Below are 288,358 nucleotides of genomic sequence, written 5' to 3'. Positions count from 1 at the left end.
CGTCCTTCACCTTTTGTGGCAAGGTTGGCCGAGGGAGTTGTGGCAAATCAGAAGAGGGAGGTGGCAAACTCAACAAGGACATTTCAAGGAGGGTTTTCACTACCTACAAAACTAAAAATAAGAGTGCTTGTCAGACCCGAGAAAACATTAAAAATGTCCTCCATCAAAACCTGCTTTCTATCAAGCCCTACCATCATAGAAAAGAACAGTAATAGCCAGAGCCCTATGGTTCTGGCTGATGGCTCTGTCTGGCCAAGTCACAGGTTTTCTGGCTCAGATAGAGTTCTCAGTTAAAAAAAATGATCATATAAAAATGATCAAAGAAAGTTCTCTTATCCGTTCAAAGGAAAAACAAGTGTTCACCTAGAATTTAAACAGCAAAGTTCTTGAATCTGCTCCGTTAACACTCCTCAGGAGCTGTAGTAACTCCTAACATCTACTTGAGCGTATAATTCCTTTTAATCGAGGGATTCCTCTTACCCCCCTTTTCTAACCCCCTGCACAATTCTCTTTATATTTGTAATCAACTAGTCTGAGCCTTCCTGGTTCAGTCCCACTTGTTACTTGTATGGGGTTCTCCAAACCCTGTTGCTGCTTTATGCTTGATACTATTTCTAGGTATTGTCTATATTCCCTACTTGGGTTTCTAGGATTCCCGTAACTCACAATGTGACTTAATTCTCTTGGTTCCACTCTTCTCTCCCTTCCCTGGGCAACCCAACTACCTGTTTCAGCACTGGGTCTTCTCCCTGGGGATGGCGTCTTCACTAAGCTACTTCCACGTGTTTGCTTCGCTCGTCTCGTTGATGTTGCTGCTTCGGCTTCTTCAAAGCTACCAGCACCCTACATGCTCCCACTCAGAATAGATGATCCGTTTTTCCACTTTGACTTGCTGTCAGCGTTTCTTTTACGGGTTTCCAGCCCACCTTAGACCTCTGCATGGTCACAGCACCAGTTGAGACAGCTTCTCCATTTCTCCAGTGGTTCTGCTTCTCTCCTTGATGGTCCTCTGGCGTCCTTTGCTCTCTGCTTCGTTGCTGCTCACTAGCACAAGCTTCCCGGAGGCAGTGATGTCAGAGGGTCCTCTCTGTGCAGGAGTCTCTCCTCGCTTCAAAGTTCCTCTTCCATTTATGTTAATGACCTTGGTTCCAGCATTCCCCTTTGGATTTTGAATGCGATCTAGCACTACCCAAAGCCATCGAGAAGGAAACAATGCCTCAGTTTGTTGCAGGCTTCCCAATTCCCATGTGGGCTCATATGGCCTTCATTATAGGGAGTTCCTTGTTGGAATGGGAGTCCTTGTACCCTAGTGGGTAGTCGCTCCCAGTGAGGTCCCACTTGCCTTAACACGTAGGAAGGGTCTTGTTTAGCTGGCTCACCTCCCTTGCCTCATAGGGGTGGGTCCCTCTTGGAAAGAAGGGTCAAATTGCTCAGAATCATCACGGAAAGCTATACCCTGAAGACGGGAATGTCTTATCAAGGTTCTATAAAAATATATGTACTTTTATTAAACACACATATGCAAATATAACTAATTATAACAACACTACACAAAACCCAACCGTGTGGAAAGAACACAGAATATGCAAGTGATAGAAAGATGCACTGTAGGTAATGAAACAGGGGTGAAAGGCTATCAATAACCATAATGTTCATAAAAGGATATGTTCTTGTGCGAAAAAGGGTGCAAAAGCGGCTTAGCAAATATCGAGGGCCCCAACTAATGGACCAAAGTGGATGGGACCTTCTCACTGTAGCTTAATCAATTTTTGCCAGTACCAATTCTTCTGCAGTGGTGGGCTACTGGTTTGAGCCGAAGCAATGACACACTCAGCTGGTGCGGTGCATCTGAAAACTGATCCAAGGACGCAGCAACAGGTGCCTGAAGGGTTTGAAGAAGTGCCAAAGGCAGCACCACAAGTGCTGTTGGTTTCATTGCCTTTAAACACAGTCAATATGCTGAAGACCAATTTCTTGGATTCTTCAGTTGGTATCAGTCCCAAGTCAGGCTCTCATGGACAAGACAGGTCTTTTTTCTTGCTATCCCAAACACAGTGAAGGCAGGAAAACATCTGTAGGGGTCCTTCCTCTATAGTGAAGTCCTGTGTACTGATGTAGCTGGCCGAGAGGCAGGTCTTGCTCTAGCAGCAGTTCAACCCCAATGTGTCCTGGGAATGTTTAGGGAGCAGAGCTTGACTCTGACTTGGATCACTTACTTTCACCTCAACATTTGAAGACTTCGGAAAGGACTGCTGTCACAACAGGGTCGAAACATATTCTTCTTCAAGTCTTGAAATCAAGGGATGAATCATAAAAGGCGTACAATCCCTGTCCTTGAAGCAAGTTGTCTTTTGCCTTCTTGCCAACTATGCAGAGCTCCCTCTGCCAACACTAACTTCTTCAATTCCCTTGATATATCATCATCAGCCCTTTTGGTATGTAGCACCCTGGTGTGAGGCTAGTCCTTTTTTGATGGGAGTGACTTTTGATTCCCATTTCCCAGGACATCTCCTTCTGGGAGGCAGGAGGGAGGTGTTACTACAACAACTGGAGAGAGGTGTTACTAGACCTGACAAAGGATCAAAACAGAGGAATAGTAAGTCAGTCTCCTTCAATATAGGCTGGCAGGGCCAGGCTGTCTGACCTGAATGCACACAAACCTTTCACAGCTGGCCCGGGCTCACAGTGCTGACACATGTATGATACCAATCTGATGTGTTTTATTTTTATAGTTGTGTGAATTACTATACACCATACCCTAAACTCAGGTATGGCTTTATGGTTAAAGATTAAACAACCACCAGAATAATACATCCACATAACTATGTGGTTTTGGAACTGAGGTGCAGATTTTGAATGCTGCCTCTGTGCTGCAGTGGCTTGGCTGTAACAGTAGCAGTAAAATGGGTATTAAATCGGTACTTTTGCTGTGCGTCCTTCAAAAAGCAGAAAAGTGACATCGAACCCTCCCATCTCCTTTAAAACTCCAAAGTTATTTAAGACATTGTCCAGGAGCATCTCTAGGGAATACACAACTACAATGGCCCTCTCCTACTGCATTATATGCAAATATTGCCTGCCAGTCGCCCCTTGTCATAGCCAACAACTCCCTGTACCGGGTCTGCCTCCTGCATCTCACCATCCACTGTTCCCTCCTGCAGCATTGGTAAACCCTTTGCATCTGACTCCTCCGTCTCCTTCCCCTTGGCAGTAACAAATATTCAATCAGCCCTGTCTCATCTCCTCTTCCCGACCCCTCCACCATAGTCAATGCCTGACCTGACTCTGTGTTTCTGGCACCTGAAGGACACAGAGCCACAAGAAGCATACCATTCTCCTCTTGTGAGGGGTGTTGCTAGGTCTGGAAAAGATCCGGGGCTACGCTAAAGTCAGGACTGATGGGATTCGAGGCTAGCTAGCCTTTAGGTTGTAGCCCCTGATCTTCTATACAGGGCAACAAGCACAAGACCTGGGGCTTTAGCACCCCCACCAACAGACCCCCACCTAGCAACAACCCTCCTGGCAATCAAAATCCCTGTCCCAAGAGAAGTCAACCTCTTCTTCCTCCTGCAAATCCTTGGCCTGTTTCTCTGCTTAGGAGGGCCTAACACACACCAACAACAGAGATTAGTGCCCCGACAATGGCAAACAAATGGATTCACACAGAGATTCCAGACAAAGGAACGTGACTGGAGCAAGAAGGTTGCAGAATCAATCAGGAATACAAAAGTGAGACAGCATTTTGTACTGATTTTTGGAGGTGTTAAAGACAAGGTGAGCAAAACTGTTGAACCAAGTCACACAGTGACTAGTGAGACAAACACACAGGCAAATGAAAAACGAAAATATCGTGTTTCACTGATGGCACCGCTACAATAAATCAATTAATCAATTAGGAATTAAAAAGACGAAATTGCTTTTTTTTTTGCATGTTTAATTGTTTTGGAGAAGACATAACGAACAAGGGACAGTGAAAAGGACGGGATATTTTGGGATTACAAGAACGTAAGGTTAAAAAGGGAAGCCGGTCAAGATGGCATAACAAACTCAAAAACAGACAGAAGGTGGCGATGTACTCCATAACATACTCATATATAATGCACTGTGAAGAAAGATCCCCAAACTCCTCCAAAATCTGCCGAAGTTCCTCTGAAACACAAGTTGTGGGTTTGCATTGTAACGTTGTACCACAAAAGCCTAAAAGAGCCCACAAAGACGAAGTGAAAGAATTAAGGTTCTTATATAGGAATCCTGTAGCTGCCACGCCACCTCGAATCTCAATGAAAAATACAGCGATCCTGATTGGCTCACCAAACTGAATCTCTTGCTGCTGCAGGGCACATTATTGGCTGCGGTTGCGTCCCGGAGGATCCTGACGGATATTTTATCTATTTATCTGGATTTATAAAACACCAATGGCCCAAGGGTATTGTGGCGCTGTTACAAGGAAGCTTGCTTGAGATACAGTTCATTAATACATTAGAAGGTACATTTCAAATTCAGTGTACAGTCATATCTATCCTGAGATAGATTTCAATGGTGGTTTAGTATACAGTATAGCAAGGACATTGAGTTAGTGCAGAGTCTAAAGGTTACAATTACATTTGTATGTGCGATACAGAATTCTCTAGATGCCAGAGTGGTAGAGGCCATGTCTAGAGGTGTGGTGAGAACATCTTTAGGGCATTATTGGAAGAGTTGCGTTCTGAGAGCCTTCCGGAAGGCAGAGATTGATGGCTCTTTTCTGAGAGCGGGTGGTAGAGCGTTCCAGCTCTTGGGTGCTAGCACTGCAAAACTAACACACCAGCTTTTTGTCTTTTGAATGTTGGGACCGAGAGTTGGTTGCAGTGTTGGGTGCATTTGGGTCTGGTAGAGCTGTCTCTGTGGTTGGCTTCTGAGAGGTATGGCAGGGCTGTTAGTGATAGGCATGTGTGCGTGATGGAGAGTGATTTGAAGAGGATGCACTCCCTTACAGGGAGCCAGTGAGCGTTTTGTCTTGCTTGGGATATGTGTTCTCTGTTGTGGATGCCGAGGGTGGCCCTCAGTGCGTTGTTTTGTGTAGTTTGAAGTTTTTTTAGGTTTTTGGTGGAGGTACCCAGAAATAGGACGTTGCATAATCAAGCTTTGCTCCTACTGTTGCTCTTGCAATGGTAAGGCAGTTTTGGACTTCGAAAGGATGAAAGGCTGTGTTGGGCTTGCCAGGATGCAAATAACATCTTGTTGTTTCTATTCAAAGTGTGTGTAACATAAACTATATTGGTACAAATATATAAACCGCCTACTTTATAACAAGATGTATGGGTAGATGCTAGTTAGCTAAGCAATGACAAATGTATATGTGTGTGTATGTCTGTGAGGATGTGTGTGTGTGCTGATGTGTGTGTGTGTGTGAGAGAGAGAGTGTATGTGTGTGCGTGTGTGTATTTATATGTGTCGGCTGTGTGTCTGTGTGTCTGTGTTTGTGTGTGTTTGTGTGTTTGCTTATGTGTGTGTAGATGTGTGTGTGGATGTGTTTGTGTGTGTGTGTGTGTGGGTGTGTGTAGTCTTTTCATTCACGGGTACATGGTAAAGCGATGGGTCAGCCAAATAACGTGACCGGATGCCTATTGCTAAATAATAATCATAATAACAATAATAATAATAATAATAATAATCTCTTAAATGCGATTGTTGTACAATATGGGTCTTTCATATATCTGCCTTTACATTGCTCAGCACTGTGTAGTAAGTAATACACCATAGCAATCATAATTATTAGTTACATTGTGTTGCTCATTAACATTTAATACCCATTCATGTTCTCATGTGCTGAACATCCATTTGAAGCTTCTCTGAGAGATGTGACATACAAGCTTAGAAAATTAAATTAGGGGCAGTGTTTACATTTTACCATACTTGTGTGTGTTTGTGTATTGTACCAATGTTCATACTTATACTCACATCCTAACTCAGAACATCTTAATATATATTTAAAATCAGTGCAATTTTTTTAACTCCCTGCTGAATAATGTGAGAACCCTGCAGCTGAAATAACCGCACACGGGGTGGGGTTTGGGGCAGAAATGCCACCAATTATGTACCTGGAAAGCCCCACTGAATGGACCAGAGTAAAGCATGGGCCATTAAGGAGGAATGCGAATCGAACGGCTGGCATTCCAGTGTGACAAAATGACTCCTGCTCTGCAGAAGTACAAGGACTAGTAGCGGCTGCATCACGTACTCAGCCCTCACACCTGAACAAAACACGAGTGGACCATGTCATAAATGTCAAATAGGCACAGGTAAGAGATACACCTCCTTCACCTTTTGTGGCAAGGTGGGCCGAGGGAGTTGTGGCAAAACAGAAGAGGGAGGCGGCAAACTCAAGAAAACATTTCAAGGAGGGTTTTCACTACCTACAAAACTAAAAATAAGAGTGCCCGTCAGTCCTCTAGAAAACACAAAAATGTCCTCCATCAAAACCTGCTTTCTTTCGAGCCCTACCATCATAGACAACAACCCTAATAGCCAGAGCCCTATGGTTCTGACTGATGGCTCTGTCTGGCCAATTCACAGGGTTTCTGGCTCAGATAGACTTCTTAGTTAAAAAAATTATCATATAAAAATGATCAAAGAAAGTTCTCTTATCCGTTCAAAGGAAAAACAAGTGTTCCCCCAGAATATAAAAAACAAGGTTCTTTAATCCGCTCCGTTAACACTCCTCAGGAGCTGTAGTAACTCCTGACATCTATTTGAGCGTATAGTTCCTTTTAATCGAGGGATTCTTCTTATCCCCCTTTTCTAAACACCTGCACAATTCTCTTTATATTTGTAATCAACTAGTCTGTGCCTTCTTGCTTCAGTCCCACTTGTTACGTGTATGGGGTTCTCCAAACCCTGTTGCTGCTTTATGCTTGATACTATTTCTAGGTGTTGTCTATATTCACTCCTTGGGTTTCTAGGATTCCCGGTAACTCCCAATGTGACTTAGTTCTCTTGGTTCCACTCTTCTCTCCCTTCCCTGGGCAACCCAGCTACCTGTTTCAGCATTGGGTCTTCTCCCTGGGGATGGCATCTTCACTGAGCTACTTCCACGTGTTTGCTTCGGTCGTCTCGTTGATGTTGCTGTTTCGGCTTCGTCAAAGCTACCATCCCCAGCAGCCTTCATGCTCCCACACAGAATAGAGGATCCGTTTTTCCACTTTGACTTGCTGTCGGCGTTTCTTTTGTGGGTTTCCAGCCCACTTTAGCCTCTGCGTGGTCACAGCACCAGTTGAGACGGCTTCTCCATCTCTCCAGTGGTTCTGCTTCTCTCCTTGACGGTCCTCCGGCGTCCTTTGTTCTCTGCTTCGTTGCTGCTCACTAGCACCAGCTTCCCGGAGGCAGTGATGTCAGAGAGTTTTCTCTGTGCAGGAGTCTATCCTGGCTTCAAAGTTCCTCTTCCATTTATGTTAATGACATTGTTTCCAGCATTCCCCTTTGGATTTTGAATGCGATCTAGCACTACCTAAAGCCAACGAGAAGGAAACAATGCCTCAGTTTGTTGCAGACTTCCCAATTCCCATGTGGGCTCATATGGTCTTCATTATAGGGAGTTCCTTGTCGGAATGGGAGTTTTTGTCCCCTAGAGGGTAGTCGCTCCTAGTGAGGTCACACTTGCCAAAACACGTAGGAATGGTCTTGCTTAGCTGGCTCACCGCCCTAGCTGCATAGGAGGTGGGCCCCCCTTGGAAAGAAGGGACAAATTGCCCAGAATCATCATAGAAGGCTATACCCTGAAGACGGGAATGTCTTATCAAGGTTCTATAAAAATATATGTACTTTTATTAAACACACATATGCAAATATAACTAATTATTACAACACTACACAAAACCCACCCGTGTGGAAAGAACACAGAATATGCAAGTGATAGAAAGATGCACTGTAGGTAATGAAACAGGGGTGAATGCAATCAATAACCATAATGTTCATAAAAGGATATGTTCTTGTGTGAAAAAGGGTGCAAAAGCGGCTTAGCCAGTATCTAGGGCCCCAACTAATGGACCAAAGTGGATGGGGCCTTCTCACTGTAGCTTAATCAATTTTTGCCAGTACCAATTCTTCTGCAGTGGTGGGCTACTGGTTTGACCCGAAGCAATGACACACTCAGCTGGTGCGGTGCATCTGAAAACTGATCCAAGGACGCAGCAACAGGTGCCTGAAGGGTTTGAAGAAGTGCCAAAGGCAGCACCACAAGTGCTGTTGGTTTCCATGCCTTTGAACACAGTCAATATGCTGAAGACCAATTTCTTGGCTTCTTCAGTTGGTATCAGTCCCAAGTCAGGCTCTCATGGACAAGACAGGTCTTTTTTCTTGCTATCCCAAACACAGGGAAGGCAGGAAAACATCTGTAGGGGCCCTTCCTCTATAGTGAAGTCCTGTGTACTGATGTAGCTGGCCGAGAGGCAGGTCTTGCTCTAGCAGCAGTTCAATCCCAATGTGTCCTGGGAATGTTTAGGGAGCAGAGCTTGACTCTGACTTGGATCACTTACTTTCACCTCAACATTTGAAGACTTCGGAAAGGACTGCTGTCACAACAGGGTCGAAACATATTCTTCTTCACGTCTTGAAATCATGTGATGAATCAAAGAAGGCGTACAATCAGTGTCCTTGAAGCAAGTTGTCTTTTGCCTTCTTGCCAACTATGCGGAGCTCCCTCTGCCAACACTAACTTCGCCAATTCCCTTGATATATCATCATCAGCCCTTTTGGTATGTAGCACCCTGGTGTGAGGCTAGTCCTTTTTTGATGGGAGTGACTTTTGATTCCCATTTCCCAGGACATCTCCTTCTGGGAGGCAGGAGGGAGGTGTTACTACAACAACTGGAGAGAGGTGTTACTAGACCTGACAAAGGATCAAAACAGAGGAATAGTAAGTCAGTCTCCTTCGATATAGGCTGGCAGGGCCAGGCTGTCTGACCTGAATGCACACAAACCTTTCACAGATGGCCCGGGCTCACAGTGCTGACACATGTATGATACCAATCTGATGTGGTTTTTTTATAGTTGTGTGAATTACTATACACCATACCCTAAACTCAGGTATGGCTTTATGGTTAAAGATTAAACAACCACCAGAATAGTACATTGTCATAACTATGTGGTTTTGGAACTGAGGTGCAGATTTTGAATGCCGCCTCTGTGCTGCAGTGGCTTGGCTGTAACAGTAGCAGTAAAATGGGTATTAAATCGGTACTTTTGATGTGCGTCCTTCAAAACGCGGAAAAGTGACATCGAACCCTCCCATCTCCTTTACAACTCCAAAGTTATTTAAGACATTGTCCAGGAGCATCTCTAGGGGATACACAACTACAATGGCCCTCTCCTACTGCATTAAATGCAAATATTGCCTGCCAGTCGCCCCTTGTCATAGCCAACAACTCCCTGTACCGGGTCTGCCTCCTGCATCTCACCATCCACTGTTCCCTCCTGCAGCATTGGTAAACCATTTGCATCTGACTCCTCCGTCTCCTTCCCCTTTGCAGTCACAAATATTCAATCAGCCCTGTCTCATCTCCTCTTCCCGACCCCTCCACCATAGGCAACGCCTGACCTGACTCTGTGTTTCTGGCACCTGAAGGACACAGAGCCACAAGAAGCATACCATTCTCCTCTTGTGAGGGGTGTTGCTAGATCTGGAAAAGATCCGGGGCTACGCTAAAGTCAAGACTGAAGGGATTCGAGGCTAGCTAGCCTTTAGGTTGTAGCCCCTGATCTTCTATACAGGGCAACAAGCACAAGACATGGGGCTATAGCACCCCCACCCCCAGACCCTCACCTAGCAACAACCCTCCTGGCAATCAAAATCCCTGTCCCAAGAGAAGTCAACCTCTTCTTCCTCCTGCAAATCCTTGGCCTGCTTCTCTGCTTAGGAGGGCCTAACACACACCAACAACAGAGATTAGTGCCCCGACGATGGCAAACAAATGGATTCACACAGAGATTCCAGACAAAGGAACGTGACTGGAGCAGGAAGGTTACACAATCAATCAGGAATACAAAAGTGAGACAGCATTTTTTACTGATTTTTGGAGGTGTTAAAGACAAGGTGAGCAAAACTGTTGAAGCAAGTCACACAGTGACTAGTGAGACAAACACACAGGCAAATGAAAAACGAAAATATCGTGTTTCACTGATGGCACTGCTACAATAAATCAATTAATCAATTAGGAATTAAAAAGACAAAATTGCTTTTTTTTGCATGTTTAATTGTTTTGGAGAAGACATAACGAACAAGGGACAGTGAAAAGGACAGGATATTTTGGGATTACAAGAACGTAAGGTTAAAAAGGGAAGCCGGTCAAGATGGCATAACAAACTCAAAAACAGACAGAAGGTGGCGATGGACTCCATAACATACTCATATATAATGCACTGTGAAGAGAGATCACAAAACTCCTCCAAAATCTGCCGTAATTCCTCTGAAACACAAGTTGTGGGTTTGCATTGTAACGTTGTACCACAAAAGCCTAAAAGAGCCCACAAAGACGAAGTGAAAGAATTAAGGTTCTTATATAGGAATCCTGTAGCTGCCACGCCACCTCGAATCTCAATGAAAAATACAGCGATCCTGATTGGCTCACCAAACTGAATCTCTTGCTGCTGCAGGGCACATTATTGGCTGCGGTTGCGTCCCGGAGGATCCTGACTGATATTTTATCTATTTATCTGGATTTATAAAGCACCAATGGCCCAAGGGTATTGTGGCGCTGTTACAAGGAAGCTTGCTTGAGATACAGTTCATTAATACATTAGAAGGTACATTTCAAATTCAGTGTACAGTCATATCTATCCTGAGATAGATTTCAATGGTGGTTTAGTATACAGTATAGCAAGGACATTGAGTTAGTGCAGAGTCTAAAGGTTACAATTACATTTGTATGTGCGTTACAGAATTCTCTAGATGCCAGAGTGGTAGAGGGCATGTCTAGAGGTGGGGTGAGAACATCTTTAGGGCATTATTGGAAGAGTTGCGTTCTGAGAGCCTTCCGGAAGGCAGAGATTGATGGCTCTTTTCTGAGAGCGGGTGGTAGAGCGTTCCAGCTCTTGGGTGCTAGCACTGCGAAACTAACACACCAGCTTTTTGTCTTTTGAATGTTGGGACCGAGAGTTGGTTGCAGTGTTGGGTGCATTTGGGTCTGGTAGAGCTGTCTCTGTGGTTGGCTTCTGAGAGGTATGGCAAGGCTGTTAGTGATAGGCATGTGTGCATGATGGAGAGTGATTTGAAGAGGATGCACTCCCTTACAGGGAGCCAGTGAGCGTTTTGTCTTGCTTGGGATATGTGTTCTCTGTTGTGGATGCCGAGGGTGGCCCTCAGTGCGTTGTTTTGTGTAGTTTGAAGTTTTTTTAGGTTTTTGGTGGAGGTACCCAGAAATAGGACGTTGCATAATCAAGCTTTGCCCCTACTGTTGCTCTTGCAATGGTAAGGCAGTTTTGGACTTCGAAAGGATGAAAGGCTGTGTTGGGCTTGCCAGGATGCAAATAACATCTTGTTGTTTGTGTGTGTTTGTGTGTTTGCTTATGTGTGTGTAGATGTGTGTGTGGATGTGTTTGTGTGTGTGTGTGTGTGGGTGTGTGTAGTCTTTTCATTCACGGGTACATGGTAAAGCGATGGGTCAGCCAAATAACGTGACCGGATGCCTATTGCTAAATAATAATCATAATAACAATAATAATAATAATAATAATAATAATCTCTTAAATGCGATTGTTGTACAATATGGGTCTTTCATATATCTGCCTTTACATTGCTCAGCACTGTGTATTAAGTAATACACCATAGCAATCATAATTATTAGTTACATTGTGTTGCTCATTAACATTTAATACCCATTCATGTTCTCATGTGCTGAACATCCATTTGAAGCTTCTCTGAGAGATGTGACATACAAGCTTAGAAAATTAAATGAGGGGCAGTGTTTACATTTTACCATACTTGTGTGTGTTTGTGTATTGTACCAAAGTTCATACTTATACTCACATCCTAACTCAGAACATCTTAATATATATTTAAAATCAGTGCAATTTTTTTAACTCCCTGCTGAATAATGTGAGAACCCTGCAGCTGAAATAACCGCACACGGGGTGGGGTTTGGGGCAGAAATGCCACCAATTATGTACCTGGAAAGCCCCACTGAATGGACCAGAGTAAAGCATGGGCCATTAAGGAGGAATGCGAATCAAAAGGCTGGCATTCCAGTGTGACAAAATGACTCCTGCTCTGCAGAAGTACAAGGACGAGTAGCGGCTGCATCACGTACTCATCCCTCACACTTGAACAAAACACGAGTGGTCCATGTCATAAATGTGAAATAGGCACAGGTAAGAGATACACCTCCTTCACCTTTTGTGGGAAGGTGGGCCGAGGGAGTTGTGGCAAAACAGAAGAGGGAGGCGGCAAACTCAAGAAGGACATTTCAAGGAGGGTTTTCACTACCTACAAAACTAAAAATAAGAGTGCCCGTCAGTCCTCTAGAAAACACAAAAATGTCCTCCATCAAAACCTGCTTTCTTTCGAGCCCTACCATCATAGACAACAACCCTAATAGCCAGAGCCCTATGGTTCTGACTGATGGCTCTGTCTGGCCAATTCACAGGGTTTCTGGCTCAGATAGACTTCTCAGTTAAAAAAATTATCATATAAAAATGATCAAAGAAAGTTCTCTTATCCGTTCAAAGGAAAAACAAGTGTTCCCCCAGAATATAAAAAACAAGGTTCTTTAATCCGCTCCGTTAACACTCCTCAGGAGCTGTAGTAACTCCTGACATCTATTTGAGCGTATAGTTCCTTTTAATCGAGGGATTCTTCTTATCCCCCTTTTCTAAACACCTGCACAATTCTCTTTATATTTGTAATCAACTAGTCTGTGCCTTCTTGCTTCAGTCCCACTTGTTACGTGTATGGGGTTCTCCAAACCCTGTTGCTGCTTTATGCTTGATACTATTTCTAGGTGTTGTCTATATTCACTCCTTGGGTTTCTAGGATTCCCGGTAACTCCCAATGTGACTTAGTTCTCTTGGTTCCACTCTTCTCTCCCTTCCCTGGGCAACCCAGCTACCTGTTTCAGCATTGGGTCTTCTCCCTGGGGATGGCATCTTCACTGAGCTACTTCCACGTGTTTGCTTCGGTCGTCTCGTTGATGTTGCTGTTTCGGCTTCGACAAAGCTACCATCCCCAGCAGCCTTCATGCTCCCACACAGAATAGAGGATCCGTTTTTCCACTTTGACTTGCTGTCGGCGTTTCTTTTGTGGGTTTCCAGCCCACTTTAGCCTCTGCGTGGTCACAGCACCAGTTGAGACGGCTTCTCCATCTCTCCAGTGGTTCTGCTTCTCTCCTTGACGGTCCTCCGGCGTCCTTTGTTCTCTGCTTCGTTGCTGCTCACTAGCACCAGCTTCCCGGAGGCAGTGATGTCAGAGAGTTTTCTCTGTGCAGGAGTCTATCCTCGCTTCAAAGTTCCTCTTCCATTTATGTTAATGACATTGTTTCCAGCATTCCCCTTTGGATTTTGAATGCGATCTAGCACTACCTAAAGCCAACGAGAAGGAAACAATGCCTCAGTTTGTTGCAGGCTTCCCAATTCCCATGTGGGCTCATATGGTCTTCATTATAGGGAGTTCCTTGTCGGAATGGGAGTTTTTGTCCCCTAGAGGGTAGTCGCTCCTAGTGAGGTCCCACTTGCCAAAACACGTAGGAAGGGTCTTGCTTAGCTGGCTCACCGCCCTAGCTGCATAGGAGGTGGGCCCCCCTTGGAAAGAAGGGACAAATTGCCCAGAATCATCACAGAAGGCTATACCCTGAAGACGGGAATGTCTTATCAAGGTTCTATAAAAATATATGTACTTTTATTAAACACACATATGCAAATATAACTAATTATTACAACACTACACAAAACCCACCCGTGTGGAAAGAACACAGAATATGCAAGTGATAGAAAGATGCACTGTAGGTAATGAAACAGGGGTGAATGCAATCAATAACCATAATGTTCATAAAAGGATATGTTCTTGTGCGAAAAAGGGTGCAAAAGCGGCTTAGCCAGTATCTAGGGCCCCAACTAATGGACCAAAGTGGATGGGGCCTTCTCACTGTAGCTTAATCAATTTTTGCCAGTACCAATTCTTCTACAGTGGTGGGCTACTGGTTTGACCCGAAGCAATGACACACTCAGCTGGTGCGGTGCATCTGAAAACTGATCCAAGGACGCAGCAACAGGTGCCTGAAGGGTTTGAAGAAGTGCCAAAGGCAGCACCACAAGTGCTGTTGGTTTCCATGCCTTTGAACACAGTCAATATGCTGAAGACCAATTTCTTGGCTTCTTCAGTTGGTATCAGTCCCAAGTCAGGCTCTCATGGACAAGACAGGTCTTTTTTCTTGCTATCCTAAACACAGGGAAGGCAGGAATACATCTGTAGGGGTCCTTCCTCTATAGTGAAGTCCTGTGTACTGATGTAGCTGGCCGAGAGGCAGGTCTTGCTCTAGCAGCAGTTCAATCCCAATGTGTCCTGGGAATGTTTAGGGAGCAGAGCTTGACTCTGACTTGGATCACTTACTTTCACCTCAACATTTGAAGACTTCGGAAAGGACTGCTGTCACAACAGGGTCGAAACATATTCTTCTTCAAGTCTTGAAATCATGTGATGAATCAAAGAAGGCATACAATCAGTGTCCTTGAAGCAAGTTGTCTTTTGCCTTCTTGCCAACTATGCAGAGCTCCCTCTGCCAACACTAACTTCGCCAATTCCCTTGATATATCATCATCAGCCCTTTTGGTATGTAGCACCCTGGTGTGAGGCTAGTCCTTTTTTGATGGGAGTGACTTTTGATTCCCATTTCCCAGGACATCTCCTTCTGGGAGGCAGGAGGGAGGTGTTACTACAACAACTGGAGAGAGGTGTTACTAGACCTGACAAGGGATCAAAACAGAGGAATAGTAAGTCAGTCTCCTTCAATATAGGCTGGCAGGGCCAGGCTGTCTGACCTGAATGCACACAAACCTTTCACAGATGGCCCGGGCTCACAGTGCTGACACATGTATGATACCAATCTGATGTGGTTTTTTATAGTTGTGTGAATTACTATACACCATACCCTAAACTCAGGTATGGCTTTATGGTTAAAGATTAAACAACCACCAGAATAGTACATCGTCATAACTATGTGGTTTTGGAACTGAGGTGCAGATTTTGAATGCCGCCTCTGTGCTGCAGTGGCTTGGCTGTAACAGTAGCAGTAAAATGGATATTAAATCGGTACTTTTGATGTGCGTCCTTCAAAACACGGAAAAGTGACATCGAACCCTCCCATCTCCTTTACAACTCCAAAGTTATTTAAGACATTGTCCAGGAGCATCTCTAGGGGATACACAACTACAATGGCCCTCTCCTACTGCATTAAATGCAAATATTGCCTGCCAGTCGCCCCTTGTCATAGCCAACAACTCCCTGTACCGGGTCTGCCTCCTGCATCTCACCATCCACTGTCCCCTCCTGCAGCATTGGTAAACCCTTTGCATCTGACTCCTCCGTCTCCTTCCCCTTTGCAGTCACAAATATTCAATCAGCCCTGTCTCATCTCCTCTTCCCGACCCCTCCACCATAGGCAACGCCTGACCTGACTCTGTGTTTCTGGCACCTAAAGGACACAGAGCCACAAGAAGCATACCATTCTCCTCTTGTGAGGGGTGTTGCTAGGTCTGGAAAAGATCCGGGGCTACGCTAAAGTCAGGACTGAAGGGATTCGAGGCTAGCTAGCCTTTAGGTTGTAGCCCCTGATCTTCTATACAGGGCAACAAGCACAAGACCTGGGGCTATAGCACCCCCACCCCAGACCCTCACCTAGCAACAACCCTCCTGGCAATCAAAATCCCTGTCCCAAGAGAAGTCAACCTCTTCTTCCTCCTGCAAATCCTTGGCCTGTTTCTCTGCTTAGGAGGGCCTAACACACACCAACAACAGAGATTAGTGCCCCGACGATGGCAAACAAATCTATTCACACAGAGATTCCAGACAAAGGAACCTGACTGGAGCAGGAAGGTTACACAATCAATCAGGAATACAAAAGTGAGACAGCATTTTTTACTGATTTTTGGAGGTGTTAAAGACAAGGTGAGCAAAACTGTTGAAGCAAGTCACACAGTGACTAGTGAGACAAACACACAGGCAAATGAAAAACGAAAATATCGTGTTTCACTGATGGCACTGCTACAATAAATCAATTAATCAATTAGGAATTAAAAAGACAAAATTGCTTTTTTTTGCATGTTTAATTGTTTTGGAGAAGACATAACGAACAAGGGACAGTGAAAAGGACAGGATATTTTGGGATTACAAGAACGTAAGGTTAAAAAGGGAAGCCGGTCAAGATGGCATAACAAACTCAAAAACAGACAGAAGGTGGCGATGGACTCCATAACATACTCATATATAATGCACTGTGAAGAGAGATCACAAAACTCCTCCAAAATCTGCCGTAATTCCTCTGAAACACAAGTTGTGGGTTTGCATTGTAACGTTGTACCACAAAAGCCTAAAAGAGCCCACAAAGACGAAGTGAAAGAATTAAGGTTCTTATATAGGAATCCTGTAGCTGCTACGCCACCTCGAATCTCAATGAAAAATACAGCGATCCTGATTGGCTCACCAAACTGAATCTCTTGCTGCTGCAGGGCACATTATTGGCTGCGGTTGCGTCCCGGAGGATCCTGACTGATATTTTATCTATTTATCTGGATTTATAAAGCACCAATGGCCCAAGGGTATTGTGGCGCTGTTACAAGGAAGCTTGCTTGAGATACAGTTCATTAATACATTAGAAGGTACATTTCAAATTCAGTGTACAGTCATATCTATCCTGAGATAGATTTCAATGGTGGTTTAGTATACAGTATAGCAAGGAAATTGAGTTAGTGCAGAGTCTAAAGGTTACAATTACATTTGTATGTGATTTACAGAATTCTCTAGATGCCAGAGTGGTAGAGGGCATGTCTAGAGGTGGGGTGAGAACATATTTAGGGCATTATTGGAAGAGTTGCGTTCTGAGAGCCTTCCGGAAGGCAGAGATTGATGGCTCTTTTCTGAGAGCGGGTGGTAGAGCGTTCCAGCTCTTGGGTGCTAGCACTGCGAAACTAACACACCAGCTTTTTGTCTTTTGAATGTTGGGACCGAGAGTTGGTTGCAGTGTTGGGTGCATTTGGGTCTGGTAGAGCTGTCTCTGTGGTTGGCTTCTGAGAGGTATGGCAGGGCTGTTAGTGATAGGCATGTGTGCATGATGGAGAGTGATTTGAAGAGGATGCACTCCCTTACAGGGAGCCAGTGAGCGTTTTGTCTTGCTTGGGATATGTGTTCTCTGTTGTGGATGCCGAGGGTGGCCCTCAGTGCGTTGTTTTGTGTAGTTTGAAGTTTTTTTAGGTTTTTGGTGGAGGTACCCAGAAATAGGACGTTGCATAATCAAGCTTTGCCCCTACTGTTGCTCTTGCAATGGTAAGGCAGTTTTGGACTTCGAAAGGATGAAAGGCTGTGTTGGGCTTGCCAGGATGCAAATAACATCTTGTTGTTTCTATTCAAAGTGTGTGTAACATAAACTATATTGGTACAAATATATAAACCGCCTACTTTATAACTAGATGTATGGGTAGATGCTAGTTAGCTAAGCAATGACAAATGTATATGTGTGTGTATTTCTGTGAGGATGTGTGTGTGTGCTGATGTGTGTGTGTGTGAGAGAGAGAGTGTATGTGTGTGCGTGTGTGTATTTATATGTGTGTGGCTGTGTGTCTGTGTGTCTGTGTTTGTGTGTGTTTGTGTGTTTGCTTATGTGTGTGTAGATGTGTGTGTGGATGTGTTTGTGTGTGTGTGTGTGTGGGTGTGTGTAGTCTTTTCATTCACGGGTACATGGTAAAGCGATGGGTCAGCCAAATAACGTGACCGGATGCCTATTGCTAAATAATAATCATAATAACAATAATAATAATAATAATAATAATAATCTCTTAAATGCGATTGTTGTACAATATGGGTCTTTCATATATCTGCCTTTACATTGCTCAGCACTGTGTATTAAGTAATACACCATAGCAATCATAATTATTAGTTACATTGTGTTGCTCATTAACATTTAATACCCATTCATGTTCTCATGTGCTGAACATCCATTTGAAGCTTCTCTGAGGGATGTGACATACAAGCTTAGAAAATTAAATTAGGGGCAGTGTTTACATTTTACCATACTTGTGTGTGTTTGTGTATTGTACCAATGTTCATACTTATACTCACATCCTAACTCAGAACATCTTAATATATATTTAAAATCAGTGCAATTTTTTTAACTCCCTGCTGAATAATGTGAGAACCCTGCAGCTGAAATAACCGCACACGGGGTGGGGTTTGGGGCAGAAATGCCACCAATTATGTACCTGGAAAGCCCCACTGAATGGACCAGAGTAAAGCATGGGCCATTAAGGAGGAATGCGAATCAAAAGGCTGGCATTCCAGTGTGACAAAATGACTCCTGCTCTGCAGAAGTACAAGGACGAGTAGCGGCTGCATCACGTACTCATCCCTCACACTTGAACAAAACACGAGTGGTCCATGTCATAAATGTGAAATAGGCACAGGTAAGAGATACACCTCCTTCACCTTTTGTGGCAAGGTGGGCCGATGGAGTTGTGGCAAAACAGAAGAGGGAGGCGGCAAACTCAAGAAGGACATTTCAAGGAGGGTTTTCACTACCTACAAAACTAAAAATAAGAGTGCCCGTCAGTCCTCTAGAAAACACAAAAATGTCCTCCATCAAAACCTGCTTTCTTTCGAGCCCTACCATCATAGACAACAACCCTAATAGCCAGAGCCCTATGGTTCTGACTGATGGCTCTGTCTGGCCAATTCACAGGGTTTCTGGCTCAGATAGACTTCTCAGTTAAAAAAATTATCATATAAAAATGATCAAAGAAAGTTCTCTTATCCGTTCAAAGGAAAAACAAGTGTTCCCCCAGAATATAAAAAACAAGGTTCTTTAATCCGCTCCGTTAACACTCCTCAGGAGCTGTAGTAACTCCTGACATCTATTTGAGCGTATAGTTCCTTTTAATCGAGGGATTCTTCTTATCCCCCTTTTCTAAACACCTGCACAATTCTCTTTATATTTGTAATCAACTAGTCTGTGCCTTCTTGCTTCAGTCCCACTTGTTACGTGTATGGGGTTCTCCAAACCCTGTTGCTGCTTTATGCTTGATACTATTTCTAGGTGTTGTCTATATTCACTCCTTGGGTTTCTAGGATTCCCGGTAACTCCCAATGTGACTTAGTTCTCTTGCTTCCACTCTTCTCTCCCTTCCCTGGGCAACCCAGCTACCTGTTTCAGCATTGGGTGTTCTCCCTGGGGATGGCATCTTCACTGAGCTACTTCCACGTGTTTGCTTCGGTCGTCTCGTTGATGTTGCTGTTTCGGCTTCGTCAAAGCTACCATCCCCAGCAGCCTTCATGCTCCCACACAGAATAGAGGATCCGTTTTTCCACTTTGACTTGCTGTCGGCGTTTCTTTTGTGGGTTTCCAGCCCACTTTAGCCTCTGCGTGGTCACAGCACCAGTTGAGACGGCTTCTCCATCTCTCCAGTGGTTCTGCTTCTCTCCTTGACGGTCCTCCGGCGTCCTTTGTTCTCTGCTTCGTTGCTGCTCACTAGCACCAGCTTCCCGGAGGCAGTGATGTCAGAGAGTTTTCACTGTGCAGGAGTCTATCCTCGCTTCAAAGTTCCTCTTCCATTTATGTTAATGACATTGTTTCCAGCATTCCCCTTTGGATTTTGAATGCGATCTAGCACTACCTAAAGCCAACGAGAAGGAAACAATGCCTCAGTTTGTTGCAGGCTTCCCAATTACCATGTGGGCTCATACGGTCTTCATTATAGGGAGTTCCTTGTCGGAATGGGAGTTTTTGTCCCCTAGAGGGTAGTCGCTCCTAGTGAGGTCCCACTTGCCAAAACACGTAGGAAGGGTCTTGCTTAGCTGGCTCACCGCCCTAGCTGCATAGGAGGTGGGTCCCCCTTGGAAAGAAGGGACAAATTGCCCAGAATCATCACAGAAGGCTATACCCTGAAGACGGGAATGTCTTATTAAGGTTCTATAAAATATATGTACTTTTATTAAACACACATATGCAAATATAACTAAATATTACAACACTACACAAAACCCACCCGAAAGAACACAGAATATGCAAGTGATAGAAAGATGCACTGTAGGTAATGAAACAGGGGTGAATGCAATTAATAACCATAATGTTCATAAAAGGATATGTTCTTGTGCGAAAAAGGGTGCAAAAGCGGCTTATCCAGTATCTAGGGCCCCAACTAATGGACCAAAGTGAATGGGGCCTTCTCACTGTAGCTTAATCAATTTTTGCCAGTACCAATTCTTCTGCAGTGGTGGGCTACTGGTTTGACCCGAAGCAATGACACACTCAGCTGGTGCAGTGCATCTGAAAACTGATCCAAGGACGCAGCAACAGGTGCCTGAAGGGTTTGAAGAAGAGCCAAAGGCAGCACCACAAGTGCTGTTGGTTTCCATGCCTTTGAACACAGTCAATATGCTGAAGACCAATTTCTTGGCTTCTTCAGTTGGTATCAGTCCCAAGTCAGGCTCTCATGGACAAGACAGGTCTTTTTTCTTGCTATCCCAAACACAGGGAAAGCAGGAAAACATCTGTTGGGGTCCTTCCTCTATAGTGAAGTCCTGTGTACTGATGTAGCTGGCCGAGAGGCAGGTCTTGCTCTAGCAGCAGTTCAATCCCAATGTGTCCTGGGAATGTTTAGGGAGCAGAGCTTGACTCTGACTTGGATCACTTACTTTCACCTCAACATTTGAAGACTTCGGAAAGGACTGCTGTCACAACAGGGTCGAAACATATTCTTCTTCACGTCTTGAAATCATGTGATGAATCAAAGAAGGCGTACAATCAGTGTCCTTGAAGCAAGTTGTCTTTTGCCTTCTTGCCAACTATGCGGAGCTCCCTCTGCCAACACTAACTTCGCCAATTCCCTTGATATATCATCATCAGCCCTTTTGGTATGTAGCACCCTGGTGTGAGGCTAGTCCTTTTTTGATGGGAGTGACTTTTGATTCCCATTTCCCAGGACATCTCCTTCTGGGAGGCAGGAGGGAGGTGTTACTACAACAACTGGAGAGAGGTGTTACTAGACCTGACAAAGGATCAAAACAGAGGAATAGTAAGTCAGTCTCCTTCGATATAGGCTGGCAGGGCCAGGCTGTCTGACCTGAATGCACACAAACCTTTCACAGATGGCCCGGGCTCACAGTGCTGACACATGTATGATACCAATCTGATGTGGTTTTTTATAGTTGTGTGAATTACTATACACCATACCCTAAACTCAGGTATGGCTTTATGGTTAAAGATTAAACAACCACCAGAATAGTACATTGTCATAACTATGTGGTTTTGGAACTGAGGTGCAGATTTTGAATGCCGCCTCTGTGCTGCAGTGGCTTGGCTGTAACAGTAGCAGTAAAATCGGTATTAAATCGGTACTTTTGATGTGCGTCCTTCAAAACGCGGAAAAGTGACATCGAACCCTCCCATCTCCTTTACAACTCCAAAGTTATTTAAAACATTGTCCAGGAGCATCTCTAGGGGATACACAACTACCATGGCCCTCTCCTACTGCATTAAATGCAAATATTGCCTGCCAGTCGCCCCTTGTCATAGCCAACAACTCCCTGTACCGGGTCTGCCTCCTGCATCTCACCATCCACTGTTCCCTCCTGCAGCATTGGTAAACCCTTTGCATCTGACTCCTCCGTCTCCTTCCCCTTTGCAGTCACAAATATTCAATCAGCCCTGTCTCATCTCCTCTTCCCGACCCCTCCACCATAGGCAACGCCTGACCTGACTCTGTGTTTCTGGCACCTGAAGGACACAGAGCCACAAGAAGCATACCATTCTCCTCTTGTGAGGGGTGTTGCTAGGTCTGGAAAAGATCCGGGGCTACGCTAAAGTCAAGACTGAAGGGATTCGAGGCTAGCTAGCCTTTAGGTTGTAGCCCCTGATCTTCTATACAGGGCAACAAGCACAAGACCTGGGGCTATAGCACCCCCACCCCAGACCCTCACCTAGCAACAACCCTCCTGGCAATCAAAATCCCTGTCCCAAGAGAAGTCAACCTCTTCTTCCTCCTGCAAATCCTTGGCCTGTTTCTCTGCTTAGGAGGGCCTAACACACACCAACAACAGAGATTAGTGCCCCGACGATGGCAAACAAATGGATTCACACAGAGATTCCAGACAAAGGAACGTGACTGGAGCAGGAAGGTTACACAATCAATCAGGAATACAAAAGTGAGACAGCATTTTTTACTGATTTTTGGAGGTGTTAAAGACAAGGTGAGCAAAACTGTTGAAGTAAGTCACACAGTGACTAGTGAGACAAACACACAGGCAAATGAAAAACGAAAATATCGTGTTTCACTGATGGCACTGCTACAATAAATCAATTAATCAATTAGGAATTAAAAAGACGAAATTGCTTTTTTTTTGCATGTTTAATTGTTTTGGAGAAGACATAACGAACAAGGGACAGTGAAAAGGACGGGATATTTTGGGATTACAAGAACGTAAGGTTAAAAAGGGAAGCCGGTCAAGATGGCATAACAAACTCAAAAACAGACAGAAGGTGGCGATGTACTCCATAACATACTCATATATAATGCACTGTGAAGAGAGATCACAAAACTCCTCCAAAATCTGCCGAAATTCCTCTGAAACACAAGTTGTGGGTTTGCATTGTAATGTTATACCACAAAAGCCTAAAAGAGCCCACAAAGACGAAGTGAAAGAATTAAGGTTCTTATATAGGAATCCTGTAGATACCACGCCACCTCGAATCTCAATGAAAAATACAGCGATCCTGATTGGCTCACCAAACTGAATCTCTTGCTGCTGCAGGGCACATTATTGGCTGCGGTTGCATCCCGGAGGATCCTGACGGATATTTTATCTATTTATCTGGATTTATAAAGCACCAATGGCCCAAGGGTATTGTGGCGCTGTTACAAGGAAGCTTGCTTGAGATACAGTTCATTAATACATTAGAAGGTACATTTCAAATTCAGTGTACAGTCATATCTATCCTGAGATAGATTTCAATGGTGGTTTAGTATACAGTATAGCAAGGACATTGAGTTAGTGCAGAGTCTAAAGGTTACAATTACATTTGTATGTGCGTTACAGCATTCTCTAGATGCCAGAGTGGTAGAGGCCATGTCTAGAGGTGTGGTGAGAACATCTTTAGGGCATTATTGGAAGAGTTGCGTTCTGAGAGCCTTCCGGAAGGCAGAGATTGATGGCTCTTTTCTGAGAGCGGGTGGTAGAGCGTTCCAGCTCTTGGGTGCTAGCACTGCAAAACTAACACACCAGCTTTTTGTCTTTTGAATGTTGGGACCGAGAGTTGGTTGCAGTGTTGGGTGCATTTGGGTCTGGTAGAGCTGTCTCTGTGGTTGGCTTCTGAGAGGTATGGCAGGGCTGTTAGTGATAGGCATGTGTGCGTGATGGAGAGTGATTTGAAGAGGATGCACTCCCTTACAGGGAGCCAGTGAGCGTTTTGTCTTGCTTGGGATATGTGTTCTCTGTTGTGGATGCCGAGGGCGGCCCTCAGTGCGTTGTTTTGTGTAGTTTGAAGTTTTTTTAGGTTTTTGGTGGAGGTACCCAGAAATAGGACGTTGCATAATCAAGCTTTGCTCCTACTGTTGCTCTTGCAATGGTAAGGCAGTTTTGGACTTCGAAAGGATGAAAGGCTGTGTTGGGCTTGCCAGGATGCAAATAACATCTTGTTGTTTCTATTCAAAGTGTGTGTAACATAAACTATATTGGTACAAATATATAAACCGCCTACTTTATAACAAGATGTATGGGTAGATGCTAGTTAGCTAAGCAATGACAAATGTATATGTGTGTGTATGTCTGTGAGGATGTGTGTGTGTGCTGATGTGTGTGTGTGTGTGTGTGTGTGTGAGAGAGTGTATGTGTGTGCGTGTGTGTATTTATATGTGTGTGGCTGTGTGTCTGTGTTTGTGTGTGTTTGTGTGTTTGCTTATGTGTGTGTAGATGTGTGTGTGGATGTGTTTGTGTGTGTGTGTGTGTGGGTGTGTGTAGTCTTTTCATTCACGGGTACATGGTAAAGCGATGGGTCAGCCAAATAACGTGACCGGATGCCTATTGCTAAATAATAATCATAATAACAATAATAATAATAATAATAATCTCTTAAATGTGATTGTTGTACAATATGGGTCTTTCATATATCTGCCTTTACATTGCTCAGCACTGTGTAGTAAGTAATACACCATAGCAATCATAATTATTAGTTACATTGTGTTGCTCATTAACATTTTAATACCCATTCATGTTCTCATGTGCTGAACATCCATTTGAAGCTTCTCTGAGGGATGTGACATACAAGCTTAGAAAATTAAATTAGGGGCAGTGTTTACATTTTACCATACTTGTGTGTGTTTTTGTATTGTACCAATGTTCATACTTATACTCACATCCTAACTCAGAACATCTTAATATATATTTAAAATCAGTGCATTTTTTTTAACTCCCTGCTGAATAATGTGAGAACCCTGCAGCTGAAATAACCACACACGGGGTGGGGTTTGGGGCAGAAATGCCACCAATTATGTACCTGGAAAGCCCCACTGAATGGACCAGAGTAAAGCATGGGCCATTAAGGAGGAATGCGAATCGAACGGCTGGCATTCCAGTGTGACAAAATGACTCCTGCTCTGCAGAAGTACAAGGACGCGTAGCGGCTGCATCACGTACTCATCCCTCACACTTGAACAAAACACGAGTGGTCCATGTCATAAATGTGAAATAGGCACAGGTAAGAGATACACCTCCTTCACCTTTTGTGGCAAGGTGGGCCGAGGGAGTTGTGGCAAAACAGAAGAGGGAGGCAGCAAACTCAAGAAGGACATTTCAAGGAGGGTTTTCACTACCTACAAAACTAAAAATAAGAGTGCCCGTCAGTCCTCTAGAAAACACAAAAATGTCCTCCATCAAAACCTGCTTTCTTTCGAGCCCTACCATCATAGAAAACAACCCTAATAGCCAGAGCCCTATGGTTCTGACTGATGGCTCTGTCTGGCCAATTCACAGGGTTTCTGGCTCAGATAGACTTCTCAGTTAAAAAAATTATCATATAAAAATGATCAAAGAAAGTTCTCTTATCCGTTCAAAGGAAAAACAAGTGTTCACCCAGAATATAAAAAACAAGGTTCTTTAATCCGCTCCGTTAACACTCCTCAGGAGCTGTAGTAACTCCTGACATCTATTTGAGCGTATAGTTCCTTTTAATCGAGGGATTCTTCTTATCCCCCTTTTCTAAACACCTGCACAATTCTCTTTATATTTGTAATCAACTAGTCTGTGCCTTCTTGCTTCAGTCCCACTTGTTACGTGTATGGGGTTCTCCAAACCCTGTTGCTGCTTTATGCTTGATACTATTTCTAGGTGTTGTCTATATTCACTCCTTGGGTTTCTAGGATTCCCGGTAACTCCCAATGTGACTTAGTTCTCTTGGTTCCACTCTTCTCTCCCTTCCCTGGGCAACCCAGCTACCTGTTTCAGCATTGGGTCTTCTCCCTGGGGATGGCATCTTCACTGAGCTACTTCCACGTGTTTGCTTCGGTCGTCTCGTTGATGTTGCTGTTTCGGCTTCGTCAAAGCTACCATCCCCAGCAGCCTTCATGCTCCCACACAGAATAGAGGATCCGTTTTTCCACTTTGACTTGCTGTCAGCGTTTCTTTTGTGGGTTTCCAGCCCACTTTAGCCTCTGCGTGGTCACAGCACCAGTTGAGACGGCTTCTCCATCTCTCCAGTGGTTCTGCTTCTCTCCTTGACGGTCCTCCGGCGTCCTTTGTTCTCTGCTTCGTTGCTGCTCACTAGCACCAGCTTCCCGGAGGCAGTGATGTCAGAGAGTTTTCTCTGTGCAGGAGTCTATCCTCGCTTCAAAGTTCCTCTTCCATTTATGTTAATGACATTGTTTCCAGCATTCCCCTTTGGATTTTGAATGCGATCTAGCACTACCTAAAGCCAACGAGAATGAAACAATGCCTCAGTTTGTTGCAGGCTTCCCAATTCCCATGTGGGCTCATACGGTCTTCATTATAGGGAGTTCCTTGTCGGAATGGGAGTTTTTGTCCCATAGAGGGTAGTCGCTCCTAGTGAGGTCCCACTTGCCAAAACACGTAGGAAGGGTCTTGCTTAGCTGGCTCACCGCCCTAGCTGCATAGGAGGTGGGTCCCCCTTGGAAAGAAGGGACAAATTGCCCAGAATCATCACAGAAGGCTATACCCTGAAGACGGGAATGTCTTATCAAGGTTCTATAAAAATATATGTACTTTTATTAAACACACATATGCAAATATAACTAATTATTACAACACTACACAAAACCCACCCGTGTGGTAAGAACACAGAATATGCAAGTGATAGAAAGATGCACTGTAGGTAATGAAACAGGGGTGAATGCAATCAATAACCATAATGTTCATAAAAGGATATGTTCTTGTGCGAAAAAGGGTGCAAAAGCGGCTTAGCCAGTATCTAGGGCCCCAACTAATGGACCAAAGTGGATGGGGCCTTCTCACTGTAGCTTAATCAATTTCTGCCAGTACCAATTCTTCTGCAGTGGTGGGCTACTGGTTTGACCCGAAGCAATGACACACTCAGCTGGTGCGGTGCATCTGAAAACTGATCCAAGGACGCAGCAACAGGTGCCTGAAGGGTTTGAAGAAGTGCCAAAGGCAGCGCCACAAGTGCTGTTGGTTTCCATGCCTTTGAACACAGTCAATATGCTGAAGACTAATTTCTTGGCTTCTTCAGTTGGTATCAGTCCCAAGTCAGGCTCTCATGGACAAGACAGGTCTTTTTTCTTGCTATCCCAAACACAGGGAAGGCAGGAAAACATCTGTAGGGGTCCTTCCTCTATTGTGAAGTCCTGTGTACTGATGTAGCTGGCCGAGAGGCAGGACTTGCTCTAGCAGCAGTTCAATCCCAATGTGTCCTGGGAATGTTTAGGGAGCAGAGCTTGACTCTGACTTGGATCACTGACTTTCACCTCAACATTTGAAGACTTCGGAAAGGACTGCTGTCACAACAGGGTCGAAACAAATTCTTCTTCAAGTCTTGAAATCAAGGGATGAATCATAAAAGGCGTACAATCCCTGTCCTTGAAGCAAGTTGTCTTTTGCCTTCTTGCCAACTATGCGGAGCTCCCTCTGCCAACACTAACTTCGCAAATTCCCTTGATATATCATCATCAGCCCTTTTGGTATGTAGCACCCTGGTGTGAGGCTAGTCCTTTTTTGATGGGAGTGACTTTTGATTCCCATTTCCCAGGACATCTCCTTCTGGGAGGCAGGAGGGAGGTGTTACTACAACAACTGGAGAGAGGTGTTACTAGACCTGACAAAGGATCAAAACAGAGGAATAGTAAGTCAGTCTCCTTCAATATAGGCTGGCAGGGCCAGGCTGTCTGACCTGAATGCACACAAACCTTTCACAGATGGCCCGGGCTCACAGTGCTGACACATGTATGATACCAATCTGATGTGGTTTTTTATAGTTGTGTGAATTACTATACACCATACCCTAAACTCAGGTATGGCTTTATGGTTAAAGATTAAACAACCACCAGAATAGTACATCGTCATAACTATGTGGTTTTGGAACTGAGGTGCAGATTTTGAATGCCGCCTCTGTGCTGCAGTGGCTTGGCTGTAACAGTAGCAGTAAAATGGGTATTAAATCGGTACTTTTGATGTGCGTCCTTCAAAACGCGGAAAAGTGACATCGAACCCTCCCATCTCCTTTACAACTCCAAAGCTATTTAAGACATTGTCCAGGAGCATCTCTAGGGGATACACAACTACAATGGCCCTCTCCTACTGCATTAAATGCAAATATTGCCTGCCAGTCGCCCCTTGTCATAGCCAACAACTCCCTGTACCGGGTCTGCCTCCTGCATCTCACCATCCACTGTTCCCTCCTGCAGCATTGGTAAACCCTTTGCATCTGACTCCTCCGTCTCCTTCCCCTTTGCAGTCACAAATATTCAATCAGCCCTGTCTCATCTCCTCTTCCCGACCCCTCCACCATAGGCAACGCCTGACCTGACTCTGTGTTTCTGGCACCTGAAGGACACAGAGCCACAAGAAGCATACCATTCTCCTCTTGTGAGGGGTGTTGCTAGGTCTGGAAAAGATCCGGGGCTACGCTAAAGTCAGGACTGAAGGGATTCGAGGCTAGCTAGCCTTTAGGTTGTAGCCCCTGATCTTCTATACAGGGCAACAAGCACAAGACCTGGGGCTATAGCACCCCCACCCCCAGACCCTCACCTAGCAACAACCCTCCTGGCAATCAAAATCCCTGTCCCAAGAGAAGTCAACCTCTTCTTCCTCCTGCAAATCCTTGGCCTGTTTCTCTGCTTAGGAGGGCCTAACACACACCAACAACAGAGATTAGTGCCCCGACGATGGCAAACAAATGGATTCACACAGAGATTCCAGACAAAGGAACGTGACTGGAGCAGGAAGGTTACACAATCAATCAGGAATACAAAAGTGAGACAGCATTTTTTACTGATTTTTGGAGGTGTTAAAGACAATGTTAACAAAACAGTTGAACCAAGTCACACAGTGACTAGTGAGACAAACACACAGGCAAATGAAAAACGAAAATATCGTGTTTCACTGATGGCACTGCTACAATAAATCAATTAATCAATTAGGAATTAAAAAGACAAAATTGCTTTTTTTTGCATGTTTAATTGTTTTGGAGAAGACATAACGAACAAGGGACAGTGAAAAGGACGGGATATTTTGGGATTACAAGAACGTAAGGTTAAAAAGGGAAGCCGGTCAAGATGGCATAACAAACTCAAAAACAGACAGAAGGTGGCGATGGACTCCATAACATACTCATATATAATGCACTGTGAAGAGAGATCACAAAACTCCTCCAAAATCTGCCGAAATTCCTCTGAAACACAAGTTGTGGGTTTGCATTGTAACGTTGTACCACAAAAGCCTAAAAGAGCCCACAAGGACGAAGTGAAAGAATTAAGGTTCTTATATAGGAATCCTGTAGCTGCCACGTAACCTCGAATCTCAATGAAAAATACAGCGATCCTGATTGGCTCACCAAACTGAATCTCTTGCTGCTGCAGGGCACATTATTGGCTGCGGTTGCGTCCCGGAGGATCCTGACGGATATTTTATCTATTTATCTGGATTTATAAAACACCAATGGCCCAAGGGTATTGTGGCGCTGTTACAAGGAAGCTTGCTTGAGATACAGTTCATTAATACATTAGAAGGTACATTTCAAATTCAGTGTACAGTCATATCTATCCTGAGATAGATTTCAATGGTGGTTTAGTATACAGTATAGCAAGGACATTGAGTTAGTGCAGAGTCTAAAGGTTACAATTACATTTGTATGTGCGATACAGCATTCTCTAGATGCCAGAGTGGTAGAGGGCATGTCTAGAGGTGGGGTGAGAACATCTTTAGGGCATTATTGGAAGAGTTGCGTTCTGAGAGCCTTCCGGAAGGCAGAGATTGATGGCTCTTTTCTGAGAGCGGGTGGTAGAGCGTTCCAGCTCTTGGGTGCTAGCACTGCGAAACTAACACACCAGCTTTTTGTCTTTTGAATGTTGGGACCGAGAGTTGGTTGCAGTGTTGGGTGCATTTGGGTCTGGTAGAGCTGTCTCTGTGGTTGGCTTCTGAGAGGTATGGCAGGGCTGTTAGTAATAGGCATGTGTGCGTGATGGAGAGTGATTTGAAGAGGATGCACTCCCTTACAGGGAGCCAGTGAGCGTTTTGTCTTGCTTGGGATATGTTTTTTCTGTTGTGGATGCCGAGGGTGGCCCTCAGTGCGTTGTTTTGTGTAGTTTGAAGTTTTTTTAGGTTTTTGTTGGAGGTACCCAGAAATAGGACGTTGCAAAATCAAGCTTTGCTCCTACTGTTGCTCTTGCAATGGTAAGGCAGTTTTGGACTTCGAAAGGATGAAAGGCTGTGTTGGGCTTGCCAGGATGCAAATAACATCTTGTTGTTTCTATTCAAAGTGTGTGTAACATAAACTATATTGGTACAAATATATAAACCGCCTACTTTATAACTAGATGTATGGGTAGATGCTAGTTAGCTAAGCAATGACAAATGTATATGTGTGTGTATGTCTGTGAGGATGTGTGTGTGTGCTGATGTGTGTTTGTGTGTGAGAGAGAGAGTGTATGTGTGTGCGTGTGTGTATTGACATGTGTGTGGCTGTGTGTCTGTGTGTCTGTGTGTCTGTGTTTGTGTGTGTTTGTGTGTTTGCTTATGTGTGTGTAGATGTGTGTGTGGATGTGTTTGTGTGTGTGTGTGTGTGGGTGTGTGTAGTCTTTTCATTCACGGGTACATGGTAAAGCGATGGGTCAGCCAAATAACGTGACCGGATGCCTATTGCTAAATAATAATCATAATAACAATAATAATAATAATAATAATAATCTCTTAAATGCGATTGTTGTACAATATGGGTCTTTCATATATCTGCCTTTACATTGCTCAGCACTGTGTAGTAAGTAATACACCATAGCAATCATAATTATTAGTTACATTGTGTTGCTCATTAACATTTTAATACCCATTCATGTTCTCATGTGCTGAACATCCATTTGAAGCTTCTCTGAGAGATGTGACATACAAGCTTAGAAAATTAAATTAGGGGCAGTGTTTACATTTTACCATACTTGTGTGTGTTTGTGTATTGTACCAATGTTCATACTTATACTCACATCCTAACTCAGAACATCTTAATATATATTTAAAATCAGTGCATTTTTTTTAACTCGATGCTGAATAATGTGAGAACCCTGCAGCTGAAATAACCGCACACGGGGTGGGGTTTGGGGCAGAAATGCCACCAGTTATGTACCTGGAAAGCCCCACTGAATGGACCAGAGTAAAGCATGTGCCATTAAGGAGGAATGCGAATCGAACGGCTGGCATTCCAGTGTGACAAAATGACTCCTGCTCTGCAGAAGTACAAGGACGAGTAGCGGCTGCATCACGTACTCAGCCCTCACACTAGAACAAAACACGAGTGGTCCATGTCATAAATGTGAAATAGGCACAGGTAAGAGATACACCTCCTTCACCTTTTGTGGCAAGGTGGGCCGAGGGAGTTGTGGCAAAACAGAAGAGGGAGGCGGCAAACTCATGAAGGACATTTCAAGGAGGGTTTTCACTACCTAGAAAACTAAAAATAAGAGTGCCCGTCAGTCCTCTAGAAAACACAAAAATGTCCTCCATCAAAACCTGCTTTCTTTCGAGCCCTACCATCATAGAAAACAACCCTAATAGCCAGAGCCCTATGGTTCTGACTGATGGCTCTGTCTGGCCAATTCACAGGGTTTCTGGCTCAGATAGAATTCTCAGTTAAAAAAATTATCAATTAAAAATGATCAAAGAAAGTTCTCTTATCCGTTCAAAGGAAAAACAAGTGTTCACCGAGAATATAAAAAACAAGGTTCTTTAATCCGCTCCGTTAACACTCCTCAGGAGCTGTAGTAACTCCTGACATCTATTTGAGCGTATAGTTCCTTTTAATCGAGGGATTCTTCTTATCCCCCTTTTCTAAACACCTGCACAATTCTCTTTATATTTGTAATCAACTAGTCTGTGCCTTCTTGCTTCAGTCCCACTTGTTACGTGTATGGGGTTCTCCAAACCCTGTTGCTGCTTTATGCTTGATACTATTTCTAGGTGTTGTCTATATTCACTCCTTGGGTTTCTAGGATTCCCGGTAACTCCCAATGTGACTTAGTTCTCTTGGTTCCACTCTTCTCTCCCTTCCCTGGGCAACCCAGCTACCTGTTTCAGCATTGGGTCTTCTCCCTGGGGATGGCATCTTCACTGAGCTACTTCCACGTTTTTGCTTCGGTCGTCTCGTTGATGTTGCTGTTTCGGCTTCGTCAAAGCTACCATCCCCAGCAGCCTTCATGCTCCCACACAGAATAGAGGATCCATTTTTCCACTTTGACTTGCTGTCGGCGTTTCTTTTGTGGGTTTCCAGCCCACTTTAGCCTCTGCGTGGTCACAGCACCAGTTGAGACGGCTTCTCCATCTCTCCAGTGGTTCTGCTTCTCTCCTTGACGGTCCTCCGGCGTCCTTTGTTCTCTGCTTCGTTGCTGCTCACTAGCATCAGCTTCCCGGAGGCAGTGATGTCAGAGAGTTTTCTCTGTGCAGGAGTCTATCCTCGCTTCAAAGTTCCTCTTCCATTTATGTTAATGACATTGTTTCCAGCATTCCCCTTTGGATTTTGAATGCAATCTAGCACTACCTAAAGCCAACGAGAAGGAAACAATGACTCAGTTTGTTGCAGGCTTCCCAATTCCCATGTGGGCTCATACGGTCTTCATTATAGGGAGTTCCTTGTCGGAATGGGAGTTTTTGTCCCCTAGAGGGTAGTCGCTCCTAGTGAGGTTCCACTTGCCAAAACACGTAGGAAGGGTCTTGCTTAGCTGGCTCACCGCCCTAGCTGCATAGGGGGTGGTTCCCCCTTGGAAAGAAGGGACAAATTGCCCAGAATCATCACAGAAGGCTATACCCTGAAGACGGGAATGTCTAGGGGTGGGTCCCCCTTGGAAAGAAGGGACAAATTGCCCAGAATCATCACAGAAGGCTATACCCTGAAGACGGGAATGTCTTATCAAGGTTCTATAAAAATATGTGTACTTTTATTAAACACACATATGCAAATATAACTAATTATTACAACACTACACAAAACCCACCCGTTTGGAAAGAACACAGAATATGCAAGTGATAGAAAGATGCACTGTAGATAATGAAACAGGGGTGAATGCAATCAATAACCATAATGTTCATAAAAGGATATGTTCTTGTGCGAAAAAGGGTGCAAAAGCGGCTTAGCCAGTATCTAGGGCCCCAACTAATGGACCAAAGTGGATGGGGCCTTCTCACTGTAGCTTAATCAATTTTTGCCAGTACCAATTCTTCTGCAGTCGTGGTCTACTGGTTTGAGCTGAAGCAATGACACACTCAGCTGGTGCGGTGCATCTGAAAACTGATCCAAGGACGCAGCAACAGGTGCCTGAAGGGTTTGAAGAAGTGCTGTTGATTTCCATGCCTTTGAACACAGTCAATATGCTGAAGACCAATTTCTTGGCTTCTTCAGTTGGTATCAGTCCCAAGTCAGGCTCTCATGGGCAAGACAGGTCTTCTTTCTTGCTATCCCAAACACAGGGAAGCCAGGAAAACATCTGTAGGGGTCCTTCCTCTATAGTGAAGTCCTGTGTACTGATGTAGCTGGCCGAGAGGCAGGTCTTGCTCTAGCAGCAGTTCAATCCCAATGTGTCCTGGGAATGTTTAGGGAGCAGAGCTTGACTCTGACTTGGATCACTTGCCTTCACCTACACATTTGAAGACTTCGGAAAGGACTGCTGTCACAACAGGGTCGAAACATATTCTTCTTCAAGTCTTGAAATCATGTGATGAATCATAAAAGGCGTACAATCCCTGTCCTTGAAGCAAGTTGTCTTTTGCCTTCTTGCCAACAATGCGGAGCTCCCTCTGCCAACACTAACTTTGCCCCTTCCCTTATCCATATCATCATCAGCTCTTTTGGTATGTAGCACCCTGGTGTGAGGCTAGTCCTTTTTGGATGGGAGTTCCATTTGATTCCCATTTCCCAGGACAGCTCCTTCTGGGAGGCAGGAGGGAGGTGTTACTACAACAGCTGGAGAGAGGTGTTATTAGACCTGGCAAAGGATCAACACAGAGAAATAGTAAGTCAGTCTCCTTCAATATAGGCTGTCAGGGCCAGGCTGTCTGACCTGAATGCACAGGAACCTTTCACAGCTGGCCTGGGCTCACAGTGCTGACACATGTATGATACCAATCTGAAGTGTTTTTTTTTTTATAGTTGTGTGAATTACTATACACCATAGCCTAAACTCAGGTATGGTTTTATGGTTAAAGATTAAACAACCACCAGAATAGTACATCCTCATAACTATGTGGTTTGGAACTGAGGTGCAGATTTTGAATGCTGCCTCTGTGAAGCAGTGGCTTGGCTGTCACAGTAGCAGTAAAATGGGTTTTAAATCAGTAATTTTGATGTGCGTCCTTCAAAAAGCGGAAAAGTGACATCAAACCCTCCCATCTCCTTTACAACTCCAAAGTTGTTTAAGACATTGTCCAGGAGCATCTCTAGGGGATACACAACTACAATGGCCCTCTCCTACTGCATCAAATGCAAATATTGCCTGCCAGTCGCCCCTTGTCATAGCCAACAACTCCCTGTACGGGGTCTGCCTCCTGCATCTCTCCATCCACTGTTCCCTCCTGTAGCATTGGTAAACCCTTTGCCTCTGACTCCTCCATCTTCACCCCTTGGCAATCACAAATGCTCAATCAGCCCTGACTCCTTTCCTCTTCCCGACCCCTCCACCATAGGCAAAGCTTGACCTGACTCTGTGTTTCTGGTACCTGAAGGACACAGAGCCACAAGAAGCATACCATTCTCCAATTGTGAGGGGTGTTGCTAGGTCTGTAAAAGATCTGGGGCTTTGCTAAAGTCAGGACTGAAGGGACTCGAGGATAGCTAGCCTTTAGGTTGTAGCCCCTGAGCTTCTATGCAGGGCAACAACCACAAGACCTGGGGCTATAGCACCCCCACCCCCAGACCCTCACCTAGCAAGAACCCTCCTGGCAATTTAAATCCCAGTCCCAAGAGAAGTCAACCTCTTCTTCCTCCTGCAAATCCTTGGCCTGTTTCATCTGCTTAGGGGGGCCTAACACACACCAACAACAGAGATTAGTGCCCCGATGATGGCAAACAAATGGATTCACGCAGAGTTTCTAGACAAAGGAACATGACTGGAGCAGGAAGGTTGCACAATTAATCAGGAATACAAAAGTGAGACAGCTTTTTTTACTGATTTTTGGAGGGGTTAAAGACAATGTTAGCAAAACAGTTGAACCAAGTCACACAGTGACTAGTGAGAGAAACACACAGGCAAATGAAAAAGGAAAATATCGTGTATCACAGATGGCATCGCTACAATAAATCAATTAATCAATTAGGAATTAAAAAGACAAAATTGCTTTTTTTTGCGTGTTTAATTGTTTTGGAGTAGACATAACGAACAAGGGACAGTGAAAAGAACGGGATATTTTGGGATTACAAGAAAGTAAGGGTGAAAAGGGAAGCCGGTCAAGATGGCATAACAAACTCAAAAACAGACAGAAGGTGGCGATGGACTCCATAACATACTCATATATAATGCACTGTGAAGAGAGATCACAAAACTCCTCCAAAATCTGCCGTAATTCCTCTGAAACACAAGTTGTGGGTTTGCATTGTAACATTGTACCATAAAAGCCGAACAGAGCCCACAAAGTGGAAGTGAAAGAATTAAAGTTCTTATATAGGAATCCTGTAGCTGCCACGCCACCTCGAATCTCAATGAAAAATACAGTGATCCTGATTGGCTCACCAAACTGAATCTCTTGCTGCTGCAGGGCACATTATTGGCTGTGGTTGCGTCCCGCAGGATCCTGACGGATATTTTATTCATTTATTTGGATTTATAAAGCGCCAACGGCCCAAGGGTATCGTGGCGCTGTTACAAGGAAACTTGTTTGAGATACAGTTCATTAATACATTAGAAGGTACATTTCAATGTCAGTGTACAGTCATATCTATCCTGAGATGGATTTCAATGGTGGTTTAGTATACAGTATAGCAAGGACAATGACTTAGTGCAGAGTCTAAAGGTTACAATTACATTGGTATGTGCGTTACAGTATTCTCCAGATGTCAGAGTGGTAGAGGGCATGTCTAGAGGTGGGCTGAGAACAACTTTAGGGCCTTATTGGAAGAGTTGCATTCTGAGAGCCTTCCGGAAGGCGGAGATTGAGGGCTCTTTTCTGAGAGCGGGTGGTAGAGCGTTCCAGCTCTTGGGTGCTAGCACTGCAAAACTAACACACCAGCTTTTTGTTTTTTGAATGTTGGGACCGAGATTTGGTTGCAGTGTTGGGTGCGTTTCGGTCTGAAAGAGCTGTCTCTGTGGATGGTTTCTGAGAGGTATGGCAGGGCTGTTAGTGATAGGCATGTGTGCGTGATGGAGAGTGATTTGAAGAGGATGCACTCCCTTACAGGGAGCCAGTGAGCGTTTTGTCTTGCTTGGGATATGTGTTCTCTGTTTGGGATGCCGAGGGTGGCCTTCAGTGCATTGTTTTGTGTAGTTTGAAGTTTTTTTAGGTTTTTGGTGGAGGTATCCAGAAATAGGGCGTTGCATAATCTAGCTTTGCTCCTACTGTTGCTATTGCAATGGTAAGGCAGTTTATGTGGTAGAGGTAGGGCTTAACAGCATTTATGACTTTGTTAGCTAGTGCCGCGGAAGATGCGATTGCGTTAACCTGGTGGGTCATGGAGAGCGAGGCATCTAGGTAGACTCCTAGGGTTTTTGCCGCAGCTACAGTGGTGATGGTTACATTGTCTATATTGAAGGAGGCGTATTTGCTATCAAGTTTGCTGAGGACTTGTTTGGGACCTACTAGGAGTATTTCTGCCTTGTCTCCATTGAAACAGAGCCATTTACTGCCATTCAGGCCTGGATCATGGCATAGATCTAGTTGAGGGTAGCTGCATCCTGTTCATATGAACCAGTCAGAGGGAGAAGGACCTGAGTGTCATCAGCATAGTTGGTGTAAGCTATGTTGTGATCATCAAGGTCATTGAAGAGGGGGAGGGTGAAAATGTTGTAGAGCATTGAAGAGGGGGAGGGTGAAAATGTTGTAGAGGGTGGGAGATGTGCAGGAACCCTGAGGAACTCCTCAGTGGATGGGAGTGGGGGATGCACAAACCTGATCGGAGAAGTCTCTCATGAGTCTATCTTCGAGGAAGGATGTGACCCAGGTAGTGGCTTGTTGTGAGAATAGTGCTGCTTTTTTGAGGTATTTGCATAGTATCTTGTGGTCCGCAAGGTCAAAAGCAGCGGATAGGTCAAGGAACAGGAGTAGGGCAGGTTTTCCCAGGTCCATGGTTTGCTGAAGCTGAATCTTTAGGTCTAATAGGGCTGTCTCGGTTCCATGGCGTGGCCAGAAAACAGATTGTCTTTTGCCAAGGGTGTTGTTGTTTTCCAGGTGTTGTTGTATCTGTAAGTATTCTACATTATATAATATTTTTAGCAGGAAAGGTACGGTTGTTAAAGGTCTGTGGTTGTTGGGTTGATCAGGGTCAAGTGAGGGTTTTTTCAGGAGCAGGCGTACCCAGGATTCCTTGAGGGAGGGTGGTACGACCCCTGAGGATAGTGAGGCATTGATGAAAGCCGTTAGGAATGGGGCTAGGGGTTCAGTGCATTCTTTGATCAGGGACGCTGGGCAGGTATCTCCCTTGCACGAGGAGGGTTTGATACTTCTCATGAGTGCTATGACTTCTGATTCGGTCACATCTCGGAAGGAGAATGAATGGAAATCTTTAGTGTGATTGTTATTTTGATTTTTGGCTTTGGATATCGGAATAGCGAGGTGTGTATTCAGTTCGGGTAAGGAAAGGGTAGCCCGGGGCTCGACCAGTTTTTCCAAAATGTATCTCTTCCCCACTAAATTCGTCCTTTTTATAATTCTCTGTTAATTCTGTGCACATGGTATATGGGAGTTGTTTTGTCTATCATATGTCCTTTTTAACCACACTGAAAGTGTGCTCATAAATTCATCAAATGGATGTCTTCGTGTCGTTCCACACATTCATTTCTTCGACACTTAGTTATTCATTTTGTGGTTGTTCGTACTGCTCATTGCTGTCCAAGCCTATGATAATGATGTGTTATTTATATAGCGGTTACACCCGAGCCTGTTGCATAGAACATATATACATACAATATCACCCAACCAAAGCTGGTACTCATTCATGGACTTCGAAAGGGTGAAAGGCTGGGTTGTGCTTGCCAGGATGCAAATAACATCTTGTTGTTTCTATTCAAAGTGTGTGTAACATAAACTATATTGGTACACATACATAAACCGTCTACATTATAACTAGATGTATGGGTAGATGCTTGTTAGCTAAGCAATGACAAATGTATATGTGTGTGTATGTTTGTGAGGATGTGTGTGTGTGTGTGTTGATGTGTGTGTGTGTGAGAGAGTGTATGTTTGTGAGTGTGTGTATTGATATGAGTGTGTTGTTGTGTGTGTTTGTGTGTGTGTGTGTTTGTGTGTGTTTGTTTATGTGGATGTGTGTGTAGTCTTTTCATCCACGGGTACATGGTAAAGCAATGGGCCAGGCAAATAACGTGACCGGATGCCTATTGCTAAATAATAATAATAATAATAATAATAATAATAATACTAATAATAACAATAATAACAATAACAATAATAATAATAATAATAATAATAATAATAATAATCTCTTACATGCGATTGTTGTACAATATGGGTGTTTCATATAGCTGCCTTTACATTGCTCAGCATTGTGTATTAATTAATACACCATAGCAATCATAATTATTAGTTACATTGTGTTGCCAATTAACATTTTAATAGCCATTCATGTTCTCATGTGCTGAAGATGCATTTGAAGCTTCTCTGAGGGATGTGACATACAAGATCAGAAAATTAAATTAGGGGCAGTGTTTACATTTGACCATACTTGTGTGTGTGTGTGTGTGTGTGTATTGTACCAATGTTCATACTTATACTCACATCCTAACTCAGAACATCTTAATATATATTTAAAATCAGTGCATTTGTTTAAATCCCTGCTGAATAATGTGAGACCCCTGCAGTTGAAATAACCACACACGGGGTGGGGTTTGGGCCAGAGTAAAGCATGGGCCATTAAGGAGGAATGCGAATCGAACGGCTGGCATGCCAGTGTGACAAAATGACTCCTGCTCTGCAGAAGTGCAAGGATGAGTAGCGGCTGAATCACGTACTCAGCCCTCACACTTGAACAAAACACGAGTGGTCCATATCATAAATGTGAAATAGGCACAGGTAAGAGATAGACCTCCTTCACCTTTTGTGGCAAGGTGGGCCGAGGGAGCTTTGGCAAATCAGAAGAGGGAGGCAGCAAACTCAACAAGGACATTTCAAGGAGGGTTTTCACTACCTACAAAACTAAAAATAAGAGTGCTTGTCAGTCCCGAGAAAACACAAAAATGTCCTCCATTAAAACCTCCTTTCTTTCGAGCCCTACCATCATAGAAAACAACCATAATAGCCAGAGCCCTATGGCTCTGGCTGATGGCTCTGTCTGGCCAAGTCACAGGGTTTCTGGCTCAGAGAGAGTTCTCAGTTAAAAAAAAAACTATCATATAACAATGATCAAAGAAAGTTCTCTTATCCTTTCAAAGGAAATACAAATGTTCACCCAGAATCTAAAAAACAAGGTTCTTTAATCCGCTCCGTTAACACTCCTCAGGAGCTGTAGTAACTCCTGACATCTATTTGAGCATATAGTTCCTTTTAATTGAGGGATTCTTCTTATCCCCCTTTTCTAACCACCTGCACAATTCTCTTTATATTTGTAATCAACTAGTCTGAGACTTCTTGCTTCAGTCCCACTTATTACGTGTATGGGGTTCTCCAAACCCTGTTGCTGCTTTATGCTTGATACTATTTCTAGGTGCTGTCTATATTCACTACTTGGGTTTCTAGGATTCCCGTAACTCACAATGTGACTTAGTTCTCTTGGTTCTACTCTTCTCTCCCTTCCCTGGGCAACCACTTGTTTCACCATTGGGTCTTCTCCATGGGGATGGCGTCTTCACTGAGCTACTTCCACGTGTTTGCTTTGCTCGTCTCGTTTATGTTGCTGCTTCCGCTTCTTCAAAGCTACCAGCAGCCTTCATGCTCCCACAAAGAATAGAGGATCTGTTTTTCCACTTTGACTTGCTGTCAGCGTTTCTTTTGTGGGTTTCCACCCCACGTTAGCCTCTGCGTGGTCACAGCACCAGTTGAGATGGCTTCTCCATCTCTCCAGTGGTTCTGCTTCTCTCCTTGACGGTCCTCAAGCATTCTTTGCTCTCTGCTTCGTTGCTGCTCACTAGCACCAGCTTCCCGGAGGCAGTGATGTCAGAGGGTCCTCTCTGTGCAGGAGTCTCTCCTCGCTTCAAAGTTCCTCTTCCACTTATTTTAATGACCTTGTTTCCAGCATTCCCCTTTGGATTTTGACTGCGATCTAGCATTACCTACAGCCAACGAGAAGGAAACAATGCCTCAGTTTGTTGCAAGCTTCCCGATTCCCATGTAGGCTCATAGGGTCTTCATTATAGGGAGTTCCTTGTCGGAATGGGAGTCCTTGTCCCCTAGAGGGTAGTCGCTCCCAGTGAGGTCCCACTTGCCAAAACACATAGGAAGGTTCTTGCTTAGCTGGCTCACCTTCTAGCCTCATAGTGGGTTGGTCCCCCTTGGAAAGTAGGGACAAATTGCCCAGAATCATCACAGAAGGCTATACCCTGAAGACAGTAATGACTTATTAAGGTTCTATAAAAAATATATGTACTTTTATTAAACACACATATGCAAATATAACTAATTATAACAACACTACACAAAACCCACCCATGTGCAAAGAACACAGAATATGCAAGTGGTAGAAAGATGCACTGTAGGTAATGAAACAGGGGTGAAAGGCAATCAATAACCATAATGTTCTTAAAAGGATATGTTCTTGTGTGAAAAAGGGTGCAAAAGCGGCTTAGCCAGTATCTAGGACCCCAACTAATGGACCAAGGTGGATGGGACCTTCTCACTGTAGCTTAATCAATTTTTGCCAGTACCAATTCTTCTGCAGCGGTGAGCTTCTGGTTTGAGCCGAAGCAATGACACACTCAGCTGGTGCGGTGCATCTGAAAACTGATCCAAGGTCGCAGCAACAGGTGCCTGAAGGGTTTGAAGAAGTGCCAAAGGCAGCACCACAAGTGCTGTTGATTTCCATGCATTTGAACACAGTCAATATGCTGAAGACCAATTTCTTGGCTTCTTCAGTTGGTATCAGTCCCAAGTCAGACTCTCATGGCCAAGACAGGTCTTCTTTCTTGCTATCCCAAACACAGGGAAGGGTGGAAAACATCTGTAGGGGTACTTCCTGTATAGTGAAGTCCTGTGTACTGATGTAGCTGGCCGAGAGGCAGGTCTTGCTCTAGCAGCAGTTCAATCCCAATGTGTCCTGGGAATGTTTAGGGAGCAGAGCTCGACTCTGACTTGGATCACTTGCCTTCACCTACACATTTGAAGACTTCGGAAAGGACTGCTGTCACAAAAGGGTCAAAACATATTCTTCTTCAAGTCTTGAAATCAAGGGATGAATCATAAAAGGCGTACAATCCCTGTCCTTGAAGCAAGTTGTCTTTTGCCTACTTTTGCGGAGCTCCTTGTGCCTACACTAACTTCGCCCCTTCCCTTGTCCATATCATCAACAGCCCTTTTGGTATGTAGCACCCTGTTGTGAGGCTAGTCCTTTTTGGATGGGAGTGCCTTTTAATTCCCATTTCCCAGGACAGCTCCTAGTGGGAGGCAGGATGGAGGTGTTAATACAACAGCTGGAGAGAGGTGTTACTAGACCTGACAAAGGATCAAAACAGAGGAATAATAAGTCAGTCTCCTTCAATATAGTCTGGCAGGGCCAGGCTGTCTGACCTGAATGCACAAGAACCTTTCACAGCTAGCCTGGGCTCACAGTGCTGACACATGTATGATACCAATCGGATGTGTTTTGTTTTTATAGTTGTGTGAATTACTATACACCATACCCTAAACTCAGGTATGGCTTTGTGGTTAAAGATTAAACAACCACCAAAATAGTACATCCTCATAACTATGTGGTTTTGGAACTGAGGTGCAGATTTTGAATGCCACCTCAGTGCTGCAGTGGCTTGGCTGTCACAGTAGCAGTAAAATGGGTACCTGTGAATTCTGGGCCTGCTCCGTGCTTCTGGAGAGCAGTCTCTGCAAACCGGGACACTGATTCAGCATTATGAAAGTTGAATCTGATTATTGGTCACCCTTTCTTACATCAAATTACTCGCATCTGTTTTTCATTAATCAAAATCATAAAAGTCGGAGCTTCCGCAAGCTTGCTACGAAGGTAGGCATGTCCCAGAAAGCAAAAGAAAATTGTTTTTTTTTTGGGAATGTACGGTTGCATCTTGGGCGTATCAAGTTCTGGACGGGATTACCACAAAAACTGATTTAAGGTCCAAATAACCAGACAGACTCAAAGAATATGTCAAAGCACTACTTTATTAACTGTTCAAAAAAGTAAGGAAATCTGACAAGCATAATAAATTGCAGCTCAATCACTCTGAAATGCATTTCAGTTACACAAAGGCGTTATACCTCAATATACGTCAGCTATGGTGTCATCATACATGGAAAATAGTAAAAACCTATCCGGCGGAGGGCTAGGTTAAGGGAACATATATGCCTATACCCTATTTAGGTTTTAGTAACATCATTGGCTGCCCCTTATCAAGTAGGCACGCCTGGAACAACCTCTAACTATGTATAATACAGATGATAGTAGAATAATAGCAGCGGATTGGATTCTGCAACAATGTATAGGACATTATCACATAGGCCATCCTGATTGGTTGGCACCCTCCTCCAACCCTGGACATTCGGCTCATTAGCAGCACGTAAGCAAAACTAAACCCAGGTGCGGGGAACAACATCAAACAACTGCCCATTTGGCCAATTAGCCCACCATCTCTCATCACTTAGGCCCTAAACCAAAGCCTCTACTTTGTAGTTGACCTGGCTGACTGTTCTGTTCTCCAGGTCTCTACAGGGCTCAGTGAAGGGGGGCCATAAAAGAGAGCATAATTCAAGCCATTAATTATTCATTTCTACCATTTCTACCGCATGAGCGAGACTAGCTGGCACCTGCAAAGTGATTAAATGCTTTGTTGCATACTTCCAAGGACTTGTGAGGGAGGAGACCGGGCACTGCTGTCTGGATTGCCTGTGTTGTGTTTCAACATGTATCTTGTGGCCTTGCTCTATGCATGAGCAACAATGAAAATAATGGAATAGAATAAGCTTACAACAAAGCAGTTTAAACAGAAAGCAAGAAGTGAAAATTAGACAAAATGGTGATTTCTATTCCATCAAAATGGACGCACTTTGGTGATGCTTATGAATCTGTATTACTAATACCGAATATATAAGGCGGTTGGTCATCGGCCAACAGAATACATTGCTTATGTTATGGGAGGGTATTTTCTGGACTCACAAACCCTCCTTTTGGCCATATGCCAAACGCCTCATCCATACATTGCATCCTCTTCTGACCAAGTATCTGATTCCGAACTTTGTATACTACTAATTTCATCATCATTGTCATCAATATTGATTGACATTAATTCTTTCACTGTATTCATTTCATGATTGATTTGAGTATCCAATTTAGTCGTTTTTTTTTGTTACTATATGTACGCACTCCTCACTTATTTCAGTGCAGATAATTGGTAAGCAGTGTATTCAACAACAACAGGTCATAAATATTCCGAGCACTGCTACTAGGTGTGCAACCAATTTCCATCCCCATCAGCGTAATATTTCCCGAACCAAGGGCTTATGTTCAATTCCCGACTCCCTTCTGGGGGGTGGAGGTCAGAGCTCAAAACGTGCAACTTTCTTATCGCTTCAAAAATCGTAGGGGAGGAGTCACTTACAAATACGCAACACAATGATCCCACGATTTTGTAAACTCCCCCACGATCAACCAAAATTACATCAAGAGCCATCCTATTTTGGAGTGTCATCAATCTAATCCCTTTTTCCTCCAACGTCATATTGTATAATATATCCGTTGTCCCATTTATTGTTTTCTGTAATATTCTGGACAGTTGTCTTATGTTATAGGAGTTTATTGCTTGGCCCCAAAATGGTATAAATGATTTTGCTATGTCTTTCGCGATCAATCCTCCTTCCTCATCTCACCGTGGCCTTGATCTGGACAGTTTAGCTATATCTGATGTTCTTGAAAGAAAGACTCCGGGGAACAGAAGCCCCAAGTAACAAGTAGCTCCCCAGTTTCTAGGTAACCAGGGATAAGCTTTTTCTCCCCATATGAAATAAACAGGGTCACCTACATACACTGGTTCTTCCTCTCTGTCAAGGAACACTATATTCATACATCTAGTGAATGTCCACACTGAATAGGAGCCCTTCTTCTTTAAGAAAAAGGGAACAGAGTGTGGACTGTAGTGTACTGTATAGGAGGGGGGCACTGTATCTTTATTTCCTTCTAGGTTCATATGAAATGTGATTACAGATGATTTATATGGCACAAATAATCTATCTTGTGGCATAACTACTGGTGTTATCAATCGTGTTTTATGAAATATAGAGCAACCTACAGGTTTCATAATTATCTCCTCAAATTCATTCATATTTTTTCTATCTAATTGACCCGTTTCACTTTTGTTCCATTTCCCATAATACAATGCACTTAAGGACGCGTAGCATGCAGAACTCAATGGCAGTGGCTGCACATACAAACCTATTCTGTTACCACCATGCTGTGGTAAGTGAGCACACACCCAACAATTGTTTTTTTCTCAGGATTGAGTGTGTCATATTCATTATTAGCAGTAATGTGTTATTTTCATATGTCTCTCTTCCATTGGGGACAGAGTATAAGTAATTACATGGACCGGGCTTTCAGTAGCAGAATTATTTCTAATTGGCAAGAACAATTCTAATGGGTGTATTTCTTCTAAATGCCATAATACCAATACTGTCATTACCGGTGCTAATATATTCATGACGCACATGACTATTGTTAGGATCAGCAAAAAAATTTTCGGCAATTTATTTTCTGTAACCTTACAGTATCTATAGTTAACTCATTGTCCGCATTGGTGCAGTAGGGGCAAAAGCTGGTGCAGGCATCTTTCTCTCATGGTCCTTCTTCTCCAACAATGTTTGTCATTAATATCTCTTACCGTTGCGCTTGTTCGAATGTTAATAAGTTCAGGAACGTCAACAAAGTGTTTTTCCAGTTCTCAGCAGCCTGAATTGCTATACGTTGGGCAAGATTATCGTGCTTCTGCACATCGCTCAAAGAACTCCAGAGCAGTTATCAATTGCCTTTGTACCATATGAGCCACTCTTGTCTGTGAGGGGTGATCTGCACATGGATTTATTTTTTTCACAGTTAGCACCGGGGAGCCACGTTCTTGAGCTGTCATATTTGCACAAACATCACACCGCTCTCCCCTAGGCTTCCGGTTCCCACTTCGTCCATGATGGGAAACAGAGGCAACAAAGATCCATTAAAATGAAGATTTGATCGCTTCTTCTTTCGAGGCCATACATTATACCGCCTTACACCTGGTACTGTGTGATCAATGAATAGTGCAGGTGCACTTCCAGACTCAGGCGCAGAGTCAACCTGCGGCGCAACGAAAGGTGATGTGCGCCAAAGTGATGATACAGGCTTCGTATCAGCCAGCAGTGATGCAAGTTCTGCTGGACAACGTTGGGGCACTCTTTGCCCTCTCTCCGTTATAGCAATCGTTCCAGGCTTTGTTTCAGGATCAGGCAGATTTTGTGACAAAGAGCTGGCAACAATTTCTTTAGTTACTGGGGCCGCTTAGTCTCTTTGGTCATCTGGATCGGTCAATTCTTTCAATGGCGATGGGACCTTCTTCGTATGCGTTGCATGTATCCATGCCTTCCTACCGTCCACACGGATTGCAGTCTGTGTTGCCAAAAGGATTTGGTAGGGTCCACGCCACTTGGGTGCGAGCGATGACTTTCTCTCAAGGTTCTTCACTAGAACCCATTCTCCTGGTTGCAGCGAATGCCCCGGACCAGTATATCTGATGGGAAGAGCCTCCTGCACCCGCTGATGAATCAAACACAATTTCTGTATAAACAGGTTACAATATGTACTGAGCACAGGATACTCGACTTTTCCCAATCACCTCCGCTGTGGCGCACACCAAACATTCGCCGGCCTCCCCATCACGATCTCGTACGGGGAGAGCCCAGTCCTTGCCTGCACAGATGTGCGCATGCACAATAATGCTAGGGGCAATGTGTCTGTCCAACGCAACTTATTCCCCGCACACATTTTGCTAATTTTGGCTTTCAATATGCCGTTTTGGTGCTCAGTAAGACCGGCACTCATGGGATGTCTGGCACAATGGAATAGTTTGTCAATCTGGAGACCTGCGCAAATCTGTAGTACCACTGCGCCCACAAAATGCAGGCCATTATCTGACCATATGACCCGGGGCAAGCCAAACCGTGAAAAGTACTCCTTCAACATCACTTTTGCAGTGCTCATGGCAGTGCAGTCCTTCAATGGATATGCTTCCACCCACTTACTGAACGCACACACAACCACTAGACCGTATTTCAAGTTTTGACACCTTTCCATTTCTATGACATTAAAATGGATTACCTCAATTGGCATAGAAGGTGGGCCAAAATTACCTGTTGGAGTCGCTGTCCCCTTCCCCACATTGTGTTGCAGACACGTAATGCAATTCTGTACCAGTCTTTCTGCATTTTTCTTCATGTGTGTGTTTTGCCATACTGTGGCTAAGTGCTGGACTATCTTTTTTGCACAAATTTGTGTGGGACTGTGGGCCATTGTGACCATCGTGGTTACATAGGAGTTGGACAGCATCCAATTTGTACTGTTCTTGTCCACCCAGCAACCTTCTAGATCTAATTCTGCGGAGCCCACAGCCCATTCTTGTATTTCATCAGCAGTGGCTTCTGCCTGCATCTCTTTAACAGTGGCAATCCCATTCTCTATCATGCAAGGCACTTCTTCTGACTGTACTGTTAACATTTTCGTATTGAAATCAGTGGCAGTTTGCTTCACAATCCTGCCTGCAAATGAGCTTCTCTCTCCCACTTTACATGTTACTTTTTTATGCGCCTCATATTTCACTATTGCTAGGCGCTTTGGACACGCAAGTGCAGACAGCAATCATACAATCAAGGGGCCATGTTGAATTCAAGAGTCGGCCAAAGTTATGTACCACCCCAAACGCATATTGGCTGTCAGTATATATGTTTACACTGAGGATTTATCAGAAATTTCACATGCTCTAGTTAATGCTATTATCTGTGCGGCTTGTGCAGAGTTGTAGGGGATTATTTTACTTTCTACAATACTTTTTTGTGTCGTAAATGCATACGCAGCAGTTGATGTGCCATCAGGTAATTTGAAGCAGGAGCCATCACAAAACAATTCTCCATCTGGCTCTTTTTGTGGGGTGTCTGTTAAATCAATTCTTCCTTTCATTTCTTCCTCAGTAACCATTAAACAATCATGGGGAGGTGATTCACTCTCACCTAATTCTCCATTGGGCAGTGGCATTAATTCTGCAGGATTCAAAGCGCTACACCTCATAATTTGGATGTGTGGTGCAAATAGGACAATTTCATATCTAGTCAATCTAGGGGACGTGAGGTGTTGTGTCTGCGTTCTATTTAATAGAACGTCTATGGCATGTGGCACCATTAAAATTAAGGTGTGCCCCAACACCATTTCTTCAGTTTGTTTCACTGACGCAGCAGCCACTGCAACAGCTCACAAACAACGTGGTAGAGCGCATTCCACAGGGTCCAGCGCAGAAGAACAATAACCGCATGGTCTATTTCATCCACCTTGTTCCTGCGTTAAAACAACCAATGCGCAGCCTTCATTCTCATGCACAAACAATCTGAAAATGTTTTCATAGTTTAGTGTGCTCAAAACTGGGGCAGAGCGCATTGCAGTTTTGAGCAGATCAAATGCTTTCTGGCATTCTTCATTCCATTGCAAAGGCATCACAGCATCCTTTTTTGTCAGTGCCACCATTGGTTTCACAATCATTGCAAAGTATACTATCCACTGCCGGCTATAGGAAGCCATGCCTATTATGGCTCTGACTCCTTTCTGTGTTTTTGGAATAGGCATACCAGAGATACTCTCTATTCTTTCTGGTGTCAGTCTTCTCCCCTCTCTCGAAAGTAGATAGCCCAAATAAGCCACCTTCTTTCGACAATATTGGAATTTCTTCAAACTCACTTTATGCCCACACGCTGCTAAGTGTGACAATAAAAAGACAGTACTTTCTTTACAAATCTCCTCTGTATCTGCAGCAATTAATAAATCATCCTATATATATTTAATAATACGCAACCTGCTGGTAGTTCTACCATATCCAGCTGTTCTTTCAATGCCCTGCTATAAATACTTGGGCTCTCCGTATAGCCTTGTGGAATGCGCGTGAATGTAAATGACCGTCCTCCTAACGTGAAAGCAAACAAGTATCTGCTATCCTTGTGTACTGGAATGCTGAAAAATGCATTCTTAAGGTCTATCACGCTAAAATATTCTTCCGAGGCGGGTATCATTGTCAAAATCGTGGTGACGTCTGGGACCAATGGGAATTGAGGGTCAACCACTTTGTTCAATGTGTGTAAATCAATTATGAAATGGTATGGTATCTCATTACCTCCTTTCTTATACACTGGGAGAATGGGACTATTACATGTGCTGCCTGTAATCTCTTCAATCACCTTCAGTTTTACCAAATCTGAAACAATACTTTTCAATGCTTTCTCTCCTTCCATTGAAATCTTGTATTGAGGAATACGTGGCAACATTACTCCCTCCTTCAAAACAATTTTTACTGGCTCTATTTTCAAGCATCACACATCATTGTCATTCATTGCCCATATGCAAGATCTGGTACTTCACTCAACTCCCCCGGCAAAGGTTTGGACACAAATTCAGACACTGGTATATTCTGTGGCGAAATTGTCAAGAACACTCCATTAGGAGTCCAATGGGTAACTGCACTCAGTTTTTTTGAACAAATTCAATCCTAAAAGATTCTCCCACAATTTTCTGTTATGAGAAATGGACAATATTCAGTAAATGGACCTAATGTTACTGGTACTGATTGGGACACTAGATTGATTACTGGCGTACCTGAGAACCCTACTGAAATATTACTATGCCCTGACAGTGGTATTTCCGGAACCAAGAAGTGGTCTATTGAGCAATATGCGCACCTGTGTCTACGAGAAAGCTTTGCTCTCTATTCCCGACTTTCATTTCTACCTAGGGTCCTTTTTGATTCACAGGAATAGACACTGGGTCCGCCCCCTGTTTGGGCTGTCCTATTGAGGAAACAACACATCATCTGATGTGTAGTTGCCACTATAATATGTATTGGGTTGTGTGTCAAAAATATTTCCGACCCTGCCTTTATTTTGCTCACTTTGATTTTGGTTATAAGGAATCTGACTTTGATCTTGGCTCTGATTCTGAGTGCCATTTCCTTGATTATTCTGGTGTTGCTGCATATTATTATTTCTATTCTGTCCATTTGTTCCCGGGTGTCCCCTTTGCCGCCTTCTCTGACATACCCATTCCTATTTTGCAAGTGTGGACATTGCACTCGCCAATGACCCTCTTCTCTACAATACGCACAATGATTTAATCCCAGAGGCCCTCCATGCATGTTGGAATTACTTCTCCCTTGCGCATTCCCTCTCCCTCTATTGTGTCCAGTTACCTGCTGAAGTATCACCCTTGTTTTCAAATTTACCTTATCCTTTGCCTCTTTCTCTTTCTCTGTGCTCACTCTATTCTCATAATACTGGGCCATGTGTAATACTTGACTCAATGATTTTGCTTGCCATGCATTTTCTGATGTCATTATTAAGTTTTGAATTGGAGGTATTAACCCTCTCACATAGTTATCAACAAATAGTCTTTTACCTGCCTCCGTGCTTACATCCTGTCCACTAAAATCTGTAAACACTTCCTCAAATCTATTAAAATAATCTGTGGATAACTCATCTTTGCCTTGAACACATGCAGTTAATTTGTCCCATACAATTCTTTTTTCTGGAACTATTTCCTTCAATTTTTGTATTATTCGTCCTGGTAGCGCTGCCATATTTAGTGATGGTTTCTCGCCTGCTTTTCTATTCTTATCCTCTATTGCTACATTTTCCCATGTGGCACCGTACGCATCCTCATCATTTACTTTCCTTATTTGCTTCCATATGTCTGCTGGCACAATTACTGGGAATATTAGGTCTATATCATTCATAGTAAAAATGGACGATCTCAAATAGAACTCCATTTCCTTATAGAATCCCGCCGGATTCTTCCTCAAATCAGGAATCGTTTGTTTTATATTATTTACCTTTTGTCTGGAGAAAGTAACATGTACGTACTGTGCTGCATAATGCGTTTCCGTTACCTGTGGTGGTTGATTACCTGATGTAGGAATTTCTACTTTCGGCACAAAAGTAGGTGGGACTTCCCTCATAGGAAATACCGCACTTACTTTTCCTCCTCCCTCCCTCATATGCAATACTATTCCGAAATCAAGTGATAAGGCTGTTTCTCCCGTTACGCGTTCTATTGCTCTTTTATATATTGACATTAATTTGGGGGGGCTAGCTTGTTAATTGTCTATATCTCTGCCCTGCAAATATTCAACCATCGCCAGCAATGCTTTTCTCTTCATTGGCAATGTGTATTGATCAAATATTTCGTGCACTTCCATTGTGGGAATACTAGGATCTCTAATCCATTTTAGCGCCTCCTGTGTACATATTTTTAATTTTTCACTCGCCTGTTTTAACGGCATAAGAAATCGCCGCTGCACATATGTTACAGCCTCTTTCCTATCCCTTCTTAGATCTCTGCTCCTATACCCCGGCATGGCAAACATTTCAGCATATGCATCATCAAGTTCATTTTTAAATTCAAAAAGTTTGTCCACGTGTTCTTTTATCTCTTCATCTCTCTCTCTACATCGTGCCAAAGCATTCAAATCCCGCAACTTCTGCGGTGGTACCATTCCAATTAACTGCTTCAATCTCTCCATTAAATATTCTCCCATGCATACCAACAATACCTGTCTTTCACTATTCTTCCTGAAATCATACATCGAGTCCAGCGTTGATATTTCATCATTCCCGTCTATATACATCTCTGCCTGTTCTTTCAACACCTGTTTTCTCTCCTTGCTGACCGCAACACGGGTTACTCGAGTGCACTCACTTTGTGCTGTCCCCTCTCTTTTCGTATCTTCTCTTATTACAGTGAATTCAAGTTCAATGGGCGGAGGGGGAAGGGGAATTTCTTGGGAGGGAGGTGCGGATGGAACAACTGGAACGGGAACGGGGAGTGGCTGCGGCGGCGCTGAAGTTGTGGACCTCGGCGCTGCTGGCTGTATGATCTGTGGCTGTACTGGGATCTGAGCAGATTGGAGGGGCTGGGCAACTGAAGGGGGCTGAGTAATAGGCACTGGTGCAATCCTCTTAGTCTCTCTTTTTGGGCGCACTTGCCTTGTCTCAGTTAATATTTTATTTATTAGCTCGTCTGATGAATGCAATTCTTGTTGAGGATATATTTTGTCTACTCCCAACTGACCACATCTCTCTGACTTTCTAAAATTATCATCCCGCTCCTTTTCGTCCTGCTCTTTCACTCTTTCTGTTTTTGACATGTGCCTGCGCGCATTTTTCTCCCTGCTTTTCCAATGAAGCATAGCTTCCTTCCTCCAGTCTCTAATGACGTCAAATGCCGCAGGGCATGTTTTTTTTTCACAACAATACTTTTTCCAAATAATCTATCCTCGCAATCTCATAACTCCTGTGTTTTGGCCATTGTAAATCTTCTTCGTGTTTGGTTTGCCTATGCCAAATTTCATAAAACATTATCGCCCCTACACCATACTTTACATACATTTCATATGCCGGCGACCCCACGGGTGGCGCGACCTGGCCAGTTTCCAAAGATTGTCTACTGCAGTGGAAAAAACCCACCAGGCATGTTTTAACCTTACCCTTGGTAATTTTAACCTTACCCTGGGCGCTTGATTTTGCAAAACCAACTCTCAACCAATATCAGGGTTAATTAGAATCGGGGCACAACTCACCTGATCAACCAAATCGTCTTTCACGACGCAATTCGTCAGTATACTGGCGCGACCAAAAATCGTTGTGTCTGCGTATCTTGGCTCATTCTGCCTTGTTTCGGGACCCTCGCCTCCTTGTTCTCTGGCCAGACACGTCGATCAGGGATCAGCTGTGTACAGATCTGCAAAGGAGTCTCTCATCACTTTCACAGGGGTGCCCCGAACACCTCTTGATCCCGGCTCGACCGTCTCGTCCTCACTTCGTTTTCTCCTATCGCCTTCTTTATATTACAACGTACACGATGGAACAAGTGGGGAGGGTCCCTATACGGGCACCATTTTGATGGGGCCCCTGGGGGACCCTCACGTATGGAAACAAGGCACAATCACCACACACAAACTGATACGCCAGACACGACATTCAATTCCCAAAAGCTAGGGTTTATTGCAAAGCAAATAGTCTCAGTTGGCCACCTGGGTCTCACGTCCCGCAACGTGTATCTCCAGACCCCGAGGGATGCAAGAGAGTGAGCATTTTACAACAGTTACATATATACAAAACAAACATCTCACTATCAGTAATGACATGTCAATACTGCCCATAATGAATTTCCTTTGAAATGGATTCAATGATTGACAATTGTGACAAATATGACACCTTCAGACATTCATTTAGCAACAGTCTGCAATCTGCGGACTTGCAGACATGATTCTTTTTTTTAGGGACCACATTGCTCCTGTTCTTACAAGCTAGCTGCGTGCATGGGAGAGACACATTCCAGGCCTTGCTATCTTCTAGTTTCTATTTGTGTGCTAGGGATCAACTCGCTCTCCAGGGCTCTGCAGGGCTCAGTGAAGGGGGGCCATAAAAGAGAGCATAATTCAAGCCATTAATTATTCGTTTCTACCATTTCTACCGCATCAGCGAGACTAGTTGGCACCTGCGTAGTGATTAAATGCCTTGTTGCTTACTTCCAAGGACTTGTGAGGGAGGAGTCTGGGCATTGCTGTCTGGATTGCCTGCGTTGTGTTTCAACATGTATCTTGTGGCCTTGCTCTATGCGTGAGCAACAATGAAAATAACGGAATAGAATAAGCTTACAGCAAAGCAGTTTAAACAGAAAGCAAGAAGCGAAAATTAGATAAAATGGCGAATTCTATTCCATCAAAATGGCCGCACTTTGGTCATGCTTATGAATTTGTATTACTAATACCGAATATATGAGGCGGTTGGTCTTCGGCCAACAGAATACATTGCTTATGTTATGCGAGGGTATTTTCTGGACTCACACTACTTGAATCAATTATACTAGGTGCTACTACTCTTCTTGGCCTCTGTTGACTTGGTTGCTCCGTTTTTCATATGCTCTCTTTATTTTTAATTGTCCAATACTTGGCACTGCAAATGTTTACACCTTTGCTTCATCTAAGAGAAATATGTATTTGATCCTTTGCCAAACAATTATTATGTGTTCTTACACAAATTTGTATTCCAGTGCCCGTCAACTCTGCAGCCTTGGTCTCTCTCTTTGGGGTTTTTAGCTCATTATTGTACGAAACCAACGTCCGTCTTCTCTTATTTTATTTATTTATCGTGCAATAGCCAAAGTTTGACTTTTAACACATTAAGAAGAAAATACATACGAGAAATAAAATTAAGCCAATTTACATAATCCGTTTACAATTTTTCAAATAATATCTAAAACACACCCACTAAACTAGGAAGAGAGAAGGAAAAAGTAAAAGGAAGGGCAACAGATCTCATAGCAAGCTGCCTTTTACAAGAAGAGAAAAAAGAAAAAAAAAAGAACCGTATCGGGGGGTCCAAAGGCCTCCACGGACCATTCCTTTACTTCTCTCCCTTGTGCATCTCAATCAGTCATCAATTTGAGTTCCCTTAAGGATCTGACGACCCGTACAGAGAGACAGACTCATTATCTGAGGATAATCTACCCCAAAAATCAACGGTGTTTAACCAAGATTCATCATGAACAAACCTGCTAAATCTTCTAACCCTCAGACTTCATGTGCCCGGGCACTTAGATAATATGTGTTTACTCACCTGGACTTTGTTATTATCACACTTATCATAATTCAGTGTGGTTTTTCCTTCCTTATCTCTAATTGCTAGTATCTCTAGAGAAGGGAGTAGATTTAAACGGAATCCCAGAAAAGATATTCTAAAGCATAAATCAGGTGACTTTTTTAGATAGGCAGGCACTACAGACAGTCGCTTTTCCATCAGTGTAAAGGCCGTTGATCTCTTAGCCTTTCTTGTGCTGTCTATAGTGTCTACCCAGTCATACTGCTTCATTTTTTCTTTCACCTTTAGTGGATTCTGAACGAGGAGGTCAACACCAAACTCAGATCTGGCCATTATTTCAGAGCATCTTTGCTTAAATTTGACCGAGAACCCATTTTTTCCAAAATGCAATTCAAGAGCCACTTCCTCAAAGAGGGAGTCCTTTGGTGAATCTAAGATTCATCTATAAAGTGCCATCCACTTCCATTCTATGGAAGGCCTAGTTCGTATCGAAGGGAAGCTATTGGCACACAGTCCAGTAAACCCAGGGTTCATTTCCAGAAACTTTGCTTCTATTGTGTCCCATTCTATATCCATGGCTATTGAGTTGTAATCCAAGTCAAATAGAACTATCGAAATGACCTTACCTATGTAAAATTTCAGGAGTGGGAATATAGAAAATGTACCGAATTTGGATTTTATTTATTTCATTTGAGCTCCCAACTTCACAATTGTTAGATTAATTGATAGCAACAAACTGATCTTTGTTGGAAAAGATCTGAGTGTGGCTCCCAAGTAGGTTAATTCCGAAACAGTCTCTATCGATAGCTGGTCCAAGTTCCAGGCATAGTTCTTAACTGCCTTTCTCGGGTGTTTAAAAAAAAATTAATATCTTGGACTTGGTAGGATTAATGGTTAGGTTATTATTTCGCCCATAGTTTTCTAATACTGTCAAGAGACGCTGTAGCACAATTTGAGAATAAGCCAGGACTACAACGTCATCTGCATAAGCTAACCAATTAACTTTTGTGTTTCCAATGGAAGGTGAAATTAAACCTATTCCCTGCAGCCACCTGGCTAGATCAGCCATGAAAAGAATGAACAGAAGGGGAGCAAGTAGACAGCCCTGACAAACACCTCTCTCGATCCTGATCAGTTTGACGGCAGGCCAGATCTTCAAAGCCTCACATGAATAAGATTATTATAATGTAACTCTTTCAGGATCAATAGTAAACTAGGAGGAATCCCCCAGGCATCAAATGTTTTCCATAGGAGATTCCTATCAATTCTATCAAATTCCTGCGAGAAGTCGATCCACGCTCCAAAAGGGGGGGGGGGGCAACCCCCTTGGAATGAAACCGCACCAAGACAACTCAAAACTAGCCCATTGAGAGATGTAGATAAACCCTTCCTAAAGCCAGATTGCTGCCTAGGTATAATTCCCTTGACTTTCGCCCACCCAATTCCCCTAGAATGAGGCCTGTAAAGATTTTGCTGTCAGCACCTAGGAGGGAAATCGGGCGGTAATTTGATGCCAATAATCTATCCCCCTTCTTATAGATGGGTATAACTTTGGAGTGTTTCCATGAGTCTGGAGATCTCTTCAGAGAGGTGATGTTATCGAATAATTGTTTTAGTACCCTAGCCCAAATAGGTGAGTCCATTTTGAGAATTGAATTACTAAGACCATTAGGACTCACCGCTCTCGATGCTGAGGATTTCCTTATTAGCACTTCAAGATCTGAGTCGATAGATTCGAGGGACCACTTAATCACTGTATTCCTCTCACAGACTATTGATTTTGAGGAGTCATAAACCATAGTAAAGTGCTCAATCCAGACCTGTTCTTGTATAACAGAGTCCTGTTTCTGGTCCTGAGTTACTTCATTCATCCCCACCGTAGTCCAGAAGTTTCTAGAGTTTCTAAGAGAGAGTGCATAAAGCATTTTCTCTTCATCTTGCTGGAGAACAAGGTGGCTATGAGCTCTAAGCCAGTTCCTGTAGTTGTTATTAAGGTGTTTCACACCTTCTTTATACAATTCAGCATCTAGGCAGGATCTCTTTAACTTCGCTCTTTGTTGTCTAAGTTCTTTCTTTTGTGCTATTATTTGAACATTAAATGTATTTTTATGGATCCTATGTGGTTACTGAAGGTAGGATTCTAAAGGGCCAGATTAGACAAAAAGAGAGAGAAGCCCCCAGGATTACAGCATTTCGACATTTGTTGGTCAGAAAGTTGGGTCACCAGTTCCCTCAATTCATAATTGAGGAGCTACCCCCTTTATCAAATTTCCTTACAGCATTAACCACACCATTAGTAGACAACTCATTATCATAGACCAATGTGCCTGGATCTCTATCATAACACAAGGTTGCCTTTAGCATTACATGATCGTCACTATTTCTGTCCTGCAATTGCAAACCAGAGCACCTTTCGAAAATACTTCTTGAGGCAAAGAGATAGTCAATCAATGAGAACGATGTTCCCCTGCGCCAAGATGGAGCATTTGGAATGTCCCCCCTGATGTTACCAATAAACATTTGGATACCCCACTCCCACTTGAACTCTACCCATATTCTTCCATTACTAGTCTTCTGTCGAGTATTACCCGACTTTGGGTCAGGTGTGGGGATCCATTGTGAATTTAGGTCTCCACCAATAATAAGATCATCTGCCGGAAATTGTACTTAACACTCCACTAAACCACCTGAAAGGTCATGCAGGAAGTCAGACAGAGAAAGAACACTAGGATTCCAATACACATTTACAATTATCCAGCTTGAGCCCACATTGACACCTATTTTTGTCACTCTCACCATAAGGATACCTTGTCTTGCATTCAATAGTATTTTTGCTGTCTTAAACACCTCATTACTACAAGCAACTAGCAGACCCCCCATTGGTCTACCCCCCTCGGATCCCAACGCCAGCTGCTGAAAGATAGAGAAACCTTCAATCCCCACCAAACATGTTAACCAAGTCTCTATTATTAGGTCTGATGTACTAAAGATTAGCATTCTCCTTGGTTCTTGGGAGAAGGAAGTATAACCTATAGTATTCCATGACAGTACATTTAATTGCTTCTTCCCTACAGCTTCTGCTGGATCATGCCCATTTTAAGGAATACTTGTGAGATTATCTCCGGAACCATTTCATACATGTTCAATGGATTTAAAGGGTTTCCCTCCTTGTTTTTGGTCCCTGCTGACTGTTCTTGCCTCTCAGGGTACACTTGATGAGCAGTTATTGGTACAGGGCATATCTGGGAAATCCTCAATCCTCTTTGGTCCAAAGCCGCTGCCCCACCCAAAATTAAGTCCAAACCAAGTCTTGATTTCAGGATTACTTCAGCAGTGTTCGTATCAGACCCAAAAGGGAAACTCACTATGTCAGTATCTGCTGTTGTAAAGTACTTTAAAGCGGGAATTGCCTTCATTTCAAGCAGGATTGTAGAACGATTCAGGGGCATTTTATTTTGGGTTACCAGCAATTTTCTTGAGAGACATACTCTACAATCCATAGTTTGTTTATGTTGATTACATTTTCTCAGGGTCCCCATTGCCATATTACTATTATCGGTCATGCTTCCTGCAGTATTACTCGCTCCATTTCCATTTCCAGAATGCACACAAACCAGTAGCTCTTGTGACTTTCTTTCATTACTTATGGCAGGAGAACCTTCGCTCCCTATACTGATCACCACACCTGTTTTTACTTGGGCCATTTTATTATTAGCACTCAGGGCCTCCCAGAGACCTCCAGAGACTTCACTTTTGGATTTTTTCAGAAATATCAGCGCGATTTTTACCATGGAGTTAACAGATTTGCTTTTTCGTTTAGCTAATAGAAATATAGGAGCCATTTTCTTTGGTGGATCAATTACCTCCGTTTGGCTTCCCACAGTTAGCTTTCCCACTGTTTCTCCTTTTTCTGCTGGCTCCTGATTTGTTTGACCTTTTGATTTTGATGCTATCTTCCACTTTTTACCTTGGCCACTTTTAAGTTCCTTTTCTTTCTGCAATTTTTCATCCTTTTTCAAACCTTCTTTTAGCTTTTGTAGAAATTGGTTGGCCTCTGATGCCATATGCTTCTTTTTTTCGTTTTCCTTGATTGTTTGGCAAACTGGGGACTTCATGTATTGCTCTTGCCCTTCTTTTTCTTTTCTTTTCGATTTTCCATTCAATTTCTTTCTCTGGGGGACTGCCAAATCAGAGACTGCGGATGATATATTTATTGGCATCTTCTGTTCCAGATCTTCATGTGGGAATTCGCTATCCGCCATGAGGGCCAATCTTACGAACTCCTCCATTACTGAAGCTGACAGTGGAGTGTCATGTACAAATTACTCTGGGGTCGTTTTTTGAGGGGTACCTTTATCTCGTTCCTCAGTCATTCAATTGGAGAGCTTGAATGTCTCCAATAAAGTAACCAACACCTTCATTAGCTCCCCACACAGTACTGCCAGGTGATTCATTTTTAATGATTGGTCTTTAACTTCTTTTGTATATCTCTCATGGCTTCCCCCATCGACTCATTGATGGCAGATTTTAAAGCCACCATAGTTATTTCATTTATCTCCAGATCTTTTGTGACCTCCAATAGCATACCTGTGTTCTGTTGGACCTCCATTTTTAGGTTTTCAAAAAGGATGTTAGGACAAAGTTTAGAGCCGTTATTGTTGGCGCTGCCAATTCCTGAGATGTATTTACTGGTTCCGTAATGGAGCTCGGCTGTGAATTGGCTGACAAGTTTATGGACTTTTGTGGACAGGGTTCTTTTCCTTGTTCCAGCTCTTTTCCTTCACCTGTGCTCATTTGCTCCTGGGGTGCATTGCCTGGTAGAGCCATTTCCAATTCCAGCAGATCTTCATCTCTCGGGTCGCTGAGGTTAAAGGTAGATTGAATTTGAGGGTTCTCTGACTGCACTGTACCCACCCCTTGATTTAATAGATCTTCAGTAGTACAATTCATCGGTAATTCCGTCGATGCCGCTAAGTGATTAGAAATCACATTTTTCATAGTGGTCGTCCTTACGGTGTAATCAAGATTTCCTTTAAAAAGGGACCGAATAGGATGATTTAGTGGGGTTGACTCACCTCCTTTGTGCCTAGAAGCCTCTGGCCTTTTCTGGATACCTGACCCAGTTGGAGACGGGTTGTCAGATGGATAGGCACTCTGTGGAGGAAGAAAAATACCACCACCCGACTTATAGGGCTTAAAGAAACTTGACCTTGCCCCCTCCTCCCCTCTCGGGGCATTGTGTCTTCCTGCCAGCTTCAGTAATATTATTCTGATTGTTCCAGCTGTTTTCAGCTCCGTGGACAGAGCTGCGTAGATCATAAATTTTAAAGGAAGATGTATGTTACCGCTTCACTTAGGTCAAAGGCCACTGGCCCACAGTCCCCAAGTATAAAAGTCAATGGAGGTGACCTTGGCGTTGAAAGAAGGACTTAATTAACACCTGCGAGTTAGCTTGAAACACCAATCTCGTGTCAAAGGCACAAGGCCTGCAGTCCCCGAGTCACACCAGGAAACTTAAGTTCTATTACTTCATGCACAGTTAAAATGAAGAATCACTGGGGCGTTATGAGCCAAAGTTGCCCGTCACCTGTGCGCAGTGTTAATGTTATTGGTCCAAATAAAAAAACTATTACCCTGTTTCACAAGAGCAATCAGAGAGTTATATAACTCGCCCCTGCTCAGTTAAACAGTTTGATAATAGATTCATTAGAGAGTATCTTGTTACTCCTTACCGACACAATAAACTTTGTAGTTCGATTCCGGCGTCCCCTCTGCCAAGTATCAAATCGCTCTCCGCGTGGGTGCTGACCTTCCGGGAGATACCGCGAAAGTCCGCCCTGCGCCCTGTGCTCTGACCCCTTTTGGGTTTGGTAGGTTAACAATTTTGTTTAGTTCGAGCACTAAACCGGGCGCTGATGGATACTGAGTAACAAGTTCCAGATATTCAACAGTTAATCACAAAAATATATAAGTCCAGATACCAACTGACTCTGCAGTACCTTGTTTCTCTTAATTTCTCTTTCTGGTTTTCACTGGTCTTCATTGACTGTCGGGAGAACAGTAATCAGCTTGATTCACAAAGAGTTGATCAGTGAATCAGTGCCCGTTCACACCACGGCCCGACGTCCCCTGACGTACACGGACTACACAGTTTACTCCTTCACTCTCCTTCACTCCGCTTCGCTCTGTGGAGTTTCAATGTTTTTAAAGGCTCCTCCCAATTCAGTTCCAGTGTGAACAGACTCCAGCACAGAACACAGACTACTCCTTCACTCCGCTTCGCTCTGCGGAGTTCCAATGTTTTTAAAGGCTCCTCCCAATTAAATTCCAGTGTGAACAGACCCCAGCACAGAACACAGACTGCTACTTCACTCTCCTCCACTCCGCTTTGCTCCGCAGAGTTTCAATGTTTTTAAAGGCTCCTTCCAATTCAGTTCCAGTGTGAACAGACTCCAGCACAGAACACAGACTACTCCTTCATTCTCCTTCACTCCGCTTCACTCCGCAGAGTTTCAATGTTTTTAAAGGCTCCTCCCAATTCAGTTCCAGTGTGAGCAGACTCCAGCACAGTCCATCTTCTCAACATGGCTGCTTTTCTTGTGTTATATTTTCAACTACAGCAAGCTTCTATATATCTCATCTACCTTGCATTTCTGCCTATATACATCTATTGCATCTCTTCTCACTTATCTTCTCAGCGTATATGACTTCTTCACATTTACATGTATGTTCACTTTGTTACTTCAGTCACATTTTCATTCTTTAAGTATTTTTTTATATCGTTTCAGTGCATCATCATCTCTTCTCTTCATGACTCACTTTACACCTGTCAGACTTTACTTATCGTTCTTCTATGTCCGGTGGTGTCTGCAGACTTCCCTCCACCACTTCAGTTCGAGGGTAGATTTGGTACGGGTGTCTGAGCGCATAACGTCTTTCCTATCTTCGATGCTTTATTGGGACGATACCAGGTGTCATGCACAGTGCTTTCTTGCTGTTCTTTCAATATGATGGAGGTGAGGGGGTGGGCTCCATGAGTGACGTGTAAATCTGCTTCTCTACAGGAAGAAAGCAAAAGAAAACCTTTCTCTAAACCACAATTCTTCCGGCTGTGCAGAGCAGACATGGCAGCCTATCACTGCAGTGGGATGCTGCAAACAATCAGGCAAAGTGCAGAGGCGTGGCTCGGCCGTTTTACGCAGAGAATCCAGCAAGTGGGGTGCAGGAGAGAGCCTGCAGACCCCAGGATGCCTCGGAAACTGAAGTGAAATGTACGTGGGAGTGGAAGCGTACTGGCAGGAAGCAGAAGGCAACAAAGACTTTGGCTGCACACAACTGCAGGCATGCAGAAATTCAGAGCACCTGTCCGATAATAGTGCCCAGAATTCCTCTATCCTGATTGGCTGAGACTCAGAGAACCTTCCAATAAAGGTGCTACTATTAGATGATGTAATTGCTTAAAAGCCTTCTTGACAATAATCTGTCATGAAGCAGTATATAATTATACATATTATAAAAACATGTTTTTATGTAGTGCTTCATGTCGGATTCCTCCAGGTTCTAAGCGTTCTGATAACGGATTTTTATAACAAAATTAAAGGAGCCATAGCTTCCGCCAGCCCAAAGGCTTAACTGCTCAAAAACTAACTCTGATGTTTGTGTGTGTTGAACATGCTGAACTGCTTTTGAATGTCAATGATAACAAGCGACCTCTGACACCCATCAACAACTAATCACCAAAGAGCAGTAACTTTCATATTTTGGTGCATCTCTTTGTGGCATAATTACTTTTGGATATTTCATGAGGGTTGTGCAGTCTTTTTCGATATCCACCAAACTCACCTTTCAATGTTCTTTCTTGTCTGTTTCACCATGGGACAGTGTCCGTTTCTCAAATTGTCGTGTAGTAGCTTTCATACAGATTCTTGGCTAGGTACACAAACATATTTTCACACTTGAATGTGCCAAGCACTCAAAGAAGTGGGAAAATATACACCCTGGGGTAGATTCACAAAGGTCTATGTCCAATTGTGCAGTACGGAGCCTGGCTTTATTGACCTCTCTGTGAATGTGAACAATAGGCCTTGACTTTAGAGCAAGATGCGCGAACATTCTCTGTGCATGGTGCCGGGGACTTCTTCAAAACATTACAAAGGTTTTTGTTTTGATAGATATGGTGGTGCTTTAGCGCAATCTTGTGACCCAAGCAATGCCACAGAGTGGGGAAATGGAGTTGAATATACGAATATGTAGTTAGCAGTGCTTTAAGTGGGCCAGGGCACGCCGGGGCCTAGCACCCAGAAGTCTCCAAAAAGTGGGGCTGAGCCGGGGCCCTAATGGGGCCCCCTGTCCAACCAGTGCCATGGTGGGACACATTATCCCACACATTATCCCCCCACGGCTGCAGCCGCGAAGGGAGTTGCACCCTCCATTTTCAAGTCAGACAAGCTGACAAAAGTGCAAGCCAGCCACAGCGTCGATCAAACAGGATGTTTCAGCGGTGCTTTGGCTGGCTGGCACTTCTGTCAGTCACTGTAACTTTCTCTTGTGGCCCTTCGCGCGAGCTGTCAAAGAGTAGAGTTACTTGGCCTCATTACGAGGTTGGAGGTAGCCTTGCCGGTTTTACCGGCACGGCTACCCCCAAACTCGCATCCGGCTCCGCCACCCACAAAAGGGGAATCACCGGGCCATTCCGACCTCGGCGGACACAGTCATTTCCCTTGCGCGGGTGCCGGAACCGGTAAATCCCCATTCCCATTTGAGCCCCCATAGGGCTCAATGGGAATGGGGAGGATGGTAGCAGGGGTACCGTTTATAACGGTACCGTTGCTACCATCAGGTTCTGCTTGCGGGTGCCGGTATGGCCACCTGGACCACCCAGGTGGCTGCAAGGGCAACCGTGAGCAAAACCCTGAGTATGGCGGTACGGTAGCAACAGTGCCAGTAGCGATACAGGTGCCGTTGTTGCCTTACCACCATACTCGTAATGAGGCCCACTGTCCTTTTGTTTCCCCAGGTCTTAAACCATCGGCGAAACGGGGGACTTTGTGACATATTTCTATGTTTATAAAAGATGGCTTGAAAAGTACACAATGCACACCATCATTTATAAAGCTTTGCCAACGGTCAAAGACGCCTCGGCTTTGTCCGTCATCAAAGCTTTATAAAAGATGTATTGAAGAAATGGTAAGGTCATCATATTCTCAGACGTGACCTGCACATTTCTGTGAGACTAAAAACAATGAAAATGAGGCAGCGTCCAGCCACCTGATTAGTGACAGACTTGTAGCACCCACTTGAGTGCTGGAAGCGCATTTCACAGTTCCACAGTGAGATGTGAGGAATTAAATAGAATTTCTATTCCTGTTTGAGGGATAGAAATGTAAGTTGGTGCAACAGTGGCTCATACTGCTGCTGATATACTTAAGTAATATAAATGACAGGGTCGGGAATGGCCCTGTTAGCTGATGTGCAACCCCATGCGCTTGTTCAGTCAGGCGCAGGGGGATGCCTTTATTGACAGTGCATCCAAAAGTGGATTCCATTTTTGTATACAGGATGAAACTTGCAAGGCTCTGAAGTGCACCCTTATTTACGGAAACGTGCAAAGGGGGCACAGAGGACATTGGAATGTGTTCATCTATGATGCACGCATTGCGTTGCCCATTGTGCATAGGACACACCTATTTTTTGGCATAATTGATGGGAGGCGCACGTGCATCTCATCACATGCTGCATAAACATATTTTCAGAACATGTCCCTTTGTGAATTATGCCGAGGCTGGGCTTAATACACAGCTAGGAGAACATGAAACATATGTGTGTTTGGAATTAGGGCTGGCCACACTCACACACCAGGTCATCTTTTATATGTACATTCTACCCGTTGCTGAAATATTTGCACTATGCTCTGGGCTGTGAGGGGCAAGGTCATGTAATTGTCTGTGATGTCGCTAACTTCAGGGGTTACACATTGGGCCTCATTAGGAGTGTTGCGTTAAGGCAACGGCGGCGCCAGTAGTGCTACCGGCGCCGTTGTTACCTCACTGCAACATTCCAAGTTAGCTCGCGGGTGTCGATTTGGACACCTGGTCAGACCAGTCGTGCAGAGCGGCACCTACGAGCAACCAGGATGGTAGCAGCGGTACCGCTGCTCCCATCCTCCCGATTCCCATTGAGCCCGGTGGGGGTTCAAATGGGAATGGGGACGTACTGGGTCCGGGTCCCACGAATGGGAATTACCGGGCCTGCAAAGGTCGTAATGGGCCGGCAAGTCCCCTTTTGCGGGACCAGGACCCGGACCCGAGTTTGGAGGCAGCCATGCCCTTATTGTCTGCTTTCTTGTATTGCCAGGGCTTACTTTGTAGTTTTTTTTTTTTTTAAGTCATGGAAGCAAGGCGGGCATTCTGTTGCTTGGGGCAAACGCATAGCCAGGGCTATTAAAGTCGAGCACCCCCACCTGGGGATGTTATATCTGCACAGAGCAGTGGGCGCATCAGTAAACAGCTCTGTCATGGGGAGGTTGTTTGCACAGAGCAGAGCACGCTAAACCTTTATATGGACAGCGCATGGTCTGGTGCATCTATCATGCAATACCTCTATCCCTGGAAAGTTAGAGCAGAGCAGAGCCAAGTGTACACGTCAACACCTTCCTGTTTGGTTTTTAATATGTAGTGTGTCGGTGATTAAAACCCTCCCCGTCTGCAAGAGCAGTGCCTGGTGTTCTGCTCAGCCTGGTCCCCATTGTACTGCTCTAGGCGCACAGGAAGGTGTATCAGTGAATACCGTCCTTCCTGGGTTGTCATCACTGCACACTGCAGGTTCTGGTTGCATATGTCCTCCCTAGAGCTATAAGCAGTGCAGAGCAGAGGTTGCTGTATAACAAACACCTATGGAATGGAGACTGGTAAGTTTGTACGTTGGGAAAACATTTTTTTTCAAAATAATAAAAACGATAGAAGATAATTTGGTATGCGTTCTTTCTCTAGTTGCTTGTGTAAAAATAGTGAGCAGCGTTACAAGTAAATGGTGTGGGCTCATTAGTGCGTTTAAAGAGTAAGGGAGGGGTAACCAGTCTTCCATAGATATAAAGGTATTTGTGTCTTCCACATTTGAGACTTCTCCCCGGTTAACGAAATAGTGGTGCAAGTACCCAACAGAATGACTACACTACAGCTATAACATACCGACATATGCAGCACTGTCAATATGTGAAAGTCGGCCATCTTTGTTGCTTTGTTTGTGAATTCATGTTGTTTTCGCGTTTGGATGAGATTTGCTCTCTGCGCCCTGGGAGGTAGATGGACTTTTCTGACAAATCCTGAGGCTATAACTATAGAAAAACAGCATTGCTTCAAGTAAGTCGGGTGCGGTCATGCGGGCAGTGCTCACTTTGACAGCATTTCTCTTCAAGCGCTGCCTCGCAGGCATTTCTATAATTATTTCACCAGTTTCGCATTTCTGAAAGCAGGTGTGGCTGGGGTCATTGCATTCTGTGAGCTAAATTACTGCTACTCCCTGTCATTGACGAGTTTGACAAGTGGTAGTCTATGCAGACTTTTTTTGTGAAATTATAGGTTTGAAAATAATTGTTCAAAATGTTCTCGGCTTTGCTGGGCTTGGTGGCGATGAAGTCACCAACACGAGGGGTGAGTCCGACCAAACCTTAACCGCCCCATCAAAGTTCAGCATTTCAGCAGTGGCACTGAATCGCCTCTCATTTATGTTTCAAAGTGTCCCCAGTGTTTTGCCAGGGCGCTGTATTCACAAGGGTGCTCAGTGCCAAGAATGGCACTGCAATCAAGCCTCTTGTTGGGTGCCAGCAGCAAGGGAAGCATCCACATCCCAATAGCGTCCCTAAAAACATGATATGAAATGATACGTTATTTATAACACGCTTAATAACAGACGTTTTCAACCGCAGCACCAGGTATCAAACCTGTGTTGCTCCACGTCGTCTTGATTCCAAGATAGTTCACGTTGCCCCTGAACTATCCTCCCGAAAGATCACATCACATCTGACCCGGTTGCAATGGAGTTGGGGGGGGGGGGGGAGGGCAACCTGACATTATACCTGGCATGAAGTAAATCATGGCACTGCCCTGGCACACATCCACCCCCATCCATTTCTATCAGTTTTACCATCAGTAGTGCCCCTTACAAATCGCGTTTGGCATTGCCTCTCCGTTGAGGAAATGCAACTTTTTCATTCCACAGATTAAATTAACTATTTACGGTACTCTTTGCCAGAAATGGGTTTTCATTGCTCTCTGTCAGCCACGTCTTCTAATGTTGCCTGTCAGTGACGTCTCTCTGTTGCTTCTGTCAGAGTCCACCCTTCTCAGTTAGCAAGAACAGGATGTCTATATACGCAAAATCAGCAATTATATGTCTATTGTCAAAATCCAGGGTCTCTCTGCTCACCCATTGTCAGCAAAGTATACCTATAGTCAGCAATCACTGTCTCACTATATAAACATTGGGGGTCATTGCGACCCTGGCGCTAAGGGGTTAACGGCGCCGTAAAAGGCTGCGGCGCCGTTAACCCCTTAGCGCCTAATTATGAGGTCCCTTTGCGGGACCCGACCTTAACGGCTGGTCTAGACCAGCCGTTAAAGTAGGGACCCGCAAATGGACTCTCGAGGTAAGTACGCTACCGCAATTTGCGGTACCGTACTTACCGCCTTCCTCATTCCCATTATGCCCTTTGGGGCAAAAATGGGAATGGGGAAGGGCCATGGTGAAATGGGGAAGTACCGCCCCGCCAACCTTGTAATGGGGTGGTACTTCCCCATTTCACCATGGCGGACTCGTTACAATACCGGCACCAACCATGGTGCTAATAGCGCCATGGTTTAGCGCTGGTGTTGTATTGAGGGCCATTGTCAGTAAGAAATGCCTCACTATATACCTATTGTCAGCAGGCACTGTCTCACTACATACCCACTATCAACAAGCAATGTATTGCTATATACTCTTTGTCAATAAGCAAGGCCCCTCTATAAACCCATTAGCAGCAATCAATGTCTCTCTATAAACCCATTGTCAGCAAGTAATGTCCTGCTATATACCCATCGTCAGTAAGCAATGTGTCTCTATTTACCCATTCTCAGCAAAGTCTCCCTATATACACATCGAGCCTCACCACAAGCCCGGTGGTAAGCCCGTGCCGGTAATTACTGGCACAGTTGCCGCCGGATTCGTTTGTTACCCGACAATGGGCAATTACTGGGGCATTCTGGCCCCGCCAGACCCGGCAATTACCCATTGCGGGGTGCTGGTAATTGTCAGTCCCCATGTCTCTCTGTACACCCATTGTCTTCGATCAATGTCTCTCTGTACACCCATTGTCAGCAATGGTTTGCTTTATACCTATTGTCAGCAAGCAATGTCTCTTGGAGAAAAATGAAAATAGGTGGGACAAGGCATCTTCGGATTCTGTTAAGCATTTTCTCAGCTACCCTGGCCCTTTGCCCTCCCCCTGTGATTTGTGACGGACGTCTGGAGTGAGTCAGCTCTCAAGTTGATGGACAATGCTTCTCCCAAGGAAAATGCATGCAAAAAACGGACACCTGGATCATGCATCTAATCTCTACTATTTATTTATTTGCTCTACATATATATTATGACATTTTAGTTATTAAAAAATAAAAAAAGGACATCATATCGGCCTACGTGGCTGGTCAGTGCCCCCTTTTGACGCCAGAGCACCAGCTAGGCAGTGGTTTTTCCTTATGCAGGCAGACACTCGTCCAGGATAGTTAGACTAGGTCACTCCCTAGCGGACGAGCCACGAAGGTGATGGGCAAATGGCGCTGACCCATTGCTCTGCCCAGGTTCTCCTGATTTAGTTTAGTATATTGCACAAAGGTAGAAAGGATTCATAGAGCTTCAGGCTGAAGTCCCAAGGAAGAGAAAGGAGCAGGGACTTCTTGCAGTGCTGTCATCACCGAGAGCCAAGAGAAAGGGGAACAGCAGCGTCAGGGGAGCCTGGAAAGAGAAGGGAGAAAGTCAGTCTGGTACATACCCAGCCCGATGGCAGACCTAGGACACACAGAACATCAGATACACGTGGCACAGGGACACAGCCGTGTGTGATGTGCAAGAGAGCCACGCCTGGCACAGGATCTCAGCATCTGGGATATGGAATGGAAGACACGCATGGAACAGGCACTCGGGCATGGGGGGCCAGCACGGGAGCGACACATATGGCGCAAACACATACCAGCGTATAAGGAACACAAGCCGCAAATAGAACATAAACATTTTAATACTCGTCCTCCAGCATTGGTATCTTCAAGTCACCTGCTCTTTTTTAAATATCGAATCATCCTTATTTTAGTAAATTTCCCCTGACTACTCTAACTAGTAAACTTCGCTTGTGTAGCCCAGCGACATTCCTTGAACAGCCCAGTTACGCACTGAGCTGTCTTATAGACCCTGCCCCCATATTATAGTCTTTCAAGGATGACAAACAGGATACATATATACATCGGCCTTGACAAGCAGACATCTGGCTCATGTGTGAATTCCACAATTACATCACTGGTGAACAGCTGTTATCATGAATTAACTTGACCTTCTCCAGAGCTGTTTGGGATTATGTTAAATTGGCTTGTGTAGCACTGGCTGCAACCTCAATGCCCTAATGAAGTCAGAGCCAATGGAACAGGCATATAACCTCAGAGAAATATTGTCAGAAACATGTTAATAAGAGGAAGGTTAGTCAGAGCCCTCCCGAAAGGAACTGGAGACAGTGGGACGGCATTCTGCAAAATCTTCTCACAAGGATAGCTGGTGATATACCGAAAGGATGAGATCACTGGAGGGCAAACATTTCCTAGTACATTTTACATGATATGATATGATATTTTATTTGTATCGCGCTCATACACAAGTGTTTCAGCGTGCGAACCGTCTCATAGTTACTCCAAATGCAACACTGTGGCCCTCATTCCAAGTTTGGAGGTAATCATGGTGCTATTTGCGCCATGACTACCTCCAATACCGGTAGCGAGTCCGCCCTGGTTCAATGGGGACTTACCGGTCTATTCCGACCTTTGCGGGACCGTTAAGTCCCCATTGAAAAAGCCATTCCCCATTCCCATTTCAGCCCCCAGAGGGCTCAACGGGAAGGCGCTAATAACGGTACCACAAGTTGCAGTACCGTTATTAGCTCTGAAGTCCCTTAACGGGCCCTGTCCATAATGCCTGGTAAAACCAGGCGTTAAGAAAGGGACCCGCTAAGGGACCTCTGAATAGGGCGCAAAGGGATTACCAGCACCGATGTCCTTAATGGTGCCCGGTATCCCTTTGCGCCCAACTTGGAATGAGGGCCTGTGTATGCACATGCACACCGGCACAGCATCTAAAAGGTGGGCCTAGCCTTTCCTGGGAGCCAATAGAAGCTTCTCAACAATTGTGCCAGTGAGATCACCCACACAATGTCAGATTTTTAAAATCTGCAGCATGGTTAGTTACTCATTATTGGGCCCCGAGATGCATTGAACTACAACTCCCCTGATCCTTCACAACTGACTATGTTGTCTTGGGCTGATGGGAGTTGCTAATGTTCATGTAAATGGGATTTATACCGTGCACGGCTGACATTTGCATGGTCTCCAGATGCTTTGGCAGATCTGAAAAATAAGAGTAGAATGTGGGTGGGTTTGTTAGTGAGAGCAGAGGGAAAGCAAGCATGTGCTTTGCGTTTGTGTTGGTAGTTTCAGTTTGGAAAAAGTGGCCACAATATGTAGGTTTTTCTTTGACCGTGGTGAGGGTGCAGCGACTGTGTTGCGATTGGGAAAAGTGGACATCCTCGTTTTTTGGGGTTTGGAGTCCGTGTGGGTGTTGTGTTCACAGTGCACGGTTTACAAAGTTCCTTAGTGTGTGATGTGTTTGTAGGTGTATGGAGAGTTTTAGTAGGTTTAATGGGAAGGGGGGATACTTGTGGCCTAGGATTGAAATAGCAACACATCGGTTGTTCATTGAGCTGTGCAGTTTTCTCTTTCACTGCTGTGACAGGTCGCTTCGATTGCGCAACCATGAAGGCCTGAGACACGAAACTGGTGCTTCGTGCTGTACCTCTCTGCATTAGAACTGAATGTTTTTCTTTCACTAAGGGCTAAGCTTTGGGTGGGGTAAGGTGGCAGGTCAAAGGTCCAGGTTTTTAGTGCTTTCTTGAAGGTCAGGAAGAGAGATCCAGAGTTTTGCTGATAGGTTCTAAAAGGTTGATCCTCCAAATTTCATTTTCAAATATTGTTTGGGTTGAAGACAAATGGCATTGCTAGACCTCAGGGTCCTTCTTTGTCTGTAAATGGAGATGATTTCCTTTCAGGAATTCTGCTGTTTCGCCATGAATGGCTCTGTGAACAATGCAAAGTGTTATCAAATAAAAATTATTTTCTTGACTGGTAACCAGCGTAGTGATCTTAGTGTTGAAGTCATATGTTCTGTCCTCCTGAGTCTTAGATGTTGTAGTCTAAAACACCTGGCGGGACGCATAATGAGTACTGGAGGGTATTCTGTAACGGTGGAAGCCCTACAGAGATGTCACAGTGGAGAGAATGGGGGACTGCATGAATGACAGAAGGGACCTGGACTGTAGAGACATGAAAAGAACACGAAAGCAATGGGGAGAGTGAGCACAAATAAAGGGGAAAGATAACCCAAAAAAAAGGAAGAAAACACCAAAAGGGAGAGACAGAAGGAGAGTGTGAGAGACTGCAAGAAGGAGTGAAAGTGGAGAGCAGGCAAGAGAAAAACAAATAAAGAGGAAAGACACACCAAGAAATTGAAGAAAACGCTGCAGGGGAGGGACAGAAGTAGAGTGCCTTGCTGCCACTGGCATCGTCCTGGAGAATTGATAGTTAGGTAAAGATTCCCCCTCTTCAGCCTTTACTGCAGCCCCCACAAATGGCAAAATGTGGACCAAAAATTGTAATTAAAAACATCAAGATTTTGTAAAAGATCTTACTGCAAATTCCTGCCTAGATCAACACTGCATCATACACCTCGATTTTTGGGTTAGCTATGGAATGCACCTCCTACTTCTTTGTTGCTACATGCAGCCCCTACAGGCATCCCTTCAAACTCCTGTGATAGAACCACTCTCATTATTGATCTCTTGGAAGTAGCTGGACCTTCATCCATTGATGGTTCCTACCAATGTTTAATAATAAGCTGTGAGCCTCATGGAACTATGACCAATGGCTTATAGTCAGGTTCAGAGTTCATGTGCAGACACTCAGTGTGATGTCAATGATGTGAAAGATGAGTGATCTCTCTTTCAATACCCATATGAAATGATGCCACTGATGCTGAAATGTAGTGGGTACATTGGTGAAAAATATTCGGTGGAAATACACACCAAACGTTTACCGGTGAAACAATCAGGTGGACAGCTTTGTTCTTTTTTGCCTGTCAGACAAACAAATAAGGCGAACACCATGATCCACAGCGTCGAAGGTCACAGAGAGGTCAGGTAAAATCAGCAGTGATAAGAATCCAGAGCAAGTGATGTACAGCATATTGTCAGAAAAGGGCTAGTTCACTTCCTTACTAGTGGTAAAACTCCACAGGAGAGGAGGGAGAAGAAGCCTTCTAGGTGAGCTTTAAGATGCTCATCGATGACCTCTTCCATTTTCTCCCAATAACCTTATGAAATGTCAATATTAGGCTGACAATTACCCAAGTAAATTGGTCTCAAAGTTGACTTATTCAACAGAGGAATGGCAATGTAGCATGTCAGCGTTATATGTGCCAATCTCTTGAAGGAAAGAGATGTTCATAAATCTGCGTGTCTCGGGAGCATAGCTCAGGGGCAACACGCTCGCCTTGGAAGCAAGACGACACAGAGCAACCTAGGTTCGGTTCGATCCCTGAGTATGCGCTTAGAAACCTCTGGGTATTAAGCGTGTTATAAATAACCAATTACAAAGAGGTCAACACTCAGCCGCAATAAGTACTAGGCATTGGTACTCCTATTTTATTGGCAGGCACAAAATCTTCTAACGTGGGAAACTGACTCGACCAATGGATCCAAGGGGGAAAATCCCACTAAGGGCCCAGTGGAAAGATTCAGTTGTGCCCCGAGTTGCATGAGGATTGGGGAACCATGCAAATATTGTCTCAAGTATATCTTTAAACAATTGGCAGACCTGTTATGAGACGTTGAGTGATCCAACAATCGCAGTCTGCTAATGGCATTAAACACACATTTCGGAGAATTAGAGGCCTCTGTGATTTTGGAAGTGAAAACATGCCTTGCAACCTTGCCATCAAAAGAGAGCTTGGTGGGACTGATGGCAGCTGTCGTTATTGAAATCCTTTCTTGGGTATCAAAGACCTTGCGCCCGGCCATAACACATATTCTGTGGGATTACGTAAAGGTTGACAAAGAGTTGGAGACCCATACCGTGTTACACAAACAAGTCTTGCATCATTAGTAAAGGTCCCTCGAAAGGACTTTACAAAGGCCTGGTCAAGAAGATCCTCTAAAGATGTATATGGAAGACGTATAAGGTCAGGTGAAAGTAGGATTTTCTGTTTCAAAAGTTAATGTTTGCACTTACTCTCATATTATAAATGGGGAGGGCAAGCACAAGTACTTCATCAACACAGTAGCCTTGTGTGTTGGCAGGAAGCGTAAAGGTAAGGCCAATGCCAGTTTATAAAAAAAAACGAATGGTTCTAAGATTTATGATCAGAAGAAATATTGAGTCAAAAACTTAAGTCACTGAACAACAATATATGGCCTGACATTAAAACATAGATAGTACACAAGGAATGCCACTTAGGAAGATGCCAGCTGACCGTGGAGTCTGATAACAATTCTCTAACTTATAGCATTAGAACAGATAACACATTTAATTACTCAAAATGCAGAACCTAGAACTTCAAAAATATTAATACAAGTAATCTGCAGAGATCATTTAAAAATTATGACATGGCCGGTGCTCCCAGCCCTGCCTTTTAGTCTGACAATTGTGAGGTAGCCAGGAGGAAGTGTGGAGACAGATATGTAGGCTGTTTGGGGAATCCTCTAGAAATGTGGATGCTTGTCATCAGATTAGGTACCTGGGAGACGGGTAGCTAGTCTTTCATATCAACCAAACAGATTCTTCAGGGATTTTTGGTTGACTCTGTACACTCTTGACTTTAAATTAAGAGCCAGTGTATCTTCTAAAGGTGTCCTCTGACATCCATGCGGGTGCTTAGCAATGTTTGTCCACGGGACTTGTATGGGAGGATAGTTCCAAGAGACCACCCTCCCGTGCAGCCCCCCTTGTGGAGTCTCTGGCTCGTCGGGGGCCCCCCTGCCACCAGGGCCCAGGTGGCGGATGAACCACTGGCTGACACATTGACCAAACATACTGTATTAATGTAGGCCCTGGAAACCATTTTTTACACCAGAACGACTTGAGCCCTTGTGTGCTGCAGCATGGACCCCACCTTTAGAGAGTCCTTGCTTGTCCCTGTGGCCTTAGCTCCCTGGCAGATCCGCTGAAAGCCTGTTCCCACGAACAGACAGACATGAGCTAGTGCTAGACACAAACACTGTAACATTCACCTTCCGCAGTGTATCACTGTCCACAGTATGACCCGGCCAGCAGGGCCGGGGTGGAAAAGAACTGTAAAATGGTCCCCCGACAAAAGTAGAGACCCTAAATACCAATATGCAAACTACCTGTGATAAAACTCTTTTCTCCATGACCTTTTGATAAAATATGTAAACCCCATGAAGATGGCAGAATGTGTGTTCATGTGGCATCCTGGTTGAAATACCCATATCCCCTTAGCTATGCGCAAATGGTAGAAGTGTCCCATGTTTTATGTTATATGTTTCTCCGAGAAGAATGTACTCCAAGGCCCTATGCCATAACTGAACTAATGCTGCTAGAGTGCAACGGAAAACAAGTGCAACAGCATTGGGAGCTCATGCAAATTGTGTAAGGAAACGCATAGAATGTATTCGAATGTCCAAGCTCACCATGTGTCACTGCCATCAGTCTTATTGGCCAGTTGTTCCTGCACGCTCCACCAACCTTAATACTACCTCTCTTATCGTGTATGCATAGAATGTAACAAAATGTCGTGGTTGTTAAATACTTAACATATAGTTATCAATAGCAACATTGGTATAGGTAACGCATTTGAAATGGCCATGTAAAGGCAATAACAATGTAGAAATGTAAGCTTTTAAAAAACTCAAAGAGTATTGTAAAATTTATGAATGTTTATGCCTTTTCTATATAATCTGCAACACACGAGGAGAATACCATTGTGGGCATATCCAAGGCCATTTCCCCTCCCTCCCCATTGAAGCCTGCCAGACGAAAGGCAAAGGCCCGGGCTGCTCTGCCTCACCTCCCCCAATTCGGCTGGAGCCGCTTCAAGCATTCACTTTCCCCCGCAGCTCACATGGCCACGGCCAGCCACCTGAATTATTTACAACCCAGCAGTAAACCCCGGCCATAAACGCAGGCCAGAGGTGCCCTGTCTTAGGCTCCACGCCCACAAGATCATCCCAGGTTAATGGCCCCTGCAAATTTAGGACACCCAATATTATAGCAACACTGTAGGAACACATTCATAATGACTTCTAACGAGACATGAAAACTTGGACAGCTCACCCCTTGCCCTGAGACCCAACCTCGTGACCTATGATACCCGGCCAGCAGGATGATGGTAACCATGTATTGATGTATCTCCAAAGGACCCCTCTCTAGGTGCATTCCTCCTGTGTTGCATTAACCTGTAGAATAACCTATTGTAGGATTTACGGGAAAGATAATATTGCAGTATTGAATGAATGGGGTGTGCGTCGCCCTTAGGGCAGAAAGCCAGGGAAGACGTTCATCAATGACACTGGCCAAGCCTGGCACCGCAGCACCGCCCGGATGAGCCCAGCAGACCTGCCCGCCCCACGTTGGCACCCAGTGACGTCCACCAACCACGGCGTAACACATCACAGCTGCACCTATAGTTAGTCGCCACAACCCAATCGCCACGAACATGTGCCCCCCTATAGTGTGTAGGCTCTTATGACGCGTTTTGTAAATATATACGCCTGTCTTTGCTAGTGTCAAACAGAGCCCTCTCGGAGCTTGCAGAGTCCTTTGCATGCCCTATTTTTGACTTATATAAACTCCCATTAAGATCACCCGCACTTTGTCTTAGCCTTATTCCCATCTTGGGAGAGTCCATTACTGCCTCTCATTGTGGGGAGGGTCGTGCTATCTGGGGACGCTCGCCTTCAGTGGTGACCCCGACAGCGTGATTATTTTTCTTAATATATCCCTACCGTCCCCTTTGGCACGAAAATCTCCGGTCGAAAAGGGATACGCACAGTGCGCCGGCTCCGGTAAGTTGCCCGCCAACGGCGACCGGTACGCTTAGAAGTGCGCACTCAACAGAGAGAGGGTACCGGATCCCGGTTGAAAAATCCCCTTTGAGTACCGCTCGCCGGAGCTGGGACTGTCCGTTGAGCGTGCGGCAGCGCTGCCTGGACGGGCCCAGTCGGAGACTCTCGGTTCAAGACGGGCACGTGAGTATTAAGTGTGAGCGACCATAAAGGGAGCAGGGGAGGATAACAGTATAAAGAACGAGGTCATTTAAAAAGGGACACTTTGGGACTACTAAAAACTACTCTAGACTTTCTTTACTTTTTCTTTGCATATGGCCATTAGGATCAAGAGGTGAAAAGAGATAAAGAGATGGGAACCTAGCTCTGCAAGGTGGTAGAAGGCGGTGCCGCATAGTGCTATCTTGACTAGTACTGGGAATAATATGAAGAAGTGAAGATTAAAATAAAGGTGTCTGGTAAAAAAGGGAGACGCAGTGAATACATTAGTAACTGCTATTTTTCTTCTTTCGCTCTGGGTTTATAGGGAAAACAGGGTCAATACTGAAAAAGAAAAAAAAAAAGTTTTTTAGGAAAAGGGATACTTCAGATCAAACCAAAAAGAAGGAGACAACTAGGGAGGGAGGAAAAAAGATTGCGAGTTGAACTGTGAATAGAGTGTTGCTTATCGATGTATATGCATCATGTGTGTTAGGACATATTTTGTTAAGATGAATATGGAAAAATGGTAAAATGTGCATAATTATGGTGTGGTCATGGTAAGTGTGACCAGAAGATATTTTAAGGGGACAAGCCCAATGCAGTAAACTGACTATTTTTTGAATAAGTGTGCTGAAGATATTGGTAGTGTACAAAAAGGTGGGTTGCTCTTGTATGTGCCCCCTAAACTATACATAGTATAAGCTGTGCACACCCACTCCCATATTGCCCAGGTGGTGGAAACACACAGGTCTTTACACGTTTATATATATATATATACATATATATATATACATATATCTAGTGATATATAGGGCAGCTACACACCATGGGGGCGGAAGCACCCCTGGCCCATATTTGTAAGAATCTACCTGGGTATGCTGAACGTATTAAGAAATATCACGATCAGTGGATTACAGAGCTAAAGGGGGAAGGGTTACCCCAAATATGGCCAGAAGGAGGATCGTTTGACAAGAGTGTCCTGGATATGGTAGCAACATGCATTTGTATAAAATACAAGGGGAAGCAGTTACATAATAGGAGAGAAATATTAGATCTATGGAGCATGTTTGAAGAAGTGCCCCCTCCCAAAAAAAGAGAGCTAGGAACTGATTTGCCATCTACCACTGATAATCCATTGCTGATACCTGAAGACGACAAGGTGTTGCAAGAAGGGGGACCACCAGTAGAGGTAACTAGATTGTACCCAATATTAAATAAACCAGCGCCCGCAGAGGGATACAGTGACCCCACATATGTGCCCCCAATAACAGTCACTACGACTCAAGGGCCGACTGCACCCCCACCGTACGAGAGCCATAGGCAGCGCGACCAGGTAAGTACACCCGCAGTAAATATAGAAAAACTAACAGAAGACTTAGAGTCTAGGCTCTCCTTAGCAAAAGATGAGCTCTCGAGGATAAAAAGCATATGTGAACAGAGTGGGGCTAACGCTACTCGGTCAGAGCTGACAACAAGAACACAGGGTCATGATAAAACAATTGAGGAAGGGTGGAAGAAGGGGGAGATACTGTTCAGAATACAAGAAGAACCAACTTGAATAATTGAACCAGAGGAAAGGGAGGAGCATACTGACGATGAAATAATGGCCACAGGAGGTAGAGAGGAACTATGGTGCGATATAGAAGAGGACTCAGAGGAAGGTGCAAGATTAAGTATGGCGATGGGAGGAGGAAATGAGGGGATGGATGGTGCATGTTTGGGAAGAACAATGGAAGAAGAATGGACAGGACGACTAAGGAATAGGTTGGGGAAAATGGCTCCACTAGGAAAGAAAGGAATGAAGGTGAGTAAAGGCAAGGCAACAAAGGGAAAGTTACAACTCCCACTAATACACAGGGGAGGAGGGAGGCCGAATTACATACCCTGGGCTCAGATGGACAAGGCCAATTTGTTAAAGCTATTACCACCGCTATCTGGAGGGGCAAGCAAGTGGATATATGCATTTGAGAAGCACACAGCCGGGGTACCACTAGCGATAGGTGATGTGAAAAGTCTGCTAGTATCGGCAGTTGGGGATCAAGCTGATAGAGTATGGGTAAAGGCTGGCTTCCCAGGGGTAACGTTAGACTGCGATCGCCATGATGGTTGCTCTTTTAACACAGTACGTGCAAGGGTGTGGGACGCATTAAGAGAAACATTTCCAGACACCCCAGATTTGCAGTCAGTCATGCAATGTACGATGAATGATGGAGAAGATGCTATGGATTACATTTTACGGGTCCAGGAGATATGGAGAGCGGAAACGGGCACGCCCTGTTGTCAGTCAACCTCATTATTTTACTTCATAATAAAGAGAGGGCTCCCTAAAGAGGTACAAAAAGCACTTGACAAAATTGCAGGTATTGAAGCGAAAGGGTGGCCCGAAATACAGAGCATAATAGTTCACCACTGTAAAAGGATAAAGGAGAGGGAAAAGGAAATAGCGAAAAAAAGATTGGCAGACGAGGCAAAGTTAGTACAAACAAAACTGGTGAAGGTCGCTGCAGCAGTAGCCGCGCTCCCACACAGCAGGGAGGGAGAAGAGGAGGAGGAGGGGCTGGTAGCAATACAGGGGAGGATGGCAACAAATTGGGCAGGAGCAGGGCAACCACAGTGGAACGAGCAGGAGCAGAATGGAGCTCCGCAGTGGCAAGATTGGGCCCCTCAAGGGGGACGAGGTGGGTACAGGGGTTGCAGAGGGGGTGGACAAGGGTACAGGGGAAACGGAGGGAATGGATGGCAAGGTCCCAGAGGTGCGCAGGGAAGTTGTTTGAACTGCGGGAGGTGGGGACACTTTTCTCGAGAGTGCATGAACAGACCAAACAACGGATTTCAAGAGATGGAACAATATGGTAACCCCCACCTGGGAAGCCCATACTGTCTTCCAATGGGACGACAACAAAGGGAACAAGAACAGGGGTATGCAGAGCAAAGACAAGCACAACATTATAGAACACAGAATCACCCACAAAACAACAACAATATGCAATACACCCCAGGCAACCCTTTCGCAACGAGTGCCAATGGAGCACCAGCCCCAGCCCCCTGTAGTGGTGTGTCAGTAGTTTCAGGAAATGTCTTCAGCCAGGGGGGGCAATGAGACAACCAGCATAGGACATCCCACAGAGAACACTTGCGTGTCCTGTTCTATCTACCACCTACAGTGCAGTGGAGGAACCATTGGTAGGGGCGCAGATAGGAGACAAGCAGTTCATATTTATGGTGGATTCGGGAGCCGAGAAATCATGTATCCGTGTAGGCCGGTTTCCACTATCTAACCGGAAGTTAGAGACGCAGGGGTTCTCTGGGGCTGTAATTGAAGTTCCTTACACAGAATATTTGGATGTGACAGTGTGGGGTAAAACGGTAAAGACACCCTTACTTTATTATGAACAATCACCAATAAACCTGCTTGGAAGGGACCTTCTCAGCAAGCTTAATATGACAATATCGTTCACAGAAAGAGGGATAGTGTGCTCAACCCCAGGAATATGCCCATTGCGTGTAATGCTAGTAGTACATGCCCGAGCAACAGCACCAGAAATACGCGGCATGCCAGTGGACGAAACAATGTTTATTGAAGGATTAAAAACACTGGCCCAAGTAGTACCCGAGCTAAAAAAGTCAGAGTGGAGGGTACCAGCAGAATTCATCTTCCGCCCAATAGTACGCCCAGACATAGCACCAGGTTCAGTGGTATCCTTAGACCTGCATGCTGTGCAAGTATCAGCTAAAAGGATTGTGGTCATTGGGATGGACATAGATGGGTGTGAATGGCGCACTGTACTGTGCATCAATGCTGATAACGTCCTACGTGACTTGTCTGATGAGGATCTCTTTTCTGATTCAGAGAGTGATGGCGAAATAATAATGGAAATAGCAATACCATGTGACATTTTAATTCAAACAAGACAAGTGCCCGTCCAGTTGATGGCAGTGGTGGGAGCACCGCCGCCATTTTTTGATGATGACATGAGACTGGTGCCAAACAATTTGTGGACAACAGGCCCCCATGATGTAGGCTTGTTGCATGGAGTAACACCAGTAGTAATAAAACTCAAACCAGGGGCAATTGTGCCCCGAGTGAAGCAATACCCATTGTCCCGCGACGCTGAGGAAGGGATAAAAGAGACAGTAAGTGTATTGCTAGCACAGGGAATAATAGTGCCCTCAAACTCCCCATGTAACACTTGTATCTATCCGATCAAATAAACAAAGGGAGGGGCTTGGAGAATGATCCAAGATGTACGCCCCCTAAATGACGTCATACAAAAAGAATTTCCTTTGGTCCCGAACCCTGTATCCATACTGTGCAGTAACCCGAAGACGGCATCACATTTCACAGTGGTTGATTTGAAAAATGCATTTTTCTCCATCCCCTTGGCAGAAGAAAGCAGATACTTGACAGCATTCACACTAGGGGGGAAGTGATACGAGCATTGCAGGCTACCACAGGGGTACTGTGAGAGTCCCAGCATATTCAACCACATACTACACAAAGACCTGGGTAATTTAACAGTTGAAAGCACGATCATTCAGTACGTAGACGATTTGGTCATCTGCGCACAGAATGAGGAGATGTGCAGAAGAGACTCGGTTACCCTGTTAACACTGCTGGCCCATAAAGGGTACAAAGTGGACAAAGGGAAACTACAATACTGTCAATCCGAAGTGCTGTACCTGGGGCAGCTGATATCAAAGGATGGGAAAAGGATAATACCTGACAGAGTGGAAGCAATCAGGTCAGTGAGAGAACCAACCACAGTGAAGGAGATGCACAAAGTCCTAGGAATGTGTAACTATTGCAGAGCATGGATACTAGATTATGCAGCCTACACCAGACCTTTGCTGCAAGTGCTCAAAGAGGCCCAGCAAGAGAACAGGAAAATTGAGTGGTCAAAAGAAATGAGTGACTCGTTTGTATCACTAAAAGAGATAATTTCGAGTGCTCCAGTACTCGCCAAACCTGATTATCAGCGCAAATTTTACCTGTTCTCACATTGCAAGGGGACTCTTATGACAGCTGTGCTGACACAAAAGACTTCCCTAGGACACAAACCATTGGCCTACTATAGCGGCACATTAGATGCAGTAATGCAAGGCCACTTCGCGTGTGAGCAGTCTCTCGCTGCCGCCGCATTCGCCATTAAGAAAAGTGCCACAATAGTAATGGGGTGCCCTTTCACGTTGTCCGTGGAACACTCATTGTTTGCAATACTAAAAAGATCAAAAAGTACACTGATTACACAGCGAGCAACTGCTTATGAGATAGTATTGTCCAGCGCCAACATTCACGTAGTGAGGTGCAGGACAGTAAACCCAGCAACGTTCATCACAGAACCGTGCTCACTAGAGGACATGCAAGAACACAATTGTGCAACGTACACAGGAGAAACAGGGGAGGGCACGGTGGTGTGTGAAAATGCCCTGAACAAGGGAGAGGTTTACTTTGTAGATGGGTCAGCGTCAATTGACATGGACACAGGAGAGAAACATGTGGGACTAGCATTAGTGAGACTAGAAGAAGGTGACTATGAAGTGTTAGTACAATACCGCCTTCCATCCCATTTCTCAGCCCAAGAAGCAGAACTTATCGCCCTAATAGAAGCATTACATGCAGCTAAGGGATATGCAGTGATGATAAACACAGATTCAGCTTCCATGACGACCACCGTACACGGAGGTCTAGCCCGGTGGGGGCGGAGAGGGTTTCGAAGGGCGGATGGGACCCCACTACAGCATGCCGAACTGTTGAAGGAATTGATTGAAGCCCTAAAAGGCCCAACAATGGTAGCAATAGTGAAATGCCAAGCACATACGTCCAACACAGACGTTGTGTCTTTGGGGAACGCGGCAGCAGATGCTGCTGCCAAGGAGGCTTCGTATTTTGAAAGACATGGAGCAGGTGAGTACCTATTGCAGCACCAGACGAACGAAGAACTTCCAGAAGGATACAATGCCATGCCCATATCGCAAATACTAGAGCTGCAGGAAGGTGCAAGTAGTGAAGAAAAAGTGTTGTGGGAAAGGAGGGTTTGCAGCCAATCGGCAACAGATTTATTGTGGCGCCAAAATAACTCAGGAAAAGTAGTGATGCCCATCAAACTGTTAGAAATAGCATTCCAGCAATTACACTTTCCAGCGCACAATGCTAAACAACACATTGCGACAGAGATACAGGAAGATTGGTTCGTGCCATGTCTCCAGGAGCACATTTACAGGTTGACAATGGAGTGCACGACTTGCCAAATATATAACTCCGAGATGACCCTACGGACACTCAGGGGGACAATTCCAAAACCAACAGGGCCCTTGAGAGAACTGCATATTGATTATGCAGACATGGGAGAGAGGTGTAATGGGGCACGCTACATGATAGTGGTTGTATGTCCATTCTCCAGGTGGGTGGAAGCGGGTCCATGTGCGCGCCCTGATGCTAAGAGCGCTGCAAAGTTCCTAGTGAGGGAAGTGTTCCCACAATGGGGAATTTGTGACGTAATTCGCTCAGACAAAGGCACTCATTTTGTGAACAAACTCTTCAAGGAAGTGACTGCATTATTGGGAATAAAGCATAAACCCTGCTCGATTTATCATCCCCAAAGTAACAGCGTTGTTGAGAAAATGAACGGCCTGTTAAAAGGAAGATTGTCTATATTGTGTTTCTCATTAAAGAAAAACTGGATCTACTGCCTACCCCTTGCACTGTTTGAGCTGAGGAATCAGCCGAGCAAGGATCATCAACTGTCCCCGCACAAAATTGTGACGGGAAGACGGATGCACACAGCACATTCCCCACTGCGCCAACACTCAGATGCACACAGAAGCGCCACAATATTAGGAGATGAATTCACAGATTACCTGAAGAAGCTAACTAGGGCAGCCTGTGCAATTTCGAGGCAGCTCTCACCACCATTTACTTTGTGGAACCCGACATACAAGTACAATTAATGCCAGGAGAGGTCATTTATGTCCGGAGCTTTGTGCGCCAGTGGAATGCCCCAAGGTTCCATGGGCCATACGAAGTAGTGTTTTGTACACCCACAGCTGTAAAGTTGAAGGGACCCAGGTACTGGATACATTTGACAGATGTGCGGAAGGCATATAATAGTGTGCGGGAAGAAGTGGATGGGGAGGCACAGACAACAGCAAACAAAAATAATGGAAATGATGAGTAAAAATGAACAGATGAATGGAGGAGTGTAACTGGTGAATTGAGAAGTTAACAAAATAATTTCATTACAGGTTAATGATTGAGACAAGAGAGAAAAATTAATGATCGAAAAAAAAAAGACTTTATTATTTAGAAAATAACAGTGTCAAATATATGTATTTTCTGTTCCCTTCTCTGTGCACCCCTCTCCCCCCCCAACAATATCCCTTTCTATGACTTCCTGGTACACACAGTACCAACAAAAATGTTTACATGCATGTACTTAATGCACGTTTATATTTTAAACAGGAACTACCATGGCAACAAAAGGGCAGCCTGCAACGAATAGATTGATTAGATGTAGAGATGATTTAGCTGAAAGGTGTAGATATTCGTAGGAGTGTGGATTGTCTGTATGCATTACATTATTTTTTACAATACTGTTTGGCTTGGCTACCTATTGGTTTATAGCGTTCATCTCTTTCGAGACGAACGACGGGTGAGGGAATAACGGGAATAATGTAACAAATCAAACTACAACTGCGGATACTAAAGAAGGTGATTTTTTGGTGTGGGACGGATCTAAACTTGTATGGGGATATAACACGAAACCGCCCAATGCAGCTACTTCACCAAATGAAAGAATGCAGGTTAAAATGCAGGATAATGTCTCCGATTACAATGTCCACAGTTTAAATGATTGCAACCCTTCTGTTATATCATGGCTGTACAACACCCCCACCACCGTGCCCACACATGTAACCACCCCCACAACAGAGAACACACTACCTGTTAGAATAAAGAAAGAGAATGAAGAAATGGCAATGAAATATGCAGCATTATATGATGAATGGGAAAAGAGTGGTGGAGGGAAGATAGGGGGGTCTAGACTGCTCCTCGCCCGTGAAGCCGGGAGATATCTTAGAAATAATAGGAGAAAAAGGGAGGTGGGAAGTAGAAAATAAAATCAGTATTACGGGTTGGGACTGGACAAGAGGGAAGACCCACAAAACCCCCACCAGACAAATAAATGGTATGCAGACATGAGTGCAACTGCAAAACAAGCAACACATGAGAGTTGCTATGTCTGCTCCCTTATTCCCCATGCTTCAGGTACACCCAAAGTATTGCTACCAAAAGAGCTGCCTATTGTAAATGCCCAATGTCTGCTTCATCTCACGTTGTGCAGAATTAAGAACACCTTCCAGGCACACGAGGTAACTTTTAAAATGCTGCAGAATGAGAAGACCTGTTACCCGAAACCGGAAGGAGTAATATGGTTGGAAGAACCATTTTTTATAATAAAAGGGACATTATTCTCGTAAAATAAGTGGAAAGATGAAGAGATAACGTGCAAAGCTGAGGCGCTGCGAGGTGTGTCACCAGAGAAACTGCAGTGGATAGAAAAAACATGTACACCAGTATGGAAGGAGCAAATCTCAAAATTGACCTGGGTGACTGCCATTGAAAAGCCATTCAAACTACAGAAAGAAATAAACTATGAACTGCGTTTCCAGGGAGAGGGGAAAATTATCATGGGGGTAAACAAAAACTGCAACAAGACCCTCACAATCCCGGATATGAGAAAAGGGACAGCGGCACTCATGGACACTTACTGGGTATGTGGCAGCCAGGCATACCTGCACCTCCCACAATCATGGGGCGGCATCTGCTCACTGGCCACACTACATTCTGCACTAATGGTGATACCAGAGAGCCACATTGGTGGGAGCAAGAAAATGCGAGAGACTCCTCGGGAGAATGATGCCCAACCAACTGCAGAGCCACAACTATATGTCCTGTCTTCCGGCAATAAGGGGGAGATGCCATCTCGGAACAGACGCTCGTCGCACTACATTTCAAAAGCATCCTGAGAACTACTGGCACAGATCCCAGACAAATATCGATTGTTCAGCTCTGCAGAAACTTTCTTCGCCTCACTCATCCCCAGTATCCAGGCACGGGCAAATGCAAAATGGCTCCAAATCACACGCTGGGAGCTGATCCAGTTGGCAAATGACACTGAAGAAGGGTTTAACGTAATAAAAGTGGAGCTGAGAGCACTGCGGCTAATGACCATGCAAAATAGGTATGTCTTAGACCTATTAACAGCGATGGACGGAGGTGTTTGCCGAAAAATTGGAAGTGCCTGCCGCACTTTCGTACCTTCTGAAGATGCAAATAATGGTACCTTATCCCACGTGATCGAAGCAGTACATAACCTAGGATAGAGGATGAAAACGGAAGGTGGGGCCGAAGCAAGCACATGGTTCGACAACCTCTTCTCCTGTGTCCCGTCATGGTTGGGAATGACTGTCAAATTGCTGATGCCCACTGTGGTTGGTGTTGTTCCGTTTTATTTTTTGTATGTGCCAGGTGGATCTTCGATGTTGTGCAAACGCAGTACCAAATGGTACAATGATGATGGTGACAATGGGCAACACTCGTTGTGCAATACAAAATATGCAGGAGGTGGAGGTGCAAACAGGAGAGGAAAACATACCACAATTCCAGATGGTGCCCATATACCACAGTGGGGATGTAGTAGACAGGCTATGGCACACTACAATTATAGAGCCCCATGGATTTGAGTGGTATAAGGAGGTGTGGGTGGATTTGGAAGGGGGCGGGGATTGCATATATATGACCTGTACACCAGACGAGTATGCTAGAAGGGGGAAAGCCTGCGAGGGGTATGTAGGGCATGGATGCCCATAAAAGGCACCCCTGCGTGGGACGAGGCAGTAGCTGAAGAAAAGGAATGCCAGAAGTTGGGGCAGTTACAGTATTCGTTACTTAAGTAACAAAAGGGGGGAAATGTATGGGAGGATAGGTCCAAGAGACCCCCCTCCCCTGCAACTCCACCTTGTGGAGTCTCTGGCTCATCGGGGGCCCCCCTGCTACCAGGGCCCAGGTGGCGGGTGGACCACTGGCTGACACATTGACCAAACATGCTATATTAATGTAGGCCCTGGAAACCATTTTTTACACCAGAACGACATGAGCCCTTGTGCGCTGCAGCACAGCCCCCACCTTTAGAGAGTCCTTGCTTGTCCCTGTGGCCTTAGCTCCCTGGCAGATCCGCTGAGAGCCCTTTCCCATGAACAGACGGACATGAGCTAGTGCTAGAAGCAAACACTTTAACATTCACCTTCCGCAGTGTATCACTGTCCACAGTATAACCAGGCCAGCAGGGCCGGGGTGGAAAAGAACTGTAAAATGGTCCCCCGACAAAAGTAGAGACCCTAAATACCAATATGCAAACTACCTGTGATAAAACTCTTTTCTCCATGACCTTTTGATAAAATATGTAAACCCCATGAAGATGGCAGAATGTGTGTTCATGTGGCATCCTGGTTGAAATACCCATATCCCCTTAGCTATGCGCAAATGGTAGAAGTGTCCCAGGTTTTATGGTATATGTTTCTCCGAGAAGAATGTACTCCAAGGCCCTATGCCATAACTGAATTAATGCTGCTAGAGTGCAACGGAAAACAAGTGCAACAGCATTGGGAGCTCATGTAAATTGTGTAAGGAAACGCATAGAATGTATTCGAATGTCCAAGCTCACCATGTGTCACTGCCATCAGTCTTATTGGCCAGTTGTTCCTGCGCGCTCCACCAACCTTAATACTACCTCGCTTATCGTGTATGCATAGAGTGTAACAAAATGTCGTGGTTGTTAAATACTTAACATATAGTTATCAATAGGAACATTGGTATAGGTAACGCATTTGAAATGGCCATGTAAAGGCACTAACAATGTAGAAATGTAAGCTTTTAAAAAACTCAATGAGTATTGTACATTACATGAATGTTTATGCCTTTTCTATATAATCTGCAACACACGAGGAGAATACCATTGTGGGCATATCCAAGGCCATTTCCCCTCCCTCCCCATTGAAGCCTGCCAGACGAAAGGCAGAGGCCCGGGCTGCTCTGCCTCACCTCCCCCAATTCGGCTGGAGCCGCTTCAAGCATTCACGTTTCCCCGCAGCTCACATGGCCACGGCCAGCCACCTGAATTATTTACACCCCAGCAGTAAACCCCGGCCATAAACGCAGGCCAGAGGTGCCCTGTTTTAGGCTCTACGACCCACCAGCTCACCCCAGGTTAATAGCCCCTGTAAAATTAGGACGCCCAATATTATAGCAACACTGTAGGAACACATTTGTAATGACTTCTAACGAGACATGAAAACTTGGATAGCTCACCCCTTGCCCTGAGGCCTAACCCCGTGACCTATGATACCCGGCCAACAGGATGATGGTAACCATGTATTGATGTATCACCAAAGGACCCCACTTTAGGTGCATTCCTCCTGTGTTGCATTAACCTGTAGAATAACCTATTGTAGGATTTACAGGGAAAGATAATATTGCAGTATTGAATGAATGGGGTGTGCGTCGCCCTTAGGGCAGAAAGCCAGGGAAGACGTTCATCAATGACACTGGCCATGCCTGGCTAACCGCAGCATCGGCCAGATGAGCCCAGCTGACCTGCCCGCCCCACCATGGCACCCAGTGATGTCCACCAACCACGGCGTAACACATCACAGCTGCACCTATAGTTAGTCGCCACCACCCAATCCCCACGAACATGTGCCCCCTATAGTGTGTAGGCTCTTATGACGCGTTTTGTAAATATATAAACCTGTCTTTACTAGTGTCAGGCAGAGCGCTCTCTAGCTTGCAGAGTCCTTTGCTTGCCCTATTTTTGACTTATATAAACTCCGATTAAGCTCACTCCCCCTTTTTCTTAGCCTTATTCCCATCTTGGGAGAGTCCTTTACTGTCTCTCATTGTGGGGAGGGTCGTGCTATCTGGGGACGCTCGCCTTCAGACTGTTGCTTAAAATAGCTGCTATCACTGTTTTAACCCATGGCGAATGGGCCGCTGATTCCTAGACAACTGACTATTTAATGTCTGACAGCAGAATCTGATGAGTAACACTGCCCATCTCTCGATGCCCCAGAGCCACTCTTGGCTGCTGATTCAATAGGCACAAGCAACTGTTTTGACTGTCTAAATATTTTAACATGGATGTTTAACACCTAAATGTTGTATTGACTGCTCAGTTCAAGAGGGGGAAAGCTGGAAGAAGGCTGACAACGGGGCTAATGACATGATATCAAATTCAAAACGACTTTTAGGTTGAAACCATCAGCAAATCACTACATACGAAGTCCCTCCTGAATACCTGAAAGAATCCTTGAGTGCATGAGCCTGTGACCTAGGTAAGTCATCTAGAAGGTGGGAACACCGCTTTGATCATGCATTCTCCATGTTAGCGCCCTGTGTTGCCCAGCTCATGAGAATCTGGTCTCGTGCAATGTTGTAATGTTCTAGAGGGGCTGCTTAGAGGTAGGCCACAGAGTGTCTTGAAGCTGCACTCCTCCAGTTAGACACTGCACATTTCTCATCAGATAATCCATGGTCCTTTGACACCAAAACCCAACTGACCCTTCAGATAAGCACACAGAGGCTTACCAAGAGGCAAGGCTCATGTTTTGTCAGACATTGTACTCACTACCAAGTCACCTAAGCCTCTGAAACGGGCTATGGATTCAAAAGGATTGTTTCGCAAATGTGTTGCAAGGACACTCCTGTTACAGGGGGAAGTGTAACAGCAGACGTGGGTCTTCAGTAGTGTGTGGAAAGGATGCTAAAAAGAGATGCTGCAGGACCATGTTCTTGCATGCCATCATTTGGCTCTCCTAATGGTGTAATGAGATTTGCCCCATTTCTTACTTTCCCTTTCTTTTCTACATGATCAGTCACCCTTTCCTCCCCCTTTTTACATCTCCTTCGTCTTGTGCCTTTCCATTCTTCCTGTTCTGTTTTGCTTGCATTGCCCTACCCTCTCCTCTCCTCTTCAACCTGCCTCTTTTGTTTTCTTTGATCTCTATCCCTTGTTGTGACCCTGAGGCCCTCTTTTTTTAGTTGGACTTTTATTGTTGTGGCGTTTTTAGCCGTTCCGATCCCTCCTCTTGGTATTATTTAGTTATGCATGACTTTCCAGATGTCCTTTCTGTTCATCATATTGGCAATCTGTCATTTCTTGTATCATTTAGTCATGCCTGACTTTCCAGATGTCCTTTCTGTTCATCATATCGGCAATATGTCATTTCTTGTATCATTTAGTCATGCCTGACTTTCCAGATGTCCTTTCTGTTCATCATATCAGCAATCTGTCATTTCTTGTATCATTTAGTCATGCCTGACTTTCCAGATATCCTTTCTATTCAGCTTATTGGTAATCTGTCATTTCTTATAGGTAAGACTACTGTATAGCTCTGCCCAAGGTGTGTCTTGGAACCACAGCCACATATGGCAAAAATGACAAGCCGCATGAGCCCTGAACTGAAATCATTAGCCACCTGAAACCAGAGCAAGCTTCAGAGCAGAAGCTGAGCAGCTTGTGATGCAGAAGCGGACCACGCTCTGCTCATAACCAGCGCTTCATTTGTAAGAAAATAAGTGCCAGGGCCCAAATATTTTCTAGCACGTTTGTGACACTGTGGGTGGCCAGTTCCCTCATCATTGCTGCCACCACCCACAGCTGCTCCCCAGTGTTGACACATTTGGGGTTAGACTACAGCTTACACCTGCTCATTGTGGTTGATGGGTGCTCTGGCTATCATTACTTAAAAATCAATCTGAGTCTGAGACAATCAGTGCTAGGGCTCAGATGGCCCTGGCAAACACCCCTACAAATTAACCACTGCTCATAACCGGAGTCAAGCATGTCATTGAACTTGGGGCAAGCGATGAGGAATTTATGGCTATCACACGGCATGGAATCTAAGCCTCAGGTAAGATTTTCAGCGGTTCACACATGGGGAGTGCAGGTGGGCGTTGGCAGATGGACTTGATTGGATGCAGTGCTTTCAGATGGTATGCAGTGATTATATCGAATCCAAAACAACTAATGAAAAAATAACAAATGAAAACATAACTTATTCCAAAATAACTCATTTTGAAAAAAAAATTTAAAAAGGGGTTGTGCGAGGGAATAGTGGTTTTGGCTGTGAGTGAAAATTAGTATTATTTAAAAAAAAACAACAGAAAATGAATTAGTTATTTTGGAATTAGTTATTTTGTATTAGTTGTCATTCATTAGTTATTATTTAATTACTTATAATTACATGTAACCCTTTCAGCTGGTTGGTCTGGAGAGTCTGGAGTTTTCCATAAGAACTCTGCCGAATGAGCTGGGAGTGCTCAGTTGTTGATGCACTGTTTGTTTGCCAAGGTATGCTTTGGTTTACATCGGTTTTTCATGAGATATGGGTGGGGAGGCCTGGAACAAATTGGACTGGATGAGGGTGGAGGTACCATTTGTTGGTTGGTTTACGGAGTCAGCTGCTATTGATGTTGGTCAGCACTTCCTGGGGACATGGGTTTATAGTCATTCCATTGACAGCCAAAGCATCTAATGCCATACCATCTAAAAAAAGCATCTAAAAAAGCATCTAATGCATTTTATTTTTATTTTTTTTATGGGGGGGGGTCACCCCAACCCTCCTTTTTTAACCTTTAAAGCCCATTTTTATTAAACTGAACCCTTTACCATCTAAAACAATGTATTAAATACTTTTTTGTGATGCTTTTTTTTAGATGGTATGGCTGTCAATGCGTTGGTTGTCGATGCAATGACCGGATACCGGGACATGGTATTAGCGATGAATGTTCTGCTCGGTTTGTGGATTTGTCAAGTCTGCACATATTCACAAGGGGCTAGTTGGATAGCCGATGGCTGAAAGGTCAGTATGGTGAAGGTTGGGCTGCTGTTAGGTTCAGTGGGTGTCGAAAGGATGGCCTGTAGCTGAAGGCCACGTACTGCTCAGTTAGTATGTTTGGATCACTCAACATCGTTGATTAGTATATGATGAGCACATGATGTTTCTTTGGAAGGCTTGGTGAGAAGAGAGTTGTACATGAGATGTTGGAATTATGGTTGTTGAGTTGCTGTATCTATGTTTGGGCTGGGAGGCAGGAAGGGTAGACTGAGGGAGGGCAGTATTAATAGTAGACGTGCTGAATTGGTTGCGCGGTCAGGATGCTCAGAACTTTTTCAATTGTCTTGTAAAGGATGGCCTGGAACATTTGGAGTAAAATTGGTTCTTGTACTTCAGTTTGGTTGCTTGGCCTGGGAGATGTTCACTTTCCATTGGCGGTGAGCAATATGCAGTCCACCAGTGGTGTTTTGGGGCATGAATAGTGGTTGAGATATTATTTTGGTTTGTCTCAAGGGTCGGCAGTTTTTGTAAAGGGTCTGTAGGATGGTCGGATTATTTGTGATGAGGTTATCTGGGTAACCAAAGAGGTGTTAAGATGTTAATCTGTGGAAGAAGTTGCCAATACAGCAGTGAAGCCCACAGAGTATATGTACATATAATATACAGTCACAGGAGGTGTGCTGGGAAAGTGGCTGTTGATGGCTCCCATTTTGCAACCTTCTCTGGATGCCACTATGGATCAAAAAGGCAAGCATTAGCACCCAAAGATGCTAGCAAATTACACGTTCATGATGCAGAGTAGAAATTTCAAGAAACTGTTCCTTTGCATTTTTGTATATTCGGTGACACTAAAGTGCCACTGATAAGTTGACACTAGCATTAGAGTACAGGAAAGAGGGATGTGAGGAGATACACACAACTTGTAGATGCTGTTTGGTTATTTACTCACTCATTGATGGGATAGGTATATTACTGCTCGGGAGAATTCTTCCAATTCAATTTCAACAATGACACTGCAAATATATGTGGAGGGTGGGTTTAGGGTAATAAACAGTGTGGTGGGCTCATGGGAGTAGGGATTTATGGGGGGGGGGTCTTCCCTGCATTTTTGTGGCACAATCTACCCAAAAAGAAAAAATATTTTGATGGAATAAATTCGATCAGATCACATACAACCCTAATTGACTACCTATTGACATTCTTATCTCAGTGGCCATGCCCACACACTACCTTCCCCTCACCCAAAACAAATCCTCCTAGGCTCTATTCTAGCTAGCTCTATCAATCTGTACCATCAAACCTTGTGCTGTAATTGCCTGTAGTGTTATTGCAAATTAGTCTTCTGAGAGTTAATGGTATAACTGCAGATATAAATGTGATACAGGTGTAATAGACATGTCTTAACAAAGTGTGCCTTTAGCCATTCATTTAGTTTATGAACAATGTGTTTGTCCTTGCACGTAAGTCCTGCTAGAAATAAGTACTGCTATTATATGCCCAAGCTCTCACACCATTTTGCAACCATTGCCCTCTTATGGCACTGCAGTAGCCTTATGGCAGTGCCTAGGAAATGATTATTCCATTCCTACACATAAGCCAAAACTGTTAACCTTGCCAATGTGTGCTATAACATTGATCCCGACTATTGGCTGTGGATGGCAGATGTTCTGTCTCCCAATGTAGACAACGGTCAGTTAAATATTTCCTGGAGTAATGACTGGAGTAAAGTTCAGACACTGTGTAGTCTAATTGTTTATCGGTTCTACCATTTCATTTTTACCATCTCTCTAACTGGAAAATGGAACTGATTAATGTAGTTACAAGCAAATTGATCATCTTTCTTAACGCAATGATGAATTATTATTATTTTAAATTACGAACCATTAAATTGCTCACCTGCTCAGTGTTCCTGGTAGAGGTTTTCCTCTCTGTAATCTGGAAAAACAGATCAGAAAACAAGTGATTATTGGGTGAGTCAGAGAGCTATGCAGTCAGACCGCGACGGGGTGAGACATTGGAGTCTCACGAGATGGAAATGTTGAGATCACGTAAGAAACATGATAGATAGAGAGATAGATAGATGGACAGATAGATAGAAAGCAAGAGAGGGAGTGGAGAAGAAATGAATAGAGGTGTAGATAAGGAGCCAAGTACCCCCACCTCAATTGACCTGCCCCTTTTACCTGTATGTCGGAAACCAAAGTATGAGGCGTATACAGAACAGCTGAATTGACAAAGAGCAGAATATGGACTCAGTCACGTGCCAGTGAAAGGAACAGTACCTAAGAGAATCTGGGAGTCAAGGTACCCATTGAGAAAACCATATCTACATACAAAGAAATATTATGGCCATCTGAACGAGATCCCTGAAGAAGCGGAACCAATAAACGGCAAGGATGAATGGTAGTATTACCAGCCACTGCCAAAATATATGTTATATGGAGCTAAAGATGAAATAACAAGATGCAGTGATCAGAGAATGCGGATATTCTATAAGGCATCAAGAAAGTAATAAGGATAAGTGAAATCTTGGGCTCAAGGTGTAGAAACGTATTCCACAGAAACAGATGAAGATATTAAATCATTTTACACGTGTACAGATGCAGAAGAAACGCAAGTAGCAAAGTAATCATGAAGCTAGCTCTAAGCTTATAGTAAAGTAGATTGCGACAAGCGCCAATGTATACATACATAGGAATGAGAGAATTATGGATGTTTCCACTAAAACATATTAAAGCAGGTTGGACATTAGCAAAAAGGCCTCAGTTCAGTGTGTCTCAGTTTAAAAAGCAGACATTGAATTACAGAAGCAGAGCTCCAAAAGGCGACGTTGGATGAGCCCCAAGAAGCCAAGGTCTTATCAAACTGGAGTAAACTGACTTTGGATACAAATCGTGTGTAAGAACAAACCTCCTGTCCAGAAGGAGTGAACATAACAGGGAAGACGCCAGAGGTCTATTGAAATAAAATAATAAATACACAAAAAGGCTTAATTTTATGATATCTAATCACATGGAAGCATGAAGTTGGACAAACAAGATGGTTGCAACTACGCATGGAGGCAGACTGTGCTGCTTACTCCCTAATTTTCTCAGAGCTAAGAACACTCTCAAGGATGAAGTTCAAAGGCCTAATTGACAGTAGACCACTGCGATGATGATGGATTGATATGCTAATTGGTGGGAAGCTAAAGTTAAGGCAACCTAACCAGCATCTGGATGGCCAGCCTGCAGGCTGCTAACGTAGGTGGAAAAGTACTAAAAATGGACAAAGTGCCAACCAATTGTAGAGGACCTGCTGGTCAGGGGTCCTATAGTGTGAGAACTAATGGGACGTCGTGTATTTAGTGACGTTCATAGTGGTCATTTGTAGAGGAGGGCTTAGTTGCCCACCTGATGTTAAGTAACCAATCACACAGTTACACCTTTTTAGACTAGTATGGATCACATACTTAGATGTTCACTCAGAGCCAATCACTCATGATTATACGTTTTTGTAGTTTGCCACGAAGGATGATGTTGGTAGCAACGCAGGTCGTCAGTGATGACACATTTTGCTTATAAAAACACTGTTTTTTCTTAAATGTGTTAGATCGAGCATTTGCGTTGATGGTCGTTATGCTTCCTGTTTTAGATAATTGACATTAAAACAGTCGGCTCTATTATTTTGTGTATGAGTAAGATCTGCATCCCCATCCATCTCAAAGGTAATTCCTGCTCATCTAAGGGGCTGGAATATCCAGTACAGAGGGAAAAGGGGTGTAGACAAGCAGGTGGATGCATTTTCCCTAACTCCCGCACCCTCCCCGCTGTTATATCAGAACAGTAGTAGAAGAGCACTATATGGGTCTCCATGTGTTGTCCCTATACCGCATCGAGTGTATGAGAGATGATATGCACTCAGGCAACCGTATCAAATATATCCTTGCACTGAAAGAGTGGAAAGAAATGCTGGAGCACTGAGTGAAGACACACTGAAATGATATGAAAATACTTAAGAGTGACAATGTAACTGAAAGCAATAAGAGAAATATGTATGAAATAAAAGAGTAATCATGAATGCAAAAGAAGATAACATTTCTTGCTGACCAGTAAGTGTAAATATGCAGTAACACAAAGTAGATGAGACATATAGAAGCTTGCTATAGAGGAATATATAGCGTGGCTAAGACAGCCATTATTGGCAGATGGATGCCGGCTCGTGCTAAGACTCAATCCAGCTACCTCAGAGACAGACCAAGGTTGCATAGTCAGGAGACGCTGGAAAATAGCGTTGTGTGCAAAACAAAGAGGACTCTATGTTGGCCTAGGATCAAGGATGCTATTTCTAAGGAATAGCTGCAATGCAAAAAGGGAGGCAGACAGATAAACCATGTATGTAAGACATATGTCTCTTACATTAAAGAAGAATAAAACATTTGCAAGAGCCAAGTAATTGAGAATTAAAAATGTTTAAAGTCTATACAAGATACAGTGAGCAAGTATCTAGAGGCCAAGAGGAGCAATGACACCCAGAATAATTGAGTCAAACAGCAATAAATAAGCGGGATCTCCACACGTGATTCCGAACTAAAAAACAAGGGCCATCAATTAAGCTGTGGATGAAGACAGTGATGTGCTTATATTCCCTTGATTATCCAAGAACGGAGAGCAGGCTACAAGGTCAACAAATGGGAAACTTTGGCTCATGGTCGGACTGATGAGAGATGATCGACTCATTGAGAAAGTAGGGAGTAATCTGACGTGACTCAAGTACCTGGGTTTCGTTTCGCTTACGTGCTGTTAACGAGCCAAAAGTCCAAGGTTGGGTAAGAATGCCAACCAAACAGTGGGTCTATGAGTAACCTGCTATACAGTGTTGCATAGACCAATCTGCTGCCATTGTGTCCGCTATACTCAGTACTATAGATACTTAGAGGTAGTTCAAGGCGTGCCCTACAGACAAGGGACAGCAAATGGTGTACTAACCCGTATGTATTCTATGAGTAGTTATGTTCCCCTAACCAATCCCCTCCCCTCAATAGGTTTTACAGTTTGCCATGTAGGATGACATCATAGATGATCCATATTGGGCTATAAAACCTCTGTGTAATCAAGTTTGTGTGTGAGTGTGCAAGCATCACTCCAATGTCTGTCAGTTGGCCCTGCTTTATTAAATTGAGAATAAAGTTGTGCTTTGCCATCTTCATTGAGACTGTCCGGTTATTTGGTCTGAGATTTTTATTGGTAATTCCATCTAGAACAGGAGACACTTCAAGGTGCTAAAGTGCAGGGGATATTGCTTGAGTGACACAAGAGATTAGGAGAAAGACAGCATGAGCTGGAAAAGCAGAGGGTGCAGGATAGAGGCACGAGGGACAGGAAAGACAGAACAATGAAGTTTGCATGAAAACAATGCAAACTGGCAATATCAGCGGCAGGTGAGGGAAAAGGGGGAAATTGCATATCAGAGAGATGAAAAAATATCACATGGGAGAGATTCATGAGTGCAATGGAGTAGAGGGAGACAGGTAAGGAAGATGGAATACCACATGGAAGATATAAGAATAAAATGAAAGAGACCGAGTACAAGGGAAATGGAGAGGCGGCATGAGGCAGAGATGGGACATGGTGACAGTAGCAAAGAGAGAAAAGGAGAAATATCATGCAAGACTAAATGAGACACTCCAGAAAGTGAAAGTATCAGAGACAGAGAGCAGAAGGGAGGCACCATAGGAGAAAAGTCATCAGAGCAAAAGAGACACCAAAAATCTGAAAGGCAGAGGCTGCATCAATGAGAAGAAAACAACATTATGAGCGTGAAAGAGGTAGCTCGGTATGGAGAGTGCAAGATGAAAAGGGCGAGAAAGGGTACGAGATGCCACACTGGAGAGAATGGGGGAGACTACATGAATGAGAGAAGGGGCTTGGACTCTAGAGACATGAAAGGAACAGGAAAATGATGGCGAGAGGGAGCAGAAATAAAGCGGAATGATACATCAAAAAATTGAAGAAAACACCAAAGGGGAGAGACCGAAAGAGAGTGTGATAGATTGTAAGAAAGGAGAGAAAGTGGGGAGCAACCAAAAGAACAACAAATAAAGAGGAAAGACAAACCAAGAAATGGAAGAAAACACTGCAGGGACAGAAAGTGAGTGTGAGAGACTGGAAGAAAGGAGTGCAAGTGGAGAGAAGGAAAGAGAAAAAAACAAATAAAGGGGGAAGACACACCGAGAAATGGAAGAAAACACTGCAATGGGGAGAACGGAAGAGAGTGTGAGAGACTGCAAGAAAGGGGTGAAAGTGGAGAGCAGGCAAGAGAAAAACAAATGAATAGAAAAGACAAACCAAGAAATTGAAGAAAACACTGCAGAGATAGACAGACAGAGAGTGTGAGAGACTGCAAGAAAGGAGTGAAAGTGGAGAGCAGGCAGGAGAAAATCAAACAAAGAGGAAAGACAAACTAAGAAGTGAAAGAAAACATTGCAGGGACAGAAAGTGCGTGTGAGGGGCTGCAAGAAAGTAGTGACAGTTGAGAGAAGGAAAGAGAAAAACTAATAAACGGGAAACACACACCGAGAAATGGAAGAGAACACTACAATGGGGAAACTGAAAGAGAGTGTGGGAGGCAAGAAAGGGGTGAAAGTGGAGAGCAGGCAAGAGAAAAACAAATGAAAAGGAAAGACACACCAAGAAATGGAAGAAAACACTGTAGGCGAGAGACAGAAAGAGAGTGTGGAAGACTACAAGAAAAGGGTGAAAGTGGAAAGCAGGCAGGAGAAAAACAAATAAAGAGGAAAGACACACCAAGAAATGGAAGAAAACACTGAAGGGGGTAGAAAGAGATTGTGAGAGACTGCAAGAAAGGAGTGAGAGTGGACAGAAGGAAAGAGAAAAACAAGTGAAAAGGAAAGACACACCAAGAAATGGAAGAACACACTGAAGGGGAGAGACAGAAAGAGATGGCGAGAGACAGCAAGAAAGTCGAGAAAGTGCAGGACAAGCAATAGAAAAACAAGTGAAAAGGAAAGACAGACCAAGCAATGGAAAAACACACTGAAGGGGATAGACAGAGAGTGTGAGAGACTTCAAGAAAGTGGAGAAAGTACAGGGCAGGCAATAGAAAAACGAATACATAGGAAAGACACACCAATAAATGAACGAAAACCCTGTAGGGGAAGGACAGAAAGATGGTGTGACGAAAGGGGTGAAAGTGAAGAGAAGGAAAGAGAAAAACAAATGAAAACGAAAGACACTGCAACATTTACACCCTCATTCTGTTGAGGTATGTGAATCTGGGGACTTATTCTGCTTATTTGTCAGAGACGGATCAGGGTCCACAACAGAGATCTGCAATGCCTGTCTTCATGGCAAACATGGCCGCCGCCATGACTCTGTTGATTCCAGAAGACCGTGGCTGCGCTTTCCTGGTGCAGGAAACGGTTGTGTATCCATTGAAATGCTGCCGTTATGTGTGGCTCTGGATACTGATACTCACATAACAGTAGGAGCAGTGCCTGCCGGGCGGGGGAAGTCTGATGGGGCGAAGGGGTTGTAGGTTGGAGCTCTCGAGTGCACGGGAGCTTCCAGGCACCTCACTGGATTGGGCGGATGTGAAGAGAAAGCATAGAAAGTGTCCGATGGATTAATGGGGAGAGGAGAATGGGGAGCTCTTACATAATGGGGAACTCTGGTGGGGGAGTTCTACAGTGAAGATCTTGAGTGCACAAGAGCTCCCCGTGGACTTTACTGGATTGGGCGGATGTGAAGAGAAAGCTTAGCAAGCGTCTAATGGATTCATGGGGAGAGGAGAATGGGGAGCTCTTACACAATGGGGAGCTCTGGTGGGGGAGTTCTTCGAGTGCACAGGAGCACCCTGTGGACTTCACTGGAGTGGGCGGATGTTAAGCAAGTGTCCAATGGATTAATGTGGACAAGAGAATGGGGAGCTCTTACATGGTGGAGAAACTCTGGTGGGGGAGTTCTAGCGTGGACATCTCGAGTGCACAGGAGCTCCCCAGGCACCTCACTGGATTGGGCGGATGTGAAGCGAAAGCTTAAGAAGAGCCCAATGTATTAATGGGGAGAGGAGAATGGGGAGCTCTTACATGGTGGGGAAACTCTGGTGGGGGAGTTCTACGGTGAAGATCTCGAGTGCACAGGAGCTCCCCGTGGACTTCACTGGAATGGGCGGATGTTAAGAGAAAGCTTAGCAAGTGTCCAATGGATTAATGGTGACAGAAGAATGGGGAGCTCTTAAATGGTGGGGAAACTCGGGTGCGGGAGTTCTACGGTGAAGATCTCGAGTGCGCAGGGGCTCCCAAGTCACGACATTGGATTGGACGGATGTGAAGAGAAAGCTTAGCAAGTGCCCAATGGATTAAAGGGGGAGGGGCGTATGGGGAGCTCTTACATGGTGCGGGAACTCTGGTGGGGGTAGGGGGGTGGGCTGCTAGTGTGGAGATCTCGAGTGCACAGGAGCTCCCAGGCCCCTCACTGGATTGGGTGGATGAGAAGAGAAAGCATAGAAAGTGTCCAATAGAATCATTGGGGAGAGAATCACGAGCTCTTCTGGTGGGGGATTTCTAGGGTGGAGATCTCGAGTGCACAGGAGCTCCACAGGCCCCTCACTGGATTGGGCGGATGTGAAGAGAAAGCATAGAAAGTGCCCCATAGAGTTATTGGGGAGAGAATGAAAGACCGCTTCACAAGGCTAGTGACATACATTAAGAAAGAGTCAGCAGAGGAGTACGGCATGTTAAAGTCATGAGGCTGCAAGATTAGCTGAGTGACAGGTAGCAGAAGAAATACAACTGACGAAGCTGGAAGAGACCACATGGAAAGACCAGAGGCATCCCAACAGGGATGGCTCGACTCCAAAGAAAAGGGACACGAGTATGAAAGAAACAGCAACATCTAAAGAGGGTGCATGACGTGATAAGAGTCAGCATGCGTGGGAACCAGACATCGAGAAAGAGAAGACGGGCCCGGAAATAGAGCAGAGAAAGTAAAAGAATGCAGGTGAAAGAGGGAATTACTAAAGAGAGAGCCTTAGAAGGATAGAGTAGGCCACAGTACACAGAGCAGCAGAGAGCAGGCAGGCATGTGAGGCAGTGAAGGGAGTGCACAAGGCCCCTTCAGACCAGAGTAGGAATTGCACACACATTATAATTGTAGAGGTACATTACATGTCTGTGTTATTTTGATCCAGTGGTGCCAAATTGCACAAGGGAGTATTGCGCGTGACTGTGGACATTCTAAACGTGTCGTGTGCTCGCTTGACAGAGTGGGCACTGAATCAGTTGCAGCTGACCACCAGCATTTGGAAGGTTCGTTAAGCTGAAAGATGTCAATTCACAGCACGAAGGGCAGACAGATAATCCAGAGAGGCCAGGAGGGCGGGGGGCCCAAGGAGAAGAGGGGCCAGAGAGGACAGAGGGGGCAAAGGAGCCAGAGGGGCCAGAGGGGACAAAGGAGCCAGAGGGGCCAGAGGTGCCAAAAGAGGCAGAGGGGCCAGAGAGGCCAGATGAGACATATGGGCCCGAATGGACGGAGGGACCAGAGGTGCCAAAGTTGCCAGAGGGGCCAGAATGGCCAGAGAAGCCAGAGGGGACAAAGGAGCCAGAGGGGCCAGAGAGGCCAGAGGGGACAAAGGGGCCAGAGGGGCCAAATGACCCAGAGGGTCCAGAAGTGCCAAATGAGCCAGAGGGGCCAGAAGGCCAGAGGGGACAAAGGAGCCCGGGGGCCAGAGAGGCCAGAGGGGACAAAGGAGCCAGAAAGGACAGAGGGGACAACAAAGCACAGGGGTCAGAATAGGCAGGGGGCCAGAGAGCAGTGTGTCTGATGCTCTTTACCTATGATTTTAAAGTAGGTGGAAATCTTAGCTTCTGGTACTGGGTTGGCCTCACGTTTTCTCCGTGATCCAGATGGGCAGGTCTAAAAGGAATGAAAGAAACTGTTAGTTACATAGCCTCGTGGGTGGCAGACTCATCCTTGGCCAGCCTCATTGGTACCATTTAGTTCAATGGAGTCTCACGCACTTCAACACAGACTCACACCTAATCTGCTCCGATAGCCCAATGGACATCAATGAAGTCTCATGTCCAGGCTGTCTCATTCACCCGTGACATGCCTCAGCAGCCCCATAGACCCAGCTGGGGTCCCATCGCTTGGTGAACAGGTTTACTCCTGACCAGTCCAAAGGGGTCCATGAAAGTCGGTGTTGCCTCATAGGTTTGAAGGCCACTTTACCTGGCCAGCCTCAAAGGCCCTATGGGTACTGATGGAGTCTAACATCCTGGAAGCCAGACTCCCCATTGGCTTTAATGGAGCATTACAGATTGGAAGGTGTCATTACTCTGAATCAGCCTCGTGCCTCCAAAGTAGAGTCACAGATACGTCTATGTTGAGGTCACCGGCCAATCAAGACTGAATAAGGGGGTGTGAATTATATGTTTATTAGCAAACATCACCTTTTGATCCACAGCTCTTGAATATCACAACAATTTCTCCTTTATGCTTATGATCACTGGGGCTGCCCTGGGAAGCATGAAGGGACCCCCACAGGGCTGGAAATTAGGTGGGCTGTGTTGTGTCTAGTGGGAGATCAATATGCACTTATGTTCCTCCTTCCTTGAACTGACCCTAACTGTACCATTTTTGTTTAACTCACTAAAAAGATCTTTGCCCTATCTACCCAAATGTCCCCTGCGGTCTGCGCCATGCTTTCTGATAGCAGTGCCACCCTACGGACTGGAACGTTGTGTTGGCCTGGCTTTCTTGGCAGTTAAAAGTTATGGAATTCTCTTCCTTTGACTTTACGTAGCGTTTCAAAGCCTCGATTGAAGCGTACCCGCTTGCCTAGACCGCCCTAATCCTTTGCTGTCACTTCTCATGATAGCACTTTGATGCCTTTCGTGATTAGTTGTGCTATACAAGTGAATTTGATTTGATGGCGATGATTTGCTCCAGGAGTGTTGGGTAACAAGCTCTAATGTGTTTGTAATGGGATGGTAACTGCAGGAGCAGCCATGCATTTGGTGTTGCTAGGTCTGGAGAAGATCAGGGGCTAAGCTAATGTCGGGACTGGCAGGACTCGGGGCTAGCTAGCATTTTGGCTGTAGCACCTGAGATTCTCTTCAGGGCTACAACCAGAAGACCCGGGGCTATAGCCCCCTCAGCCCCCCGGACTCCCTAGCAATGGCTGGAGTCACAGCTGGATGACACAGAATCCACATTGGCTGACTCGGATAGCAGGAAACAGGCTGCCAGCAACACTCTCATGATGAAAGGGCATACTGAACCATCCTGCAATGCCGCATTATATCGCCCCAGAGGTTATTCTGCATGTCCATCATTCATTCTGTGATACAAGCATTTGTCCGCTTCTTTGATGGGCAGAGGAATGCCTCCCATCTCCTTTCTGTTTGACCATTACCCCTGATGCCAACAGTGAACAGTGGTGGCAGAGGAACAAGTACTTGGCCGAACTTCAGTGGCAACAATGATTACTTTAGAGCCTTTAAAATCAGCAGCATATACCGAGTTAAGCCAAGTTTAACTATTTGAAATGATTCCATCCCAGAGCGGGATGTATGTTTGGGCTATCCAGAAAAGCCTGCTCGAAGCAATGGTCCTCTGGAAATCCCTTGGGACCGTCAACTCTTTATTTATACTGGCAATGAGTATTCAGCCAACAATTGCAAGGACAGATAGTTGGCCATTGCATAAACACATGCGAATGCTGAGCCATCTTTCCTACTGGCACCAATCACCATGAGGGAGGTGGCACCTCTTTGTCACACTGTATGCACCTACCTAAGAACAGGTAAGTGAGAGGCGGGTTTAGGAAGCCTCGCAGTCACCATGCTGGTTAAGCAGGAAATACATTTGGAGATTTCGACCTCAAGGGGTCACTTTGTGCCTATTCTACTTAAAATAAGCAGCCTCTTTTGGCTATGTGCTCACACAACCAGCTATTTAGAAAGGCTAGGGATACTGCAAATCATGTAGTCAGTATGCCCTATATAGTACCTGGAAAGGCAATATCCTCTGAATGTTCTGGAGACTCCCTGCCTTCTCCTTGCAGAAAGAACATGTTTTATACTTGCCGAGCCCTTGTTGGGCTTAACATTGTCTTTAGACCTTGGTAAGCCATCTCCCTGACAGGCTTCCAGCGGGACCATTTCGGCTCCTGAAAAAAATGTGAGTGGACACCCTATTTTGTACCAAAGTAGAACACAGCACTCTGTGTGGCAGAGCCTGCTGGCGAGACTCAGGACCTCAAGTGGGAGGAGCATGAATAGATATCCGGGTCATTTAGGGTCTGTTGGTGAGATCAGCAGGAATCGCTCCTACATCTATGAGACGTGGACTTTAGTTGCTGCATGTGTGTGGCACATGATAACATTAATGGTGGTGGTGTTAGGTAACGCAAGCTATATCTGTTCTGTTGTTACCACTAAAAAGTGCTCCGTTATGCATCTGTAATATTGTACAACTCTGGAAAGTGCTCCGTTCTGTATCTGTATTGGTGTATACCTCTGTAAAGTGCTTCGTTGCTACTCAAAGCTTGGTCTGCGCTCAATAAATACAATAATAATAATAATAATAATAATAATAATAATAATATTGCCTTACCTCAGCGACCTGCTGCTGGACTGCCAAAGATTTCTTTCATGTATTCAATTGTGTGTAGGCAATGTCTTGCAACTCCATCATTGTGCCCGCAAACCTCATCGCAGAGCACTCCTTATATCAAATCTAAGCATCTGCTCCCATTTAGAGTCATGTGTATAAGCAAGGCTTCCTCCAGTGGCTGCACCTCCACACCGTGGGATGCTGCATGTCTATCAGGGGATCCTTGCCATTGGCCACCGGTGTCCAGCAATGGGTAGTCTCATGGATCTATGCTATCCTCTAACCTCCCTCTAACGTACTAAAGAAGAGACTTCAGGGCAAAGAAGACTCTGAGTATCCCTGGTATTCTAACCTATATAGACACTTAAACTCATATGCCCAGAGAAAAGAAGTACATTTCTATTGTCAGTGTTCTACTCTTTTATTCTGTAAATTGAATTCTATAAACCTATTCTATGTCAAACATGGATTACTCTAACAAATCTTTTGTTGTTTACCATAATCTTACAGGATACCTAAAACATCTACAAACAACCCCAGTTTCAGACAACTCAGAAATGTTAACACAGTTACGTGAGTGGACTCTGTGACTTTTCTTCATTCATACTAATACATACATAAAGTGTGTAAATGCTGAATCTCAAACAATGATTTGGTACATTTAATTTATGTTAGAAACACATTCTATAATATTACTACACAATGCAGCCTGCCCAACATGTTTCATCACTTCTTGGCTTAAAACTTAATCTCTGGACTCCTTCAGGGGCTAGTTTGTCTGCATACATTTAAGGATGCTTGCAGATCAAATATATATATATATTTATATATATATATACATATTCTTTATTATGTGTTTCTTAGGATGCTACAGTTCCATGGTGCTTCTTATTGCAGGTACACATAAGTCAGTGTGTTTGGTGTAAGCTCTCTGACTCTTGTGTCTTGTATTGCTTTGCTTTGAGTCTTTATGTTTATCCACTTGGGCTTCGTTTTAGCGTTCCTCATAGTCTATCTCATGGGATTCATAGGATTCTATTAAATTGATTTTTATTGATAGTTCTTGTGGTGGTACTTTGTGCAGCTTGTGCCTTGCTTGTTCTTATGTGGTTATGATGTAATTCTCCCTCCAGCGGTAACCGCGTTCTAGTTATAACCTGTTTTGAAATTCGAACTTCAAACATACTCCATCATGAATCCGGAGCGATTGTTGTCTCCTGTAACTTCCACTCACTCACCACATTGACAGAGTCACCTTGGGGAGTCTAGGATTTGTCATCCCTGTGGCTCCATTTTCAAATTCTACTTCCATTGATGCTGCCCACTTGACTATCCCATCTCTGACACCAGTTTTCCTTTTCGAGGTCCACTGAATGGTTTGTCCTTCCTGTGTGAAAATTGGCCTGGATAGAACCTGCACACTTCATGCCTTGAAGTACTGTGTATCTTAGATGATACAAGGTACCTGTTGCCTACGGCCCAACGCTATCATTTGACCAGCCCAATTCCCATTTTCTTGATCCAGCATAATAGACCATGTGGGGTAATGTTTTTATTCCACTTTGCCTTAACTCCCATATATTTTGATCTGGATCCTCGGAGGGTCATTTAGCTTGTGGCTTCTAATGACTTCAGTGATACTTCTTTTAACCCTTTCTGTACCATTCAGTTCGCTGCTTTTCATTCAGAATTTTTACTGTGGCTAAGAGTGGCAAATGAGTGCCTAGATTGTTAAAACGTGTCTAGTTCAAACATGCTAGTTCTTTGCTTCTTATTGGTGTTGCTGTTGAGCATCAAGCAGTCTATTCCTTTGCCTCTCCAGTGGTGTTAAACTATGGGTTCACCCCGTGCTTCCAAAAGGTGAACCAGATGCTCCTTAGGGGGGCTTTTATCATTTGAGCCTGAGAAGATATTGTGGGAGCCCACTTAGAGCACATCAACCTTCTCGACGCTCTCCCACTTGTGACTGCCAGTTCACTGATCACAACTAAGCTGTGTGTTAAAGATTATTAGTATAATACTTATGCCAACATGAAACACTTCAAGGGCCAAAGGGGGAACATGATAGAGTGAAGTAGATAACAGGAGATGGATAAGGATCAAGGCAGGATAATAACGCTACAGCCTGTTCAATGCAGGGGTGAAATCTCACATGAGTGCCCCTCTAAGAGTGCTGATGCAGGGATGGCCCATGTGTCCTCTGGAGCCCATCTTAAGCCTGTTCTATCCCCCTATACTGCTACGCCACTGGGCGCTATTACCGCAACTATACGTCTCCTACTTCCGTTGACCCGGTTAACCTAATCCCTCAGTAATACACCCGTCACCAACTGTAGGTGAGACAGTTTGCTATCATCGCGTGTTCCCCAAGTTTTGGAAAGTTACTGCACGCCAACGCCACCTCCTCATCATGACATAGCCATTTATTTCCAGTGCCTGATGTTTTAGGGAAGGAAGATGTTCTAGTTTGGTGTTACTCCTCTGTTATAAATGGGGTGACCAGACATCACTGTTTTGCCAGGGCTGTCACTGGATTGGGTGCTCTGTCCCCCTGTCCAGAGAGTTGTTTTTATTTTAAAACCCTGTCACGGTTTTGGAGAAATGGACAATAACTATCAATTAAATATACATCATAACATTTTTAGAACGTTGATGCGGAAGGTTGGGCTGGAACCCCCTAACCTTTCAGGCACACACACATGCAATAACTGGTTGTGCCACAGAGACACAACAAGAGCCATAAAGCCTTAACATTCATACATCCTGATTTAAAACCGCACATTCTATAAGCAGGATCAGTGCTGGAAATTCTATGGATGGGGCCGGGGTGTTGGGATTGGGCTTGGAAGGATTCAGGGGCAAAATGCAGGGGGTGGCGTAAGGGAGGTTGTGAGGGCGTAGTCCTTCATTTATGTTCGCCGAACCAAAGCATCTCCGGCCTAAGCCCTCAGGCGGCAACCCTGAAGGCAGATGGTGAGAATAAAAGCAGACTTAACGCAGGAGCATTCGGGTTAAAGCCAGCATGTGATTTTCATGGTGTTAAACCAATGGATCCTAAGCAATCTGCCTGAACTCACCACCTGGTACAAAAAGAGGCGGAATCCTCTTTAAATGTCTCCCTCATTGCAGGCGGCCTTTACACTTTTCCAAAATGTTACTCTCTACATTTCCACTCTATTTTGGAAATGTGTAAACTTTCATGGCGGGACCTGCATAACACTTACGTGCAAATGTTCACGGTGCTCACAAGTGCCATTTCTAAATTGTTTACAATTAAGGATTGTGCATTTGGATTGCATTACGAATGTGGCGGAAAGGCAATAACGGCGCCGGTAGTGCTACCGGCGCCGTTGTTACCTCTCCACCACATTACGAGTTCTGCTTGCCGGTGCCGGACTGCACGCGTGGTCTGACGTAATTTACAGTGCCAGGGCAACCATGCTTCCGACCCCCATTCTGCCTTATGTGGCAGAATGGGGATCGGGACGCCGGCCATCTTGGGGCCGGCCGGTTGTGGCCTATTCGCGGGTGCCGGGGCCGGTAGCAAGTTTGGCTTTAGCCGTGCCCTTAGCATGGGCACGGTTACCGCCAAACTCGTAATAAAGCCCAGTGTGTTCGTTTGATGGATTTCATTGGAATACACTTTGATTGGCTGACACCTTTGGAGACCTTCCTATACACAGACTCTGCTTGGCGCAATGATGCAGATTAACATGGTGAATTCACAGACTCTTGATGGTGCAAACGTCATCACCGCAGCAGCAGCAGAAGGGGGGGTGATGATAATGTCCAGTCTCTCCTGGTACCTATGACCACCCGGGGCTCAAGTCCTGTAACTCCACAATTCCTTAAGCACTGTGAGGCATTATCTTAGAGGAGTAGTCTTTGGGAAGTACTTACTTGACTGCAGGTCGAGGTCTGCTTATCACAGAGAGTCACAGAGCTGTGCAGGAAAACGGTGTTGCTTCCCGAGAACCTGAAGGCGTTGAACTCGAATTTCTTAGACAGTGCGCTTGAACCATTAACAAGCACTGCTGGCACCTTGTCGGCGAACGTGCATCTGTGGAGACAGAAAGGATGCTCTGTTCATACGTTTCAGCTGGACATGGCAGGATTCTCTGGTGCCCCGCTCTACTGCACAGTACTCCCTGGTCAGGTAATGTAGGCCAGGTGCTCATGAGATGTGCCGGGTACCCATATAGGACAAAGCGGATGCTACATTACCAGCAAGCAAGATAGCTCATTGAGTTAATACCTTATTGCGGAGATCCCTTGGGCTGACTGACCCTTCCAATATTGATAAAACATCGTACATTGATTTGAATAATAGTAACCAAGCACAATGGTTTAAATGTTGTTATTAAATACAATGGAGCGGTGCAACAACATGCTTACCCCCTTAAGTGCCAAGGACGAGTATGCTCGTCCTTTTTGCATTGACTTGCATAATAGCCTGACAGCAATGCTTTTAATTCCATCCCAATAAACAATTCCACTATATCTTCTTTAAAACCTTTCACATATTTAACACCTACCGTGTTCCAGAGTGGCATTTCTACATATTTGCACTCTTCTGTATCAGGCGCGTCACTGACATATTTCAGAACTATTTTGGGCGCAACATGTCTCAGCTAGACGCTGGACCTAGCCTTCTGGCACGCGATTTGTCATTTCACCACTAGGTGTCTCCTTGTCATCCAATGGGGTTCACACCACACACACCTGCATATGCTGTCGCTGGCCACAAACCCACTATGAAGAGGCGAAGGGTATCACATAGGTGTACCAGCACAGGCAAGCCACGCAGGACCTGCCCAGATCACAGAGCATGCCAGTATAGTGCCCCCTATACTACTGAGTAGTAATGCCAGCTTATTTTAGTAGTTGCCATTGCCGCCTCTGCTCCCTGGCTCCAGTCCAAGCAGTGGCTCACCTGTGGGCGGACAGAGGGCTTGCTCCTTCCTTTTATTAAATAATGTTCGGAAGTGGGGGGGGGGGTCATTATGGAGTTAATGTGTGTCTGACCTCAATTACTAATGCAACTCTAGTGGGAGTAGCTCTGTCAATCATGCATTTACACATACTCTGAATGCAATTTAATGCATTGCTCTTACATTGTTTGAAAATGCAAAGACTAGTGATTCTTTGATGATCCTCATTCCACTGAATATGTATACAGAGCAACCAGCACACTTCTTCACCATCATCCTCAAGGGCATCACCCTCAAAGGGAGCCCGAGGGCTGCCAGAGACTGATTGTGGAAGCCCATTTCCCGTTCCCAGATGAACAATTCTGCGCCAAAGACTGGGAAAGTGGTTGTTTTACCAGTGGTTTGCCTGTTAAAGGCTGCCATTGGGGTGAGATGACCCCCCATCCATCCTGAGTGCCAAGTCTTGCAGAGGTATTACAAGGTGAATGATGAGTGTACCTCCCATCCACAGCAGAGCTGGGCTTCCAGCCTTGCCCTGCAGGCGAGCCATTCAGTGGCCCTTTATTCAGCTTCTACATGCATGTGCCCACAGCTCAGTGACTGGCACTGCTGCAGAAGACCAAAGCTTTGTGCATTGTTGTGTGGATATGTCTGTGTGTGTGTGTGTGTATCTGTGCATGTATTAGGGAGCATGCATGCGTATGTGTAACTCAGAGACAGAAAGAGCAGGTCTATTTTAGAGAGGGAGGGCCAGGCGATGTCATACAAAGATGTGGTGGGTGCTGCAATAAGTCACCGCTAGATAGGGACTTGTTTGTCGACAATGTGGAACTAACACAATGGGCCGCATTATGATGTTGGCGGTGAGGGTATGAACGGTGCCGCCACATTACGAGTTCTGCTTGCGGGTCCCTGACAGCCCGGCAGGTTTTTCGTAATTGCGCTGGCACCGTTATCAAGAATGGGGATCGGAAGCCCGGCAATACCGCCATGTGTGAATGGGCAATTACCGGCCCATTCAACTCATAATGGGCCGGTTATTGCCCAATCGTGGGTCGCAGTGCCGGTAGCGAGAATGGCGGTGGCCGTGCCTGCCATACAGGCACGGCTACCGCCATGCTCGTAATGAGGCCCAGTGTGTTTCTCTGGGGAAAATTGGAATTGGCATGCCAATTTGCTAACGGCAAGTTGGTAAAAATGTGATATCGTTTGCTTAACAAGGGCAACGTGAAAATTACATGACACTGTTGAAACTGCATTCAAGTTTCTTGGGAGGAATTTAAAGCAATCATGGGCAACGGAAAGGAGGAATGACACATTGCTAGAGTCATTTCATTTTCAGAGGGCAATGTGAAACTGGCATGGAGGCCTACTGTAGGAAATGATAATCATGACAATGGCCTCAAAAGGAGCAAAGTGAATATGATTTGGCACTGTTGGAACCTGCAAGCTTGATTTTAGGGAGTTGTTGTGGAAATGGCATTGTGTAATTTTCTGTTGGCTGGCAATGAGAAACAGGTATTATAAATTCATTGGGGGTGGGGGCATGTGAAAAATACAGATTTTGTTTTTTATTGAGGTGCCATGGAATGAAAATGTACTTGATTGGACCAATATGGAACTGGCACAGTACTGTTCAAATGTACATTTTTGGAACCAGAATTAAGTGGCATGAACATTTTCTCTTAGAGCAATAATAACTTGACATGCCACTCTTCCATGGTTGATAATATTTTGGGGCAATGTAAAATTAGTTTGTACATTTCCCATGGACATTATTGAGGGTTAACAAAGTCCTTAACTTAAGTAGATGAAAATATTGTTTCATGCAACATGAAACTAGCGTCACTCAATTATCTGGTAGAACTGAGAATCTCACATGTCAACTTCATAGTCAAAATGTGTAACTGGGAAAGCATTTTATGAATTTGTCTAGAGGAAATATAGAATTGCCACAATAATTTCCTCTGGGAAATGTTGCAGCATTCCAACGTGTTGAAATGATGGAGTTGAACATGAAACTGTGCACTGGGATATAACAGTTTTCCTGGAACAATTAGAACTTGACAAGTAAATGTTCTATGGACAGCGAGAAACAGGCAGATTCATTTATTTGGAATAATTTGAAACTAGAATGGTCATTTCCTAGGGCCAGTGATGTGGAAGGCAAACATGTTTAACTAGGGCATGACACTGGTGAAAATGGTAACACACTTTTTCGCAGGCTTTGTGATGCGGGTATGATCCAGTTATGCTGGGGCAATAAGAAACTAGTACATTCATTTTCTGAGGGTAGTTTGAACCTGGCATTTATATTTTCTTGTGCCAATTTAATCATGCTTTTAAAGCAAATCTATTCTTGAAACACTTGGTGGACAGCACATTGTACACACTCCCCCACGTGCAAATTTCCAACACAAACAAACATGCATTTCTCAGGCACTAGGCATATTTTCCTGGATTGTTTCGATGCATGCCACCGCCCGTAGATATTCCCAGTGGTCGGATCAAATATCCTTGGGTTCTACACCCGGTGTTCAGTAATGTACATTTACCCACGTTCGTTCGCCCAAAGAACATCCACATGCCACATTCCCACTGTGGGTGTTGACCTCTCTGTCCATCTCCTCAGTGTGCATCTCTTTGCTAGAAGTAGTCCCCGATTCAAGGCTCTGCTCTTTGTAGCCGCCATGTTCCCTGTATACCACCATGCAATGCAGGGGAGACCATGCAACTCTTTCTTTCACTGTAGCGAACAATACAAAATGTAGCCAGGGTAGGACATGACCAGAACATGTGCAGTGGGTCTGCATCTTCTGCGAGGCACCTCTGGAAAGTTCCCTCGCACTCCGTGTTGAACACCTTAATTCACGCGGGAGTGTAGTGCAACCTGTTGAGTATTTTAAAATGTATGAGTTGATACTTGGAGTTCATCGAAATTTCCCTATTCAATCTGCAGAAGACCTTATAATTTACAACTGTTCTTTTATAACAAGCTTAATACCGGAGTGAATCAGTTTCTAAGCACGGCCCCGGAATTCGAACCTGTGTTACTCTGTGTCATGGCCCTTTCACTGGGCGTCTGAGATTTCCTCCCCCAAATCATGATTCCATTTAGCCCTCGCCGTAGCAGTGGTGGGTGTGGAAATTCTTTTTTTTTCGTCAGCATTATTCACTATGTATGACGTGTATGAGTGTGGAGGGGGGGGTGATTTAAATGCCTCACACTTGCAGCGGTAATATAGTTGTTGGAGTAGGCCATCCCCAGTTTTGCCCTTGACGTCTTCCCACTCAATGCATTGGCCCCTTTGATACTTGTCTTCTAGAACCTGTATTTGTACTGACTGCCACACACTTGGAATTAGGCTACCCATGGTGGCAGATATAAATCGTATAACCCAAATAGGTGTATTTTGCTCATATAGTATGCTGCCACCCTGTAACCGGAGTAGCCTCTGCCACGCTAGTGCGGTAGCTCCCACTGGGTCCAGCGGGCTGTCTGGGTGATAATTACCTTCCAGCAGCCACGGTTTCAGCGCGCACCCCGCCAACGCCCTCTGCTCCAGTTGGAGCCTTTGGATGCCGATCCGTAGTTCTATGCCAGTACGTAGTGTAATATACTTGTGACACTAATAGAGCTCAAAGTACGGGGCTGCAATACTCCCCTCTTCATATGGTAATGTCAGGAATTCACATTTAATTCTGACCTGCACGTTCGCCCAGAGGAACTCAGTGCCTAGCATTCCCTTAAGAACTCACGGCCTAGCCACGGCGGGATATTATGGAACATGTAGAGCAGTTTTGGCAGCGCTATCATCGTTATGAGTGAAAGTCTGCCCATTAGTGAGATCTGGCCCCGGTGCTGCAGTTTGCCCCTCAGTTGCATCAGGTAAGCAGGATAGTTCTTCTCTAGAGTGGTATGGTGTGATCGCGTTACCATCACCCCCAAATACTTAATTGCTTCCGCCTATGATCTGAACCTATTCAGATGCACTTACTCCTATTCAGATGGACTGCTGAATATTTGCCAAACTGAATCACGTCCCTCACTTCACTCACAACCCTTTCAACATTACTACGTGGGTCCCTCACATATAACAAGGTGACTTCCGCGTACAAAGATATTAACTCCGGCACTTTCTCCCAGCCTCGTACCTATATCCCTATCCACTAATGGTTCTATCACAATGGCAAACAAAATCGGAGAAAAGGGGCTTTCTTGCCTTGATCCCCCTACAAATTGGATCACCGGGGACAGCAATCCATTTGTGTGCACTCTCGCAAAGGGGTTCGCATACAGCTATCTTACCCAGGATATTAAGTTTTGGCCAAATCCGTAGTTAACCATCAACTAAAAGAGAAAGGGCTAAGAAACCGTATCAAATCGTTTCCACATGCCAATCGCGTTTGCTACAGTTTCTGTACCTGCTTCCACTCGGGACATGGCGCTGTACAATCTACATATGTTCAAGGCCGTTCATCTCTCAGGAATGAATCCTGATTGATCCGGGCGTATCACACGTGACATCATTGTCATTAGCCGAGTTGCTTTGGCCTTTGCAAACATTTTGCCATCTACGTTTATGAGCGAGCGTGGGCGATATGATACGCATTCCTCAGGTGGTTTATCAGGCTTCAGCATAAGGGTTGTCGCAGATTCCCAGAGGGTATCTGGGAGGGATCCTCACTGTAGTGCTCCTTCCCATAGTTGCATTAAGTACAGGGAAAGTATTTCCCGATATTCCCTGTAAAACCTGGCCTTCAGGAAATCAGAGCCAGGTGCCTAGCCCCTCTTTGTATTTGTATTTTGTTTATTTATATAGCGCACCGGGCCCTCAGGCCTTTAAGTCTAGTATAGCCACGTGAATTTCTTCTAGCATCAGACGGCTCTCTAGGTCCTTGCTTCCCGCTTAAATATTATGCTTTCTCTGCCTGCGTAGCACTGCCCTTTGGTTGATACAGGTTATGGTAATATGATGAGAAGGCCTTGTTTATGTCCGCATTTGAATGCTCCTCCCTGTATATCTTTTCCATAATTGGCTTGCTCATGAAGTTGAATTCCCTCTGTGCTTTTTTGTGGAAGCTATCCCATTCTGTTTTTGATATCTGCCTGGATTCTAAGAGCTGACCTGTGTTCATATGCCCATTGGCGACACTGCAGCTTGCTTTCTATTTTGTCCAGCTATCTGCTGATGGTTTCCAGAACCCCTAATTTCCATAGCTACCCCCTCCATGTGCACATTAAATGCACGCCCCAGAGATGCTATAGAGGTGGCCATGACTACCTTGCTCTCCAAATAGGCAGTCACATGATCATAAAGACTGACTAAGAATGCTGGATCTAGAAGCGCTGCTGACATAAAATGCTGCAGAGGCCTCTGGGGATACTCTCCCTCCATATGCAGTACCAGGGAGAATGGTTGGAGAAGGTCCAGGGGAGGATGTCACAGGCCATGATATCATTGACCAGATCAGAGGACACCAGCCATATGTCTATCCAGGAATTCATATCGTGGACTGTAGATTAGTATATGTATGCCCTACCTGTATGGTGTAACATGCTCCAAACTTCTACAAGCCCCACCACACGGATGTTGGTGACTATCGAGCATGCTGATTTGGTCAGTGTCCTTCGAGCCGTCCCTGTTGATGCTCAGAATCGTGTTGAGATATCCTCCCCAGATTACCTCTGCAGTGTGATATGTGGCTATTAATACAAATATCTTATCATTCAACTCTGGGTCCTCTACATTGGGTCCGTATACATTTACCTTTAGCACTTGCCTCCTCTGCAACATTCCATTCACTAAGACATATCGACAGTCACTATCCATGGTGGTGCCCTTATGTACACATTGAAAAGAGCAGTGTATCAAGGTTATTAACCCCCTCACCATATTCAAATAGGTTGTGTAGTATCTGTTTACACCCAATCCCTGTGCACATGATCTAGCCTGCTGCTCCTGCACATGCGTTTCTTGCAAAAACAGGAATTTGGGAGCTTGCCTAGTCACATATGCAGCAGGTTTGTGACTTTTTATGGGGTTACGTAATTCTCAAATGTTCTAGCTTAAAAACGTAATGCTTCTCCACCGCACAAATCACTGTGCCATGTACCACCAGCATTGTTATAATGCAAATTCAAGACCACAATTTTCCCTCCTTCCCCATACTCTGTGACCACTGAGTGCAATTTTTGATGTTCAATCCACCCATTCATTGTGCAACTTCCCCCACCCTCACTGTCCCCCACAACTCAGCAGTGTGTGCTCTCCCAACTCCCCCCCTCTAACCATAAAGTTAGCAATTGCATAGGGGCAAATCGTTGCTGATCTTGACATTACCCTTTGCACATATAGTATGATATGATATGATATGATATGGCATTTGTAACACGCCTATACACAAGTGTTTCAAGGCGCGAGACTAGTCAACCGTGCTTATTCCTGTCGCCGTGACATACTCCATATTTGGTGGGAGTAACAGGGGGCCTACCCCTGACCTCTCACCCGCTATCCGGTGTGGGAATCCAAAGGGTGTCTCACCCGCTTGTCCTCGGGGACTTGTCATCGGGGTGGCCAGGACACAGGCAGCACTTTTGGATCCAGTTCCTGGGGGTGTACCAGTGCGGGAGGATAATCTGGGAAAGGATTCTTCATGGAGTGGGGGAGAGAAAGACGATGGTGAGACACGGTATTCCCCCTTCTTTTGTTCATATACCCTCTCCTATTGTTTAGGATTTACTGAAGTCCCAACCCCCCTCCCCATTTTGCACAAACACTGGGCAGAGGAAGAGGTTGACTAAGAGTAACCAGACTAGCTCACTACACACACTTGATACCAGTTAGCTCTCCTCACACAAATAAAAGACAATAACTAAAGACACACTGTGAGCAAGGGGGAACATGAGAATGAGCAGAACTTCCTTGGCCAAGGCACACCTACTTGAGCAAAGCGACAGACTAAGGGACGAGAGCAGCGGGTCATAAAGCCCAAGGCTTCCCTACTGGAGGTTGTTGCCTCTGTCATACCGTGAAAGACAAATAGAGAAGGCCAGATCCCATAAGTGAAGGGTTGCATGTGTTTTAAAGACACCATCGACACTCGGGTGAACAGCAGAGTTGGGTAGGCGAGGTCAAGCCTATGGTACTGACCTTGACTCAAAAATTGGAAAACCGCAAAACAAGAACGAAGCACACAGAGCCGGGGGGTTGTCAAGCAACCTGAGAGACCAGTGTGTGTCAAAGTGAATGGCTTGCAACTTTGTGTGGAACTTTATCGTGAGAGGTCTCATCCCGGGAAAGGGGGACCTATGAGAAGTGTGTGGTGAAAGGTCTGAGCCTGGCAGAGGGGGACCTTTGTGAACGTTTTGGTTGAAATATACATTTTGAAGTTAGAGAAATACTTTAACGTAGAAGGCCAGGCAAGCCTTGGTCCACGGTTTTGAACTGTGTACTCTGTTGAAAACCGAGCCAGAGTGTGTCATCCTGCCTACAAGGATCGCCTTACCCCATGGGGCCTAATGTGGGGAGGAGAACTGGTTCAGTCACATTATCATTTGAACACTGACTTTCCCTTTTCCATACATTTTCTCCTTTTTACACTTTTTGTACAAGAGATAGGGCAGGCATTAGGTTTTTGTTATCATAGGCCATTTGGTTTTGACGGACTTCACTAGGACTGTTTTGTTTATCGTTTGATGGTCGAGACTACTCCCATCTTAGTTATAGGGCAAACAAGGAGTTTCTCCATTCCCAACATTTTCAATAAAGGTTTTACCTTTCTGTCAGTGTCAATACTTGTGATACCATGTCTTCCCTACACAGGGCAAGGAGCCTCTGGTGCAGAACTGCCCGGTGCCAGGAATTTGGCTTCAATAAATCCTTCTGAATCCAGTGTGAAGAAAGAGGTTCTGTTCTCATACTGAAATCTCAGTCTTGCGGCAAACAACATTGCATATTGGATGTCCCTCTCCCATAGCATCTTCTTGACTCCCTGAAATGAGTGTTGTTCCTGCCGTACTGGCATAGAGAAGTCTGGATAGAGATGATGAATGACATGCAACTCCAAACACAATTCCTTTTGTTCTATTGCATACTTCAGTAGCAGATCTCTTTCGCTATAGTTCAGTACTTGTGCTATTTTCAGCCCTCAGTACTTTCCTAGCTTAGGCTTTGCAGCCAGTGCCTGATGCATTCGTTCAATGGTGAAGTGCAGTGACAGTGTTCGGTACCCCAAGAGTCTCCGGAGGAGCTCCTCCACCACTTGCTCCATGTTCCCCAACGCACCTCCTCCAGGCCCCTGATAATGCGAATGCTGTTTCTGCGAGATCTGGGCTCCAGATATTTGCACTTCACCATCACAATCTTCATATCCTTTACTGTGTCGGACTGGGGTGTAAAATGGATCCGCGCACCAATTAAAAAGTGTCCCACAGTTTCAAATAGAAATGACTTCATTTTTTGACAGACTATTTGAGTAGTACCCATGGAGGAATTTTGTGGTCAAATATGTTGCAAATTCTGCATTTAAAAGAATATGTGTTCAGTTATCATGTTAAAAATCTACTAGCAGCTTTTACCATATTCACTGCTGCCAGGGGCTAGGGTTCCCAGGCTACGGCAGAGTCACAGGGTGGTTTGTACTTTTCTGCACAATCCCCATTGCAGCTCACTCCGCCTTCTATGTGGGCCTTCTTTTTGTAACTGCGTCTCTGACTGGCTGCCTGCAGGCTGCTGCTCTTGGCTACCTAGTCTTTTGTGGCACTGTGTGGGGCGCCGCAGCCACACCTGGGTGCATTATCATATATTGCGCCCATACCTCATCAGCAGGCATTATCTTCACTCTGGCCGTGTGTAAGTGATCATCTGGCTAGCGAGAGCCTGCATCGCCAGCATGTTATCCGGGGCAGTAATGGCCACCACTTCCATGCACCCCACCTCTGCACCACACTGCTGAGGATATGTAGCCTCCTCCCCAGTGATGCTCCACGTCACCTCACACTTGCAGCTCACCGCTTCACTCCGCTGGGTCCGCAATCTCCTGTCTCTGACTCCCCGTCGATCTGTACACAAGCCTTGGTATTAGGGTGACCAGACCTCTCGGTTTTGCTGGGACTGTCCCGGAATTGAGTGCTCTGTCTCCCTTTCTCAAGAATATTTTTCCATTGGAAAATGCAGTGGTACCAGTTTTTGGTAGTCGGTCTTCATAACTGGCAGGTAGGAATGCACCATCTCACACAGGAGAAATTTGCATTTTACGAATTAAAATAGTGGTAGCTTGTGATTAATTATAATATGTATTTATTCCACCAGTAGCACGTAAACCTCCTTCTACTCCAACCGATACTGAAATACCTTGACAGCCACTTTCAATAGTTAGTCCTACTTTTATGTTAGTTTCCCAGTCCCGGTTTTTTACTTTTTAATTCTGGTCACCCTACTCTGTACGCACTCCACCACCGCAGCCCAGAGGCAACGGTCACCAGTAGAAGACTGGGGCTGCTCTGTAGTATTGGTGCACCTGTCTCATCCTGTGGCTTTCTTTTGATGCGACTGCAGCCGGTACCCGGATACAGGGTGTTGCCAGAGACCCACTCCAGCCCTCTTCTTCATGCTCCTCACGTCTCCGTAGCTAAAGCTATGTGCTTTTTCTGCTCCTCTGCCACAGCTCAGTCAACAGCCAGACTGCCGATTCATGGAATATTTGCCCAGTTCAAAGTGAATTTGCACTGCTGAAAAGTGACTTTGCACTGCAGACACAAACCCTGATTCATGGAACTGTGCAAAGTGGATTTTTGCGGTGCAAAGTCCAGGCAAAGTCATTTTGTACTGCAAAAATGACTATGCACTGACTTTGCCCAGACCATGTACATGATTTTTAACAGCGAAATGCTCTAGTAACTATTGGACCATCTCATGTATTACTATTTAGAAAGGACTGTAGAATTCAGTGGGTTTTGCCCAATTTCTCTGAAGAATTAATCTGTAAAATGCACTATTCTTTTCTCAGATAAGTGCCACACCCTTCCCCGATAGAGCAAACTCCCTGGCTCACTTTGTTTCATTGGTCAGACTCACGGTAGGTTTTCACATCACACCAGTGTGACTGTTCATCACACACGATACTCAGTTCTTTTCCCTTTCTCTGACTCAGAAACCTTCTCCCTCCGTAATCTAGAAGTCCAGTCACATTCCATGGAAGGTTCCGTGATAGGAGCACGTGGAAAATAAGATCCCTACGCCTTGCTCCCTGAGCAGGCCAGACAACGCTACAGAGACTCAACCACTCTGCGTAAAACTAACACCAAAGCACCCCAAGTCTACAGGACCGAACCCGTAGGAAAAAAAGAATTAAAAAAAAATCGAAGGAGAAATGACCAAATTTGTTTGACCGAAAATGGTAGGTCTTTTGTGTATGTATAGTAAATAATAGGTGGGGGGTGGGGTAAGGTTATACGTTGGGGTAGAGGGGGTGAGGGCGATGTGAGGTGTCTCCCCGGCATTATTAAAAAAGTAGAAAAAGCTGAAAGGGATTTTTGTTTTTCGGTAAAAGAAAATAGGTAATTTCCCCATTCGTATTTTCGTCTCTTCATTTTCACAGATAGCCCTTAAGGACTGCTATTAGGCATAGGAATAGATTGGTGAGTGGGAATAATTCACGATTCACTTAAACATTATTCAGAAGCAACTCATTAATGACCCCCCCCCCCCAACTGCCCCGGCAGCGCCCCACGTTGGTCCGAGACATTCAGGGATCTGCAACCTTTGGTTCCCTGGATGTGAAAGGTTGCGGATCGATCCTAGCCACCATAGGCAAAGGTGAGGGATCATGGGAATCACGCACCTGGAGAGTCACATGATACAAACCCTTGCTCAGTGATATGAGAACCACTGGCTAAGATCGGGCACCTCGGCCTCAGGCCTGCTGCGATCATTGATAATGTATCGCGGCAACTGGTGAATCGAAGCAAAGACGGGAAAAGCAACGCAGTTGCTACCGCTCTGAAAACCTGTTGCCAAAGACCTATATTCAGTGAAACCTAAAATGATAGGAAAGGGATTCTGGACCTGCTGAGCTAAAGAGACAGAAAGCAAAACAAAAGAGGTGATGGCTGGAACGCTTTGACTTAATCTGAACTTCTGGCATTGCTCTTAATTCGGTCTATAGATTTTGGGAAGGCATGCTATTGACATCTATGAAATAAATTAATACATCACATTCGACACCTGTGGATTGCATTGACTGACATGCAGAGCCTCTCTGGCTTTGGGAGCCCACAAAGGCTGTATGCTGTCTATTTTTCAATATTTCATAATATTCATTGTTTTTAAAAGAGCCCTCTTCCTTTGGGGGGAACGTATGATATGATATGTTTTGGTATTTACACAAGTGTTTCTAGGTGCCACAAGCCAAGGAGGGGAGGCAGAGGGATGACACGACAAACGATCTTACTAGGCCTTGTGACATTCTGAAGCCGCAAGAGCAAGGAGGAGTGCAGGGGAGAGGGTGTGGGGAGAACACGCATGAACATAACAAGATGACTGTCACAGTGAAACAGTAATGAAACCCTGATTGCTAAACAAGGGCTAAGCAAGGGCAATGTATACAATGTAATTCACAGTATGAAGAACTTCAAACAGAATTATCATGGGTATCCCTGATGAAGAGCAGTGTTGCGCGAAACATGTGTTGACACTTTTCTGCTTTGCAATTACATGACATTTTTGGTTAAAACAAGTACGCTTCTGCACAGTACAAAAAGTTCAGTTAATGACATGTATATAATTATTTGTAAACATTTATAAAACTTTTTTATGCTATAATACATCAATAAAAATGTTAGTTATGAGGTGCACTTAATGTCACTTTCATGAATGTCTGATTCCATAGCTTATAGCTAGTGTTCAAAAATACTATGGATCTGCCAGAAACTATGTAAGACCAGAATTCATCTGTAATTATAGAGGCCATGTAGCCTGTCTGTTTGCTATAAAACACTGTAGATAGCTTTAGCGATCCTGAACATTGAATCAAGCGATGTCAAGTGGAATTTATTGATGCATGACACAGCCTACATACTCTATCATCACGAGAAATGCCACGCCAAGCACAGGTAACCATGTATGACAATAATAAATTGAACCGCAATTTCATAATAAAACGCTGCAACTGCCCATCTATGGGAACAACCAAATATTTATTTTCAGGCACGATGGCCATGATGCTGAGGACATCGGCAATAGCAGCTTGTTGGGCAACCTTCCTACAGGGGCACAGGCCTAAAGTCATCAAAGCCAGCCCCAACAGGTTTCTGTTGCTTGGGAACCATGTTTGTAGCACAGAACTTCGGATCTTAAACCACTGCATTAGAGGGCATTTGGTTTAATTGTTGGGCAACCCTGCAACTTCCAGAATGCATTGTATTGTTGAGACTTGTAAACATGAAGGAGCAATGCATCCCGCTCATGTTCCTTGCAATAAAGCAATCCTAGTGCTTCCTTGGGAATCTACAATAAGCTGGTGAGCTTTGGCTAGCACCAATGGAATGGACACCAATGATGCCAAACAATGTGGCCTTTTCAGGCAGAGTGATTATTGTGCTGCAGTCTCGTGCTTTGGTGAATCGTATTGGTGGGGTGAGTGGGCCACGCAATCTAGTATTCCCAAAATAAGATGATTATTGTGCCATAGAAAATTGATTTTGTAAAAGTGGACAAACTCTTTCTGGGACTTACAGGAGCTTTGCGTTCATTTTGAATGTCCATGGCCCTCATTACAACACCAGCGCTAAACCATGGCGCTATTAGCACCATGGTTGGTGCAGGTATTGTAACGAGTCCGCCATGGTGAAATGGGGAAATACTGCCCCATTCCAAGGTTGGCGGGGCGGTATTTCCCCATTTACCGTGGCCCTTCCCCATTCCCATTTTTGCCCCATAGGGCTCAATGGGAATGGGGAAGGCGGCAATTACGGTACCGCAAATTGCGGTACCATAATTGCCTGCAAGGTCTCTTTGCAAGTCCCTACTTTAACGGCTGGTCCAGACCAGCCGTTCAGGTCGGGTCCCGCAAATGGACCTCATAGTAAGGCGCTAAGTGGTTAACGGCGCTGCAGCCTTTTACGGCGCCATTAAACACTTAGCGCCAGGGTCATAATGAGGCCCCATGAGTGTTTTAGCATGTGAGGGGTTGGTGAGGCTTGTGTGGGTGTTGAAAAAGCACACATAGCACCGCCACTTACCCGTCCTTAATGAAGAAGTTGGTATTGTTGGTGTCTCCAGGGTCCGTTGTTAAGGCTGGACTCGCCCAGAATGATTGAATCTCCAATTCAAAGCGCTCTGGCTCCGACTCCGGTGCTGCGATGAGTACATACAGAGGTGTAGTAGTGGCAACCCTGTCGTCTGTCGTCAAAGCGATCGAGAAGCTGGAGTCCTTGTACACACCAATGACCACTGGAGTCGTTCCACCATTGGCAACTTCAATCACGACTTCACTGTGGGGGGGGGGAGAAAAACATGAGAGGACACCCATCTCATCAAAACAGAAGTGTTTGCAGGGCCCAAGAGCCTGGCGTCAGGTTTATGGGAGGGGCTTCCGGGCTCTCAATACCAGGACTCAGGTTTCACTGGTGCTACCTTCTGGTGTTCAGCTGTCAGGCTTCAAGATTCTGAGGTTCAAGGATTCAAGTCATTTTGGGGTTCAGGGTTCTGCTTTACAAAATTTGGGAGTTCAATATTTCAGGGTTTGAGATTCTGTGCGTCAGAATTCCGGGATTTAATATTCCGAGACTCCGGGTGCAGGTTACATCATTTGGGAGCTCAGAAGTCTAGCGTTTAAGGTTGTGGAGCTCAGAATTCTGGGCCTCAATATTCCAGGTTTAGCTGGTGCTGAGAATGTCAGGAATTATAGATATGTGGCTTTTGTCAGGGCTCAGGAATCTATGGATCACTGTTCTGGACTTTAGGATTGCAGTGTTTAGGATTTTGAGGGCTCGAGATTCATCAGCTGAGAATTTGGGGGTTAGGATTCTGCGGCTGTGGATCACAGGCTTTACAGAGTTTGGGTCTCAGCACTGGCACTCAACACTCGGGCCGGTAGAATTATGGGTCTCGAGATATCCGGGCTCCATGATTCTAGTCCTCTGTATTCAGGAGCTTAGGATTCCCACATGTATGACTCTTGTGTTACCAACATGCAAAGGTATTATGAGAAGGTTAAACATTTCTTAAAATGCAGTTTTTCAAGCACATCAATGTTTCACTTCCTTCACACTCCCCCTGACAGGAACTGTATGCTCTTGAGATCTCGCCATTTGAGCTTAGGGACATTTTGCTATAATTAGTCAGAGAACCCTAAAACAGATCAAAGGAACACACAGGAAGCGTAAGCTTAAAACGTTCTATGAAAGCTTTGCACAGCTTGCAGTACTCAGGTATGCTCACCTGCCCTGCAAGTGCCTGCAGGTGAAGGTTGTGCCTTGGCGCAGCCCTAATTACGTTAAAGTAATGGGATCTATTTGCTGTTGGTATTTTCACCAGGGCACGAATGGAGAAGGTGTGATAAACTCATAGACAGTGCATGTGTTACATTACCATCAGCAATCTGCAAAAAGACAGATAATGGTATCATTGTGAGAAGAGGGGGATGGGGGTCTACAGAGGATTCACGGGACAGTTTGCCTTCCTGAGTATGACAGCCCAATGGGGTGAGGGGCTAGAAGAAGAGAGTGATAGAGAAAAGCATGGAAGGAATCTGTGATGATGGAATAGAAAGAGGCGAGCAAGGGAAAGGCAATGCTGAAGAAAAGCAATGTTTTAATAGGGGAATGTAGAGTGAAGAATGGAGGCAGAGAGAGGAGGAAGGAGAGTCCAATGGAAGAGTTTGGGGACTGGCGATAAGGATGGAGGATAAGAGGAAGGGCTGAAGAGAAAGTAATATGATGGCGGAAACATGAAAGAGGGATGGGAAAAAAAGGACAAGAGAGGCAGTGATTGAGTATTGAAGGAAGAATGGAACAGAGCTTTTGGAAAGGGCAGAGTATAGAATGCTGGGAAAAGCAGGGAGATGCTATAATGGTTGAATATGGGGCAACGATGGAAGACACAGGAGGGCGAGAGGATTAAGAGAGGGGATACAAGGGGTTGAAGGAAGGGCAATGGGATGCAATCGGTGTAGGAAAAGGACACAGTTAGGAAGAGAACGTAGGAGCTGTAAGATGCAGGAATTAAGATGGAAGCGTGGGTTGGTGGGAGTGCACAGCTCTGGAAGATGGGGCAGAGGGTCTGAAGAGAGTGTGAACTGGAGAGAAAGCACTGTTGGTTTTAAAGAGATAAGCGCTTGTGTGCTATGTGTGACCAGATAAATCAAAGAAGGGGCATCGCCACTAGACAGCGGTGTGTGCACTCTTGTGAATGAGATGGGTTGGGACAGGGATGCCCCGTGTGCCCCAGCACTGGCAGAGTGTCAGAGAAACAGAGGCCAGTGGAATAACAGGGATGCACTGACCTCAAGCAGCACTCAGAGTGGAGATGGGTAAAGTAAGCATGGACACTTAACTCCAGCCAGCCTCCGTAACAGGTTACAGGATGACTGAAAAGAAAGCTAGCGGCTTCTAAGCTCTATTTATCTACTAAATCGGCCCATGTCACCATCACTCACGGAAGACAATTAAGTTCAGCTTCTTCATATATTACCACAGATACTCACTAAATGTCCCCTTTTAACCATTCACCCATTCATTTCCTTACCTAATTGGTCCCTCCAGCACTTTCTCAACTACTCTCTCCCACCTTTCCTCCATACTTACCATCCTCCCACCGAGAGGCGTTGCTAGGGGGTAGCTGTGGGGGCTATAGCCCCCGGTCTTTTGGTTGTAGCCCCGGATAGAAGTTCAGCAGCTACAACCAAAAGGCGAGCTAGCCCCGAGTCCCGAGTCCCTCCCTTTGACCCTCGCTCACTGCAGGTAGATAGCAAAAGTACTCACGGCATTGATGTAACCATCATGGCATCCACTGAATCGACAGCCACATTCAGGGGGTAAGCACAAGTAAAATGGAGATCCGTGTTGTCCTGCAGGACGACGTTGCCGAAAATATCGGGCACCAAGCTAAGACTGCCAGAGTAGAGAGCGTGGGTTCCGTTACTCTGCAAAAAGACCAATGGATGAGTCTTCAACACGCTTTAATAGTTCAATTAAAACATCAATTAAATGATCGAATTAATAGTTTTCACTTTTTTTATTAAAACATTAAAAAAAAACAATAGAAACTCATTGGCAAGTAAACAAATGAAAGAGCCTTCAACTTTAGAAAAAAAGGCTAATTGAAGTATCTTTAATTATCTAGAAAAAGATCAACTCTAGATTATTTATTTATTTATTTATTTATTTATTTATTTATTTGTTTGTTTGTACATTTGTCAGAATTGCCCAAAGCCCATGGGCATCTAGGCGCTATGTACGATCAGTCGAGTTTTCAGCTTCTTTCAGAACATCAACATTAGCAACTTCTGCCAACTGAGCCATAAACGTGCATTTAACCTTGTACAAAAGGCTCCATTGAAGCAACTTACACGTTCTACAAAACAATCCACTGTAAAACGTTGAAGGTTCTGCATGAAAATACTGACCAGCAGTCATCCTTCTTCAAAACCATCAACAAAAGAGTTGTTCACCTTCAACAAAAACCATGAACTGACCCCGGACCTCCAGGGGTAGCCATTCTGATTAGAAAGGGTTTCAAAACGGCAGTGTGCACTCTCCCTGTTCACAACCAATAGGTTAAAACCCTCTCAAACCCTAACTAAACAAAACCATACCTCTTAAACCACAGCAACCCACACACACTTCACTACAAACACACCACACAGAGCCTTACACAACAGCACACAATGGTCTCCACCGGATACCACACTAAAAAGCTCAGCAAATGGTGTTAACCGAACTGAAGCTGCCAACAGCACATCACAGCTTCCTTGCTCTTTCTCCAAATGTTGTCCTACTAACGCGCCCTAACCTACCCCCCTCTCTTTGTGATACGCCAGAGCACCAGGAGACCACTATGGTGGTGATAGTGTGCGGTATAAATATCCTTTAACATTGACATTAAAAGACGGTAGCCTTGTCCAGCGGGCCAGAGTTCACACATGGGCTCTCCAGCCAACACCAAACTCAATAACTACACATGTGGCCATCTTTCCCCCTTCCCACCTCTACCATAATGTGAAACCTCCTCTTTCCCCCTCTAAATGTCATAGTGGCACTTTTCTTTTCACTTTCCCTCAAAATGACTGCAGGAGTTGATGGCATAGAAAAATAAAAGGGCGGCTTTACGTTTCTGAACCGTTTCATGGGTGCACCATGGCAAAGTTATTATGTAATTTTGCAAATGCGGCACCCTTACTCCATCAAATTATTTAAAAACTACTGTACCAATTTACCCCAAACCAACAAAATGCACATCTACGTTGCTTTGTACTAAAATTGTTTCTTATGTGGAGCAAATCCATCCAGTGGTGTGTGTGCTCAATGGAAGCACATTTTTCTGTACGGGAAAATGAATGGGAGTAGGCTGATAACAGGTTTTTTGTTTTATTTTCTTAATAACTTTTGAATCATTTAATGAATTTTCCAGAGAGGCATATATCATTTAAAAAAAAAAATTGGATGGTTGCATCCAAATAGCTCCAGTGAGTTTTTGGGCCTCACCACGAGTTTGGCGTTAACCCTTAAATGCAGCAGCAACGCTATAACCACCGCATTTAAGGGTCTGCCAAATCACGGGCTTGGCGGATTTTCCCCCAGCTCTGAGCTGGGGGCAAAACCACAGCAATTTTGACAATTTTCTGCGCTATTACCACCGGCGGTAATACCGCCGGCGGTTATAGTTCTGAACATTCCCCATTGGGCCCAATGGAAATGGGAAATTCCTGAATGGGCCCAATGGGGAATGGGGACTTATCTTTCAACCAAATCCGTGATCGGGCACTAATAGCACCGGGGGATTTGACGATAGGGCTGATGAGGCAGTTATAAGCAAACACATGTTATCTCAACTATAGGGTGGTGTCAATCACTCCATAACATAGGTATTGGGTCGGCTCGCTCAAAATTAGTTGAGTAAATGTTCAACGACCTAATTTAGGTTGTTTAAATCACTGTACACCCTGTACTACATCCTCAGGGAGTAGGTATTTCCCGTCTGACCCTAAAAACAAAGCATAGCTCCATAACTGTGACTCAGCAGGGCTGGTGTTCCCTCTGACCTAAACAGGTCAGCCAAAACGCGCACGGCTCATGTTGCGCCCAGGCAGCTGGCAACTCAAGGTGATGTTTCTTGAGTACAGTAAGTGATGCCAACATCTCTATGGTGTGCAATCCCCCCAAAACTGCCTGGAAGGCTTAGACTCTGTGTCTGAGGCCTCTCTGGTATATAGAGACTGTCCCATATTCGGCGTGCCTTTGAGCGAGCCCCGCAGCTCTACTGACCTATGCAGGCGATGATGGATGAACGTATAGGATTAGGCTGAATTGTCCAATTTCTTCCCCAAAAAAGTCTGAATTTTTTCTGAAAATCCTGCACAAATGTTTGCGGCATTGCTGGAAACTCGGCACAGATCACAACTGCACATTTACCGAGGGCCGAAAAACATATCTCATCTGGAGTTGAAAAGTTTGACTGAGAAAACGAATGTCATTTCCCCAAAAGTTCTTTCGGCTAGACCTTGGGAAATGAGGTAGAGGCGTGGGAAATCACTCCCAAACTCTCACGGGAACATTCATTTATTTCTGCCTTAATTTAAGAGTGTTTTTACTTAGATAACAGGAACATAAAAAATAAAATGGCTGTGAAGAGTGGCTCTTCCATTTTGTCCCTATTCCTTGCTTCTATTGTGAGCAATTGAGCCAAAGATAAATTTGTCTCTGGGAAAAGGAGAAAGGTATCTTACAGTGTTGACAGAAGGCTCTATATGAAAATCCCGAATCCTTTCATGCGAATCCTGAAAATCACCATTTTTCTTTGAGTCTTTTTACAATTTTTCACACAATTAAATGGAGGGGGAGACCTCTGCACCGCCCCCATATCTCTCATTCCCAATTAATACCCCTCCCCCACTTACCATCTATATTTGTGTGAAAAAGTTCAGAAATTCAACAACACAAAGCCCTCAATTTTCGGGTTCGCAGTAAAGGGGTTCGACATGTTTGTCCTTTCCCTTGTCCAAACCCATTTCTTCACGAAAGGTCAACATCTGCAAAGAGATTTCCAGTCAGGGTTGCATTGGCCCCTCGGCCTTTCGGCCCGTGGCCAGGCCGAAATCGTCCCTGGAGTATGGGGGCCAGTTCCAGGCAAAGCCTGGGCCAGTTTGAAAAAAAAAAAATGGTAAAAGAAATATATTTTTTTTCTCCAATTTTTTTGCTTTTGTTTCAAAAAGCCTTCATCCTTCTTAGGTCGATAAATGAGTACCAACACAGGTTGGGTGATATTGGCCCTCATTACAACACCGGCGGTAATCAATGGCGCTATTAGCACTATGGTTGCTTCCGGTATTGTAACAAGTCCACCAATGGTAAATGGGGAAATACCGCCCCATTCCAAGGTTGGCGGGGCGGTAATTCCCCATTTACCATTGGCCCTTCCCATTCCCATTTTTGCTCCATAGGGCTCAATGGGACTGGGGAAGGTGGTAATTATGGTACCGTAAATTGCGGTACCGCAATTACCTCGGAAGTCCCTTTGCAGGTCCCTACTTTAATGGCTGGTCCAGACCAGCCGTTAAGGTTGGGAGCCGCAAATGGACCTCGTAATCAGGCGTTAAGGGTTTAACGGCGCCGACACCTTTTAAGGCGCTGTTAAACCCTTAACGCCAGGGTCATAATGACCCCCATTGTATGCATATTTGTTCTATAAAAAAGAGCCTAAGCGTAACTGCTATACAATAAAATATTACCATTTGGCCTTGGACGTCTGCTTGGATTCACAGTAATTTAGTGTACTCAGGACCAATGCTATTTGATGAAACTTACTGTTTTGTCAAGGGGTGAAAGGTCGCTTTCATCGCTTCTCGGATGTCACTTTGGGGTGGGGTCTAATGACATCACTTCCGGTGATGTCATCAGAGGTGAAGGGTCATGAGGCAAGGAGTGGGCCACTTTTTTGAGACAAGGGGTGGGTCAAATTCTTTTTGGGTGACCGGGCCTATTTCTTGCCCCAGTTCGACCCTGTTTCCATTCCTATTTGTTGGCCGCAGATCGCTTGCATTTTCCACATTTATCACAGGCCCTAGACGTTTTGATAATTAATATTGAAATGTTATTTGTATTGCGCTCGTACACAAGTGTTTCAGAGCGCGACGAGGCAAAGGAGGGAACAAGGTGGAACAAAAAGAACGATCATAGTAGGCCCAGTGACCTTGAGAACGTGCAAGTGCATGGGAGAGGGAGAGGGGTTAAAGTCGGAGTCTGTACAATCTTCATAGCTCCTCACTCTGGAATGCCAGCTGTGGTGCACAGTGAGAGAACTTTGCATTGTTCACTGTCAAGTGTCCAAGAGTGACAAAAGTGGACACCTTTGTGCAAACAGGAATTCTAATAATTAAGCTTCAGGTGGTATTTCAGAAAGGGCCAAAAGGCCACTTTGCTAATAATACCCCACACCAACGTGTGCCTATCCACTGAGGGGCGCTCCCTGATTTTCATGCAGATCTGCACCATGCACACTAGGGAAACGAGGTGCCTGTCCACATACCTGCTAATGCTTTATGAAAGCATTCACGCACGCACGCACGCAGTCATGTGTCTATGCCCCGGCTGTGATGCGGCACGAACACAGCGTGCACCCCAACAGTGTAAGGGTGGTTGGCTGTGGCCCCCTTGATATAAGAACTCAGCATAGGTAGCAGGCGGCGCACATTCCACATTGCAAAAGGCGCTTTACGGCTCTATTCAGAATACCAAAAAGCAACCCATTTTTCGGGACCCGGACGCGAGTTTGGCGGTAGCCATGCCGCTAAAAACAGCATGGCCACCTCCAAACTCGTAATGAGGCACAATCGCTTTTTGTCCCTCCATCTCTCTCCCTCTCTCTCTCTCTTTCTCTCTCTCTCCTCTCAATATTGTTGTGGTGTAACAATAAAAAGGGCAGTATTTGGAATGCCTTTGGTTTTTAATTACCGTGCTCAATATTGAGACGAGTGTCTTCACACGGGTCTTTTGTGTCAGCAAATAGATTATTTTGCTCTGTATAATTTTTTATATTTTTTTCAGTGCGTATGAATTAATATGAGGAAACGTTTAAAGGGATATATTTAATTTTTAATTATATTATATATTATATATATTATATTTAATTGATTTAATTGATTGTAGTTATGGGCAATATTTCCACATCAAAAAAACCTATCTAGACAGTTAGGACAAATAGGATATTTTTCCATTAAAAAAGTTTAGTTATTACAGCATTCACTCATTAAAATCGCATGTAACCGATAACATTACCCATATGTCGTGTTTTACATTCCTTATGTCTTAGGCTAAAGAGATGTTGTGACTTAATTGAATAATAAATCAATCATTCAACAACAAGGAGTGAACCTTTCATATAGTGCATAGGAAAATCTAAACTCGGATCTTAAAAATGATTTCTTCTGTGAAATCATTACAACAAAAGGAGGTAACTCTATGGTTTGGTAAATTTGAACATAATGGGCCTCATTACACGGTAGGCGGTGGACCAAGGTGCTATTAGCACCTTGGTCCATGCCGGCAAAATACCGGCACCGCCTTGGTGGAAATGGGAATTACCACCCTATTCCAAGGTTGGTGGGGCGGTAATTCCCCCTTCCCCCATTGCCCTTCCCCATTCCCATTTTTGCCCCATAGGGCATAATGGGAATGGGGAAGGCACTAATTACGGTACCGCAAATTGCGGTACCTTAATTAGCTCCCTGGTCCCTTTGCGGGTTGGTTTTTAACGCCTGCAAAAAGCAGGCGTTAAATTCTCCAACCCGCAAAGGGACCTCGTAGTAAGGCGGTAAGTGTTTACCGGTACCGGTAAAATAACGGTACCGGTAAACCCTTACCGCCTACCGCGTAATGAGGCCCAATGTCTTCATTATTATGCTTCTTAAAACCAGGGATGTACAATATTAGAAAACATGGCACCTTTTTGTCTTTCAGAAATGTCATACATGAAATGATTGGACGAATTATAACTGATGGATGAATAAGAAAGTTGTGTATTTTGTATTAGTTATTTATTTATCTATTTATTGTGATAAGTTCATCAAGTGAACTTTTCACAAATAGTTTCTCGGGATGCAAAACGTTGACACATATCGCATTACAACAAACTTAGCTAACACTGGCTAACAAAAAAAAAAAAGAAAAAATAACATTAACACAACTATACACAGATCATATCTGGCATAGCATTAAACAAAATAATTCATTTGCAGGATCCGATATTTCGCATAAATGAAACTTTAAAAATCGTATTATATTGATTTACCACTAGATTTGAGGTCCCTGTAATAGAATTTGCCATAAAGCAGCAGTGGTAGTAATCCCAAAAGCCTTAAAAAAAAAAACAGGTCAATAATTTCCTTTTGGTATTAATTAATTTTCACAATCCATAGTTAAGTGCTTCATGGTTTCAATTTCCTTCGACTTACAAAACTGAAAACACCTTTCAGCATGGGAAACTTGCTTTCTAGGTCCTAAAACTTCATTCAAAAGTAGCAAATTGAGTCTGATCTTCAAAATGTATAATCTCTCGTGAGCATCTGGACATTGAATTACATAATTTGGAATCTTATGCAGAGGTGTCCTTTCTCAGAACATATAATGGTGATGACTATACTGCTTACATTCATCGATTCTTCTAATCTAGTCGGTCTCCCATATATATATATATATTTTTAACCTTTGTTAGTCATTAAAAGAGGCAGGGATGCACTTGGCAAGTCTAATAACATTAGAGAATTCTCAATCCAACCATTAACTGCCGGGATTCTTTTGTTTAGCAAAACCTGAAGCAGACAGTGGAACCGCGAGGTCTGCGTGGCCGTATACATTTTCCTCAGCATTGACACTGCTTTCCAAGCAGCCAAGACCTTAATTGAGAGTAAACCCAACCCGAAGCAAAGTAGTGAGGTTGGGGTCTGGAAGTAAAGACCGAGAACCTGTTTCCAGAGTAGACCATCCCGGCAGCGCCATTTCACATTACCCCATTGAAGAATACTATCTTCTCCATACGCTAGTACTGGAATGACCTTCTCCTTATAGAATATCAAAAGTGGAAGGTGTGAAGATCTGCGATTAATGACTGTTTATCTTTTTAGTCTGCATGCTCAGTGCTGTACGCTTCTTTCTTAAGTGTAACCCCTGCCCCAAATAATGAGGAGCATCAGAGATCAGACAACCCAGGTACATACATTCTGAGCCTAACTCCAGGGGTACTTTAGCGAGAGGTCATCAAAAGTCCTTGGTATGAGTTAATTTCCTTGGATGCAGAATCCTAACTTTAGGTTTATTGGTGTTTACAATAAGATCATTTATTTTGTCATATTTTTGCAGGGCTGTAATCTGACGTTGCAGGTCGATGGGTGTCGTCTGATCTGTTAACATAAGGTCATCAACGTATAATACCCAGATGATGGTGAGCATATGTAGCTCGGGAGATGGGGTGGAATGAGCTTCTTCAAGAATGGGACCAACATCTGCAATAAATAAATGAAAACGTATTGGGGTGAGAACACACCCATGCTTAAGTCCACAGTTCATAGATGTAGGGGCGGACGAAAGACTGTCTACATTTAACCTCATCCTAATAGTAGTATTTGGTGTAGTTCTCTTTTGATTGTGACCAAATGGGTCAGACACCTACAAATCAAAGGTTTCAACCATAGCAGGGTGTGATACATGCTATCAAAGGCCATTGAGAAGTCAATGAAGCAGAAATATAAACACCTGCCCTTACCCAAATTAATAGCCTTTAGTAAATTCAATAAAACCCATTCAGGGCCATACCCACCCCCTTAATAAAACCAGATTGAAATCAGTCCATCATTTCAGTTCAGAAAGCCCATCCTTACACGCTGTTAAATCACAGTGATAACAATACATCCTGGGATGTCCAACAGGAGATTGGCTTGTAGTGAGCTGGAATACATCTAGCCCCCTTTTTGAAAATCAGAATAATCATAGCCGTTTTTCCACAAGGGGGCATTGTTCGAAAGCTAACCCCATCTGAAAAGGGAATCAACAGAATGTCAGACCAGAGGGTTGGATCGCCCTTAAGAGTAATACTGGACATTCCATCAGTACCAGAGGCTCTGGAGCTCTTGCTCTTCATGATAAGGGAATAGATAACATCCTTTTTTTTTAAAAGTATATTCCATCCTGCATTGCTAAGAGCCTCCAAATCATAATTAATATTAATCTTTTAGCATCAATGCTGGAATATAAATCTACCCAATCCTTTTCAGGATAGGGTTCATCTGGCGATTCACATGAGGTGTCAGGTGGTTGTAAATCACTCTCCAAAAGGTGCCCACATTGGAATCCTAAAGACTCTGTAACATTATCTATGTATCATTTTGCGCTAATATGCTTCTGAATTGGCACAGCAAGTTCTTATATTTATTTTTAAGGAGACTCTGAGCAGAAACATATTGCTCAACTGAAGCCAAGTTAAGAGATCGAAGGTCGCTTCATAGTTTTCTTTTCTTCAATTGAATTATTTTATCAAAAGAATGTAAGGGCCTCTAATCAAATGAGGTGTATATAAACATTTGTACAAGCCATACAAATGGTCAATTCACAGCTTACAAACACTTCACCAAGAAGACTATTGAATTGTGCTACAGATTTAGGACTCAATTTTAAGTGATCACCAGCATTGTTAGTAATAACATCCTGATTGAAATACTGTGCCTCCTTCGTCCAAAACCTTACCTTACAGTCCAGCCATAAGCTATCATGATCACTAAGTGCTGACTCTGACACTTCAGTGAAACACACTTGTTAAAAAGGTCATCCGATACAAAGATGTAATCAATCATAGAGGATTTACCTTGGCCCCTCCATGTAGGCTTACAAGGTATAACCCCAGGGGGATTCACATTTTGACAAAACCCCACACATCTAACATATTTAACCATTAGGTCCCTCAGTCATAGGAAGCTTTCAGGTGAACCGAGGCAGGCTCGGAAAGGCCTGCCTCATTCATACAACAGCTTTTAAAGGTTCACCCATGATCACTTCCAAAGCGTCATGAGAGGACCTGTTCTTGTCTAGAATCTTTCCAACCAAATGAAGCAATACTCTTAATGCACATTTGCTGGATTCCAGTAAATATTTAGCAGCGGGCTGGGAACCGTATTATCACACATGGTTTTGTCCAAATTCAACCTAACAATTTAAATACATGGGTTAGGAGACTATTTCTATGTCGCATGAATGTCCTTCCACAATGAATGCCTGCTAACAAACCCCAAAAAGATCGCCCCAAAGTTTTTTTAGATGCAGGGTTAAAAACAGTCTGAAAACCATACAGTGCAAGTTTCTGCAGCAACCAAGTTTCTTGTAATAAAAAGATGTAGGCCCGAGTCAAGTCGACCCTCCTGGCTTGCAACAAATGAGCATGCCCTCTAGTGTTCCACACAAAAATATGCACAAGGTTCAAGTATGGCCCTTGGACGAGCTATTTACATGAGGAAGATTTTTTATTTATGGCTTTTGCTCAGTTGTAGAAGTGTACCGAAAAAAGCAGTGGAACTGTGGTCTTGGAAAGGGAAAGGGTAGGCGGAAGCACAGTGCAACATGTGACAAGGTGTTGCAGTCGGGGCGTTGCCATAGTCTTAGTGACTAGTAACTAAGGCTCCTATTTATTTATTTTTCAATGTTTTTATTGGCATTTATCATCTGTCAACCTTTACATAATAAACAGATAGCTAATGATGATTAACATAAAAGGGGAAGGAGAAGAGAAGGGGAAACGAACAATAAACAAACTAAACAACTAGTCTTTGTTGCCACATAAATGTGCTGGGGCTCGTGGCCCAGTTTGTTTGACCTTTTGGACCTCGGAAACTCCCGGGTGATGAATTGGCCAGGGGTGCCAAATCTAATAGGTCTGATGGTCCCCCTGGTGGGTGTTGGGTTTTGGTTTAGTCTGTTGGTATTCCGGTGGGCAGGGGTAGCTCAGGGGGGTTTATTGTCCGATGGGTGGAACATATCCCGTATTAGGGCTTTCCAGACCTCGTATGTTGGGTTTGCCTCTCATCCTGCTCTGTCCACTCCTTCTCCCCATACCGTTGTTTCGGCACCGGACCAGTGCTCAAGTTCTCTGTACCACCTATCGAATTGCGGGCCCCTGGGAGATTTCAATGCCATGGCTATAGATCTTTTGGCTACCACACACACCATGTCCATGTGTTTCACTATGTGTCGCAGCTTGCTTATTCTTGGGTATGCGCCCAGAAGGCATTCTTTCAGGGACCATTTGTATCGTGCCACCCCTGCTCTTCTGCAGGTCTGCTCTATTTTGGACCAGAAGTTTTGAATCTTCGGACATCCCCAGAACAAGTGTATCATCCCTCCTCTTTCTGAGTTGCATCGGGGACACAGTGGGGGTATTGTTCTTACTGAATTTGGCTATCCTTTTTGGTATCATGTATGTTCTGCATAAGACCTGTAGTTGAATTAGTCTGAACTGGGCGTTCCTCGACAACTCTCTGGGGTATATTAGGATTCTCTCCCATTCCTTTTCAGTGATACCTTCTCCCAGGTCTGCTTCCCACTTCGATTTCAGGGCCTCACAATTGGGGTTGAGTCTGTCCGCTAGTTGAGCGTAGAGCGTAGACACTAGTTTCCATCCGTCCCGCAGGTTGTATAGTAGTGTTATCAGTGTGTCTTGCTCTGGTTCGCCTGGCCACTCTTTCCATTGCGACTTGGCACCCTCTCTGACTCTTCTGTACCACAGGAATTGGCCTTTGGGTAGACCATCTTTCGCTACCATGATTTCAAACTCTCTGAAGGTCCCATCTTCGTGTGTGTCACCCCAAGTAGTATAGATACCGTGTCCCACCCATTTTCTCATTAGGGCTAGGTCTGCTTTCCCCTTACATACCCCTGCTGCAATCGGTATGTCTGTGGAGTAGGGGTGTGCTACTCCTGTGAGTCTCAGGGTCCTTGCCCAAACTTTCCTGCCCAGCTCTACTAGCATCAGCGTTTCCCCTAGACATCCCACCGCGACCCATAATGTTTCTTTCAGGTTCGCTGGTGCTACGGGTTGCCTGAGTAATCTGGTTTCAGAAGTGTGCTCATCCGCTATCCACTTGGCCACGTGACTTAGTTGGGGGGCCAGGAAGTACCTTTCAAGGTCTGGGAGTTGTATTCCGCCTGCTGTGTATGGTAGTGTTAGTACGCCGAGGGATATCTTCTGTCTGATGTTGCCCCAAAGTAGCTCCCTTGCCCTAATGTGCAAAAAGTATAGGAACCTTGGGAGCACTATCATTTTAACCACTGCGGCCCTACCCATCACCGATAGTGGTCATTTTGACCAGAACTTCATCGATTTTCTGAGCCCATGTACCGCGACCTGGGTGTTACCCCCATGCATCTGTTCGGGTGTGTGCCAGATATTGACTCCTAGGTATCTGAAGGTGTGCAGTTTCCACTGGATTCCCACTACTGGGAGATCGGTTTCAGTTCGCCCAGCCAGTCCAGCCAGCGGGAATACACAAGGCTTCTCCCTGTTGAAGGAAATCCCTGACACCCGGGCAAAGATCTCTAGGACCTCTAGGATAGCTGGTAGGTTAAGGTGGAGGTGTCTTAAGTATAACAGGACATCGTCTGCATATAATGAAACTATATGGTATTCGCCCCCATTCTGATGCCCGCGTCGTAAAACTGTTTCCTCATATATATAGCTGGTGGTTCTATGCCCAGAATATAGAGCATTGGTGATAGCGGGCAGCCCTGTCTGGTGCCTCTTTGGATGTCCCATAGTCCTGCCACTGGGCCTCATCACGAGTTGGGTGGTTACGCCAGCGGTATTACTTCCAGCGGTATTAGCCCTACCACCAAACCCCCCGGCGCTATTAGCGCCAGATCACGGGTTTGGCGGAGCGGTTCGTGCCCATTCCCCATTGGGCCCATTCTGGAATTCCTCATTCCACATTAGGCCCAATGGGGAAATTTTGCGGAATTACCGCCGGCAGATTTGCCGCAGATTTCTCCCCAGCTCAGGGCTGGGGGGAAATCCGCCAAGGCCATGATCTGGCAGACCTTTAAATGTGGCGGTAATAGCGCTACCGCCACATTTAAGGGTTACCGCTAGACTCGTGATGAGGCCCACTGTCTTAACTTTGGCCACCGGTGATTGATATAATATTTTTATCTATCTAATGATGGATTCCCCAACCCGAACTGGCTTAGGACCTCTAGCGACCACTCCTAGTATATGGAGTCAAAGGCTTTTGTGGCGTCTAGGGATACCACCGCGTATGATTTGTGTGTGTCTTTTGTTTGTGCCACTATGTTTGCAATCTTCGTAGATTTGCTGCCGTGCTCCAGCTTTGTATGAACCCATTCTGGTCTTCGTGTACTAATGTACCTATCACCTTTGACATCTTTTTGGCTATTATAGTCGTTAATATTTTTATATCATAATTGAGCATGGATAGTGGCCTCTATGAGCCACATTCTTCTCTGGGTTTCCCAGGTTTGGGAATCGGCAGTACGAGCGTCTCCCTCATGCTTTTCGGTAGCGTCCCTTTCTCAAATGATTCCCTAAAGACTTCTAAGAGAGTGGGGGTCAGGGCTGCATCATACACTTTATAGAACTCGGGGGGTAATCCATCGCTAGCCGGGGTCTTACTCGTGGACAGCAATTTGATTGCTTCGATTATGTCCTCTACTGATAGGTCCTCGTTTAGGGCGGCCCTCTGGGCTTCGTTCAGTGTTTGCAGGCCTATCTCTTCCAGGGTGTCCAAGATGTCCCTCTGTGGTATCACCGTTGTATGGCTGTACAGCTGGCAGTAGGATTGCCTGAAGGCCTCAATGTCTTTCGACTGCGATGTGTAAATCTCGCTGGTGGGAGCTTTAATTTCAGTGATCGGAAGTTTCGGGTGTTCCCTTTTGCACAGCCATGACAAGAGTCTACTTGGTTTATCACCCTCCGCGTGTGCTCTGGTGGTCTTGGTTATGTAATCAAACTTGGCTAGTCTGGCCCACACACTCTGGCAATCATTTCTGCTTGCGGAGAGTTCCTCCTCTGCTTCCCTTGTTTTAGGTGCAGCGGTTTTGAGCTGAGTGATCCGCTTTTCCCTGGCTTCTAATTCATTCCTCAGGGTTTTCCTTATACCTCCGGCACTAGCAATGACTTCCCCCTGACCACCACTTTTAGTGCTTCCCATATTGTATCCCATCCCTTCACACTGCCCACATTGATGTCTAGGTATTCCTGTATTTTATCTCGGAGGCCTTCCCTGAAGGCACCGTCAGTGAGGCCGTCTGTTGGCATTCGCCACAATGGTATGGGTGGTTTATTTCCCTGTGTTTTCCATTCCATGAGGAGTGGTCGGATATTGATCTTCCCAGGTAAAATACTGACTCCACTTGGGATAGGTGTTGTTTGTCTATTAGCAAGTAGTCAATTCTGGTGTAGAGCGTGGGGGAGATGAGAAGTATGAGTATTCTCTTTCGTTTGGGTGGAGTTCCCGCAAGACCTCAGCCAAGTCCAAGTTCTCTATTACCTTGTTCAGAGGGGACTGGACCGAAGCGGCTCGTAGCGTTGGGCGGGTTAGATCTGTCTAGCGTGTAGTCTCGTATGCTATTAAAATCCCCTCCCCATATAAAAAAACATCTCGATAGGGTGTTAATTTGGCACTTAGCTTAGTCAGGTACAATGAGGTGCCACTGTTGGGGAGGTAAGAGTTGACAATGCATATTTCAGTTGCTCAATGCTGCCTCTCAGTATCAAGTACCTTCTCTTCGTGTCCACCTCCTTTGATAGTAGCTTGAATGGTATTGCACCATCAATCCAGGTGTATACTGTGCGCGCATATTTGGAGTAAGCCGCACCAAAGCCCTGACCTCCCCACCATTCCGACACTTTGGCAGTGTCTTCAGCTGTTAGGTGTGTTTCTTGCAGGAGTGCAATGTAGACATGTTTTCTCCACAGATAGGATTTGATCCTGTTCCTACGCATATAGGTGCCCATCCCCCTGACATTCAATGTCAGCACCTTAATATCAGCCGCCATCTTTATGTTGCAATGTCCAGGTTAGTAATTCCGATGTCCATTGTTTCCGTGTGTATGTCGTGGCGAAGACTAAGAAACATTTCAAAGAGTAACTTGGTCAACTCAACCAACTCTACCCAGCAGTTGTGCCTTATGGGCAATGCTCAGGTGCCCCCGCCAGATCTTGGCCCACCCAGGCCATCCTTGGTGGGTTGTGATGCATCGGCAACAGGCCTGCATCAGTCCTTTTGCGGGGTCGAGTTATCCTCCTCAGGTCAGGCAGTGTGACAGGCCTCCCGTCTTTGGTGGTAAGGGCATTGGGGAAATTGGTTGTTTATCGCAGGCGGATCGTTCTATTAGGGTTCCGCTGGGTCAGTGTTTTGGTTGTGCAGCCGTTTCACCATCATCTGCCATGTTGTTGTGTTTGAGCCACATGTTTGCCGCTGCTGGGGTCTCTAGGAAGATGGCCCGTCCCTTATGTATGTTCTTGAGCCTGGACGGGTAGAGCAACATGTACTTAAGGTTCAGCAGGCGCAGCCTGGCTTTGACTGGTACAAAGGAGTTTATTGCTCTCTGGACCGTCGGGGTGTAGTCTGGGTATATTGTAATCCTTGCATTGTCTCTGCTTATTGCGCCTCCCTCACGTGAATAGCGTAGTGTAGTATGCGTAGTATGATCTCCCTGTCTTGGAAGTTGAGGATCCTGGCTATAATTGGGAGAGGGTGCGAGCTGGGTGGTGGTTTTTATGAAGGGCCCTGTGCGCTCTTTCAACAGCAAACCCTTTTGAGAGTCGGCCGGCACCTATTTCCTGTTGTAGTAGGGTTTCTACAAAATTCGTAGGGTTGGGTCCCTCAAGGCCTTCTGGAACACCAAGTAGTTGCGTCTGGATCTTCCTTCCGCATCCTCAGCCCTTTCTTCTAGTATTTTATTGCGCTTTTCTAGCTCCTCCACCCTGACCTGCACGTCTTTCAGCACTGTGGACATCTTGCGCTGCTCTGATTCCATGGTTGTTACGCATTCCGTGAGGTTGCGCATATCTTGGCGCATTAGTTATGTATATTTTCACTTCCTCTATCTTGGTGTCGATAAAGGAGCGAAGACCTGATATTGCTTCGAGTATCTTGTCATCTTTGGTGTGCTCCTCAGGTTCAATCCCTTTGGTTTCCTCCCTTTGTTCCTTTGGTCGGACTGCTGCATAGGATTCCATGAAGTTGATTTTACTTTTCCATTTGGGAGTGGACATGTCTTGGCCTTGCAGGTTGGAGCTATGACAGGTCACCAGTCTGTGCCAGGCCTTCTGTGATTTGGGTCAGCGTGTGTGTGTGCTTCTGTGACTTCTGTTCAGTGTGTGCCTGGTTCAGGCCTTTTTTCCTGTGCTGTTGTCAGCTACTTTGTGGGGGGGCGTCTCACAAGCAGTGTATTAGCAGGGGTAGGTAGCTGCTTATGTTCGCTGTATTGTTCAGTATTTGCGCTGGGGTCAGTGGCACAGACGCCCCATGTAGTTATGTCCTCAGGTTACTTTTTCCATCAGCGCCTGGTGCGGCTCCTCTTCCAATGCAGTGGCAGCTGGTTCGGCATGTTCCTCTGCTAATCTCTCCGGGTAGTGGTCTATCCTAGTGAGGCAATGTCGTCCTCCGTTGGCTGGTGCAGCACACGGTTTGTTGGGGCTGAATGGTGCAAGCGTGCCCCGGACTAATTGGTGCGGGTGCGCGTTTGTCAGGTGCATGCTGGCCACCAGTTATTGTAAACACTTGGTGCTGCAGTGCTGTGTGGTCCAGTGTCTGCACATTTGGGGATTGTGTTTGGCCATGTTGGCGCCCCTACCTGTGTCAGTGTTGTCTCCTACGCTTGTGTGGTAGCACAGAGCCAAGGAGGTATGTCTGGTCGGCCATCAAGTGGTGTGAGCTTGAGGGGAGCAGGTGCAGTTAAATTCTATGTTCCCCTTATTTGTATGTGCTGTGCCCAGCTTGCTCAAGCATTGCCTTCATCTGTGTGGCTGAGCACATGTGCTCCGTGCCCCTCAGCTGCTGTATAGGTTGCAGCGTATGCCTGGATGGCACAGTACGGTGTCTCTTTGCGGTGGGCCAGGGGGTAGTGCGCGTCCGCTGCCTCCCCCCCGCCTGGGCCTGCGTCTGTTTGTATTGTGTAAAGCGTCTCTGGGTGGGGGTAGCGGGTCCGTGCTTGGCTGATTGTGCGTTCGCCCAGCACTTTTCCTTGGGAGTCCTCTGTATGTTTGTATGAGTAGCACTGATCATGGCACGCTGGCCGCCCGCTCCCCCGAGCCCCACTCGCCTATTTTCTGCTTAGTGCGGGCCTCGTCACCCATGCAGCCGGGCCTCCCACTGGCTCTGGTGTACTCACTGCGTGGTCCGGGCTTGGTGTGTCTCCCCGCTGTTGCAGGTGTGGTAGACTGTGCCCGCTCTCCGGCGCTGCTTCCAGCAGTGCTACGGCTCCTCAGGCTTCACAGTAGTTGTCCTCCTTGGGAGCTCTGGCCACTCCTTGTGGTACCGCTCGCCTTGCTGCTGTTGGGTGTTCCGATCCCAGACCTGCGCTTCCCCTAACTGTCCTGTTGCCTCTGTCGTTCTCCGCAGCGTCCAGGCAGGCCACTCCAGGACAGGGCTGCTCCTTGTCGTCACCTGCCTTTTTCATGCTGACAGGGGTCCGGCTCTCTGTACTCCGACCTTTTCCTGCGATCAGCTTCAGGGCTCCGCTCGTCCCGCCATCTTGGATTTCACTGGGGCACTTCTTCAGTGGGCCTGCGTATCTGGTCGCTGGGTCCAATTCACTTTGTGCTTTTCCCCCATCAATGCTGTATCGGTTCCGCCACATGAATATTTGCAGATTAGTGTCTGCTTTAACCTCTACGCCATTCGTTTTAAAGGATAAATGGAGGATCTGGACGGGAGCTTCGCCTCCACACGCCCTCACATCTCGAGCTCAGGCCACGCCCCCCTAACTAAGGCTCCTATTACAACTTTAAACTTGCACAGGGACATGAACGCACAAATCCTCTATATAGAATGGTGAATATGGTCGTATAAAGTAGAGGAATGGTAAAGAGATACAAATAAAAGTTGTGGAACACCGCTCCCAACCGTTCCCGCTCACTTCGATCACTGCTTTTGATAGCCACATCCAATGCTATTTTCGATTGTCATACTGTAAATTAGCATTTTCCAACATGACTCTCTGGTAATTATTATCCATTGTTGAGAAGGTAACCTTCAGATTTCCCTCAGTAATAGGCCCGCCATTGCAGGATTCTGCAGACCTAACTGAGTCTTTGGTGGAGTCTTTTCCATCTCAATGGTTATACACAAACAGATTGTAACTCCAGGGGATTCATTTCTCAACTGCCCCCAGGAGCATAGTAAAACCTTTTGTTTTGATTTGCTAAAGTCACCCTGAGTGGGACGAGTATGCCCAGATGTGGGTCCCGTGCCTACTGGACCTAGAGACCCAAGCTTCTCCAATGAGGCCGAAACATATTTGGGGATACTTGTGGTCTCCTGCATAAGGGATGTGTCCAAGCAGTTCGGATGGACAGGCCCTTTTGGGGTGGGACCAAGCCAGATTTCCATATGATCTTTTCCCTTTTGTAATAGGTTGGCAGGCGAAGAACGATGGTCTGGAGGGTTGCCCAGATCAATGCCAAAGGTTAAGATTAATCGGAAACTTTTCAGCCATCACCTCTTTTGTTTTTCCCAGGTGCAAAGTAGGCATTAGATTGGGTTTGATGTGCAGGATTCCCTTTCGAGCAGGTTATCATCCTAAAATGCAACCCATATCAATGTCAATGGAAGTGAAGTCAGTTAAACAAGGGGCTGAGCGAAATAGCTCCAAAACAGTGTCTCTATTTAGAATAATCCCATCTTCATTGATAGGTAGTCCTTCCAGAAGCAAGAGATTAATTTGCTTGTTAGAAGAAGGAGCATTCTCCACCAGCGCCGTGAAACAAGACAAGGTTTGCGCCAATAAGGGGAGACGCAGCCGCTCCAAGGTAAGTAATGACTCCAATGGGACGGTGGTTTTCAAATCTTGGGTGTCTTCGAAAGTCAGTAGAACTCTCTCACGTTACAAGCCAGGAGAAATGGCCATGAGATGGCGAGATACACTGGGGTCTTGCATCTGACGAACCTGCATTAGTTTGACCTTCGTCCTCTGATTCATACACTGATCTATTCAGTAGGAGCGTGTTTACTGGGAACAAGCAGCAGCTTCATCTGGTTGACCTTAAGGGCGGCAGATCCAGGGTTTGGTTGCCCCAAATTGGCAGTTAAAACACTTTTCCGTTTCCAGGATGGGCCTTTTTTCCGGTGAGTGGGAATGACTGATACTATAATGTTCTCTTGTGCCAGCAATGTAAAATGTCACAAGAATTTGCGGGAACCTCTATTATTGTTTGGATTCCCTTTTTTCACATTTTTGGATTTCTTTTGTACTCCCTGGCTCCGCAATCGAGATCCTCGCTTTTTCATTCTTTTATGGAAAAGGGAGGAGTTTGACAATTCGTCCCTTACCCTTCCTTCCATAAAGAAGCCATCAGCATGCTGAATGCCGGAAAGGGGCTGGCATAGGCCAACACATATAAGATGCTGATGCCCCTTCTCCGGTACATTAGGAATAGGAAGACCCAACTTTTGACCCACGAGACACACACCAGGAACAACATTTTTGAGTTCATCTGAATTAGTAGATTCATTTGATCAACAATATTTTCATTAATGGACTCGTACTGCCACAACAAGGATCTCAGCATGAAATCAAGAGCTGAGAGCACTGTGGCCCCGCACTGGGGACGAGAAGGTGGTCGCCTCCACTTCTGGTGAAGATAAAAGGGGGTGGCAAAGCAGGTAAATTAGATGCATTAGATTTAATTGAATCAAACCCAATATTCAGCGAATTGTCCTGTATTTGTGTATTTGCTGCTGCTGGGCCGGCATCTTCGCTGGCCATGTTTAATATAGCTGGTGCCACCATCTCTCATACCAGATCAACAGATACCGGCGACAATTCATCCTCCTGGCAAACGTTTAGCAACCCAGTGACTGGAATCTCACCTCCACTCACCTCTCTATTTATTAGAAAAGAGATTATGCATTGTGGCGGAAGATGACCCACTAGATGGGAGCAAGGGGGGATAATACTTCTATTAGAAAGAACAATGTAATTTTGGCTTATGAAGTGCTCTCACTCTAATCGAGGTGTGCCAATGTGCCCCCCTTTTTTAACTTCAAGTCATCAAGTCATCCTGATATAGGGGTGGGGGTGGTGCTGGTGTAACTTGTAACAGGTGCAATGTTCAATGGCTCATGGGGGGTAGTCCTGGTAATGGCGACTAGCTGCTGGTCCACAGCTGCATTTGCTGCTGGAGCTGACTTGCTTCTCAAAACATATGTTGCAGACGTTGACCAGTTCCACAATCAACAGAAACAAATAGATTGAGTGGAATTACTGAGTGATAATTCTACCAATTTTTTGAGGACTAGTAGAGTATTTAACTCCAGCTTTTTGCTGGAGGTAAATTCTTCAATTTCACTACAAAAATCAGTGGGATTACCACTCTGCAATCCCGCCCGTGGTAATTCTGTGACATGTCCCCAATGTAAAATGGGGTTTACATTGCCTTCCACCACTTGTAATCATGTGGTAAACCCACAAGACCAAGTGGCAGTAACAGTAATTCCATTTGACGGTATTCCGGCAAATTTACCTCGTAATGAGGCCCATAGTCATTGTCAATATTGAGTTGTTTGGCATTTCTGTGTAAACACTGCATGCAGTAAACACCAAACACTTGTGGGCTGAAACGCCACTTAAAAAGTGGATGAGTAGATGAATATTATCCCATCATTTCCCCTATACCCAAAGGGCAGCAGTAACATATCCCCAGCTGCATAACTAAGGGTTTGTCCCTAAAGTAAAGGGATTTACAACTGTGTCATCTTTTTTTGGGGGGGGCAAAAAAGCTTCAGTGGGATGGCAAAGTGGTGAGAATATGAGAATTTCTGTGCTCACCTTTTCATGCTTATCGTGTATGGAGAAGCACAATATTCAGGGTCATAACTAAACCCTCTGTGTATTTTACCTCCATGGGACAGAACTAGTGTGAAGCACTGCAGCTCGTTTTCCACCCTCAAACAAACAAGCATTTGCAAAGCCAACAATGTGGCATTGCTAAGGGGAACAGCTTCCGCCACACATGCAGGCCAGGGTCCCATGCATGTTATGATATGTTGATGTATACCATGCACCGATACCACCCATGAGCAGTCGCCAGGCGCTCTGGGGAACAGGGAGGTAGCCTGCATGCCTGAAGGAGCACCACGATGAGAGAGAAAGGCACCCTCATTCCTGCTGCTTTTCTGTGCACCCATGAGTCAAAACTAATGGTGATGCTCTGCAAAAGCACCACTTACGAGCCACAGCTACGTAGTTTCAGTGACTCTGAAGTGCACATATGAGCCAAAACTAAAAAGCCTTGGGGCACCTGGGTACTTCTTTGCTTCCAAAATGTCATATATTTCTCTGTCAGTGGTAATTCTGCCAATATCCCCATGAGGTCCTACAAAAAAGGGGACTAACAGCATCTACCACCACATCATAAATGGGCAGTAATACCGCCAGACCAAGTGGTGGTAACAGTAAACTTGATGGTGGTATTTCGGAGGATTTACCGCAGAGAATTCAACAAACTTGTAATGAGGCCCCTATGATATTTTTGTATCTGCCACATTATGATTGCAGTGGTAAATATGCCAGATTATGAGTTAAGGTTACTCCCCATTTGGAAGTTCCATAGGACATTATTGAAGATTGGAGGAATTACCACCAATGGTAATTCTGACTGTGGAATTCCAGCATTTCTCCGGAGAGAATACAGCCATTAAGTGTTAGAGGTATTCTGCCTTCTGTAAACCTAACTCATAATTTTGAAGACTAAAAAAACTGGTGGTAATTCCATTGCTGCCAGTTTTTTTTTAATTTAACGACAAACTTGAAATCAATGACAATCTGTGTTTATTATTACTGACAACCCACTGTTTTGTCCACGATTGCGCTATGGGTTACCTGAGGCAAGATCACCGAATCAGGCCCGCAGACAGGAAATTAACTGGCATGAATGGCACTGAAGACTTCCCTGCAGGCTTGTGACGTCCCTGAAAGGGTGGTAGTCTAAGGCGGGGACAAAGTCAGATTTGGTTTCTTAAATAGCGCTATAATCATGAGGTTATTAACAACCAGGTTCGACTTCACCAAAGTGAAATGGTCTAATGGTTTCTACTGGAACCACTTGGAGCATGTGTGTTTTTAGACGTATGTTTTCGGGCAAATTTACATATTGACAATGCATTGAACAGCGGCTCTGAACTGGGGGTAAACTGGGTGCCTCTGTGGAAAGTGTGGCTCGTTCGGTGAAATGGCCTATTCTACTCTCACTTTGCATTACCTCTCACTTTAGTCCCTTTTCCTTCTTCATTCTCCAGAGACAATCGTCTGCTTTCCCCATGTAGGGACACAATACACCAATTTCTTGGACAAGGTACCAATGCTATAACAGTTTAGTGGTACAATATACAAAAGCATTATAACATCACATTATATATTATATATCCTTCGACAAAGTGGATGACTGTCAATGTGGAAGCCTAGGGACTTGGTGCATGGTACCAGCAGAAGGGTGAAACCCTCTAGGTTCATGAAAGACAGCTAAGTCTAGATGTGGATGTGTTCATGGGATTGCAGAGTAGGAGGAATTTTGTTTTCTTTGGGTTGAGTTTGAGGTACCTGGTGGCCATCCATTTTTGTGTCAGGTGGAGGTGGGGCTTAAGCTGGTAGATGTCTTTGATGGAATACATTTTGAAGTAGAGTTGAGAATCATATTCATATTGTTGGATGTGGATATTGTGGATCATATAGAGGGATCACTGGGTCCCTGTAGAGATAAAATGTCAAGAGTGAAAGGATAGATTCCTATGGAACTCCACAGGTGACGGATAGTGGGGATGTTTTGGAGGTATCCGTCTGGATGAACTGAGGACAGTCTTGTAAGTATGAGATGAAGCACTTGTTTGAGAGATGAAAAAGCAGTGCACACTCTCATGAACTTCCATCCGGTTGCCTAGTATGTCAAAGCACACTGGCAGACAGTGATGGCATGTAATCAGTGAACCATGCATTTGAAGACATAACGGAAGAGACGTAGAAACCATAAACATGCACAAGAACAACCAAGGTACATGCATAATATCAATGGACAGGCCCAACACAAACAACATGCACATTGCAACTCCGATCACAGGCCATGTTTCTCACAACTGGTGTCATTGACCTGTGTGCACGGTGTATCTCAAAGTGACAATGCATGTTTATCCCCGTAGTATATAACACTTAATTCAATTACTGGGATGGAAAAACCATTTTGTACAGCAATGCGCTATTATTGCTTCAAGAGAGTGTCCATCAACATGCCATGTAACATGCCACACATTCTAAATGCACTTTGGCTGACATCTGTGGACTTTCTACTTGCAGGTGACTCTGCTTACCCCCAGCTCCCATGGCTTATGACACCTGTGCACCATCCACGTACGCCACAGTAGGTGGCCTACAATGACGCACATGCCAGGACCAGGCTGCACATTGAGTGGATCTTTGGCCTGCTGAAGGGACGTTACCGGTCTCGCCACTGGACTGGAGGGGGCCTGATGTACAGGCCAGCGAAGGTTGGACAAATAGTTGTTGCCTGTGCCTTGCTGCACAACATCGACTTTAGGCAAAATATCTCCTGATAAGGACATGCCTCCCCAAGGAGACAATGATGGATTGTCTGCAGTGAGAATGAGGAAGACATGGACAGATGTCTGGTGCAGCAAGAACTAATCGACAATAATTTCTAGACCCATTACTTTTCAACTGCTTCTCACTTTGTATACAGCCAAGTCCGGGTCCGGCACACACGAATGGGCAATTACTGCGCTCTTCCTGCCCAGCCGGACCCGGTAATTACCCTTTCACGGGTGCCGGGCCCGGTACATCCCCATTCCCATTTGAGTCCCCTAGAGCTCAATGGGAATGGGGAGGGTGGTAGCACCGGTACCGTTAATAACGGTACCGGTGCTACCATCATGTTCTGCTCGCGGGTGCCGGTAAGGCCACCAAGCCAGACCTGGTGGCTGCAAGGGCACCCGCGAGCAGAACTCCTAGTATGGCGGTATGGCAGCAACGGTGCCGGTAGTGATACCTTACCGCCGTACTTGTAATGAGGCCCAATGTCAGCATCCGTTGAGGCCAATGCTCTCCAGTAAACCAGGACCTGGCCAGATTAGAACTGCAAAATTCAAAAAAGAATAAAACAGGAAATAGGCATTCTCGATGTACCATCTCAGGCTGTGGAACCTCATACCGGTCAACATCACACTCACACCCGTCCTCATGCAAAGCAAAAAGGAGCTCCAGGCCCTCCTCCTCAAAGAACACCTTTAAAAACAACATAGACAACCTGAATTTCACCCACGGTGCAGCTCTATCTCACCCCTAAGTACTGCTCCTGTTGCTTACTTGTAATGTAATACTGCTGCTGTATGTCCTGCCCTCTTACTTGTATTCCTATTAACCATTTGTTGTAAAGAAGTCAACCGTGTCCCAAACTAGGTGCATGCTTAATAAATGTCCAAAATAAAGAAATAAAATAAAAAGCAGTTCAGTTCATGTCCAAAAACCCATAATTCAGCATTTGGATCTAGTAGAAATGATTTCTAAATGACGGACTGTTATTTCTATCAGGGACATTGTTTTTGATGAATAAAAAGGCACATTTCCAGATGCATAGAGCTTGGCACTGTGCAGGAAAGGCATGGCACATTCAGAGGTGGATTGCATATGTGTGGTTACTTACAGACAGCTGGAGGCCGCAGGTGCCACTCCTCTTTGGCACTGTGAAGGTGATTTCCCGATAGCTGTTGATGATAGTGCTTGTTGAGTTGCAGTCAGACAAGTGTAAGGCGCTGGTGTTGATACTCAGAGCTTCCAAGAGACATTTTCTCACCGTCAGATTGATTCTGTCCTCCAGGCAGTTCAGGGAGGTGGTCTGGCTAATGCTGGAGAGACCTAGTGGATATGGAAGTGGGTGTGAGAGAAGTTACTTCATAGATGACCAAATGGCTAGCACCACAGGCCCCGTAGCCAGCATCGCAGAGCATAATTATTATTTTTATTAGTTTGGGGTATCACAGACCTAGCTTCAGGAAGCAAAAGAGCGCTTTACAATCAGAGGGGGAACAACATGGTGAGGGGAGCAGAGAAACATGGGAGTGGGGAGCCAACAACAGGGGAGGGGAAGGTGGGCAATCGACAGAAGGGGATCTACAAGCAACCAACAGAGGATACAATGGGGTTCAGATCACCCAGTCTCAGGTAGGGTGGGGAGTGGAAGGTGCGAGGACCTAGGTGTTAGGGAGAAGCCATTCCTTGAAGAGGATGGTCTTGAGCTCCTTCCTGAACTGTAGTAGTGAGGAGGCGAGTCCGATGTTGATAGGAGGAGGTTTCAGACAGGGAATCGTATTCCCTATTGTCATCACTATCTGACTCATAGCCACCAACCAAGGCCCCATAAACAGCATCTCGTGCACCATAGTGGGTTGTCTTGACCACAGATACAGATCTCCAGTGCCTGTTGTCAGCATCCTGAAAAGTGTGGCCAAAATTCACGATTTCAAATACAACTGTGTGTACGAAGTGTGTTTTGTTGCAGTGGTGGCAATAGACTCTGCAGCAGCAATCTCGCGTCGGAAGAACTTTGGCAGTCCTCTTTTCCTCTCTATTGCGTACGGAGGAACAGAACCTGCAAAAACACAACACTGGCGTGGAGCGCGTGCAGTGTGTGCGCAGTGTGTTTTGTGGCAGTAGCCTCTGCAGCAGCAACCTCGTGTTGGAAGAACTTTGGCAGTCCACTTTTCCTCTATTGCACAAGGAGGAGCATAACCTACAGCTCTAGTACCTCTAGTGAACTCTGGGCCCAAATGCCTCTTAAACCGGTGTGGGTCTATTTGACCTAAAACATTCGACCTGATCACATTTGAGTGAATTCATTTGACCTTTTTTTCAGTCTAAAATGTGGCGGAAGACCCCCCCGCAATGCCTCCAAATTCCCCTCAACCTTATCTATACCCCTACCCACCCCCATATTTATGCTTAGTTAAATTGGACCCCAAAAAAGGTCAAAACAATTCAATCAAATGTTTTAGGTCAAATTCTTTTAGGTCATTTATGCTAATACCCTTAAACCATGTCCAGAGTTCTCAGGCCCACCAGCGTGCAGTCTTACTCTACTTACTAAACTCAGCATGAATGTGGCTCTGTCATAGACTCTTAGATGTCACACAAGAGCCCTGGATCTTCTAGTGCTCGTTTGGCACCTGTTCTTGACCTCAATCTCCAAATGAAGGAGAAATGCCTTAAGCCTCGACTTCCGCAGCCAGCATTTTCTTCTAACTTATTACGTCTTCTGCAAAATGGCGAGAAATTGATCTTGAGACACTGGAAGTCAAGGATTAGTCCTGAGGAGAGTGTGTGGATTGATGACATATCCAAGCTCGCGGTGATGGAGAGAGTCATTTACAGATGGGGCAGATTTTTGGAATTGTACTAACTCTGTGATACTGTTGGAGGGGTCTGAGGTGGGGGGTTCGTGTCTGTTATTCTTTAAATTGTATAAATATGTGAATACAAATAAAATAAATAAGAAATGATGAGTAAGGGCCTTGGGAACCGTTTGTGCCATGCAACAGTGGACACCATGTTTGCTTTCATTGATGGTATCTCAGCCCAGTGACTTATAACCTACACTTCTCACGCGAACAGGCCTCGGACTGCCACTTGAGCCACTGCTGCAATAAACACAGCCAGTCACTCATTCCATGTCATGCAATCATTCCATGTCATGCAGTCATTCCATGTCATGAAGTCATTCCATGTCGCGAAGTCAAGCCCTACCAGGCAGCAATCATCTGGTTGAGCAATCTGGTCTCCAGCTCCAATGATAGCACAGCATCATGCCAACCATTGGCCTGCTTAGAGGGCCATCCTTCACTAAGATACTGGATAAAATATCCTTAATGCCTCTGCAGGTATCTGGTTTGTCACAACCTCTCACTTATTTGCCTTGATGTTTGCAGTCAGACGCTCTACTCATGATCTACTTTCTGATGCAGTAAACTCTGCCTTTCCTGCTGTATTAATGTCCCTGCTGCTCCAAGAGAGGGGTGTTCAATTCGTCTAATTCTATGGCACCCTTCTTTCTGTGGACACTGACATAATCATTATCTTGTTATCCTGAATTGCCTGCAATAGTGAAGGCCTATTACAGAGTCCTCTCTGCTAGACATAGGAAGAATGTTGGAAATGTGATGATGACTTCCTCTCCCGTCTGGACCCATGCTTTCACTAAAGGAAGCCTAGTGAGTGACCCTCCCTTTAGTCTCTTGTTCCCCTATATAAGACATATATGTCGTCCTAGCTATGGCCTTGGGGCCTAAGGTACCAAGTTAAACTGGGCAAATCTACTGCCCCTAAATGCAAAGCAATATAAATTGTTCAGTACCCCTCAGAGACTACAAATCCTGGTGTTGGAGAATGAAAGCATTATGTCATTATTCCTTTCACTGCTGAGAATGAAGGTTCCGCAATCTTGTAGTTTTGACCAGGAGTCCTATGTTGTGGTCCTCTTCAACAACAGTAGTATGCCACCACACAAAAAGCCATTGTTGCATCATCAACAAGCCGACGGTTGATGCATGGCTTAGATATGGTGTGCTAGTGCAGTCTGGGATCCAAGATCAGATAAGCGGGGAGGGGGATGTGGCGGGCAGAAAGGCATGGTGTGGCATGGGGGACCCCGGCAAGGGGGACTTTAGAGAGGGAAGCTGGTGGGAAAGAGAGCCGGCAGCACTTGGGAAATGGAAGGACATTGGCGGTTTTATATGAATGATGAGCGTGGGGCGGCATTAGGAGAGCACTCCTCAGATTTCATGTTGTGCTTTGTCAACAACTGAACACACCAATGGGGTCTGAGCATATACATAAAACAGGTATCCCTAAGCACGCTGTGACTTCCTGTTTTCATCCTCAAGTAATATGATTGAAGTATCAGATGCAGGTTGATCAAGATTGGCCACCCATCTTTACAGCAAGGCATCCAGGTTGTTATGATGTCCCCAAACACCAGAACTGAAGCAAGCAAAGCATATGTGCCTCCTTCTAGAATCACTTCCTTTCTTTGACTCCAATCTCTGACCTTCTAACTCCCACGCATTCTACCACTGCAAAGATCAAGACTGTCACTCTATCTCCCACTTCACTAGCTCTAAGATCTCGCAGTCCCTCTCGAAAGTAGCTGAAGTGGTCAAGCGTGGGTGGCCCTGAACAGCAAAGTCTTGTCCCATGACATGCCCCTTCCATGCCGCCCCTGGGCACACCGGCACTCTATAAATCATTTTATATATGCTTGTGCACTGCAACCTCTTGCCTATCAACCGGATCAGTTTGTCTCTGGTTGTCACACCAAGCTTAGGATTCCGGGTACCAAGACTAGTGCCTTTCTGCCTTAACCCCAGGTTCACTAGTTGTTTCCCTTCCAGGCATACAGACCCAGTCTCGGACACCTGCAGTCACTGGAAGCTCAACCATTTAGCATAAGTCTTGATTACTATATCTCACACTTAGAACTGTTCTCAAAATCTGTGCCTATAAGAATGTTGTACTGTGCCCCCTTTCCTGAGCAGTCTACAGGTCGCCCCTACCTACTACCAAAGGCCAGAGTGTGGCGTACACGGTTCAGTGATGGTTTCTAGAGAGGCTGTTTTCAAGGACAGATGTCTGTTGCCTATTGCAGGCGATGCAATAACTAATAATCATCCCTCTGGGACACATTGCCAGCATCTTGACCCCCTAAAGTTATCACCCTAACCCCGACAGGTGGTATTCAACTTCTACAGTCAGTATCATTTTTCTTGTCCCCAAAGATAGCATTTTGAGTCAATGCCAGTACCCTTGTGTGGATTACCAGTGTCCTTGGTCCTATAGCCAGCACCTCAACCTCTATAGCCAACATCCATCCTCCACGGCCAGCTCACCGTAAGACATGATGAACATGAGATTTTCAGGCAGATGTAAAATCAAAGGATCCCTACCGAGTACACCTTGCACTTACACCTGGTGTATTGCAGGAGGATTCCATAGGAATCCATATAAAATGCTGCCTGTAAAGTGTAGTTTGCAGGCAATGTTTTATTTCCCACAAAGCAGACAGTAAGTGGGGCTTTTTTCATACTGACATGGAGGCGTAAAAGCGTGGCGTACTGCTTTTGTGTCTATTTTAAAGATCTGCCCTACTATCCTGCTGGTCCAAGCGAGTTTTCATTTCTGCTCTGCTTTCTTCTTTCGTCTTGGAAGAGCACGCGGTTTTGCACCTGCAGGAGACTTTTAGACAGGCGTAAAACGTATGGATTCTAATAGAATACGCGTTGCATTTACTCTGTTAGTAATTGTACTGAATCTGCCCCTGTCAGGCATGGTGCTCACCTGAATCTGCCACTCTCAGTGATTGGTCTCCGCCGCCAGATATGCATCTCTAAATAATTGTTCTCACCTTCATCTGCTGTTGCCAGAGGTTGTCTTCGGGTGAATTAAGCCACCAGTGGCTTTGTACACGTGCATCTGCCTAGGTCAATGTAATTTTGCATTCACCCATAAAACAGTCGGTGCACTTGCTTGAATGCGCATCTGTCACTGATTGGGCTCACTTCTATCTGCCTCTGTTGGTATTGTACTCATCTGAATCTGCCTTCATCTGTGCTTTTTACCACCTGAATCTACCACTGTCAGTGACTGTGAACATTGGAATCTGCCCCGTCAGTGATTGTGCTCATTTCACACACCTCTGTTCCTTTCAGTGCTTGTGCTCATGTGGATGTGCTTCTGTCAGTGTCTGTGCTCATTGCACTTACATCTGTCCCTGGCAGTGGTTGTGCTCATGTGAATCTCCCTCTGTCAGTGATTGCTCTTCTTTCACTGAAATCTGTTCGTGTCAGTGGTTGTGCTCATATGAATCTCCCTCTGTCAGTGATTGTGTTCACTATCTGTCCCTGTCAGTGGTTGTGCTCATGTGAATCTCCCTCTGTCAAGGATTGTGATCATTGCACTTACATCTGTTCCTGTCAGTGGCTGTGCTCATGTGAATCTCCCTCTGTCAGTGATTGTGTTCACTATCTGTCCCTGTCAGTGGTTGTGCTCATGTGAATCTCCCTCTGCCAGTGATTGTGTTCACTATCTGTCCCTGTCAGTGGTTGTGCTCATGTGAATCTCCCTCTGTTAAGGATTGTGATCATTGCACTTACATCTGTTCCTGTCAGTGGCTGTGCTCATGTGAATCTTCCTCTGTCAGTGATTGTGCTCATTGCACGTACATCTGTTTCTGTCAGAGGCTGTGCTCATGTAAATCTCCCTCTGTCAGTGATTGTGTTCATGTGAATCTCCCTCTGTCAGTGGTTGTGCTCATTTCACGTGAATCTATTCCTATCAGCGGTCGTGAAGTCGTGAATCTCCCCGTCAGAGATTGTGTTCACTATCTGTCCCTATCAGTGGTTGTGCTCATCTGAATCTCCCTCCGTCATTGATTTCTCTTATTTCACTGAAATCTGTTCCTGTCAGTGGCTGTGCTCATGTGAATCTTCCTCTGTCAGTGATTGTGCTCATTGCACGTAAATCTGTTTCTGTCAGAGGCTGTGCTCATGTGAATCTCCCTCTGTCAGGGATTGTGATCATTGCACTTACATCTGTCCCTGTCAGTGGTTGTGCTCATGGGAATCTTCCTCTGTCAGAGATTGTGTTCATTGCACCTACGTCTGTTCCTGTCAGCGGCTGTGTTCATGTGAATCTCCCTCTGTCAGGGATTGTGATCATTGCACTTACATCTGTCCCTGTCAGTGGTTGTGCTCATGTGAATCTCCCTCTGTCAGTGATTGTGCTCATTGCACGCAAATCTGTTTCTGTCAGTGGTTGTGCTCATTTCACGTGCATCTATTCCTATCAGCGGTCGTGAATCTCCCCCTGTCAGAGATTGTGTTCACTATCTGTCCCTGTCAGTGGTTGTGCTCATGGGAATCTTCCTCTGTCAGTGATTGTGTTCACTATCTGTCCCTGTCAGTGGTTGTGCTCATGGAAATCTTCCTCTGTCAGAGATTGTGTTCACTATCTGTCCCTGTCAGTGGTTGTGCTCATGGGAATCTTCCTCTGTCAGAGATTGTGTTCATTGCACCTACATCTGTTCCTGTCAGTTGCTGTGTTCATGTGAATCTCCCTCTGTCAGTGGTTGTGCTCATTTCACGTGCATCTATTCCTATCAGTGGTCGTGAATCTCCCCCTGTCAGAGATTGTGTTCACTATCTGTCCCTGTCAGTGGTTGTGCTCATGGGAATCTTCCTCTGTCAGTGATTGTGTTCACTATCTGTCCCTGTCAGTTGCTATGTTCATGTGAATCTCCCCCTGTCAGAGATTGTGTTCACTATCTGTCCCTGTCAGTGGTTGTGCCCATGGGAATCTTACTCTGTCAGAGATTGTTTTCCTTGCACTTACGTCTGTTCCTGACAGTGGTTGTGCTCATGTGAATCTCCCTCTGTCAGTGATTGTGTTCACTATCTGTCCCTGTCAGTGGTTGTGCTCATGGGAATCTTCCTCTGTCAGAGATTGTGTCCATTGCACTTACGTCTGTTCCTGTCAGTGGCTGTGCTCATATGAATCCCCCTCTGTCAGTGATTGTGTTCACTATCTGTCCCTGTCAGTGGTTGTGCTCATGGGAATCTTCCTCTGTCAGTGATTTGTTCACTATCTGTCCCTGTCATTGGTTGTGCTCATGGGAATCTTCCTCTGTCAGTGATTGTTTTCCTTGCACTTACGTCTGTTCCTGTCAGTGGTCGTGCTCATGTGAATCTCCCTCTGTCAGTGGTTGTGCTCATTTCACGTACATCTATTCCTATCAGCATTCATGCTCATATGAATCTCCCTCTGTCAGTGATTGTGTTCACTATCTGTCCCTGTCAGTGGTTGTGCTCATGGGAATCTCCCCCTGTCAGAGATTGTGTTCCTTGCACTTACGTCTGTTCCTGTCAGTGGTTGTGCTCATGTGAATCTCCCTCTGTCAGTGGTTGTGCTCATTTCGCGTACATCTATTCCTATCAGTGGTCGTGCTCATGTGAATCTCCCCCTGTCAGAGATTGTGTTCACTATCTGTCCCTGTCAGTGGGTGTGCTCATCTGAATCTCCCTCCGTCAGTGATTGCTCTTATTTCACTGAAATCTGTTCGTGTCAGTGGTCGTGCTCATGTGAATCTGCACCTGTCAGTTATTTACTCACCTGTATTTGCATCTCTTACCCATTGTGTTCTCCTGAATTGCCTCTGTTAAAGATTGCACTCTCCCGAATCTGCTTCTATCAGTGGTTGTGTTCACATCAGTTCACTTCTGTCAGTGATTGTGCTCATCTGAATCTGTTAGCGGTAGTGCGCACCTGAGCCTGTCTACCTCATTAATTGTTCGCACATACAACCGTTACTGTTGATAATTGTGCGCACACAGAAGTTCATCTGTGTTTAATTGTCTTCACCTTAATCTGCCTTTATCGGTGGTGGTGATTGTGAAGCGCCACTGTAAATGATTCTGCTCACTTGATTCCGCCTGTGTTGGTTATTGTGTTTGCCTGAAATCGTCTCTGACAATTATAATGGTCATGTGACCCAAATCTGCATCTGCCAGTGAGTGTGCTCACATGAATCTGTATCTATGGAGATTGTGCTCACCTGATGCTTCATAGTAGGTTTCGTTGCATGCACATATCGATTCTCCAGTCGAATACTCATCTGATGCACACACAGCAGGATTGCGATGGATTGTGGTGGATGTGGCAGTCAGGGTTGTGGGTTTGGTGCTGGTAGGTGTAGTCGTTGTGGCTATGGATGCAGTGGTTGGTGTGGTGGTAGTGGTAAAAGTTGTAGTTGGTGTGGTGCGTGTAGTGGCTGGTGTGGTGGTAGGTGTGGTGGTGGTTGGGGCAATGGTAGGTGTGGTGGTGGATGGGGTGGTTGTTTCTATAGTGGTAGGTGTGGTGGTGGTTGGGGGGATAGTTGATGTAGTACTAGGTGTGGTGGTTGTGGTGGGCAGCGTTGTGGTGCTGGTTGATGTGGTGGTAGGTGTTGTGGTGGTTGGGATGGTGGTTGAAATGGTGGTGGGTGTTGTGGTGGTCGGGATGGTGGTTGGTGTAGTGGTAGGTGTGGTGGTGGTTGGGATGGTGGTTGGGGTGGTGGTAGGTGTTGTGGTGGTTGGGATGGTGGTTGGTGTAGTGGTAGGTGGGGTGGTGGTAGGAGTGGTGGTAGGTGGGGTGGTGGTTGGGATGGTGGTAGGTGTGGTGGTTGGGGTGGTGGTTGGTGTGGTGGTGGGAGTGGTGGTAGGTGGGGTGGTGGTAGGTGTGGTGGTTGGGGTGGTGGTTGGTGTGGTGGTGGGAGTGGTGGTAGGTGGGGTGGTGGTTGGGATGGTGGTTGGGGTGGTGGTAGGTGTTGTGGTGGTTGGGATGGTGGTTGGTGTAGTGGTAGGTGGGGTGGTGGTTGGGGTGGTGGTAGGTGGGGTGGTGGTTGGGGTGGTGGTTGGGGTGGTGGTAGGTGTTGTGGTGGTTGGGATGGTGGTTGGTGTAGTGGTAGATGGGGTGGTGGTTGGGGTGGTGGTAGGTGGGGTGGTGGTTGGGGTGGTGGTTGGGGTGGTGGTAGGTGTTGTGGTGGTTGGGATGGTGGTTGGTGTAGTGGTAGGTGGGGTGGTGGTTGGAGTGGTGGTGGTTGGAGTGGTGGTGGGTGTGGTCGTTGGGGTGGTGGTTGGTGTGGTGGTGGGAGTGGTGGTAGGTGTGGTGGTGGGTGTGGTGGTTGGGGTGGTGGTTGGTGTGGTGGTGGGAGTGGTGGTAGGTGTGGTGGTGGTTGGAGTGGTGGTAGGTGTGGTGGTTGGGGTGGTGGTAGGTGTGGTGGTAGGTGTTGTCGTGGTTCGGGTGGTGGTTGATGTAGTTGTAGGTGTGGTGGTGGTGGGAATCACGGGTTTACTATCAGGATCTGAAATACAGAAAAGAGATTACATTTACTTTATATACTAACATGTTCCTGATAAACAATGCCATAGATATGCATCATTTTAAGAAAGAAAATGTTTTTCCTATTTTTCCTTAAATCACATACATGGCCACAAAGGTCTGTCAAGTCCACGAGCAGTGCACGAAATCAATTCCTCATCTTTGGGGTTTTTAAACATGATGCCATTGATGAATAGTACAGACGCAACCAAATGGACACGAGACATACAAGAGGAGACTGCATCTACTGCCCTCCATACGTGTTGGTAGGGTGGTGGAAAGGAAACGGACAGCAGGCATAGTGGGCAAGCAGTGCTGGAGTCGGTGTTGCCTCTATATGCCTGTGGATGAACACTTCAAAGCAGTCCATAGTCTGGTATCTCTGACTGCGCTACCCACACCGCACCGATCCTTGGCCTTACGTTATAATGAGACACTCCGACATTACCTCTCTCTCAGCGAAGCAAAGGCTCTCTTCGGGGGCGTAGGAGGCACATCAAATCTGGGGGTCTGGGTACACAATAGGGACTTGCTACAGACACACGCCAACCCAACCCAAACTACCATAGTGTCGGCCGAGTGCCGAAGCCTTAACGCTCCTTATAACATATGTCGGATTAATAAAAAAAAAAGAATAGCACATAAGGTCAGTTTTAAAAGCACAGTCACACTTCAAATAAGTTGCAGATTTTCCAAATATAGCACACTATTGAAAGCAGATTGTAGACACGTTTTCATCAAAACATTGTTAAACATAAAGCATGTGTGCAGCACTAGAACAAACTTTCAAAGACCTGAGATCTAACTTCAGGTGTTTTACGCAGCCAAAGGTTTCTTAATCTCTTTAAAGCTCTCTCTTTAAAGCTCTCCATGTAGTTGTATCGAGGTGGCTTTGCTATTGATCAGTGCACTTGTGTTGGAAGTGAAGACTATTTGAGAGGGTCACAATAGAAAATGGTTGTTTTATGTGAAAAAAGGTCAAATCAATATTTGACTGAGGTTCCTCAGATGAGGAAATACAGTTCAGAGATATGTATCTGCACTACTGGACTCGGATAACAGCAGTCACAGTAATGAAAAGCTTACAGTCTTTTTCAAAATCTATTTCGGGTTCAACAACTAAATACTACAAAATCATGCAAGTGTTAATTTAAAATGTGCCTTCTGGCTTTGTCTACAAAAACAACATTGGAGCCTAATACGTCTAAGAATACATTGGTGGTGAATGTTGCACTGGTGGTGCGCAATAACCCTAAGGTGGCATAGTGGGGAGAAGCCACTGCTGTGGGGTGCCCATAGTTCTAGTGCCCCAGGGCAGTAGCAGGACACTACTGGAGGATGATCATGCAAAACGCTGGCGTTAACACGTGGTGAGCGACAGGAGACCATGGCAGACATCCTCACACCATTCACATGCATACACTATTGACAATGTCAGACAACATTCACAGGAAGCAATGAGAGAAGGCAGATCAGGTTAATGGGGAAAACCCTGACCTACCCATAAACAATAAGCTGAACCACAAAAACTGTTTTTCACAATATATATATATTGTTTTGATACTTATATAACACATAACCTATATCAACAAATGTATAAACAAACATAAGTATGAGAAATATATTATATAGTATAGATAAATGTGAAATTCCTTTTAGACCGAGCAGCACCATTTTCTCTTCCTTGACTGCACCGCTCTTTCCTGGTCCTTCACCTTCTTTATTTGGAGGAATAGCCACAGAGTAAAAAGGGGTTCATAGTCAGAAATGATCAAGCACATTTTTTAAACAAAAATGTTTTTGCGTCAGTCGGTGTGCTTGACAAATTATTTTGCTTTTGTTTGTATGTCAACTAGATCCATCATATCTTTGGCCCTCATTACAACACCGGCGCTAAACCATGGCGCTATTAGCACCATGGTTGGTGCCGGTGTTGTAACGAGTCCGCCATGGTGAAATATGGAAATACCGCCCCATTCCAAGGTTGACGGGGCGGTATTTCCCCATTTCCCCATGGCCCTTCCCCATTCCCATTTTTGACCCATAGGGCTCAATGGGAATGGGGAAGGCGACAATTACGGTACTGCAAATTGCGGTACCGTAATTGCCTGCAAGGTCCCTTTGCGGGTCCCTACTTTAACGGCTTGTCCAGACCAGCCGTTAAGGTCGGGTCCCGCAAAGGGACCTCGTAGTAAGGCGGTAAGTGGTTAACGGCGCCGCAGCCTTTTACGGCGCCGTTAACCACTTAGCGCCAGGGTCGTAATGAGGCCCTTCTTTATGTCTATTGCACACAGAATCACGGCGGCGTCTTCCTAAGTCATAATTGAATGTAGCCAGGATTTCAGTCGCCGCAAAGCACTAAAGCTTCTCTCTGCCTCACAGGAAGAAACTGGAACAGTTAAGAGGATCCGCAGTAGGCCCCCCACCTGTGCAAAGAAATCTCCTACTGAGGGAGGCATCCATTGAAAAATGTCCAGTAGTTCTGAGAATGAAGAATACTTATGGATGCTTGATAACATTGTTAATTGTGCAGAGAGTGGGAAATATTCAACTTCTGGGCATTTAATAAACATTTCAGAGCTTCTCCCTGTTAGATGCAGCTGTTTAATATGTTAATAAATTTTGATGCCTATCTGGTCAATAATCTGTATAAGTTGAACAGAAAGAGTACTAAAAGTTTTAAATACTGTGGTCTACACTAGTCCTTTATGGAGACTGGACAAGCATTTTCAGCTAATCCTTCGTCAATACATTGTGGAATTTGACGTTGTCTTGGCAGTTCATTCTCCTTCAGTTGAGATCTTGTTACCATATGGTTATTTTACATGAGTAGACTGTCAAAGGATTGGTAGTTGCAAAGCTTAAGGAGGGCACTATGTGTGAGATTTACAGCTGCAAGTCATCCTGGTATTGTTTTCTGGTGTATTTGCATGGCAATATTCAAGCTATCAAGGGGCTGCATGATTTGGTCATTGTATCAGAAACAACAGCATTCTTGCTCTTGACCAAGTATATCTTGTGCACCATTAACTATAAAAGAAAAATTATTGGGGCTCACTCCGACCCTGCCGCTCCAGAAACAACGGTGCCGATAAGCTTACCGGCACCATTATTCTGGACGGGCATATTACAGGTCTGCCTGCTAGAGCCGCCGTGCCCGATAGGTCTGACCCTGCCGGGCACAGTGGCCACTGTAGGCAGACCCGTCATGGAAGCATCGGCACCATTAATAACGGTGCCAGTACTTATGTGTCCCCATTCCCATAGAGTCCTATGGGGACTTAGAATTAACCGGCGCCTGCCTTTCTCTATTTCCTTACTCTATCCACTATTAGATAGGTGGCCCACCACCGCTGCTAGGGGTAGTGGTTTAGAGAGGGAGGGGTAGATAGAACCTTCTCTGTCCCCCTTTTCTCTCTTTCCCCAAAAACTGCTGAGTAGTCTTTTAGTCATAATCAGTTTAAGAAGACAAACTGTTCTCCTAGACACTTGACAGGTGGTAATTAGTTGCTTCTGCCCCTTTTCACCCCTGAGACAATTCAGAATATTTGATCACTGCGGAGCATTTTACATGTTCTTCGTACACAGACTATTCGTTTTGTGGGTGGTCTGCTCCCTCAGATGTGGGACACCTTCCACTTTGCGAGCAATGTGATGGGTCCTGGACTCAAGGCACTGTGCCATAAGTGTGGTGAACAAGGGAACTTTTTCCAGATGCTGCAAAAACTTCACCAAGCGGGGTGTTAGAGAAATCAATGCAGACAATGAAGGTGAAGAAGATGGTGGCATTGATGATGAGTGCGTTAAAGGGGTGAGTTGGTCAGTGAGTCAAGTGGGGTCAAGACCACAGAGGGGGGAGAAGCGACATGCCGTTATATATGGTAATACATGGCGTCAGAGTATAAATGCCTGTGCACACTGGCTTTGATTATACCATTTTGGACTGCCATGCATGGGAAGAAAAATTCAAATGTACTAAACTTAAGCATCCCTTGGTAAAGGCAAATGTCTATGGGAGTTTGCATATTAAAATACTAGGAATATTCAAAGCAATTTGGAATGTAAGGGAACGATGGCTGTGGCAGATGTCTATGTCTCAAGGAGGGACGGGAAGTCGCTGGGGTGCTACAAGCAACGTGAGATGGGAATTGTGGTGGACTCCAGTGTTCTGAGTCACAATTCATTTGTAAGCAAGGAGATAAATAGAGTACCAGATTAAGTGTACAAGGGAGCATTCAGAGAAGGATTGGGGTGCCAAAAGTGACACCACCGCCTGATCAAACTGAAGAAAGCTGCTAAGTCAACAGTGGCAAAGGTCAGGACGGTACCGATTTCCATGAGGAAGGAGGTTGGCTTAGAGATAAAGAGGCTAGATTAGAAAGTGAAGGGGTGATTGAACCTGTTGAAGCATCTGTGCAGGTTTCTACCATTGTTGCAGTGTGCAAACATAGTGACCAAGTTTCATTGTGTATAGATCTTAGGGGGTAGAACAGGGAAGTTGCTATGGATCGATTTCTGCTACAGAACATAGGTGAGCATGGCTGCTGGTGCCGAGGTGTTCAGTATGCTGGACCTGGCTCATGCATATCACCAGGTGAGGTTACATCTGGATTGTAGGGACCTTACCGTGTTTGTTACTCCAGAAGATTTAGGTGTTGGAGGATGCCATTGGGACTCGTGTCGGCAGCAGCATTTGAGGGTGACGCATCAAATGTTAAGAGGGATGGAAGGAGTGCTGTATTTCCAAGATGACATCGTGGTGACAGGTGAGGGTGTGAGAGATCATGACCAAAGGTTTAGTAGGGTGTTGCCATTGTTGTCGGAAGCTGGCATGGCACTCCAGAAGGAGAAATGTACGTTTTGGGTGAGCTCAATTGAATATTTGGGACACATTCTAGGTGAGAAGGGATTGGAGCCAAGAGGCGAGTTGGTGAAGGCTATAATGGATGTTTAGGCCCCAGTGAACAGACATCAAGGTATGTGTTTCTTAGGTCTGGTTGAATACTACGCCAAATTCGTGGTCTATTTTGTGTATAGTTGTAGTACCAAAAGAGGACCTCCGTTCACATGGTGTGAGGAATGTCAAGATATACAACTGGAAATTGCCAATGCCCCAGCCCTGCACACTTTGACACTGAATGTGAGAGATTTGTAATGACAGATGCCAGCGACAAGAGACTAGGGGCCATACTTATCCAGTGACAGAGTGGTGTGGAGAGAGAAATTGTGTTTTCATCCAGGGTTCTGAGAGGAGCGTAAACGCATTATTCAGTGACTGAGAAGGAAGTGCTGAGTGTGTTAAGCCATTAAGTATCTTAAAGCCTTTCTATGGGGTAGGAGATTTGTGGTACACACAGATCACAAACCTTTGGTGGGTACATACATGGGTAAGGGTTTGGATGGAGTATCTAGGAGAATCATGCAATGGGTGACACATCTACAAGGACACACATTTGTACTGGAACATGTGTAGGGGAGGGGCAATAGTGTTGCAGACTATCTCTTAAGAGTTTCTCAAGTAAATGACAAGACCAATCCTGAAGATTTAGATAGTGAGGTAGAGGATTAGGTGTTTCCGTTGTGTGTGAAACTACTGTAGCGAAACAGCAGTGGATGGATGCCTTTGCCGAAGATAATGAACACAGGTGTGTTATCGAACATGATAGGACAGGATGGAGGAATTGGACAGAAGGTGAGGGGTTAGGAGCATTCCGCAAAGTGAGGGATGAACTAAGTATTGAAGGAGTGCTCTTGTGTTAAGCTGGTTGTGTAGTTCCACCGGTTGGTGTGAGGTGGAGACTCATGGAAGTAGGACATGAGAATCACTTGGGCATGACAAACACAAAAGGGAGGCTTACGGCTGATTACTGGTGGCCTAGATTAGATTCACAGGTTTAGCAGAAGATTAAGGAGTGTGCGTTGTATGGGGAGGCCTGTGATGGTGATTAACAATATTAGGTTTCTATTGTTCAGAAACAGACAGTATTATTATTAATATTGAAGCAGGCAAAGTTGGGTCATGAACACAAATACGTATGACTAACGCTCAAATGTTCTCCCTGCCTTTGAAAAGAGGCTCTTCAGATTTGTCTTTGAGTCCTCTGATTGGACCTCCAGCATCTGGGGGAGGGTGGGGAGGAGGGCTATGACGGCATCCAGCTGTACATACACTCACCCACTACTGTGCCAGGACAATGACCTTAAGGGGCATTTCAAGGTTAGGAGAGCAGCGCCCGTTTATGTTTCCTGCACTTGGAACAAGAAAGGCAATTTTTTTAAAAAAAAACACGTCCCTGCTTCATAATTGCAATAAAATAACAGCCCTTCTTTCCCCTCACACTAGATTGTGGCAAGATTGTGGAAGGGATAAATGACATTATATCCCCCTTTACAAATGTGGGGGGATTTATCACCCCTGACCGCCCCACCCCCACTCCACGTTGCTCAGACCATTGCTCTTGTTAGCTTTTAACTCATATGTTAGGGTAATTTCAGCGTGGGCGTACTTTGTTGGCAGACTTCCACTGGTGGTAATTACCGATTTCACTGGTGCAAATCTAAAAAATCAGCCTAATTCCAGCAATACAGCTGTACCAGTGGTAACATGATTGGATTTCCCGAGTAAAGCTCCAGTATTTCAGAGGGGAAGCACTTGGAATACTTTAATAATTTCTTTAACCATATCCACCCTCATTTTGGGTAAGTCATTTGATTTTGCAATGTAGTGCTTAATATTGTTCATGTCATTTTGTTTTTAATACTCAAAAGGGTACCTTCTGCCCTTTATGCTTCGCACGGCAAATGTGGTGAGCAGGGATCCAAGTGTACGAAAAGAAGTAGTGGATCTATGTTCCCTGCTGGACTACCCCAGCTCCCCACAAACCCCATCACCACGCCCCCTCCCACGCACAACACATACCCCCAAACACATGTGCCTGCTGTTTAAGCAAACGTCCAGTGCACTGAAAGTACAAGTTTCAACTTTTTCCTACGCCTTTATTTTAAAACGAAACCATCCTGGAACGGTTTATTTTTAGGATAAACGTATTGGAGCAGTAAAACGTAATTAAGAAAAGTAGAGCAGCACCTCTCCCAAACACTCCCGCTCACTTTGACCAAGGTGGACATTGGAGAGGCACGCTCCCCCACCCACATTTTAAATTCCCCCATTATCTTTTTTACTTTGGTATTGCATGGAAACACCCACATTTCCCTGAAGTACAGAATAAAACCGTTTGATAACTTCAGGGGCTGTTTCTACAGTGTCTACCACTACACCTTGTGTGTAGGCAAACATTGGCAGATTTTACACCTTGTATTAGGGTGTTAATGGCTGCTGGCGGATATAGCCTTGGTATACTACCGGCGGTATATTCTACCACCCTTACAATATGGTGGGTGCTGTAACAGGTAGTGTTTTGCAAACACCCCCTTGTTTCCGCATCATCGCTGTGTCTCTAAGGAGGCTTGTAGTGTTGTCAAAAGTGAATCCCACAAGAAGAGGGGAGGGTGGCATGCTCAGATGGGTGACCCAATGCCAGTCCTTTGGCCATGTCCACACCCTGTCTACCCGCATGGTGTGCAGGCATTTGTTGCCTATGTCACAATAAAACATAGCCATTGCCTCTCCATGGTTTTAGATTTAGCAAGGTGACATACTATGGAAGAGACAGAAGTTGACTTCCAGTTTAAGACCTATCTGATGGTTGTCTCATTAACTTGATGTATATCGTACAAATGCCTGTGTTACATGTTGAGTTTCCTAGGTCATGTTATGTATTGAGATTTGCACTGCGCGCAGCCGCTATTCTCAACGTCTCCAGGCGCTCAGGTGAATCTGTAAAGGAAGGAAGACAGGGGATGGTTAGCTAGTGGGTGGGAGATGGATAGCGCAAGATAACTTTTTGCTGTGCTGTTGGCAGCTTCATTTCAGAAACACCAGTCACTGGTGTTGAGGTTGCTTCTAGACGGTATGGGTGAGGTTTTGTTTTAGGATGTGTGCCTATATGGGATTGTTGTGTGTGCCTGTGGCACAGTGCTGGAGATTTAGTGTGCTGGGTGAAGTGAGATTACAGAGGGGGTGTGCCATTTCCTTTGTGATGTCTGGTTTAAGCTGTGGTGGGGGTATGAATTGTGTTGTGTTAGCCAGTTGATCCGTGAGTTTGTAGGAAAGTTGTGGGTTAGTGGTGAGGGAGGTCTGTGTGTTCTTGTAAATTGCATTGTTTCAATTAGGCTGAATTCCTTAATTTGCAGTTTGTCTATATTATGCTTTTCTTAAACTGGGCCGGTAGAGTTAATTTTGGTTTTACAATGGCTTGGCATTCGTTTCGTATTTTTGGGGTGTTTCTTTTTCTCAGTAGTACTTCCTATTTAAGTGGGTGAGTCAAAGAGCTAGGGCCCTGATTCATGGATTATTTGCACCAAAAAAATGGGATTTGTGTGCCATTTTGCCCGCAAATCCCTCTTTAACAAATGGGGATTTGCGGGCAGAATGGCACACAAATCCCGTTTTTTTCGGTGCAAATAATCCATGAATCAGGGCCTAGGTTTTTAGTTGTTTTCTGAATTTCGGATGTTCTTCTATTGTGCATATTAACTTGGGGAGTGAGTTCCAAAATGTTCCTAAAATGCAAGAGAACGCTGATCCACCATATTCCAGTGTCGAGTATTGTTTTGGAATGAAGTATATGTCATTGCTGGATCTGAGTATTCGTTATAGTCTTTGGATAGAGATTGTTTCGGGTATGAAGTCTGCTCCTTGGTCATGTATTGGTCTGTGTGCTATGTAAAGATTTTGAAGTAAATCCTTTTTTTGACGGTATCCGGTGATTCCATCGAATGCAATGCATCAAATGCAAAAGCATTGAATGCAAAAGCCTCAAAAAAATCATTTTTTGTAGGTAAAGGTTGTTTTTTTACTAACATGAGTTTTAAGGGGTAAACAACGGTGGTTGGGGGACCCCCATTAAAAAATAAAATGCAACAAAATTGGTTTTTTCAATGCATTTTTTTTCAAGGCTTTTGTATTCAATGCTTTTGCATTCGATGCTATCACTATAAACCTTTTTGACTAGTAGCCAGGGTAGAGTTCTCAATGCTGGTGTGATGTGTTCTCTCTTGTTGAGTCTGAGGAATAGTCTTGTCACTACGTTCTGTATTCAGTGTAGTTTTTTGGTGAGGTAATTTGCTCTTCCAAGGTAGATGTTGTTGGCGTTCTATTCTTTACATGACAAGGGAGATGATGGTGAGTGTTTTATGCGGGAAGGTGGGGAAAGGTGGAATTCATTTGATTCTGCAGAGGTGAAAGTAGCATTTCTGTGTTGACGTGTGGTTACAGTGTTATTGGTGTCAATTAATATTATGAGATTTGTAGCTACTTTTGAAGTGAGGTGAATAATCCTTTTTTTTTGGCATCTCAATATATGGCTATATTTATTGCCCTTTCTATTGGCCTTTAGTGATAACCCGATATGCACAGGAATCACGCAGCATAACTCCAATCATGCATACAAGCTTTGTTTTAGTGGCACATGGGTTTTTGCAGAACTGCTGTATTGCTATTGAGGAGGTTCTAGTGGTTACTGTATCAATACAATTGTCATGGGTTAGCAATCCAGCATCTATCTAAAGAGAATATTTGTCGATCTGTGGGGCCAATTTAGTGAAGGTTACATCACACTTTACATAGGAACATTAAAATAAAACGTCCTCCCTCACTTTTGTTCTCATTTATGAAAGGTCACCAAATTTGGCATGCAAGTGATTTGGTCAAATTAGACCCACATGCCAAATTTTCTGAGGTGTTATGCTATATGTAATGTTATGTTTCATCATCATTTTCATTCACACGATGAGTGCAGGAAAAAAACATGTTTTTGCATTGAGATTTCCATCAAGACAGAAAGATCACTCTTTAGCATACAAGCTCTTGGAAGTGTCGTGCAACATTTAGAAAATCAGATCAGCCAAACCTGTGTATCACTTTTTAAGTAAAAAAATAAATAAATAAAGTGATATTTCTCTACAATGCTCGGTAGGGTCTCAGTGGCGCAAAATACGTTTTCATCCTTCTGAACGCATACTCTGTTCTGACACACACACAAGCACACACTCACCAATTCATTCATGCATGATAGGGTCAGGTCATAGGGACAAAAAAGCAAACTATTGTACAAAATGGGAAGATGTTGTGGAAAAGGCACAGAGTCATCGCAAACACTCAGCGTGAACTAGGGCAGCCATGCTCCACACCAGGAAGGATGCAGATGCAGCTGTTGATGCCGTTGGGTGAGGGGTGAAAAGCTACAGAGGGGGCACCAACATTTTCAACGATTCATGGGTGATCCCTCATGGGGTTGGTGAATGTTTTCAGTGAACGGTGTTACATTTTTCCTCGACTAGGTGGGAGCACTTGAGTGTAGCTCTGGAACCCTGAATAATTAATGGGATTTTTTGTGGCCCCCCCTCTCGAGTAATTGCAGCTAAATGTTTAAGAAAAATGAGGTGAAATGCTATACACTTTATAATTGTTTCTCTACAACAGCAACAATCTGTACATTTCATGATTCATGGGCAGTCATGGTGAATATTTTGAGTGGAAGAGGCCTAAAAATGTCCTCAAATTAGCACAGGCGACCGGTCTTAGTGAGGGAACAGAGAATTATTTAAATGGGGAAAATTGTTTAAAATATTTGGCTGAAATAATGCATTATGCAGCACAATTATAGACAAAAACAAAGGTAAGAGCCACAAAATGTAGAGTTGGTTCACAGGAAAAAAATACAGGAAATGTCATGCTACCAACAGTACAGAAGTACTTCATATTATTTTCATGAGGCTGTTGTCACAACCTACCGATGCCAGTAAGAGTCTCTTTGTAACACATGCATTAAGCTGCTTCAAGCATGTGATTTAAAATGACTATTACTGGATTAGGTAGGGCAACTTATTTATGACACTAATGGTCAGTTTAAATCACATGCTTGAAGGCTGAACCATTTCATTCATAGGATATAAAGTGACAGCTACTGGCATATATACGTGTGATGCTGGAAATGCATTGGAGGGACAGGGCCTCCCTGTCCTTTTGTCCTGTAGTCCTTTTTCATTTGTGTTCTGTATTTAATTTCTAACCAGGAGTCCATGTGGGACTCCTGACAGTGCAGCCCTTCCCGTATTTGGTCTGGTGTACAGACCCATGGGATACCCTTATGGCACCCATGGGTGGGGGTGCAACCCTGTGCCCCAGTGTATGTTTTTGGGCACCTGTGTGTGGCCCACAGAGCAGGTTATGGGCTGGTGGCAGCTCCATGCTGAATTTGACAGGTGCTCTGGGTATCCTCCATTTTGGGACCTCTCACCACTGGAAATTGTTCAGAAGCTGTGTCTACACTTGAAGAGTAACTGGAGCGCTTTTTCTCGATGCCCATCTGGAAGAACAAGAACAGCTGCTGCATTTGCCTTGACCTGATCCAAAAGTTTTTGAGTTTGTCGAGGAATGATCTGAGAGAGGACCTGGCTAGGTGCCCCCTTCCCGTGCTCCGAGGAACCATCGAGTGCTGTAAACCTTCGCGGAAGCTCCCTGGAAGTCAGACCCTCGAAAGGCTGCCGACTGGAGACGGGGCCGCCGAGGAGAACGAAGTGAAGCACCTGAACATCGATGCCTTCGAAGTCCATTGCCGTCGACCAGGGTTCAGAGTATTGCCGTAACCGCTGGAGGCCCGTCAATGCTGTGTTGCCGAGAAGAGGGAACCGTTCGATGCTGTGCTGCTGACGACCGGAGCCGCCCGCTCCTTTGCCTAAGACTGTTGAATCGAAGGACTCCCTTGTCTGCACCGTTGACCGCTTTATCCTACCGGAGAAAGTCGAGGACGACGACACGCTGAGGAGGATCCGCCGGTGGGTTTCCTACCACCCAAAGACCACAAAGTCTTTGACGACTCGACGCCCTTGTCGGGCCACCATTCTTCCGAAACTCTTTGCAGTCCTGAGCTATCCAACGCTGAGGTGCCCGCACACCTCATCCTCATGGGACGTCGCCGACGAGCACCGCCTGGATCGACACCCTGGTCTCGGCACCCTCGAACTTTTCATCAACGCCGTCAATGCCAAGTTCACCTTCTTCAACGCCTCTCAACGATCTGCTTTAAAGGGAGTCACTCCAGAAGAATCCCTCGATGTCTCTTCGAAGATTTCTACTCTACCAGGTACATTGGGGGGTAGAAACATTACAGAAGAAAATACGACTGGTAGATCAATATTTGGACTGGGCTTGTTATATCTCTTTATATTAGGTTGCCCAGGTGGGGGGATCTCCACACAGAACTGTGTCCAGGGGTAGGGGCCAGTATTCTGTCAATTGTTCTAACCCCCTGCTTTCCTCCTACATCTATTGTTGGTTGCCTTTATTAAGTGATCTGTGTGACATGTGACCAAGAGTATAGTTGATGCACTTTAATGAGATCTGATAATTGTGGTACCACTTTAGAACTGTATATATTTACCATTGTTGATTTTCTGAGCACAAAATGAGTTATTGTGATAGTGTACATAACCTTGAATTTTAATTATATAAAGACTGTGTTTTCAGTAATACAGTGTGGGGGCATTCCTTTGTGGGGGCCTGGGGACTACACTGTACTGAAGAACCAGCCTGCATCCCCTCCTGGGAAGCTAGGCCTTGATTGCTCGTCCATTGCTATCAAAATAGAGATTCTTGGCTTGGTTCCTCTGTGCCTCTCCTCTACCATATAGAGAGCAGAATTACAGACACCCTCTCCAGTCTTTACAATAAGGTAACCCATCTATCCTAATAATGGTCACTTTAAATCACACGCATGCAGCAGGTTCCATGACCAGTGATGACTGGTGACTTTTTTTAATAGGAGGGTTGCAAGTATTTCCCACAAATATGATAGCACCACTGTACGTATTGAGGGAGCACAAACCAACAAAGTGGGGCTGTCGTGGAACACCCTCTATCCCCGAGAATTGTTTTTAATACCGTGTTAAAGTCATGCATTATACGCAACAATGTTTGTGAAAAACTGGGTAAAGAGCTAACAGTTTGCAATTGGCATTGTGGGGTAACTCCAATCCAAAAAGGCAACCGATGCAAGTCACCAACAGTTCACAGGAGCATCTCACAAAGCATTTTCATGATGTCTTTGCCCACAATATAGTATTTTCACACTGGCTTTGTCAATACCTTTCCTGCTGGATTCACCAATATTTGCCAGTATTCCCATATAAGAACATACTCATGGTGGCTTTGCACATAATGCCAGTAATAATGCTATAAGAAAACACGTTAAACCTGGCTCTACCGATATATGGCAGTATCCCCTCAAAAGAAACACTCTCCTATTGGCTTTACCTTTAAAAGCATCATGCCATTATAAGGAAATATGTTCAAACTGGCTGTAGTCCAGTCTAGACACGTACTGACACTTATCATGTTTGCGTTATAGTTGATACCTAGTAAAATATTACATGGCACAGTAATAAATACCTGGACTGGCTGCATCACAATGAGTCGGACCACGTAATAACACATTTCATGTTTTGTTTATCGTAGATGCCCAGATAAAGAAAATCTTGCCACAGTAGGAAATGGCTAGACTGGCTGCTCCAAAATGCAAGTTTAGCATCATCCTTTCTTTTGACAACCATCGTTTTATAAAAGAAAGGATGACAAGTTTTAAGAAATGTGTTCTTAAAGTGTCTCCACCCATTCCTAGGCCCAGCACAAACACACGTGCATACACATTCACCCAAAACATTCACTCACTCATTCACACATGCAGCCATACATCAGATGCACACTCATTCACACACAAAATACCTAAAAAAATTAAATTCGACCTGCATGCAGTCCTGTTCCTTCCAACCCCACCTTCAGAAAGCCTCTGGCTCCCATGCAGCAAGAACAGGATCGAAGAAGCAAGCTTTCTGGTTCCTGCACATGCCCACACACACACACACACACACACACACAGACAGACACACACACACACACACACACACACACACACACACAGCGGCCAAAGCACTGTAGACACGGAACCCTGCTCGCAGGATCACCCCCTCACACATACAAACATGTAGTACTCCAGCCAGCATCAAAAATGGGCTATGCAAGGCTGGGGAAGAAAATGCACCAGGCCTTGCATGGCCATTGGAAATGCATGATAGGGTTAGGAACTTTCAGAGGAAAATTGTGTTTCACTTTGACAGTTCAAGACAGCCCATAAGCGTTCCCTCAGCTGCAAGAAGCAGCATAGGGAGCTCTCCTGTGCTAGCACAGCAGCTACTTGATGGCCGAGGGTTCTGGTGGATCGCCACCACTTCGCCCACTATAGATGAGCTGCTTTTGGCCACAATCTATCTATGAGAGTAATGGCCACTTCAAATCACATGCATGAAGGCTCAAGGATTAATGCATGTCATTTAAAGGAACACTTTCTGGCACAGATGGGACAACCTATCTATGCCAGTAATACTTGACACAGGCCATTATATAAGCCTGATGGGTGTCAAAATGTCCATGCCACTTGATCTGACAGTCAAGATATTCCACCAATCTGCTTCCCATTCTCAACACAACTCACTGGACCAAATGGATCCAAGAGTCCCCAACTATGAACAGGTTGAGGAACATTACGAACACCTGAAAACTAAAAAAGCATACAATGCACCAATATGACTTACCATGTACAGACACAAAAGAGGACACAACAGTCATAGCAGTACAAATGCTAAATCATATAACACAAAACCGTATCCAACCATGCTGCCCACCACATGTAAAAGAAAGACTGGTAAAATATAAAGAATTGCGCAGAACAAGGTGCAAGCAAAGCATAGAAACATGGACCATATTTCAAACACAACACCCAATCACACAGACACACATCAGGGTAACTGAGTCCTTGCATACGCAGCCTTAGTTAAATAGTGACAGCTACACCCTAACTCATATGACTTTGAAACTCACGAATGACCCAAGTAGCACATCTGCACATCTATCGGAATGCTCGGAACTACTGGGCTTTTGAAGCATCAGATAAATAAACCACTTACATATGCACGCACACACACACACACACACACACTCTCACAAACCAGCACTCAAATCTCCAACACTACACAATACAGTCTACAAGGATTCATGCAAAAACATGTCCACCACATCCAAGCATGAACGGAGCCACAAATATACAAGCCTCCAACATCACACATGTACCTCCTCAGGAACAAACCATCTGTCAAACTCAACTCATATAATACGCCAACATCAAAAAGTCGAGATGATCTTTCACTTTACGCCAACAGTCAACAAGACACAAACATCAGTGTTTCACAGTGATCAAAAAGCAAACCAAAACACCAACATGTTGTTACCAGTACCAACACGTGCAATTGTAGTCTATGTACAGTTCTTGTAAGTAAGCCACCCCCACTTCTCCCTGGTAATGTTAAGGTCAATTGGACAAGTATCGCAAATGTAGAAGTGGCGCAATAAATAGCAGGTGCTGTTCTGAGTAGGGCGGAGCAAAATTGTCTATACCAAAACCATGACTAGTGGCTTTGCCAATGCTTGTTTGATTTATCTATAGCTCTTTGTAAGGTCACTGTTTTATGCCCTCCCAATTTGGTCTGATGCACAAAGAAGGTGACCTGCCCAGGACAGAACATGTGGGGGGGGTAAATCTCTCTCCTCTGCAACGGCCTCCTTGCCCCACTCAAACTTGAGCCAGACCACCTGAAGTTCCAGAAGTGGCTCAAGACTTTCCTTTTTCTTCTGCCTCTCTCTCTTGTTTCCTTGCTAACTTACCTGTCTACGGTGCCGACTGGTTGGTCGGTACCCGCAGAGACTCACTGGGCACCACGCTCCTCGTGGCCAGCCTTCCTTGCACTTCCTTCTGGCCTGCTGAGCATTTAGGGGCTGTAAGCCGTAACCCTTACCGCCCCCCGCCTCCTTGCACTGACCCAGAGCCGTGCTGCCCTAGCTGCACTTACTCAAAGCCATGCCACCCTGATCGCACTTTCCCCTTTATCTCTCCACTGCACTTACCCCTCTCACTCCCCTTGCACTTCTCGTTGTTGCACTTGCACAATCCCAATGTCAGAAGGCCTAGTAGGATTGTTTTTGTCTTGTCTCCCTTCTTTCTCCCCTCTTGTGGCGCAGAGTAACACTTGTGTACAGGCGCATTATAAATATCAAATATCAATTATAAATACTTAGGGGTAGCCTGGGAAAGTAGAGACTGTCATCTGGAATAGGTTAGACATGTCGTAACCCAATGCGCCAGCCTGGGTCCTTTATATGTGTGTATGTTGGGTAGATTCACCCACAATTATGAAGCAATTATTGCAGATTCTTTCTGGGACTACTGTCTAAATTCCGATACCATCACTGTGCAATTAGCGCCATTCAGGGAGGGTATGGCAGCATGTAAAATCTCTCTTGCCTGATTAGCAGAATGGAATTCCTTCCCTTCAGGCATTTCACTCTTTTTGACATCTGCCTTGTTTTAAATGACCTGCCTATTGCATTGGGCAGCTGCCAGGAGGATGTCTGCCCGTCTAGCCCTATTCTCTCTATCCTGGGTTGTACTGAACATCTACATTTATTTGATGTGCATTGGGCAGCTGCCAGGAGGATGTCTGCCCGTCTAGCCCTATTCTCTCTATCCTGGGTTGTACTGAACATCTACATTTATTTGATGTGCATTGGGCAGCTGCCAGGAGGATGTCTGCCCGTCTAGCCCTATTCTCTCTATCCTGGGTTGTACTGAACATCTACATTTATTTGATGACCTGCCTATTGCATTGGGCAGCTGCCAGGAGGATGTCTGCCCGTCTAGCCCTATTCTCTCTATCCTGGGTTGTACTGAACATCTACATTTATTTGATCAGCTGCCTGATGTTTTTGGAATTGACTTGAAGCCATATGATTACTTGATTATCATGCATTGTGAGTCCTAGGACATTATGTTCCATATCACAACTGACCCTAAAAGGTCACCAATTCAGGAAGCTAGGCCCCACCCCAAACCCCTTGATGGCTCATCCTTATTTGCTGTCAGCGCACTGGGAAATATATGAAATAAGAAACATGAGACATGATGCAAAGTATTGAGTTGTATTGTATCTGTATTTTACTTTGCCTTACTTTACTTTTACTTTCCTTTGTATTATACAAGACTCATGACTCGTGCTATATGTTCTAAATATGTTTTACATGTTTTATGTATTTTATTATGTGTAAAGTCCTAATCATGGACTAAATCACAATAAAATTTGTATTATAATATAATATATCAATCCACCTCTTCTGCTTCAATTATAGACACAGTTGGTGCTTCACTTAAAGCCAAATCTGGACACTTGCACACTCAGCTGGGAAGCAGTGTACCGCGGGAAGGTAAGGGTCTATGTAGCCTCCCCATTTATGCAGTCCAATATGTGGCAGCATCATACAAAGACATGGGAAGTCAACAGATGTGAGGTGTTCCCACCTATGACATCAGACAAGCAGCATACCTCCACTAGTCCACACAATTACCCTTCAGAATACTGCAGCTGTGCTTGTGCTTGGGAGCGTGACACCAAGCTCCACCCCCGTCGCCAGCCTCTCTTTGCCCTGACCCCTCATCTCATCGGGGCCAGTGCTGTGGAAGCATTTGAGCATGACCATAATGAACTAACATGCCCTATGACATGCAGCACCTGCTCTACGCTAAGAGAGCTGCAAGGTTGCCAATACATGGCTTACGTGACACATGTGTGAAAACCCTAGATGCTGGCGTATTATGTAAAAAGCTGAACACAGCTGGGAAGTCTGATGTTTTATTTCTTACATAGCAGAATTGTACTGCAATGTTATGGCTACAATGGAGTGAGTGCTATATCAGTCAATGGGGAAAACCATCCATTTCACCATGGACATATGGACGAGTGGTCAGAGCATTGACTACAGGGCTGCTAAAGCACACGAGGTGGCTGTTCCTTTCTCTAACAGCCACAGGGGCTCCTGTGGTAATTCAAGAAGACAGCAAGCTTATGCAGTTCAGCACCGTGCAACGGTGTGTGTGCATGGGTGTCAGGGTAGAAGCCACAGGGGAGTTGACGTCTGGGAGAAGATGGAGGAGGTGGAAGCACAGTCTAGCTTCGATACAGCAGACTTTCGATCAAATGTCTAAGCTGCCTTACAAATTGGTGAGACAATGCATGTCACCTGTTTTGGTATGTCCTACATCTCACTGTCGAACCTTTTATCAGCAATTGTGCGTGTGTGATAGAAATTGTCCCTGTAACTCAGAAGATCAGCTCCAATTTCAGTCGGGCTGGAAACACCAAATATGCATTGCACCAGCTGCAGATGCCCCACCTGTTGCCACTGCATAACCTGAAGACCTCAGTGACCACCCGTTGGAACTCAACTTTGCATATGTTGGACAGGCTTTGTAATACGTGCAACACCATCACAGTTACATTAACACAACCATGTGCAGAGGCCTTCAAGAGGGTTACTCATCACAATGCATCCCTCCGGCTTACCTCTTTGAACTAAACTTTACTAACGTGGCAAGGGCCCGTGCCTTGACAAGTGATGTTAATTCAGCACAGAAAGAGACAATAGACACGCACAGAATATTTATGCCAATCTATTGAACATGTCACCTTTGGGAAGGGATCATGTCCCGTTAAAATACTAATTCAGTAACCGATACGTTTGACCAGTGGCACATGGACGAGTCGCTGAACTGCCGCTCCCACCCCGCCCTACTAATGTGCAGTCACAGTTTTTTTGTGTGGCCTGGGCTATTGTCTCTAACCCTAACAGAAGCCTCACAGTGCAGTATACTGATCAACTTGCTTGTATGAAGATCAATAGTCACTCCATTAATGAAAACTGTGTAATGACATCTGCTCCTAACCAATAACCAGCTCAGATGATGATGATTTGTTATCAGTTTCATGTTAGACACTGAAAAGTGGTACAGGGTTGTGGTGCGGTGTGTGGTTGTGAAACTTTATATTTATTTATTTGTTTATTTATTTATTTATTGAGCATTTGTTAGGCGCCTATATAGCAAGATGGTGTTTCCAGGTGCCACAAGGCAAAAGTGGGAAGGGAGCAAGCAGAGTAAATAACAGTGGCAAAAACAGTAAATATACAATTGTGGTCCTACTAGGCCGTGTGACATTCCGACATGTAAGTGCAGTGCAGTGAAGTGAAGAGAAGTGCTGGAATGGAAGGGGGTTATGGGCAAGTGCTGGTGGGAGCCCGGGAGGGAAGTGCCAAGGGGTGCCAAGGTGGGAGGCTACTGGGCAAGTGCTAGTGTGGAGAAATCCCAAGGGGGGATGCAGAGCCGCCAGACAGTGGGCCTGCAACTGCAGTGCTGAACTGGGGAGGGTGCTGGTGTCCCCTAGGTAGAGGGCCAGGCAATCTGTGAGGTTCATGAAGGATTGGCTTGCTACTCTTAGTAACAGTGAGATGATTAGCAGGGCAGGGAAAAGGGTAGAGAAACGCCGAGTTTTGAGAAGTTTCCAGAATTTAAGGTCGTGCTCAAGTCTGAGAGGGGCAGGGAACCTGTTCCAAAGAAAGGCACTAACCAAAGAGAGAGACCTGCCCTCACTCTCTGTTTGGAGCAGAGCTTGAAAAACAGAGAGTTGGAGTAAGAGAAGTGGAGGGCTCACGCAGGGAAATATTTAGTGATAGAAAGTTGAAGATAGCTTGATCCTAGGCCACAGAAAGCCTTGTGGATGATGCAGAGGGTCTTGAATTTCATCCTTGAGGCCACCGGCAGCCAGTGGAGGGATTTTAGGGCTGGAGAGATACAGTCTCTTGGCTTAAGGCCAAGAATAAGTCTTTCAGCCCTATTCTGGATTAGCTAGAGGGGATGCAGGAGGGAAGGGGAAGGTTGAGGAAGAGTCTGTTGCAGTAGTCCAGCCTAGAGTGGACCAGACCTCTTCTGGAGACATTGTACTTTTGGGGGAAGGTGAGGAAAGGGAGAATGCCTCTAAGGAGGTGAAGCTGGAAGTGGTCCTTCTTGGCAAGGTCCAAGGTTTTTGGCCACACAGGATGGTGAGGGTAGAGGACCCAAGGAGGGTGGCCAGATGGTAGGTGGGAAAAAGGGTGCAGGTGTCCCAATAAGAAGAATCTCCATATTACTGGCATTGAGACAGAGATCGTTAGACACACACCATGCCTGGATGGTGGTCAGACAATCGGGAATGAGAGAGGAGGAAGAGGTAGTAGAGGGTAGAAGAGGGAAGTTTGAAGGAAACCTGTGTGTCATCAGCATAACACTGGAAATGAGGAGAGAAGGAGGAGATCAGGTGAGCTAGAGGGGCGAGATAGATATTGAAGAGTGATGGCGATAGGATAGTGCCCTGGTGGACACTGCCAGAAGAGGGGGAGGTGGTAGTTGAGAAAGGGTCTAGCTGCAACTGTGAGGGTGGTTAGTGAGGAAAGAGTTCAGTCAGTCCAATGCTTGGTCCATTATGCCGAGGTTATCATGGAGCCATTTTATGAGGATAGAATGATTCAAAGTGTCAAAGGCGGAGGAGAGATTGAGGAGAATGAGGACAACAGAAGAGTTAGAGACAAGTTTTTCAAGCATATCTTCACAGGTGTTCAGAATAGCAGTTTCCATGCCTCTCGATGCCCGGAATTCAGATTGATGGTCATGGAGGCAACCAACAAGTTCAGTATGAAGGATCAGTCGGGGGAGGACCCACTTTTCCAAGAGTTTACCCAAGAAGGCGGTGGTGGATATAGGGCAATAGTTAACTAGGCAGGAGGGGTCAGCAGACAGCTTTTTAGGAGAGGGTGCACAAGGAAGTGCTTGAGGGATAGAGGGAAAGAGCCAGGGGTGAAGGAGTGGTTACAGAAGTCAGCACTGCCAGTGCAAGAGAGGAGATGTTGTCCATAATGGTAACTGACAGCTACAGTAGTGACTGAGAGGTCCTGCACATTTGCTGTTGCCTTTTGCACAAGTACTGTTTTTGAATCCTTGTATTGTCTCATATCCCACTTGTCAAAAGTTGTCACATTCTATCACAGGGTGTAATCACTCTTTAAAGTTCTCGTTCTCTGGCACGGGTGTGGACACCCACCAAAGGTCTATGTTTTTTCCCCCAGAGTGCTGACACCCACAAACGTTCTCAGATTCTCCCAAAGTGATCATTCCCCCAAAGGTTCTCATGTTTCCTTCAGAGGGCACAGCCACACACTAATATCCTCAGGATGGATTTTTAACATGGCTTATCCTCATTAAGCACTGCAGAACTTCGAAAGAGATAATTGCGGGAAGACCGATGCATTGCAACACTCAGGTGCATTATTCCCTGATGCAGACATGTGTCTTTCTCTGTTTCCTGGTGCTCCTTGAGCCTCCTGATTTCAGCACAGAGCAGTGTTACTCCCGATCTCATTCTACACACATGCAGCTGTACTGAGGTCTCACAAGTTCCAACCCTATAGCTCCTTCATGCAGAGTATTCCTCCTTGTTTCTGCCTGGTCACTTCTCTGCCGTGCAGCTTCCATCCACACTCCGGTCCTCCAGCCTCCTGTCTTGCAGCATTATTTCTTCCTTTAGCCTACTCGCTGCACAACCTTGCAGCTTCCTTTATTTGCTCCACGTCTGCTCCCCTCCATCTGTACCTTCTGTATTTCCCTTTTTAATAAGCAACTCAGTGAACTTCCAGGACTTTGTCCAGTAATAAGTGGTCTCCTGGTAAAATCTCCCAGTTCGCTCTACTAAAGCCTCTTTCTAGAACACTCTGGATTCTATCTGTGTTAGGGAGAATTCTCATAAAAGTGCTAATTCCCTTCACCTTAGATACCCCCAGCAACTTTTCTGGATTTTGAGGACTTGATTTTCTTACCTGGAAAGAGTGTGAGCCTTTTTTCTCACTCTTTCATGTATTTTGATGTGTGTTTTACATTTCTGTTCTTTGACTTTGGAGTTTTAAGATAACTCCATAGGCATCTGTTCATGTGTGTTACACAGCACCCTCAGAGCAGTGACACAGGGATGTCTTTTTAGACTCCCTAAAGGTTTAAATACCTTCTGTGGGATAAAATACTGTTTCCCAGAGAATGTAAGGTGAAAATTAACTTTACTAGTTTTTCCAAATTCTTTGACCCAGCACACACCATCTAACAATGGAGTACTGGAAGGATACATAGTATCCCCTGTGTCTAAAATACTCACGTAGCAGTCAAATGCAACCCTTTCTTATTGAAAAGGCTGGTGGCAGTGGTTTTACAACAAACTATCATGATTTTTTCTGACCGCGAACACCGATAGCATAAAATCACAGGAGCCATGTTTTTGAAGGTGGCACCTTAAACCCCTTTGTTTAAACAGGTCCCAGTCTTCTTTTTACGCCGTTTCTTTTTGGAAAGGTCCTTCTAGTGTTTGTCTCTGCATGCCAAACCAGGTTTGGTCCCTTTGCTCGTGTGCCTTTGGCAGGCTTCAGGACTGAAGACCGTCTCTGGCGTCTGAGTGCTGGGTTGGGCAGGAAGTGAGGGAGGTGCCCGAAACTCCCTATGCTTAGACTCTTAGGAGACCCAAATGCACTCTGGCGTGATTGGCTGGCTGACTGTCCGGGAAGGACATCCACCCTGCTGAGTTAGTGGCAGCTCAGCTGGAATGAATGGGAGAAAACTATTTAAAGGCTGAGTCTCTAGGACTGGAAAGCAGAGTCGACCACTGGAACAAAAGAACCGAAGACGAGCTGGAAGAGGACGGCCGCTGCAACTCCTGGACCGTTGGTTTGCCCGGTGAAGCCCTGCTGCAGGTCCGAATTGCCAAACTCTATTCGACAGTGAAGCTCCTTCAAGGACGGCTTCTTCCTTTGAGTTGGTGGGACCAATCAACTCATAAGACACCTGGATACAATTCTCAAGCCTGGTTAGGATTAACCAGGGAGAAGGACACCAGTTTGTGTTCTTGAATCTACAGCTACTGGAACTGAAGTGACTCCATTTTGTTTGCTTTTTTTGACGATCCTGTGCAGTGCAGGAGTCCCCCGGCATCCTCCCTCTTGTCCCCATGACTGCGGCTCAGGAACAGCGAGATCTGCAGGACCTGCCAGGAACCACGACTTCAGCAGCATTTGTTTCTTCATACAAAGGTACTGTGCCAACCCGATTGAGAGAACCCCACTCTCGCGGTGAAAGTTCGTGAAACTTTCCCAATTTACAAGCCTAATCAGCTTGTGACCCATCGTATGATCCTTTTTCGCCTAAACTACTTCTAAGAACTTAGGCAAATATTTTACCGTTTGATACCAGAACTGCTCTTTCCAATCCAGAACACTAGCCCATTGACTTTGGCCCGGCCTATTGACTTGAATTGAACTCCTCTGGTGAAATGAACTATTTGCACTGCCTAGAAAGTATATGTGATCTATTCTACTTACTTTTGTCCTTTTTGCTCACTGCTAAGTAATTGAATTGCCATTTTGCTCCTATTTCAGAGGAGCTCAAACTGCCTCAAAAGCTTCGTATTGAAGTGTATTACATTTCCTTCTCCTAGTGAAATGTTTTCTAAATGATTGTGTAATAAATTAATAAGTATTTCTACCAAGAAACCTTGAGTATAAGTGTTTACTTGAACCACTGTGATTGAAAGTCCCCTGTGTAACTACTTGTACTGCTCACATTCACTCTTGAGATAAGCCTGACTGCTCAGCTCGCTCCCAAAAACTGTGTGGTACAGACTTATACAAAAGGTTGGTTTGGCTAACACCTGTAGTCCTAATTGTGTGTAGTGGTCCCAGAGGGTACTGCCTGCAATTCTGCCTAACGCTCTGTGGAGATGGCTTTTCTTCCTCTCAAGGGTTTCCCTTCAGGAGACTTCCCTGAAGGGAACCTGCATTCTAGTTACCATTCACTGGCGTCATCATGGCCGCAAGCAGAGCTTGGCCACACCTCAGCAAGCAGAGTAGTCATTCGCCACTGCCCATGCATCCAATTGTTGGCAACAGGGGCCTGCACTGGCCACAATGACCGGTGCCACTGGTAGGAATCGGGAAAGCAAGGGTGGTGGGCAAGGAGCGGAAAAGCATGCCCGAAGTCACTGCTCCATTGCACACCCTCCCTCCTCCCTCCTCACGACCACTGGAGGGGGTTGTTGGTGTCAGCCGGTTTTCTTGTGAGATCTGCAGAGGGACACTTTCTGGTAGACTTTTTGGTGCCATCAGATTTGTCTCCTCGTGTCGTCTTCACTATGGCATGGCACTTGCCCCTTCTCATTTGCTTCTACTAAATCCTATTTCCAAAGCCCTCCACCAGGCAGAAGACTTCAGCATCTTCCCCCTGATGGTCTCCTCTGGTGGCAGAGCAACATAGTCCCTCACCCAAGACCATGCAGGTTGAGTTGGGGGGGTATGGATGACACCCCCTTGGTGTCCCTCCTGTGCCTGGATCGCTTCCTCACCATGGCAGGTACAGGAAGATTCTCCTTTGCCACCTCCTATACATGCCTCTACTCCTGTCCCTCGGTTAGGTCTACAATCTGCTGGGGCACCTTTACAAGCTTCACCCCCTGAGCCATCTCCTGATAAACCCCACTCATCATCATCAGTGCTCTAACTCTGCTGGCTAGAGACCACCCCATCCTCAATCCCCACAACCTGATTGGATCTGCTCCATACCTCCACCCCAAAATGTGTCTTGCTGCTGCCTCCTCCTTCACCCCTCTTCATCCATCATTGGGGAATCATCCTCCTATTCTGTTGAATGTTCTGCTCCCTATCTAGCGAGCAAGAGAGTGTGTGTACATGTTCAGTGTGAATGTGTATGCACAGTTTGTTGCCATATGTGCAGTGTGACGAAGTGTGTGTTGTATTAGTGTCTGTGCAGAGTGAGTATGTATGTGCAGTATGAGGGTGCATGTGCGATGTCTGGCTGTTTGTATGTAAGGGTATGTGTGGCGTGAGAGTGTGCATTGAGTGCATGAATGCAAAGGAGATTGACATGGGCCGCGTTGGGTGGGGATGAGTGGTCAACAGTGTGTATTCATGAAAGTAATGAAACCATAATGGCCGTTTAGTGTGTGGATACATAGTCAAGGAACTCCTGCAGGATGTGCGTCCCTCTTTGCAAGATATCTACTTAATATTTTCACCTTGTGTGGCAATAGTGTGGGGTTCTAGGTGGCACTTGCAAATCCTACCTAGTATCCAAAACCTTAAAGGAAAAACTGCCTTGGATGCCTTCCCAGCAGAAACGAGTATAATTAGTGTCCATTTTATTATGGAAAAAATGGACTTTGAATCATTTCCAAAAATGTGCTCATCATTCACCTACAACCAACAATGGTGGTAACACACTCCTCCGCAGACTCACATATCAGCATGAAGAATTACACCAGACATAGAAAAAAGGGCGTTTGCTTACAACACTCAAGCACTAGCACTGGGTGCATTGTTCAGCTTACCTTAGAACGTCCACACCTTCTTCATGGTGGTTTTAATGTTAGCTGGGCAGGGTGGCGCCTATAACAGGCTTTCCATGGCTGACTGTTGAGGATTATCTCACTGTGCAGCCAGCGGTCAGGACACAGCCAGGAGCTGGCCACCTCAGTACTACTGTGATCAGAGCTGGCGGAAGTCGTTCAGGCTGGAGGGCGGAATGTACATCCTGTGATCCACACAGTGGCTTGCCTGCATCAGATTTCTGCAGGCCATTGTGGCCAGGGGGAGGTATCAGCAGAAAACAGCAATTCATTGACTGATAGAGCACATCACACTGTGTCAATGAATGGGAGCTGCTTATTCAACAGTGCGAGGCGTGAAGTGTGTAGATATGCATATGGCGGCCAAGTCCCGCATTCGCTGGGAGGCTGGAGAGGGAAAGGACGGCCAGCTGGCAGAATTCAGGATACACTGGAGTGGAGTGCTGGTTGGTTCTTACATCTGGACGTTAACTTCTCGCTGTAAGAGTGTGCTTCTCCCAGTCAGAGCTTAGTTTATGTATATAAAATGTGCAGGGATATACTCTGTTCAATATTATTGCGCAGATGCAACGTCTGAAAATATTTGGATCTGAAATTACATGGTGTGTTCATTCATTGTTAGCATATAACGAAGTCTCTCACCTCTTCTGTACTGTACAAAGACCATGGATGCATTTCTTCAATCAAGATGGTGCTGGCTTTACTGTGTGGTTGCAGAAAAACATTCTATCGAAGCGGCCACCTTCTTCAGAGTAAAAAAGTCTGTCTACCTTACTTTACCACAGAAAACAAAGCAATAGAGATTCAAAGGGTGTGTTTAGAGAGGGGATGGGTGGGCAGGGGTGAGGATTTAAATACTAACTCTATGGCAATGGTCGTCCTGTGGGTCGGCACAAAACCAAAGAACACCAGCAGCCTGCATGTCCCTCTTCACGTGTCATCTTGTAGGGTTTAACAACAGACCCAGGATGACATAAACTGAAAGTCCATGTATGCCCAAAAATGTGCAGAAATAGCTTTTGTCATGGTAAGGCACACTGGCAGAATGAAAAGCCCGCCTCAAAACTCTAACACAACCAAGGTGCCTAGTGAATGCAGATTTTGTAATTTCTGCAGTTCAAACAAGGAAAATACAAGAAATGAAACCAGACTACAGAAAGGAATGGAAAATGTACATTGTGAATCACAACATGAACAGCAATGTTTCACTTTCAGTTTGCCCCATTAAAAATGTTTTATGTGCAAGAGAAATATCCAGATTCAAAAAGACCTGGCATGTGATGCAGCTGGAGATAAAGACATGAAGAAAAATGTCCCCTTGCCAAAATGAACATATTATGAGAAGGGCCTTGAACAGTGATAGCGAGATTCAAGTTATTACAACTAAATGAAAGGCTTCACAGGAAAAATTAATTCTACGTGTGCAAAAGGTTGTATTTTCTTTCAGGTGCAATAATAAACAGACCTTACTGGCCCAAGATAAATGTATCCTTCACTAATATAAGTGGCCGCTGCTAGAGGCAGGACTGCAAGTTTTGATTTCGGAAAAGGAGTCATTTGCTCTGCAGAACACTCAGGCAGTGATCAAGAAACTATATGTGGGCCTGCTCTCTCTGGGAGAAGCAATTACATGGCTATTAGCCTAGAAACATAAAGGCTAATGAGTTTACTCCAGGTTAAAATCAACATCGGAGCAAAAATGATGAAGCAGATGCCCACAGCTTGTGGTCTGAGGGGAAATGAAAACTGAAACTTAGGAAAACTGGGAAATGAAAGTTAAGATCTGCATACATGTTGAAGATTCCCATTAATTTAAATGGGCTATTATGATTGTTCATTTTCTCAGCAACAATATGTTGCACTGATGCCATTCAGACGTCATTTTAAAGTGTTTTCCAAGGTGGTTGTGTTGCTACAATCTTCATCAAATTCCGAATTTCAGGACTCAAGTTACCATCGAAAATGTGGTGGTTGCTTCTCAGAAAATGCCATGACACTGAAATTTAGGGAGTTAGTGGATTCCTGAATCATGTAATTGTCTGTCAAATCTGGTAACACTAACTTTAATGAATTGTGTGCAAATGGAGAAAAAACACAGTTTGTACATGCAGCATCCTGCCGAAATGGGGATATTTGTAATAAATTTGCTATGATTGGTTGAACACAAATGTATATATGTATGGGGTGTCCTTGCCCAAACTTTAAACTCCTAATTGCTGCCACTCCCCAGACCTGGCCTCTCAACAGAGGGTTGCTGAATATAACTGAAGCTTGGGTTTTTGGTGATGGGGAGAGAAGTGCTTTGCAAAGTGAAATGAAGTGTAATTTGCCATTAAAAAATACACACTCTCTCCTGAGAGTAAGTGACCCTGATAAAAGAAAGATTTTCTGAAAAAGGAATGAGGGTTCTATCAATCCAACATACTCTCAAAGGTCTGTGTAATTTCAAAACTGCTAACATTTTTAAATCGCAGGAAATTAAACATACAATGTGCTGCATGTCTGAAATTGCTTTTGAACACAGAACATGTTGTAGTTGTTTTAAATCTATCCCTTATCAAGAAATGCTAATGCTAATGGTTGAATAATGTTCCAAGGTATTATTTAATGTTAACACAAAAAGGGTTCGTGGGACAACAGGGTGGAACTGTTATCTAGCCTGTGTTCGATGGACAAAAGTGACGTTCAACAGTAATATTCCCTAAAGTACATTTGTGCATTGAACCTTTGTTTTGTGCCACAGAGAAGGTGGTGTGTGTCATCATTTGGTGCAAATATTCATCAAACCTATAATTTAAATAAATATATAATCTTTCTGAACCCCCTGACTGGTTCTTGGCTCATTGTTGGTACATGGGGAGAGAACCATGTGGATCTGTAAGAATCATAGATGGAGCTAGCTTTAATTAGATACATGAGTTATTGTGTGGCACTTTAAATGGGGGAGTACTCATTACAAATTCCCGCAGACCTTTACTTCCTATTGCAATGGTTTTGGCTTTCAGTGCCCCCCCCCTAGCAACGCCCCTGATGCCAACAGTTTGGCCTTTTTTGTAGTTATGGGAAAGGCACATGACAGGCACTGCCATACTCATACTAACCGGCTACTGCTGACAGAGCAAAATGGTACGAGTGCCTGGGCCTCTAATAGCAGTGCCTGGCAGATGCTTAATATTTGTACACAAAGCAAAACTGTTGGCTTTGTCAATGCTTGTTTTGAACAGGACTTCAGTGAAGGACACCCATAGTGCTTCTAAATCGAGTGGCTGAAGGCAGATCTGGTTGACATTTTTATTACACCAGTAGTGGGTTTACAACACCAATTTAGTCAAATGGCAGGCACTTGGAGTGCAAAGTTTGATGGTAAGGCTTGGTTAAAGCGAGATGAAAGTGTTCCCATGAGGAGGTGTTTTGGGCGCGGGGGGGGGGGGGAAGTGGGTGTGAATGTGCATGGGATTAGCATGGCCATGTGCAGTGAAAGGGTGGATAAATAATCAAACACCACCTGCAATCTCAGTAGGGAGTGCACATCACTCATCAAGCACAGGGGCGGCGGCAGAGTCAGGGGAACGCCATCACCCAGAGCTGCAGTCTGGCTAGGGAGCTCCTGCGCACCCGTGAGAGAGAGGAGCGCTACTTGAGGGAGTCAGCATTCTCTATAGCAAACAGGAGAAGCACTTGGACTTTTGCTAGGGAGCTCCCGTGCATCCCTGAGAGAGAGGAGCGCTAATTGAGGGAGTAGGCATTCTCTATAGCAAACAAGAGAAGCACTTGGAATTTTGCTAGGGAGCTCCCGCGCACCCCTGAGAGAGAGGAGTGCTAATTGAGGGAGTATGCATTCTCTGTAGCAAACAGGAGAAGCACTTGGACTTTTGCTAGGGAGCTCCAGCTCACCCCTGAGAGAGAGGAGCGCTAATTGAGGGAGTAGGCATTCTCTGTTGCAAACAGGAGAAGCACCTGGACTTTTGCTAGGGAGCTCCCACGTACCCCTGAGAGGGAGGAGCGGTAATTGAGGGAGTAGGCATTCTCTGTTGCAAACAGGAGAAGCACCTGGACTTTTGCTAGGGAGCTCTCGCGCACCTCTGAGAGAGAGGATCTCTAATTGACGGAGTAGGCATTATTTATAGCAAACAGGAGAAGGACTTGGACTTTTGCTAGGGAGCTCCCGCGCACCCCTGAGAGAGAGCGCTAATTGAGGGAGTAGGCATTCTCTACAGCAAACAGGAGAAGCACTTGGACTTTTTCTAGGAGCTCCCGTGCACCCCTGAAAGAGAGGAGCACTAATTGAGGGAGTAGGCATTCTCTATAGCAAACAGGAGAAGCACTTGGACTCTTGCTAGGAGCTCCTGCGCACCCCTGAAAGAGAGGAGCGCTAATTGAGGGAGTAGGCATTCTCTATAGCAAACAGGAGAAGCACTTGGACTTTTGCTAGGAGCTCCTGCGCACCCCTGAAAGAGAGGAGTGCTAATTGAGGGAGTAGGCGTTCTCTGTTGCAAACAGGAAAAGCACTTGGCTGAGGCAGCCCATGCACTGCCTTTCCATATCCGGGAGCTCCACACACACCCTGTGCTTTGGCCACGCAGCATGCACTCTTTACTGCATAGAGGGCATAGTTGTTATGATAAATGATTGCAAAGTTGATTTATTCAACTAAAATAATCAATAAAAAATGTTTTAAAAAATTTAAACTGCATAGAGGGCACCTTAGAATCTTGGGGCATGCCAATTACCCGCCCGAAATCAACTCCACACACCCTCTGGAATGATAGGCCATTCGCACTGTATCACAAACCCCCACACCCCATCAATTGGAACTAAAAAACACAAGCAATTAAGCATGCATCATCTCCCTCCACCCTTCCCCTGGAACCTTAGGGCTCCTACAATTTAGCATATAAAATATGCTGTCTGCCCCACCTCACAAATTGTAGTGCACGCACTTTATCAGGCAAATTACCTACCCTTTCCGCTAGCATGAAGGTGACGAACGGGGAGTGAAGAGAATGGAGGAGGCACCCCGATAACCGGGGCAGGGGCCTTCCTCCTTCTGCTCTCTCGTCCCTCCCCCCACAGGGGCAGGGGAGAGGGCGGCAAGGTGAACAGAGGAAAGGGCGCCAAAAGCCCGCAAAAGCCCGCGAAGGGTAACAAAGGAAGAAGGAGGAGCTTGGGCTACATAAGCGGCAGGCGCCCGGCACAGGAGCACTTGCAGCTCTTCCAGCAGCCGGGCGCCCGCCAAAATCAGAGGATTTCGTTTTCGTTCCTACACGCCATGGAAGAAGGATTTCGTTGGGAGAGAAAGGACCGATTTTGCTTCGGAGTGCAAGTGCCGTTAGTTTCCTGTTTCTTGTTCGGGGGTTATGGTGAGAGAAGCGGTCCGGTTGGAGTGGCGGCAGAAATTCCAGCACAGGAAGGAATCCAGTTGCTCATGAGGCGGAAAGAGCAGGGCGTCTATTCGGGAGAGCGTCAGGTTTACCTAAGGTAGGGTGTGGAGTTGATGGGTGGCGCTAGTCGCCACCCTTGCCGCGAGGCCAGGAGTCCGCGGGCATTTCCTCCCCTGGACTTGAGTTGGGGGAGTTTATGGCACTTGCGGGGCAGGCAGGAGATAACGCGAGTGGGGGTTGGTTTTTTCAGGATGTTTCATAAAGTATAGCCCTGCTCGCAGGCGATCTAAAGGCAGGGCTTATCTGAAAAGGCCCACCCGGTTTTTAAATGAGCTGGAAAATAAATAGTCCCCGAGCCTGGGCTTCATCGCCTCATATTTACAGACTTTTCTACTGGGGTTCTGCTAAATGTCCGAGGTCCCGTCCAGCCAGTCAGGTGGCACAGCGAGCAGAGTGCTAGCTCTGGACATCTGTGCATAGCCTGCTAATGCAGGTTTGAAACCTGGCGGGGCCCAACTCTGCCTTTCATCCTTCCGAGGTCGATAAATGAGCACCACACACTGTGGGTAAAAATTCGTAACGCTATAAAAATGCACACTGTGCTAAGCCTGTGATTTGAGCTTAATGCTTTATTGGAATTAACATAATGAGTGGCACTTAATTCCGTAGATTCATAACTGTGTTATTGTACAGGGGTATGAAACATCGTAAACGGCTGTAGCAAGCCCCCTTTTTGATAAAAGGAAGGTTGTACTTTCAGGGGGGTGAAACCTTGTGCTGTGGCACCAGCGACTTTCAGGGGGGTGAAACCTTGTGCTGTGGCACCAGCGACTTTCAGGGGGGTGAAACCTTGTGCTGTGGCATCAGCGACTTTCAGGGGGGTGAAACCTTGCGCGGTGGCACCAGCGAATATTATGATGGTAAACGGCTCGTGTGTTAGCCTGTGAGCTAGGGATTTTCAGTGTTACAATCTGTAGTGGGGCTTGCAGTAGTATAGGTCATGGCGTCTGGGCATCACTGGCAGCGTTCTGTGCTATATTGGAGTGTTGGTAGATTGCCGTGAGTTGTTTTAGTTTGTACTGCAGCGTGTATGGTGTTGTTGTATACCGCATTGCCACCTGCTCTGGCATCAGGCGATATTTCCAGTTGTGAACTCTTGGCTAGTGGTGTAGGGGGTTGCTGTTGCCAGTACAGGACGTCCGTGTAATATTGTAAGGCATGAATTTATGTAACCACCCCGCATGGGTTACGGAAATGCAGGCCGTGCTAAATTTATAGAGCACTCCTAATATAAACAGCTCATAGAACTGCAAAGTAGTACATGACATGAGTTACCGAAATGACCCTGCGCTGTTGTAATGTGCGAGTTTGGAATTATCCAGTAGCAGTGTATTAACGCGGGGCAACATCTTAAAGTAAGTTGTGAAGATGTCTCCCGATATATGAGAAAAGTTGCAAGGGGCATGAGCGAGGACCTCCGCCACACACAAGGTGTTTCATAAGTCGGCGGTTGACGAGTGGGGGAACATGTGTCGTGGGTGATCACATGAATGTGAACTAGGATGCCTGTCCACGTTGTAGCAGGCAGTTTCAGAAGTTGGGAGGAAGAACATCGGATGGGGATGACTGTGGATTTGAAGCAAACAGTGACGCAGTGACTTCAAGTAGTGAGTTAATTAGAACGTTCGGCTGGGTTCATTGCAGGAGTTATCTGCGGAAATGGGGGAGACCGAAATCGTGTGGTCAGAAATCAGCTCGAGGCACGAATGGAGGGGCGCTGAGAGTCAGGCGGTCGTGGAGAGTTCAAGGAGGAAGTTGAATTGGGCTATGGCTAAGTTTTGCAGAGGAAGGGGCTTTCAGCATATCAGACATAGTTTGATCAACCTCAAAAACAAGGAATACTACTTGAAGGACGGAGTTCATTTGTCGGAGCAGGGAATGGATTTGTTTTCTGGAACATCTGCACAAAATTTCTGGAATTATAAGCAAGGAAAGGAGGGAGCCACGGTGGGTGGTAACCCACCTTTGGCGTGGCGTGTTGTGGCAACCTATGATAAGACAAAGACTCCGAATGAGCCATTGCTAAACCGGAAGGGGCTTCGCCCATTCTAGACAGCGCCTCCTGGGAGCCTAAACGGCGGGGGTGTCTGGCGGTAGCAATTGGGGCTCAACTTCCCCCCAACAAATGGTGCTCCCCCAGTCCGCAAAGACCTGCAGGGGCAGGCGGTTCTCAGACTCGAAGGCCTTGGGGCAGTCGTGCCTGCAATGGACATGGAGGTAAAGGGGGAAGCAGGACGAGGAGCAGTCGGCACACTTTTTTGAGCTATTTTCAATAGCTGTTTGCAGTGGTTGTGTATATGTAAAAATAAATCTGCGGCCTTGTTATGCCAAACTAAAGGAAATGTCTCATGCAGCACCTTACTGGAGGGGGAAAGGAAAGGGCTTGCAAAATGAGAAATGTTTGATACAAATGGCATAGCTAATGGACAAATGCCCAGGTTATGAAACACACACTTTATAACACCAGCAGACCCCACCCATGGAAGCAGGAAGACCTCTCAGTGCTCATAGCCGAGCCTATTTCTCTGCCCCCCGCCACCACCCACAGAGAGCGGGGAATCCTACCTGTGCAGTAGACCTCGAACTTGACGTTACCGGAGTACTTGTACACGTAGTACCCCCCTGGGCAATACTTGGCTAGGATGGAGCCGCCAGCCAGGCAGCTGGACACCCTGTTGATCTGAATGGACACCTTCTGTATGCCTTGCGCCTCGGTGGGGTGTGTTCCAGATAGAGTGTAGGGCTGGGCAGAGCCGCATCTCACATTGGTAAAAAGGCAGCCCTCCTTCAACTTCACCCCCTGCGCCCCCACATAGCGGTACCAGCCGTACAGATAGCGGTCGGTGGAGAACTGGCCCGTGGAGACGGTGCTGCTCAGCCTGGTGGTGCCGTCCAACTCGGCGTAGTTATAGCACGGGTCGGCGCACTGTAGCTCCTTGGTGCTGGCCAGCCGGAGGCAGTCCAGGTCCGGGTTAGTGCAGGCGGTCCCGCCCGTGAGAGCGTCAGTGCAGGCTGGCAGAGTCACTCGGTTCTCGGTGCAGGTGTACAGCCCGGGGATTTCGTTACAGGTGGAGGGTGGGGTGCACCGGTTCACAGCCGGGTCCCGGGATGGGCATTGGTTCACGGTGATGCAGCCCTTGTTGCTGCCACTGTTGTTCCAGACGTAGCCTGGCATGCAGCAAAGCTCTGTCGTGCATTTGGCTATGATGGTGCATTGGAAGCCGTTCCCCGCGTAGCCCGTCGCGCAGGTGCACGTGCCGTAGTTGCCCACTTCCGGGGTGAAGATCCTGGCAATAGGACTGCAGAAGTTCGCACTTTGAGCATCTGTGAGAGGATGAGAAGAAGAGGAAGTGTGTTAGCTGTGTGGCTGTACCTGCTGCCCTGAGACCAAGAACAAGAGACCGCTAGCAAGGAGCTCACAGAGACTGCTGGGAGAGAGGGACGTGGGGTGAGAGAGAGAGAGGGGACACACCCAGAGTATCCTACAAAAGAACATGCAGACAGTACCCACAGCAGGGCGCACACGGAGAGCCATGATATGGAGCACACAGAAGGTGTTCACAGGGAGCATGCCAATGCGCGCTTCCGGGTAGTATGCACTAAGGAAGAGCAGTCTACATACATACGTACATACAGATAATGTGCCATGGAAGAGCAGTCTACATACATATGCATAGTATGCTCATGCATCACATAATATGTGCTTTGGAAGAAGAGCAGTCTACGTACAAACACATAGTATGGACCATGGAAGAGTAGTCTACATACATACATACATACAGTTACTGTGCCATGGAAGAGCAATCTACATACATATGCATAGTATGCTCATGCATACACATAGTATGTGCTTTGGAAGAAGAGCAGTCTACGTACAAACACATAGTATGGACCATGGAAGAGCAGTCTACATACATACATACATACAGATAATGTGCCATGGAAGAGCAGTCTACATACATATGCATAGTATGCTCATGCATCACATAATATGTGCTTTGGAAGAAGAGCAGTCTACGTACATACATACATACAGATAATGTGCCATGGAAGAGCAGTCTACATACATATGCATAGTTTGCTCATGCATACACATAGTTTGTGCTTTGGAAGAAGAGTAGTCTAGGTACAAACACATAGTATGGACCATGGAAGAGCAGTCTACATACATACACATAGTATGCCCCATGGAAGAGCAGTCTACATACATACATACACATAGTATGCTCAAACATACACATAGTATGTCCCATGAAGAGCCGTCTGCATATATACACATAGTATGCGCTATGGAAGAGCAGTCTACATACATACATAAAGAGACAGTGGAGTATCTTTGCTGAAAATGTTGGGGCGGACATGGCATCTAAAGGAAAGTGGCCCATGCCACATGAGGGGGACAACATGGTGTGCAGCAATTCGAAATTTGGGGGGACAAACACCCTTGTCCGCCCTTAAATTACACCCTTGCATAGAGAGTCCTTACAGGGCACATAAGGAGTTCCCCCCGTGGCAGCTAGCAGACAGTACTCACAAGGAACACAGGACACACATGAAGATGCATGATGTAGAGCACATGGAAAGTAGAAACAAGGAGCACATGGAAACTGCTCAGTGGACACATGGAGATTGAGGATAGAGAGTACATGCAGAGACATTCCATGGATCATGAGAACACCGCCCTCCGGACACACATTAGGGAGCACATGGAGAGTGATCGCAGGGTGCACATGGAGATTCATGAAAGCGAGCCCACGGAACGTACTCATGTGGCCTGCTTGGTGACTTCTGATCGGGAGGACATGAAAGGTTCTCACAAGGCATGCTTCGAGATCTCTGATAGGGAGCAAATGGATAGTATTTACAGACCATTCTTCGAGGCTTCCCATAGGGATGACAAGGAAGAAACTCAAAGGGTATGCTTGTAGAATTCTTAAAGGGAATGCATGGAGGGTACTCATAGCCTATGCTTGGAGAATTATGATAGTATGCTTGGAGACTTCAAACACATTGAAGGAACTCACAAGGATTGATTATAGACTTCTGATAAGAGGTTCTTGGAAGGTAATTACAGGTCATGATTTGAGCCTTCTGATAGGGGGCGGCACAAGAAAGGTACTCACAAGGTGGGCTTGAATAATTCTGATAGTGAGCTCATGGAGCATACTCCCAGGAAATGGTTAGAGACTACTCAAAGGGAGCACATGGAAGGAAATCACAGGGAATGCTTCAAGACTGCTGATAGAGAACACTTGATATGATATGATATGACATGACATGATATGGCATTTATAACGCTCCTATACACAAGTGTTTCAAGGCGCGACGAGGAAAGGGAGGTGAAACAGAGGGAGGACAAATACAATCATCTTTCTAGGCCTAGGGACATTGAGATTGGGCAGGTGCAAGGGAGAGGGGCGCGGAGGTTGTGCCAGGAGAAGGAGAGGATGGGAGAGTGCCACACAAGGGATCAAAAACAAGTATTGTGGCCAGCAGGTGGCAAGTGCAAGGGTTAAAGTGCAGACAGCAGGCGTCCAATGAGTGCAGGTAAGGGGACTGTAGGGTTGCAGATACAGACCCAAGGGTTGCCAGGAGGCAGTGCAGGTGTGTAACTGGGCGGGCAGGGACCTGGCCCCGAATTTAGAGGGTAGCCAGGTGACCAGTGCAGTGTCCATCAGAAAATGAGCAGGGGAGAGGAAGAGAGAAGGCAGAAGCAAACAGGAAGGCCTTGAGGTGCATCCAGAACTGGAGATGGTTCTGCTCAAGTTGCAGAGAGGCAGCGAGGCTGTTCCAGAGGGAGGCACCAGCCAAAGAACGAGATCAACCCCCAACTCGTTGCTTGGAGAAGCGTCTGACCCTGAGGGAGTTGGAGGTGGAGGAGCAAAGAGCTGGAGTAGGAAGATATTTCCGAAGAGAGAGTTGGAGGTATTGCAGTCCCAGGCCCCAGAAGGCCTTGTGGACAATACAGAGGGTCAAATGTATCGTTGCAGCAATTGTGAGCCAATGCAGATATTTCAGAGATGGAGAGATACGATCCCTGGGCGTGAGGCCAAGGACAAGTCTCGCAGTCCTGTTCTGGATGAGTTGTAGAGGGTGTAGAGTACTCAAAAGGTATGCATAAAAACCTCTGATAAGGAACACATGGGCAGTTATTACAGGGTTTACTTGAACATTTCCGATAGAGAAGACATTGGGGGAGCTCACAGGGCATGCTTGGAGATGTCTGATAGGGAGCACCTGGATGTCACAATGCATGCTTGAAGACTTCTGAAAAGGAGCAGCTGGGTGCTACTCACCGAGTATCCTTGGACACCTCTGATAGGGACCACATGAAGACTACTAACAGGGCTTGGAGATGGGTACTCACAAGGTGTGCTTCGAGATTTCTGATAGTGATCACATGGAACATACTCCCAGGAAATGCTTAGAGACTGCTCAAATGGAGCACATGGAAGATACTCTCAGGACATGGTGGGAGACTTCTGATAGGGAGCACATAGATGGTAATCACAGGGTTTACCTGGATTCTTCTGATAGAGAACACATAGAGGGAACTCACAGGGCATGCTTGGAGACTTCTGATAGAAAGCACATATAGGGTACACACAGGGCAGGCTTGGAGACTTCTGATAGGAAGCACATATACGGTACTCACAGAGCATGCTTGGAGACTTCTGATCGGAAACACATACAGGGTACACACAGGGCAGGCTTGGAGACTTCTGATAGGAAGCACATAGAGGGTACTCACAAGGCATGTTCAGAGACTTCTGATCATGTGTACATGGTGAGTATTCACAGGGCATGCTTGGAGACTTCTGAGAGGGAGCACATAGAGGGTACTCACATAGCATGTTTGGAGACTTCTGATAGGAAGCACATATAGGGTACTCACAGAACCTGCTTGGAGACTTCTGATAGGAAGCAAATATAGGGTACACACAGGGCAGGCTTGGAGACTTCTGATTGGATGCACATATAGGGCACTCACAGGGCAGGCTTGGAGACTTCTGATAGGAAGCACATATATGGTACTCACAGAGCATGCTTGGAGACTTCTGATAGGAAGCACATATAGGGTACACACTGGGCAGGCTTGGAGACTTCTGATAGGATGCACATATAGGGCACTCACAGAGCATGCTTGGAGACTTCTGATAGGAAGCACATATAGGGTACTCACTGGACATGGTTGGAGACTTCTGATAGGGAGCACATAGAAGGTACTCATAGGACATGGTGGGAGACTTCTGATAGGGAGCACATAGATGGTAACACTTGGTTTACTTGGACACTTATGATAGAGAACACATGGAGGTAGCTCACAGGGCAGGTTTGGAGACATCTGACAGGGAACACATGGATAGTACTCAAAGGGCCTGTTCGGAGGCACAGACTCTTCAGACAGAGAGTACATGAAAGGTAATCAAAATGTATTTCGACACCTCTGACAGGGAACACATGGAAGGACCTCATAGGGCATGCTTGGAGACTTCTGATAGGTGCTCACAAGCCAGGCTTTTACACTTCAGAAAGTGGGCACATGGAGGGTAGTCACAAGGCATTCTTGGAGACTTTTAAAAACGGGCCCGTAGTAGGCTTTCACAGGGCATCATTGGAGACTCCCTATAGGGAGCACGTGGGAGTTAATCACAGGGTATGCTTGGAGACCTCTGAAAATGAACAAATGGAAGGCATCCTTCGAGACATCTGACATGGGTATTCACAAAACATCCTTGGAACATCTGATAGGGAGCACATAGAGGTACTCACAGGACATGTTTAGAGACTTCTGATAGGGAGCACATAGAGGGTACTCACAGGGCAAGTTTGGAAACTTCTGGTCGTGTGTACATGGAGAGTACTCACAGGGCATGCTTGGAGACTTCTGATAGGGAATACATAGAGGGTACTCACAGGGCATGTGTGGAGACCTCTGGTGTGTGTACATGGAGGGTGCTCACAGTGAATGCTTGGAGACATCTGATAGGGAACTCATAGAGGGTACTCACAGGGCATGTTTGGAAACATCTGATAGGAAGCACCTAGAGGGTACTCACAAGACATGTTTAGAGACTTCTGATCGTGTGTACATGGTGAGTATTCACAGGGCATGCTTGGAGACTTCTGAGAGGGAGCACATAGAGGGTACTCACATAGCATGTTTGGAGACTTCTGATAGGAAGCACATATAGGGTACTCACAGAACATGCTTGGAGACTTCTGATAGGAAGCACATATAGGGTACACACAGGGCAGGCTTGGAGATTTCTGATAAGATGCACATATAGGGCACTCACAGAGCATGCTTGGAGACATCTGATAGGAAGCACATATAGGGTACTCACAGGGCAAGTTTGGAAACTTCTGGTCGTGTGTACATGGAGAGTACTCACAGGGCATGTTTGGAAACATCTGATAGGAAGCACATAGAGGGTACTCACAAGGCATGTTCAGAGACTTCTGATCTTGTGTTCATGGTGAGTATTCACAGGGCATGCTTGGAGACTTCTGAGAGGGAGCACATAGAGGGTACTCACATGGCACGTTTGGAGACTTCTGATCATGTGTACATGGAGAGTACTCAGAGGGCATGCTTTGAGACGTCTGATAGGGAGCACATAGAAGGTACTCACAGGGCATGTTTGAGACTTCTGGTCGTGTGAACACACAGAGAGTACTAACAGGGCATGCTTGAAGACTTCTGATAGGAAGCACATGGAGGGCACTCACATGGCATGTTTGGAGACTTCTGATTGTGTTCACATGTAGAGTACTCACAGGGCATTCTCAGAGACTTCTGATAGGGAGCACATAGAGGGTACTCACATGACATGTTTGGAGAATTTTGATCATGTGTAAATGGAGAGTACTCACAGGGCATGCTTGGAGACTTTTGGTAGGGAGCACATAGAGGATACTCACAGGACATGTTTGGAGACTTCTGATAGGGAGCACATGGAGGGTACTCACATGGCATGTTTGGAGATTTCTGATCATGTTTACATGGAGAGTACTCACAGGGCATTCTTGGAGATTTCTGATAGGGAGCACATAGAGGGTACTCACATTACATGTTTGGAGATTTCTGATCGTGTGTAAATGGAGAGTACTCACAGGGCATGCTTGGAGACTTTTGCTAGAGTGCACATAGAGGATACTCACAGGGCATGTTTGGAGATTTCTTAGAGGGAGCACATGGAGGGTACTCACAGGGCATGTTTGGAGACTTCTGATAGGAAGCACATAGAGAGTACTCACAGTGCATTTTTAGAGACTTCTGGTCGTGTTTAAATGGAGAGTACTCACAGGGTATGTTTGGAGATGTCTGATATGGAGCACATAGAGGGTACTCAAAGGGCATGTTTGGAGACTTTTGGTCGTGTGTAAATGGAGAGTACTCACAGGGCATGTTTTCAGACTTCTGATATGGAGCAAATATAGGGTACTCACAGGGCATGTTTGGAGGCTTCTGTTAGGGAGCACACAGAGGGTACTCAAAGGCCAGGTTTGGAGACTTCTGGTCTTGTGTACATGAAGAGTACGCACAGGGCATGTTTGGGGACTTCTGATAGGGAGGACATAGAGGGTACTCACATGGAATGTTTGGAGACTTCTGATTGTGTGTACATGGAGAGTACTCACAGGGCATGTTTTCAGACTTCTGATATGGAGAAAATATAGGGTACTCACAGGGCATGTTTGGAGGCTTCTGTTAGGGAGCACACAGAGGGTACTCAAAGGCCAGGTTTGGAGACTTCTGGTCTTGTGTACATGGAGAGTACTCACAGGGCAAGGAGACTTTTCATAGGGAGGACATAGAGGATACTCACAGGGGACGTTTGGAAACTTCTTAGAGGGAGCACATGGAGGGTACTCACAGGGCATGTTTGGAGACTTCTGATAGGGAGCACATAGAGGGTACTCACAGGGCATGTTTGGACACTTCTGATAGGAAGCACATAGAGAGTAGTCACAGGGCATGTTTAGAGACTTCTGGTCGTGTTTAAATGGAGAGTACTCACAGGGTATGTTTGGAGACTTCTGATATGGAGCTCATAGAGGGTACTCACAGGGCATGTTTGGAGACTTTTGGTCGTGAGTACTCATAGGGCATGTTTTCAGGCTTCTGATATGGAGCACATATAGGGTACTCACAGGGCATGTTTGGAGACTTCTGTTAGGGAGCACATAGAGGGTACTCAAAGTCCAGGTTTGGAGACTTCTGGTCATGTGCACATGGAGAGTATGCACAGGGCATGATATGATATGATATGATATGGCATTTGTAACGCGCCTATACACAAGTGTTTCAAGGCGCGACGAGGCAGGGAGGGGGGAACAAGGGGAAGACAGACAACGATCCTACTAGGCCAGGTGTCATTCAGACCGCGCAAGTGCAGGGGTAGGGGGACGGGAAAAGTGCAAGGGGGAGGGGGGAAGTGCAGTACAAGTAAGTAGAATAAAGTAAATAAATAGGGCCAGCTGGTGGCAAGTGCAAGGTAAGTGCAGACTAGTGCTGGGAAAGGGGGGGCTGTAGGGATACAGAGACAGTCCCTCAGTGCAGGGGTTGCCAGGGAGGCAGTGCAAGAGGAGAGTGGCTGGGCCCAGGACCGAGGTCGGTGAGAGTGGCCCAGTTGCAGATTCGGTGCAGATTCAGTCGAGAATTTAGCAGGGGAGAGGGAGAGAGAAAGCAGAAGCAAAGAGGAAGGTTTTGAGGTGCTTCCGGAACCGGAGATGGTTCTCCTCAAGTTTCAGGGAGGCAGGAAGGCTGTTCCAGAGGGAGGCCCCTGCCACGCGAGAGATCGACCCCCAGCTCGTTGCTTCGAGAAATGGCTGACCCTGAGGGAGTTGGAGATGGATGAGCGAAGGGCTTGGGAAGGAAGATATTTAGGAAGAGAGAGTTGAAGGTATTTAGGCCCCAGGCACCAGAAGGCCTTGTGGACAATGCAGAGGGTTTTGAACTTAACCCTCGCAGCCACTGGGAGCCAGTGTAGAGATTTCAGTCCTGGAGAGATACGGTCCCTGGGCTTGAGGCCAAGGACAAGTCTCGCATGTTTGGAGACTTCTGATAGGGAGGACTTAGAGGGTACTCACATGGCATGCTTGGAGACTTCTGATGGGGAGCACATAGAGGAAACTCACAGGGGACATTTGGAGACTTCTGATAGGGAGCACATATAGTGTACTCACAGGGCATGTTTGGAGGATTCTGATCGAGTGTACATGGAGAGTAATCACAGGGCATGTTTGGAGACTTCTGATAGGCAGTACATAGAGGTACTCACATGGTATGTTTGGAGACTTCTGATTGTGTGTACATGGAGAGTACTCACAGGGCATGCTTAGAGACTCCTGATAGGGAGGACATAGAGGGTACTCACTGGGCATGCTTGGAGACTCCTAATCATGTGTACATGGAGAGTACTCACAGGGCATGCTTGGAGACTTCTGATAGGGAGCACATAGAGGGTACTCACAGGGCATACTTGGAGACTTCTGATGGGGAGAACATAGAGGATACTCATAGGGAACATTTGGAGACTTCAGATAGAAAGCACATAGGGGTAATCACATGGCATGTTTCTTCTGATCGTGTGTAAATGGCATGTTTGGAGACTTCTAATAGGGATCACATAGAGGGTACTCATGTTTCTTCTGATCGTGTGTAAATGGTATGTTTGGAGACTTCTGATAGGGAGAACATAGATGGTACTCACAGGGCATGTTTGGAGACTTCTGATAGGGAGCACATAGAGGGTACTCACCGGGCATGTTTGGAGACTTCTGCTCATGTGTAAACGGAGAGTGCTCACAGGGCATGTTTTGAGACTTCTGATAGGGAGCACATATAGGGTACTCACAGAGTATGTTTGGAGACTTCTGTTAGGGAGCACATAGAGGGTACTCACCTGGCATGTTTGGAGACTTCTGGTTGTGTGTACATGGAGAGTACTCACAGGGCATGCTTGGAGACTTCTGATAGGGAGCACATATAGGGTACTCACAGGGCATGATTGAAGACCTCTGATAGGGACCACATAGAGGGTACTCAAAGGACATGTTTGGAGACTTCTGGTCATGTGTAAGTGGAGAGTACTCACAAGGCATGTTTGGAGACTTCTGATAGGGAGAACATATAAGGTACTCACCTGGTATGTTTGGATACTTCTGATTGTGTGTAAGTGGAGAGTACTCAGAGGGTATGTTTGGAGACTTCTGATAGGGAGCACATAGAGGGTACTCACATGGCATGTTTGGAGACTTCTGATCGTATGTATATGGAGAGTACTCACAGGGCATGTTTGGAGACTTCTGATAGGGAGCAAATAGAGGGTACTCACAGAGCATGTTTGGAGACTTCTGATCGTGTGCACATGGAGAGTACTCACAGGGCATGCTTAGAGACTCCTGGTCGTGTTTAAATGGAGAGTACTCACAGGGTATGCTTGGAGACTTCTAATATGTAGCACATAGAGGGTACTCACAGGGTATGTTTGGAGACTTCTGATATGGAGCAAATATAGGGTACTCACAGGGAATGTTTGTAGACTTCTGTTAGGGAGCACATAGAGGGTACTCAAAGGCCAGGTTTGGAGACTTCTGGTCATGTGTACATGGAGAGTACGCACAGGGCTTGTTTGGAGACTTCTGATAGGGAGGACATAGAGGGTACTGACATGGCATGTTTGGAGAATTCTGATTGCGTGTACATGGAGAGTACTCACAGGGCATGCTTGGAGACTTTTGGTAGGAAGCACATAGAGGATACTCACAGGGCACGTTTGGAGACTTCTTAGAGGGAGCACATGGAGGGTACTCACAGGGCATGTTTGGAGACTTCTGATAGGGAGCACATAGAGGGTACTCACAGGGCATGTTTGGAGACTTCTGATAGGAAGCACATAGAGAGTACTCCCAGGGCATGTTTGGAGACTTTTGGTCGTGTGTAAATGGAGAGTACTCACATGGCATGTTTTCAGACTTCTGATATGGAGCACATATAGCGTACTCACAAGGCATGTTTGGAGACTTCTGTTAGGGAGCACATAGAGGGTACTCAAAGGCCAGATTTTGGAGACTTCTGGTCATGTGCACATGGAGAGTACGCACAGGCCATGTTAGGAGAGTTCTTATAGGGAGGACATAGAGGGTACTCACATGGCATGCTTGGAGACTTCTGATGGGGGAGCACATAGAGGATACTCACAGGGCACATTTGGAGACTTCTGATAGGGAGCATATAGAGGGTACTTCCATGGCATGTTTCTTCTGATCGTGTGCAAAAGGCATGTTTTGAGACTTCTGATAGGGAGCACATGGAGGGTACTCACAGGGCATTTTTGGAGACTTCTTATAGGGAGCACATAGAGGGTGCTCACAGGGCATGCTTGGAGACTTCTGATAGGGAGCACATAGAGGGTACTCACAGGGCATGTTTGGAGACTTCTGGATGTGTTTAAATGGAGAGTACTCACAGGGCACGTTTGGTGAATTCTGGTCATGTGTACATAGAGAGTACTCAGAGGGCATGCTTGGAGACTTCTGATAGGGAGCACATATAGTGTCCTCACAGGGCATGTTTGGAGACTTCTGGATGTGTTTAAATGGAGAGTACTCACAGGGCACGTTTGGTGAATTCTGGTCATGTGTACATAGAGAGTACTCACAGGGCATGTTTGGAGACTTCTGGATGTGTTTAAATGGAGAGTACTCACAGGGCACGTTTGGTGAATTCTGGTCATGTGTACATAGAGAGTACTCAGAGGGCATGCTTGGAGACTTCTGATAGGGAGCACATATAGTGTCCTCACAGGGCATGTTTGGAGAATTCTGGTCGAGTGTACATGGAGAGTACTCGCAGGGCATGTTTGGAGACTTCTGATAGGGAGTACATAGAGAGTACTCACAGGGCATGCTTAGAGACTCCTGGTCGTGTTTAAATGGAGAGTACTCACAGGGTATGCTTGGAGACTTCTAATATGTAGCACATAGAGGGTACTCACAGGGAATGTTTGTAGACTTCTGTTAGGGAGCACATAGAGGGTACTCAAAGGCCAGGTTTGGAGACTTCTGGTCATGTGTACATGGAGAGTACGCACAGGGCTTGTTTGGAGACTTCTGATAGGGAGGACATAGAGGGTACTGACATGGCATGTTTGGAGAATTCTGATTGCGTGTACATGGAGAGTACTCACAGGGCATGCTTGGAGACTTTTGGTAGGAAGCACATAGAGGATACTCACAGGGCACGTTTGGAGACTTCTTAGAGGGAGCACATGGAGGGTACTCACAGGGCATGTTTGGAGACTTCTGATAGGGAGCACATAGAGGGTACTCACAGGGCATGTTTGGAGACTTCTGATAGGAAGCACATAGAGAGTACTCCCAGGGCATGTTTGGAGACTTTTGGTCGTGTGTAAATGGAGAGAACTCACATGGCATGTTTTCAGACTTCTGATATGGAGCACATATAGCGTACTCACAAGGCATGTTTGGAGACTTCTGTTAGGGAGCACATAGAGGGTACTCAAAGGCCAGATTTTGGAGACTTCTGGTCATGTGCACATGGAGAGTACGCACAGGCCATGTTAGGAGAGTTCTTATAGGGAGGACATAGAGGGTACTCACATGGCATGCTTGGAGACTTCTGATGGGGGAGCACATAGAGGATACTCACAGGGCACATTTGGAGACTTCTGATAGGGAGCATATAGAGGGTACTTCCATGGCATGTTTCTTCTGATCGTGTGCAAAAGGCATGTTTTGAGACTTCTGATAGGGAGCACATGGAGGGTACTCACAGGGCATTTTTGGAGACTTCTTATAGGGAGCACATAGAGGGTGCTCACAGGGCATGCTTGGAGACTTCTGATAGGGAGCACATAGAGGGTACTCACAGGGCATGTTTGGAGACTTCTGGATGTGTTTAAATGGAGAGTACTCACAGGGCACGTTTGGTGAATTCTGGTCATGTGTACATAGAGAGTACTCAGAGGGCATGCTTGGAGACTTCTGATAGGGAGCACATATAGTGTCCTCACAGGGCATGTTTGGAGAATTCTGGTCGAGTGTACATGGAGAGTACTCGCAGGGCATGTTTGGAGACTTCTGATAGGGAGTACATAGAGGGTACTCACATGGTATGCTTGGAGACTTCTGATGGGGAGCACATAGAGGATACTCATAGGGAACATTTGGAGACTTCAGATAGGAAACACATAGGGGTAATCACATGGCATGTTTCTTCTGATTGTGTGTAAATGGCATGTTTGGAGACTTCTAATAGGGAGCACATAGAGGGTACTCATGTTACTTCTGATCGTGTGTAAATGGTATGTATTTTAGACTTTTGATAGGGCGAACATTGATGGTATGCACAGGGCATGTTTGGAAACTTCTGATAGGGAGTACACAGAGGGTACTCACAGGGCATGTTTGGAGAATTCGGGTTGTGTTTGAATGGAGGGTACTCAAAGGGTACGCCTGGAACCTTCTGATATGGAGCACATAGAGGGTACTCACAGGGCATGTTTGAAGACTTCTGGTCATGTGTAAATGGAGAGTGCTCACAAGGCATGTTTTGAGACTTCTGATAGGGAGCACATATAGGGTACTCACAGAGTATGTTTGGAGACTTCTATTAGGGAGCACATAGAGGGTACTCACAGGGCATGTTTGGAGACTTCTGGTCGTGTGTACATGGAGAGTACTCACAAGGCATGTTTGGAGATTTCTGATAGGGAGGATATATAAGGTACTCACATGGTATGTTCGGAGACTTCTGATTGTGTGTAAGTGGAGAGTACTCAGAGGGTATGCTTGGATACTTCTGATAGGGAGCACATAGAGGGTACTCACAGGGCATCATTTGGAGACTTCTGATTGGGTGTATATGGAGAGTACTCACAGGCCATGTTTGGAGACTTCTGATAGGGACCGAATAGAGGGTACTCACAGGGCATGTTTGGAGACTTCTGATCGTGTGTACATGGAGAGTACTCACAGGGCATACTTAGAGACTCCTGGTCGTGTTTAAATGGAGAGTACTCACAGGGTATGCTTGGAGACTTCTAATAAGTAGCACATAGAGGGTACTCACAGGGCATGTTTGGAGACTTCTGGTCGTGTGTAAATGGAGAGTACTCACATGGCATGTTTTGAGACTTCTGATAGGGAGCACATATAGGGTTCTCACAGGGCATGTTTGGAGACTTCTGTTAGTGAGCACATAGAGGGTACTCACAGGGCATGTTTGGAGACTTCTGGTTGTGTGTACATGGAGAGTACTCACAGGTCATGCTTGGAGACTTCTGATGGGGAGCACATAGAGTATACTCACAGGGCGCAGTTGGAGACTTCTGATAGGGAGCACATGGAGGGTACTTACATGGCATGTTTCTTTTGATCGTGTGTAAATGGCATGTTTGGAGCCTTCTGATAGGGAGCACATAGAGTGTACTCACAGGGCATGTTTGGAACTTCTTATAGGGAGCACATAGAGGGTACTCCCAGGACATGTTTGGAGACTTCTGATCATGTTTAAATGGAGAGTACTCACAGAGTATGTTTGGAGATTTCTGATAGGGAGCACATAGAGGGTGCTCACAGGACTTGTTTGGAGAATTCTGGTCGTGTGCACATAGAGAGTACTCACAGGGCAGGCTTGGAGACTTCTGATAGGGAGCACATAGAGGGTACTCAAAGGGCATGTTTGGAGACTTCTGGTCATGTGTGTGTGGAGAGTACTCACAAGGCATGTTTTAAGACTTCTGATAGGGAGGACATATAAGGTACTCACATGGTATGTTTGGAGACTTCTGATTGTGTGTATATGGAGAGTACTCACAGGGCATGTTTGGAGACTTCTGATAGGGAGCGAATAGAGGGTACTCACAGGGCATGTTTGGAGACTTCTGATCGTGTGTACATGGAGAGTACTCACAGGGCATACTTAGAGACTCCTGGTCGTGTTTAAATGGAGAGTACTCACAGGGTATGCTTGGAGACTTCTAACATGTAGCACATAGAGGGTACTCACAGGGCATGTTTGGAGACTTCTGGTTGTGTGTAAATGGAGAGTACTCACACGGCATGTTTTGAGACTTCTGGTCGTGTGTACATGGAGAGTACTCACAGGTCATGCTTGGAGACTTCTGATGGGGAGCACATAGAGGATACTCACAGGGCACAGTTGGAGACTTCTGATAGGGAGCACATGGAGGGTACTTACATGGCATGTTTGGAGAATTCTGGTCGTGTGTACATGGAGAGTACTCACTGGGCATGTTTGGAGACTTTTGATAGGGAGGACATAGAGGGTTCTCACATGGCATGTTTGGAGACTTCTGATCATTTGTACATGGAGAGTACTCACAGGGCATGCTTGGAGACTTCTGGTGGGGAGCACATAGAGGGTACTCATGTTTCTTCTGATCGTGTGTAAATGGTATGTTTGGAGACTTCTGATAGGGACCACATAGAGGGTACTTACAGGGAATGTTTGGAGACCTCTGATAGGGAGTACATAGAGAGTACTCACAGGGCACGTTTGAAGACTTCTGATAGGGTGCACATGGAAGGTAATCACATGGCATGTTTCTTCTGATCGTGTGTAAATGGCACGTTTGGAGACTTCTAATAGGGAGCACATAGAGGGTACTCATGTTTCTTCTGATCGTGTGTAAATGGTATGTTTGGAGACTACTGATAGGGACCACATAGAGGGTACTTACAGCGAATGTTTGGAGACCTCTGATAGGGAGTACAAAGAGAGTACTCACAGGGCATGTTTGGAGACTTCTTAGAAGGAGCACATGGAGGGTATTCACAGGGCATGTTTGGAGACTTCTGATAGGGAGCACATAGAGGGTACTCACAAGGCATGTTTGGAGACATCTGTTAGAAAGCACATAGAGAATACTCACAGGGCATGTTTGGAGACTTCTGATCGTGTGTACATGGAGAGTACTCACAGGGCATGCTTAGAGACTTCTGATAGGGAGCACATATAGGGTATTCACAGGGCATGTTTGGAGACCTCTGTTAGGGAGCACATAGAGGGTACTCACAGGGCATGTTTGGAGACTTCTGATCGTGTGTACATGGAGAGTAATCACATGTCATGCTTGGAGACTTCTGATGGGGAGCACAGAGAGGATACTCACAGGGCACATTTGGAGACTTCTGATAGGGAGCACATGTAGGGTACTTACAAGGCATGTTTATTCTGATCGTGTGTAAATGGCATGTTTAGATATTTCTGGTAGGGAGCACATAGAGGGTACTCATGTTTCTTCTGATCGTGTGTAAATGGCATGTTTGGAGCCTTCCGATAGGGAGAACATAGAGGGTACTCACAGGGCATGTTTGGGGACTTCTGTTAGGGAGCCCATAGAGGGTACTCACAGGGCATGTTTGGAGACTTCTGATCATGGCCCTCATTACGACCCTGGCGGAAAGGGGTTTACGCCGGCGTAAAGCATGGCGTACCTTTCCGCCTGACTACGAGTTCCCGTAGCGCCATGGTGATTTTTACGCCTGCTTTTAGCAGGCGGAAAAATCCATGGCGCTACGGGACTTGTTGTTAATTACGCCACCGTAATTTACGGTGGCGTAATTAACGCCTTCCCCACTCCCATTATACCCTATGGGGCAAAAATGGGAATGGGGAAGGGTAAATGGGGATTGGGGACTTACCGCCCCGCCAAGGTCGGAATGGGGCGGTAAGTCCGCCAACCACCATGGCGGAGTTGGCAGCTTAGCGCCATGGACCATGGTGCAAATTGCACCATGGTTCTCCGCCAGGGTCGTAATGAGGGCCCATGTGTACATGGAGAGTAATCACAGGTCATGCTTGGAGACTTCTGATGGGGAGCACATAGAGGATACTCACAGGGCACATTTGGAGACTTCTGATAGGGAGCACATGTAGGGTACTTACATGGCATGTTTATTCTGATCGGGTGTAAATGGCATGTTTGGATATTTCTGGTAGGGAGCACATAGAGGGTACTCACAGGGCATGTTTGGATATTTCTGGTAGGGAGCACATAGAGGATACTCACAGGGCGCATTTGGAGACTTCTGATAGGGAGTACATGTAGGGTACTTACATGGCATGTTTATTCTGATCATGTGTAAATGGCATGTTTGGAGCCTTCCGATAGGGAGAACATAGAGGGTACTCACAGGGCATGTTTGGAGACTTCTTATAGGGAGCACATAGAGGGTACTCACAGGGCATGTTTGGAGACTTCTGGTCGTGTTTAAATTGAGAGTACTCACAGAGTATGTTTGGAGATTTCTGATAGGGAGCACATAGAGGGTACTCACATGACGTGTTTGGAGAATTCTGGTCGTGTGCACATAGAGAGTAGCAGGCTTGGAGACTTCTGATAGGGAGCACATAGAGGGTACTCATGTTTCTTCTGATCATGTGTAAATAGTATGTTTGGAGCCTTCTGATAGGGAGCACATAGAGTGTACTCAGAGGGCATGTTTGGAGACTTCTTGTAGGGAGCACATAGAGGGTACTCCCAGGGCATACTTGGAGACTTCTGGTGGGGAGCGCATAGAGGGTACTCATGTTTCTTCTGATCGTGTGTAAATGGTATGTTTGGAGACTTCTGATAGGGACCACATAGAGGGTGCTTACAGGGAATGTTTGGAGACCTCTGATAGGGAGTACATAGAGAGTACTCACAGGGCACGTTTGAAGACTTCTGATAGGGTGCACATGGAAGGTAATCACATGGCATGTTTCTTCTGATCGTGTGTAAATGGCATGTTTGGAGACTTCTAATAGGGAGCACATAGAGGGTACTCATGTTTCTTCTGATCGTGTGTAAATGGTATCTTTGGAGACTACTGATAGGGACCACATAGAGGGTACTTACAGGGAATGTTTGGAGACCTCTGATAGGGAGTACATAGAGAGTACTCACAGGGCATGTTTGGAGACTTCTTGGAGCACATGGAGGGTATTCACAGGGCATGTTTGGAGACTTCTGATAGGGAGCACATATAGGGTACTCACAAGGCATGTTTGGAGACATCTGATAGGAAGCACATAGAGAATACTCACAGGGCATGTTTGGAGACTTCTGATCGTGTGTACATGGAGAGTACTCACAGGGCATGCTTAGAGACTTCTGATAGGGAGCACATATAGGGTATTCACAGGGCATGTTTGGAGACTTCTGTTAGGGAGCCCATAGAGGGTACTCACAGGGCATGTTTGGAGACTTCTGATCGTGTGTACATGGAGAGTATTCACATGTCATGCTTGGAGACTTCTGATGGGGAGCACATAGAGGATACTCACAGGGCACATTTGGAGACTTCTGATAGGGAGCACATGTAGGGTACTTACAAGGCATGTTTATTCTGATCGTGTGTAAATGGCATGTTTAGATATTTCTGGTAGGGAGCACATATAGGGTACTCATGTTTCTTCTGATCGTGTGTAAATGGCATGTTTGGAGCCTTCCGATAGGGAGAACATAGAGGGTACTCACAGGGCATGTTTGGAGACTTCTGTTAGGGAGCCCATAGAGGGTACTCACAGGGCATGTTTGGAGACTTCTGATCATGTGTACATGGAGAGTAATCACAGGTCATGCTTGGAGACTTCTGATGGGGAGAACATAGAGGATACTCACAGGGCACATTTGGAGACTTCTGATAGGGAGCACATGTAGGGTACTTACATGGCATGTTTATTCTGATCGGGTGTAAATGGCATGTTTGGATATTTCTGGTAGGGAGCACATAGAGGGTACTCACAGGGCACGTTTGGAGACTTCTTATAGGGAGCACATAGAGGGCACTCACAGGGCATGTTTGGAGACTTCTGGTCGTGTTTAAATGTAGAGTACTCACAGAGTATGTTTGGATATTTCTGGTAGGGAGCACATAGAGGATACTCACAGGGCACATTTGGAGACTTCTGATAGGGAGTACATGTAGGATACATACATGGCATGTTTATTCTGATCATGTGTAAATGGCATGTTTGGAGCCTTCCGACAGGGAGAACATAGAGGGTACTCCCAGGGCATGTTTGGAGACTTCTTATAGGGAGCACATAGAGGGTACTCACAGGGCATGTTTGGATACTTCTGGTCGTGTTTAAATTGAGAGTACTCACAGAGTATGTTTGGAGATTTCTGATAGGGAGCACATAGAGGGTAATCACAGGACGTGTTTGGAGAATTCTGGTCGTGTGCACATAGAGAGTAGCAGGCTTGGAGACTTCTGATAGGGAGCACATAGAGGGTACTCATGTTTCTTCTGATCATGTGTAAATAGTATGTTTGGAGCCTTCTGATAGGGAGCACATAGAGTGTACTCAGAGGGCATGTTTGGAGACTTCTTGTAGGGAGCACATAGAGGGTACTCCCAGGGCATGTTTGGAGACTTCTGATCGTGTTTAAATGGATAGTATTCACAGAGTATGTTTGGAGATTTCTGATAGGAGGCACATAGAGGGTACTCACAGGACGTGTTTGGAGAATTCTGGTTGTGTGCACATAGAGAGTACTCACAGGGCAGGCTTGGAGACTTCTGATAGGGAGCACATATAGGGTATTCACAGGGCATGTTTGGAGAATTCTGGTCGTGTGTACATGGCGAGTACTCACTGGGCATGTTTGGAGACTTTTGATAGGGAGGACATAGAGGGTACTCACATGGCATGTTTAGAGACTTCAGATCATTTGTACATAGAGAGTACTCACAGGGCATGCTTGGAGACTTCTGATAGTGAGCACATAGAGGGTACTCACAGGGCATACTTGAAGACTTCTGGTGGGGAGCACATAGAGGATACTCACAGGGCACATTTGGAGACTTCGGATAGGGTGCACATGGAAGGTAATCACATGGCATGTTTCTTTTGATCGTGTTTAAATGGCATGTTTGGAGACTTCTAATAGGGAGCACATAGAGGGTACTCATGTTTCTTTTGATCGTGTTTAAATGGCATGTTTGGAGACTTCTAATAGGGAGCACATAGAGGGTACTCATGTTTCTTCTGATTGTGTGTAAATGGTATGTTTGGAGACTTCTGATAGGGACCACATAGAGGGTACTTACAGGGAATGTTTGGAGACTTCTGATAGGGAGCACATAGAGGGTACTCACAGGGCATGTTTGGAGGCATCTGATAGGAAGCACATAGAGAATACTCACAGGGCATGTTTAGAGACTCCTGGTCATGTTTAAATGGAGAGTACTCACAGGGTATGTTTGGAGTCTTCGTGATATGGAGCACATAGAGGGTACTCACAGGGCATGTTTGGAGACTTTTGGTCATGTGTAAATGGAGAGTACTCACAGGGCATGTTTTCAGACTTCTGAAATGGAGTACATATAGGGGACTCACAAGGCATGTTTGGAGACTTCTGTTAGGGAGCACATAGAGGGTACTCAAAGGCCAGGTTTGGAGACTTCTGGTCATGTGCACATGGTGAGTACGCACAGGGCATGTTTCGAGACTTCTGATAGGGAGGACATAGAGGGTACTCACATGACATGCTTGGAGACTTCTGATGGGGAGCACATAGAGGATACTTACAGGGCACATTTGGAGACTTCTGATAGGGAGCACATGGAGGGTACTTACATGGCATGTTTCTTCTGATCGTGTGTAAAAGGCATGTTTTGAGACGTCTGATAGGGAGCACATGGAGGGTACTCATGTTTCTTCTGATCGTTTGCAAATGGCATGTTTGGAGACTTCGGATAGGGAGCAGATAGAGGGTACTCACAGGCAATTTTTGGAGACTTCTTATAGGGAGCACATAGAGGGTTCTCACAGGGCATGCTTGGAGACTTCTGATAGGGAGCACATAGAGGGTACTCACAGGGCATGTTTGGAGACTTCTGATCGTGTTTAAATGTAGAGTACTCACTGGGCATGTTTGGTCGAATTCTGGTCGTGTGTACATAGAGAGTATTCACAGGGCATGCTTGGAGTCTTCTGATTGTGTGTACATGGAGAGTACTCACAGGGCATGCTTAGAGACTTCTGATAGGGAGCACATATAGTGTACTCACAGGGCATGTTTGGAGAATTCTGATTGTGTGTACATGGAGAGTACTCACAGGGCATGCTTAGAGACTTCTGATAGGGAGCACATATAGGGTACTCACAGGGCATGTTTGGAGACTTCTGTTAGGGAGCACATAGAGGTAACTCCCAGGGCATGTTTGGAGACTTCTGATCGTGTGTACATGGAGAGTACTCACAGGGCATACTTAGAGACTTCTGATATGGAGCACATATAGGGTACTCACAGGGCATGTTTGGAGACTTCTGTTAGGGAGCACATAGAGGGTACTCACAGGGCATGTTTGGAGACTTCTGATCGTTTGTACATGGAGAGAACTCACAGGTCATGCTTATAGACTTCTGATAGGGAGCACATAGAGGATACTCACAGGGCACATTTGGAGACTTCTGATAGGGAGCACATGGAGGGTACTCATGTTTCTTCTGATCGTGTGTAAATGGCATGTTTGGAGCCTTCCGATAGGGAGCACATAGAGGGTACTCACAGGGCATGTTTGGAGACTTTTGGTCGTGTTTAGATGGAGAGTACTCACAGATTATGTTTGGATATTTCTGATAGGGAGCACATAGAGGGTACTCACAGGACGTGTTTGGAGAATTCTGGTCGTGTGCACATAGAGAGTACTCACAGGGCATGCTTGGAGACTTCTGATAGGGAGCACATGGAGGGTACTCATGTTTCTTCTGATCGTGTGTAAATGGCATGTTTGGAGCCTTCCGATAGGGAGCACATAGAGGGTACTCACAGGGCATGTTTGGAGACTTTTGGTCGTGTTTAGATGGAGAGTACTCACAGATTATGTTTGGATATTTCTGATAGGGAGCACATAGAGGGTACTCACAGGACGTGTTTGGAGAATTCTGGTCGTGTGCACATAGAGAGTACTCACAGGGCATGCTTGGAGACTTCTGATAGGGAGCACATGTAGGGTATTCACAGGGCATGTTTGGAGATTTCTGATAGGGAGCACACAGAGGGTACTCACAAGGCATGTTTGGAGACTTCTGATCGTGTTTAAATGTAGAGTACTCACAGGGCATGTTTGGTCGAATTGTGGTCGTGTGTACATAGAGAGTACTCACAGGGCATGCTTGGAGACTTCTGATAGGGAGCACATATAGTGTACTCACAGGGCATGTTTGGATAATTCTGATTGTGTGTACATGGAGAGTACTCACAGGGCATGCTTAGAGACTTCTGATAGGGAGCACATATAGGGTACTCACAGGGCATGTTTGGAGACTTCTGTTAGGGAGCACATAGAGGGTACTCCCACAGCATGTTTGGAGACTTCTGATCGTTTGTACATGGAGAGAACTCACAGGTCATGCTTATAGACTTCTGATAGGGAGCACATAGAGGATACTCACAGGGCACACTCACAGGGCACAGGGCACATTTGGAGACCTCTGATAGGGAGCACATGGAGGGTACTCATGTTTCTTCTGATCGTGTGTAAATGGCATGTTTGGAGCCTTCCGACAGGGAGCACATAGAGGGTACTCACAGGGCATGTTCGGATATTTCTGATAGGGAGCACATAGAGGGTACTCACAGGACGTGTTTGGAGAATTCTGGTCGTGTGCACATAGAGAGTACTCACAGGGCAGGCTTGGAGACTTCTGATAGGGAGCACATATAGGGTATTCACAAGGCATGTTTGGAGAATTCTGGTTGTGTGTACATGGAGAGTACTCACTGGGCATGTTTGGAGACTTTTGATAGGGAGGACATAAAGGGTACTCACATGGCATGTTTAGAGACTTCTGATCATTTGTACATGGAGAGTACTCACAGGGCATGCTTGGAGACTTCTGATAGTGAGCACATAGAGGGTACTCACAGGGCATACCTGAAGACTTCTGGTGGGGAGCACATAGAGGATACTCACAGGGCACATTTGGAGACTTCTTATAGGGTGCACATGGAAGGTAATCACATGGCATGTTTGGAGACTTCTAATAGGGAGCACATAGAGGGTACTCATGTTTCTTCTGATCGTGTGTAAATGGTATGTTTGGAGACTTCTGATAGGGACCTCATAGAGGGTACTTACAGGGAATGTTTGGGGACGTCTGATAGGGCGTACATAGAGAGTACTCACAGGGCATGTATGGGGACTTCTTAGAGGGAGCACATGGAGGGTACTCACAGGGCATGTTTGGAGACTTCTGATAGGGAGCACATAGAGGGTACTCACAGGGCATGTTTGGAGAATTCTGGTCGTGTGCACATAGAGAGTACTCACAGGGCATGCTTGGAGACTCCTGGTCATGTTTAAATGGAGAGTACTCACAGGGTATGTTTGGAGTCTTCGTGATATGGAGCACATAGAGGGTACTCACAGGGCATGTTTGGAGACTTTTGGTCATGTGTAAATGGAGAGTACTCACAGGGCATGTTTCCAGACTTCTGAAATGGAGTACATATAGGGTACTCACAAGGCATGTTTGGACACTTCTGTTAGGGAGCACATAGAGGGTACTCAAAGGCCAGGTTTGGAGACTTCTGGTCATGTGCACATGGAGAGTACACACAGGGCATGTTTGGAGACTTCTGATAGGGAGGACATAGAGGGTACTCACATGGCATGCTTGGAGACTTCTGATGGGGAGCACATAGAGGATACTCACAGGGCACATTTGGAGACTTCTGATAGGGAGCACATGGAGTGTACTTACATGGCATGTTTCTTCTGATCGTGTGTAAAAGGCATGTTTTGAGACTTCTGATAGGGAGCACATGAAGGGTACGCATGTTTCTTCTGATCGTTTGCAAATGGCATGTTTGGAGACTTCTGATAGGGAGCACATAGAGGGTATTCACAGGGAATTTTTGGTTACTTCTTATAGGGAGCACATAGAGGGTGCTCACAGGGCATGCTTGGAGACTTCTGATAGGGAGCACATAGAGGGTACTCACAGGGCATGTTTGGAGACTTCTGATCGTGTTTAAATGTAGAGTAGTCAAAGGGCATGTTTGGTCGAATTCTGGTCGTGTGTACATAGAGAGTACTCACAGGGCATGCTTGGAGACTTCTGATAGGGAGCACATATAGTGTACTCAAAGTGCATGTTTGGTGAATTCTGATTGTGTGTACATGGAGAGTACTCAACGGCCATGCTTACAGACTTCTGATAGGGAGCACATATAGGGTACTCAAAGGGCATGTTTGGAGACTTCTGTTAGGGAGCAAATAGAGGGAACTCACAGGGCATGTTTGGAGACTTCTGATCGTGTGTACATGGAGAGTATTCACAGGGCATGCTTAGAGATTTCTGATAGGGAGCACATATAGGGTACTCACAGGGCATGTTTGGAGACTTCTGTTAGGGAGCACATAGAGGGTACTCACAGGGCATGTTTGGAGTCTTCTGATCGTGTGTACATGGAGAGTACTCACAGGGCATGCTTGGAGACTTCTGATAGTGAGCACATAGACGGTACTCACAGGGCATACTTGAAGACTTCTGGTGGGGAGCACATAGAGGATACTCACAGGGCACATTTGGAGACTTCTGATAGGGTGCACATGGAAGGTAATCACATGGCATGTTTGGAGACTTCTAATAGGGAGCACATAGGGGGTACTCATGTTTCTTCTGATCGTGTGTAAATGGTATGTTTGGAGACTTCTGATAGGGACCACATAGAGGGTACTTACAGGGAATGTTTGGAGACTTCTGATAGGGCGTACATAGAGAATACTCACGGGGCATGTATGGGGACTTCTTAGAGGGAGCACATGGAGGGTACTCACAGGGCATGTTTGGAGACTTCTGATAGGGAGCACATAGAGGGTACTCACAGGGCATGTTTGGAGGCATCTGATAGGAAGCATATAGAGAATACTCACAGGGCATGTTTAGAGACTTCTGGTCGTGTTTAAATGGAGAGTACTCGCAGGGTATGTTTGGAGACTTTTGATATGGAGCACATAGAGGGTATTCACAGGGCATGTTTGGAGACTTTTGGTCGTGTGTAAATGGAGAGTACTCACATGGCATGTTTTCAGACTTCTGATATGGAGCACATATAGCGTACTCACAGGGCATGTTTGGAGACTTCTGTTAGGGAGCACATAGAGGGTACTCAAAGGCCAGATTTTGGAGACTTCTGGTCATGTGCACATGGAGAGTACGCACAGCCATGTTAGGAGAGTTCTGATAGGGAGGACATAGAGGGTACTCACATGGCATGCTTGGAGACTTCTGATGGGGAGCACATAGAGGATACTCACAGGGCACATTTGGAGACTTCTGATAGGGAGCACATAGAGGGTACTTCCATGGCATTTTTCTTCTGATCGTGTGTAAATGGCATGTTTGGAGACTTCTGATAGGGAGCACATAGAGGGTACTCACAGGGCATTTTTGGAGACTTCTTATAGGGAGCACATAGAGGGTGCTCACAGGGCATGCTTGGAGACTTCTGATAGGGAGCACATAGAGGGTACTCACAGGGCATGTTTGGCGACTTCTGGTTGTGTTTAAATGGAGAGTACTCACAGGGCACGTTTGGTGAATTCTGGTCATGTGTACATAGAGAGTACTCAGAGGGCATGCTTGGAGACTTCTGATAGGGAGCACATATAGTGTACTCACAGGGCATGTTTGGAGAATTCTGGTCGAGTGTACATGGAGAGTACTCACAGGGCATGTTTGGAGACTTCTGATAGGGAGTACATAGAGGGTACTCACATGGTATGCTTGGAGAATTCTGATGGGGAGCACATAGAGAATACTCATAGGGAACATTTGGAGACTTCAGATAGGAAGCACATAGGGGTAATCACATGGCATGTTTCTTCTGATTGTGTGTAAATGGCATGTTTGGAGACTTCTAATAGGGAGCACATAGAGGGTAGTCATGTTTCTTGTGATCGTGTGTAAATGGTATGTATTTTAGACTTCTGATAGGGCGAACATCGATGGTAAGCACAGGGCATGTTTGGAGACTTCTGATAGGGAGTACATAGAGGGTACTCACAGGGCATGTTTGGAGAATTCGGGTTGTGTTTGAATGGAGAGTACTCAAAGGGTACGCTTGGAACCTTCTGATATGGAGCACATAGAGGGTACTCACAGGGCATGTTTGGAGACTTCTGGTCATGTGTAAATGGAGAGTGCTCACAAGGCATGTTTTGAGACTTCTGATAGGGATCACATATAGGGTACTGACAGAGTATGTTTGGAGACTTCTATTAGGGAGCACATAGAGGGTACTCACAGGGCATGTTTGGAGACTTCTGGTCGTGTGTACATGGAGAGTACTCACAGGGCATGCTTGGAGACGTCTGATAGGGACCACATAGAGGGTACTCAAAGGGCATGTTTGGAGACTTCTGGTAGGGAGCACATAGAGGGTACTCAAAGGGCATGTTTGGAGACTTCTGGTCATGTGTAAATGGAGAGTACTCACAAGGCATGTTTGGAGACTTCTGATAGGGAGGATATATAAGGTACTCACATGGTATGTTTGGAGACTTCTGATTGTGTGTAAGTGGAGAGTACTCAGAGGGTATGTTTGGATACTTCTGATAGGGAGCACATAGAGGGTACTCACAGGGCATGTTTGGAGACTTCTGATTGGGTGTATATGGAGAGTACTCACAGGCCATGTTTGGAGACTTCTGATAGGGAGCGAATAGAGGGTACTCACAGGGCATGTTTGGAGACTTCTGATCGTGTGTACATGGAGAGTACTCGCAGGGCATACTTAGAGACTCCTGGTCGTGTTTAAATGGAGAGTACTCACAGGGTATGCTTGGAGACTTCTAATATGTAGCACATAGAGGGTACTCACAGGGCATGTTTGGAGACTTCTGGTTGTGTGTAAATGGAGAGTACTCACACGGCATGTTTTGAGACTTCTGATAGGGAGCACATATAGGGTACTCACAGGGCATGTTTGGAGACTTCTGTTAGTGAGCACATAGAGGGTACTCACAGGGCATGTTTGGAGACTTCTGGTCGTGTGTACATGGAGAGTACTCACAGGTCATGCTTGGAGACTACTGATGGGGAGCGCATAGAGTATACTCACAGGGCGCAGTTGGAGACTTCTGATAGGGAGCACATGGAGGGTACTTACATGGCATGTTTCTTCTGATCGTGTGTAAATGGCATGTTTGGAGACTTCTGGTAGGGAGCACAAAGAGGGTACTCATGTTTCTTTTGATCGTGTGTAAATGGCATGTTTGGAGCCTTCTGATAGGGAGCACATAGAGTGTACTCACAGGGCATGTTTGGAGACTTCTTATAGGGAGCACATAGAGGGTACTCCCAGGACATGTTTGGAGACTTCTGATCATGTTTAAATGGAGAGTACTCACAGAGTATGTTTGGAGATTTCTGATAGGGAGCACATAGAGGGTACTCACAGGACTTGTTTGGAGAATTCTGGTCGTGTGCACATAGAGAGTACTCACAGGGCAGGCTTGGAGACTTCTGATAGGCAGCACATAGAGGGTACTCAAAGGGCATGTTTGGAGACTTCTGGTCATGTGTAAGTGGAGAGTACTCACAAGGCATGTTTGGAGACTTCTGATAGGGAGGACATATAAGGTACTCACATGGTATGTTTGGAGACTTCTGATTGTGTGTAAGTGGAGAGTACTCAGAGGGTATGTTTGGATATTTCTGATAGGGAGCACATAGAGGGTACTCACAGGGCATTTTTGGAGACTTCTGATAGGGCGTACATAGAGAATACTCACGGGGCATGTATGGGGACTTCTTAGAGGGAGCACATGGAGGGTACTCACAGGGCATGTTTGGAGACTTCTGATAGGGAGCACATAGAGGGTACTCACAGGGCATGTTTGGAGGCATCTGATAGGAAGCATATAGAGAATACTCACAGGGCATGTTTAGAGACTTCTGGTCGTGTTTAAATGGAGAGTACTCGCAGGGTATGTTTGGAGACTTTTGATATGGAGCACATAGAGGGTATTCACAGGGCATGTTTGGAGACTTTTGGTCGTGTGTAAATGGAGAGTACTCACATGGCATGTTTTCAGACTTCTGATATGGAGCACATATAGCGTTCTCACAGGGCATGTTTGGAGACTTCTGTTAGGGAGCACATAGAGGGTACTCAAAGGCCAGATTTTGGAGACTTCTGGTCATGTGCACATGGAGAGTACGCACAGCCATGTTAGGAGAGTTCTGATAGGGAGGACATAGAGGGTACTCACATGGCATGCTTGGAGACTTCTGATGGGGAGCACATAGAGGATACTCACAGGGCACATTTGGAGACTTCTGATAGGGAGCACATAGAGGGTACTTCCATGGCATTTTTCTTCTGATCGTGTGTAAATGGCATGTTTGGAGACTTCTGATAGGGAGCACATAGAGGGTACTCACAGGGCATTTTTGGAGACTTCTTATAGGGAGCACATAGAGGGTGCTCACAGGGCATGCTTGGAGACTTCTGATAGGGAGCACATAGAGGGTACTCACAGGGCATGTTTGGCGACTTCTGGTTGTGTTTAAATGGAGAGTACTCACAGGGCACGTTTGGTGAATTCTGGTCATGTGTACATAGAGAGTACTCAGAGGGCATGCTTGGAGACTTCTGATAGGGAGCACATATAGTGTACTCACAGGGCATGTTTGGAGAATTCTGGTCGAGTGTACATGGAGAGTACTCACAGGGCATGTTTGGAGACTTCTGATAGGGAGTACATAGAGGGTACTCACATGGTATGCTTGGAGACTTCTGATGGGGAGCACATAGAGAATACTCATAGGGAACATTTGGAGACTTCAGATAGGAAGCACATAGGGGTAATCACATGGCATGTTTCTTCTGATTGTGTGTAAATGGCATGTTTGGAGACTTCTAATAGGGAGCACATAGAGGGTAGTCATGTTTCTTGTGATCGTGTGTAAATGGTATGTATTTTAGACTTCTGATAGGGCGAACATCGATGGTAAGCACAGGGCATGTTTGGAGACTTCTGATAGGGAGTACATAGAGGGTACTCACAGGGCATGTTTGGAGAATTCGGGTTGTGTTTGAATGGAGAGTACTCAAAGGGTACGCTTGGAACCTTCTGATATGGAGCACATAGAGGGTACTCACAGGGCATGTTTGGAGACTTCTGGTCATGTGTAAATGGAGAGTGCTCACAAGGCATGTTTTGAGACTTCTGATAGGGATCACATATAGGGTATTGACAGAGTATGTTTGGAGACTTCTATTAGGGAGCACATAGAGGGTACTCACAGGGCATGTTTGGAGACTTCTGGTCGTGTGTACATGGAGAGTACTCACAGGGCATGCTTGGAGACGTCTGATAGGGACCACATAGAGGGTACTCAAAGGGCATGTTTGGAGACTTCTGGTAGGGAGCACATAGAGGGTACTCAAAGGGTATGTTTGGAGACTTCTGGTCATGTGTAAATGGAGAGTACTCACAAGGCATGTTTGGAGACTTCTGATAGGGAGGATATATAAGGTACTCACATGGTATGTTTGGAGACTTCTGATTGTGTGTAAGTGGAGAGTACTCAGAGGGTATGTTTGGATACTTCTGATAGGGAGCACATAGAGGGTACTCACAGGGCATGTTTGGAGACTTCTGATTGGGTGTATATGGAGAGTACTCACAGGCCATGTTTGGAGACTTCTGATAGGGAGCGAATAGAGGGTACTCACAGGGCATGTTTGGAGACTTCTGATCGTGTGTACATGGAGAGTACTCGCAGGGCATACTTAGAGACTCCTGGTCGTGTTTAAATGGAGAGTACTCACAGGGTATGCTTGGAGACTTCTAATATGTAGCACATAGAGGGTACTCACAGGGCATGTTTGGAGACTTCTGGTCGTGTGTAAATGGAGAGTACTCACACGGCATGTTTTGAGACTTCTGATAGGGAGCACATATAGGGTACTCACAGGGCATGTTTGGAGACTTCTGTTAGTGAGCACATAGAGGGTACTCACAGGGCATGTTTGGAGACTTCTGGTCGTGTGTACATGGAGAGTACTCACAGGTCATGCTTGGAGACTTCTGATGGGGAGCGCATAGAGTATACTCACAGGGCGCAGTTGGAGACTTCTGATAGGGAGCACATGGAGGGTACTTACATGGCATGTTTCTTCTGATCGTGTGTAAATGGCATGTTTGGAGACTTCTGGTAGGGAGCACATAGAGGGTACTCATGTTTCTTTTGATCATGTGTAAATGGCATGTTTGGAGCCTTCTGATAGGGAGCACATAGAGTGTACTCACAGGGCATGTTTGGAGACTTCTTATAGGGAGCACATAGAGGGTACTCCCAGGACATGTTTGGAGACTTCTGATCATGTTTAAATGGAGAGTACTCACAGAGTATGTTTGGAGATTTCTGATGGGGAGCACATAGAGGGTACTCACAGGACTTGTTTGGAGAATTCTGGTCGTGTGCACATAGAGAGTACTCACAGGGCAGGCTTGGAGACTTCTGATAGGCAGCACATAGAGGGTACTCAAAGAGCATGTTTGGAGACTTCTGGTCATGTGTAAGTGGAGAGTACTCACAAGGCATGTTTGGAGACTTCTGATAGGGAGGACATATAAGGTACTCACATGGTATGTTTGGAGACTTCTGATTGTGTGTAAGTGGAGAGTACTCAGAGGGTATGTTTGGATACTTCTGATAGGGAGCACATAGAGGGTACTCACAGGGCATGTTTGGAGACTTCTGATCGTGTGTATATGGAGAGTACTCACAGGGCATACTTAGAGACTCCTGGTCGTGTTTAAATGGAGAGTACTCACAGGGTATGCTTGGAGACTTCTAATATGTAGCACATAGAGGGTACCCACAGGGCATGTTTGGAGTCTTCTGGTTGTATGTAAATGGAGAGTACTCACACAGCAAGTTTTGAGACTTCTGATAGGGAGCACATATAGGGTACTCACAGGGCATGTTGGGATACTTCTGTTAGCGAGCAAATAGAGGGTACTCACACAGCATGTTTGGAGACTTCTGGTCGTGTGTACATGGAGAGTACTCACAGGTCATGCTTGGAGACTTCTGATGGGGAGCACAAAGAGGATACTCACAGGGCACAGTTGGAGACCTCTGATAGGGAGCACATGGAGGGTACTTACATGGCATGTTTCTTCTGATCGTGTGTAAATGGCATGTTTGAAGACTTCTGGTAGGGAGCACATAGAGGGTACTCATGTTTCTTTTGATTGTGTGTAAATGGCATGTTTGGAGCCTTCTGATAGGGAGCACAAAGAGTGTACTCATAGGGCATGTTTGGAGCCTTCTGATAAGGAGCACATAGAGGGTACTCCCAGGGCATGTTTGGAGACTTCTGATCATGTTTAAATGGAGAGTACTCACAGAGTATGTTTGGAGATTTCTGATAGGGAGCACATAGAGGGTACTCACATGACTTGTTTGGAGAATTCTGGTTGTGTGCACATAGAGAGTACTCACAGGGCAGGCTTGGAGACTTCTGATAGGGAGCACCTATAGGGTATTCACAGGGCATGTTTGGAGAATTCTGGTCGTGTGTACATGGAGAGTACTCACTGGGCATGTTTGGAGACTTTTGATAGGGAGGACATAGAGGGTACTCACATGGCATGTTTGGAGACTTCTGATCATTTGTACATGGAGAGTACTCACAGGGCATGCTTGGAGACTTCTGATAGTGAGCACATAGAGGGTACTCACAGGGCATACTTGGAGATTTCTGGTGGGGAGCACATAGAGGGTACTCACAGGGCACGTTTGAAGACTTCTGATAGGGTGCACATGGAAGGTAATCACATGGCATGTTTCTTCTGATCGTGTGTAAATGGCATATTTGGAGACTTCTAATAGGGAGCACATAGAGGGTACTCATGTTTCTTCTGATCGTGTGTAAATGGTATGTTTGGAGACTTCTGATAGGGACCACATAGAGGGTACTTACAGGGAATGTTTGGAGACCTCTGATAGGGAGTACATAGAGAGTACTCACAGGGCATGTTTGGAGACTTCTGATAGGGAGGACATAGAGGGTACTCACAGGGCATGTTTGGAGGCATCTGATAGGAAGCACATAGAGAATACTCACGGGGCATGTTTAGAGTCTCCTGGTCATGTTTAAATGGAGAGTACTCACAGGGTATGTTTGGAGTCTTCGTGATATGGAGCACATAGAGGGGACTCACAGGACATGTTTGGAGACTTTTGGTCATGTGTAAATGGAGAGTACTCACAGGGCATGTTTTCAGACTTCTGAAATGGAGTACATATAGGGTACTCACAAGGCATGTTTGGAGACTTCTGTTAGGGAGCACATAGAGGGTACTCAAAGGCCAGGTTTGGAGTCTTCTGGTCATGTGCACATGGAGAGTACGCACAGGGCATGTTTGGAGACTTCTGTTAGGGAGGACATAGAGGGTACTCACATGGCATGCTTGGAGACTTCTGATGGGGAGCACATAGAGGATACTCACAGGGCACATTTGGAGACTTCTTATAGGGAGCACGTGGAGGGTACTTACATGGCATGTTTCTTCTGATCGTGTGTAAAAGGCATGTTTTGAGACTTCTGATAGGGAGCACATGAAGGGTACTCATGTTTCTTCTGATCGTTTGCAAATGGCATGTTTGGAGACTTCTGATAGGGAGCACATAGAGGGTATTCACAGGGAATTTTTGGTTACTTCTTATAGGGAGCACATAGAGGGTGCTCACAGGGCATGCTTGGAGACTTCTGATAGGGAGCACATAGAGGGTACTCACAGGGCATGTTTGGAGACTTCTGATCGTGTTTAAATGTAGAGTACTCACAGGGCATGTTTGGTCGAATTCTGGTCGTGTGTACATAGAGAGTACTCACAGGGCATGCTTGGAGACTTCTGATAGGGAGCACATATAGTGTACTCAAAGTGCATGTTTGGTGAATTCTGATTGTGTGTACATGGAGAGTACTCAACGGCCATGCTTACAGACTTCTGATAGGGAGCACATATAGGGTACTCACAGGGCATGTTTGGAGACTTCTGTTAGGGAGCACATAGAGGAAACTCACAGGGCATGTTTGGAGACTTCTGATCGTGTGTACATGGAGAGTACTCACAGGTCATGCTTGGAGACTTCTGATAGGGAGCAAATAGAGGGTACTCACAGGGAATGTTTGGAGACTTCTGATCGTGTGTACATGGAGAGTACTCACAGGGCATGCTTAGAGATTTCTGATAGGGAGCACATATAGGGTACTCACAGGGCATGTTTGGAGACTTCTGTTAGGGAGCACATAGAGGGTACTCACAGGGCATGTTTGGAGACTTCTGATCGTGTGTACATGGAGAGTACTCACAGGTCATGCTTGGAGACTTCTGATAGGTAGCACATAGAGGATACTCACAGGGCACATTCGGAGACTTCTGATAGGGAGCACATGGAGGGTACTCATGTTTCTTCTGATCGTGTGTAAATGGCATGTTTGGAGCCTTCCGATAGGGAGCACATAGAGGGTACTCACAGGGCATGTTTGGAGACTTCTGGTCGTGTTTAGATGGAGAGTACTCACAGATTATGTTTGGATATTTCTGATAGGGAGCACATAGAGGGTACTCACAGGGCATGTTTGGAGAATTCTGGTCGTGTGTACATGGAGAGTACTCACTGGGCATGTTTGGAGACTTCTGATAGGGAGTACATTGAGGGTACTCACATGGTATGTTTGGAGACTTCTGATAGTGTGTACATGGAGAGTACTCACAGGGCATGCTTAGAGACTTCTCATAGGGAGGACATAGAGGGTACTCACTGGGCATGCTTGGAGACTTCTGATTGTGTGTACATGGAGAGTACTCACAGGGCATGCTTGGAGAAGTCTGATAGTGAGCACATAGAGGGTACTCATAGGGCATGTTTGGAGACTTCTGATAGGGGGCACATGGAAGGTAATCACATGGCATGTTTCTTCTGATCGTGTGTAAATGGCATGTTTGGAGACTTCTGATACGGACCACATAGACGGTACTCACAGGGCATGTTTGGAGACTTCTTATAGGGAGCACATAGACGGTACTCACAGGGCATGTTTGGAGACTTCTGGTTGTGTTTAAATGGAGAGTACTCACAGAGTATGTTTGGAGATTTCTGATACGGAGCACATAGAGGGTACTCACAGGACATGTTTGGAGAATTCTGGTCGTGTGCACAACGAGAGTACTCACAGGGCAGGCTTGGAGACTTCTGATAGGGAGCACATATAGGGTATTCACAGGGCATGTTTGGAGAATTCTGGTCGTGTGTACATGGAGAGTACTCACTGGGCATGTTTGGAGACTTCTGATAGAGAGGACATATAGGGTACTCACATGGCATGTTTGGAGAATTCTGATCGTTTGTACATGGAGAGTATTCACAGGGCGTGCTTGGAGAATTCTGATAGAGGGGACATACAAGGTACTCACTTGGCATGTTTGGAGTCTTCTGATCGTCTGTACATGGAAGGTAATCACATGGCATGTTTCTTCTGATCGTGTATAAATGGCATGTTTGGAGACTTCTAATAGGGAGCACATAGAGGGTACTCATGTTTCTTCTGATCGTTTGTAAATTGTATGTTTGGAGACTTCTGATAGGGACCACATAGAGGGTACTCACAGGAAATGTTCGGAGACTTCTGATAGGAAGTACATAGAGGGTACTCACAGGGCCTGTTTGGAGACTTCTGGTTGTGTTTAAATGGAGAGTTCTCACAAAGTATGTTTGGAGAATTCTGATAGGAAGCACATAGGGGCTACTCTCAGGGCATGTTTCGAGACTTCTCTTAGGGAGCACATATAGGGTACTCACAGGGCATGTTTGGATACTTCTGATAGGGAGCACATAGAGGGTACTCACAGGGCATGTTTGGAGAATTCTGGTCGTATGCCCATGGAGAGTACTCACAGGGCATGTTTGGAGACTTCTGATATGGAGGACATAGAGGGTACTCAAATGGCATGTTTGGAGACTTCTGATTGTGTATACATGGAGAGTACTCACAGGGTATGCTTGGTAGCTTCTGATAGGTAGCACCTAGAGGGTACTCACGGGGCATGTTTGGAGACCTCTGGTAGGGAGCACATAGAGGGTACTCAAAGGACTTATTTGGAGACTTCTGGTTGTGTGTAAGTGGAGAGTACTCACATGGTATGTTTGTAGACTTCTGATACGGAGCACATAGATGGTACACACAGGGCATGTTTGGAGACTTCTGGTCGTGTGTTAATGGAGAGTACTCACAGGGCATGCTTTGAGAATTCTGATCATGTGTACATGGAGAGTACTCACAGGGCATGTTTGGAGACTTCTGATAGGGAGGACATAGAGCGTACTCACAGGGCATGTTTGTAGACTTCTGATTGTGTGTACATGGAGTGCACTCAGGGCATGCTTGGAGACTTCTGATATGGAGCATATATATGGTACTTTAAGGGCATGCATGAAGACTTCCGGTAGGGAGCACATAGAGGGTACACACAGGGTATCTTTGGAGCCTTCTGGTCGTGTGTACATGGTGAGTACTCACAGCGCATGCTTGGAGACTTCTGATAAAGAGGACATAGAGGGTACTCACATGGCATGATTGGAGACTTCTGATCGTGTGTACATAGAGCGTACTCACAGAGCATGCTTGGAGACTTCTGAGAGGGAGCACATAGAGGGTACTCACAGTGTATTTTCTGAGACTTCTGATCGTGTGTACATGGAGAGTACACACAGGGAATGTTTGTAGACTTCTGATCGTGTGTGCATGGAGAGTACTCACAGGGCATGCTTCGAGACGTCTGATAGGGAACACATAGAGGGTACTCACAGGGCATGTTTGGAGACTTCTGGATGTGTGTACATGCAGAGTACTCACAAGGCATGCTTGGAGACTTATGATAGGGTGCCCATAGAGGGTACTCACAGTGCATGTTTTGAGACTTCTGATCGTGTGTACATGAAGAGTACTCACAGGGCATGTTTGTAGACTTCTGATCGTGTGAGCATGGAGAGTACTCACAGGGAATGCTTCGAGAGTCTGATAGGGAGCACATAGAGGTTACTCACAGGGCATGCTCGGAGACTTCTGGTTGCGTGTACATGGAGAGTACTCACAGGGCATGCTTCGAGACCTTTGATTGTGAGCACATCGTACATACACACAGGGCATGTTTGGAGACTTCTGATAGGGGGCATATGGAGGGTAGTGATACTCACAGGGCATGTTTGGAGACTTCTGATAGGGAGCACATGGAGAGCACTCACGGTGCATGCTTGCTAACTCTTGATAGGGGCGTACGGAGGGTGCTCACAGGGCATGCTTGGAGACTTCTGATAATGGTCATATGGTGGGTAGTGGTACTCACAGGGCATTTTTGGAGGCTTCTGATAGGGAGCTCCCTGAGGAGGCATATGACTCCTTATCCGTTTGGTGATACATGAAGGCAGTTCTCCAGAGTCAGAAACCCTCAACACATGAGCTGTTTCTAGTCACCAGAATGGGACTGTAGAGTGGCTCAGTAGCTTAGTAGGGACCCTAGCTGGAATAACTCTAGGGTTAGGGCCCAAGATTCCAACGCATCCATGGGAAGCTGCACATGCACTCCGAGCTAGGGTTAATACATGGCGAGGGGTACTCGTGCCAAGGAAGGAGCATGCCACGGGCTGACGGTGCATTGAGAAGACTAGTACTCACTCAGCTGTAGGTGCACTCCGTGGAAGCAGGCAAGGAACAGTGCTAGGCCCAGCAGTGCCTCCATCTCTCTCTAGGGCTGTTCTTGGGGGTCGGGCCTGTAACACAAACACATTGCAATGTTAATACTTAGCCCCTCCCTCCGCGGGGCAAGGGACGATATACAAGAACACCCACAGAAACAGATCTCCTACAACCAAAGGCACTCTTCCACATTCTGGCGTTCAGTACATTCAGCGAGAGAGTCTGAAATACTTATGAGGGCAACAAGGGAGCTGACTAGTCAGGATAGCTAGTTGCTCACCTTGAAAACAAGACGACACAGAGCAATACAGGTTCGATCCCCGGATCCGCCCTTAGGAACCTTTTCATATCATACCCTGGCAACAAGCGAAGGAGTAGCGATTCTCTTTCAATTTTTTGTCCCATTATTATTATCTTTTTAATGATATGTTGTTTTTCTTCTGTGCATTCCCCTGTCCCTATCCTTCTCCATCTCTCCTTTCCTAGCTCTCGTTCTCTCATGCTCTCTTTCCTTTGTTCTCTTGTTCCCTTCCGTTTTCTGTCACATTCTCCGCCTCTGTCTCTTGCGTCATGTCCTTCTCTAGCTCTCTTCCTTCCTGCTGCTCTATATCTCTTTCTTCCCCCTATCTCTTTCCCTTACTGTCTCATTCTCCCTCTCTCTCTCTCTCTCTCCCCCCTCTCCCCCTCTCTCTCTCCCTCTCCCTCTCTCCCCTCTCCCTCTCTCTCCCTCCCTCTCTCTCTCTCTCCCTCCCTCTCCCTCTCCCTCTCTCCCTTTCCCTCTCTCCCCCCCTCTCTCGTTCTCTCTCTCTCTCTCTCTCTCTCTCTCTCCCTCTCCCTCTCCCTCTCTCTCTCTCTCTCTCTGTCTCCCCCCCCCTCTCTCTCTCTCTCTCCCTCTCACCTCCCTATCGGTGTCAGAAGTCAGCAGGTTTTTGTCACAGAAACGCTTAGATGGTTCCTTTCAACGTCTATCTTTGCCCTGTGAACTGGCCGATTCACAGAGACATGCACACAATTTTCTTTAAAGCGTTAACACGTTTTAACCCACCTTCCTATTGCAGGGTTTAGTGTCTGGCTGATAATCGCCATAAGAAGTCAGCTTGGATGAATGAAGTAGAAGAATGTGTACTACCACAACCATGGACAATTAATGAATGTCCTACTGAGGGTATTTAATATATAAGAACCTGATTCATAGGGCTATTAGTGTTTTTTAAAAAAATATATGTTTCTATCTCATTTATATAAGTCTTTAAGGATGAGTAATCAAGTGTGGCTGGGCATGCACACGGTCATGCACCTTTTCACTCTCCACTTTTAAATGGTCCCCCAAGGAACATTATTTTTAAAAATGAGAAGCAGGGCAGTCAAAGGAACCCAGTGCAGTAATAGGTGGTGCCGGCCTTCTACCCTCAGACCGTAAGCCTGTTAGTGTCTAAAATTATTATATATGGTTCATGGTTACAAACATATTAATATTAGGATGAGTGTTGTGAACCCTAAACTTTGCACCAAACCCAGTGTGCATGATCTGTTTACTGATTCAAGCATACACACCTTTTATCAGTTAGATTAGTCAAATATACAGATCTATTGTCTTTCTTATTTTCCTACAATGATCTTTGATTTTATGCAAAGCAGCCAGAAACTCCAATTGTTGCTATTTGTCTCCTTCGCCTTTCTCATTTGGATATTTTTGTGAGAGTAAACTAAGAATATACCAGACTTTCAATCTTGGAATGATGGCAGTCAACCAGGAAGAGGTTTGTAAAGTTATACTATTTTGATAATGCACTTTGTTAAGTAAGATAAATGCAACATGTATACCATGCCTACACTATGTACTGTAAGGTATCACTGGAAATTAACATTTCAAAACAGTTTAAAATGAGCTAGTTTTCATGTTAGTAAAATTAAATAATTTCCAATGTATTCATATTTTGCCAAGTAAACACACTTTTGACTCTAAAATGTCCTTCCTTCTTGGAAAGGGTTGTGCTCCGATTGAAAGACAATTATCTATTTATTATTTCACTGAGCATCACGGCAAAGTGTAATTTAATGTGCTGATTTGGCCACTGGTTTGGTAGTGCTGCTGAACTTGCACATTTGTGAACACTTATAATTTACAAAAAACAGAAAAGAAAAGGAGTTGTACACCCCGCAGCCTGGTACTCAGTCTGGCCCCTTACAAGGTCTGTCAGAACCCCATCAGTGACTGCAGAGCATGTCCGCATCCCCTTCCCCGTGCATATAATGCACCCTCAAAGTGATGGTGACATTCATGCAGGACTCACTTGATGCCAATATGTGTCTCTGAGTAAAAGGCAGGTCCGAATATCAGTGATTGCCTTTGTCGCTGCTGCTCACATTCTGCCTTTAACCATAACAAAAACACAGCACTCCCCCTTTGTCTTCAAGCTATCTGTGTTTTTCTCTGGTCACACCAACAGCTGGGGTGGCTCCAGGGCAGGGTTTTAAAAGGGTCAAGGCTAACCGAGACAGACAGATCCCCAGCAGACTTCAAAAACTGCTCTTGAGTTGGGGCAAAGTCCCAGTCGTCTTCTAATAAACATCCGAGCAATTTCATCTTTCTGTGCATTTAGAGTCTAAAGTGGGAATGAGGGATCAATTTACAAGCAGCAATTTTCAAGACCCTCTGCATTGTCCACAAGTCTTTCTGGGGTTGAGACTGCTATACCTGCAACTTTTTCTTCCAAAACATCTTCCTTCTCAAGCTCTCCACTCATCCACCACCAACACTCTGGGAGTCAGACACTTCTCCAAGCAGAGAGTTGGGGGAAGATCGATCTCCTTGGCTTGGGCCTTTCTCTGGAACAGCCTCCCCGTCCCTCTCAAATTTGAGCGGAACCACCTCCGGTTCCAGAAGCAACTCAAGACCTTCCTTTTCACTTCTGCTGTCTCTCTTCCTCTCCCCTGCTGATACACTTGACTACTCTGTGCACTGGTCACCCTTTGAACTCGGGCCCCGGCTCCTGCCTGTCCAGTTGTCCTTGCACTGCCTCCGGGCTCCCCAGCACTTAAGGTTCTGTACCTGCAACCCTACAGTCCCTTCCCTCTGCACATATGAGTCACTCGCTGGCTGCAATTGTGAGTTAAATGTATTTCCCGCTTCCCATCCCCTCTGGCACTTCTCCCCTTACCCCTTCCCTGCACTTGTGCAATCTGAATGACACAAGGCCTATTCAGATTGTTATTTTGTCCTCCTGTGTTTCCCCCTCCTTGTCTTGTCACGCCTAGAAACACTTGTGTTCAGGCACGTTATAATTGCCACATTATATCATATTATATCATATTATTTTACATGTAAGTGAATTATTACATGTTCAAAGAGATTTCTAGTGACACCCCACAGTTAAAACTGATATAGTATTGTTTCGTCCTCATTGTATATGTTGGCCTATGCCCAGTCGCTCTGCGAGAAAATCCGCATTGCAAGGTCGTAACCTTAAGTTAATCGAGCCTCCATTTTAGGTCAAAGCCGCCATTTTAGTTATTCGTGCAAAATCACCCCGTGGCCTAAAATGGCCGACCTGTGTTCTCTTGTTCTAAATTAACCTCTTCAACCTTTGTAGGAGAGTTAATGTTCAACCTGCCTGCAGCCTACATGTTAGGGTCATGAAGACCTTGTCCTTTGTTGACCTCGGGATCAGGGGATTACTTGAATCGGTGATGTTAACCTACAAGTATATAAGAACAATAACACTGTTAAAACATGTCATGTGAAACATCTGTTTGACCTGCATTAAAGCAATGTGTAAAGAGTGTAAAGTTAAACCCAGAGAATAACAGTGCTTGTTAGTAAATGTATTAAAAGGTAAACCACATGCACGAGATATGTAAATTAGGAATAAATCTGGCGCAACCCTAGCCCAGTACATGATTAACTTGTAGGAGGCTGGACATCGTTAAGAAGAAATTGTATAAATACCCTGATGTCCAGCTAGCAATTCCTGTTCACTGCTCACATTGAACCTTCTGGTGGTCTCTGTGATGTACTGACGGCCAAATAGCTATTTGTGCACTTTGTTTTGTAAACTGTACAGTATTGCAATAAAGATTCTGGGAATCTTTACAAGCCTGTGTTGGTGTATTTCTCTTTGCATGGTGTAAAAGCCTTAATATTGTATTTTTCTGATTCAACACCACTATACAAATGTAAGGATATATAAGGTAACTGCCACAACAGAACTCAAAGGAGTTTAAAAGGATGTATGCCTTAATTTAGTCTGCATTTACTTCACCATACATTCACTTTGTTACTTGTAAACCTTTATACCTTTGCTTCTTCTGTCTTTCACTTCTAGCATTCACTGTCATGACTGGGGGAGAGCTCCAGTAACCCCCCTTCCTCCCTAACCCATGTTCTCCCCCTAATCCTTTGACCCTGACCCTAACCTTACAACTAACCTTAATCATAGTCATTCCCACCTTAATAATCTGACGATGCAGATGAAGTAAAAGCAAGGAGAAGCAGAAGTGAGAACTAAAAGTGAGAAGTAAAAGCAAGAAGAAATACAAGTGAGAAGAAGTATAAGTGAGAAGAACTAAACATGAGAAGTAAAAGCAAGAAGAAATAAAAGTGAGAAGTAAAAGTGAGAAGAAATAAAAGTCAGAAGTAAAATTAAGAAGTAAAAGTGAAAAGAACTAAAGGTGAGAAGTAAACACAATAAGAAAAAAAAGTGAGAAGAAGTAAATGTGAGAAGAAATAAAAGTCAGAAGTAAAATCAAGAAGTAAAAGTGAAAATAACTAAAAGTAAGAAGTAAATGCAAGAAGAAATAAAAGTGAGAAGTAAACTTGAGTAGAAATAAATGTGAGATGAAGTAAACTTGAGAAGAAATAAAAGTGATAAGTAAAAGTGAGAAGAACTACAAGTGAGAAGTAAAAGAAAGAAGAAATAAAAGTGAGAAGTAAAAGTGCGAATAAATAAAAGTGTGAATTATAATCGAGAATAAAAAATGTGAGAAGTAAAATCAAGAAGAAGTAAAAGTGAAAAGAACTAAAAGTGAGAAGTAAAAGCAAGAAGAAGTAAATGTGAGACGCAAAAGTGAGAAGTAAAAGCAATAAGAAGTAAAAGTGAGAAGTAAAATCAAGAAGTAAACTTGGGAAGTAAAGTGAAAAGAAGTAAAATAAAGAAGAATTAAATGTGAGAAGAATTAAAAGTCAGAAGTAAAATCAAGAAGTAAAAGTGAAAAGAACTAAAAGTGACAGGTAAACATGAGAAGAAATAAAAGTGAGAAGAAGTAAAGGTGAGAATAAATAAAAGTGAGAGGAAGTAAAAGTGAGAAGAAATAAAAGTGAGAAGAAAAAGCAAGAAGAAGTAAAAGTGAAAAGAACTAAAAGTGAGAAGTAAAAGCAAGAATTAAAAGTGAGAAGTAAACGTGAGAATAAGTAAAAGCAAGAAGAAGTAAATGAGAGAAGTAAACATGAGAAGAAGTAAAAGCAACAAGAAGTAAAAGTGAGAAGTAAAAGCAGGAAGTACATGTAAGAAGTAAAAGTGAAAAAAGTAAAAGCAAGAAGAAGTACATGTGAGAAGTAAAAGTGAGAAGTAAATGCAAGAAGAAGTAAATATCTGAAGAACTGAATGTAGAAGTGGTAACTGGAGAAGACGTAAAGAGACAATACAGTTTCAAAACTGTTACTGGATCGTGTAGTTGGTCCATCTGCACAGAGGACACTACGATAGGTGTTACCATTTGCTAGAAGATCAGTTTCTGGGTCGTTGCACAATCATTTACTCCAATATTTGGATTTGGAGCTCAGATTGTTTTATGTCATCGTCGTTCCTCCTAACGGTTTCTGAGATGGATAAGTAGCTCTGTAATAAGACAAGACAACCGGCCATAAGAAAAGGACTACATTGTACCTCAGGGGCCCCCTGAACAGTGGTGAAGGGGGGCTGCCAGGGTCACATGTGCACAGTGACATCTCCAATGATACCCTGGATGTAGACATAATGGGGGAAATGGGCGCAGTGAACCATGTGGGGAAAAGCAGAAATATCAGGGGATCACTCACTGTGAGTTAAATGAGGTTGTTTGGCCTACAAATGGCCACTGCTCTCTGCACCCTATAAGTTTTAGAGGTGCTAGCAGGCCTAGGCCAATTATAGTCAGTGTGAATGGTCTCTGGATTCTAGGCTGAATCCGCATTCTGAGAGTTTACCCAGTAAGTAGCCAATGGTAGTTGAATGTGTCACACGTTGATTGGTTGGTTGCAACTATGTTTGAATGGCTGAAACCCTGTTTTAGGGTCTGAGGACCTTACCTGACTCCATGCCTGACTGCATGCACCAGAATTCCCAGCAACTCACAGGATATGAGGCAAGCATTTGCAATCCCTGAGACAGAGCTAGTACCAGAGACGCACCAGGACTGGTGACCTCATCTACAGGGAAACACAACCAGGTCTGACATCTGGTACCACCTATCTGGTGTATGCACCCAGAGTGCCCACACAGCCTCACATATCTGGTGCCACTGCCATGGGATGTGATCTTCTCAGATTGCATCCACATTTATTTCAACACTGCTGGAATTCTCTGCCCTGAGTTGAAGCTCCATTATGCGGGAAAGGACGGCATCACTCCCAAACACCATTGCGTGATTATGACACCACCTCAACATACAGAACTCTGGTTGCTGTGAAACTCAAGCCCATGTTCCCTCCAGACTTCTGGGACCACAGCAGCAATGCCTCAATACATATGCCGCCACTTACAACTCCAGAATTGAGAAGGCTAACTCCCAATCCAAAGAGTTATTTGCCATCCATAATGAGCTGACTATCCCCCCAACCTCCACACAAACTTCAGAGAAAAATGAAACCTGGTGTAACAACATTCAACACGCCATGTTAAACAAAATAAAAACACTCCAGAACAAAATTAAGACTCAATTTGACAAACTGCCCAAAGCCAATCCACACACGTCTAAGCCCTCGGCCACCATGCCAGTCGCAGACACTCCACTTGACCCAAACAAACCCACACCCTTTGCATTCAGGGAAGTTACCATCCTGAACGTCCTATTGATCATGAAGCACACCAAACCATCGCTATGTAAAGGGGACACATTCCCAGTCAACCTAGTCAAAGAATGTGCAACAGCCCTGGCCCCATTTGTCACTAGCTTAATCAATGCCTCCTTTGCCAACAACACCGTCCCGCTCGGCCCTAAGGAAGCTTGGGTTCGGCCACTCTGAAAAAAAACCACCCTCGACCCTGACTCCCCTAACAACTACCTCCCAATTACCACTGTGCCATTCCTGCTGAAAATTCTGGACAAGGCTGCCTACTTACAAATTCAATCTTACCTGGAAACACACAACATCCTAGGCAAAAGACAATCTGGCTTCCGCCCTCGTCACGGCACAGAATCAGCCCTACTGGACCTCAAGAACCAATTACTTAAAGCCATGGACAACTCCTCGCTCCTCCTACTCTTGGATCTCTCAGCGGCCTTTGATTCGGTTGACCACAAGATCCTGTGTAAACATTTCACTGACACGGCTCACTTCTCCCAAGAAGCTACCGCCTGGATCACCTCCTTCCTGGAGGGCCGAGCTATGAGGGTCTTCTCTGACCAGGACTCGGCCTCCCCTTCCCCCATTGAGTGCGGAGTGCCACAAGGATCATGTACCTCCCCTACTTTCTACAATCTTTTCACCCTTCCCCTGTTCAGCAACCTAGAAGAATTTGGCATAGTGTTTACTAACTATGCCGACGACACACAAATTCTTCTCCCACTTACAGAGAACTACAAGGACCTCAACACCCTCAAGAAGGCATATGCACGCATCCAGGCCTGGATGGCAGCCAATGGCCTCTGTCTAAATGGAGAAAAAACAGAAATTCTACTGGTAGGCCCAAAAGAATCCCTAAAAAACCTAGACATCAAATACAATTCCTTCAGTATTGAGAACACTGTTATCACAGACGCTACTGCAGTGAAAACCCTTGGTGTATATCTGGACTCCACCTTATCAATGGACAGGCAAGTCAGCGCCATCTCATCTTCAGCTGCACTTACAACAAAAATCATAAACACAGCCAAACCTCACCTGTCATCAAATAACTGTCTTAACATTGCTAGAGCCACATTGGCACAAAACTTGATTACTGTAACATCCTACTCCTAGGCACTTCAGCAAATAACATTAACAGATTGCAAATTGCACAAAACAGCATCCTGCGGGCCACCCTCAGCATCCCCAGGAGAGAGCACATCTCCCAGGCGAGAAAAGATGCCCACTGGCTCCCTATCAAAGAGCGCATAACATTCAAGGCTCTCACGATCACACAAAAATGCCTCACCTGGACCGATCCAGCATACCTAGCAGAAAGACTACACCAGGCTCAGGCCTACAGACCAAAACGTGACCAATACTCTCACCTACTCTCAGTACCAGCATTCAACAGAGCCAAAGCGGGCGGCACCAGCTTTGACGTACTAGCCCCAAAAGCCTGGAACGCGCTTCCACTCAGCTTAAGAAACAAAGAATCCCTCACAGTTGACAGAAAGGTGCTAAAAACTAAGCTATTTAACTAGACCACCCACAAAATGTACAGTATCCTACACTGTTCCTCTGTAACCATGGAAGACCAACTGTCATTAACATGTATTACTGCCTATGTATTATCCTTGCTATTTTGTATCATTGCTTCTGTAATATCTGCCATCTTGTATTAAGTGAATATTCTGTAACAGCGCCACGATGCCCCAGGGCCGCTGGGCGCTTTATAAATTCAAATAAATAAATATGTCTGGGCCGTCATTATAGAATATTCTCATGCTATCCCTGCAGAAGACACTTATTCTTGTGGCTAGTGTGGAAGGAAAACATGAATCCTGGGGTTTTCGGTACAAAGATACAGAGACATTGCCTTGCACTGTATATATTTCCTGCAAATGGATATCAAGTATTTGAACTCTAAGTCTGTGTGAAAGCCCATCTTTTTCACAGTGCAATCCGTGTTACCTTATAATTTGTCGACCCCACTAGTCTCCCACATGATATGCATTGATTGAGTGACCACATCTACCCTACGAGAGCCGAGGAAGTTAAGAAAAAGTTTGAGAAAGACACCCATCAGATAAACATAGGATCAGAGGTAAACCCCTGACATAGTATTGGGGCAAACACCCATCAGGCTTCTTTGTCTTACTTTGCTGTTGAAGGCGTACATAACACCTAATGGGTCTCATTCCAAGTGTGGTGGATCCGGAACCAAGGATGCTAGTAAAGCTTACTGGCACCCTTGTTTCCGGACTGCCACACTTGGAATGAGGCCACACCATTAGTCTGTCTGCAGAGGCCATTGCGCCTGGCAGGGTCAGAACTAACGGGCACAATGGACCCTGCAGACAGACTTTTCACAGAAACATTGGCACTGTTAGCAATGGTGCTGGTGCTTCCGTCTCCCCACTCCCATGAAGTTCTATAGTACTCGACGGGAATGGGGAATTACCGTGCCCACCGCCTGACTTCCTGCGCTGCTGGGACTTGTTTCTGGGTTGGCAGCAACCCGCCAGTGGCACCAGCGGGTAACCGCCGATCTCTGAATTAGGTCAAATTTCTCCAAGCACCTGTGGGCTTGCCACGACAGAACAGTACATCTCTCTCAGAAGACTCTTAACATTTCTGTGTGTGTGTGTATGTGTGTGAGAATTCTGTCAGTTCTTATTCTCAAAAAAAGGCCATGTGTGCCTGGTAGAGTATGCTTTCCTAATAGATAGGCTGCCCGTATAGTTTTCAGGGGTGAAAGTATGTAACTATTTTTTGCTAACAAAATAAAACACTAGATTTCCCACAGAAAGAACAAAAAAAGAAAATAACAAAATAATTCACCCCAAGAAGGAAGGCCCGAACAATGCATGGAAGCCTTCCCACACGTCATGACAGGGGTCACAAAGGTTATGTGATCACATCATGTGACCTGCTCACTCCTCCATGGTGATGATGTCCCAGAGCATCCAGGCTTGATGTCAAGAGGTAAGGGCAAAAGGCAGCAAAGAGTAAATCTATTAGGCAACTCCCTATCTGGCCCTTGTAGTGTCAAGATGGTCCTTGAGCAGAACCCATGCACCTTGCAAGTAAATAGAGTGGGCCTACCACTGGCTCCTAACCTATCCCCATCTTGCAACACAGACATAATCACCTCCATGCACCCACAACTCCCATGTCTACACCCACAATCCTCATCCAAATACACCCTCCTACAAAAGGTTCCTATGTTTAAGAAACAACCATGGAAACACACCCATTTGTAGGTACCATGGCCATTTGACTCCCAGATATCAGAGCTACACTGCCCAAATCACATACAGCTCCTAATGGCATTGACAAACACATGAGCTGCAGTCAAATATAAGAGATTAATAAGCCTGCCCGAGAGCATTGTTTACACATTTTAGTCCTCATCAAAACCTTCCTGCCTGACTGAAGTACCTGACAATCTCCGAAATTGCTAATCCCAACAATCGTAAGAAAGGGGCCAGAGGTGGCCAAGCTCTTACAAATCCAGAGAGCTGTTTAGTTAAATCTATAACCCATGATGCTTCCAGCTGTGAATATTTTAGGTTCCATTCTCTGCTTTCACCAAGTCCCACCTGCGTGATCCGTTCCACTACTTTATCAATTATCTTGGCAGATACTTTTCCTCCCTGATGCTTGAGCTTATCTGGCATCACAGATAGGGATACATATTCCCCAACTATGCACCAAGGCCCTTTTCTCCCTCCCTCGTAGAAAATATGAAGGCAGTACATTTCTGTTAATATATCAATGACCCTACAATATTGTATTTTCTGCTGACCATCAACTATCGTCATCATCTACTCTTCTGCTTAGCAGGTCAGACAATGCTGCAGTTTCATTTGGCTTTAATAACATACTTATCAGGCTTGGTCGGTTTACTTCAACCAAACTCATTACCGACTCACAATACCTGGAAAGGGACCTTCTCTTCCACTGATCACCTCTGCAATTATATGGTCAAAAGTCCTCTTTAACAAGCCTTGATCCCTGAGAATAAGGAATCTGTGGTTGTAGATATGTGCTGGCCATGGAATGCTTCCACAGTCTAGCCTCCATGAAAGCAGTTGCCCCTTCCTTTAAGAATGGGCTCAAAAGAACCCTCAGATGAGCATGCCAGCGCAGAATGCCCCAAACTCTGGAGCTGGTGCTCCAGAACAATGACGGGGCAGCACCCCGATAACCCACTGGTTCCCAGGGAGGAGGCACAAGAGGAAGGGGGGTGTAAAGCCTTGGAGGAAGATTCCTTCCCCACTGGTAAACAGCCCCTGGAAACCCAGAAACCAAAAACAAAACCTCCTACCCCTGAAAGTCTGCCACCCAAGGAGCAGAGAGGAGGTACGAGAAACAAAGGACCCAAACAGACCCATTTTGTGGAGGAGGTACAGGTCTTCCAATTTGAGGTAGAGGGATCCTCAGAGGATCCTGGGAAAAGGATTTTCTCATTCAGAGATGGGGGAACTCCTCCCAAGGAAAAATGGGTCCCAAAGGATTCCAAGATAGACTGGGTAGATTGAGCTGTCGCCGCCCATCATTCTATCCCAGAACCAACAATACCGAAAACCCCTGGTTCAAACCCATCCTGGTGACGGCCTCCAAAAGGGGGGGGGGCGGCCCAGAAGCGGAACCAGGGGAACCCAAAACCGCATCAATGTCCAATTGCCAACTTTGTCTTTCAGATTCCCAAAACTCTCTGCCGAACTCTGCCCATATCTCTTCTCTCTCAATGTCCAAAACCAGAAAATTAGCCCACCAGTTGTCCAAAAATGTGCATTATCTGTGCCCCCTTGAGGAGAAGGAGGGAAGATACTATGCCCCGTTGCAAGAACAGGCGCAGGGTACAATTTTGGCACTGGTGGACACTGGATCCCAAGCTACCCTTCTGTCCAAAAGGGCCTTTGATGAACTAAATTCAGGTAGGGGGGAAAAATACCAAATTCCTCTCACCTCTATTCCTGGACAACTTCAGAACTTTGACGGGAAGGAAATTCCTGTCGAGGGGACTGCAGATTTGGACATCAACATTGGGCGGCACAAGGTGAAACACCCGGTCATAGTAGTGACTCCAGAGTGCACCCCTTGTTTACTAGGGAATGACCTCCTGAGAAGGTTGTCACCCCTAATAGATTGCGTAAACAAGGTCCTCTGGACCCAGACTAGCCAACCAATACAATTAAAACAGAGTGTAAACCATGTTAGTTTAAACGGCACCTGCAACATGGTTGAACAAAAAGTTGACCAAGTAGAATTTCACTTACAGAACAACCAAATTCCAGACGTGACAGTAATAGCAGTAGGACAACAGACTGGTGATGGGGGGGCCTCTCTATTTCTGAAAATCAACCTTCCTTCCAGTTTAAGGTGGTATTCCACACTGGAAGGAAACACTCTGAAATGATTTACTAATCCACAATCAGACAGTGCCACTCCAATAGTCCAGAAAGATGTGAAATCAGCTCAGAGACTGGCTGATACTCAGCAAATTTGAGAGCAGTTGTTCATCCCTATTCAGTTAAATGATGGGAAGGACTCTGTTCTTGCCCGAGTGTGTGTGAACAATGGTAAGAGCTTCATCAGAGAAGCCATGTTCCGCCAACTCCCAAAAGATCCAGCCATTCCCAAATTCAAACTGATAGACACATGGGAAATGGATCTGGAAACACCCAATTCCAAACAATTCCTGCCAAGCAGGTGTATGCTCCAAATCTCCATTGGCAACAAGAGCATATTCCATAATTGTTGGGTCGTGTGAGACGTCAATGCCGCCTTTTACTTAGGCAGTGATATTCTCAATCGCTTTGCCATTAGTTTGGACCTAATAAACTTCAAAGCTTGGTCCCGATTAGCAGATAATCCCATGGGCTTTGATGATCCAGAAAAAGCATTTAGGTCTGCTCAATAGCTACCTTATGCAGATGAAATTCAGATTAAAGAGTTAGTCACCATCCCAGAAAGGACCCCACAATTCTCCCTGGAAGTGAAAGTTAAAAAAGGACAAAAATTGAAAAACCCTGATGCTTATATTCATCTAAATGCTTCTCTCCAACAGCAAGGGTTGGGGGTAAACCCAACACCATTTGTCAACATAGAACATGACACCATTCCAACAGAGGTGGATAACAGCGACTTAAAAGGTATTACTCTAGCCGCAGACACCATTATTGGAATGGAGGTTGATGACCGACATTTTTCCATTGATTTAGGAAATGAACTGTTAGGACTAATCCCCAAGGACTGTTTTGACAGTGACAGTGATGACAATACAACACCAGACAGGATCTTTACCCGGCATGGGGGGAACTTCCAGGTGTACACTTCCTGCCCTTATGGTAAGGAAGATGTGACTTGTGACTTCAGAAGGGATGAGGTGATTTTCCAGGTCCATGAGGGTTGCCTTTCCCACCTGAAGCCTCCAGTCCAAATCAGCACCCTGACCAGGGACTTCTCCACCCAGTTGGAGGAGGCCGCTGAGATAGCAAAACCAGAAGTCTTTCCAGGCTTCAGGCAGATGGTGGACGAGAGAGTCAACCTAGCTGATGCCTATGTGACTCTGGAACAGAAGCAAAAGTTGAAACAAGTTTTCTTGGATTTCCAAGATCTCTTTGTGGTAGACTCATATGACTGTGGTTGCACCGACATCCACACAACAACAATTCCCACGGATCCTGGCATGACTCCAGTGTTTGGGAAGCAATATCGCTTGCCTCTCGCATCCATGGAGTCCCTTACTGAAATAATTAAGAACCTTGAGTCCGAAGGGATAATCCGTCCAGTTCACAGCACCTTCAATAATCCGGTGCTGGGAATATTGAAGCCAAACGGCCAGTGGAGACTCTGCGCCGACCTTAGGGAGCTCAACAAACGGGTACATACTTCCCGATGGCCTCTTTCCTACATTGACCAAGGGCTGGCCCAGATCCAAGGGTCACAGGTATTCACTGCAATAGACCTGACCAATGGATACTGGACCGTGCCTGTCAGTAGGGAGGACCAATACAAACTGGCTTTTACCTTTGGGGGCCAGCAGTACACATGGACCCGAACTCCCTTCGGATACCTCAACTCCGGCAATTAATTCAACATTTTTCTACATAAGGCCATGCCCGACCTGGGTACGAGCGGTAACCTGGCTTATGTAGATGATGTGCTCATCAAAAGTTCATCTGTAGAGGAAAAAATAGCAGAGATCCGTTATGTTCTGACCCAGTTGAGGGCTGCCGGAGCAAAACTTTCCTTTCAGAAAGCACAGTGGTGTAGAACCCATGTTAATTTCTTGGGGCATGTGATTACTCCTCAGGGTCTCTGTCCCCAGGAAAAGAAAGTGGAAGCACTTCATAAAATGAAAGACCCCACAACTCTGCGGGAACTAAGGAGCCTCCTTGGACTGACTAATTACAGCAGAAAGTTCATTGAGGGCTCCGCAGAGATCACCAGACCCTGATTCATCTCTTGAAGGGGGGGTCAAGTGGGAATGGGGTCAAGAACAATCAGTAAGACAGCTCAAAAGAAGCCTCTCACAAGCGCCCTGCCTAGCTTACCCTGTCAGAAAAAATGAATTTTTCTTGGAGACAGGGTTCTCTAATACATGCTTGACTGCAGAATTACATCAAAAACATGACAAGGTCAATAAAGTAATCTCCTATGCAAGCAAAACTTTATCCTCTGTGAAGGAAAAATTCAACGATTGTGAGAAGGCACTCCTGGCAACGGTGTGGGCATTGAAGAATTACCGCCCATTCATCCAGGGGGAAACACATCATAGTGGAGACTCCACACCAGCCTCTGCAATATCTCCAAAGTGACAGAATCCGATCCGGAAATGTGAGTAATTCCCGAATTACTTCCTGGATTATGTCAATGCAAGGCTTCCTCGTGGAGGTCAGATATGGCCAAAACAAAAAGAGTCCCCTCGCGCAAGGTCTGGCTGACTTGCATGATTCTGCCAGAGAAAACTGTCTCGAGGACAAAAGTCTAAAAATCAAGGACAACATGGAGGCATACCTTAATTCCCTTCACAAAGTCCTTGAGGAAGACAAGTGTGAGGGAATGCCACTGTCTATGTGGATGGATGCTCTTACCATGTTGACAACAACGGGAAAAAGAACTGGTGGCCGGCGTAGGGAATGCATGGGTGAATGAGTCCCCAGAACCCTCCGCTGGGTACTAAATTGGTCCCCTAAGTAGTCAGGTGGCAGAGTTGATGGCTGTGCATCAGGCCATCCTCACTGCTGTCCAACATCAACTCCACAAACTGGTCATAATCACAGATTCAGATTATGTACGGAACGGGTTTGTGGAGCACCTGGTTAATTGGAAATCCAGAGGCATGTTATATGCTAATAACAAACCCTTGAAACATGGGAAGTTAATTCAAAACATTGATGATCTGGTCACCGTGAATGGGATGACCATCTACTGGAAAAAGATCAAGGGACCAGACAAAACTGGAAATGACTTAGCTGATAAGCTGGCCAAAACCGGGGCCATCCAAGGGGATCAAATAAAGATTGAGCCCCTGTTGGGGGAAATCCAGGTCACTGCTATCACTAGGTCCCAGACAAATGCTCACAATGATCTTTCAATTGCACAATGGAGTAGGGAGACCCCAGATGCTGATTTGATAATGGCTCAGAAGGGGGATCCAATAATTGGTAAGTTTTACCAACACATTGAGGACCCTGACAACTTTCCCCTGACGAATACCGATTACATTGGGAAAGAGGACCTTAGAGTGTTCATGAAATGTCCAAAAATGTTCCGAATACAAGATGGTTTGTTGGTAAGGAAATCCCAAGCTGGCCATGATCAGTGGGTGGTCCCTACCTCATTCCGAAGCCTGATGTTAAGTCATGCCCATGATGCGGCCACCGCCGGTCATAGGGGGTTTCATACAACACTTGAGATCTTAAGAGAGGTGGCATTCTGGCCAGACATGGGGCAGGACCGCCACCAATACTTGAAGGGGTGTCTTGTGTGTACACAATTTCAGCCAACATCCCTCACACACTGTGCACCTCTCCAAAAGAGGGGGATGACACTGCCATGGTCAGATTTGCAAGTCGACTTCATAGGCCCCGTGATTCGCTCCTCTAGGGGAAATAAGTACATGTTGACGGTGACATGCTTATTTACTAAATGGGTGGAATGTCTCCCGGCCCCAAACTGCAAGGCAGAAACAGCAGCTGCCCTGATGATCAACCACATCTTTTCGCGTTTTGGTCTACCCCAAAGGATTGAGCCAGACAGAGGTAGCCATTTTACCAGCGAAGTAATGACAAAGATGTGGGACAAAGATGTGGGAGATACTGGGGGTTAAAAGGAAGCTAGATATTCCTTACCGGCCAGCCTCTTCTGGTGCAGTGGAGAGATACAAAAGAACCATTGTGAGCATATTAAAAAAAATTGTGGCAGATTCTGGGCCAAGTTGGGATATCCGATTACCTCTGGTCCTAATGGCCATCAGATCTACCCCTTCATCTGCAATTAAAATGTCACAGTTTGAGATGATGACTGGACGCAAGATGGTGCTTCCCCAGCATTTGCTCTACAGGACCCAAGAGCAGACATTAATCAATGCCTCCACAACTCATCAGTATGTGGAGAATTTAAGGAAACACCTCCAACATGCTTTTGCCTATGCTCAGCCGAATCTAGAAAGATCAGCCGAGAGTATGAAAACTCACTATGACCTGAAGACTACCAGGAAAGAATACAATGTGGGAGACCGGGTCTATCTATACAATTTCTAAAGGAACCAGGCCAAACAGCGAAAATGTCTGCCTACATGCAAGGGACCTTTTGAAATTGTAGACAAGATCTCCCCAGTCGCAGTCGCCTACAAGATCTGCATCCCCAAGGGGAGTTTGGCAGAAGGGGAAGACAAGTGGGTCCATATTAATCAGCTAAAGTGTTGCCATCCCAGGCACACTCTGCAGCAACTGGAGGAGTCCTCTGCAAACCCAGAGGGGGCCACTCCAGATCAATAAAAACTCCAACACTAAAATATTCCACATATCAAAAATATAGTAACAAGAATGCAAATGTCTCCTGATTATATCTTGTTTTATAAAATAAGAATGCAAATGTCTCTTGATTCATAAAATGTATATTCCGCCCCACTATATCAATAGTGGGGGAGAAATGTCTACGAATAGGTATTGCCGCTTTGCTTTGTCATCCTAGGAGAGATGAAACCATGGAGACTGACCAAGAAGGACGACCCGGGGACTGAGAGCAAAGATCTGAGGGGCCCGGGGTACCGCCCAATACTCCAATCAGGACCAGCAAGGAGAACTGATCGATCGACCCTGATGAAGGAAAAATGCTGAACTGTGCCATCTGCGGAATTGGAAAAGATGCTGAACTGTGCCATCTGCGGAATCGGAAGAAGATGATGCGGACATGCCAGCGCATGGATCAAAACATCCTTTGCACCCGACTCCCCCTCGACTCAAAATCAAAGTGCAGTCGGGTGGGGGGGCTTGTCAGGTGTCTTGACCCACGTTCAAGTTATTATGCTGCAACATTTGGTGATGTGGGCTTAGAAAATCCAAGATGGCCAAAAAGTCCACATTTGCGCCAGAATCCAGGAAAACTGTGCAGTTCTGCGCACACCAAAATGGTCACCTAACCTGCCACCCACCAGTGCGAGCGTGATGGGCCAGAAGCGCCATGAGTGAAACGTGTGCCAAAGGAAAAACAGCAGTGCCTGTTAGCTCAAAAAGCGCCTTGAAATCACCTTTGTTTCTCTGAAATGCAAGCTCAAGATGCCTATTCCAAACATTGCAAGATATTCAAAAATCTCACTGAACACTAGCAGACATTTGGCAGAATGTAGTCTTGTGTGCATACAAAATCTGGAAAGATGAAGAGCCTAAAATAATGTTCATAACACAACTGGCTGAGCGGAGGTTGTCAGCAGCTTAAGTGAAATTGGACTTAAAGCCACTAAAATCGAAATGTTTAAAATAAATGAGTGATTTACTTTGGAGTGTCGCATAGGTTGCAACTGTTTAAGTGTCATAGTTTTGAACTTAGAATCAGCATTCTAGCTGCAGGTGTCAATATTGTAAGTTTGATTTACATGAAAAAACTGGAACAAAAGTGACATTGGGCTGAAGCCTGGATTGAAGAGATTGAATTCTGCCCGGCAACTAACCCCGACAGGAGTTGAAACTTGCCCAGCAACTGCATTCACAGGCCTGGCTGCCTTCTGCTGTTCCCACCAAAAGGAGATTACACCTCTCTGATTGAATTAGGGGCGGGGTAGCTGGGGCTGCAGGAAACAGAACAATCAGCTTTCCTTGGCTCAGGCAAATGTTAAATTCAGGGGGTTGTCAATGATTCCTCTTGGAAGAAACTGGGAGGAGCAGTGCTTCTGGGAGCCACCAGAGCTGGAGGCGGGGACAGACAGAAATCCCCCCATGTGCTTTGGATCCTTAACCACACCCATCTGGGCCAGAGCATAATTTTAAAAAGATGGATAATTCATAGTACGGAATTGTCAAAATGATATAATAATATAATGTATTCTTGTGATTTTTCTGTGCACATTTTAAGAGGTGTTAGGACTCTGTGGTATGTTCTGGGGGTAGTAGTGGAAAATAAGGTATTACTCCAAATGTCTGTATGTTAAAAATCTGACACTTTATCATCTGATGGCCAAATTCCTTGCGCATGTTTATGTAAATTCTAGAAAAGTTTAGAGGTTGTGTTCTTAATGAAAAGGGCAGAATTCTTTCAGAAGTGGACACAACATCTTACAAAGACAGGGATCGGATGATTTGGTGCTACAGAAAATAGGTTAACTGGACATATAATATTAGAAAAATTGTACATAGATAAATGTGTATTTGGATCAAAAATAGATTTGTGTGCAAATTGACAAGGGGAGGATCCTCTGACCCATAAACCTACCTCATCACGATGACACTCCATTTCCTTCCCCCAATCAAGGGAGAGTGGAGACCTTGGCCAATGATAAGTTGTGAGGGGCAGGCTTAGTTATGCCCACGCACACACCCATTTTCAAAAGACATAAAAGGAGTCAGTGAGACCCAGGTAGGGACATTCACTTTTCCATTTCAAACTGATTTGTTGCGAAGCATTTTGCCAGACCAGACAATATCCAGAAGACTCCAGATCCAGAACTTAGACTCCAGAATGCAGAACTTTAAGCAACTTTAAGAACTACAAGCTGAATCCTTTTCAGCAGGCCTCAAAATCTTTTGCAACCTGATTCTTCAACAGTCGGGCTGTGCTGTTTGATTCTGGCTAGACCCCTATGCCAGAAGCCAGAAAGCAGTGCTGTATCCAGACCAGACCGCTGTGCTGTGCAGTGCTGTGAGCAGAACCGGTACCAGAGACCATCCGTGGCGAGAGAACCACAGCCAAACCTGTTGACCAGATCCGTGACGGAGGCCCATTCCTTCCAAGACTAGGAGTGAGTATCCTGAAAACTGTGCCAGAACCAATCTCTGAGTCTAAAATAATCTGATTCAAACCATTTCAACCTGTCCAGAACTGCATCATAGAAATCGTCTCCATTCTCTGACTTTAAACCTGTGAAAGTGTCATTTGCCATTCTGAATCACTACTTTATTTCTGAAATTCTACCTCCACAAAATTGTCCGTATCTTTGGAACCGCGTGTGCTAGGAACAAGATTTAACTTTAATTTTAAAGCTAAGATCCTCAGCTTTCCAACATGCCCTACTTTCTACTCCTTATAGTTTTTCCGTAATCGCGATCGACGCACTCAGAAAAAGTGCTGCGAATTGCAACTAGCTCATTTCACCACCTGTCAAAAATCGCTGTCTTTTGCTCTGCATTGCTGAAATCCATTTTCAACCTAATAATCCCTCATGAATCACTGATAGTGTTGACCTGAACTAATTCAAAGTAGCTGCCACCTACCCTGAATCGCCTATAGGGAATTAAAATCATTTTTAGCATATTTTCACTTCTTTGAAAATCACATTGAAGTATTTTGTCTGTGTTTTAAAATCATCCCTGTGTTCTAAGCTTGCTAGGGGGAACTGAAATCCGTATTGTATTGTGATTGTATTCTTGAAAACTGTGTGCTTTCCTTCCATCTCTTTATATTGCATAGGGGGGAGTGAATTGCCACAAAGGGGCAAAGTGATTATATTATCTCTTGTTTAAACCATATCAGTTTATTTCTGTACTGCATTCCTTTCCATCATTGTGTTTCCTTGAAACCATAAAAGTATTCTCTGCTACCTTATCCTCTCTATACCAACTCCTAGTAATCAAATAAGTGTGCTAGTGTAATATTATCCATTGTTGATCACCATTATCTTCATAAGGGTGCTATCAAGTATTAATTTATTTATAAAAGTGTGATATATATATATATATATATATATATATATGTATATATATATATATATATATATATATATTGTTTAATTTGTAAAATAAATCTTTTAATTTGCAAAACAAACCTACTTCTTGGCTCAGTGAGGTCAGCGGGATTCAAAGAGAGGGGCGTTATACAAGGGTTTATCATCCAGATTTATGAACTAGTCATAAAAATATGTAAATTAGGGCTTCCCTTGGGCATCCCAGACTAGGCACTGACTTAGTTGGAGTACTGAATTGAAGTCGCTTAACACAACTAAAACAAATTAATGCTTTTATTGTATGCTGTGTGCTCTGGTAAACATTATCTGGTGCGGTTTCAGCTTCACGGGCAACCCTCCCTTTGGCATATTGACCTTGGTGTTGTGTTACTGTCTGGACTCCGTGAGGCTTGGAAGACTGTGTGCTGAGCAATTTTATGTCAGGATGCAGTAGAAACTGAGGACTTGCAGGTTTTGGCCAGAGTAATGGTGGCACTTCTGTTTTCTCTCTGTCATGTTAGTGTTCTTCGTGTCTTTTGTGTGCTCTTCATGCCTATTGCATGTGTACCCTATCTACGTGTCCTCAAAGCTCCTACTTTCTATAAGTGTAAAATACTTTGTGGGCTACTTGTGTCACACAGCATTTGTAATCTTAATGATGGCTATATTATTCTTAGTGTTTAACTGACAGTTCACTGAAGATTTCTTAGTATGTATCTATGTTCATACATGGGAGCAGGTGAGGGCAAAATGCACAAAGTAGTAGTTTATTCCTCAAATTCAAAATATTGCTGAGACAAACAAATTAATTATGATCTCCTAGCAGTGACGTGCAATGCACTCCTTCAGTACTGGAAGGTTTCAGACCCAGAATAGAAAAAAGAACCAGAGTAGTTTGATGGGGACGGTCATCCGCTTTTGATATGGAGGAATCCTATCCTCGTTGTTGCTCAGACTTTAAAGCTGTAATCTATGGTGGCCCACACGTCTCAGTGTTATCACCAATGCTATCCACTGTATGAATTCTCCATCTCATGGCATTAATCTTGGCTCATGACATGGCCTTTTACAATGTGCTTCTCATTAACGTAGCAGACGTTTTGTTGGCATGTCACCATGTCAGGACTTATCTTCTCACCCTTGATCAATGGGTGAACCAGACTGTTTACAACTCAACCCCTCATGATAAGAGGAGATGATAGTGAGACACCACATGGACAGAGTGCAGTGGTGGTATAATACTTTGGATCAGATTACGTACTTTTCTCAAGCTTCAACAGAAAGCCTAAGCCTACATATGTCTTGTTTGATACCAGCTTCAGTCCAATATGTAATTTCTTCAAAAACAGAGACCATAATACACCAGACCTGGCAACTTTACACTGCCTCCCAGTGGACAGCAGCGTAGAATTAAATGTATTTCACCTCAGAGGCACTTATTTCATCTAAAACTAGCTCCAGCATTATCCTCTGATCAGATCTCTTCGATACCTGGGGTGGGGGGCGGGGGGGAATTCCCATGCAAATGCCTAAATGTGGGACATCCTGAATTGGAATTGGGGTAGCTGTTTTAGCTATCTTACAACTGGCCAATGAAATGTTATTCCCATTTTCCTACACAAATTTACAACAAAAAAAACATAAGAACTTCTTGTTACTGGCCCTTTGTGATAGCTCTCTGTGTATCTCTCACATTTTAGTTTGTTTACCTTAAACTCATTTCACCGTTAGACATGTTTTCTAGCATCATTGCCAAGGGGCTGATTTTTTCATTATTGGACAGTTTTCAGAGCGCATATAGCATAACATAGAATAGCATAACATAAAATAAACTATAGCAACAAATAACACCTTACATAATTTGACAGTAACATACTATAACACACAAGGGTTAATCCTATCAGCAGCACCTATTTGACCATACTTCACTCCTATCGCCCTTGCCTGGACTGAATACTTTGCACTTCTAATGTATATCACAGCCAAAGCCCCCAGCACACAGTACAGGTCAAACCAGCTAGCATCTCGGATCCATCATTAAATACTTTCCTCTTTGAATCACTCCAAAAGAACTTAGGCTCACACCAACTTGAATGTAGGAACATCATTGAGTTCCATCTCTACAGCTGTAATGACACACTTTGCACCTTCACAGACAGCTTAACAAAACCTTACAAAAGCAACCTGTACCCAGGTGCACGCAAGACTTCAATGTGTAATGTTATGTAATTTGTCTTTTGTATAGCGCCTTTATTCTATTGGTATGGCCTCAAATCACTGTAGGTGAACACCCTTTGGGTACCATCGTCTGTGTGCATTTGGCACAAGCTAAATTGGGTAGGGAAGCCTAGGTCCCTACTAGCTACCCATATAGTGGTGGCAAGTGGATGAGAGCTCTGACATTGACATGAGAGTATCCAAGAGTAGTGGTATTGATTATTATTCATTATCCAAATTATTTTTGTTGTGTATAGCTGAATTCTAATGGCAGAGGTGTTGTGCAATGTGTCATTGGGAGTTGTGTATGGTTGCAGATGTGTGCGGGTGAGTGGTCTTGCCTTTGGCTAACTTCCATAAACATGGAGTATAATGCGTACTTGTATTCTCTGGTTGGCTTCTTGGTTTCGTGGAAGTAGCATGGACTCTCTCAGGAATTACCCAATTTGGTCATATATTTTTGGTCATAAGGTCTTTCTGACCTAATTATAGGTGTTACTTTTTACTTTCATTTTGACATTTTTACTTGAACATGAGAGGCAGGGGTTGCAGGGGTGTTACCCGCTCCTCATTTTCAAGTATCTTCAGCCTTGGGTGTTGCAGGGGTGTCCTCTGCATTCTTTACAATGTAGGTTGGGAACAAAAATTGCTTGGGCCCCCATTTTCAATGAACGGTCAAAACGGGGTCCTGAGCAGTTTTACTGAGGGCAGTCTTCATGTGAACAAAACGTTTGCGAGCAGATCGTATATATCCCTCTCTCCTGTGTTCTGCTGGAGATTATTAGATTATTCTTACCATCATTCAGCGATTTACATGGATGTTCCTTTCTGGCCCCGCCACCTGAAGCGGCCGGCTAGCTAAAGAGGATAGGGAATGTCAGGGTAGTAGGGGGAATGCCAGGTGGTCCTCTATGCTTCGGATGGTAAGCATCAAATAGGGGGGCTTGGATCGAGAAGGAAGATCCTCCTAGTCTAGTTGATTTGAAAGTGGGGATGACTGGGAGGAGTGCAGTGCCTGAAAACAGGTTTCTGTTGGGTTGGTAGCAAGTGATTTTCTGTTGAAGGGATTCTGGGCCTGTCTTGCCGAGGGCACAGTGCATGATGCATATGGCACTGAAAGTGGCCCATCTTCTGACCTGGAGCCAGTGGAGGACATGGAGGGTGGTGTTAATTTGCTCTCTGGGGCTGGAAGTGAGGAGGAGCCTAGATGCAGAATTATGGACCATTTGAAGCTTCCTGACTTTATAAGCAGCGGCATCCAGGTAGAGGGAGCTTGTGCAGACTAGGCGGGAGAGGACTATGGACAAGATTGCAGTGACTCTGTGAGGGGAGGAGGGGTAAGGGAAGATGCATCTAAGAATGTGGAGGTGTAGGTAGCAAGATTTAGACACAGTGTTAATGTGGTGTGAATGTGTCAGGTCAGTGTTCATGGTTATGGCTCGCCCACTTGCTCCAGTCTGTACCACTCTCCTTGGACATGACCTCACACATTTCTTCTTTCATCACATGAATTGGGCATGCACTTAGAGATCTCCCATTCACATGGTATGCTTGTCAGATATATTGTTACATGACTTGTCCATTTTGCTTGAGAAATAGTTACTCCCCTTTTTCGTTTGAGGGTGAGGGACCTATTATTTCTTAAGTGTGGATTAATCTGGGGGAAATCACCAATCTGCACCTCACTCTGGGATACTACTAAGGATGGAGAGCTTATGACCACCAGGGCCATAGTCCTCCTCAATTTGGGCGGAAGCTGCATGTAGACTTTTGAACCACAGGCCCAGTAGTGGTCTGTTAATAGAGCTGTGCCTATTTTCATATCAGGCACACCAAAGACGTGTTTGCATCCTTGGTTTTCCCCTACTTTTATTGGGCCCACATTTCTGAAGCATATGATGGTAGTCTTCAGTGGTATTATGGGTATGGATTCTGCTTCATCCTCTTCCCATGTGAGCAAGTTGGAACTTCCAGTTCATTCTTTGTGCCACCCATAGTTTACATTCTGCACACCCTCTATGAGTCCTGCTAGGAGTGCTTGCGTCTTACAACCCATCATCCCTTCGACCCTTCCTACTGATGTGTACATGTGTCCTTACATTAGTAACTGAGGTCTTTCCTATGATATTATATGATATGATTGGTTATTTATTGCAGGCTTAATACCCAGAGGTTTCCAAGCGTGGACCTGGCGATCGAACCTGTGTTGCTCCGTGTCATCTTTCTTCAAAAGCAAGCACGTTGCCCGTGAGATATCCTCCTGAGACCTAGCACCTGGTATCTCCTTTCCTGCTGTATTTGTGCTTTGCAGTAACTTATGTTCTGGCATCTTGACATCTCCTTTATTGGATCAATCTAGGGTTTACTTCATCACCTTATTTTTGTTTTGGCATCATCCATCATTGCTTTCATTTTTATAGAACTGCCCTCATGATGGAACCTTTTTTTTGTCATCCATCACAGTGTGGCGCTGTTCCTTCAAATTTCCCCTAGTGGTGCAAAGTGCTAAGTGTGTTACGCAATGTGCTTTGTATACATGTATTTCTGTGGCTACGAATATCCTGGATGCACTCATGGCGTAAGGTATGAGAGAGCAAAAAAACAGCTCTCAACAGACGTCTCGCTCCCCACTTTGCACATATGCTGATACCACAGACTATTGGTAAATCGTGCGATTCATCCATATATTTACTCATGTACATTGGGTCATCTAGCGCACTTCTTTTTATCTGTGTGCTCACTTCAGAGAATTTCTCGGGGGTTATGCTCATGTTTACTGGTTTATCTGTATTATAGATGATCACACAACCATAAAGGTCAGGAAATCTAACTTCTGTAATTAACTAGGGACAATGTTTCCTGTTTGTGCTGAGAGAATATTTGCTTGAATTTGGTATATGCATGGTTCTATCAAAGAAAATGCTCTGCCCTTTTTCTTATCAGGGCTCCTTTGTTAGTCATATAAATGAAGTGTTATAGACATTGTAAGTGCTTTTCTGTTTCTACACAGTATAACAGCTGGTTCGACGTTTCAGGTTCCTGAAAGAAAATAATGTTTCACTTGGAATGAAAGGATTGAAACAACACAAGTGCCTCCTTTAACGAACGCCAGCTAGGAAAAAGGTTCTCTTGCAAAAAATGTTTTTATCTCTATTTCTGTTATTCTTGCTGTCACTTTTTATTGGCTCTTGTCACAGCTCAGGTTTGAGATCACCAAACTTTTTCTTCACCTTCACCTTCAGGTTCAGTTTTTGCAGACAAGGGGATGTCTCCTTTGTACAGCTTAATGTCATGGAGGTTCATCCAGGCAAAGTGTCCTCCTATTTTTACTGCAGATGGGGTGGCAGCTTCTATGAAGAATGACCCCTCAAAAAGAGGTTAATGCCATCTTCTGACGAAACTCCTTCATAATATTCAGTCAATGGGGTAAAGCAAAGGTTATCTTAATAAGGTGACAGTGTTAGGTTGTTCGATGCTTTCATCTGTTTTCCTCGTAACCCCCTGCTGCATCTGCACCTGTTGATAAACACTTCACCACAGCGGTAGCCGATGGGAGTGTGAGTGTATCTGCGAGCTTGTCTAGTAATGGTGCATGATGTACTAGTGTTCAGTCTTCACGCAGGAAGCCCTTCCTTTTCCCAGGTGACAGTGCTGCATGTATTGTTTATGTCACATGGGCGGAGTGTACCGTTACTGCCTCACCTGCATGTGCTTCAACTGCTAATATTAATGCTACCAACTCTGATGCTTGAGCTGTGAAATGTGCCAGCAATCCTACACTTGTCACTGTCTCAAAGCTGTCATTCAATGTTGCTTTCACCAGTGCTGTCCCCCTGTGCCTCTCACCTATACTCTGATTGATCGATGAGGACCCATCAAGAAAGAGAGTTGCCCCCCTCCAAGTGCCTTTTCTTTAACATGGTGTACCTCATCATGATATTCAGTATAGTTTGTGCAATGGTGCACATGCTCCCCCTCGTTCATTGATTCTGCTATGAATCTATCCAGGTTTACCACTCAACACCTGACAATTTTGATTGAGGGGTTTGATATAATAACCGTATAACCAGATGCTCTCTGTGTTGTTACAGTGCTTTTGGGCTTTTCAAGAATAGCAAAAAGAGCATGCTCGACAATCACTTTTCCTGCACAGCCCATAGTTATGCTGGTGGACTTCTCAATTGCGAAAGTGCTGCTGCTGATGCTTGCTCACATGGATAATGGCCTCGCATTACTAGGTCTAAAATCCCACTATAAGATTCTAGTTGTTTGTGTCCAATGGTAGTTTTCTCTGCAAGGACAGCTGTCATTACTACTCCATCCATCTGAATGGGAAAACAAATATAAATCTTCATTATAATCAAGGATTACTAACACTGGGGCTGTGCTAATTGCTTGTTTTGAACTCAACAAAAGCATATATCATTTCACCTGCCCATGCTGTGTCCATTTTGTCCCTTTGTGTTTCTTTCAGTACGTTAAAAAGTGGCCAGAAACATGTTTTTTAGTCGAAGACCCATGCTGTACAATAATTGCAAAGGCCTATGAATTGCTGTAATTCTTTCACTGTCTCTGGACTGCATCTTTTCATTATTGCTTCTGCTCTCTCAGGTGTTTCTTCCTTCCTTCTTTTGATATTATTGGGCCTATGTATAGGACCTCATACTGACAATATTGCATTTTATTTTTGTCCCACCTTATATCCCTACTCTGCCAATACTGTCATTAGCTTCACTGAACCTCGCCTGCACTCTTCTTCTGTGGTGTTACACACCAATATGTCATCCAAGTACTGGATGACCGCACTGCCAAGTTTTATGCTTCCCATGTCCATCTGTGACACTCGGTTGAAGACCGAGGGTGAATCACAATACCCCTGTGATAACTGAGTATGTTTCAGTTTAATTCCACGGTAAGTCAATGGGGCTCCTGGTGTAGGGGAACTGAAAAGAAAGCATTTTTTTTTAAATCGATCACTGTGAAATGATTAGCTTTCGATGGGATGTTATATAATATCATAGCTGGGTTTGGCACTAAGACAAACTCTGACTCGACAACATTTTTTAGTGGCATAGATCTTGTACGAATCTCCATGATGCCCCCATAGCCTTCTTTACTGGGTACACAGCTGTATTGCATGTTGATTCTGATGGCACTAATATACTTTTGTCATACATCATCACAATTGCACAAAATCTATGGGAATGGGAATTGGCAAACGGATGTGGCTACATACCGATTAAATATGCATTATACAGTTAATTGGATAAATGATATCTGATGGCTCCTCCTGAGACCATCCCAATATTGATAAAAAGTAAACATACATCACTTCTAGGAAAAGTAATTGACCGGCATACTACATGGTGGGCGGCATGACACTAACGGATTCAATATTTGGCTTCTTGATACCCAACCTTGGACATCTGACAGGTCATCAAGATATGCACCAGACAGTAGCATGGGGAGAGAGGCCCATGAACTGTCTTCTATTCATTAAAGAAATTAATATCCTCATTCCTTAGACCATGAGCTTGGAAATCCATATCTTCTAGGCCTTGGGTCCGTGTGTGCTTTTAGGGAGTACCACAAGGTTCCTATCTTCCGCTGGCACCTAATGAATAGCCAGTGTCTTTCAATTATAAGTCATGTGTTAGAGGACTGTGTATGAAGTAGAGTGACCTTCGATGTTGCCATCTTTAGCTCAGATTGTCTCTATGTCTTGTTGTACCTGCCTGGGAAAGGGGATATGGTTGTCTGAGTGAGTAATGCTTCTTAGCTGTGCAGTGTTGGATTGGGTGCAGTGAAGAAGATATGGATGAAGTATTTACCTGCCTCCCAATAATACTGTCAATGGTCACTGGTACACATTCCACATCAGTGCTATCATTCTATCACTCTCTTTGATCTCCTGCTACAGCTGTACTGAAATCATTCTGTCATTGTTCCAAAACCTTTTCCACGCATGTACTGAGACCATTCTGGCACAACCTCGAGCCCCATTTCACAGATGTACTAATTTTGTTCTATCACTGTCCTTGACTCGGCCTGCTACAGCTGCACCGGTATCATTCTTCCACTAGTCTCTGGTACCTGTTCCACAGCTCTTCTAATATTCTCTCACTTTTCCTAACCTCAGTGCCACAGCTCAAGGATATATTTCTGGCACTGGTCCCTGATCCCTCTGCCATATCTGGACTGATTGCAGTCCGTCACTGTTCTTGCTCTCTGCCGCAGGAACAGCTGTACTGTTTGTTTGTTTTGTTTGTTTGTTTATTTGGTATAGCGCAAAACCAAACCCAAAAAGGGTAGCTGGGCGCGGACAGTACAAGGATACTTGAGAACTTGGTTACAGGAAAATGCATTTATGCAGTAAAAATAGAAACAAGGTACATGTACAAGCGAATATGAAAAATGCAGATAAAGCAAGATGCAGAGAGAAATTAATCTAATTACAAACATCAGGGTCTCGAGGGTAAGTGGCAGTAGGGGGTCAAGCTAAGTGTCATTGGAGCGTATCCAGGTGAGGACTTTCCGCCTGAAACTGGGATAGGGTTGGTCCATTCTAAGATCAAGAGGGAGTCTGTTCCAGGTTTGAGCAGCTATGACCGGAAAGCTGGAGCCGCCAGCTGTGTTCTTTTTGTATCTAGGCACCACTAAAGTGTAGGCATTGGACATTCTAGTGGGACGGTTTGATATTCTCTTGTTGACTCTGTTTGCTAGGTAAGGGGGCGCTATATTGTTAAGACATTTAGAGGTGAGGGAGAGGGTTTTAAGGGAAATCCTATCTTTGATTTTTAGCCAATGGATGTTTTTTTCTACAGGTGGAGATATGAGCTCTATTAGGAATATTTAAAGCTACTCTAATAGCGTTATTTTGGAGAGTTTGAAGTTTATCAAGGATATATTTGTTAGATCCTGCATATAGAGCATTACAGTAATCCAGCTTGGATATGATGAGTGCATTAGCTAGAGTAATGCAGCTAGTTTCAGTTAGAAATGGTCTACATGCACGGATCAGTTTACAAGTATATGCAGATTTAATTCTGTAACTGGTCCCTGATTCCTATTCTACAGCTGTACTGATTTATTCTGTCACTGTCCTGATATCTTTTCTTACCTGTGCTGAGTACATTCTGTCACTGTCCTCATCCCCATTCTACACTAGTGCTGATAACATTTTATCACTGACCTAAAACCCTTTCCACACATGTACTGAGAACATGCTGGCACTGTCCCGATCCCCATTTCACATATTTAATGATATGGTTCTATAAGTGTCCTTGATTCGCTCTGTGACAGCTGCACTAATATCATTCTGTCATCACTGATCTCTCATTCCTATTCTACAACTGTACTGATTTCGTTCTGTCACTGTCCTAAAACCCTTTCCACACTTGTGCAGATGTAATTCTATCACTGTCCTTGTTCTGCCCTGCTACAGTTCTACTGGTATAATTTTGATACTGGTCTCAGAGCCCCATTTCACAACTCTAATGATATCATTCTGTCATTGGTCCTGACCCTATGCCACAGGCACAGCTGAACTGGTATTATTGTGTCACTTGTCTCTGATCATTATACAACAGCGTTCCTGATATTATTGTGTCACTAGTCCATGATCCCTATGCGATAGCTGTAGTGACATAATTATGTCACCATCTCGAATCCCTGGTCACAGTTGTATTGATATTATTGTGTCACTTGTCTCTGATCCCTAAATGACAGTTTTAGTGATATTATTGTGTCACTAGTGTCTGATTCCGATGGAACAGCTGTAATTATATCATTGTGTCACTAGTCTCTGATCTCTATGCGATAGCTGTAGTGATATCATTCTGTCTTGTCCCTAACCCTCTGCAACAGGCACAGCTGTACTGATATTATTGTGTCACTAGTGGCTGTACTGATATTATTGTGTCTCTAGTCTCTGAACCCCATGTAACAGCTGCATTTATATCAGTGTGTCACTAGACTCTGATCCCTATGTGATAGGTAGAGTGATATTATTTTGTCCCTGTCCCTGATCCGCTGTGCAGGCACAGCTGTACTGATATTGTTGTGTCACTAGCCTCTGATCCCTATGCAACAGCTGTATTTATATCATTGTGTCACTAGTCTCAGATCCCTATGCGATAGCTGTAGTGATATAATTCTGTCACTTTCCCTAATAATGTACTGTTATTATTGTGTCACTAGTCTCTGATCACTATATTACAGTGTAACTGATATTATGTCACTAGTCTCTGATCCCTATGCAACGGATGTAATATATCAACAATACCTGTAGTGATATCTCTCTGCCCTTCTTTCTAATCCACTGCGTCGGGAACAGCTGTACTGAAATTATTGTGTCACTAGTCTCTGATCCCTATATGCCAGCGTTACTGATATTGCTGTGTGACTAGTCTCTGATCCCTATGCAACAGCTGTAATTATATCATTCTGTCACTGTCCCGAATCCCCTGTCACAGGTACACATGCACTGATATTATTGTGTCACTAGTCTCTGATCCCGATACCTGAGATTTACTGATATTATTGTGTCACTAATCTCTGATCTCTATGCAACAGCTGTAATTATATCATTAGGTCAGTATTCTCTGATCCCTATGCAATAGTTGTAGTGACACCATTCTGTCCCTTTCCCTAATCCCTGTCCCTAATCCCCTAGCCACATGCACAGTTGTATTGATATTATTGTGTCACTAGTCTCTGATCACTATTCGACAGCTTGACTGATATTTCTGTGTCACTAGTCTCTGATCTCTATGCAACAGCTGTAATTATATAATTCTGTCACTGTCCTGAATCCCCTTTTACAGGTACAGCTGCACTAATAGTGCTGTGTCACTAGTTACTGATCCCCATACCCAAGATTTACTGATATTATTTTGTCACTAGTCTGTGATCTCTATGCAACAGCTATAATTATATCATTAGGTCAGTAGTGCCTGATCCCTATGCAATAGATGTAGTGACACCATTCTGTCCCTGTCCCTAATCCCCCGGCCACAGGCACAGTTGTATTGATATTATTGTGTCACTAGTCTCTGATCACTATACGACAGCTTTACTGATATTATTGTGTCACTAGTCTCTGATCCCTATATGACAGCTTTACTGATATTATTGTGTCACTAGTCTCTGATCCCTATATGACAGCTTTACTGATATTATTGTGTCACAAGTCTCTGATCCCTATATGACAGCTTTACTGATATTATTGTGTCACTAGTCTCTGATCCCTATATGACAGCTTTACTGATATTATTGTGTCACTAGTCTCTGATCCCTATATGACAGCTTTACTGATATTATTGTGTCACTAGTCTCTGATCCCTATATGACAGCTTTACTGATATTATTGTGTCACTAGTCTCTGATCCCTATATGACAGCTTTACTGATATTATTTTGTCACTAGTCTCTGATCCCGATGTGATAGCTGTAGTGACACCATTCTCTCACACTGTCCCTTATCCATGGTCACAGGTACAGTTGTATTGATATTATTGTGTCACTAGTCTCTGGTCCCTATGCAACAGCTGTAATTATATTATTATGTCACTAGTCTCTGATCCCTATGCGACAGCTTTACTGATATTATTGTGTCACTAGTCTCTGATCCCGATGTGATAGCTGTAGTGACAGCATTCTCTCACACTGTCCCTTATCCCTGGTCACAGGTACAGTTGTATTGATATTATTGTGTCACTAGTCTCTGGTCCCTATGCAACAGCTGTAATTATATTATTATGTCACTAGTCTCTGATCCCTATGCGACAGCTTTACTGATATTATTGTGTCACTAGTCTCTGATCCCTATATGACAGCTTTACTGATATTATTTTGTCACTAGTCTGTGGTCCCTATGCAACAGCTGTAATTATATGATTAACTAGTCTCTGATCCCTGTGCGATAGCTGTAGTGATATCATTGTGCCACTGGCCCCAATCCCCTATCACAAGCACAGCTCTACTGAACTTACTCTGTCACCGGTCTCTGATCGTTATGCCACAGGTGCAATATGATTCTGCCACTCGCACAGCTGTACAGACAGCAGTCTGTCACTGGTCTCTGATCGTTATGCCACAGGTGCAATATGATCCTGCCACTCGCACAGCTGTACAGACAGCAGTCTGTCACTGGTCTCTGATCCCTTTTCCACTGCTTCACTGATATGATTCTGTCATTGTCATCGATCTTCCGCATCACCTGTTCTGATTTGAGGCTGTCACTGTTCTCTTATCTGTGTGATAGCTGCACTCGCAAGAGCACAGTATACGGGGGGAGAGGGGGGCGAAGGGGCAGATGGCACTTTGCTATTTAGAATAGTGGCTAATAACCCCTGAAGTGCCCTGCTGTAGGCATGAGAGACAGTGTGCAGTGTGGATGTTACTGGAGATGACACATGATTGACCTGTAAGCCCTTTGCGGGTGGTGCACTGTTAGAGGCCTAGTGAAACTGACCAGTATCCGAGATGGACATCCAGCGGGGAATTCTTTGATATTTGAATGATGCGCGTTAAAGCACAAAGCTGGAAGGTTAGTTCAGCAGGTTGACTGACCGTTGCTGAGATCTCAACTGTTCAGAACTGCCCGTAAACATTATCCCTTTCTCCAATTACTTCTAAAGAATGAGATTTAAAATTACTGTTCCGGCCCTTTTATTTGAGGTGAGATGCCCTAAAACCGTTCAAGGGGTGGTTGGGCGCCCTCACTTCACTTTCTTGATTATAGTCAGGGTCAGGTAAAAAATGGTATCTGCCCTCTTAATACAAATTAAAAGATTGCACCCATGGTTGTACGGGTATAATTTTGTCTCTCTGGGCCCTGCATATCAGCAGCAGCAGCAGCGATATAAGTCTGTCACTTCTCCCTGTCATAGCAGAACTTATATACCGTTGTCACACTGATCGCTGCTTAATAGATGCACTGATATGAGCCTGTCACTGTTCCATGACCACTGGGTCAACTTTGTCCGGATATGAGACTCTCACTTTGTTGTAATACAGTGCCAGGGTTGCCCTGACACAAACTGGTCACTGCCTCGCTGCTTCTTGTGCTTTGAGCTTTTGGATCTGACTTTGTCACTACTCCCTGTGACGTGTGTACTGACATGAGCCTGTCACTGCCCTCTGATCCTTGTGCTGTGAAGGAATGGATATGAGTTTGTCATTGGTTGTCATGAGTCTGTCACTGCCCTCTGATCCTTGTGCTGTGAAGGAATGGATATGAGTTTGTCATTGGTTGTCGGTCCCTGTGGCATGTGTGCAATATCATGAGTCTGTCACTGCCCTCTGATCCTTGTGCTGTGAAGGAATGGATATGAGTTTGTCATTGGTTGTCATGAGTCTGTCACTGCCCTCTGATCCTTGTGCTGTGAAGGAATGGATATGAGTTTGTCATTGGTTGTCGGTCCCTGTGGCATGTGTGCAATATCATGAGTCTGTCACTGCCCTCTGAGTTTAGGGCTTTGTTTTTCCTTGATAGTACCTCGTCACTTACATTCCACGGATCCCTCTGTCACTGCGCGGATCGCTCTGTCACTGCGCAGATCGCTCTGTCACTGCGCGCGGATCCCTCTCTCAGTGCTGTTGAGTTGGATCCGGGCGCATAGGTGTTCAGCACAACCTCTGCTTAATGTGCAGCTGCCCTGGCCACTTGCAGGATCGCACCTGGTGCCTGTCCAGTGCAGGTGGCCAGAAAGTGATGGCCCCGCCCACAGCTATTGTGGAGGCATCATTCTTGAGACATTACCAGTTTCCTCCTGTCTACCAGACCACACGCATGTTAGCTCCTGGTGACTGCCCCCGTGGGGACATGGGGGCTGGTGGAGCAGGAGGAGCGAAGGGCGTCTGTGTATCTCTGCAGGCTGTGCAGTGGCCCAGATGGGGTGCTCTCATTCTACTGAAGGGCGCGCACTTTCTTCTCCTCCTGCCCATGTCCCCTAACTTGGCATCAGGAGAAAACACCCCGCGTCTGGCATGTAACATTCAGCGGAAACACACCGAAAATAACAAAGTGTGCATTATCCACAGCTGTGCACGCACCACAAATCTCTATATGTTGCCGTGATTCCTTCTGGGTGGCTCTGAAACGCCACCAAGGAGCCACCATTAAAATGCCTGGAGATGTGATTTCTCCAGGAGTGTTGAAAGGACTGATCACAATTTGTTTGTTCCTCTTTCAAGAGTTTTCTGGTGTACTACAGTCTCTCTGGCCTCTAATAATGGAAAAATCTGACCGGTGACACTGCCGTGGAAGGGACGTGGTGGACGTACCCCAAAACTAGCAACTAAATATGATAGATGAATCATCCATTGACAACGATTATGTTTATGTTTATTGAGTTTATATAGCGCTGTACTCCAAAGCGCTTTACATTATAACAACAGTACAAAAAAACAGAAGCATATTTACAAACTTCGAAACAAACCAGTGGTACAGTATACAGAACTATTTGCTCGAGAGAGGGGGGGGAAAGGGGAGGGGGAAGATCCCGGAGGTCTTAACGCCCTTGGGCAGTTACAGCATCCAATATGGTCATCGGGAGGATGGGGAGGCAGGGAGGGGAAGGGGGCAGGGTATGGGGGGAGAAGTAGGGAAGGAGAGTCGGGGGTGGAGTGGAGAAGAAGGGCTTTCAGGGAGGAGCGGAAAGATGGGTCGGTACGGGCGGAACGGATAGGGAGAGGAAGGGAGTTCCAGTGGAGGGGGGTGAAGGGTTGGAAGGAGCAGATGCGTGAGGAGGTACAAGGGGCTGGGGGTACAGTGAGACGGTATTGGTCAGCTGATTCTAGTCTAGTTCTGTCTTTCCAAATGTCTCTCATCATGACCAGTGTCTGTCTGCCCCAAGAACGTCAAGGAAAGAGGTTCAGCTGCAGCGCCGAATGGCAGAATTTCGTTAGATGTGTGCACTGGTTTTTTTAAAGTTATTTTTTTTGCCTGGGCTCACATCTTTTTTTACGGTCAGTCCTAATGTGTTTCAAATTCCACTGTTGACTTACTGCATGCGCTTCTCAGCACTGAACAAATGTGGCTTTGATGTAGAGAACCTCACCAAAGCGCATAACCTGTTTTTAGCCTTGGGCACAGCTTCAGAGTATCCCGTGAGTGGAATTGAGGTATTGTAATGGCAGGAGAGTCAGACTGAGCTGCCGCCCAAACTCCCAACGAGACCAAGAGGTTGGCCTTTAGCCTTCATGAAGAGAAGGGCAGGTTCAAAGAAGATTCTACTTTAAGCCCTTTTATCCCGGCATACGCAACTCTACCTTTAAACTCAAAGGAGGGATTCACAATAAAACATGATGAGAATTTTGGTAGCAAGGCTGAACCCTCAGGCTTCCCAGCATTCCTCTTAAACCATGGCACTTGAGAATTCCTTTGACTGAATATTCCTTACCATGCGATGTCCCTCACTAGTCTGTAGCCGAGCTTGAGTCTATGAATTTTTGTAAAAGTCAGAGATCTGTGGTGGGTGACCCACATGGCAAGTGGGCATGAAATAGTACAGAGATGGTTAATATTCAAGTCAGAGGATAAAGGTCTACACAGAAAGGCTGTCAATGGAAAATGTGTTCTTCACCGGTGCGGTCTCAGGGTCTTTGTTAAACTTTATGATGCTATGCCAACAACTAAAATGTCTCATGAGAAGTACACAGAAAGGGAACTGCGCACACGTCTTCAATGGTGCAAAGGTCTCAACGTACAGAACCCAATGGTTCAATTCCACCGTGGTGCATGGCAGCGTCACCGACACAGGTCTCATGCATAGTGGGGCTTTTAGACTTCTGGGGTGGCTTCGGGAGCTATATAGCACCAAATGTTCATGTGGAGGACAGGTTCCAGACAAGAAAGCTTTCCTCATCAGAAGCACTAAATCCAGATGGATCTGACACCTAAACAATCACACCTCAGAAAGGTGCTATGAGGGAATCAGTTCTCCTCTCAGCGCGGTCCAACCACCACACTCCTACTCCGCGAGGAAAGCGGGGATTCCCTTATCAGTCACGGTGTCGTCTCGATGCTTTACTAGAATTTCCTGCCAAAAGTGAAGCAGGCCGCTACAGCTCAGGACTCTCCCACCGAACATTAGGAAACACTGGTGCACTTAAGGAGTTGGGAACATCTCTGCCGCTGGAAATCGAAACACTTGGAGGAATCGGGAGATGATAACCTCTTTGGGTACACATATTTGGGGAGGTAAAAATAACATCTGAGGATTTTAGGAACATATGAGAGATGGTAATATCTTTAAGGATTACAGCATCTAGCAGCAGGACTGTAACATTGTTGGTGGAACGAGAGATTTGGAGGAATGAAACATTTGCTGAGATGATAACATTTGTGGGGGGTCGCATCTCTTGCGCGCAAACATTGACGTCATTACCATTGGCACGTGGGGGGACACTAAAGGACTTGTACAATGATGTTCAATACCCTCAAAAAGAGCCCTCCAGTGTGAAAGGGGGCTGCTCCCGAGAATCCACTGGAGGGCTGCTCTTGAGGCTGTTGAACATGGCAGCTGTTGCAAAGTAGCAATACTAGACTTGACTGGAAGCTGCAGGACAATATGTATAACAATAAGAGTGAATAAGTCATATTACAAAGTATCAATAATGCACTTGACTTTGACTACAAGAAACATTTTTCATCTGGACAGCACAATACTACAAGTCTGAGGCTGGCGTATTTACAGGTAGTGAACTTGTAGAATGCTATTTTGCAATGGCAGTGTTACCCACTTTTCACTTGTCGTGCCTTCTTTTGATCATTCTTCAGTTTTCTTTTATTTTCTTGTTTAACATTTTCATTTCTGTCTCCACATTTTTCATTAGTTGTGCGTTTTTATTTGCCTTCTTCTTCACTTCCCTCTGACGTTCTGTTTCCTTTCTTCGTTTCTTCTTTCTATATATCTCATTCCCATTCCACCTTTCCATTTCATTTCATTTTTTCATTGCATATCATGTTCATTCATTCTTTCTTACATTCAATCTTTTTGTTGTGCCATATTTCATTAATGTGTCATTTCGTTCTTTGCTGCAATTCATCTACATCTATTTTTTCTTACTTTAGTTATCTCTCTATCATTCTTTCATTCATTCGAACAAACCTTCTTCACTTCTTGTTCTTTCCTTTTTTCTTTCCTGTGTTCAAATGTTTCCTTTACTTCATCAGTCTTTTCTTCATTTTTAGTTGGTCTTTCTTTCTTGTCTTTCCTTCTTTAGGTCAGTCCATTTTTTTTCGTTATACCATTCATGTTTTCCTACTGTCATTCATCATTCCACTCCTCCTTCGTGTATACGTGTTTGCTTATTTCTTCTTTATTTTTATCTCTCTTTAATTCTACCGTCCTTTCCATCATCCCATCTTTTTTTCATTTTCCCCCTCTTTCTCTCATTCCTCCTCTCTCTTATTTGTTCAACTGATAAACAACACAAACTCCACCTTTGCAATTGTCTAGTGGACGATGAACCGACAAGAAGATCTGAAGTATTGAAGTATCGAACTGAAGTCTTTACCAGAGCTTTTTTTTCAATTCAAATGTGCCAAGCATAGTTCCTGTCACTAAATGCCATGATCAGAGCAAGGATACATAGGCACTTGCTGTGACTGGCGGCACATTCGGTGCACTCTTCAAGCCTAGAATAGCATAGCAGCTGGAAGTCTCACCTCTGAAGGGAGCCAATTACATAGGACAACAGTTCACACTGTAACAAAATCCTTTCCTATTGGTTACTGCAAAGCGCTTTATAATTCTCCCTTTTCACTTCCCCCATTTGGGGGTCAAGGAATATTTAGTTTGTGGTGCATGTTGTGTACATTGTCACTGATACATCATCTTGTGGGTCTGATGTAGATTTTTTGGGCTCGTTTTTAGAGCTTTCATTGGTGATGGTGGAGGGGCTCCAAATTAAGCACTCCAGTATTAATGTAAAAGCTCATTCTGTATGTAACTGAAGCAACACACAGATGTGGGTTGTGAGTATTGTTTCTCCAAACTTCTTACATTTCCTTATACATCACCGATGAGATGCAAAATGATGTAAGAAGAATTTAAACGTGTGATTATGCCACTTGAGGCCCATTTCATTGACATTATTCTGCACGGTTCACAGTGACTGTGCACTGCTGAAACGTGACTTTACACTGCTGACATAAACCTTGATTCATGGATCTGTGCAGCGTGTATGTTTCTAGTGCACTGCAAAAGTGACTTTGTACTGACTTTGCACTGCAAAAATGAACTTTGCACAGTTCCATGAATCAGGGTTTATGTCAGCAGTGCAAAGTCACGTTTCAGCAGTGCAAAGTCACTTTGAACCGTGCAATAAATTCTTCCTTTATTTAGTTTGTGGGTAGTGCCGCAGATTGAGACCAAAAAAAACCTACCCTATCATCCTAAGATATGATCAATATTTGTATTGTTATTCAAATAGTTTATTTGGTGCTCCCATCAGCACTCAATATTGTGACTTTGTTAAATGTATTGTAAAGCCAATTATAGAATGTTACATATTAATGCTACAGTTAGGGCAAATCAATAAATGTCTCCCTTACAGTTCAAACATATGTTTTAAGGAATTGACATATTTGATTAAAGCCAGCACATGTCTTGAGTTAAACAACACTTCCCCGGGGTATTCTGGCTGATATGTGTGGGTAGTTAATAATGCACCCATATAATAAAATAAATGCGCATGGGTACACATTGATACACCATTTTCAACAGCAAAAGAAAATGAATAAACACATGATAAATGTGGACATGTGAAGTAAAAACATGACCGCTGATGGCAAGTACTGGTTTAGCCGAGGATTTATGCAACTACACATAGAGAAAACATATGTTCACCCATTCAGGCTGGATGCAGACAGGTGCAAGAACCAATAGGAAAGGGGTTTGCTAAAGTGTGCACCATTGCGCCATCTAGAAGGCTTACTTCAGATCTTACACCGCCAGCCTTGATCGGATGCCATGTTGGATATGTGTGAATTATTTTCTACTAGTCATAGGAAGGGCTGATACAGGATTACTCTCATCATAATGTCTATGGACCGGAGGTAAGGTTGGTCTGTTATTTCAGAAACACGTTTGGCAGGGATTTCATTTTGAGTTATCAACATTTCTAATGCAACAACCACCAGATCATTACATTGATGACACTTACTGGAAGAACATTGAAGATGGTAGAACTAGTGTTTTATAAATTGAAAGAAGAAAATAAAGCAGGAAAAGAAAGAAAGGGAAAAAGTAATGAAAGGGGGAGAAAAAGAAAGGGACAAATGAGTATGGAAAGAAAGAAAGAAAGAAAGAAAGAAAGAAAGAAAGAAAGAAAGAAAGAAAGAAAGAAAGAAAGAAAGAAAGAAAGAAAGAAAGAAAAAAATGGAAGGATATGAAAGATAACAAGAGAATGAAAAACATGAAAGAAAAGACAAGAAGGGAAAAATGAAGAAAGAAAAGAGAACAGGAAAGAAGAAATGCCCATAAAAATGAAGGCAAGAAAACTGGAAAGAAGAATTGGAGAAGGGAAAGCGGGTTGAATAGAGTAACCAAAGATGGAAATAAGGAAAGAAAAGAAATAGCTTGGGAAAAGGGAATGAAGGAATGACGACAAGAAGGAAGGAAAAACGAATTAAGAAAAGAAAAGAAAGAAGGAAAAAAATCATGAAAGAAAGAAGGAATGAAAGTAGTGAAAAACGAACGAAGGAAAGAAGGAAAGGGGCAGTGGACTGGAAATAAGAAAAGTTGAAGTGGAAGAGTGATCAAATGAACGAACTAAAAGAAGAAAAGAAGGACATGGAAATAGAACGGGCATGAAAATGAGTAAACAAAAAAGTAGTAAAGAAACATAAACAATGAAAGAAGGAAAGAAAGATTAGAAAGTAAGCAACACAATAATCAAATAAAGATGGAAACAGATATAAAAAAGAAAAACTAGCAAGCAAAGAAAAGAAGTAAAACAAGGAACAAAAAGAGAATGAAAAGTAGAAACAAAGTGAAAGGAATGAAAAAATAAGAAGTAATGAGAAGGAAATCAATTGAAAGAAAACATGAAATGAGGACGGGGTAAATGGAAAGAAACAAATGAATGAAATAGATCATTTAGAGGAATTAGTTAAAAAAAACGAAATAATTTAAAAGGTAAGAAATACAAAAAAATAAAAAATGAAGAAGGCTAGAAAAAAAGAAAGGAAGAAGGAAAGTGGGCCAAAATATCACTCCAGAGTAGCATTGACCTGTGGTGCATGTGACGAGGTCAATTTCATAATGATATAATTGTGCTTCATAGTTGAACAATGTTTCCTACAGTGACGCTTTGTAACATCCGCCATTGGCTGCCATGTTTGTGGGAAGTGTCCCACAGTGATGGGTCAAGTCTACCGTTCCTACTTTGTAACAGCCGCCATGGTTCCTACTTTGTAACAGCCGCCATGGCTCCCGTGGTTGTAGAAAGTGTCCACAGTGATGGGTCAAGTCTACTGTTCATACTTTGTAACAGCCGCCATTGGCTGTCATGTTTGTGGGAAGTGTCCCACAGTGATGGGTCAAGTCTACCATTCCTACTTTGTAACATTGCCATGGCTCTCATGGTTGTAGAAAGTGTCCTGCAGTGATGGTCCAAGTCTACTATTCATACTTTGGAACAGCCGCCATTGGCTGTCATGTTTGTGGGAAGTGTCCCACATCGATGGGTCAAGTCTACCATTCCTACTTTGTAACAGCCGCCATGGCTCTCGTGGTTGTAGAAAGTGTCCTGCAGTGATGGTCCAAGTCTACTATTCATACTGTGTAACAGCCACCACTGGCTCTCATGGTTGTAGAAAGTGTCCCACAGTGATGGGTCAAGTATACTATTCATACTGTGTAACAGCCACCACTGGCTCTCATGGTTGTAGAAAGGGTCCCACAGTGGTGGGTCAAATCTACTATCACTACTTTGTAACAGCTGCGCGATTGCATCTCCAGGTTGTAGAACGTGTCCTCCACTGATGAGTCACGTCTACTATTGATACATTGTAACAGCTGCCACTGGCTCTTGTGCTTGTAGAAAGTGTCCCACAGTGATGGGTCAAGTCTTCTATTCATACTTTGTAACAGCCGTGCAATGGGCTCTCCAGGTTGTAGAACGAACCCTGCACTGATGAGTCAAGTCTACTATTGATACATTGTAACAGCTGCCACTGGCTCTCGTGCTTGTAGAAAGTGTCCCGCAGTGATGGTTCAAGTCTACTAGTCATACTTTGTTACAGCCACCACTGGCTCTCGTGGTTGTAGACAGTGTCCCACAGTGATGGGTCAAGTCTGCTGTTCATACTTTGCATGGGTGTAATTTTAGGGGGGGTGGGGTGTTTGTCCCCCCCCCAAACTTTCATGGCACACCATTTTGTCCCCATTCATTTGGCTGGGGCACCTTTTCTTCAGATGTCATGCACCCCCCCCCCCAACATTTTCAGCAAAGGTACTCCACTGATTCTTTGTAACAGCCGCGCAATCCGACCATAAACCAATATATTAAAATCACGTATTCCTATAATTTGGCGCAAATTCCTGGATCTTTTTTCTTTTTTCAATAATATTAAGATGGCAGCTGCGACCTTCACATAGGCGTTGGACCATCTCAAGCAGTTTAACATACTTGGAGGTCGAAACGTCTGGGTGCCTGTAACATTAGTCATGCATTACAGACATGGGTCTGTTAATATCTGGACAGCTGTTACATGTGAGAAATGAAAACATCGAGGAAGACGGTCACAGTTATTATTAGGGATATTAACATTTGGAAAATCTTGTCAATTGTGGGTCCCTGAAAAATCTGGGGAGACTACCAATTTTGGAGAATTCCATCATACTGCCAACAGTAGCATTCGGGGAATTGTTGCAAGTGCGGGAGGGTGACATGCCTGAAGCACAGCAACATATGAGGGTGAAACACACATTAAGAATTTGCGGACTGTAAAGTGTTTGAGAGGGTTGAACCCTCTCTGGGGTTTTACACGCTGGGGGCTGTATTCTAAGTGGGGGATCTAAATGCCGGTCAGTTAGCACACAGTGCGCTAAGCGCTTGCCCCTAATATCTATGTGCAGCCTGCTGTGGCAGGCTTGAATCCAGAGCTCCGCATTTCATCCTTCCGAGGCCGATACATTGCGTATCACTCTGTGGGAGAATGTCTCCTGGTATTTCAGCACTCTAAGACCTATGGGCGTATAGTGCGATATGAGAAATACATTATTATGTATTATACATAAGGCATTGCAACATATCTGGAGTTTATTAATATCCATTGTAATGTTGCATATGCTATGGATGGAAACATCTGTGGGAAGGAGCATGTGCTGCCGGGGGAATGGACCACGTTTCCTAAACTAGCATCTGGCTGAATGTGTTTTCCTTAGTGGTTAAATGGGGCGTTGGTATTTTTGGGGACGCAGTTAGCTTCCCTGGGAGAAGTGGGTGGTAAGAGCTCGAGTGTGAGTCCGGGTAATAGCACTTGGACCAGGGGAGCTGGCAATGTAGGTTCGCTTTGCTCGTTCAGATTCCAATCTCTGCAGGCCGGACCGACTCAGCCTTTCATCCTTCCCAGGCAGCCGATACACTGAGTAGCATTACATTGCGAAATGCTAACACCTGGTATGAAAGTGCTTAGACGTGGGAGGAATCTGACACGAAGCGCTATTCAGAAACATGAATGTTGTCTGGCATCTGAGTCTCGCGGAGAATTAAGCGCATCACAGCACGCCAGGGAACGAAACGCTGTTCACTGACATCTCACAGGTATGATGTATGTGTCTACATGCGTGTTTGCCAAGTAATGATTTAAACCTCTCTAGGTCACACATGTTAAATTCCAGGTTGTCCTACCGTAGACCTGTCAGTTTTTTTTAAAAAAACACCTGCCTGCGGCGGGGGTTCGGGAACCTGTTTTACTGAGAAGACACCGATGGCTATAATTGGCCTCTGAAATGCCCAAACGTCAGTGCCACTGTGTCATGACGTGCCCTTGTCATCTGCATTCATGTGTCTCTGGCTAGAATGCACGCTCCGGGCTAAGCCTGGGGGACAGTCACTGGGAAATGGGGCCAGCCTCTCGCGCGGTCACCTTTAAATTCCCATCCCAAAACCGTCTTAATACCTACCTTGACACTGATAATGGCTACCCTCTCCGCTCGTACTACCCAGCCACAGTGGTCACTGCCAAACGCCCCACCTCACTTTAACACAGTTTCAGTAGTCAGGTGACTCAAAGCAAACACTAATATTAAAGGATGTGTGTGACCCAACTAACATCTAGGCGTATGTTTGCCTATGGTTAACCGTACCCTCTCCCCTCTCGACATGTTTCCATCAATGGTCCCCATGCACTCACTCGACTTTCCGCAGGGCAGAGCAGAGCAGTGCGATCAAAGAGTGGACAATTAAACATTTGGCAGGTGCAGGCCAGGGAAGCATCGTGTGCCTGCACCCCTTTCCAGGTGCCAGCGCAGTGGTCGAAGTGAGCAGGAACGTTGGGAGCAGCGTTCTACTACTTCAATTTTTAACTGTTACCAGTTCCTCTACTTTTTGCAATCCTTCTGGCCATTCCGGAACTGTTCATAGTAAAGTCAAAGCACACTTCTCCATTTTACCACCCAGCAGCAATTGCAGCTAAACTGAAATCTGTTTCAACTCAATGCCAGCGCCCCTTTCCAGTTGCCCGCCTGCCCTCCTTCGCGCCTCTCGGGTGTGTTTGCTTACACGGAACGGCCTTACAGTGCAGAGTGGCAGCCCCCTTCCTCCCGGTCCAGGTTCGGTACCTCGGCTGGAAGCCGGGAGAAGGTCGGGTATTTGATGGAGTGCTTGATTCCAACCCTTTCCCCCTCGTGCAGCTCATGTCCGCTTCGTCCATCTCTCAGCCCTAGGACAAGTCGAGATCCAAGGCCAAGCATATTTCTCAAACTAGCGCAACGTCGATCCCATCGGTTGACGTAACTGGAATCGACCCCCCCTCAATTCTTAGTGTGTCACATGTCTCGGATGAGATAACCCTAGCGGCCCCCACCCACCACTTTACTCCAACCACTCACCCCCCAATGTCTAACTATCAAGGGGGGGTTAACATCCCCGGATGTTGAAGGTCTTAGAATGGCACTGATGACTGCCCCTTTGCCGCCCCACCCTACTCACACGCAACACAACTCGACACGTTAACAAAGTGCCCAGGTGTCAAATATGTCACGAATGATTAACTCAACCAATGTCTACCCCCATACAGATGTCAGGGCAATCTGGGGTGTACTAGCGCCAGAACTCCCCCCCCCCCCGTTCTCGCTATCCGTCAAAGAATATGCCCGACTCCCCGCGTGGCTAGAGCGCCAGGCGCTGCAAGCTGCTCTCTTGGCACTTGAACACCAGGTGTCCACCCACACTCCATACAACCGAGATCCCAGTCCCCATATCCTTACCTGTCTCTGTCCCCTTCTCTTAGCCCTTCTCTTTCGTTCTGACCCTTTCTAGCAAGCGGTCCGTATAAGAGGCTCAAATGCACCTGTAGGACTCGCAGCCACGCCCCTCGCAGAAGCCCCGCCCCAATACACTGCTCACCTGTGCAGGAAGGATGTACTAAGACAGCTTCGCTGGGGAACGCTTAAGGTGGAGACCCCCCATTCCACAGGAACCCTCCCAGAATACCACCACATGGCAGGCACCTAGTGGCATAAAGAGGCAACGCGTGCCAAGGAGAAGCATAAAGTGGCAAAGATTGAAGTTCTTAAGGATTATCAATAATGGCATAAATCAATGCGATGTGACATGGCAGGAAGCCTACACGGAGAGCATTGAATATGTGACATGCCAAGGTAGGGAACGTATACGGAGGGCATGGAATATGTGACATGGCAAGTCAGGAGGCATATATGCGGAGGGCATGGAATATGTGGCAGGGCAGGAAGCCTATACGGAGGGCATGGAATATGTGACATACCAAGGCAAGAAGCGTATACGGAGGGCATGGAATATGTGGCAGGGCAGGAAGCCTATACAGAGGGCATGGGATATGTGACATGGCAAGGCAGGAAGCGTATACGGAGGGCATGGGATATGTGGCAGGGCAGGGAGCGTATACCCGGGCATGGAATATGTGACATGGCAGGGCAGGGGGCGTATACGAAGGGCATGGGATATGTGACATGGCAAGGCAGTAAGCGTATACGGAGAGCATGGAATATGTGGCAGTGCAGGAAGCGTATACGGAGGGCATGGGATACGTGGCAGGGCAGGGAGCGTATACCCGGGCATGGAATATGTGACATGGCAGGGCAGGGAGCGTATACGGAGGGCATGGGATATGTGACATGGCAGGGCAGGGAGCGTATACCCGGGCATGGAATATGTGACATGGCAGGGCAGGGAGCGTATACGGAGGGCATGGAATAACATTGAAGCATGGAAGTAAAGGAAGTGCAAAACGATGGCATCCAATAGCTCAACATAATGACGCGTGACATGGAATGAAATGAAATCTGAAGGGATGGCATGGAATGGCATACAGTTATGAAGGGTGGCATGGAAGAGTATGTCGTGTAAAATGACGGCATGGAATAGCGTACAACGGCGTGCAGTTATAATGTCGACTGCAAAAAGTCGAATGACAAAAATGTTGCAAAAAATGGCCGATTGTTTTTTTTCGAATGTCATTTTTTATTTTACATGGTTTTTTTTGTTGCTTTCGTGCGTTTAAAAAAGGGTTTAAAAAAGGGAGGGGTTAGGGGGACCCCCCCATTTCAAACAGAAAATAAAAAAGGGCATTCGAAATGTATTTTTTCTGTAATTCTTTTTCGACATTTTGACTTTCGACATTTTGTAATTCGACATTATCACTATAAAACGTGTACTACGATGAAGGGTGGCACGGAATTATATGAAATATGAAAGGATGGCATGGAATGGCATACAGTTATGAAGGGTTGCATGGGTAGGTATGCCGTGTAACATGATGGCATGGAATAGCTTACAACGATGAAGGGTGGCACGGAATTAAATGAAATATGAAAGGATGGCATGGAATGGCACATAGTGATGATGAGTGGCTGGGAGGACATGCAGTGAAAAAGGATGGCATGGAATACAAAGATGGAGTAGTGGATAGTGGGTTGGAATTATGTGAAACATAATAGGATGGCACGGGATAGCATACAACAATGAAGGGTGGCACAGAATTAAATGAAATATGAAAGGATGGCATGGAATGCATGGAGTTATGAAGGGTGGCATGAAAGGGTATGCCGTGTAAAATGATGGCATGCAATATCATACAACGATGAAGGGTGGCACAGAATTATATGAAATATGAAAGGATGGCATGGAATGGCACATAGTGTTGATGGGTGGCTGGGAGGACATGCAGTGAAAAAGGATGGCATGGAATACAAACATGGAGTAGTGGATAGTGGCATGGAATTATGTGAAACATAATAGGATGGCATGGAATGGCATACAGTGATGAAGGGTGGCATTGGAGGATATAGGATGGCATGGGATAGCATACAACAATGAAGGGTGGCACGGAATTATATGAAATATGAAAGGATGGCATGGAATGGCACATAGTGTTGATGGGTGGCTGGGAGGACATGCAGTGAAAAAGGATGGTATGGAATACAAACATGGAGTAGTGGATAGTGGCATGGAATTATGTGAAACATAATAGGATGGCATGGAATGGCATACAGTGATGAAGGGTGGCATTGGAGGATATAGGATGGCATGGGATAGCATACAACAATGAAGGGTGGCACGGAATTATATGAAATATGAAAGGATGGCATGGAATGGCACATAGGTATGAAGGGTGGCGTCGGAGGATATGCAGTGTAAAGGATAGCATGGAATTGCATACAATAATGGTGTTATGAATGGTAGCACAGAAGGAAATGAAACATAAAAGGATGGCATGGGAAGGCATACAGTGATGCAGGGTAGTATAGAATTATATGTACATATAAAAGAATGGCATGACATAAGTGGGGTAACATAGAATATAGGGGCCCCCTGCCAGTCATTCTCTCCATGCCAATGGAGAGAATTCTTCAGAGTGGCTAATTTCCCTTACCTATTGAGTCCCTCAGCAGCTTTGCTGGATTTCTAGGAGTTTTTTTTTTCACCTGATAAAAGTTTGAGCCTTTTTTTCCCACTCTTACATGTGTTTTGCTGCATGTGTTGAGCATTTTCTTGTGTTCATAGACTGTGGAGCCTCACCTACTCCATAAGCATCATCTTTTTACTGTGTGTTACACAGCACCTTCAGTGCAGTGACACAGGGTTGTCTTTTAGACTTCCCAACTCAGACTCCATTTTCTGGGACCGACTACTATCTCCAGAACATGTAAAGTTGCCATTGACTTTATTAGTCTTTTTAAATCCACAGACCCAGTACAAACTATCTTACATAGAGTACTGGAAAGGGTTAATACTTATCCCTTTTTGTCTGTTTCGCTTGGAGCATTGTTTCGCTCCCTTTTCATCAAGACTTGGCTGGTGGCAGTGGTAACAACCCTATTTTTCCTACCACGGTTATCTTAAATAACCTTGGTGTATTTTAGGCTAGCTTGGTAGCCTCGAACTTAAACCCACTAAACCATGTACGTTTTTATACGGTTCCTGCTGGGTTTATTCACCATTTCTTTTTGAAAATGTCTTTCTCGTGTTTTACTCTGCGCCAAACCAGGTTTGGTTCCTTTATTCACCGTCTTTTCGTGGGCTTCCACACAGAAGCCCTCCTTAGGCGGCTGAAAGTCTGGGTAGGCAGGATGTGAGGGAGGGATTTAAGGACCCCTTCCATGAGTTCCCTTGGTAACCCAAGTCGCACTCCTGTTTGATTGGCTAGGTGACTATCCCGCCAGAACAGCCACACTGCTGTGTGATTGACAGCCAGGCTGTGTGAATGGGGGAAAAGTGCATAACAAGCAGGTCTCTGGGTCTGTAAAGGCAGATTCGCCACTGGAACGAAAGAACCGATGAGGAGCTGACAGAAGACGACCCCTACAACGACTGAACCACCCAGTGAAGCCCTGCTGCAAGTCCGAATCTTCAGACTCCAACTACAGAGGAGATCTACCAGGAATCTTCTTCCCCTGAGCTGGTGGGACCAACCAATTCACCCAAACTGCAAGCCAGGACTCCGACCTCTGGTCGAATTTGCTGCACAGAGCTACAGTGAACAGGATATCCAGGAAGGTCGAACCCTGCTTGGGTTTTAAGGAGCGCACCTTTTATTTGTTGCTTTGATCTGCTGCTGGTTTTCAATGGGCAGTGCAGGACCCTCCAGTCTTCCTACTTCATGTCAGTCCAACAGTCGCTTCAGGAACCGTGAACCTGCAGGAATTGCCAGCAACATCCGCCTCAGTTACAGCTTCTTCTCCATTTAAAGGTACTGTGCAAATCCGGTTGTTCGTTTTGTCCAGCCGCAGTGAGGTGTGTGAAACCTTTCACCAATCCAAGGGCTTGTCCTTCTGTACTCTTTAAACAAACTTTTCTGCCGACCAACTTCGTCCGGAACTCTTGGCAAAGACTTAACCGCAAACTAACCTGAACTGTGTGATCTTCAGAAAAAGACTTTTGTCCTACTGACTTTGGCCCTAAGCCTTTTTGATTTGATTCCATCACTGTAGTTCCTCTTTTTAGATTGCCCTGCTTACTTACTTGTTGGTGCTGCTCACTTTTTACCTAACTTTGTCGTTCCCTCCCTTTTTAAATTACTGGAGTGCCATTTTTCTCATACTTCATTTTGAGTTTAACTTGTCCAGAATCTATTGGGAGTGGTATGGTGTATTAAGAGTGTGATTTTTCTAATGCTTTACTTTAGTGAAATGTTTTACAACTGAGGTGTACATAAATGTATATTATTTTACTCAGAAACCTGAGTCAGTGTTTGTTTGAATCATAGTAATTGCTGTCCTTTGTGTAACTATTGATACTGCTCACTTGCTCTTGAGATAAGTCTGGCTGCTCAGTCATCGCTACCACTTTACTGTGTAGTACAGGCTTGTACCAAAGGTGAATTTGTACTGTCACTTGTAGTCTTAATTGTGTGTGGCGTTCCCGAAGGGTACTGCATATAATTCTGCCTAACACTGCTGTACGGCGGTGAGGATCAAGTATAGTGATTACACTTAGAGTGCTGCTATTACCTTGGATCAACTAACCACAAGGCTAAACATCAATAAAAAGCAATATTAATTATATCTGATATGGAAAGCTACAGTCAGGAGACCCTCCTTAGTTACACTGTGTATTATTTAAAAATCAGTGTAGAGAAATGAATCTCTCTTTTAAAGGTAAAACTTCTGAATTGATTGAAAGGTTGTTAGAGAAACAAAGTCTAGAGGGTGGGTTCCGAAATACCTGACCCCTCAGCAAATGTGGAAAGTAATGAGGATGATAATGTGTCTATTATTGATAAGTTAGAGGAAGTAGATGTGTGTCTCATAATATAGGCCTCACTCCTCCCTTACTTGCTCTACAACCTCGACCTTTGTCCACTGGGACCCCATCAGGTCCTTCACTCAGTCCTGAATTCATTACTCTAGAAAAGATGAGGCTTGAATTGGAATCCAAACGTTTAAATGCTCAAACTCAACAAAAGCACCAAGAGCTTAAGCTCCGAGAAATTGAGTTGAATCATGAACTAGAAATGAAAAGGTTATCTCTTGAAAATGATTCTCTTCCAGCTTCTTCTAGGTCTTCCTGTTAAACGGGATATCATATTGGGCCTCCTTTCTTGTATATATTGGCCTAAGCCCAGTCGTTCTACGAAGAAAACCGCGTTGCAAAGTCTTGATTCTAGATGTACTTCGCCACCATTTTAGGTCCATCCGCCATTTTGATTTCCATTCCAATGTAACTCTGTGTCTAAAATGGTGGACAGTGTTTCCCGCTTGTAACTAGCCAGCCTGAACCTTTTACGAAAGTTAATGTGTAAACTGTCCGTTGGCCGAATATTTGCGTTGCGTTAAGAGACCTTGTCCCATGCCTGACTTGTAGACAGAGGATTGTCTGCACCAATAAGTCTGATCCACGGACATACATCAACCACAATGTAGAGAAAATACTGAACATGGACACTAGCTTAACTGCATTGTAAAGGACATGTGTCAAGGCTTATTGTTGAATCCAAGAATACACTGTTGCCATCGTAACCTGTTTTCATGTAAACTGAGGATGATCCATGTGCATATTGTCATGCAAACCGTAAGTGAACTCGGCACAAACTCTAGACCATGGATTATTAACTTGCAGAGGGGCTGGACTTTATTATCAAAAATGTATAAAATGCACAACTCTTTAGACGTCCAGTACCAATCACTTCTCACACCGAAAGGGCTGGCATTCGCTGTGATGTACTGAGGGCCAAATAGCTATCTGTATCTGATTTTGTTTCCTTGTAACTGTACAGTATTAGAATAAAGATCTGTGGATCTTTATGAGCCCGTGTTTGGTGTATTTCCTTTTGGGGTACTCAGCCTCGATATTTCCCCTTGCTTTTACATTCCAGTCCTAAGAGACCCTGTATGTCTAAAGAAATTATGGGAAAACTAGTTTGGTAGAGGGGGGGATGGCGAGGTTCAGCGCAAAGACCTGTTAGGTTTAAGTGTAGTGAGAGGCGCTGCAGGTGAGTGCAGGGGGCGGGATTTGCCAAGTCTTCCGCCAGGTAAGTAGGATTGAGTACAGGTTTTGCAAACACACTGCGCACAGACACTAATTAAGACCACATTGGTGTAGTAGTTTTAATTAACACTAGGGTGCCTGACACGTGTTTCGAGCACTTGCTCTTCTACTGAGGCTGCAGTGAGGTGTGAATCAGTTGCGAACCATAAGCATGGTAAGTGATTGAAGAATAATTCTCACTGGCTCCACTGTCACTTGCCGTTGCACCAACAATTATTAAAGCATTTCCACGTTGAAGCAGCGTCTCCGCTGCAATTCTGAACTGGAGCCATACACATATGGGTATGTATGAGGTTAAGCTTGATATTTTGTATTGGTTGGCAATGTTTAAATATTACCATGAGATTCAAGGTCTTACTGGGAATCAGTTGCTTCCCTGGCTCTTCTCTAGGCTACACACTGTTGCAACTGATGTTGTGATGGAGTTTTGGGAGGTGGACAGGATGAATTATGAGTGTGTGAAGCTAGCTTTAATTGCTAGATTTGGGAAGACCCATTCCCAGTACCTTAAGAGTTTTAGGACCTCCAAAAAGCATGATGATACCCCTTGGGCTACCTGGGTATGCGAATGTTTGAACAATTTAAATGGTTGGGTTAAGGCTTACAGAGCAAACACTTATGAATGTATGAGGAATCTTCGTATGTTGGAGTCAATTTATGATGCCTGCTCTCCTGAGCTCAGACAGCATTTGGCTGATTCTAAGGAGATAGATTCAAAGAAGTTACCTAAGGCTGCTGACTTATGGGTTGCCAACAGGGCTACTCACAAGGATTCTGGGGCAACTCAGAAGAAGGATGAGGGAAAGCAGCCAAAGAAAGCTAACAAGGAGAATTTTAATACCTCCAATCCAAAGAGGGCCACAAACAGCAACATAAGGGTAAACCCCAAGGTAAACCAAATCAGGATAGTGCACAATCTGGACCCAAACTAGATGGAGGTCAGAACAAACCCCCATTCATAAAAGCATGTGGCAAATGTTATATTTGTGGGTCAACTGACCATGTGAAAGGGGATCCCAGATGTAAGGGTAAACCTTCAGGTGTCCACACTGTCTTCTTAGCCTTCTCCCCAGAGGAAGAAGTACCTATGGAAAGTGGAAACTTTCACCTACTGGTTTATGACCCTATGAGAGTCTCAGCTAGTATTTCCTCAGTGTCCCTGGGCTTGTGGGAACAAAAGAATTTAGATGTCTATAATTCCATCCCAGAAAATACTAAAGAGTATTCTTGTGAATGGACAGGAGGCCCCTGCCACCAGAGACACTGGAGCCAGCATAGCTGTGGTGGATGAATCATTTTTCAAGGTGGAGGATGTTACTAAGGCACCCAAATGCCTCACCAAGCTAGCTGGAGGCCCTGTGCAAATGCATCTCCAGTTACCAGCTCTCATCCAGTGTAATGATATGACTGTTAAAATACCTGTTAATGTGCAGAGTGAAGTGCCTGGGAGCGTTCTTCTGGGTAATGACCTGAAAACTCTTGGAGTTGTGTCAAGTACCTCCAGGCCTCCAAGTAAGAGGAGCCAGGAGCTCACTAGGCCTGCAAGGGAGAGGACCTTGAGAGGCTCTCCAGAGGAGTTGATAGAGGAAACTATCACTCCCACTCCACAGGAGTTGCTCACTGCTATTTCTAGAAAGAAGGAGTCATAGGGGAAACCCAAGACCTCAAAGAAAAATTCAAACAGCACTCCTGTGCTACCAACAGGGACACACCCAAGATTGTCCAAGGTCATACCTGTGACTCCTCCACCTGATGAGCCAGAGTGTGAGATACGACCCTGTGTGGTTGAGCCAGTTTCTGAAGAGTCAGATCTGGAAGAAGACACTGTTTTAGTTGGAGATCTTGACCCTAATGACCATCCTGAGCTGCAATCTTTACTGGCAGAAGGTGGACCCAACAGGGCAGACTTCAGCAGAGGACAAAGAGAATGTCATACTCTCGAGGGTCTTCGACAACAGGCTGCTAACCAACTTGATGGGCAAGAAGTTGGAAAGCATAGGTTAAACTGGGAAGATGGCCTCTTCTACAGCGAACCGACTGAGTCTATCCCTTGGGACTGCAAAAGAATTGTAGTGCCCCTTGCTAACAGACTATAGTTCCTACCGTTGGCCCATTAATTACCTCTGGCTGCTCATTTGAGTTTCAAAAAGTTAAGGAAAAGCTCTCCTTATACTTCTACTGGCCTAAAATGGGTTCAGAAGTTGAACATTTCTGTAGGAGCTGTCACACTTTCCAAACCTCTGGCAAGAGTGGAGCCAAGAATGTGGCACCCCTGGTGCCTCTCCCAGTTGTGTGAGTTCCTTTTGAGAGGGTGGGCATCGACATTGTTTGTCCCCTTGACCCTCCCACATCTTCAGGGAACAGGTTTATCCTGGTGGTAGTAGACCATGGCAAAAGATACCCAGAAGCCATACCTATGAGAAATGTTACAGCTCATGCTGTGGCTAAGGCTCTACTTGGTATTTTTACCAGAGTAGGGTTTCCTAAGGATGTGATGTCCGAGAGGGGATCCAATTTTATGTCCCACTACATGCAAGCCATGTGGAAAAACGGTGATGTCACTTACAAGTTCTCTACAGTCTACCATCCACAGACAAATGAACTGGTAGAGAGGTTTAATCATCCTATGAAGAGCATGATAGGTGCTTTAGAAGAACCCCTTAAGAGAAAGTGGGACCTCCAGATGCCATGCCTTCACTTTGCTTATAGAGAAGTCCCTCAGGAGGGAGTTGGATACAGTCCCTTTGAACTTCTCTATGGCCATCCAGTCAGAGGTCCATTGACCCTGATCAAGGAGGGGTTGGAGAGAGCTCCTCCCCCAAGCCAGTCAGAGTGACTGACTATGTGATAGGTCTCCGGAGGAGAATGTCACACATGATGGCAGAAGCTAGTGATAACTTAAAAGCCGGTCAGGCTCTAGTCAACACATTGGCATGACCAGAAGGCCAGCATGGTTGAGTTTACTCAAGACCAGCTTGTGTTAGTTATGGTGCCAACAAGGCAGAGGGCCTTGCAGGACAAATGGATAGGACCCTTCAAGGTTGGGGGCAAAATTGGAGAGGTGAACTATTTGGTGGATTTAGGCAGACGTAAGGAGGCTCCCAGAGTCTTTCACACCAACAGTTTGAAGGCATATGTCTCGAGACCAGAAGTGGGAGCTTTGCTTCTAGCTTCAGCTCAAGAGGAGGAGGAGAGTGAGCCTCTACCTGACCTCCTCAGAGGCCAACCTTTGGATGAGAAAATAGAAGGAATCAATCTCTTTTCTCAACTGACTTCTGAACAACTGGAGGAGTGCAAAGTTCTGTTAAATCAGTTTGCCTCCCTGTTTTCACTATCACCAAGCTTGACCCGTTGGGGCCAGAATGATATTCTCACTGGTGACTGTTTACCGGTGAAAGCAGCAGTTAGAGAATGTCATAACATGTTAGATCGACATCAAAGGAGAAGTCAACAAGATGCTTGATATTGGGGTTATAGAGCCCTCTGCCAGTTCATGGTCTAGTCCAGTTGTTCTAGTACCAAAGCCAGGATCCAAGGAGTTGAGATTCTGTGTGGACTATAGAGCTCTAAATGCAGTCACAAAGACTGATGCCCATCCTTTGCCAAGTACAGATGAACTGGTGGATAGACTTGGTTCAGCCAAGTAATTTAGTACATTTGATCTGACGTCAGGCTATTGGCAAATAGTCCTGACAGTCAATGCCAAGGATAAAACTGCATTCTCAACCCCTGCAGGCCTCTACCAGTTGAAGGTTATGCCTTTTGGATTAAAGAATGCACCTGCTACATTCCAAAGGATTGAAAGCAAGCGTCCCCCATAAGGGAGTAAACTCCCCACAATGAGAGGCAATAAAGGACACACCCCAGGAGAGAATGAGACCAGGACCAAGTGCGGGTGATGTAAAAAGGGTTTTTATCTAAACAATATAGGGCATGCAAAGGACTCTGCAAGCTCCAAGAACGCTCTGTCTGACAATAGCAAAGACAGTCATATTTATTACAGAACTACGTCATAAATCCTGTAGCTATAGGGGGCACAAAAGCCTCTGGGATTGGGCGGCGTTGACTAAGCTATAGGTGGTGCATCGATGAGCTGCTCCAGGATTGGTGGACATCGGCGTGGTGCCAACGTGGGGTGCACGGGTCAGCTGGGCTCATCGGGGTGGAGCTGCCAGGCCGGACATGGTCTGTGTCGATGATTGGTGGCTGCTCTAAAACTTTGCCCTTGTGGCCACACACACACAGACACTCATCACATTATATGACTCCAGTTGTCCTGTAAATTCTACAATGGGTTAATCTACGATCACATGAGAAACAGGGGGAGCAACATGCAATGTGAAACTTCACCAATACATCAGTGTACAGTTGCTTTTGACCTATCGACCGGGTGTCATAAATCCAGGTGTCTTGTCAGAGGGCACGGGGTGAGCTGCCTTGTCATTTTATCCTGTTAGATGTGCTGAAAGATCACTTTACGATATGTTAGTACAGTGGTGAATGACTGTCTCCATGGCCCATTAGCTTGGGGTGAGCTGGAGTACCATTGGATCAGTAAAGGCACATTTCTGGCCTCTCGAGGTGGTGGGATTTAGGACCAGGTTGTACATAATTAATTTGGCCAAACTATGGCGGCCTCTGACATGGAGGAGGTAAATACTTGAAGCAGGTCCAGCAGGGATGTGGGGAGGTGAGGCTGTGCTTTTCGAACACCAGCAATCCCTGGAGGGCCTTGGCGGGAGGAGGGGGAGATGGCCGTGTAGCTCTAAGCAAATAACAACGTGAGGTAGCGTCAGGTTGGATTGTATACGCAGGATCCGAGAAGCAATATGTTCGTTTACATTCTTGTTCATAGCAAAAACCGGCTCAATGCCCTTGATGGCTGTTACACTTTTTAAACCATGTTTCACTACATTACACACAAGTATTCTCTGTAACGCTTTTCATTTTATCCTTTGTACATTAGCAGCAATCATTAGTTGATATAGGGCAGAATGTAACAAGCCCTTCATTAGACCTTAAGAGCACATAGTATTTTGCAGTGACAGGGGTTCATGGAGGAAGGTTATTGACACCATATATTTTAAATGTTGGGGGTTAGATGCAGGGTCAGGACTTGTTTGATTGGGATGGTTCTTGTTATTTTCCAGACTCGAGCTGCGAGTCAGATCACTTCTCGGACAGTGATGTACTGCGGAAGGTAAATGATACAGTGTTTGTTCTGATACTTGTTCGTGCCTGGTTGCTCATGAGAATGAGCCTTCAGCAGATCTGCCATGGGGTGGAGGCAAGGGGGGACGTGCAAGGCTCACATGCAGGCTATTTCGCTTGAGGTTTGGCCTGCACATCTAAAATGGAGTCTTGGCTTTTTCAAAATGGGGTCTATGGTGTTTTACAGTACGGGTCGTGTGGTCTTGTGTGTCGATCAGCAGCCATCCTGCCTCCTGGGCCTGGTGCATGGGGGGCCGTTGACTAGCCACGAGCCTCACTGAGGTGGGGAATGTTGGGCAGGGGGTCCTAACGACCTGTCTTCCTATACATTTCCCCCCTTTCGTTACTTAAGTAACGAATACTGTAACTCGCCCAGCCTCTGGCGTTCTTTCACATTCGCAACAGCCTCATCCCACGCCGGTGTGCCCTTTATTGGCATCCAGGCTCTACCATACCCCTCAGAGGCTCTCCACCTCCTAGCATACTCGTCTGGTGTGCAGGACATATATATATACATCCCCCATCTCCTTCCAAGTCCACCCATACCTCTGTATACCATTCCCGTTCTCAGGGCTCCTTTATTGTGGTATGATACAGCCTGTCCACTATGTCCCCATCATAATATAATGGCACCATTCTATACTTGGGCTCAGGGTCCTCACCTGTTTGTACTTGTGCTTCTTGCATGATCTCTGCTGCTCCTCTAGTTTTGCCCATTGTCACCATCATCATTGCGCCATTTGGCACTGCATTTTCACAGCATCAAAGACCCAACTGGCACACACAAAAAATCAGGAGCAAAAATACCACGATGGGCATCAGCATTTTCACCGTCAGCCCCAGCCAGGATGGTACCCAAGAAAAAATGTTGTTGAACCAAGTGCTGGCGTCTGTTCCACCTTCGTTCCTCATTCGTTCCCCCAGGTTGTGCACCGCTCCGATAACATGTGATAACGTTCCATTATCTGCATCTTCAGAAGGTACAAATGTGCAACATGCAATCCTGATTTTTGGGCAAACACCTCCCTCCATCACCGTTAACAGGTCTAGGACATACCTGTTCTGCATGGTCATTAACCGTAGGGCCCTTAGCTCCACCTTGATCATGTTGAACCCTTCGTCAGTGTCGTTGGCCAGCTGGATCAGTTCCCAGCGTGCGATCTGGAGCCATTTTGCATTGGCTCGCACCTGGATACTCGGGATAAGGGAGGCCAACACGTTTCAGCAAAATTAAATAGCCGGTACTTGTCTGGAATATGTGCCAACAGGTCTGAGGATTCTTTTGATATGTAGTTGGATGATCTCCGCTGCCTCGATATCACATCTTGCGCGTTGCCCGAGGACAGGGCATACAATGGCGGTTCTTCTATTGGTTGTGCATTTCGTTCACAGTGGGGTTTTGGCATTCCTTTTCCTCCGTCGATGTGGCTCTCCGGGATTACCACCAGAGTCGAATGCAGTGTTGCCAGAGAGCATGTGCCCCTCCAGGATTGTGGGAGGTGCAAGTACGCCTGTTTACGCAGACCCAGTAGGTGTCCATGAGTGCTGCTGTCCTCTTTTTCATGTCTGGGATAGTGAGTGTCCGATTGCAGTTCTTATTTGCACCCATGATGTTTTTTCCTTCGCCATGGAAGCACAGTTCGTATGAGATTTCTTTTTGCAATTTAAATGTTTTTTCTATGGCGGTCACCCCGGTTAGCTTTGTGATATGTTCCTTCCAAACTGGTGTACAGGTTTTCTCGATCCATTGCAGTTTTTCTCCCGGCAGCCTTCGTAGCGCTTCAGCTTTACACCATATTACTTCATCTTTCCACTATTTGTCCAAAAACAATGTCCCTTTGATCACGAAAAAAGGTTATTTTAAACATATCACTCCTTTAGCTCTTGAATAGCAGGTTTTTTTGTTTTGCAGCATTTCAAAAGAGACATCGTGTGCCTGGAAGGTGTTCATAATTCTGCACAGAGTGAGATGAAGGAGACATTGGGCGTCTGCAAGAGGCCGTTCTTTAGGTAGCAGGACCTTAGGTGTGCCTGAGGCATGGGGAATCAAGGAACAGACATAACAACTCTCGTTGGTTGTCTGTTTTGCAGTGGAGCTCATGTCTGCATACCATTTATTGGACTGATGAGGATTCCTGGGGTCTTCTATTGTGTCTAGGCCCATGCCATAATATTCGCCATATTATTTCCTCCCTGCCTCCCTCCTTCTCCTACTGCTTTTAAGGTAGCTTTTCGACTCTCTTGCTGCTTGCAACATCACCCCCTTTTCCCGCGCCCCCCTTTTCCCATTCATCATATAAGCCCAAAAACCTCTCTACCATCTCTGCATTCTCTTCTTTCCTACTCATAGGGGGGCTAGTTTCTGTGGTTGGGTTAACTTCTTGTGTGTGCATTGTGGCAGTAGTATCATACAACCATGATATAACAGAAGGGTTATGATCATTTAAACCATAGACATTGTACTCTGAGGCGTTTGAGGGGGAGCTGGACTTGTGGTTAGTTTGTGGTTAGTATCATTTGGGGACTGTTCATGAGCCGGGTCCGTATCATAACCCCATATAAGCTGAAATACATCCCATATTAAGTAGGGCCCCTCCTTAACCATTCTGGTTCCATTCCCCATATTGGTTCCATTCCTTGCACCCTCATTCATCTCAATAGAGATGAATGCAATGAACCAGTAGATGACCAGGCCAGAAATCATGGTAAAAAATAGAATAGCGCACACAAACAATCCACATTCATACGAACATCTGCGAAAATCAAAGGCATCATTTACATTTCTAACTGCCCTAACACGATTAGTTGAGGGCTGCCCGTTCGTTGCCATGGTTACCCCTGTATGTTAAAACATAAAAGTGCATTAAGCATACTCAGTCAAGTATATTTATTATTTTTACCATTCAATGAAAGAAAAGAGAGAGAGAGAAAGAAAGAGAGAGAGATTTTCTCAATATTTGCAATTCAAAATGATGTACATTTTTGTCTCTTAAAAATAATTCATTTCAGTACATTTTCTTTTTATAATGCATTATCCTGTACCCATGTAGGACATAGTTATTCTTATGTCTTTTTTGCTATTGTGACACTTCTGCTGGGTTTTATACTTCTTCTCTTGTTCTTCTCTGATACTATCATAGGCTTTTCGTACGTCTGTTAAATGTATCCGATATCTCAGGCCATTCACTTTAACAGCCATTGGTGTGCAATACACTACCTCATATGGGCCATGAAATCTTGGGGCATACCACCTATGTACAAAGCTCCTCACGTATATCATCACCCCTAGCATTAACTGGCCTTGTGGGTTTTCTTCTATGAATTGTATTGCCTTATTTCCTTCCTCTCGTGTAAATGGTGGTGCAAGCTGCCTTGATATAATGCGGGCTGCTCTGGTGAGCTTTGTCAGATAGTCATTAAATTCTTTACCTAATATTGTGGCGCTTTTGTGGGTATCTGAATGTCTGCGAAGTGGGGAATGTGCTGTGTGCATGCGCCTTCCAGTCACTACTTCATGCGGTGACAGATGGTGGTCCTTGCTGGGTTCATTTCTCAACTCGAACAAGGCCAAAGGCAGACAGTGCACACAATTTCTTTTAAGGGAAAAGCACAATTTTGATAACCTCCCCTTCAGGAGGCCGTTGATCTTCTCAACTATACTATTGCTTTGCGGATGATAAATCATACATAGTTTATATTTAATTCCTAGCACAGCTTTGAATAGATCGTTGACAAAGTGCATGCCATTGTCCGAGCGAATCACATCACAAATTCCCCAGCGTGGGAATACTTCCCTCACTAAGAACCTTGCAGCACACTTGGCATCCGGACGTGCACAGGGCCCTGCTTCGACCCACCTGGAAAATGGACAAACTACCACTATCATGTATTGTGCACTATTACAACTTTCTCCCATATCTGCATAGTCAATATGTAGTTCTCTGAAGGGGCCTGTTGGCTTTGGTATTGTCCCTCGCAGCATTCCTAGGGTCATTCCTGAATTGTATATCTGACACGTTGTACACTGCATTGCCAATTTGGATATATGATCCTGCAACCCTGGAATAAACCAATCTTCTTGTATCTCGGCGGCAATATGTTGTTTTGCATTGTGTGCGAGAAAGTGTAATTGTTTGAGTGCTACTTCTAAGAGTTTGATTGGCATTACCACTTTCCCTGTGTTATTTTGACGCCATAAAAGATCAGTTGCTGACTGACTGCATCCCCTCTTTTCCCACAGCTGTTTCTCTTCTTCACTTGCTCATTCCTGTAACTCTAGTATTTGTGATACGGGCATGGCGTTATAGCCATCTGGGAGAGCTTCCTCTATCTGTTTGTGTACTAGGTACTCACCTGACAGCTCTTTCACTAAACAAGAGCCTTCCTTGGCTGCAGCCTCCGCGGCAGCGTTTCCCAACGAGAGGCCTGGCACTTCACTATGGCTACCAGGGTGGGGTCTTTCAGTGCTTCAATAAGATCTTTGAGGAGTTCTGCATGTTGTACGGGTGACCCATCTGCCCTGTGGAACCCCCTCCATCCCCACCTTGCAAATCTGCCATGTACAGTAGTGGTCATGTAAGCTGAACCTGTATAGATTGTAACTGCACACCCTTTTGCCACATG

The 288,358-nt window shown here is 45.1% G+C and overlaps 1 protein-coding gene across 1 annotated transcript; it reads right to left on the bottom strand.

The window, feature by feature from the left end:
* Nucleotides 1–67,646: 67,646 nt before the first annotated feature.
* LOC138503230 (uncharacterized) lies at nucleotides 67,647–272,354 on the bottom strand. Its single transcript, XM_069622816.1, has 11 exons — nucleotides 272,266–272,354; nucleotides 227,164–227,258; nucleotides 190,967–191,725; nucleotides 156,175–157,461; nucleotides 148,222–148,433; nucleotides 124,061–124,221; nucleotides 121,319–121,570; nucleotides 107,045–107,204; nucleotides 100,360–100,441; nucleotides 92,424–92,462; nucleotides 67,647–68,059 (listed from the first exon to the last, which is right to left on the bottom strand). The coding sequence occupies exons 2-10, from the start codon at nucleotides 227,225–227,227 to the stop codon at nucleotides 92,428–92,430; spliced, it is 3,012 nt and encodes a 1,003-aa protein (XP_069478917.1). The 5' UTR covers nucleotides 227,228–227,258; nucleotides 272,266–272,354; the 3' UTR covers nucleotides 67,647–68,059; nucleotides 92,424–92,427.
* Nucleotides 272,355–288,358: the final 16,004 nt, after the last annotated feature.

This window comes from Ambystoma mexicanum, chromosome 11 (genome assembly GCF_040938575.1).
Source record: "Ambystoma mexicanum isolate Mex_15411 chromosome 11, UKY_AmexF1_1, whole genome shotgun sequence".
Lineage (NCBI taxonomy): Eukaryota > Metazoa > Chordata > Amphibia > Caudata > Ambystomatidae > Ambystoma > Ambystoma mexicanum.
Note: the sequence above shows the minus strand (reverse complement) of the source record. Positions and strands in the feature narration are given on the sequence as shown.

Excerpts from the sequence above, each read along its gene's own strand:
- LOC138503230 (XM_069622816.1), bottom strand. The coding sequence starts at position 227,227 with ATGGAGGCACTGCTGGGCCTAGCACTGTTCCTTGCCTGCTTCCACGGA. Across the intron at positions 157,462-190,966 it reads GTTCGAGGTCTACTGCACAG|ATCCTGATAGTAAACCCGTG; the intron begins GTAGGATTCCCC and ends TCTGTATTTCAG. Across the intron at positions 148,434-156,174 it reads AACCTACTATGAAGCATCAG|GTCTCTCCAGCATTAGCCAG; the intron begins GTGAGCACAATC and ends CATATCCACTAG.